This window comes from Frieseomelitta varia, unplaced genomic scaffold (genome assembly GCF_011392965.1).
Source record: "Frieseomelitta varia isolate USP_RPSP 00005682 unplaced genomic scaffold, Fvar_1.2 scaffold_831, whole genome shotgun sequence".
NCBI classification, from domain to species: domain Eukaryota; kingdom Metazoa; phylum Arthropoda; class Insecta; order Hymenoptera; family Apidae; genus Frieseomelitta; species Frieseomelitta varia.
In genome coordinates this window covers 3,478-291,835 of record NW_025110625.1, presented here as the reverse complement: position 1 = coordinate 291,835, position 288,358 = coordinate 3,478, and the positions used below count along the sequence as shown (strand labels likewise).

Here is a 288,358-nt window from a genome sequence, read left to right as displayed (position 1 = left end):
GGAAACACGCTTCGACCTACCGTTTTCCCGGTTAGATCGCGCTGATCGCTTGATCGAATTCCTCTTTCCATGCCGCGTGTTTTTCGGCGAAATGACTTTAGAGCAAGAGAACCGGGGAAACGAAACGGGAATAAGAATCGAATGTTGTTTGCTTCTGCTGCGTCGCCGCGCCGGAAGTTCGAGCGCCGTGTGTCCCAGGTGAAAGGGGGAACCATATGAGCGGGTCCAGCTTTGTCGGTTTTCTCATCTTTGTGCCGCGGTACGATCGTTTCGTGTCCCACGTGCCTCTGTTCCTAGGAAGAGGCTGATGTCGACTCCTTAATTCCTTGCAATGTTCCTTCATTCCTAGTTCCTTATGTGTAACTGGGAATCCTTAACTTAGGATTCCTAATTCCTTCATTCCTAGCTCCTTATGGGTAACAAAAAAATCTTTAACTTAGGACTCCTAATTCCTCGTAATGTTCCTTCATTCCTAGTTCCTTATATGTAACTGCGAATCCTTAACTTAGGATTTCTAATTCCTCGTAATGTTCCTTTATTCCTAGTTCCTTACAACTAGGGATCCTTAACTCAATCCTTAACCGGGGATGTCATTGGAATCGTCGAAATTGGGAATGAAATTGGAATTAATTCCAATTGGCAGTAATTAATTGGGAAATACTTGTCTAGCAGGAGAAATTAACTCGCCAGAGGGTTTCGAAAGGTTCTCCAGATTTCCCAACGACGAATTGGAATTCGTCACTCTTTGTTAAAATGTTAAATAACACGTTGTAAGTGGATGGTATCGTAAAATGAAAAATGCTCTTTCATTGTAGCACAACGTTTTATAAAAACTGAATATTCTGTCGAAACGTATAAATTTCGCTCGGCAATCTATGTGTTAATGCGAAATAAAGTAGAGCCTCCTATATCGAAACCCCTATTATAATCAAAAATATCCGAATTGTTATTTATATGTATGATTTCTCGTTTCAATTTTCTGCTAAAGATGTTTCGAAAAATTGAAAGCTTTTTGCTTATCGAAACTGAGGATTAATGTTCGTCAAAAATCAACGTATAAATAAAAATTCCACGATATTTGAGATATTAATGTTATTGGAAATTTATTTATCGTGTCATTTTCATTATGTATAATTTCTCGTTTTAATTTTATGTTGAGATTGTTCGAAAAAATTAGAAGCTTCTCGTTTGTTCGAGCGAGAGCCAATGTTTGTTGAGATTAAATAAATCGAAGATTCATTCTAGAAAATTTTATTTTACATTATACTTGACAAAAATGAATTAGCGATAAATGCGTAAGATAATTGATACTGTTAAATATCTAAAAATATCTTATCAAATACTTTTTACGTAACAAAATCAAATTCAACAGAAATAAAATTTATTTCTAAATGATTTACTTTATACTATCTTCTAATTAATTATTTCATTGTTAAATAACAGCAAAACATAATTTGAATTTTACTTGAATCTACTGCACGTACGAACATTGAAGATGTTAATAAGAAATTTCGTTTTTCATCATATTTCTATAAATGTGTAAGAAAAATTGACTTTCACGTTTTATGTAAACTGAAGTTTGCTTGGACCTATTTTCTTTTTCTAATCGTACGTACTAACATCAGATAATCTACAATACATGTATGTATGTACGTGCAATTTAGAATCACTGCGTTCTTCTTTGTGGAGAACGTTCTGATTGAACGATATTTTCTACTGATCAAAGGGAACTATAATATCGATAATATATTGATTATACGTTTGGCAATGGTACGTGTGACGTTTGAAGATTTAAGGGACCGTTTAAATTGAACAAAAGTGTCTATTATCAAAAAGTCAGAGAGACACAGGGCGAGAGGAGGAGAAAGTAGGTGACAGAGATAGATAGATAGATAGAGAGAGAGAGTGTGTGTTAAGCGGCACGTGCTTGCTAATTTGTTCTCCGCACGTGTCACCGATAAAACCGCGTCAAAATATTGCTCGCAATTTGAATAGGCCAATTATGAAGATAGAGGCTAAAATACGCCCAACTTTTTATAAAAGAAGAAAATGGAAAAAAGAAAGATTCTTCGTGTAGCCATCGTTTTAATTTTTAGTTCATTGTATTACTGTATATATGCATGTACAATGGTTCGTGTACATCGTTTCCTACAGAAATTTATTAAACGTGAGTTTGAACATTTCGAAACTTCATTGCCATTGTAGCGAGATTAGATCACGGGTTTTTGTGCATTTAAATGTGAAAGTCAAAAGAATGTACGTAGCGTTGAAGATTATATACGAAATATCTAAAGTAAGCTACACATCATGATAATCAATCAGTGGGACAAATTTTTATTTAGCTTGTAGTTGTTTCTCGATAAAGTTTGGAGAAATATGAATTTTCATTAGTATGATTATATTGGTAAAATTCGGAAGAAACATGAGAATGCATGCATGAAGACTCGTAAATTGGTAAGAAAATATGATTATATGTATTCGATATTATTATTTATATTTAGAGTTAATATATCGACTTGTATTTCTTCTACTATTTTAAAATATTATATACGTATGTGTATAATGAAATATTAATGAAACGTAAAGACATTATAGCAGATAATTGCGATAAGTCTATTTTTGTAAATTTCTCTGATTTTAATGCCGATATTCGAAAAAGAAAGATTTAAAATAATTGATAAATTCGCAAAGAATATCTCTGATATTGTAGCCATCGATTTTAATATATTCATACTTGAAATATGATAGAAAAAAATTAATAAAATCTCAAAAAATCTGACCTGTGCATACATCGCTTCAGTTAAAATCTCCAGATAGATCTTAATTAATTATCCTAATCAGAATCGCGCTATTAACCAAAGAAATAAATAAAAACAGAGTGAAATATTTTATCCAATTCTCTTTCCTGATTCACAAAAAAATAAAAGAAATATTTACAAATTACTTTTTGCATCCTTCCCAGGATAAAAACAAGTAACAAATAAAAAAATATCGCACGTATCTACAAATGTACAAAGATACAGACGATATTTTTATCACCGCGAATTTTCGCAACGAATTTTCTCAAAGAATGTTAATTTAGGGACAGTCATTTGAATTCATGAATTTACAAATATTCGACGATGCCGGCGTTACTAGTACTTTTGTTAGAGACCACTTCACATGCAAATGCGAAGCCGTTCGATCAAACGGGGCAGAAAGCGAAAGTTTGTACCCGGTGTTTGAACGTCTTTGACGGACATTCATCTAAACGGAGACGACACGTACGATCCCAGAAGTGGTACTGCGTGTAGATCAAAGCCAGTGAATTTTCGATGCACCGATCGAGGGTGCAGGGGCATTCTGAAAAGGGGGTGCACACCATATCGACAGGGCGTGGTCGAAATCTGTCACACTAGCCGCGAACAAACCTGATGCCTTGTCAGCAATAGTATAGAATTTCTTCCGATTATTATGTTTCTCTCTCTTTCTCTCTCTCTCTTTCTCTTTTTCTCTCTCTTTTTTCGTAAATGCGTAAATACTAAACGATTGTTGGAAATGACCAGGAAAATTTGAAACGTTGAAACTCTTTTATTTTTGGCAAATTAAAATTGTTAGTTGTCAAACTAAACAATCAAACAAATTCGTATTGGGTTGTAGTATTATCATTAATTTGTTGAAATATGTAAAGTTCTTATTAATGTTAAATGTTGTCGTTATATCCATTCCACTTAAATCCTGCAATTTTACGAATTTTCAAGAAACTGTAATATTTACAACAGTCCAGTAAATTGTTGTTTGGTCTTCAGTATCTTTATTCCTTTCCTCAAAATGTAAATTTTCCCTTAATTTAAAATAGTACAGTAAAATTTCAATTTTGCAGCTAAATAAGGAAACGTTGTGACAATTTTAAAATAAATAAATAAAACGAAACGAGGTTTAAAATAAATAAATAAAAAGAAATTCGAATTTATTAAATATCTCCATCCCTTGTGCCAATTCGACATATTTTCCTTATAAAATGTGTACAAACGTATATATATATAAAATTAGGTCAAGTTACAAACCACCAACTCGTAACGTTCTGAGACTGAGCAATCCAGTTTGAAGAAGATTTTAATTTAAAAGAAGAAAGAAGCTCTATTGCGTATATTTTATTTTTTTCCTTTTTAACAACATTTCTTAATGACTTATTGAGACTATAGTGAGTAGACAAGTCTAGAATGAAACAGTGTTGTTAAAATTTGGCTATTTTATATAAAAGTTATATAAATTTTATATAAAAGAGTCGTTCTTTTTGCAAAACGAAACTCACAAAATTATGGGATCCCTATTTTGTTCAAAATTCATTGTCATTTCAAGGGTTCTGCATAACTTTTCGCTGTAATTTGATATTCTTCATTGAAAAATCTTTTTGTAAAGTATCTCTTTTTCTAAGTATTAATTTATTTTTTTTTTTTATCACAGTTCGACAGCAATGGACAAATTAAGTTGGAAAAAACGAGGGATTCATTTCGAGAATTCTGTGTTGCCCGCAAACTTTCCAGAGGTACGCAGAAATAGTTCAGATATACTATTTTCAAAATTTCATTCGAATTCCAGATGGACCTCCATGTAAGCTCAAACCACTGTTTGTACATGGTCGTCGTTTCGCCGATTTAATTTACAAGGGGTAGACCGCTTAGATTAGATCAGATCTTACGGATTGGAAAGCCGACTTTACGGTCTACGTGGACCATATGCAGTTTGTAGTTCATAAGGGTGGCCCCCGACTACCCTATTTAATCGATAAGATGCGAGAGCAAAGATAAACTAGCTTATCTTCTCATGATACTTCTCTGCGAGGAAATTATCATTTTTTTCTTTTTTTTTTTTTTTTTGCGAAACATCGACGAATGTAAAAAGCCAACTTGGTCTTGGGGAAAAGCCAAGGGGGAATAAAATTCAATTAAATTAAGAAATTTGGAGGACTTGAAATATCTGTACAAATGCAATTTCTGAAATTTCGAGCCACTCGCAAATAATTTTCATATCTTTCGTGTTCATGGTAAATTTCGAAAATCTAAACAAAGTTTAATATTATATACAAATTTAATAGTTGATAATTTTATTAAATTATTATTGTATTCTAGTGTAATCTGAATTAATTCATATATCATTGCACATAATACTTCATCACTTTTCATTGTATTAATGATATTAATGTGTCATTTAAACGATTTAGTACAAATGACTGTAGTAATTAACTCTATCGATTCGTTCGAAATTCTTTTGGAAACTGTATCTCTAATAATACTGGAAACGAAGATGATAGTAAAACCCAATCTGAAACGTTTGCAACATTTCTTCCACTATGATTTTGCAGCCACCCACTCAGAATCGTTTATTTACTCGGACATTTATACGTTTCATCAGCATCGAAAGGAGGACTTGCGTTCATTTGCAATAGATTCAGATCATCCAAAAATAAAACACGTATTTTTGAAACAATTTTTGAAAAGGCGTACTTGCTATGAACAAAGCAAAGGGACGAAGCACGAACGATTAATGATTAAAAAATTAACACTATCGTATCCAAAATTTACTTGACTGTAGTATGTGTAACGCGTGTACATTTTAATAAAAATTATCAAATTACGTCCAAGCCTCCGCGTTTCGCTAGAAATACAAAGAATCGAATGGTCCCAATTTCTTTTTATTTTTTTTTTTTCGGCCAGCGACCATATTATGGTAAAATTGGCCCACAATAGGTTAACGCAATCGGCCATCGAAACGATAGCGGTTATCGAGGCGGAACGTTCTCGTTCGAGGCCATGGGAACGTTAAACAGAAGCAGCGTGCAAGCAGGATCTGAATGAATAATTATCGATAGAATATAAGCGGAAACCTCAATGTGTGGGGGGGGGGGGGGCGGGGACAAATTCTGGCCTCGAATTGGCCGACTTTTCACTCGGTGCCGGTAAGTTTCGCGCCCGTGCCATTGTCGGATGAAAATTGCAGCCTTCGGGAACGGTGGCACGCGCGGATGGGCGTTCTGTTTTCAACAAGTCCGATTCAAAGAGATGAAAATTGCTGGCCTTCAGCCGTGATACTTGGCCTTTTGTGCGCGCGGCAACGTTGACAAAAACGTAGCGCGCGTTTATTGCACGTCGCGCATTTCAGACGTTCGACGCATGTCGACGAGCTTTCTCTCTCTCTCTCTCTCTCTCTCTCTCTCTCTCTCTCTCTCTCCATCTCTCGATGGAAAATTTCCATCGTCGAACGGCGGAATTGCAGGCGGTAAAACAAAGCACGAGGAGAGGAGTTGCGGCTAAAATATTCAATATAACTATGTAACTGAATTATGTTACGCTGATGCGATACCCGGGGCCCGCGTGTACAACAGCTCTATTAAATAGAAACGAAACATTATTGCACCGCGAATATGTAGGAATCCTCCCTTTTTTTCTTTTTTTTTTCAAGTATGTCGTCCGGCGCGTTGCTGAAATCCGTCTCGATTTAATCGACGTTGTACACGATCCGTTGACGAATTGACTTTGTTCGAGAATTACTGAGAATGGCAGATACTGTTTGAGAAAGCAGTTCGTCGCAAAAGCGCCGTTTTTTTTAAATTTAAAATAGAAATTATCGTGTTGAACACACGGTGTGAGTTATTGAAAGAAACAATATATCCTTTTTGATTTATGCCTGAGGATTTTTCAGTAGCAATTTAGATGTATGTATGTCTGATCAAAAATTTGATAATTGGAAGAAGCTGAATAATTATTAAGTGAAAACTCCGTTCGAAAAAGGAACTTATTTCACAATGAAATGATTTAAAAGGTAATTTCCTGTATTCGACAAACGAAACCAATAAGTGTAAATAAATTTCCATGGAATTTTATACATTCTTTTATTTTTGTGAAGACGACTGAAGAAATGGAATTTTAACTAACTGAAGAAATAGTGTACTTGAACAGAAATTGCTTATCTATCTGGTAAATAATAATACTTCTTATAATAATAAATATACTTGTAATAATTAATTTTAACAACAACAATCGCAAGATCAGACTGTGAATTTCTACGTATTTTTATATTTTATAAAATAATCAAAGAAATGGTACTCGAGTGAGAAATTTCGTCTCGTCTACTAGATACTACAATTTTTACAAACGTAACTGAAAAAATGAATACTTCAAAGAAAAACGTAACAATTCAAACGATATATAAACCCTGATCAATATTACCCAATAAGCAAGTACAACTATAATCAGTTGCATAGGTCTACATCTATTAAACCTAATAAAATTAATATCACGATATTTTAAAATATCGATATTCCTGATCGATCGAGGTTTAACAAGGCAAACGAATATTTACGGACATTCAAACAGATGAATGAACGAAATATATTCGACCTTTTCCTCCGTAGGCGAAGCGATTGTAAAAGAAAAGATGACCTAAATATGGGCAAAGCAAGTAACGAACCGATTCTTGCTATTGCGACGAAAACGATGACCGAACTTCTTTTTTTCTCCACGAAACTTCGGGGGAACTTTGAAGACGCTGAAGCTCTCGAAACTTTACGCTCTCCTTTATAGCAGCCCTTCCTCATACTCTTTGGTTGCACGCTTCTTCCCGAACTCACCCTCGGGCGAGGGAACCCTGGTACCTCGTTTCGAAGGAGGGTCGAACGAAGAGGGCGTCAAGCAGACGAATCGAAGGGTTCCGCGAGGATTCGTCGAGGAAATCGAGGGATCCACCTTCGACGTAGACACGCACACCGTTCTCGCAGAGAAACGTGAATCATTCTGGATGACTACGGGAGGAAAATTGGGGAAAATTTTCGGGACTGAAATCGGGCGGACTTTAATTTGAAACGAAGGTTAAAAAGTGAGCGTCGTCGCTGTTGCACCTTTGCCGATTATCATGCAAATTTATACTTTCGAGAGCGCGAATTAACGGTAGAACTACCGACGACCAAAGTACGAGAATTGTATCGGAGAAGTTAGAGTAGCGAGGAATAAAGGGAAGCTTATAACACGATAAAGAATATATTCTACAAAAATCTTGACTCGAATCTTTGCGAAAATTGTAAATCTATGAAACTACTCTAAAAAATGGTAAATTGGTCGTTTCGATCGTCTTGAAAAAAAAAAAAAAATGAAACCTCGGTAGAAAATATTATTAAAATCACGCCGTATAGTTTGAATATTTCGCGCTGTAGTTTAGATATTTCGTTCGTTCTTTTAAAAAAATTGAGTTTGTCTTTACTATTATTTTGCCCACGGTTTTTCATATTATTCCTGTGGGCAATGTCGACGTTCGATAAACATCGTTTATAGTAAAACTTCGTTTATAGAAACCAATTAATATTGAGCCTCAAACATACCAACTCATAATTATTAATCAACTTTTATTACCTCGTTTACTATGTACATTTTATTATCCAAACAAACAAGAATAAGATATAGAGAAAGTTAGTGAGTCTCTATTATTGGAATTCCTCGATTATCCGGACAGTTTTCCTGGACGTGTTCGGACAAACAGAATTTAACTGTATTTAAACCGTATAAAATGATTAGTTGGCTCCTACCAACCAAAATATGATATAAAATCGAGACTCGCAGGCAGTTGAGAGTCGAGAGTTGAGAATTTAGAGAGTTTAGAAATTTAAGAAGTCGAAGAGTTAAAAGGAAGAAAACAAAATGATACGAAATCCAAACTCGCGGACCTGATTGAGAGTTAAGAGTTGAGAATTTAGAGCAGAGAACTGAAAATTGAGAATTGAGAATTGGGAGCTGAAAGTTTGAGAAGTTGAGCAATTAAAAAATGATATAAAATTCAGATTCGCAGGTTTGTGATGAGAGTTTAGAACTGAGAATTAAGGGGCAGAGGGGAGAGAAAGAGAGAACGCACAGCTTAGTTATAAATAACTATAGTAATTTATGTTAGATTGCTTAAAATTAAGAATATTTGATTGTAATAAATAAATTTAATAAATTTGAAATTTGAATGAAAAATTTCAAAATAATTTAACTTTAAATTGTCAAGGGTTAATTACAGAATCACAAGCAAAGATAACATATGATAAAACTGATTCCAATTTACCAATTTCTTAGCAGAATGAAATTCAATTAAATTCAAAAAGTAACCAAGTAATTTAACTCTAAAGTGTTACGGTTCCTAACGACCCAATGACACTAGTTGAGAGTTTTGGTTTATTTATACTTTTACAAGGTATAAAACATCTTTTTCCCAATTGTACCATGAAAACTGTATCATCTTGCGGATTTTAATGGAAATTTACATTTTTGTAAATAAAATTCAGAGAAGAGAATCTAAATGAAATTATTTCACGTTTATACATTTTTATATATTTTCACGTGTTGCATTACACCTTGAAACATCTCAGCTGAAAAATGAATGAAAATTCACACTGATCGGAACGGCAATGAACGGCTAAACTGAAAATTTCGCCAAAGAAAGGAACGTTTCGTCCGCGTAACAAACAATAATAAATGAAAACCGTAATGAAATGCGACCTACATTGATCGACTCCCGAATCCTTCGTCAATCCTGTCTATTATACAAACAGCAATAAACAAAAACTGTCGGCCACTCGCGAATAACACGAGATTTAATCAAAGACGATGATTGGAACATCGGACGTGGAGTTAACGTTCCAACGAAATAATAATGAAGATTAAAACTAAAAAGGAAAGCTTGCCTCGAAACGAACGACGAGGCGAAGGATCGCGCGAGTAGAGAGAGAGAGAGAGAGAGAGGCGAGCTCTACATCTCTGCTCCCAATCTTCCTCCTCTACCTTCGCTCCACCAAAAAAAAAAAAAAGAGAGAGAAACTGGAATATAACAAAGAAAGAAAAAGAAAAGGAAATAAACTAGAAAGTTCGCATGCACGATACAGAGATTCCGAAAGAGAGGGAGAGGGAATGCTCGTTCATGGAATTACAAATCATCGAAAAGCTGTGCGCGAAACACAAAGACGTGGGCAGAAAGAGAGAGAGAGAGAGAGAGAGAGAGAGAGAGAGAGAGAGAAGGGGGAGGGAGGGTGGTGGAAATTCGTTGAAAAACCTATTCTATTCGTTACAAGCTCGCGGCGGACGCAACTCGTAGGCAAACGATGCACGCGGCCGTGAAACGAAGAGTTTCTCCGCTCTCGCACACGTTGCCCGACGTGTACGTAGCTGGGTCAGTCGTATGGGTGTACGTTACAATCAAATACCGAAAACGGGGAGGAAAAGAATTAAAAAAGCTATCTGCCGCGGGATGATAAAAAGAAGGATAGCCTCGGTCGAACTGGCTGAAGGACGAAGAAAAAGAGGGACAGAGATGTGCTCTGAGGAGAAAAAGAGGGAGAGAAAAAGAGAGAGAGAGAGAGACGGTGATAAAGGAAGGCTAAGGGTTGGGGGCGAGAGAAGAGGGTGTCGAGAAACAGCGTGCAGAACGCGAGAAGAGAGAGAGAGAGAGAGAGAGAGGAGGATGGAAGACGACGAAGATGAGGAGGAGACAGAGAAGACGAGGAGGATGACGAGGCGGAGAGAAACGCGGACGCGGACGCGAACGCTACTGCTAGTAGAAAAGGGACGTCCCACGCCGGACCGGCGCGGCAGGTAGTGGTGAGCGCACGTATTGGTGCCGGCCGTTTGTGTGGGTCGTTGGAAAAGCTAGATGGCAAGGTGGAAAGAAAATCGCTCGCAGGCTATTTTCCGGAGGAATTTTTATTGGTAGATCCGCCATGTTCCGAGGTTAGGTAGGGGTAGCTGGTGCCGGCGAGGACGAGCTTGGATTGGCGGTCGTCCGGGTAACGCGCCCCTCGAACGTCCAATCGGGTAAAGCGAGGTGAACCTCGTGCTTTCCGTTGCCCGACCGAGCACGGGGGTGAAAGGGAGCGCTGGTTACAGGCAACAACCCCCTACCATAGGGTAGCAGCCCCTCTAAACGTTCTCTGTCCCCCCGCGGAGTCACCGGGATAACTGCATTTCGTGGACAGAATCCCACAAGAACTCACGGCGAGCGGTCGCCCCTCTAACACCGGCCGACTCTCCTATCGTTTCGGCTTTTTCCTCCACGGGAAACGCGTTACGTAGCGAAACGTACACGAAAGGAAGGGCGCGAGACCCTCGTCCTGCGACCCGGTCCTCCATCCTCGTACTCGTACTCCTCCCGTATAGATATCGGTGAGCCACACTCCGTGTCTCGTTTGTCGTTTCGCGTCCTCTCGCGCGTCCCTCGTTTTATATCCCGTCGCGATTCGCGTCCGCGATTTTCGCTGACTCGCCCGCGAGAGACTCGCTCGCTCGGTTGCGCGCAGTTTCGATCCGGTGTGCCGCGCGCGCCATTCCTCCGCGCGATTATTTCGATATTTCAATTTTCAAGGGCACGCTCGGCGGTACCTCGGGGCCTCCCCCTTCCCTCCCACCCTTCTTCTTCTTCGAGAGAGACCCTCCGATTCTAACCCGCCTAATTGCATCGGCGAGATAATAAGATTTGAATTTCGAATCGAGGCCACGGTAGCGGTAACGTCCGCTTCCGATTAACCAGCCGCTGTCGTCCTCCTCTCTCTCTCTCTCTTTCTCTCTCTCTCTCTCTCTCTCCTCTCCTCTCTTTCTCTCTTTCTCTTTCTCTCGTTCGTTCGTTCTTTCTCTCGTTGATCGACGTCCCAACATCCACGTGCATCTGTCCCGGGCGTTATCGAGGAAACGAGAGAAACGAGGGTTTCTTCGTTTCTCTTCTGCTTTCTTTCATTCTTTCTTTCGCCTCCCCTACCACCCTCCCCCAGTCGGCCGCGTCGTCGCCAAGTTCTACGAGAAACCATTGTTGGGATTCGGAGGCGTTCGACGTCTCTCGCCCGACGTGAACACTGCCTGGCCCAACGACGAAAACGCAAACTCGAGGCAATTGGGATCGTTGAGGAGTGAGAGAATTGGATCGTCGAGATTGGGAAGAGAGTATATAGCTCGCCCGCTCGTGAAAATCGCCGGCTCGTTGGAAGCTCCCAATCGCCACGCTGAAGAAGAGGGACGACGAGAGGACAGTGGCCAAGGATACTCGCGAAGAAGAGGACTCGAGGAACACGCAACGAGGAGGCAGAGTTTTTTTTCGGACGTGAAGTTAGTGTACGTCTGGACGACTTTTGCCAGCTGAGCGAGGATTATCCGATCCCTCCCGACGATCAATTTTGTGAAAATCGCTCGAGATCAAAGGGATTTGGCCGCCAGGAAAGTGTCGCCGATATTGTGTTGAAAGAAGTGAACTTTTCGAAAATGTGTGAACGAAAGTAACTGTTTCGGACAGTACCAAAGGTTGCCCCTTTCATCAATTTCAAGAGGAGACAGTATACTACGGGTAGTATAGTATTTCAGAGTCTCGGAGGAAAAGGAAAACTTTCGCGTTTGTTCGTGAAAGTCGAACCAGGAGAGATCAAACGTGCGACTGTACGAGAAATATTGAAATATCGAATGGATCGCTCAGAGGTTATAACGATTTATAATTGATTTTTAAGCGGCAAGTGGTCACCAAGATCAATAATTTCTTCATTCTAGAAGAACGTTGAACGCGAATAAATCAAGAATCGAGAGCTGATCTGTCAAAGTGTTGGAGAGAGCGTCAAAATATCTAATAAGTTTGGCTTGACTAAACAGATATTGCTTTCATTTTTAATCGAGAATACGAGGTTCGTATAAAGGTCCGATGAGTCTGTAGGTTCTTTGCAAGGAAGAATTAGTCTTTTAGGATCCAAGATCACGATTCGTATTCACAAATCTGTGCCAACAGATTTACAGAGCAGGATTCAGCAAAGACAGATTTACGAAGTAAAGATCCAAGAATAACGAAGCAAGATTCATTTTCCAGGGAAATCCAAGAACAAAAGATCCGTGTAGGTACGATGAATCTGTGTTGCGAAATTTAAAAAGAGTGATCCACCTTTAGATACGATACGAAAGATACGACGAACTGTTTAAAAAAAAAAAAAAAAAGTATTCATCGAAGAAAGTTCGTTCTTCAAGAACAACACGATTCATAGCCTGCTAGAACTAATCCAAAAAAAACTCGAGAACTCTCGAATTCGAAGAAGAAACGAACTTGACAGACCACGAACAAACGAGAACCACGACAGAATTAAAGAGGTCGATCCTCCAGTTCGGAAAACACCTTACGATTCTTCGAAACTCGAAGAGCAGAGGACCTCTCAAACCTACCGGAATTATTCTAAAAAACTCTCAAAAGAGAAAAGAGAGCAACCAGCTGGCAAATTTGCGAGCAAAGCAAAACTGATCGTTGGATAACTGGAGAGAGAGAGAGAGAGAGAAACAGGAAAAGAGAGGGAACAAGAAACGGTCGTGGTTCCTCCTCCGGAAGAGGAACCGCAGAGGATGTCCTGGTAGGTTTGTGAAAGAACGTCAGGTGCATTTGATTCGAGAGACCTCGACAAGGTCAAACCGGCATCACCCTGGCTAACGACCTGTCCGGAGGTACCGGCGGTCCCGGTGCAGGCGGCGTCGGTTCCGTCGGTGGCACATCCTCCGTCGGCGGCGGCGGCGGCGGCGGTGGTTCCTCGCTGCCGACCACCGCTCTCAGCCTCGATCATCAGCAGTTCAACATATTCCCGGCGATCTTCAGCAGACAGTTGAATTTCTCCGCGGCCGCGGCTGCCAACTGCGGCCAGAACAAGCTGATGGACGAACTGAGGCCGAACCTCGGTTTGCTCGGCGTCGGGCTCGTCGAGAACGACAGCTTCCATCTGAATCACAATCAGGAGAAGAGGAAGTGCAGCAGCACCAGCTCGAACGAGCAAGATTTCAGTCTTTATGGGGTGCACCAGGGCCTGGAGGCTAGCCCGCCGACGCCGGCCGCGACGCCCGGAAGGAGCAGCGTTGGCGCTACTTCTACCGTTGGTAAGTATCGTTTTTCTTTTTTTTTTTTTTTTCCTTTTCCTTTTTCGATCTCATCTGGTTGTCAACTTTTAACCATCGAGTCCAGCATTGGTACTATTTTAATCGTTTGTCGTTGGATGATAGAAGTACCGACGATTGAAACGATTGAAAAATTTCCATCGGAGATGCTAAAGTAAAAGAAATGGAAAACTTTACGGCAGAATGAAGTGAACGAGCTTTTATTTATATATTTTACAAAAAATTATTTAAATCTCTAATAAAAATACACTGTTCTATATTATCTGTAAAATTTTCAACAAAAATTACAAGCTAGTCATTTTTGACCAGTTAATCCATAACGTGGAGTCATAAATAATCATCAAGAATTTAAGACATTTATTTTTCTATTGTCCCTATAGATAGAGATTAGTAGCAACATTAACCCTAGACAGATTCCAGATTTTCTTTTCTTTACAATTGCCTTTTCTTTACAAAGATGCCGAAATTAATATATCAGTTTCCATTTAGACTTTTGACACTTGCATTAGAGATCGGTAGTTCTATCTGTTAAATCGAAATTAAGCAAACTGTAAATTGAATGTAACAATAAGCGTTAACGTGACTTTTTCAGTGATCGCTTTTGAGGGTTAGAATCATGCTCGAATAAAAAATAAATAATTTACACAAGGCAACATAGTGTTCGCGTCTGTAGAGCAGAAGCAGGGTTTTGCCTTACCAAACCTGTAATTATTATTTTGGAAGCTTAGTCGTCTCCAATATTGTCCCTATAGTTCTAACGGAAGAAAGGTTACAAAGCAATAGATATCATCTGAGTTTTACTCCATCAGTGGGTCATCGAGGCCTCATTACTAATTTTTTATTACAACCGAGTTTTATTATTAATTTCCATTGTGAAGAACGCAGAGTATAAAATTCAAATCGAGAACCCTAAATTAAATTTAACGTATATCAATATCGATCATCTATGAGGCGATGATTATATGATATTTGAGTATCAAGTAAAATATTTGGAAAATTATTGTTATTTAATTTAAATGATAGTAGAAATTCGTTCATCTGACGATTAAATGGCGACGTTGAAAGATAATTGTGTCTTATAACTCTTATTGGATTATATAATACTATGTAGACTCCCTTTGCACATAATTGAACTAGTATTATTAGTGAAATTTTACAAAATTACACGTTACGAATTACTCTTGCACAACAAGTTCAGTCGTAAACTTTTCCAAAAAAAATTACAAATTATCTGATCATCTTACTATAGAAGAAACATTTATAGTCTAGAAAACTTCTAGCTTGTTAATTTATTAATATATATTATTAATCTTTTCCTCTATTTTTATTATTTATTAATATTATTGGTTAATAAATTATTATACAAAAAGATCTTGATGTTCGTCAAGCTTTTGAAATTGAAGCTGAACAATTATATCTGCGTTATTGAATTATTCCTCTGAACGTATGAAATTTATTCTGGACACAAACAAATGATTCCGTATATTCATTATAACAGTAATATCAAATAATGAATGATTAGCTATGAATTTCGATATAATATTTGTCAATTAATTACTAATAATAATAGAAATATGTTTTTTTTTCTAATTTTCTTGCAAGAATCACACAATGGATTGAAATTTAATTTTTATCGTATTTACCGCAAATAAATACTTTATCATTTTATATAGATAACTACATGTATCTTCGTAATTATCGTAAGTCGACAATTTGCTTTAATTTTCATCTATACTACGTAAGTTGTTGTTTGTCGGCAAACATCAATCGAAAGCATAATTATAGCATCATAATACGTTATTATCATTTAATGATTTCAAGACCGTGAATATTTTTCTTCTGATTTAATAAATGAAAACTCAGTTGTTAAACCACATATTGGCATTTATAAATATTGCATAATGTGTGTTAAAAAATTTTTTCTTAAAATATTATATAAATCCTTCCTTGTTTGCTAAACTGAGCGTAAAATTGAAAATATCGTATGCATCAAAATATAAATATATTCTTTTCTTCCCTAAACTGTAAAACTGTAAGACTGCAATGGTAAAAACCGAAAAATCGTAGGGCAAAAATTTAAAAGAAACTTAATTTAAATCACGATAGTATCACGAATAATCCACGACTTACACCGATCGACGGCCAAGTCAACAACATGCTTCTAATTACGAGCAAAAGGGAGCTATACCTAGAGGACGATTTTTTAAGGTAAAAATGGACAACGTGTCATCTCGATATAGACGAATTTTCCGGTTGTTGAGCCTCGAGTACGTACATACGTCGACAATGCGATCGGTTATAGTGTTGACAATGGGGACTTGGACTAGACCATATGGTGGTACCTGTTCTATGGGCTATTATTATGTGCTCGTGGGGGTTTAAGAGAGCTTAGCACCAAGGGCGTGCTAATGGGGTTCGCTCGAATCGTTCGACGTAGGCGCGTGTCGAGTCTTGTCATCGAAGCGAAATCGCGAACAAAACCTCTATCCTTGTCCCTCCGGCTATAAATTGACAGTGACTTGTACTTACTGCTAGAGTTCAACGTTAGGCCAGCTGTTGGTTTTCGTTAACAGGTTCGTCGCAGTGACGATTTGCAAAAAAATTTTACGTTCGAGATACTAGAGACAGCGTTAATTATATGCTAAATGTTACACTCGTTACCACTCGTTAGTGATAATAATATATTCCGAAGTATATTTTACACTTTATTTTTGCTCTTGTCAAACGTAATTTTCTGAAAGTGTGTTAGATTTTCTTATCTTTTAAATTTCGTGGACAATATATAATTTAAAATATTAGGAAAGTAATATGCAGCATGTAAATTAAAAATTAAAAATTTTCGAAATTCTTACAACGATTGATTGTTTTTTCAACAAAAGTAGATACATTTTAGATTTTCTTAGAATAATTCTCGAGATTATTATTTCTTGCTTTTCTATAATGCGTAGGTATATGTTTAGAGAAAAGTTCCTCTTTGGAATAATAGTGGACAACAGACTTTTTAAAAGTAACAACAAACGTAATTAAAATAATATATCTGTGGTTCAAATTAGAAGATCGTTGACACCATTTTGAAAATATTTTTCTATAACCAGCCACATACTGTATCAATCTATTTTATTAGACTGATATATCATTTATTTCAATTCTGAGATTGTTCTCAAATTTTCTCACTCAAAATTATCAATGCATTCTAATTTATTTTCTAAATGTTTCAATATAAGAAAACTTTCATCTATGTAGGTATGATTCTGGATGAAAAAATAATGAAAAATAGACACAGTTCAATTTATGATACTAGCTCTAAATTAAGAAATCAGTTTCCTAGACTTGAAAATATCTTTCTATACTGCATCGATCTGCTTTATCATATTTATCAATTACAGTTCGGGAATTATTCTCAAAAATTTCTTTAAAACTACCAACTACCTATTTCCAATTTATAGAAATGTATTAGATCATTTCACACGGAAGTAGCAATTTCCAACAATGATTTATACATAAAAATTGAAAGCAGAAAAAATATTGACACACTTGACAATCCTCAATCGTACATTTAACGTTTATTAGAAAAATTATAAATTATCTTTTTACAAGTACTGGAATGTTCTCGGACGATGTCATGTCGACATTACAGAATATGTTATTTTCTGTTCAAATACATGATAGTCTCATGTGTCAAGATCTGTTTTTCGAATTTTTACATTATATTTACCTATATATTTTATATTACATTTACCCGTATATGTTATATCACATATATATTATATTATATATATATTATAAAATTTTTATATTATGTCTTTTAAACTGCTATTGTACACATTGCTTTTACAGTAAACTGCCTACAAAAATAGATTTTGTCAACGTATCATCTCTCTTCAAAAAAAAAAAAAAAGAATTGCAAGTGTACTGATACATTTTTGAGTATACTGTATATTCTTAAGTGGTCCAGTACAAGGAACATTCCCCTAAATAGGAAAGAAACTCGATCGCCCGTACGGAAAAGCGGGACTTGTTCGCAAGTCAGCGATATTAAATCTTCCTCTTAAAAACAGAAACGGAAGCCGGGGTCGTTTGTAGCGGAGAAATTTCGCGGATACGCGGTATTAAAAGGGGCCAAGGAATCGTCGCGGAAGACCATCGCTTGAGTACTTTTAATGCCGCGGAGAACGCAGAGGGTTAACGACATTAATTTTTCCCTCCTCTCTCTCTCTCTCTCTCTCTCTCTCCCCGCTACAGCCTCGTTTCTTTTTCTCTCGCTTAGCACCGCGACGTAGCTGAGTTTTCATTTGCATTAGAATACCGCGGCAGTTTCATCTCGTTTCGGGAGAAGTCTGACTGACCTTCGAGGGAAAAACAAAACCGGTCCTCCGGTTAAATTGGACCCATCGCGTGAAATTCATTACCGAATAACAAGATCCCGTAGAAATATAATGTGATGAAATTTTCGTCGCCGCGTCGACCTGTTGAACCTGCCGTTTCATTTTCGCGAGACGCCCCGTGAGAAAAAAAAAAAAAAAACAATTTCGGAACTTGAGGAAAACTTGTTTCGCGACGGCACGATGGAAAATTGTCGATGGTTCGAACCGTCGTAACCTCGTGAGAGTGAATCGTTCAGCAATCCGTCTGGTCTCATTTTTCAAAGGGTAAAGTTTTAAACAGCCAACTTCCGAACTCGTATCCTTTCGAAGAAGGGAAAATAAGGAAAATTCTCTAAATTTCACGGTTATTCGTGATTTTATTGAAACTGAGCGACAAAAGTTCGAAAAAATCCTTGTCTAACGTTCAAAATTTAATAAAACGGCGAAGAGAAAATCATACAGCGTATTTTAGGGGAGACTTTGATCTTCAAGATCACGCTATATAGGGTATAGTTATGAAAAAAATTTTCCGACGGGTTTCTGGGGACGTTTGAATTTTTAATAATTGTCGAGAATGAAGATCTAATTACGTAAAAGCATTGTTGAAAAAAATGCATCGAGGGTCGTGATTTTATCGAACTGATTTTCTAAAAATAAATTGCTCGAAATGTAGATGTAAATTTAAAAAGGAATCAAGCACAATTAGAAGAGTATAGAAGACAACTAGATAATACAATGAAAAGGATATCTGTTAAAAATGAAAAATGGAAAACGAAATTTTCCCAACAAATTGATCGTCTTTACGAACTAACAAAACACAACTTTAACAATTTTAATTGCAATTTTCGGACTGCGGATTTTTATGCGAACTTGTGCTTTCGGGAATATTAGAATTCTAATAGGAAATTGTTTCGAATATCTCGTTTTTACATTATACAAAATTTCTACAACATTATACAAACGCATACGTGAAAATTCCATTGATTGGTACACGGATCAACTGAAAATGAAATTCCTGACAACAGCGTTTCTGTGGCATTCACTGGTTATTTATGGATTAGTTTGACAAGCAGACTTCTAATTAGAGGAAAAAGTTCCCGGCGAAGGGGCAGCTTTTCGTGTTAACTGGAATTTGGTGGCAGATGCCAGTGGAAGACAGCTGCGAAATCTCTGTATACAGTATAATTATTTCGAATGCCATTGGTACAGCTGCAATTGTTCACCCTTTCCCAGTCGTTTTAATTTCGTGATAGCCGCGCTCATTTAATCCCGAGAACTTTGAACGGACGAAGATTAAATTTTCGCAAATGAATAGATTCAATTTTTATGTGAAAACTACAGTGACGAACGTAACTAAACTACTGCGTATATAAATCCTTCCTTATTAGACAAAATTCTGGAATAATCAAAGCTGATATAAATAATCATTGTTTTTCCTTCTTTAATCGCCTGCAATGTGAAACATACTGATTCAGTTTTGCAAATTTTTCAACTTGAACAACTTGCTAATATTCGCTCTGACTTTTCTAGTCTCGCTTTGTATATAATGTTTCAACAATATAATTCCGGATGAATTCCAATCCACTACTCTTCGATTCTCTTCAAAAATTAATGTAACGTCCTCGTTTCGAAAATTTCCACGAATACAAGAAATTTTCATACTCTAAATTGAAATATAATAATCCCTCGGTATATTTTCAACTGCACCTAATTAATCGTCAAACATCTTCACGCGCAATTCGACACAATCTTAACCACCGAAACGTCGTTTTCTATTTTTCATCACAGACAAGTAGAAAATTCGTTGGCGATGTTTGAAAATTTCCAGTATCGTTGCGACGCGTATCTTCTTCTTTTTTTTTTTTTTTTCGTACGAAGAACAGCCACGCCGTGGACGAGCAACGAGCATATAAAACACTGGCAACGCATTAGCGGTTCCCGCTAAGAAATAGACGACATAACGGGGAGATTTCCCTCGTCTTCTCGTTGAACTTGACCGAGTTTCACTGTTCACCGGGTAACGGGGCAAGGTATGTAAAGTGGACAGCATTCATCCTTGAACATTGAATCAGCATGTAACATGATTAGGTCATTAACGCCCTAACCAAGTTAGCATAGTGCGAGGGACTTCGCTCGCCACCGTTACCCCGACCCGTACGTTCGTATGTTCGTTCATAAAGCCGATACCGTGAAACAACCAAGACGAACGCAGAGACTTCTACACCGGTGGATATGCCAACCTCGCGTCCCCTCGATTCGGACGGTTCCTCAACAGTGAACAAATTATCGCATGTATCGCAAGTGTTTCTCTGTTTCGCTTTTTCTGTACGACGCTTTTCTGCACAGTGCAGCATCGTGTATAAATTTAACTGGACAATCGTTGAAAGATCGGTATCCTTGTCACGTTTCGACAATTCTTCGATAATACGTCTTCTACTTCTACTGTTAATTTCTTCTGTATTTTTTTTTTTTCTTCTTTTTTTTGGATAGTCGATGCTTCGTGTATAAACATCCGTATATAAACTTTTTCGAATGCAATATTTCAGAAATATTTCAATCGTTTTAAAATTTCAACATATTGGTCCTTAGTAGCAACTATTTCGGCATAGTCCACAAATGCCAGATTTTGATCCATTCCAAATTTTGAATAAATTCCAGAATTTGAGAAGATGAAGACGCTGTAAGATGCTTAGAGTTCTATCTTTTTCTGACGCTACGTGCGTATGTTTTCTCAAATGGTGACAATAGACAATTGATGAAATAACAACAGACAGCATATATACTGTTTTAAAAATAATAAAAATAGACATGGTCCAATTTATAATAACTAGGAATCTAGGAATTAGCAAATCAGCTAGATTGTAACACAGACTATTTTAAAAATTATTTGCTGTAACCAGCTAGGTAGTGTATCGATCTTCAGCTACCGAATTATTTATCAATATTTATTAATTGTATATTTCAAGGCTAAATCAAATACGTTCGTTTAAATTGTATTTTATATTTCAACGAATCTAAAACTGTTCAGGAAACTTATTACACCGAAAGTGTAATTCATTTCGAAGTTACAAAGATTGTGCACACTGTTCTTTATTTCAAAGAATAGTTAGGAAATAAGTGTATGATTTATTTCTTTCTTTCCCCTTTTTTTAGAATTGAGAATCGAATTTTTTAGAATTCGGTCACTTTAATTGATCTTACGTTGGCAAACTTGTTCTTTTATTTGATTTTTTTGGATTAAATATATATTTTCTATTTATACGTGCTCTTCTATTCTATCAGAATTATAAGAATTAATAATTAAATATTTTATTAAATTATTTGTTGAATATTATAAGGTGTTACAGAGTTATATACTAGAGATTTTTGATATATATTTAAATATTTTATACACTGTCAATTAGAATTAAATCAAATGAACGAAAGTAAAATGAAAATGAAATATAATCAAATTTTTGCTTCGATAAAAGTAAAAATTGCACGTTTTCAATAATTGCAATACAAACTGTTTAAACTAGTTTGGCAATTCTACTGTTTACATATTGTGTATTAAAATATACTGTATTGCAGTTATACTTTCTGTAAAACTTTATCAATTATATGACCATATTTAACACGTATTTCTCACTTTTAACATATATTCGTATATTGGAATATATATTAAAATTTCCTTCCTTAGTAAAACGCGGATATTTATGCATTTTGATAAATGTATATAATTAAATAATTGCAACGCAATTAATTCACTAAATATTACAAAACATATTTCAATATTTCACATATTGTTCTTCATTGTCGTATCCTTAAATTTCCCCAAAAATGCATAAAAATCCTTAATCGTCGAATGAAAAATAAAAAGAAAGAAAATACCAACGAAATATGTCAGTCAGCTTTTTCCTGAGATCTTCAATTGTTAATTAGATTATCGTATTGTAATTAAATAAACTACACACTAATTCTATACTTTTTGAAAAATTTAAGTTCCCCAAGAGTCAACAATATTCGTATAATATACGAGAATGTATGAAATATTTATCTATCGTGGTATTTAATACAAGAAACAAATATTTACTCACAAAACTATAGAATTACAAAAATTCACGAGTTATTATACGAATAGGAAGTTGCTATGCTATAAAATAATTTCCAATTTCCGAGGGTCAAATGATCGAAGCTGACATATAGACAGACAAGTCTGTTAATACAAAGGTTCGCTTCACTGATTTTACTTTCATGGATTCCAGGCGCGGAGGGAGCTTTTAAAAAGTTAAAACCCGATCCTTGCGCTTCGAGTCCTCACATCGGTCACACACCTACCACCGCCAGCTGTCCAACGCCTGCTCGACGACGGCACAGGACTACTTTCACGCAGGTTTGCTCTCAAAAGTTACATTAATTTACACGCGCGCTTTTCTTTCGTCGCGAATCAAAAAGCAACCTATTCCTCGAATTATCTCGCTAGACGTAACTCGCGCAACTTGCTAGAGCTCCGTTCATTCGAACTGAATTTCAGTCATCTGATATCCGATCTATCTGGTCTAGAACTATCAAACGAAAAAAGTATAAAATTTGTGGCGAAGAAATTGAAGTGTAATGCAACGAACGACACACAAGCTTCTCTATTTACATATTTTACTAAAAGTCATTCGAGTTTCTGAAAAAATAGACTGTTATATAAGTATATATGAGATTTTAAAATATACGAAATTATGAATTGGCCGTTTAAAGTAACTCGAACTCAGTGTTAAATGAACTCTTGCCAATTGAATTCACTTATCCGAATCTCAACTCTTATCGCGTGAACGAAAAATCATTCATTAAGTAAACTTATTGATCGGAAATTACACGATCTCTTTGTCACTTTGTGAAATAAATTACTTGTTGTTTAATCAATACGCGAGGTAAAAGTTTTTTTTTTTAAATACTATTATTATACAAACTGCATACTATTATACAAGCTGCCACGTCTCTTTCAATTAATGCTTCTATACAATTTAAATGCAATATGAAGAAAATAATATAAAATATTCAGGTAGAATGCTTTTTATAATATTTCTTAAAATCTCTTCTTTCTTTTCTTGAATTGAATCTATGGAAATGCAAAATCCTTCATTTTTGACATCAACGTAGATGCTGAAAATTATACTATCCTCCAACTCGCTAATTATATCTTAATACAATCAATTCTCGTTAGAATAATTTTTATTTTATTTACATCTAAAAAATAGCATTCGTTACCAAAAGATACAATTCCAACTGCAAAAGAGACATTGATGATGGATAAAATTCACAATTCTACTCTCTCTTCCTATTCTATAATGCTACTGTAAAAGAAAGTGTTCTATAATTCGTCTAATTTGATAACTTCTACGATACTTTGCCAATTTCCTTGAGAAATATCTCGAGACGTGATTTTTTCTTTTTCTTACTTTTTTTTTCTTACAGTTTCTTACTTTTTTCTTCGACTGAAAAGTATGAATTTCTATAAAAATCCCTTGTTCGTCGGCAATCTCTCGCGCGCCAGTCCGCCCACGATTCTCGGTCTAGGTTGGATTACACATTGGGTAAACTCGTCAGCGAATTTTTCGATAACGACATTTCGATTACCTCGATCCGAGATCTTTCGGTGCAGCGTTCAAATTTCCTGCCGGCCAGTCCGGATCGGCTTCACTACGGCCTTTCAATTGTTTCGCAGGAGCAGCTGGCAGAATTGGAATCGGCATTCGCAAAATCTCATTATCCAGACATATACTGCAGGGAGGAATTGGCGAGGTCCACTAAATTGAACGAGGCTAGAATTCAAGTGAGTATCCCGTAGTTTTCTTTAACCCAAGAAATATAGGAAACACGAGAAGCTTCTTGATTCACTTTCCATTGAGCTCTTTGGACGGACGATCAACCTTGGTGAAATATCATCCTCGTGAAAAGCAACTCGAACGAAGTGGTTTTCACTCGTTCTTGTAAAAAAAGAAAAAAAAAAAAAAAAGAAAAATTAATGAATCGCGAGCGAGAAATGATCTTCAACTTGATTTACCGATTCTTACGGGGATTGGATCGTATTTTCAGAATGAAATGAATGTTATTTATTAAGTTGAGAAGTGCAAGAAGTACTGTTCGAATTTTTTACTTTGTATAATTTCTGAATTTCATTAGATGTTTAATGGAAAAGTTAAATTTCAAGTAATATCCGTTTTCGATTGATTGGTGAGCAACAACTAATTTTATCTTGTAATCGATCATTTTTCTACGTTTCCTAAATCTTTATACTTCTTCGTATCATTTTTGTATTGAATTCAGAGTTGAAGAGTAAATTAGTGCTATTTATTTTATTTTGACGTGGCACTATACAACGAAAAACGAAAGAAATTATAATTCTAACTGTTAAATATAAGTAAATGTAATGATTACAAAATTTTGACAGCTTCTGCTGGCTTGAACTATGAAAATTCAAAGATTAGCCAAACGAACAGAATTCATCAACGGAACGTATCTTTTTTTTTTTTTGACTTCTGAAAATCTTTAAACAAGTTTTAAACCGGTTTTCTCGTGAAACGTTACATACGTACATACGTACGATATATTTTCTATCTTTCTGGCCATGAGTCATGCAATAATCGAATCAAAGACGCATGTAGGGTGACAAAATGAAATTACGCGCGCAAATGTCGATCCAAGACACCCTCGAGTCTTTCGGGGGTTGCAGAGTCAATCAGCGGAAACGGAGGCGTTTCGAATAAACTATCTGACGTTCGCTGCAAAATAACGAAACAACAAAAAACGCGATGCGTTGCTCATTACTTGAAACAAACATAAACTCCTGCTGCAGTTTCGGGCAAATTTTACTCGTGATAAACATAAAACACGAAATTATTAAAGTCGTTGCTCCTTCTGAGCAAATTCTTTAAAATAAACGTAAAGCAAAAAATTATTGAAATTGTTGCTCACTCCAGATTTGGATACATTTCGCTTGAAACAACGATAAAATACCAAATTATCGATATTAATGAGTATTAGCTACGTTGCTTAGAGTTGAGCAAATGTTGCTCGAGGCAAACATGAAGTACATGAAATATCGAGATCGTTGCGCTATTTTTCAGATAGTAGGGAAATTTTATTCGAGACGAAGGATTTTTCAATTATTTGAAAATAGCGAATTGCCTCGGGTCCGTGGGTACGGCAACCAACCCAAAGGACTCACGCAAGCAGGGATTGGTCGTGGACACATGACATGACCTTTGCCCTGGCGGTCCTCCCTGCGGTAGGTCCTCCCAACTCGCTCCAGTTATTTGAATATTTTTGCCATAATAAATTTCACCGTTATTCAGTTTGTCGTTTATTATGTAAAAATGCAACGTGCTGAAACAACATGTACCTAACGAAATTTCAACTGATGGTCCGTGGATAATTTATGCAATATTATATAGATACCGTGTATTAACCTGATACTTTTACGCGTTCACGCGTTCACGTTAAACGTGGCTAGACGTGAAACAGTACTGCAGAATAATTTTGCAGAGTGATTTCTCGTAGAAATTTTTCGAAATTTACAACCACGAATTTCCTTTTCTCGCTTAACTTTTGAAGCTTAAATCGATCTCTGACGGGTTACATTAGCTCATTGTTTTATCTTCAAAATTGGTGGAATATTGTAAAATTTTTGGCTTTTAAAAATACAGTGCTATATCAGAATAAAGTGAATATTCGTTAAATTGTCACTGTCTTGTTATAAAAATGAGTTCAGAAGTACAAAAAACTTTTAGTGCCTGCGACAGAAATCTAAAGCGTTTTGTCGTTTAATTCCAATGTTCGAAGTTTAACAAAACTGTAGGAAATGTAGTGAAAATATAAAACAAACTTCTGTGTGGAAAAGAAACGAATGTCTTTATTTAATGAAATGTTAATAATCAAATAGTGTATGCGATACAAATGAGGTAGTCACGCGGCAAGGACTGGCAAAGAACGAAAACTTCCTGTTCGGCATGGTCCTATCCGTAACTGTAGAGAATAGTGTGAAGAGGATAAAAAACAGATGTTAACCTTTGCCCCTCATAAAGCCATTTTCAATGGGCCTACACTACTGGATGGTCGAGTCGTTGTATTCCAACAAAAACAAAAACAAAAAGGGGACACTTCAACCTTCAAGACCACAGTGGATTTGCTTGAGAAGAAAGTCGTTTGATGCTCGAATTTTCACAATTTCCGAGAACAAAAAGAAAAAAAAAAATAGCTTTCACATAAAAGTATGCTTAAAGAAAAAGAAAGAAGAAAAACCAAGGCGGAGGCTCGAAAATGAGAGCAACCGGACTTCGTTTAAAATACAGACAATACTTTCTGTTATCATCTATCGTGCGCGAGTCCACCGTCGCGGTCTCAAATAGAGAACGTTTGCAAAAGAACGAGGGCTAAACACTCGGCGCGATGCGGCCGGCGAAAGATGAAACGCAACAGATTCGAGGGTAGTAGTGCGGTTTTTGACAACGTTAAAGAATGGACAGGTTGGAAAGAGGAGTCTCTCGCGGTGGCAAAGGATTTCGCGTTAGCTGGCGCGGAGCCCCGCTAGCTAGCTAGCTAGACACCCCCCCCCCCCCTCTCACTTTCGAATCCTGAAGCGGTACATATTAAAACAGTCGCCAGTGCGTTTCGCTCTTTTGATATATAATGCAGGACGGTGTTGTTTGAGTTAAAAGCCCAGGAACCGCGGTGACTTAACCCTGTTAAACTGCGATGCCAAGTAAAACGCGGTTTGCTTTGCTTTTACTCGTTGGTTATAATCCATGCACAAAGTGTCCAGGCAGGAAGTGGCTTCACCCAATGCGGCGGGGACTTTTCGAACGCGTTCATTTGCCAGCCTCAAATGCAAAAATATCCACCCCCTTCTTCAATCGGTCGTTTCTGGCCATTAACTTTGAAACGAGCCGATGCGATCGGCCACCGGTTTACCATTCGGTGTCGTTCGTTTTCTTTTTCTTCCTCTTGTTAGCAAGCTTGCTTCCGTTCGCGACGGTTAAAGGTTGTTAAACACCGTTCACGCAATTTTTCTCCTGTTTCGAGTTCACGTTGATTCCTCCTGATTTTCTTCCAGTTGCACGAAAGAATGCAATTGGTAGACGTGTTTGATGAATATCGACTTCGAAATATCAACTTTCGGACTTCGTTCGGCAACGAAGCGACGGATTGAACATCGTTTTTGTATCTATGAATTCACTATCTATTGTTATCAAAGAATACTCACGTTGTTACTAGAGAAAAAGAGGAAAAAGAGCAAGAGAAAAATATTAATCTTACGTTCTGTCATTTCCTTACTTGAAAATATTCCAATTAAAAACAGAGTGCACAGAGTACGTAATTCCGAGATAAATTAGACTAGCGTGCAAGTACTTGAACGGTTTTAAATTACTGCAATATAAGATACAATTTGAAGTGAATCTAACTCGTTTAATCTCGATACGTACAATTGATAAATATTGATAAAAAGAATAATTGGGCGAATCGTACATTCAGTTTAACAAACGAAAAGAACATTTTTAGATGTTTAATGTAAATTTTAATCGAAGAATAATAGCTTCACGTTTTGTTTAAACTTGAAATGTTTTTCAATTTCGGAGAAACGCACGTGAGTTGAAAATGAAAAAAATCAAACTTGATTTCCGCAAGTCTTTTGCCTGTCCATTTGCAAACAGATTAATAACGCAACAAAATGTATATGTATATGTCAAAACCTTTCTTTCCTGAAATAATCGTAAATCAAGATGATAATATACTATCATAGTAGTGAATTCTAATGAAAATTCTAAGAACTCTTCAAACATACGTACGTTTCAGTCTCATTAAAATATCTGAAATTGTGCAAAATTCGAGTTAAAGCATCCCCTAAACTAATAATTTCTCTATATAAATGTGGAACACACCGAGCCGATTTAAACGCACGTAGTTCTACGAGAAACGATCAAACTTTTACACATCCACTTGCAAATAGACATTAAAATACGCACATCTGAAAATCTTCCTTTCGTTATAAAATTTCACGATCGAATTAAGTTAAAATGAAACACCCTGTACCGTGTAAAATGACACAACATTGACTCAAAAACGAACGTCTAGTTCAGATCTTAGGAAGGATTTCAAAAGAAAAAAAAAAAAAAAAAAAAAAAAAAAAAATTTCAAAACCCCCCCAAAAGAAAAAAAAAAAAAAAAAAAAAAGAGAGAATTCGAAACTCCCCCGAAAAAAACGCACGTCTCGAAACATCGAGGGAAATTTCTTTAAAGAGAGCCACCCCCGCGGTAGCTACGGCATTTTGTATTTTGGAAGATGGCGACACGCGAGTAGGGGTGCTTGTTGGATGAAAGAGAAATAGGTAGGGAACGGCGGTGGCAAAGTTGAGATGAGTTGGGAAGGAAGGGTGGCTGGGTGGCGCTGTACCGGAGGCTGCCATTATATCTGAGCCGCCATTTTAAATTGAATTTTCTCCACCCTAGATAGATCTGAAACGTCTCGGCCTTGCCGAGGTTCTTCCTTCGTTGCGAGACGGCGAGTAAGAAGATGAGGAAAAGTAGAGGGAAACCGTACGAAGGAAACACAGCAAACCCCCCTATGGCTCGTGTCCCTATCTTTCTCTTCTCTTATCTCTCGCAACCCCTGTTCCGCCATGGATATCCTACACGCCTCTATGCCACGCTACACCCCCGAATGCTAACAGCAGAATTTTCCCTAACGAGGAATAAACTAAAGCATACGAGAATGTTGCAGGGTAATTGGTATTTTATCGACACTGTGAATTTTCGAAGGGAACTCGATACGATACATTTGACTACAAACTGTCATATTCGTGTATTTAATACAGATAGTTACACGGCAGAGCAACGGTAATATTTATAGTTGGCAGTATAAAATCAGTTGTATTCGAATGCGAGTTCTCTGAATTTGTTCCTCTACTAAATAGATATTATCAATTTTCGTAATTTTATAATTTAAAACAAAATTTAGGTTGAAATTCAACGTGATCTATGCATATGTGATTATAAAGATACTGATAATTTTCTATGAGCAAAGTCTATTAAATTATATGATTGTTAAGTAATATAATTTACCGACAATTTACAATTTGCTATAATATAATTTTTATAATTACATTCAATTAATTCAAAGGCAAGTTGTAAAAATATTTTGCAATGAAAAACAATATACATATACTTTTATGATAGTGTTTCAGATTGCAATTTTATAAAAATTATAGAAAATTCATACGTTCACACAAGTGCATTCATGTTGATTCTTTTTATTTTGATATCGTTTGCAATTACCCAAAAAAAATAATTGTGGAGAGAATAATACTTTAAATCGAAAGATCAAATCCAATATCACGAAAATCAAAATTTATCACAAAATTAATCTTTGCATCTCTCACATGTGTTCTCTATACTCAGAGAGAAATAAACTAACATATGAATTTTTATTTATTAATACAATACCTACTTTTCAAAAATATGTAAAATAAACGTTTTTTTTCGAAATTCGTCAAAATCAAAGACAGTTTAGAAAAACTGACGATGATAATGATAATGGTAAAAAAAAAGGAGGGGGGTAGCATCGTGGTAAGAGAATAATTCTCGAATCACCGCACAAGAAATCCCATTACGCCGAGGAAAAAGAAAGGTGAATCTGAGACCCAATATTGAGTTAGCTAAGTTTTCATTCGACCTTTTTACTTCGATTCGACTTCCGATCGAAGCCTACCTAGTGGGCGTTTTACGAGAAAATTGACTTCCTATCTGAGAGGAAATAAGAAAAACTGACGAACGAAATAAAAAATTATCAACGCACATTCCTTGTTTTATCAACGGTGGAAATATATTTTCAGATTGAAGCAATTCGAAGATAAACGAGACTTACACATTTATCATTTATGGTTTGAAAACTGTTCATAAGATTGTTAACCGTTTGTTAAAAGATTCTTAATTACAACGCATAAATCTTTACGAAGAATTTATTTATTTATGGGATGTTCTTCAAAGAAAACTAAATTATTGTTGAAACATTTTGTTTGATTTTATCGCATTGTATTTTGTACTTCGTCTCCATAGAAAGATTGAAATTTTTAATTGTCTATAAAAGTCATTTTATAGTTACTAGACACGATATACTGACAAATAATTTTTTTTACTAAACATTTATTCACTTTTCTACATCACTGTCGTTGAATGTTGTAATTATATAATTAATATTTATCCATATTGTTCATGTTATATGTATTTTGTTCGCTGCGTCACAAAGTGTAATACCAAAAAGTAAACGAATTTACTACAAAATCCAACACTTGAAAACATTTGAACTATTTCTATTTCAAAATATCTAATAATTTTCCAAAAATATTAAATAAAAACATCCAACCTATCCTAACATTTCAAAAACGAATTAATAATTCTATTTCCTGTTATATCCTATTCTATAAATGGATTATATTATATCCTATTCTATAAATGGATATATATCTATTCTATAAATGGATTTAATTAATTTCTTAATATTGTAACTGTGAAAGGAAATTTCAAAAATTTGTTTAATATCTTTTTAAATTCATCTACTATATTAATCTTAGATTTTAATATTTTTTCTAGATTCTATTACTAAATTGATGAAGTCCAGAAGTGTTTATAATATTCTGATGAATAATTACCTGAATGAAATTGCAACTTGATTCTAATATTTTTTGATTTGGCTAAAATTATGTTCTGTATTTATTATTATTACTTTCTTAGTCATATGCTAAAGTATTATCATTTCTCAATAAATAAATGAAGCTACATTTGACCATGAGTAATAATTGGCCATGAAACTAAACATATTGAGCCTTCAAAAAAACATTATCAACTTAAATTACAAAAATTTCGACTTGCACCGCTGCGATTCCCAGTCCAAATATAAAAAAAACTGAAATATTTATATTATTCTGATACAAATTATTGTCTGGTCCCCAATTAATTATATTTTAATTACATCCGGAGAGATACAAATATTACGAGCTACAATAACTCGCATAATTCGTTAAACACGATAACGTAGCCACGGCAATGCACAACAACGAATGAATTCGCATGGATATTCCCCTCTGTCTAATCACGAACCAGAAAAACAATATGAGAAACGTAAAAACGTAATAACAGAAACGAAGGTGATCGATGAATATTTCAACGAACAAACGCAGACGATAAGAAAGGGGAAAAAAATAAGAAACAAACAAAAAAAAAAAAGGAAGGAAGAAGTAATCCATTATCTGTGGATCCATTTTCTGTTTCTATACGTGGGTTAGCTACCAGAGCCGAGTGCAGTATTCTCTTAGGTATACAGAAGGATAGTTTTCTCGGTCGCGGTCCTCAAAGTAGCAGACATTTTGAGCTGTTCTCTCCCCTTGAGAGAAAGACCAAGAGAGAGAGAGAGAGAGAGAGAGAGAGAGAGAGAGAGAGAGAGAACTCTCTGCACTTTCGCTGTCCCATCTTCCGCCGCTATCTTTCTCTATGGCAGAACATAGCTGGAGGGTTGCGAGGGAGGGAGGGTTGGAGAGAGCACGGTTATTGAATTACGAACTCTTAGCTTTCCCAGTTCTTGCAGGGTACGCGCCTTAAGGGACGCGCGCACAAGTATGTTCGCAGAAAGCTCTTCCACAGGAGTTGTAAATAAAAAGAGTCATCCATTTTTAGCGGGTCTAGCCTCTTAACCTCTTGCGCTGGAATGACGTGCCACGCACGTCGAGAATCTTTTGTCCGAAATTGCAACATTTCCTCAGTTTCAAGTATATTTAAATCTAACAAATGATTAATTGACAATAACAAATGATTTATTACTTCTTAAATAATTTCTATCCAGCGACATCATACCGACGTGAGTTCGAAAGGGAAAGAAAGCGACGAATTATTGTATACGGTTCGGTCACTCGTTACGGTCCGCAATCTGCACTGCGCGTGCAAGATTTCGATCGACGAAACTCTTCGTTCATTTGAAAATGTACATACGTATGGCATAGTGAGCGTCACCTCGAAATCGTGGTGAACTGAAAAATTACCGATACATTTTATTAAACACGTGAATATAATTCTGCCATGTTGAAGTCGAAAGGATATTATCTGTAACTCAAATCAAAATATTAGTGCCAAACTAATGTTTAAATAAAAAATCTTAGCTATACTGAAACTGAAGGTATAGCAGCTTCTGTTTCGGCTATCCAATTATTAAATACTGAAAGTCTTTCTTTTAAAGTCAATCCTCAAACTATTTAAGTAATTAACACGTTGATTTTTAACCTCGACAGTCAATGAAAATCGTACATCAAATTTTAATTTAAATTGTATTTCTGATGACTGACGATTAATTAAGTTAGAAATGCTCAGGATAATCTGATTTCGCGCTTGTATGCATCAGACGAATTCTTCTTCTTAAGAACGACGTGGAAAATTGATTTGGCAATTATTTTCTCGAGATAATAAACGCAAGCGCTTTTCTTCTTTTTTTTTTTTTTTAAAGGACACATTTTACAAATACATACCATAGCATTAACAACATTTAGACCGAGCATTTTTATCGATACGAGGCCTGTTCTATTCGCACAAGCATGTATTAACGTGCGTGTGTGTGTCTGTAAAGTGAAATGTCGTTATATTTGCTGGGTAATATAATTTGCAGCGATGCATATTCGAATACTTTGAACTTTGACTTTTAGATCGGGCCTCTATCATAGAGTAATACATCACTATAATCAAAAATAAAGGCTTTAAAAAGAATAAATGAATCGCCGGTACTTTTTGACGATGCGACGACACGCGCGGAAAGAATGTTTCAAAAATTTACGTTCTGATAGAAAGTTAAAGGGAAAAGGGCGAACGATTCTTTCTCTTGCTTGCCTCGTCATAAAATATAGGGAGTAATATTAGCACGCGCTGGTATCCTTAAATTTTTAAAAAATAGTTTGCAGTAAGAGCAAGATTCTATTTATTACGTCTTTTTATTACTATTTCATTAAAAAAGAAAGAGTGATATTTTACATCGGTGTAAAACAGAGTTAGCTTCAAGTAAAAGTTTGTTAACACGAATGAATTAGCTTCAAGTAAAAGTTTATCAACACGAATAATGGTTGGCCATAAATTTATTGCACGTTCAAAATAGTACACCTAATTTTCAATTGCTTTTTTATGGTTGGTTTACTCAAAATTACCCAAAAATGAAATTCAATTGCTCTTTATTATTTAGCTATTAAAATGAAATTCAATTGCTCTTTATTATTTAGATATTAGTTTTAATGACAATTTTTTTCTTTTTTTTCTTTTTTTTTGCCCCTCGGTTGTTCTTCGACAACAAAACGAGAGAACTTCGACGCGAAACTAATGACTCACGGTGACACGTAAATTCAAATTATTCGGGATGCAAGTATCTTTTGTGCAAGTGCAAATCGGCTCGTGTGCCATGAATTCAAATGCGGGTCGCAATTGGTTATGCGTGGTGCTTCGCTTGTTCCGTGATTTCCGTATGTACAGTTTAAAATGATGTAGATATACATATATCTAGAGACATGAGTGCATGTGCACATGCGTCTCTTTTTGAAATTATCAACACAATCCTCCTTGCCTGACAGGCCGGTACAATGCGCTGGCAATTTAACTCACCGAAGAATTTATATCAATCCAATACACGTGATAACAGCGATATTTTCCGAAGCAGTTCATCAACTGTTTTTCAACGAAAGAAAAAGAGGAACAAAACAAGAAAGAAAGAGAGAGAAAAATGACGATACTGTCGCAGCGATGGTTGCTCATTTTTTTTTTTTTTTTTTATCAGTGTATTTATTGTCTTATTCAACGTGTGAGAGAAGTATATAAAATACGTAAAAATCAATTTGAAGATGCAAAAATACGTGTATAAATTTGAATACTAGAGTCCCTAGTAACTCTTTGAATACTAGAATCTGGGAATTAGTAATATTGAATAAATATATGGAAAGTATTCAAAATACTTATATAAAATATTTTGAGATTAGCAACTATTATGATTATATTGATAAGGTTAATTTCAAGATAATACATATATCTATATTTAATGAAGAATTAGTATATAGCATGAAAAATTGATACCTATAATCTGAAGCAGATACCTAATAAATATTAAAGATAATTCTTATTGAGTATTGACATAATGGATAAATGACTGTTTAAGTAGATACTTTTATATATACTCATATATAAATAATCTCTATATATTTTTTAGATTTATTCCAAATTTGACCAGATATACCTAATCAAGATACATGACTCTGATTACAGTGATTTGAATTTCGAAATGTTTCATATAACGAACATAATATATTCATTAAAGTGTCCAAGCACCGATTAAGGAGTCAAACAAATAATTTTATAGTCAATAATAAAATAATTGATTTACTCATTAGAGAGTCACATTATCATAAATATACCAAAAGTATATGTTCAAAAATGAATGTAATCCTTAATTTGTCAAGTTTTTACGATAATTTCAACCATCAAAGTAAAAATTTGACTCGTCGTGAACTCAGGCGGCTAAATAGCAATTTCGCTCATTTATTTTATCCACTTTTCCTATTTGCCAAGTGTTCTGTTTCACTTTCACAAATCTACCTACTCTCGATTTTGGAAACTGCGACTTTCCTTCTTTTCTATTTTTTGCAAACACTACATATATGCATTCTGTCATTTCTCAGCGATTTTCCCTTAATTTCCATCTCCGTGAATCCTCCCATCCTCTCCGCCAACCCTTCGCACATTATACACAAAAACATCGATGCGGATATTTCGCGGAGCAAGAAGAAAAAAAAAAGATACGCGAGCACGAAGAGCAAATCAGAAAGAAATAACGAAAAATAACCAAAAAGAGAGGAGAGGGAAGGAGAAAGAAAGAAAAAAAAAAGAAACAGCAGCCAGGAAGATAGAGCAAGTGGAGAAACCAGGCTTGATCGAGCCACCCTCGTGTGTCACTCGTTTCGTCATACGATAGGGTGCAAAAACGACAGAGAAATCACGCAAAAGCGGGATCGAGAGAGAGAGAGAATATATATATATTATATACATATATATGTATATATATATATATATATATATGTACATGTGTACGCGCGTGTATATGAATGCACGAGAGAGATAGTGATAAGAGGAGGAGAGATGGTGCACAGTAGAAATGTCGATAAAACATGTTGGCCAATGAGGAAGCTTCGAGTGACGTCATAGTCGTGGCATTGGCCAATCAGGAGGCACCGGTAACATCACCACGAGGGTGGAAACAAGTCGACCCCAACCAGGGGAGAGGCTTTTCTCTTTCTGGGGGGGTTGCACGGAAAAGGGTCGGTTGCCAGAGAATCGCGAGAACCCGGAAGAAGAGAAGAGAGGGGAAACGAAGAAGGAGACTACAAAGAGGAAGGGGGTTGTAGGTGGTTGTAGGCGGGTTAAGGGGGTAGCAGGGGGATGAAACGAGAGAGAGAGAGAGAGAGAGAGAGAGAGAGAGAGAGAGAGAAAGAGAGAGTGGCGGAGAGGGGGTCGAGGGGGTGAGAAGTCGGAGGTTCGGGGATTCGGTCTGCATGCCGGGGAGTCGCTGGTGGCGGTTCAGGCAACCCCCAATATGGGTTTACTAATCCCGCGAAACAATGGAAATTGCCCGATGCAAAATGGCGATAGATAAACTACTCTACCTCGGGGAGTCCGAGAAAAGCCGGGATAGATAGCTCGGCGACTGATAATAGAAGGGAAATACCCTGTTCGTTGGCTGATCAATCCGCTGCCGTGGATGTCGTTCGATTGTTATTATTCGCGTTTTCGGGTTTCGGTTGCGCGGCACTTGGAGGTCGTTGAACTTTTGACGTCACGTTTTTTTGAAAAACGTTGCCGGTTAGGTCAATTAAAACGAGCAGACTGCGGGGAATTGAAAGATGGATAGATAGAAAGAATGTACGCGGAGAATGTATTGTGTAAATATGTAAAATGTCCAACATAGAACACTAGATTGCGGATTTTTATGCAAATTTGTATTTTCGATCGCAATCCGTAGTCCGAAAATTAGAACTTCCGTGGAAAATTGTTTTACGTAGATATTAGATGTTGCACTGTACTTTGAATTTTGTGTAATTTTCGTGCTTTAAAATTTCCTGCAAAATTTAATAGGAAAAACAATTTAGATTCCTATTTAGTTTTGAAAGATTCGTAAAAATATAAAAATGCATAATCATCTACAATCCATTAGTAATGATAACGTACAAAATAGTAACAATCCATAAGTAACGAGTAACATACAAATAATAAAGACAGATACTACTTGTGTTTAATGGTAATAATTGGCAATACACGTAATATACTTCAATATCTAAAATGCAGATTGTGCAACATGATTATTACAGTCTCATCCAAATTCTAGAGATATAAATTGTTTCATTCAATACCTGGTACAAAAATACACATGAAATTTTCCTACAAAAAGACGAAAGCTTTAAACTAACAGGATAAATGAATAAATTATTTAATTCGTTTACAAAGAGATGGAATAAGGCGACGCATACATTATTGATTAAATAGATTTTACATACAAACTTATTACAATGGAATATGCAAGATGTCCAACTTTAATTGCAATCGCTAATTTTACTTTTCAACGTAAATATAATTTTCTTTTGACAACAACTGTCGAGATTTAAATTCGAGACATGATCAATTTAGTTTAAGATCCCTTGAACAATCTTTTTAAAAAAGTTACTGAATTAAAAATACACACACCGTTTATAGATTGATATAAGTTAAACTAAATTATTTATCTAATAATGGGACACACGACAGTGGTCCTTGAAAACAGAAGACTTTTTTAAATTCTATCCCGCTTTCTTTGTACTAATAGGTCTGGTTTCAAAATAGAAGAGCAAAATATCGGAAACAAGAGAAACAACTTCAGAAGGCTTTGACTCCGATTCCTGCTTGTCAAGGTGCTATGATGAGGAATATTTACCCTGGTGCTAGCAGAGGTTATCAACCGTACCCTCACCCTCATAATAGCATAAATGGAATAAACCGCTACCCTCAGGCAAGTCATCTTTTTCTCAAAAATGTTCATTCGTTTGTCATTCCCTGTATTAATCTCACTATATATATTCGTACTGCAATTTATTCTGATGGAAAACATTTCTTTCATCATTCCTTTAAAAATGAATATATTATTATTCAGATTCAATGTAATTTTATTAGTAATCGACAGTTTATTTTCTTACAAATTATAGGCATCCGGATTTTTTCTACAAAACGATGCCAAAATTAGCATACAATTAAGAATACTTGAAAATACGAAAAAGCAACAAATTGATTTATTGTTTCACATAATGATTGAATAAGAATTTTCGGTTATGAAGATTTGCAAATATCATCATTAAATTTATAAAATTTATCACTGAATATATAAAATTTGTTAAATTTAATAAGAATTACGTATTTATTAAAATGAGCAAGAAATTTGCAACGTAATAAATTCAGTTCATCGTAAATATAAATTTTGTTCTTATAGTGTGATCTACGTAATCTATCACTAACTTAATATTATTTCATACTTTTACTATCAATTTCTGACCATGTACATATGAATCGTATGTTTTGTTCTCATTTTTATTCACGCAATACGTTGACACTGTTTTTCAGAAAAAAAAACTGAGACACTCTGCGCAAATAATTCTTCAAGTCGCTCATTATCGTTAAAAATATATTAGTGCATTATCAAAAACAAAAATACTAACATAACGTTGACGTACACAACGAAATTTAATTAATACCTCAACATACTAAATTGTCACGTTTCAATATTACTCGTACTTTAATACAAATTCAAGTTTAAATTTGAAGTTCAAGTATCTATCGTATTTTTACAATGAAAATTCAAGTTTAGCACAGGTGACACTCCAGTTTTATTCGAAAGAAGAAGATTTGTCGAAAGACAAAAATATTTCTCGTCCACGTGTATGTAATAAAATACGAATAATATTAAATCTCAAGGTGTCACGTACCGATACAATTCATTCTATTTTTATTATATCTACATTAAAAAGAGAGAGAGAGAGAGAGAAAGGGAAAAAAAGAAATCGTTAGCGCTGACAATCGATGCATCACGCTTAGCAAGCAACGTATCGTATCCCTACGAATGAATTCGATGCGTTTCTCGTTAATGATTTTAACCGAGGTATTAAATTGAAGTGCACCTGAGCGTACGTCCGGTGCATCGCTATCGGTCGATGTAGCTAAATTGCATTTCGACTGATTAGTTGGGTCGGACGGATTACCGAATGCCTACCGAATTAATTAAGCCAATAATTCGTCGAGCGTATCGGTTTGCCAATAAAAAAAGAAAAAGCTTCGAGATCCCCTTAATCGATCCTCGAAGTCATGTTTGTAATACTGCCGATAAAATTATTCGCCGATACTCTCCCTTTGACGTCTCTCTCGTCCGTTGTCTTTTCTACTGGCAATCCGATCTAGAATACTATTCTGTAACAACGAGATTTCGATTTTTGCAGAGCGATCCTTTACTGACAAATTTTCTACTCTCGCAATTCCTGCGTTTCGTATTAATACAAAATATCATTCTGTGAGAATTTTATTTGCTCTACTCGATTTTATTTATTCTGTGTATCAACTGGTTCCTAACGTCGATAAAAGATGGCTAGGAGAATAAAACAAAATTCTCCGTGTTATTAATCTAAATTACTATCATTCTTTGATTTTGACTAATCTTAAGAAATTTTCTATTTTGTGTTTCTTATGCTTCGTATTAATCTAAAATACTATACTCTGCAATAACGAATTTTGATTTTTGTAAAATAGCTCTTTAACAACCAATTTTCTAGTCGTAATTATTATCGCTTAATATTGATTTAAAATATCATTCTAATAATAAATTTGATTTTATTTATTCTGTATATCAACCGGTTTCTAATGTCGACGAAGACGAAGTATAAATAGGAGTTAAATAAAAAAGGAATTCTGTATGTTGGTCTAAACTACCACTCTTTAGTGACAAATTTTTAAGTCCGTAAAAAAAATAAAGGATAATAATCAATTAAAAAATAAACAGCTCACATTTTAATCCATTAATGCTCAAAGTTGCGTTAACAAATTATTATTATACCTTTTTAAACGATATAGCATGAAACATTCTGTCGTTTATCTTTGTGTAATCAGTAATTTATATTTATATAAATTTATGTTTATATGTAGATGGGTACGACGTCCTATCCAAGTATGACCCAACCATTTTCCATGTCACATTCAGCGTCGAATATGTCTGCAGTTACTGGTATGAGACAAGATGCAATGGGTGAGTTCACATGATTTTTAATTCAACATTTAAATAATCACTTATTAATCAGTTTATATCTTTATTAACTTAGAAGTTAATTTGCAATTCTAGATTATAAATTATTTCATTTTCTTTTTCATTCATAAATATCAAGACCCACAAAATCTAGAACTATTATTTCATTTGAAACTTTATAACATCTATATAATTTATAATAAAGTTATAATTATATCATCAATTATAATTATAATATAATACAATTAAATTTTTTCTCACCAATGAAACAATTTTGTCATCTACGTTTCCAGATTTTCTATATTTGCAATTTTCCAAATTTCTAATTTTTCAATAGACTCTCCTGAAAATCCAATGAAAATTTCTTGAACGATATATATAGATGTAAGACGAATCACAGAAACATTCGTACTTCTTCAATTGTGTCGACTTTACTGATATCAATCTGCGATATAAATTTCAAAATTCTGTTCAACGATGCAATTAAGCTTAATTAATTAACATTCTGGCTGATGATGAAACACAGACACAAATCGTTCAAAATCGGCAATTACAGGAAGATAATAAGAATAATTATGTGATTTACTATATTTAGATATATAATAACGCGTAAGAATTTATCAATTTAAATTTAAAGAATGAAAAATGTACCCTATGTCTTATATCTCCTCATGTAAATCTATTCCCGACGCCTGTCTAATTATTTACAAAAAAGTAGAAAATTAGATTATCAACAAAACAAACGACAGGAATTGTTACCAAATTCCTTCTAAAACCGGAAACATCCGCGCGTGTTTTCTCTCGGCTGTTACGCTGTTGTCTTATAGGTGTCGATCTAAAATTATTAAATGACTTGGCAAAACGTTGGACCGGAAATAACAGGAATCGGACATCCGTACAAACGTTCGTTCGTTCAGTCCAAGACGCTCTCTCCATTTCCGCTCCAATGCCGTCTTACATCATTTCCGGCGCAAGATGGAATATCGCTTTAAAATCGAATCAAGACTATTCACGAATTGCCTGTCTGCCAGTGTTCGTGTTCAAGTTTTCGTTCGGCGGTAGAGAATGTCGAGAGAGAGAGAGAGAGAAAGAGAGAGAGAGAGAGAGAGAGAGAGAGAGAGAGAGATCTCCGGCCAATATTTCTCTCTCGCGTTCGTGTAACGATTTAACGTCTTAATGCGGTAACAAATCGACCGATTAACGATTACGACGAGCCTCCTGGAAAAGTTATTAAATCGATTCACACCGGATTCTCTTTCCTGAGAGAAAAGAAATTTACCTTGGTTCGTCGGGCTGTTTCCGATGGGGAAGGGTGGAATGGATATCTCATTGTCAGCCTTCCTTTTTCGTATTAAATTTGATAACTATTTAATAACTATTGCAAGTGATCAGTACTTGGGTGATTAGTTACTTAATATCTGCTAAAAAGATAATGTTATTGCATTACGTTTGCGATATAATAATTATTGCAATTAGGTCGCAATCAATAATCAGATATGAAGGGGGAAAAGTTTTCTACGTTGAACCATTTGAATAGATACCTCCATAAGTTGGTAGCTTTGGGCAGAAAAATTGGAAAATAATTTCAAAACCTAATGGAATAGGTATATACATTGTGGTGGTTGATTACAGGAAAATATTTTCAAAATAGCGTCAATCTGTCTAATCTAGGAAAACTGGTTTATTTTTTATTATTTTCAGATCTAAACTTTTATTCAATAACGTAAGAGAAGATTCCCTACAATGAAAGAGCCATTTAAAAAAAATACAGAATTGAATCGGAAACAAAATCGATCAGAATCGATACTGAATAATGTTTTAATTCTTTCTGACGACATATCTACGATGTTTAAATAGATTTACTTGATTTGTCACCCCTGTTTCAGGAATGTCAGCCGAAGACGAGTGGTACAACAAGAGTATCTCCGCTCTGAGAATGAATACGGCTCATCATCCCAACCTCGCTGCGCCGATGTTGCAATATCAAACATAATTGTAAGCACACGTATTATGAGTGGAGCACATCCGACGAGATCGTTACGAAATATACATATATTTGACTGTGCGTTATCTTCATTCAGGCAGCTTAGCACTGCTAAAAACGTGTCGTCAAGAGGAGAGAAGAGGAGAGAAACGAGTTGTCTCGCGAATACCATGAAGTACATTTAAGAGAACAGTGAAACGAAATCAAACTCGACGCGAATCCCGTGACATTTTGCACAAGGAAAAAAAAAGTAAGAGAGAGAGAGACGAGACGGAAAATCAACAATTTTCCGACAGACGCGACGACACTACGTCGTGTTAAACAGTTTAATAATCTTACCAGGATTATTCGTTCATTAAACGCTATGGATAGAAAGTCAAAGCATTGTATTATGTATTGCGTTCGAATTAACGAGATATCACCTGTAACATTTCATCGTAATGTTAACGATATTTTGGTAATGGTAACTTTGTTAATATCATTTGATATCATTGGTGAAGAGAAAAAGGAGAGAGAGAGAGAGAGAGAGAGAGAAAGAGAAGAAAAAAATTATTCATGTGCGGCGTTATGCATACACACGGATAGTATTGTATATTCCATGAAATATACACATATTCGCACATAACATTGCAATTATTAGCGAAAATGGTTATGTATGTAAACAAATTTCTATTATTCTGTACAAAGCGTGATATACATTTTCGATCGGACTTTCGATTTTTCAATTAAGTATAATTACATATGTCGTTAGGGATCGGTACGTTTCGTTCTTCGTAGTAGTAGTAGACATATGCATATTGCCGCGCAAAGCAGTTTTTATATTCGGAGTTATATCACTTCGTAGAGTAATACGAACGTAAATTTGTGTTCCTTCGTTGTTCGTTCGTTTTATAGTTGAGATACGTAATTTCATATCGCGATAGACGTCGCGTGTAAAGTGTCGTTTCTCAAATATAAATTCAATCGTGCACAGATTACTCGAAGTATCATGCATTTTAATTCAGGCAATTGTTTCTAGACGAATGTCACGTATCTAATTTAAATAATTATTTCTACATCAAATATTACGTATCATACGTTTGTGTACTTTCACGTAACTCAATTTCGAAAGTGTGAGAATTATTAACTTTAAACACTGCCACACAGTGTTTTTCATTTGCAGTCATTTTCGATTAATTTGATTTATGAACTAAAAAATATTGCATCAATCAAAAAACTGTACGTGTAAAAATAACACGTACTGTCCTCGACAATTCTCGCGAGTACTTCTAAATATTTGTAAACTTGTACAAAAAAATTCTGATCATATTTATTGTGATTTTATTGTCACATTATAATTTTATTTTGTACTATATTACATTTCTTATATACTTGTCGAATATGATTTGTATAGCAAATGACTGACGATCGAGTCAAACTTCAAAGAAACGACATTTCATACGCGTCAACTTAATCTTCTTTCCACTGTTGTGGTAAAGAAAGCTAGCAATTTAAGTATGACGAACGAAATATTTCGTTTGTTTCTTTTTTCTCCCCTCCCCCCTTTGTTCTCCTTGTTATCTATTTTTCAATTTCCTTTTTGACACAGCACACGCTACGCATACTAACAATTAGAATAATCGATGCACGCAAAGTGGAACTCGGATACGCGCACAGTCCACATCCTTTCTGTTAGTTTCTTAACAACGATCCAAACAACAGTTTCGTTAACGGTGGAAGGTTGTAAATAAGCGAGAGATACGTATACAGTGTAATCAACAGATATTCTAGCATATGCGATTTTTCAATGTCCTTTAAATATAAGCATACCTAAACTTAGTGGGATATTAGGTATTGATTTGTGTGCTTATGTTTGGCCAGAGTTTTAAAATAATCGGAAAGAGAGACGGGGATAACTGACAGTGTTTTGCGTTTGAAATTTGAGAGACGCCAGGGGTCTGAATAAATAATTGTGCAAATAGAATTTTGATAGCACATGAATTTCATGTGTTTCTTTTCGCTTCAGATAATTTGAAATTAATATGAAATTAATAACATCTGTATTTACGATTCAATGGCTAATTTCTGATTATTATTAGAGAGAGAACAAATGTAATGAAAATATCAAAGTAAATCAATATTTGCCTTCAGGTTTAATTTAATAGTTGATGCACCAAAACGAACAACTACTTTCATTCATGAGAAAATACAATCACGTGGTGTACTAAATTATAAATAAATTCATTTAATCATATTTGTAAATATATCTTCCTAGCTTTTTAGTTTTTTTTTTTTACTTAATATTTGCTTAATTTAAAAAGAATGATTCAATGAAACATTGCACTTGATTGAGTCTATAACATGATTACAATTCATTTAAATATATATATTCATTTAAATATATATTTCATTCAATTAATTATATCGTATTATATATAATAAAATATCAGTTTCAAGTGTAAATGAAAATAACTAAATGAACGTTGCATTAATTTCACTTTCAATTTGAAAATTTTAACTTTGATAGTTGTCAAATAATTGTTATCCTCCCTGGCGTCTTTCAGTGGTGATATTTGGATCTGTCCAACCAACAATCGTCTATATTGGTGTCATTTTTCGATAATTGTCTAATTAATATATTGATCGAGAATGAAGCTGCAGACGACTGCATTGTTTTCGTGTAGTTTTGCTGCAGCCTTATTACTAAATATCGCTCGCGGTGTTCCACGCGAAATGTTCCTAAAAATTTGTAACATATCACACGAATATACGAAACACGTTTGCACTTGCATACATACAAAGAAAGAAAAAAGAGAGAAAAAGAAAAGAGAAAGAAAACATACAACACATAATGTGTCTCTATTGCGACGAAGCATGCATGAGAAAACACACGTTCACCACACACACTAACAAGTATGTCGAAGAGAAAAGATTTAAAAAAAAAAAAAAAAAAAAAAAAAAGAAAGTGGAAATGCATACCGGGCGAGCGTAATATAGTTTTAAGCAAGGGTCACGTATTGTACGTATGTGTTGTACATAGCCTAAATAAAAATTACATTTAAAACTAAAACGCGCTGTTCTCAAATATTCCCGCAAAAAATGAGATGAGGAAAGCAGAGACCTACTTTAATAAATAGACTACGGACTTTTATGTATTTATGGGGAATTTGAACATGTCGAGCAGCATTGTATTTGTGGAAAATTTTAAAGTGTCGAAAGTACGAATAATATACGACAATATATAATGTCCAAAGCAGATACTCGTTATATATTTTCAATAATTTACTCGTTATATATTTTCAATAATTTTCTAGGTATCATTTTTTAAATTTTATGGTGAAGAACACAAGTGGACCAATAATGATGGAAAATCGTCGATGTTTTAAATTATAACATCGTAAAAAAAAAAAAAAGAAAATTATTTAACAATCTATTTGGTTTTGTTTTTGGTCTTCCACTTTATTTTGTAAGAGTAAAGTTTCATAGTTCCGAGTTTATTTTCTTCAAAGATGTTTTTACATCATGTAAAAAGGTAGAAAAGTAAGAATACTTTTATTCTCGAAGATTGTCAAAATTCAAACGTCTGTAAGACTATCGAAAAATTTTTTTCTCGATAATGATCTAAGATCATCTTTGAGAAAAACGAACTCAAGATTGTCAAAGTAGTGATTTCATGAGATCAAATAAGATTGTTGTATGATTTCTTTTTACGAAGTTACAACGACAATAAAAAATATCAACAATTTTTGATCGACATCGGTTGTTGTCCTCTTCATTGCATTCATAGAAATATAAATAAATATTCATAGTTTATTAATAAAAATATCAAAAAGAGGAAAGATACGTTAGAGGGATGCAAAAGTTCTATCGAGTTTTGCATTATTTGTCAGTACTATTGTTTTATTAAATAAATTATGGACTTGCAACAACGAATTCAAACTATACAATATAAAAAGGATTATATACAAAATATTTCTTAAAAAAACAACCAACTAGGTTTGTCGATTTTGTGTAAATTTAATTTTGCTGTTTAAATTGTTCAAGTTATATTTATCCAATCTTTACATTAAATGTTCATAACTGTGAAAATTTGGAAATACTTTTTAAACTCAAAAATGTTGATTATAGAGCCTACAAAATAATCAATTTATAGATAAAAGAAAAAACTTTTAATAATTTTTTAAATTTTTATAAAAATTTGAAGTTATAAAAAATTGACACAAACTAAACATAGAATTCAGTACAATAATATGTCTTCCTAAATAATACATTTGCACTTTTACAAAGACATCATGTCTGAAAAGAAAGAAATTAAAAACTCTAGCAAATACGTATTTTGCATGCAATAGCAAAATACAGTTTATGTGTATATTTATCACATTAGAAGGGAAAGTAATTCATATTGTAAAATGAAACTTTACACTGCATATCTCACTATCGCTACTTAAATAAATTCTTTTAACTAAAGAATTCAAATTCTTTAACTAACAGGAATCTCAAGAAAATATCTGCACAATTCCATCACTCTTTTACGTGTTTCACGTTCTCAAGCGATAAATGCGTGTTGCAACTTTCAGAGCAACAATATCACCATTATGAATGTTTAATAATTTAATATCAAAAGATCACATCAGTTTTCCACTCAATGCTATCTTCATTTATCCCAGACCTAATACATACTTAGGTAAATTGTACGCAAATCGAGGAATTGCCATGAAAATGGACATCCTGTAAAAAGAAAAAAAAAAATATAAGAAATTTGATAACGTCTTAGAAATCAAATATAATAATACAATATAATAGTAATGGCACTTTCTTTAATTGTAGATTCTTCATTGTAAAACTAATTCTTTTTATATTGTTAAATTGAAAAATATATTTTTTAAAAACAAGCGTGAAAAATTAAATACAATACCGTAAGATATCTATACAGAGGGAACTATATATATTATGATTATAAATTATATATTTATATGATTCTGTCACAAGAAAAAAATTTTATTTTAGCAGAATAATAATCTAAACCAATCTATCTGTCTAAATTCCTAATTTGCAGGGAACATTAAAACTTTTGAATGCTACTAAATTATATTAAAATAAGTAAAAAGAAAGAAAGTATTTGAAATTAATTGACTTATCCTGTTTGATAAATTAATTCGTTAAAAAAAATTTATTTTTCTATTATTTTCTTTTTTCTAATTACAAGTAAAAAGGGGGTAGTAACAAAATAATAACAGTAAGTAATTTTATGTCTGTTTACTAGCGTAATATATCTACGTTTTACTTTTCGTTACTCTATAAGAATGTTAATTATTTGTGCAAGTAATATTCAATATCATATGAAGAAAGAAATTAATTTCAAGTTTCGCAATTTACATTATTTACTGAAAGCTTTCATAACTAATAAATATTCATTTATGGCATTGAAGGTAATTTAAGCATAGAGGTAAAATCTATGTACATGTGTATATACTTACACTATAAGCGATGTAGTTAAGCGTTGGAAATTTCCAACCACCATGTTATATGTTCCACCACCAAAAGGTACTGTTATTTGATTACTAAGTGCCATTTGCTAATAAATATGCTATATTACATGAAATAACTTTTTGATTTTAATAATGATCAACAAACTATTTAAAAATTGCTGTACATGTATATTGAAAACTATTTAACATTTGTTTTCAATAATGCAAAAATAATAAAATATTTTTCAATTTTTGTTTCTATGTCACACTTTGGTATAAAATTTTTATAAAACAGTAGAAATGATGACTTTAACAAGGTGAAATATTGAAAATTATGTTTGTAATATTGTATTTATAATTATGATTATATAAACGATCCTTAATGAAACCGAATATGGTATACTACTTCAAATAACCAGAAACACAAATTATTATACAACAAAATAATTTAAAATAATATGATTTGATCAAATATATATTTCGAGCAATATTTATGAGAAATGTGTAATTATTATAAATTTTAAAATATCGCATATAAATTCATATATGCCCCTTGCTGAAAGCATAAAAACATTAATATATGTACAAGCATTACTGATTAACTAAATGTTAAAAAACTGACATTTTATTATAAAATATAATATATGTACAATGTTTATGTATCACAATAGATCTTTCATCAGTATTGTCTTCCTTGATAAAATACTTAATATAAAAATTATGTTATATTAATATTAGTATTATATCAATTTTTTATACTCAAATCATTTTGAAGAATATACAATAGCTATATATATCATACTAATGCTGTGCGCTATATTTCTGTTGAAAAATTATGTCGCTATGTTTCTTGCAAGGAAAATGCTGAAACATACGAATTAATGTGTGCAACTTATATAGTGATTTATTTCTTTATGCACAGTATACACATGCATTAAATATAACTTGCAGATACTTATATTGAACATTAAAAAGAATATTAATTTAATCCTTTAAGTATTTAATACGTTTGAAAAAATACTTATATCGGTTTGTTACCTATTGCATCTGATGAAAAACTATTTTTTACCAATAAATATAAAACTTAGAGAAGTACAGAGAAGCAACATATTATTTGTTAATGTTTTTATTGTTTCTCTATATTAAAAATTAGTATGTATGTACATTATCCCATTATGTATAATTAAAAATAGTTCGAATTATAAACATATGAATATTTTTCAAACATGTTTAATTACGTTAGTAAGCACTCAAAGGATTAAATCAGAGATAGTCAAGTACAGAATGATAATTAAATTGAAAATGATTAAAATGTGTTGGTCTTTTGAAAATAGTAGCATTTCAATATTAGCATGTGACAACTACTTCTTGCAAAAGTGTTTTATAATTAGTAGACTGCGAATATTTATGCATCTATGAAGAAATTTAAAGGAAGAAAAATACACAAAATGCCTATAATATTTAATAATATTTAGTAAGTAAAACAACTTTCTGCTTAACTTCTATTTCGTTCATAAAAATATAAATTCGCATAAACATCCGCCACCTGGTAATTAGTAATTTTTCATAAAATCATTTTGTTTGATATGAAGTAAAAAGTAATACAAGCAATTACAGCGTGCAGATTAGTAAAATATATTGAATACACGAAATCATACATTGAATACTTTATAGTAGATTTGTAATATTCATTATTTGAAACTAATTATTAATAATTCGTAATGATAAATATCACCAATTGTAATTCAAGTGATAATATAGTATTCATTTATTTCTAAGAATTTTCATTTAATTTATGACGATATTATTTTTATTGCTTCTACTGATTTCAATATTTCTATATATCACTGTTTATGAGAATATTCTTCAAAATTCTTCGGAAATAAAAATTAAACGTGTACTTCTATTATTATTAAAAGAAATGAAATTAATAGAGATTACACCTTATTAAAAAAGGGTCTGAATATCTTATAAACTGCTACTTACCAAAAAACTCGTAAACAAAAGAATAAAGAATATATTATAAAGAAATTATCTGCCCTGAATAAGGCAGATATATTCTTGTTACAAACTTACATAAAGATGCTTGAAAAACACATATCAATTATTATTTATAGAAGAATTATTATCAGTGACATTTATATATGTAGAATTTATGTCAACTTCATTGGTGTTGACATCACCAGAATAAAACTGATACCACCAAGTGGGTACGTACGAAAAAGCAAGTCCATTGTAAATCCAAGCTCGCCAACCTGTCCTTGTTTCACTATCTATCCTAGACTCAAGATTTTGACACAAAGCTTTGCGATCGTGACTTCTTCCACTTCGCAAGTCGCAAAGTAATCTCTTTCGGCACTCATCGTTACATGATGGTCTTACAGGGGAATTCTTATAATAATGTCTGAAACATGGCGTAACGAATCGTTTTCAAAATATTTTAGAATACTTTATCGTCTAAGTTAAACAAAATTTAGAGTTCCTCTCAATCCTTTCAATTTTAGGAGCATTTCAGAAAATATTAATTATTGAAACGATGAAACCTAATTAAAATCTGAATTATAACTGTTCTAACAATACTAAAAGTAATATTTAAACTAACACCTAATAATTGGAAAAACTTACTTATAATATAAATCAAAAAGCGAAGGTTCATTGCTCATCTTATCTATCAAAGTGTCCCAATCTCGTGGCAGAAGTGATGGCATTTGATACGCTTGTCGAGCACTATACATTTTATACCAAATAGGGTAATCGTAAAGATTTGCTTCTTTTAGATTCATTACCCAACTTTCATGATCCACGACCATCTACGGCAAAGATTTTGAAATGTAATTAACATTATAATATTGTAATTACATTGTTATTAGCGTTGGGTTACTCAAAACCTCGGAACACCTTGAAAATTTCGAAAGTTTTTCGAAGAAACGCAGAACTTTGTACTTTTTTTGTGATTCGAAATTTTCGAAACTCAGATAAGAAAAAGTACAAAGTCAATGAATAAAGTTTGACCATTTGCAGCGTGAACAAAGAATAATTGATTCATTTTATTTTTATGTATTGTAATAAAATAATATCTTTCTATTATAACAGAAAAGAGTTTAGAATAAGTTACCCTAGTAGTTTTAGGATGATCACCATCGACATAGTATATCCTGTATCCCGGATTGAGCTCGTAGTAAGGTGTAACCGATGGTCCAACGTAAGCTATACTAAGAGCTCTTCCAAGATCAGCAACATCGTAAAACAGTTCGAATTCATCATAGTGGGTATGTCCGAAAAATTGTGCTGTGATTGTAGATTCGTATCTGTAAGAAATATATACATTAAACTTACTAGTCAATTAGTGCGACAACATTTTTAGTTAAGAGAGAAATTCTTGCTAGTCATTCTGATTTACCTCCAGATTTCTTTTTTCTCAAACAAGAAAAAATTTAATAAAATATCAATTGAACGTTATTTAAGAAAATTATAAACGTAATATAAAGTATCTCACGAAATCATCAACGTGTCCAAAATAATTTATTATAAAAAAAAACATATTATGTGTGTTGTATTTTGAAATTTATAATACGTATTATAAATAAATTATAACATATAATATAATTATATTATAATATATAAATATTATAAATAAATCTAAATAAATCGTTTGAAAATTATCATGTGCTAACCTGTTGATAATTTGATAATAGTTTCTGGACCACACTTTCAAACAGTCCGAATGACCAGGTGGAATGTGCCCGATGATGTGAACTTTCTCGCCATTCATTTCAGCTCCTTGTAACTCATACACGAGCCATTGTAGTTCGCTCACTGGATCCGTGCTATTTAAGAGCAGCCACCAGTTTTTGTTGTTGCAATAATTCATATTGACAGACAGGATTCTGAATCCTGGACGCACGAGGACTGAGTAAAACGCGCCACGGCGAACAGTGTGTGAAACACCTGCTGGTAACCAACGTCTCCAATGTTTATCGAGCGCGTCGTACAACCACGATATATCATTTTCTTTTGACACAAATGGTGGAGGAAAACTGCAACATTGATTAATTAATTTCTCTTTTTTTTCTTTCTTTAATTTTATCTATTATAATATGTGAATAAATGTTGATTTGTGTATATTTATTATGTAATACTACATATTAGAAAAGTATCAAATAACAGTTTTTAGATTTAAAAAAGTGTTAAATAAATTAAAAGTTGTTGCAGTCTACATCGTTCTTTTGTGTTGTACATTTATAAAATGAAATACACCCTTGATAAAAAAAAGATTGGATTATTTGTTTCAAAACTGAAAAAGATAAATACTGTATTTAATGAGGAATTAGTAATAATTTTATAAGATATATATGTGATCGAAAACGATGACTATTGAATATTAAAAATAAAGAATACTAAAAGCTAGACATTTGAGCGTATACGTGTTATTGCATTTATATAGTATAAGAATATTATTTCATTTGTAAAAATATGATCCTTGAATTCATCATTCATCCCATCTAATATTTTTTTCTAATTTCAACGAAAAAAAAAAGAAATATGACTTGTTTCAGAATTTCACAATTCAAACTGTTATATTAAGAACCTCGGTTATTAGAACACTGATTAAATAAAATGATCAATTGCTAGGAATAGTAGGATACTTCTAAAAAAAAAACATGGGGAATAAAAGAAATGCAACATCTTTATTTAACACGTTACGTTTTTATTTCCATTTAACATTAAGAAATGAAATAAAATTATACGATTAGCTTGTGCGACGATTGATTCAAATAATCGAGGTTCTCCTGTAATAGCACTTAAATTATAGAAACACTATTGTAAAAGAATAGTATTATAATAATGAATGAAATTTCACGATTTACAGCAAGCAAAGAAAAAGATGACCTTAAGTCGCTAAGAAAAAAATTGTGAAAATGAATAGAAGAACTTCAGTTACCTGTTCACAGGAGCACTTTCATGATTTCCAAGAGCTGGGAAGATCGGTATTCCGGGAAACATTTCAATGAGCTGTGTCACTGTATCGTGCAAAACTTTCAGATTTTCCTCTCGCGTTTGATTCCATATGTCGTGAGGTGGTAAATCTCCAGTCCACAAAATGTAGTCGATATCCTGGATCGATATGAGAAACTTACAAAATTATAGTATTTGATTTCTTTCTTATTCGAGTATAAATTTTTTTTAAAAACGTATTTTCTGAATCAAGTGTTTCTTTTCATTTACCTTAGTTACATATTACAGATAATTACTATTAACTGTTTTAAATGTACAATAGAATAGTACATAATATTAAAAATATTTAAATTTCAACTTGTTAGACTTCTCTAGAGAAAGATATTAAACGAATTTTTGAAATTGTATTTTATATAAGTATAATGTTAACACATAAAAATATGTGTTCTTATCGATTGCTAATGTCAGACTAAGACAAACATACAAGTTACTTAAAATATATAAAAAACGTTATTTGGTCATTTCATCTGCGACATAACATGTAGTCGAAACGGTTCGTTATTTTACATTTTCAATTTCAAATAAAATTCGTCTAATCCTGTTGTCCATAGAAATCGATCACTCACAGAATGCGTATCGACGATATGTTTCAGCATATGCTCGACCGTTCTTTTCGGCGTGTCACATTTTCTGTAGTCACCCCATCTGCCAGCAGCTCCGGCTGGTGTCTGGGGTGCTCCATTTGTTAATCTACAGCACAATGGTTCGTTACAATCCGCGTTCGCGCCCTCCTGGTAGTAAGGATCGTAGTGTGTGTCAGAGATGTGAAGAACTTTGAAGGTGGGCGCACCTTCTTGAGGAGGCACAGGGGGTTTCACAGGTGGTTTATTCACCGGCGGGAATGCTACCTCCCATTCGTGCAAAGGATTATACGTGTCATCGCATGCGTCGCCAATAATGAAGCTACAGATTTGCGCCGGTCCCATATCCAGTTGTTTTAATACATAAATGACCTCTCCCTAAAAAAAGAAAACGTGAAATTAATTTGGCAAAGAATGCTTTTAAATTTGAAATTTGAAATTTGAAAATTTGAAATTACTATAGAAATTACTGTCACCTGCTCCACATAAAAATTAAAAGAAGTTTAATTTATTAACTGTGTTTTATGAATATACGCAGAAATATTATATACTATGATGCATGTACTATTTTTGAGTATGAATATATATCCAATCCATTGAAACCACTATTGCAATAAATTAAAAAATCAAATGTCGCAAGATATTATTTCTAAATAGCTGCAAGCATTAAAATAAAGTTTAGAGACTCTCATGACTTGATTACTACTTCCAAGAGAGTTGAAATATTCGTTCACAATATCAAATAACTTGAAAATAGATTTTCGAAACATGCAAGTAATATATCACAAGTACCATGAATGAACCATAACAGTCAAAACTTTCGAAATGAGAGGAATAACGTATTTTCCATGTTTTCTATATTTCTTTGCCAGTTTCAAGATTAAAATGACAAGTAGCAAAGACAGAAATAAAACTTACCCCAAAGAGCAACGTAACTCCTTGACAAACTCGAGAGCTTTGAATGTTGAGGGATACACAAAATTGATAAATGCTGTTCATAATCTCCTTATCGTCCTTGCCGACCTTTATGTAGTGCTGAAGAAGACCTGTTGCGACTTTACACGCTGTGCAGGACACTTTCGACATCACTGATGTCTCTACCTCCATCATCACCTGCTTTAGATCTAGTAATTTTAAAGCTTTGTCAACGAATCCTGACAGGTGACCACTTGGTTGCACGCTCTCCATTTCCCACAATATTCTAGAATAATTGTACTGAAAAGAAACACACTGAATCTTTATCGCTGTAGTAGTAAAATAGACTGCAGATTTTTATGCATTTTGACGAATTTGAATGTAATTTAAATACCGTCAGAATGTAAGAAATAATTTCTACATTTAACGTATAATAATATTTAAATTATATTAAAATAGTATAATAATATCTTTTTAGATATTAGAACATTTACGAACTGTTTAAGAAAATATTTTAATGAATCTGTATTTCTTTATATTGCTCATATAATTACACTTTATAAACCGTAAAATAAACAATTAATTATTATTAGACAGTGACGATTATTTTGAATTAATATGTTCTGTTTACATATTCTTTATGTATTTGAAAATATCTCTAGAAAGTTCTGAAAAACCGAATGAATCTCTCTCCGTGTGAAACGCATTTTTTCCCTTCCTTCTTTTATCCGGCGAATAATGAATTTTCTATTGAAACGAAGAACCGTATTGATCATCTGTGAAACTTTCGCGGGGAAAGTCACTGACATTGGATTATACTCTGCGCCTTAACACAAGTAGGAAGAATACAGTATATATATATATATGTATGTATGGACGTATCCTTGTTGATCAAGTTGGTGAAAGTATTTTGGCACTGAAAGTGAGAGTCGGCGACATCGTCGCGTCAAACGTGAAAAAAGACAGGGAAATACGGAAGAACCGAAAGACAAGGTAAGTGGAAATGAAATTATACGGGGTGTCTCAGTTTTCACGGTAACAACAGGGAAGAGCGCAAAAATGAAGCCAGAATAACGAAGAATAACATTTTCTCATTGAAGCCTCCATTTTATAGAAAACTTTTATTCGAAAATTTGTCAATTAATAATACTTGAATTCAGCTACTAATTTTGAACCGGATGGGAACAAATAATCGCCACGAAGATATTCTACGCGAATGAAAAATGGCAAATGAAAAACGTACAACGTACAATTTTTTCATTTAAAGCTACGTCCTTGAGAAAATAGAGTCGTAAATGTTCGTTCATTAATATTCGAATTTCGCTAGTTCTGAAATGGATAGAAATAAACATAATCGACGAGAGGCTACTCCTTCAATTAACGGACAAGAGACAAGAAACATTGAATTCTATAGAATATTGTCCAATAAATATTTTTGGTGCCTAAACAATCCAAAAACTGAACATCTTCTACCATTCTTCTTTTTTTTGCGCATAAAAATCCGCAGTCCACGAAGATTTTCTTACCCGTGGCAATTGATTAGTATTAAAGCCATCGACGATCACAGTTTCCGCGGTCGGTGGTAGATCTCGGATTCCGTTAATAGATGGTAAGACCGTAACGTCTAACTGTCTCGCGGCATTTACTTTGGCAAGCCATTCGTCTGCGAGCTGTGTCCAGTTGGACATAGGCATTTCCGCTTCCTTCTTCGACCCGTCCCTGACAGGATTTCCTACGAGAACACCATCCATGTATTTTTTCAGAAGATGTAAAAAAATCTCTGATCGATGGGCAAAAAAGTACAAGATCGAACTTTGAAAACATAATAAATATAATACATTTTAAGTTATATGATACATGTAATAATAATTTGATCATGTATGTTCGATGATACGAGAGTTATATTATCAATATACTGCAGATTCTTGCGCATTTTTAAGAAATTTCGAAGCGCAAAATTACAGAGAGTGCACGTGCGATATGAGAGAAACATAGGGCTTAGTACTTCCAATAATATTTTCTTTTCAAATCAACGTGGTCGATCTTCGGAATTCTATGGTTTTATGTTCCTTTAAGCAAGTCTGCAAAGTATGTCAATGGTACTATAAGTGTGCAATTGACCACGTATATGTACCCTACGTGGCTCGTAGCGAATATTAGCTGAAATTATATAATTTCTCCGATACGCTCGAGAAACATCCTATAATAAATGTCCTTCGAGGAATCCCATAATTCGTAATCAAATCGAAATCATCGAACCGCGCGTAAATTTCAAGTACTTTCTCTATAAAACGAGGTTATGGTATTGTAAACGTTTCGCTCCATTTTCAACATGAGTAACGTGAGTATGGTTTATGTAAAAATACTAATGTACTCAAATCTTTCTCTGCCTCTTTATCTCTTTCTCCCTCCCCCCTCTCTCTCGCTTTTCACGTAGATATATACAGTGTTTCGTTTATCTTGGATTTACTAATATTTTTATCGATAGAAAAAATTGTAACAGAATTGATCACAGATATTATCTCGTAAAATATTTGAAATGATTTAATTATGTTTAAATATATTTAATGAAATTATTTTTCAATTATCAAATGACGTACTTAGATAAAATATTTGAAAAATAATTACTTGAATAAATATAATAACACATTTAAATAAAATATTTATTATATTATTTAAATAAATATTTGAAAAATAATTATTTAAGTAATACGTTTGGCTAAACACTGTTGTTTTGAAACAATTATGCATGCGTCTATCTGACTGAACAGAGATCTAGCATCAATTATTTCTAATCATCAATGCCATTCACTCGATCTAACAAAGAACTGTAATTAAATTTCAATTGAAAATTAAAAATTGAGCGACTGAAAATTCACACTTCAATTATTATTAATAATGATCAATTTATAATTACTGTCCGACAACGAATTCCTTCAACCAATTAAACCAATCATCATTTCCTTTCCTTTGATCGTAATCATTAATTAAGAAATCAAATTAAAAACTGTGATCCAACTTTAATGTCCATCGTTGTATGATATCTTGAACGTTGTTTAAACGTTTTAAAAATTGTTTTTACATACCAACAGCACTCCTCGACGTTCCAATGAGGAAAAAGAAAATAAAAGTGCTCGTGATGCTCCATCTTTGATTTGGCATGCTATATTTGGCTCTTTGGTATTGTCAACTGCAACAAAAGAAGCAATAGATATTTCAAAATAATATACTTTCGAGTATTTATACTATTAATTAATTAATAGTATAATTATTAACATTTATTTATTTGTTATATTACCTTTTGTATTCATGATATGTCATTTTACAGAGTCAATATTCCCAATATTTCTGTTATTCGACGTCTAGAAATATATTTTAATATGAAAAAAAGGAGATATTATAAAAGAAAGACTCTGATAATGAATTATAAAATTTTCAGAAAATTTTACAGGCAAACAATTGTGTGACTGATATTATGACTAATTGATAGTTTTGAAATATTTAATTTAGAATGAATCAATTTAGAAATTTCCTGAAAAAATGACAAGAAAACAGCTCTATATTGAATTGAAATTTTGATCAATTGATGATTTTCTTGATAACTTATTAATTAACACGGCTAAATGTACACCACTAAATGTACATACTTTAAATTTTGCTCGTGATTACTGTCATTCTTAAGTAGGTCATCGATGAATACCTAATTCAAAATCTTCGTTTCAGCCAATGATCTTTGAAATTGTCACGTTTAAAACTTTAACAAGTTTAAGTGATTAAAGTGATTCTCTTCATCTCTCAACATACATCTTTCCATACACACACACACACACACACACACACATATATATAACGTGGATTACAGAATCGCAGATTGCAAAAATTAGTCCTAATAGTAAATAGCAAGCTATTTAACTAAAATTAAAATACTTTCTGCCAAACATCAATTAACACTTGTGCAAATTATTAATTCTTATTATATATTTCAACATACGTAGATTAGAAATAAACTAATTTTTACAGAGAATATCAAGCTGCAGAAAACGAAACATTTCAAACAGAAGAAAAAGTGGAAGTGAGTTTGAAATCTCCACTTGTAACAAAAAGAAATAATTACCATCATATTATAGATACTTCTGTACCGAATAACTTTTTCTGTGTCGCTAAAAGCGACAGAGATATTCAAGAGATGGACGAAGTTGTTAGAACAACCTGCACAATTCATTGGAGAGGAAAAAAAAAAATGAAATAAGCGAAATGAAAATCTCTTTTACGGGGCGTTTCGATAATGTACATATGACACTGATAACGATTAATCCACGATATAATTAATAGAGAATCGTGTGTCGCAGCCTGTGAAATTGCACGGGCAATGGATGTTCTTTCGATCGTAACGCGACTACCGGTTGCAGTGGGTCAGTGAGATCTGTTTTGGCGAAAGTTCGATGCGCGATCGTATCTAACCGACGCGCTATTTCCGTATATCTCTTTCCTTTCCCTTCACGAGATTCTCGCTGAAAACGTTTACAATTAACCGCAGCAAACCGTATGACCGACCCGCACGATCATCGATCATCGATCATCGTTTCGCGTCTACATTTTCGGTCGATATCAATGATGCGCTAATTCTTCGAATTAATCTCGAATTAATCTCAAATTAATCTCTTCGTTCAATTTGTTTGCCAGAGAGAAAGAAAAAGAGAGAGAAGAGAGAGTTCCACGTTCGATTTATTTGAAAAAATAAAATAATCGATACCGAACGAGATATTATTTTGCATTTTTCGTATTTTTTTGTTACTTGTAATCTCATATTGTTTTAACGTGTCGATTGTGATCAGTATCGCGATAAAAATTTCTCATTTTGAATGCTTATTACGAACAAATTGAACGAGGAGGAAAAGAAAGAAACGAGTGATAAACACTCGTGAAACTTTGTCTAAAACACTTTCTAAAGATTCTCATTTCAAATATTTCGTATATGAGAGATTTCTCACGAATAATTATAATGCGTCGCGTAGTTTTTGATTAAATATAATATGTAGATACGTAGACTGCAAATTCATACATTTTTGCGTACCATGTGCATCAAATTTCTTACGATACGTGTATTTTCAAATTTCTTACAAGGATACACATTTCACCTCGTTGTTTTAGATAAAAATAACAGAAAACAAAAAAGATTGATATTTTCCAAAGTCAACAACTCTCACTCACAATCAGTTAGATAATTTTGAAGGACACCCTATATACGAAATAAAAATGCCTGCGAAGCGAGTGATGTGAAAGTACAACCTTGAAATAATTCCCACTTCATTCATCTTGAAAACAGTAGATATCTTTCAACGAGATATTTGTTTAAAAAATATAACATGTTTGTTAAAATTTAGATATTAGGACAAATTTATTGCAATAATTTGACAATAAAATAAATAAAAAAATTAAATAAGCTTTACAGATCATCAGTAGATCGTTCCAATAGATTATGATTGATATACTCTTATATTTTGGAAATATCCGAACTAACTGGAATTTAAAATATTGGTTTATAGTATTTAGACTTTTGAAATTTTATTTTGTACGCTGGAATTGGAGTAAATTTATTACATTAATCTGACAACAGAGAGATCGACTTTCTCGAAGTAAACTTTACATTTTATCAGAATGATTATTCTATGATTATTCTCTTATAATATTTTGAAAATCAAACAGGAATTTAAACTATTGGTTTATAGTACTTATCCTGGAATTTACTATAATAACTTGGCAACAAAAAGATCAATCACTCTGTACGACGTAAAGTTTATAATCTACCATGATCTGTTCATCATCTTGAAATATCATTAATTGTTCTTCATCGTCAAACTCTCCTATAAGAACCTCGTCATGTATACTTAACGTAAGAGAACGTACTCCTTTTCGTGCACACTTTCGATAACAATGAGCGGAAAGAGGTTAAGCGAACTGTGAAACGCGAAAGAAGAAACGAAGGAACGCGCCGTTCCATACGATTTTTCGGCGAACCTGTATATCTATCCGGCATAAAGAGCCGATCGGTAATTTCATTTCAACGTTCCATTTATTCGTGTAGAGCCGCTGGCTGATCGAGCATCGCTCGATATAAAAATAACGGTGCACCGAAACTACTTCGAATTTCCTAGCACGAAGGAATTCCAAAGGTTTGGTTGATGAATCAAACGGCCGGGGAACGAGTAAAACAGCCAAGTGGAATAAGCGGTTAACCGTTATTCGACCCACCAAGGGACCTTGCCTTGCTGAAAGAAGCCACACACTTCGGCTATGCTCCGTATTTCACTCAATCAAAACGAAATCGTCGCCGCGAAGGGACTCTCACAGACTTTCAGCATCCACGCTCATATCACCTCTTCTAGATGGTCTCCCACCATCTAGACCGACATGTGACTCGTGTTTCACAATGCGAGAAACAATTTAACGCTAGAGCAGAAGAAGATCGGAGTTCCATTTCGCGAAGGGGAATTTAAGATTGGTTTTTTTTTTTCAAATTAGGGAAATTTAAGATTGGTATTTCTTTTTTTTTTTTTTTTTTTTTTTTTTTTTTTTTTTTTTTCAAATTACGCGATTGATATTTTACGCGCGTATGAATAATTCTTGCATTGAACATTTTTTCCTCTATCAGATATTTTGGGCTGCTTGTACATTCAATTATATTACATTATATTATATTATATTACATTACATTACATTATATTATATTATATTATATTATATTATATTATATTACATTACATTATATTATATTATACATTTATTTGTTTTATATTATATTTATATATTCGTATATTCAAATCTGTATTTCCTTCAAATTTTCTTTTGTCTGGCTCGCGGATTTTCATGTATTTATAAAAATATTTAACGGTACGAATAATACGTGAAATATAAAGTCTTATGAACATTTTCTTACAAAATAGATATATTTACTTCTATAGATACAACTAAACTGTGAATTTTAAAAAATTTAAAGATGCAAAAGTTCATAGAGTATGAAAAAGGTACGTAAAATATAGAATTTTATGCGAAGAAAGAAAGAGAATCATACTGTAAATCTATTTCGCGAGTTAATAATTGTATATATGCAGTGATGGACTAGATTGATATTTTATATGTACATTGCAAATAATTCTTGCGTTGAATACTTTATCTATATTAAAAACGTAATTTTTTATCACAATGAAAGTAAATCACAATATAAAATCGAATGAATTACAAACAGAAATTGTATTACCTTGTAATATATCTTTGACAGATAAAAATTATGTCACAGATAAAATGAAAGCTGCGAGAAAAAGACTTTAAATAATCACAACGAACAATGTGTAATAGTTTACGAGAAATTGACATAAATTTCGGAAAAAGTAATCTGGAAAGAGTAGCAGATATCGAAAGAAAAAAAAATCTAGTAATTAAATACTTAAATAAGAATACTATAAATAAATAAAAATAAAGAAATAATTTGAATATTTTAGCTAGAAAATATTCATAAAGTATATATTGAATATTTTAGCTAGAAAATATTCATAAAGTATACGAAAAATAATTGATTATCGCCGTTGAATGGTAAACATATATGTAGATAATAATAATTAGATCAAAAATCAGATCTGCTAGATTTTAAAAATAGGACGAGCATTACAAAGCAGTGTGAAGTACATGTTGTAACAGTATTGACCTCGGTTATAAAATTTACCGTTTCCTGTTTAAATGTCATTGAGTTACATTACTGAATGATTCGTTGGTCAACTTGAAATGAGAATCTCTCATTGTCAAGCATCAAATAGTCTATCTTGTTCAATAGCTGATCCACAATTACTGTGACTCGTAAGTTTCAATTGCTGGTGTCGTTCTTTATATTCCAACCATTCGATATACATACGTATATCTCTGTGAGGCTTTGTGTCGAGCGTTCAATTCAAATTGGTTTCAAATTCGTATGTTCTATGACAATTATCAAAGATAATTGATTTTTGTTATTTCTAGGCTTACTATTACGTGTTTCCGTGTATTTAATCATAATCCTTGAGATTTTACATCTCATCTTGGCAACTGCCAGAAAAAAAGAAATCACAACCTCGATTAAAGATGCGATATAAACTAACTAAGTAAATGTCTTGACATATAAGGTTCTGGATCCGTGTACAAAACCGCGATCTCTAGAATAAATGTGTCCGACCTGCGTGCGTCTGACGTTTATAGGAAATCCTGTTTCAAGCGTCTATGTCGTGAATGGATAATAATATAAACCAACCATAAACGAGTGAAATTGAAAGACATGCTGACTCGCTGATCACAAAAAATTCTGCTGTTGGAACTTATCTATAAGACTAAACAAGTCTCGTTAGAGTACATCATTCAAAGAACTCAGCTGTGAATACAGGATACGATCTTTGCCCCGACATTCATCATTTGAATGTTTCAAATTCTCTCTATTATTATTTAGAATTTTTGTTTACTATGCGAAGAGAAACTGTGCATTGAATAAAGAATATTTTTATCCTCACTAACATCTTTAAATTTTTATATTTATAGTTTAGTTTGATAAAATCTTGAAAAATGACATAGTATTTAATTGAGAAATCGTGTATATTGATGTAATGCTCAATTTCTACTGAAAGTGTATGATATCATATATTTCGAAGAATTCAGATTTGAAACTAAATTATCTTTACGAATGTTTAATTTCATAATTATAAACATCTTTAAGAATTGCCAAGATAACATTATATCATTATTTATTGTTTATGGAAAATTTTAAATATTTTTTTAACATCACATTAACTGCACATATGCATGCAACGCTGATAAGGATTAAAGTAGCGACTCGAGAAGCAAATGAGTGCCTTAGCGATATGAAAAATATACAATCGTCGGTATCACGATTACACGATGAAAAGATTCATATTATGCGAGGATACGTGATTTTGTTTCATAAAAATATCTCATATTACTGTTTGACATTTACGCGCCTACATATACAGTAAAATATACAGTATATCAATCATTTAAATGATAAGTAATTTAATTTAAGATTTATTTAATAATTAATCTCATTTAACTTATTTATAATAAATGAGTAATAAATTACTTAGAACTGCTAATTTCATAAAAGGCTAATGAGTGCTATTACTATAAATAATTCATTTATATATTTATAGTATCACATAAGAATAACATAATATTATAATATTGTTACTCTAAATCAGTGTCCAGATACTTATAGTTTTCTCACTTGCAATTAGACTATTTTAGCAGATTGTGTATAGCATAAGAAATAAACATGTCTGTCATTCTATAATACAACCAACGAAATATTAATACAGTGAAATATTAAATTAACTTTTAATATAATTAGCATATAGAAAAATATTAAACTTTTTTTATTAAACTGTAAGCATAAAACAGCAGAAGTACAAGTGAGCCGATACTTTTGATCGATACTGTATATTAACAGAATTTTTTTTCAATTATACTGCAAATCGTTCATGTACGTACATTCTTACCTAACTACGTTTACGTATGTACTAAGAAACAGGTTTGAAATTGTTGATCAGAAGTTATTCGAATCAAACTGAGCAGGAAGCCGTTACGAATACTACAGTTAATCGTATGCGAAGTTGAAAGTTGTCAACTCAAGCATGAGGAACACCTTGTATAGAATCTTGCAAGAAAGGGGTCATTAACTGTTGTCGATTAATGTTCAAGAGTGTACGTGCGTACTCGCCACTCTTGACAAAGATAACGTATGATTAAACGCTTTACTATAATAGAATGAAGAATAAAACGATGCCTGGAGAGAAAATAATCTCCGTGTGAATAATAGTTGAATTCAATTAGCTCTCTTAGTCATGGTTACTTGACCAGATTTATTTATATGTACTATCTACATATACGTATCAACTTAGAGACCACTTACTCTGTTTTACAAGTGTAATCCTGATAATGATGAATCAAGAAAAATAATTTCTGTACGAACTATATTAGTTCAGCGATTGAACTATATTAGCTCTCAGATTGTTTGACTGCGCTTATTTATTTGTATTAACTTAGATATCATTTATTCGGTTTTCTTTTGAGTAATTCTAATATAATCGTGAATGTATACGAGTTATATTAAGTTGTAACATTTTTTTCTATCTTTTTCTTCGAAATAAACGTTGCATAAACATCCAAAGACATAAAATACCGCCTTAATAGTTGTATTATATAATTGTGATACCAAGACAAGCAATTTGATATTTAAAAAAAGTTAGGAAAGTTTCACTAACAAATGTTACATTATTCAAGCAACTTTGAAGTGTATACTATATCATAAAAATTCATCACAAAATTCTCAGAAATATGAATATGCTCATAGACAAAGAAGAAGTTACAAAAGAGCACAAAAAAGTAGAATTATTTTCCATAGGAATTATCTTGATCGTTATCAACTTGAATTCACACGCAAACGAGGCACCGTATATAAGAGGAATACTTAGAGCAGTGTTACGAAATACTAACTAGCACTAGTTCTTTCCTTCCTTATTTAAGTCTTCCTTTTTCAATCATGAAAATTGTTGAACAGTGTACGTATCCTTATTTGTTTTAATAAGAACTTTTTCTACTTCAAAAAATAGTAGAGATAGTAAAAAAATTTTAAAAGGAAAAGCAACAGTTTATTCCTTTCTATTAAGGAGAAAAAGAAAAATTTAATGTTGCAATAATAAACTGTATGTAGATACTCTTATATCTACATTTCAGGATGTTTAAATTTGAACAGGATACAAACTATTTAAAGTTAAAATAAAACATTTTGTGTAAGTTATATATCATAATAGTTATAATCCAGCATTATTTAGTAAATAACTAATACTCAGTATTAATAACTGTATTTAGTATATAGTTATTTAATAAAATCACTATTTATCTTTCCTGTTTTAAAATTACATAAACGTAACAACAAAATAATTGAGTGATCACAAGTCTATTTCAAAAAATCGACAATAATCTAGCATACTCTGATATACTTGACTAATAATCATACAATTACTAATTTTATCTTGGTGTGAAATGAATTTTATAGACGAATAAAGTGAAACGATTATACTCGAAATGAAATTTAACTTCAATGAATGATGTCCGCACTGTGACTCACAGATAGCGAATAGAAACTTCGTTTCAGACCTTTAAACTCGACACACTCAACTTTTTATTAAAACTCAAGATCTTTTTAACAAGAGTATATGATATCTTCGTTTGCTTTCACTATATATCTATCTTTATGTTATCTGTAATAATTGTTGAACTTAAGATATATCGATTTAAGTGAAAAACGAATCGTGTGAAACCTTTCAATTTAAATCTGTGGCGTGCTTTGTTAAAATTTTTGAATGAAATATTACATTAACAAAAATAGATCGAAATCTCCATCGATTTATTTTTACATATAGGCATTCGATCGTTTAGGCTAGATGCACAGCGTATAGTGACGCAATACAGTAAATAGTACGAGCTCAGAATAGCATATTCTTTGCATTACATACTTTGTGTGTGATCGGTTTTCCTAGTTTTAAACTTTGCAAGGTGTACGTGATCAAACGATAATTTATTATTAATAATGTTGTTGTTTTACAAATGTAACATAAGATCAGGAATAATGATGCGAGAACTTTGGATATCAGAATTCAGCTTTTGAACTGGAATAAAAACAAAACGACTTATTCATATCTGTGTTTACTTGTAAGCCACGTGTGTTCCATGTGTTGCTTCATATCATCATCGCAACACAAAAAATGCTTATCCTATAATATTATTAATCATAAATTTTATTAAACATCAATTGAGTCGCATGTAGATAAAATTATATATCGTGAGATTGATCGAAACAAAACGAAAGAACGCTTTCGAAATTAAACTGATTGATTCTTGTCACCTGTCAATTTGAAAACCAAAGTATCCTCGAAATGATAAAAACAAAATTCAGAGAAATTTCTTTCTCTTTTACGAAAGGTTGGAAAAAAGAATTGTACAGCAAGCTTCGAGGATTCGTTGCAAACGAGAAACCTCAATCTTCAAGATCACGATGGATCTGGTCGTAAAAAAAAAGAAAAAACATTTTTTCAGCGTTTAGAGAATTTTACAAGAATCCTTACTTTCCAACTCGTTGTAGAAACATCTTCGCTCTTTGTAACGAGGCCAAGTGGATTGTTCTACGATTTGTTTCTCACGAAGCTTTAAAATATCGATATAATTTTTTATCAATAAACAATTTTGTGAGTGTGCGAAATCTAATGCAACGACAGCTGTTGTTCTATTACCCAACTACACGTTTGTCTCCCTATAATTATTCTAGTTACAATCGAGGCTCTGCTGTGTGTACGTTCGGTGCATTTTTGCACCATTGAGTTTCCCATAAGTATACGAACATTCGCAAACACGCATAGAACCATACATAAAACATTCATTCAGTGAATCGTTCATGACCAACCGCTGATCGTGTCTGAAGCATCTAACCTACTTAATCCTGGCTCTCTCACCGTGACGTCAGTCACTGCCATCGTAACTTATCAAGACCCCCAAGATTTACCTTAGATGCGCATTCATAACTCGTTTCAAGCAGCTTTTTGATCAAATCTCGCGACCACTGGCCAAAATTCGTTTCGTTTGCTACAACTTCAAAATAGAAATAATTCTTTTCAAACTGATCAATTCACTTTAATCAATCTAAATTGATTAATTTTTGGTCTCAATACAAACTGATCCTTTTTAGATGTATTTGATCTTGTTGCATGCCTGTTTATTTCATAGTACTTGTACAAAACAGTGGAAAGATAAAAAAATATAACTATAAAAATTCATATCGGAAATTTGTATTTAAGTTATTTATTAACGTATATGTAATACAAATTTGCAGAGAAAGAGAGAGAGAGAGAAATGTAAATTTTATTAGAAATAAAGATAAGAAATAAGAAGCGAGAGTCGTATTTTGAAACAATTTATGAAATATAATTTTGTGTTGGATAATCAAATAAATTGGTTAATGCCTGTAGGTAATTAATAAATAATTCTAAAAAAAATAAGCTAAATTAATAAATAATTCGGTGAATTCTGAAACACTTGAAATACTAGTTATTCGATTGGAATGAAATGCAGTGTAAATGCAGTATGTTGATAATATAAAATTGCTCTTTAAAAAAAAGAAAAGAACGAGAAATTATCTGACACTTATAAATTGAGTAGCAAATGATATCATTAATAGAGAAACTTTTCAGAGGTCTTTAAATAACCATTGAAGTTTGAAATGTTTTCTATGAGTTTCTCCAAAAAATAAATACATTTGAGGAATTTAGAGAAACATTTATCTACTCCTAATGATGTTATTTATTTTTCATTCTAAATATGTTACAGATATTACAAATGTTAAACGTAGTTTGAAAATGTAATCAAAGCGATAGAAATTTACTTTTACTATCAAAGACAATTTTTTAATAACAGATATAAAAGAGTTTGAGGCATTAAGTTGATATTTTCTGTGATTGAAAAGTTACTTTTTAAAGCTGATTTTTTTTTTGTCTCTAGTATAAAGTAGAGTAATAAAGTAATAAAATATATTAGTAGAGTAAGTGTAATAAACTAGAGACAAAATATTAGTTTTGTAATATTTTTTATGATTTACAATACTCTCATAATTTACAATACTTGTACAGTTCCGAGTATCGACTAACAGACTCTCGACTAAAAAAGAAAAGATAAAAAGAAGACATGATAACGCAACAAACAGGAAACCAAATTATATCGAAGAAGTTATCCCGTATATTATTTGTAAAAAAAAATTTAATGAAGACTGGATGCAATGTAAAAATTGGGGGCACATGTCGAATATTTGGATGAAGAAAATATCAATTACTTTAATTGCGATGTTTTTGAAATAGAAATTAAATTTCTTCAAAAAAATCTTCTATTGTGACAATTGAATATCTTTTCATTAACACTGTTCCACTCATTTAGACGTAAAAATTTGCATTTAATTTTGCAAGTGTAATTTTGTAAGTGTCGCAAATTTTGCATTGCCCATTTGCACTTTTTTCTACAGTCTCAAAATTTTAATATCATTTCAAACTGACATAAAGTATCGGTTAATATAGATAAGTGAAATACTGACACATTAGATTTTTGTATAAATTTCTGCATAATTTTTCGTTAATTACAAACTACGTCTTTTTTTTACCTTTGGGAATTATCAGTTCCTGTTAGGTGCACAAAAGTAATCTCTATCCTTTTATCAAGTTTACAATTTTAAAATTACTAAAATTTTACTTTTTGTCGATCAAAGAATATAATAAAAGAATTTAGATCAGCTGGTGCACGACTCTCCCCTATAGTTTCAAAATTTTGATAACACTACGAACTGACATATTGTATAATTTTAACCAGTTAACGAACGACTTTCATAAAAATATTTACACACACTATTTTAACAGATTTTCATGCATAAATAAATTTATGTATAATTCCTGTATAATTAAAACACAAGACTCTTTAGCTAATCCTTTTCGAATCCTGTACTATGATCTCTATAATTTTGCACTTTAAACTTACTTATAAATGCATAAAAATCCATAATTATAGTGCAATAATTAAACTGTTTTTAGACCTTGAAAGTTATTGAATAAAGAATCATGTTTATTTGCTTACGTAGGAGTTTACAAGGAAAGCTAGTTCGTGTGTAACGAGACACAACATTCTAATTATTTTATTTAAATACTTGATACGAATAAGAATCAATTCTAGAATAATTTTGGAGGTGAATGTGTTAGAAAAAGAAAACAATCTAGGAATCAACATAATTGATCACAGTTATCGGACGTTAGTATTCTCAAACAAGATTCTTATACTTATACTAGTATATTGTTACGTTTTTCTTCGTATTTTGTCTAACTGTGGCCAATCAGAATTTATATAAATTTGTATTTGTGAATTAACTCCAGTTAGTTCTTGAAACAAAAAGTTCCTCTTACTAAATGAAATCAACACTTCAAGTGTTTCGAGACGTTACCAAAATTTCGGATTCGAAATCTCCAAAATTTAAAAATTAGTTTCGAACTCATCCCTCCTAGAAGACAATCGAATGATCGTCGGTATGTAGTCCACTTTGTACCTTTCTTTTTCTCCTAATAAAATTTTTTTCTAACTAAAAACAAAATGTAGTTTGTTGCAGCTGTGTGAAACCATTCTGTACATTGCTTTCTTTGCAACAGACTTCATTGTTTTGGTATTGACATTCGCCTTGAAATATGTACATTGAATTGATTTTACCGCGCTCATTATTCTCGCTCCTCGTTGCTTCGTTATAATTAGTATTCTAAGAACTTTTTTCATAGATATACATACGTGTGTATATATATTTCATAAACTTATTTCATACTACAATACGACTGATTCCAATTGTAAGTAAACTGACACGTATAAGAACTAGACACGTTGAATTCGTTTTGTTTTGTTCTGTTTTCTTTTGTCCAGCACGAATCAAATATAGTAGGACACAACAAGTAGTATGTTATAAGTTGTTATAATCTAGTTAATAGAAAACAAAAGTCTAGGCTTTGGATATTTTATGGATATTAATTAAATTGTTAATTAAAAGTAAATTATTTTTGAAATTAGGAATCTTAAATAAATATATGAATAATTATATATACGTGTTTGTTTCATTCTTAAATAAATATACAAATAAATTGAAAATCTCTAAATCTACAATTCCCGTGTGTAATAAATAATCATAAAATGATAATTTTACTAACAACATATTTTGCGCATTTTAATGTAGATTTACTGTAGAATTTTTGTTTCAAATTTTTTAGCTTCTCGTACACGTGTACGAAGCATCGTCATTTGTCCAAAATTTATATAACGTTATATCTTTATAAATTTATACAAATGAATTGATGCTTCCAAAATGTATAAAATGTTCGTTTCTTAAGTTTTTACCTTAATGATAGATACTTTGTACATTCCGAGTTTTACTTGTACACGTGAACGTGTATAAACTCGCGAATACTTTTGAAAAATTATAACTAAGAAGTGCGAAGTAATAACGGGTTTGTCTTTCACTCGACATAATGGTTAAGCGAACTTCGATGATAGATAGGTCAAGGAATCATCAGTTCTTTGAACTCCAAAAAGTCAGAAGAGAATTCTGCACAAGGTTACTATAAACTTTTATATCAATTTTTGATAACGATTGTTTATTGATTGCCAAATATCTAGTTTGAACCTTTCTTTTCGAGGATATTTTCTGCGAGAAATAACACTCATTTTCGATTTTAGCAGCCATTCATTATTCATACTGTACACATAAAACTGATGTAAATCGAAATCAAAGTCAAGACATTTTTACTCACGAGTATTTCTATCAAAACTTTATCAACTATCACTGACAGTTAATTATCGAATACAATTACACATTAATAACGTTATACATAAATATCAACAATTTTATAACAAATAAATAAAATAAAACGTACTAAGTACCTAGTAATTTTATTATTCTATATTTATTCCGGACCATAAAATACTCTTCACTTCATGCGCCATAAATTTAGATCGATGAAACAAGCACGTGTATATAATAATTCAATTTATAACAAATATCATTCGAATAGCACGTAACAGCTGAAGACGATGTCAATCGCTGATGTACGTGTACGAAATCGTGGTGAAACAGTCGAAAGACATAACACACTTGCCCAATCAATTTCGATGGCGCAAGGAGACAGTCAATTTGCAAAAACGAAAAGGCCTTATGAAACTCCTGGCCATGGGATTTTCACGACACGCATCGAAAGCTCTTCGCATACCAGCGTCGTGCTCGATTGAAATTCGCGTCTTGAAAGTCTTTCGCATTGTTTGAGCAAACGTTCGCGTTGAGAAAATCCTCCAACGTGAAACCTTTCGTGTAAGACGCGCGTTCCATCCCCACTAATCCTAAGGTTTCGTCCTCACTTGTCCCCGCTTCTACACTCTTTCAACTTGTGCCCTGTGAAGGCTTTATTTTTGTTGTTCTATCGATATAGCGTATTACTCGAAACTGATATATGATAGAATATTTTAAGTGGACAGGTAATGGAAATAGATATGAATTAAATTTAGTCAAAGTAGTACTATTATTACGTACTTAAGTTTTATATATTATATATGTTTATGTTACATAGATCATTTAATGAATAATTGAAATTAATATTTACATTTGTATTGAAATAAGACATAGCTGATTTTTGAAGGACAAATATAAGTGGACACGCGTTTGTTTCGTTACCACAAGGCAAACAATGTAACAAATGTAAAGCGTTGTTCCCATTCTTACGCTGTGTTATCAAATTAACTGTTTAGTTGTTTTCTAAGCTTTGTACAGGACAGATTATTTGTAAGGACATTTTGACTAAATTTAATTCATATCTATTTCCATTACTTGTCCACTCAATTTTGTCCGTGACTGCATAGTTCAAATATTTGAACACGTATTATGTGATCCTTTCAAGATTCTTATTCTGAGATAAAATAATGGGAAATTGATGAGTTTAGTTTGCAAGTTGATTGCAACACAACGATTTTCTTTTGTTCTGCTTGTTTTCTTTTTTCTTTCTCGAAGAATGAGCTTTACAAAATTGTTATGATGTTAAAGCAGCTTTTCGATCTTAATACCTTTTTTTTATGAATAGCGAGGAGATGATTCGTTTCATCAGCGTCGATTTTATGTTCCCATAAAAAATAACAAACTGCATGACATAACTCGCCATAATTGTCTATAAATCACCTCTGTTCATTTTGAACGAAATGATTAACGCAATTCCCTCGCGTGATTTTGCCGTTTAATTTTGTTCGACGCGAAATTAGTAATATGTGTACGCGTGTAATTGAACTAAATAAGTTATATATAAATAAATTAAATAAATTGAATAAATTATATTTGCTAAATGTAAAATAACCTACATATGCGCATACATGTACAGAGATCATTATGTATTTAGTGAAAAATTAATACACAACAAAAATGGTATTTCTAAATCCATAATTAGTGCTACATTATTAATAAATAATTTATTCATATGATGTATTAAATGTTTATTAAACAATGTGGTACTTTTTTCGTGTAAATATTTCAATCCAAAACTGGGTATCATATGGTGAACAATTTCAAGTAGAATATTTATATAATTTTAGTGTACAGCTTCGTTTAATATTCTGTAAAGAATATCACTAATTTTTAGTGATGTACCATGAGAAAATCAATAATATTAAATGATACTCTAAATTAACTGTAGTAATCGAAAGCAAAAACTAGCTCAAAAAATCCTTAAGAACCTCTAAAAAGTATTATACATCTAACATGAAAAAACATTTTCAACAACTTCTAAGTTAATATACATATGTATCCAAAGTAAATACCGATAACACTGATGAGTGGATCACATCAAAATTCAAGCCACTCGTTTGGCGGAGTAAATAAATAACGTTAAAGCGGTACAACAATAATCGACAATCAAATCAATGATGAAAACTGACGTACGAGATTACTTACGAATTTTGAAACGTGCACGATGTTCACGTGGTACATAAAGGAACGATCGGTGAGCGCAGGCCTCGAAGGAACAATCCACGATTTAAAAGGAATGCTGCCAAAGTGCCTAAGGGACTCGGTTATTTGACGGCGTTCAGGTCAGTTTTGTGACATTTCAAAGTTCACCCGGACGTTCCCCCGCGGTTTCTAGATCACCAGAGAGAAGACGCGCACGCACACGTGCTCGCTACGCAACGCGATGTTGGCCGAAAGCCGAAAGGCAACTCTTCTCTCCTTCTCTCTTTTCTCCCCCCCACTCGGTTGATATTCCGTCACGCGTGCGTGTTAATCCTAAACACAAACACAACCAATACTATCGACCTTGCCGCAGTGACGACTCGGCGTACACTGAGCAACACACAGCGAACGCATCGGAATATCCTAGCTGCGGTGTTTCTTCCCCCACCACTCTTCCGTTCTCGACCCCCATCCTCTGCAGCTCTGTATTTGTATAATTTCATCTGTAACGAATTTGTTGATTTTTCGTGCAATGACTTGTGAGAATATTTGATTTCTTATCACAGAGATGATTTCCGTGGGTGTATGCATCGAATCGATTGAAAAACAAGCGACAATATATAGGGCGTTTCATTTTTTATGGTACAATCGAGAGTGGAAAAGATAAATAAATAAAATATACGGAATAAAATTTTGCCACGCGAAAATTTCCATCAAATAAAATTTGGAGATTTCTAATTTTTTAAATGTACTTTGAATTTCATTAATTCAAAAATTTTATTTGCATTTTATAGAGAAAGCGTCGAATAAGTGAAATTTATGTTTCTTCTAACGGAAATAATTGTTGTATGGATATTAAAAAGCAATTAATTAAATAACATTATTATAAACAAATACGTAGAGAAGTAATTTTTTTGAAAAATATAGTGTCTGAGTATTACTAAAACGTCTTGTAATTTTTACATTTGTTTCCAACATTAATTATAATGGGCATACCATTACAGAGAATTTTAAAACGCTTTTTAAAACAGACGTAGTATATAAGAATATTTTCATGAGGCATTGTTTCACGTAGTCGGAACTTTGTTAAAAGAATTTTATGAATATCAAAAACAAAGCAATTTACAATTCACTTCTTTGTTTCTTCCATTTCAAATCTGCCGAGTTCTTTTAAATTATTTTTTACTCTATCAGTTTGAATTAGTAAGTTAACACTAAAATTGTTAATTGCTGTATTATTGAATCATTATGGCATTTAGCACTTTTCTGTAGAAATGATATTTTTTACTGTCTACTGTTAAAAAAGAAATCTAATAAATTTTGTAATTTTGAAAAATATTCATATTTAGTAAATTTCTACTGTACTTTTAGTTTATCATCTATGTAGATTCTCAATCATCTTTTTAGAAAAATTTTATTATATTTAGTGATGATCGTGCCCGACTTGTATTTCCAGATTTTTAATACATTTAATTATATAACGTTAAAAAAAGTTGCGAACGAAATAAATGATATTAGAATGATGCACAAGTAGAATGCATTGCGATAGATTGTTCCAGCAAAAGGTTCAATAGTTTCTCTTCTTAAGCCTTAAGTGGTATCATTGGATCACAGATAACCATGACAGATTGGATTATACTTGAATTACGTCACTTAATTTTAAAATTCTTTAATCCAAGTTAGAAGACTTTTACATTTGATAAAGATCAAATCTAATTTAATTCGCGCGATGGTGAAAAGAAAATTTAATGAATAACACAGAAAAAAATTCCATAATTTTATAAATTATAATTGATAAGAAAAATGAATCTGTAATATAACTGTCTATAATATTACCTGGTCCTGAAACAGACTAATGTTTGATATGGAATAAATTTTCAATTATAAATTTTATTTAAATTTAATAAATTATTTTCTTCAATTTTCTTCTCCATTGTTATTTTAAATCTCTTTTTAAAATCAGCGGATGGAAAATTACTTTGTTGAATACTGAATGCAAGATTGAAATAATAAAAATTTAAGATACCGTGACACAGCAGAGCATTAAAAATCACTATCTCGATTAAAACTGAGACAAAATCAAAACATAAAATATTCAAGGCTCGCGGCATGGTTAAATTGATAAATCATCGAGTGAATTAGATAAACAGTTGACGTTATTACAAAACGTACAAACGCCGTATGTATAATGAAAAACAACTGTTGTCAAGCACTGACGAATATGAGCATAAATTACAATGGAAGTAACAGAGAATTAGAACATCTGCTGATCTCATGTGAATCAAGGAAAAGATTTAATCGCTTAAAATTACGTATTCAGAATAATATTGTAAGAAGGAAAAAATTTTTTTTACTTTACACCTCATTGAAAGAATTTTTCATAAATTAGATAAAAGAAATTTGAATCTTATATCATGGAGTCATTCTGTTTGTTTGAATTTATTTTCTGTTTATTCGTCACGATCAAATACCATATTTCTGGAGATATTAATCTTTGCCTGAATAATAAATAGAGGTTCATTCGAAGAAATCTACTTCATATTTTCACATTACAGTTCCTTAATCTCTTGATACGTGACTCTTTATAAAATATTTAGCGATGATATTGATAACTGTATTATTAAAATTAAAATTTATCGCGATGTTTTGTAAAGTGATTATTATATCAAAGTATAACAAAGCCAATCCTGTTGAAAGATTAGTCTGTTTTATTAGATTAATTCTTTGTTCATAAACTATCACGGTTTTAGTTTATTATATTTAGTTTATTTTCACCGTCCAGAAATATTTTATTTTATGCTTAAAATAGAAATATTTTACCTATTGAGATATACTCACTTGAAATACCATTTCATTTAATCTGTAGCATTTAAAACTATTTTTCATTGCAAATTTTATCTTGTTGTTTGAATGTCATTTGTCTTATTTTTAGTTGAAACACGACATATCTTCTATATCGATATTTCATTAACAAAATTTCATTAAGAATATATTTTATATATAATAGAAATATTTTATGTAACTGGCTACTATACAGTCCCTATATACATAGAAGAATATTACGATACGATTATTATGATATTATGATAGATTTTTAAGAAATATTGCGATAATAAAAATGTTGCTTGTAATTATCAAATCTCATAAAACTGTATCATTGTTTAAGAACTTCTTTGTCAACATGTGTTTGCACATACATGTTATTTAATTTTTTAAATTCAACAACATGTGAAACAATGAATATTGTTCTAGATATAAAGAAAAAGGAAAAGTACACCCAGTATATTTGTACACATATAAAACAAACGTAATGTAGTAGATTTTTAATCAGTTCCTTATCACGCATCGTAATGTATGGTATAGGAATAAAACCAATGTTATCAGAGATAAAGCATGTATCATAATCGTTGCATCACGATGCACTTACTGGAAAAAGCAAATTGCTGTTATAAAAGAAACTATAAAAATAGCAATTACATAAAATTCAATTACATTACACTATTTATAATTACTACTGTATCGATTATAATTATTCGGAAACATAGATTTGTATAACATTTCAATTTAATTAAAATTGTGAATTAATCAGTCAAAAGTAGTATTAATTTTCGTGAAACAAAAAGAAGAAATTAAAAAGATTTTGATTAGTAAAAATTTTAAGTAGTAAAATTTAAATAAAATGATAAAATCCATAAAACGTATCCACTGCATTTGGTCTTCAAAAAAATTAGGGATAAAATCTTCCAAACCCATCAATTCTAAACACTTGTGTCTTAATGTTCTTTCAATTAATATTTAATAACGTAATAGTGTAATTAGTATTGTATTTGTTCTCTTCCATACAATAAGCCCAAAGATAAAATCTTTTAAACTCATCGATTTTAAATACACGTGTCTTAATATTCTTTTAACCGATACTTAATAATATAATTAACGCGGAATTATTGCATTTTTTCATATAGCAAATCCAATAAACTTCGAGATAAAATCTTCCAAACTCATCGATTTTAGACACACGTGCCTTAATGTTCTTTCAATTAATATTTCACTTAACAATGCAATTAGTGTTGCATTTGTTCTTTTCCATAGCCCAAAGATAAAATCTTCCAAACTAATCAATTTTAAACACACGTGTCTTAATATGCTTTTAATTAATGCTTAATAGTGTAATTAACACGAAACAACGATATAATCGTCTTTCATACAGGAGAAATTCAGCAAAATTCAAGATAAAATCTTCCAAACTCATCGATTTTAAACAGACGTGTCTTAAACACGCCTTTAATTAATACTTAATAATTTTATTAACGCGAAACAACGATATTGCATTTGTTCTCCTAGTCTTTCATACGAGATAAAATCCTCTGAACTAATCAATTTTAAACACGTTTGAAAACTAATCAAATTTAAACACGTGTCTTAATGTTCTTTCCAATTAATATTTAGTAAATGTTTAATTAACGCGAAACAGCATTATTGCATGTTCTCCTCGTCTTTCATAGTGCTGAGTCTAACACAAAATTCAAAACTGAAATATCTTCTAAACTAATTAATTTTGAACGCACGTGCCATTAATGTCCATTTAATTAATATTTAATAATTCGATATTTTTATATTATTAATTTTTCATTATTATTATATCGTTAATATTTAATAATTCAATATTTTTTGATGAATATACAGTTCCGTTGAAAGCGATGTCAGTAATCCTCGAAAAATAAAAGAATGACCTTGAATCATGAAAGATGGATCAGAATATCCACAATAATGAATCAGAATATTACAACGTAACAAATCAACTCTCAACATTAATCAAAATGATTAAAAGTCCAGATGATTGGATTATGGAATCCAAGACAAGCGAAAAATTCTGAACAATACTAACTTCATTCCAATTCCACGCATTTCACAGTTAGCGCCACGCGGGGTGGCTGATTAAAAAAACGTCAATTCGCCGATATCGAAACAGAGATTCTGCAGAATTCCCTATCGTACCTAATAATTAATTTCCTATCGTACGTACACGTGTGGCCGATCCAGAAAATAATCGTTTATTATAGTTCATCAGTTACTAATCGTTTATTATATTTTTATTTTTGCATATTAACTATTCCTCGTAGGTAGCTACAGATAAGATAACTTTTCCACGTTTATATACTCGCCTGTGTCTTACAGTCTTCAGTTCAGTTTCCAGATACTGATAACTGAAAGCGTTCCAAATACCGGCGATCAATAGTTCTCGAATCGAATTGAACGACTTGTTAACGCGGTGTGAAAATGTTGTTATTAACGTCCCTGCTGATACCAGCGATTTTCAATTTAATCCAAGTCCACGCAACGCTCGACGTTGTCGGAAACAGCAAGTCATCGATCCAAGATCGTTCGAAAATCGGGGGAAACTATACTACTGTCACCGCTGTAGTAACAAACCCATCGAGCCGAGCTTACAACTGTTTCCTGGGTACCAATCTCGACTGCAACGTATTCGAATCCGACAACGATGTCGGTGGGATTATCGGGTCGGTGGATTTCTTAAACGACGGACCGAAGGATGGAGAAATCGCCAACGCCGGGAATCCATCGTACGACGTGTTGAACGAGCATCGGCCAGGACGTTGGAGTCGTTCTTACTTAAAAGTACAGGAGCACAACGCCACTCACTTTGCCACGGAAGTTGCCTGGATGTTCAATAACGAAACCGAGATCGTAGTTGACCAAGTGCAAGTGTTTCTGTCCAACGGGAATTACACGGATGACCAATCGATTCAGAGATCCTTGTTAAACTTAGCTTGCTCGTATCAACGATCCAACGATCGTCTGACCGTCGAGGATCGCGTTCTTCGATTCCGCTGTTACCTCCGTTACGAGCTCGTCCAAGAGATTTACTATGAAACTGACGGCTTGGGAGTTCTCCTGTCAACCTTGAAAATAGCTGGAACGGGCTACGCGTTCTATCAAGTGGCCGACATTACCCTTCACGTGCCGATTTATCAGATCGCCAACTACCACGGGTACATCTCCGAGCCAACCAGCCGCGCCAAGCTCTGTCAAATGAGGGTGAACAACAATTGTGGACCGGTCGCGTACGAGCCGCAAAGCGTGGAGGGATTCAAGGGCTTCCCAAATCAGATGTACAGCCCGCCGGACGGAAAAATCGCCAGCGGCAATAACAAGAGTTTTAAGGAACTGGACGAATACGGTGCAAACAGGTGGTCGCGCGTCAATTTCCCTCGAGTACGTTATTACAATTCCACTCACTTGTCGTTCGACGTCGTCTGGTACCTAACCGCGGTCCATAGCACAGACGACTTCCAAGTGTACATAAGCAACGAAAGGTACTCGTCGGAGGAACCGTTGTCGAGACGTCACTTGGATCTTAATCCACTCTGCGTGAAAAAGTTTTACGGGAAGTACCCGCCTCGGCAACTGACCCATTCTTGCCTGATTTCGGTTAACAAGTACCGCGAATTGAGCAGAATGAAAGAGTTACTGATGCTGACCGTGTGGAACGTGTACGACACTGTGTATGCGTTTTATCAGGTTATAGATATCAATGCCCTGCCGGGATCGTACGAAAACGTATCGCGCGAATATGAAAGTGCCGAAAATTTTACCGGTCATGATTAATTTAACATGATAATCTGGATATATTCGAAGTGGCGCGCGAAAGTATTCGAACGCTCGCCATGAAATCTACGTTTTGAACAAGGTGTTTTATCCTATTCAGCGATTTATAATTAAATTTTGTAAAACGACGGCGTTTCTCCCTCTGTGTTTTCAATCTGTAAATTTCTTTTGGCTTTCTTTTTAGTCGCGAGCGTTGTATAAAACATTTTGAGAATTTGTCAATAGGTGAAAATTTATTTTAATCCATTCGCAGGAAAATACAAACTTGCACGCGATATAAAAAAATGTATGAAACATAGTGCTATAATATTTATCGAGTCAAATAATTTTCAACCGAGCTCCTGCTTTTTCCAATCCGTATTCTTAAAAATATGAATTTGCTCTTTGACATGATTCCACTGAATGCTGAGATACATTAACAAAATAGATCGCGACTGTTTAAATGCTTTTGTGATCTCTTTTAAATATCTCGTCATCTCTATATTGCAATGTTAATGAAATATCAAAATGTTTCATACGATCATAAAGAGTTCCTACAAGCGTTCGAATACTTTCGTGATCAATTGTATTTATGATCGCGTCATTTTCTGTTTAATAGATAATAATGCATGTACATACTAGCTCCGTTTAATCGATCACGTAGATGAACTCATAATAGTGTCTCTATTATTTAAAGTTCGAGCATTACTTCAGTTATGTACATTCTTACAATAAATATATAATGAACATGCAGAAAAAAATATGACACGTTTCCGCTTTTAATGAAAAATTCTAAAAATACTGTTCTTGTTCTTTTTTTTTTTTTATTAACGTCAATATGTTAATAGTAATTTTAATGTTGATAATAATTTTATCATAAGTTTCCAAAAAAATATGACACGTTTCCGCTTTTAATGAAAAATTCTAAAAATACTGTTCGTTCTTGTTCTTTTTTTTCTTTATTAACGTCAATATGTTAATAGTAATTTTAATGTTGATAATAATTTTATCATAAGTTTCCAAATAGTTTCCTTCCTTAAGAAAACTATTAGAATTGTGAAACATCATTTATTTGTATCACAAATAAATTATTATATATATATATGTCTAAGAAATGCACAGTAATACAAAAAAAATTTATACTCGATTTCAATTCCCCGAACATCGTTGTTTTAGATTATTATTATCTGAATTATAAAAAGAGATGATAAAGTCGATACCTATCGAGTATAGAAATATCGGAGATTCCTTAGTTTTCTGAACTACTTTATCCGTCGATCTATTGCAAAATTTTAGTGCGATCACGGATTTTTATGCATTTCAGAATAGATAATTTAAAAATGCAGAGACTAGACAGAATATAAAAAAAACGTATAAAATATTTAAAGTAACACGTAGTTCTGTAACATTAAATATTAACTTATTAATTAATTTATACTGTACACATAATTTATACAATATATAAAATACAAATAATAGCACGTAAGTAAATTTTCTATTCTGTAGAGTCCTATTTTTTTTTTTTTTTTTTTTTTAATTGCATACTTCAAAATATGAATCTGTACAAAAACTAGCAACCTAGTAATTATATTATATGGAAATCAGGGAATTTTTCATCGCAGTATTAAGTATATGAAGTATAGATAGTCTTGAAACCTAACCCAAATTAAAAAATTTTTCTACGTCATCTCGAAACTTTTTTACCTTGAAATGTTCAAAAATTTATTATTATAAATATTATCCGTTCAAGCACAAGGGTAAAAAATGAAGTTGTAATGAAAAGTAAACTGCTACTATAAGTAACAAGATAATAAGTAATTCGATAATAACGATCAGTTAAGTAAAATGACCTTAACTTTCTAAACAATGAATCATTCCATCAAGAATCGTTCCGATCCTGCCTCTTGGATAATATTACTTCTATATTTTAAATAAATAATGAGATATCGATTATGTTTCAACGTTGTATTTTATGAAGAATTGGCAAATGTAACTTTCATTCATCTGTATGTGAACGTAAATGTATGTACATAGTAAATGTCAAATAAATTTTGTTAAAAGTACACTTTCATGTGTAGATGTTTATTTATAATTTCTACTTCATTTACTTCATATAAAATTATGAAAATAATACTATTACGTACAAGAGTGCTGTTTATCGAAGAAATAACGTAAGTACAATACAAAAATTTAGGATATTTATAAAAAAAAATATTTGGGATATTTATAAAAGGTATTATTTTAATTTCAATTATCTTTGAATCATGTATGTGTGAGATTGTACGAGTGAGGTAATGCGAAGCACTCTAAAAACTAGAGTTAGAAACTATCTAGATATTTCAGGAAATCTAGTATCATTCGCTCAAAATAAAAAAAGATCTCATACAAATAATGAATTTTTTTCAATTCACGAAATATGTACAAGATATTAAAATTTTGTTTCTAAATGGTGAAATAATTTTCAAAAAGGAATCATTCACTTTTATATAATAAACCAACGTACAACTACTTTAAAAAGAATATCCAAGAATAGTCAAATATTTCATTTAAACAATCAATTTTCAAACATCCTGTTTGAATACATCAATCATCAACATAAAAATACATAATTTGCCGATGTACGAAACATAATAATTCGAGCCCGTTTCCGCCTTAGGCTGTTTATGCCTCGTGCATATCGATTTTACAGCCTCAGTAGACATGCGTTGACGCTTTATCGTCACAGCATGGAACCCTTCGTACGTACAACTTGATGCTTTGCACCGAGTTCCGTTTCTCAACTGAAAGTGACAACATGTGACGCATCACTGAAATAAATCTTCTTTTTTTAAGAAGCATACGACATGGTTACCGTCGAATCTTTCGTTCCAACGAACTTGTAAACTTATCGTTTGCCATCGAGTTTCATCGATGTTTGGGATATTTCACGTTTTCATTTTATTGATGTAAGTACCGTATCAACCAAAACAAAAGAGGATCAAAGAAATTTGAAAATCGTCACGTGTGTCTTCGTAATGTGTGTTTGAATTACTCGCAATTACACGCATCAGCGCGAATAATTAATCTCTGAATTCAAATACCCGGCGCACCCTATCCAATAAATCCACGTACATAAAAACGATATGTACGTACGTACGACATATATCGGACAATGTCAAGGCCACTGATTTTCCACACTTCTTTACACTCCACGTATTCCCCACGCGTTACTTATCACGACACGTCCACAACTGTTTTATCGCCGGAGAATTTTCTATCGCTGTCGGTGTTGCGGCAAGTTTCAATTTTTCTAATATACAAAAATATTTCAAGTGCCTTTGTAATGTTACAGACGAAGACGAACGGGACAATGTGCTTCGTACTATGTAAGTGAAATTTGTTGCTAACTGAATATTATAACATTATGTGTGTAATGCGAGATGCGAGGAACGAAATACAGGAATTACAAGTCTTCTTTTGTTATCCTGCACTTGTCTTACTTACGGTACGCCATTTTACAGGTGTGTGAAAGACATTAACAACGAAATTATACATGAAGATGACCGCCACGATAGGAGACGTGCAAACTCTGCAAACCCTAACGTCACACACTAGTGACGTAACAACTATTGATTTTGCCGGCGATTGCGTACTAGTGACTGGATCCGGGTAAGATAGCTATTAAACTTTGACTGCCCGTTCGTGAATTTTTCATCAAACAGACAATTTTTGTTATGTACGTACATACGTACGTACATTCGATGGAAAAGACATAGTTGGTGGTTGTGAATGAAAAATTTAAGTCCAGACACGAGCACTGCGACATAAAAGAAAATTTACAGAATTTAGAGAAGCGGTGTTAGGAGAGAACCGTCGTAATTTTATAAAACTGTATTATAATTGGTATATGTAAAAGAGAAATTCGTTATACTCATTATTAATACTATTGTATGGATTATATTTGTATGCTTATGTATTCGAGCTATTTGCGAGTGTAACTGTGGAACATTTTGACTTTTCATTAAAACAGCAGTAAGGTTCGTTCTTTATGTACGTTATTATTATTATACGTTCTTCTTTCCAGAGATAAACGTGTCAGAGTTTGGCAATGGCGTTCAGGCGAGGGATACGTAGAAGCACATTTCTCCCCGTTGCAAGGACACAAATACGGTGTCACGTCTGTCAAAGTAAGCCCTCAATCGACGATGCTGGCTTCGGCTAGCATAGACGGCACAACGTTACTTTGGAATTTGCGAGTAAGTCGTACGACGAAAAAGAAATTCTCACTGCGCCCATGTCATATCACACGGAGTGTGTATCTAATTTTAATCTATAAATCTCCGAAATTATTCGTCATTTAAAAAAAAAATGTCTTAGAATAGTTTCGAAGATAATTGCACTTATAAATTAAAATGGGACATCCTACATATATGAATAAGAATTTTCACTGCACCCAAACATCTTGTAATCCTTGCTTTTGTATTTACATTATAATGATTAAACTGAAGATTCGCTGTCGTAAATGGTTTAACCAGATGCATGACTTTACAGACGGGATCGAAAATTCATACGATGGTTCAAGTGGGCGGAGAAGCGGTGAGAGTTTGCAGATTTTCGCCAGACTCGACGTTACTCGCAACCGCTGGCGATAACGGGCAAGTTTGCCTTTGGGATTTAATTCGACGCACTTTAGTTAGGTAAAAATCTCCAATAAATTTAGAGTCCATTTAGTTGGTCACACTCGTCAATGTACGAAATACTACTCGACTATATATTTCACTATTGCTGGAATTAAACTCGATATGATTGCACTCGACTGTCCTTCTAACACCTCAGATTTCCTTTTTTTATAATTTACTGATAATTATAACGAACTGAGATAATAGTATAATATTTGAACAGAACGCCTAGAGTGAAAGCTATAACAACGAGACGTAAGAAGAACAAAAGAATTTCAGAAGAAGAAATTTCTGTAGACAATCCTAGGTCAATTGACACTCGTTGGAATAATTCACGTAAACTAGACTTCTTACTGCTTGAAGGTTTAAAAAAATGGTGGAGAATATTACTTTTCCCAGAGATTGAAACTATGTGTCATTGGCTCTTGTATATTATACCTGTTTCAGCAAACTCGCAACATATATTGACGATTGCTTTAAATTTAAACGATATCACATCTTAAATATGCCATTTGAATGATTATTTCCAATGCTGTCATTTTGTTTGAAGTGACGAAAGCTTCGTAAATAAATTGCTGGTAGATGATACAAAAAAAAAAAAAGTTTGTCGAGGGCAAAGGGTTAAAACTGAATGCGATACTATGGCATTTATTCGAAAATTTATTACCATCATTAGGGACAATACGATGTAATGTATGTGTGTATCTGTTTGCAGATATTTTCAAAAACACGACGGTGCCGTGCAGAGTGTGTGCTTTTCACCGGATTCTAGTTGGTTAATAACTACTTGCACATTCGGCGTCATGAAATTATTCGCCACCAGCAACATCATCGACTCGTGCTTTACCGATAGTCAAGCAATTACTGTATTCGCCTCGATAGACGATGCTCACGATTTGGGTGTCGTATCTTGCGATTTTTCGACCTGCCAGAAGATTACAAGTACGTAAGAGATCCTCTCATATTTTGAACACTTTCACGACAACGCATCACGCTTACTTTGATTGACTTTAATTGTTGAAATATTAATTAAATAAGTAAAAATATCTGTTATTTATATAGGGTGTTATCGGTCCAGTGGTGCAAAACTAAGTCGAAGAGAAAGCATAAGATTATTTTATTGCAAGCTTCATTTTCGAGAAAATTAAGTTTGAAAATTTATCATATTTATTTCGATAATTCCGCACTGAATAATTGGCAGAAAATTATCCTATAAAATAAATTTAAAAAGGTAAAGAGAAACTTTTCTATAAAATGCTTAGTTCTCCAGAAAATTTTTAGATTACACTTCTTTTACTTACTTTTATATAATAAAATAATATCCTGTATAATATACAATTCAGAATCGATCGAACTGAAATATATTTAACAAATTTTCGAACTCGATTTTCTCGAAAAACTGATCCTGAAATGAAAAGATTTCATTTCTTCTTTTAGATTTATTTTCTCATACTGAATCATCCCTTTTCTTATTATATCGATCGGCAAACATCCTGTACAACGATAGTTCTAGTACTTTCCATACAAATAACTCTCAAAAAACTTGTCCAAACAATTTCAATAAATTTCCAAATGAAATAATGAAATGATTCTTCACACTCAACGATCATCGAGAATCGTGAGCTATATTTTTACGGATAGAACAATCCTTGTTCGAAACGTCCCACCGAGGAAGAGTTAGAAACGCCTGCGCAACATTTACCGCTAAATTTGCTAATTGCCTAAACTGTTTCGTATGTTCAGGCAACGAACCTTTCACGAAACTGTATCAGCTAGTTACCTGCGGCAACGACCATTACGTAAAGCTGTGGGAAGTGACCGTAATACAAACGAAATGCGAGACATCCACCGTGAAGATAAACCTGTGCAGAATTATGGAGAAGCACAGCAGTGCCTTAACTTGCGTTTCTTTCAATGCAAACGGATTGTTCATCGCTAGCAGCGGCCTCGACAAAACAACAGTTATCTGGGAAACGGTACGAAATAAGAGAGAAAGAGGATGTGGTAAAATCTCTGAACGTTTAAATTGATAGGAAGGTAGAAGCGTCGATTAAATTAGCCAAGTATTAACCCTTTCACTACCTCAGACTTATATATATCCCGCTTTGTAATGCACATGTTTTACGTCGATTTGTCTCAAACTTGTATCATTGCTATCGCTATCGATAACAATTCGAATTTGATAGTTTCATCTCTTGTACAGCCAAGAATCATAGTTGAATTAATAGTAGACATAATTCTCAATTTTTTGACAATTTCGAAAAGAAATTATTTCTTTTATACATTGGAAACGTGCAATGCATAACGTTTTATCACAAAAGTATCTCGCGCTTGATATAATTTGATTTTTCAATCACTGAAACATGTATCTACGTGTGAAAACTATTACTCCGTGAAAACTATTACAAAAGTCGGTAATTACGTCGATTAAAATTGACGATCATCGGTTAAACTAGTGATGTAATTTTTAACTTTTTGATCGAGGGAATTATTTCGTTCTTACATTAAATAAAGGTAATGTCGATCCTTAGCGAATTAAGCAAATTAATGATAAACAGAACACGTCGTATACTGACGATATTAACAACTTTCATTCTCTGACATCTTTTAGGACTCCGGGAAAGTGATAACGATAACAGCAGGACACAATAGGTACGTGGCCTGCTGCGCGTTTTCCAGAGACGGGAATTTATTAGCTACAGGTAATCAACCTTTGATCAGCGAGTAATTTTATAGCTTGCACGTAGCTGGATCTTTGACTCAGCAATGTTGCATATGTATATCTTTTTTTTATGTATTTTTATGTATCTTTTTTTAGAAGCAAGGTTGGACAACACATTCACAAGTATTTTTATTATTATCTTTTCACTAATGTTTACTCAATCATTATTATACAACAGTGAGATACAGCTTTCCCCCCTCTAATTATACAAGCAACTATTAAGAAAAAAATAACAAAGAGAGAAATACTTGTTAGAACAGTGCCTTTTATACTATTTTCACGTACTTTGAATCGAGTTAAATTTATTATATAGTTGAAACGTAATCTTAAAAAATTCGAGAGACTCGCGAGCCGCAAAATTTTCAACTAATCCTACTATCAGTGTCCAATGAGTATTTCAGTACATTAAATATACTAATCATTTCAACACGATTTATGTTCATTGTTCAATCGTTGTTAATATTTCAGGGTCCAACGATAAATCCGTAATTATTTGGGATCTTAAAGGAAACTTGTGTCTCGACTCGGAGCTCACACGAAGATTCACACCTGCCTTATTTTTAGACAATCCGGAAGAGGTAAATACCATTTTCGATAAATCTATAATTTCTTTTATCATAGACATTGCAAAATGCAACCTTCAACTACTGATCGATAGTTTATCACTATACTTTTCATTCTTCGAATCGAACAAATTAGAATTAGTGGTATGGAACTTGGTAAAAAGAGCTTCTTCTTATTTTTAGAGCGCTGAATATGAAGAAAGCGTGATGAAAAACGCAGAGACATCTGTCAATGACGTTCAATTGATTCAAAGATTAGAAGAGCACGGTGGAGTAGTGAATAGCGTAGCTTTCTACGGGAATCATCTTATCGCTTCTGGATCTGGGTTAGTTACGGCTAATTTTTCCAAATCATTCAACCGAGCAAGGTATCAGGCTTGGGCAAATTTTATTTATAACAAAGATGAAAAGACAATTTCAAATAACTTCGTTATTTTTATTTTACAAATTACACATTTATTTTACAAAAAAAAGAAAAAAAAAAATAACGTTATCTTATGAGGTTATTCCAGAAAAAAAAAAATAGTAGAAAATATCAAATAAAGTATTTTATCATTTTCATATCTAATGCCCAAGCCTGTATGTAAGCTATTACAAAATACCACGCAACTGGGTCAAGCTGTTAGCACTCTAACTTTTTGGAAGATACGAAACAACCTACTATCGCGATACTTGCCCAAGATAAACCAAGAATGCTTTATAAATTTGTCTAAAAGATCATTTTATGTTAGCTACAAGATGCGTAAAAAATCGTCGAGCTATCTCTTCTACCTTTTAATAAAGAAAAAAAGTATCATTCAACGAAATTAAATCGTTTCAAATGATACATGATTTTCTGATCCAGTTGTGTGATCCATTCTGTATTATATTATTCCGTTCAATAATAAATTACGACGAACACTTAGGGACAAGCTAATACGAGTTTGGAGCATTGAGATCGAAGAGGAAGCTAATGCCGAGACTAGCATGAAATTTCAAGAGAAACCTTACAGCCCGTTGGATGGTCACAAATATAGCATAAATCACGTGGAATTTAGCCCCTGTGGTCGTATGCTTGCCTCTTGCTCCTTAGACGGAAGTGTTATCATTTGGGATATCGAGGTAATGTTACCAGACAGATTATGCAATGTGAAAAATTATCACCAAACTGCGGATTTTCATCCAAGTTTATGTTTTTGCAGACAGTAGTTTAGAAAAAAAGAAAGATGAAATATAAACACAGATTAAATATTCTTAATCAAATTTGACAAATTACAATACGAAACAAAAATTGTTATTATTATAATTAATATCTTTCAAGTTGATAATTCTCTAACTTGTTTTTACTTTAAACTTTTTTTCTTAATATAATTATGTATAAACTTTAATTTTCATATCGTGTGTTAATTTTTTACTGTGACAGGCTAAGCGTTAAAGTTTTGTAAAAAAATCTTTGACACGCAATCTTTAGAGATAAAACATGTTTCAAACTTTATATTGCTATTTAATAAGTATTATTTACATAGTTCCAGTCACTAAATTCTGAATGATTATTATATGTTTTTGAAATTAACCATTTTTTTATTCAACGTAAGATTCTTATAAATGTATGAACATCCGCAGTCTACTTATCATTGCTCTAATAATTGTATAAAAAAGACATTGATCTGATTGTTCTTGATATAAGCTATATATCTAGAAAATATTTCAAGTAATTATACATTAAATTCTGAGATACATAAAAAAGTTAAACTATTCAGATTTGATTTTGACTCTGATTTAAATTTCGATATATTACATTGTACATATTGCTTGTTTATATACTAATATACTATAGAATATACTATAGAAATATACTATAGAATATACTATACTAAACTTCTGTATGAATTATAGTAATTTTTTTATTCATTTATTACTTAACCTAATGTAATCCAAAAATGCTTTTGTACATATGTATCTTGAAAACAGAGGGTAAAAGAATAGATAATTAAAGTGTAAATACAAAATTCGACAAAGTACCGATTATATTATTCTATTTGGTACTAACTAAAATAGAAAACAAAATTAGACGGGACTATAAATCATTTTTGCAAACTAAAATCAGACAGATTTAAAGACCAATTTTATATTATTTTATTTGGCCTTAGAAGATAGAAAGGAAAGCCCAACGAAATAGATATATAAACGAATGAGTTAGTATCTAAATCTCCCTTCTGTAAACTAAGTTCAATTCTATGGCCTAAACGATTAATTAATAAATCGTGCATCTACACTTGGAAACTAAGGCCGAACAGCAGTTATATATGTTTCAATGTTCCATTAGTAACGTATATCAAGATCAATGAAATCAGCCACTTTAACCAACAATTTTTAAAATGACCAAGCACAATGCATGGCATTGTGAAAAATTCACAAGACAAGTTTCAATATCCCTTCGATCCCTAACCCCTGTGTATAAGTGAACTTTTGTGTTAAACACCGCAAATCAACACTCACTCACTATATATTATCGATTCTCCGTTATTAATTTCACGTAGAACGGTTCTCAAGCGAAATCTTCTTTCGTGAATTCGGGATCTGGTATTCGCGTTTGTCGATGGTCACCGGATGGTACTAAAATTGCAACAGCTGGAGATGATGAAAGGACGACATTGTGGGATGTGAATAATATGGAGGAACTTTGGTACATGTTTCATGTTTTTTATATATATCTATATCAGTCAAAATTAGCTCGGATTTATATTTTCCTAACTTATAATTATAATAATTTTTTTAATTTATATTTTTTATATTTTTGGTCCGTTATTCTTTATATACATATAAATGTCGTACATATAATATGTATGAGATTACAGGGTTGGCCTACTTCAAACCATTCGACATTCATCTGAAACAATTTTCGCAAAAAAGTTAGTATTTCATTATCCGAATTATTATTCATCAAGTGGTTCCATGTGCCTCACCCTGTATATGTATATGTATATACGTAAACGTGTAATATAATATACAATATGTAATATATATGTATATGTATTTATATATGTGTATATACATACATTATCTTAGGCCATAATTTCACAATGTGAATCATAATTTTAGAACATGTTTCTGTGTAGGGTTCCAAATATCCAAGATTTAAAAATGACGAAATTTGAAAAAAAGAAACATAATAGGAAAATTATTAAAATAATGACAACATTTTAAATTTTAAAATTGATGGGAATCAGAATTGAAATATTATTAAATACCACAATTCTATTATAAAATAGAATAGTATCAACATCATACAATAAAATCAATTAAAATTAAATAATCCAAGAATCATTATATAATATTTTCGTTGTATCATCAATGCATTGTTTTATGATGTTAATGCCATTCTTGAATTATTTAATTATATTCATATTTTGCTTGAATCATTTAACTATAATGTAATATTTAATAATTCAAGAATCGTTTTATTATTAATAAATAATTCAACGAAGTTCAATTCTCTCGAACTAGCAAAATATTCAAACTAATATCGAGTATCTTTATACGTATATTTAAATAAAACATTTCTCTTTAACAGGTAGCTTAAGATTTTTGTTAATAGTACTTTATGTATGTATATGCATATATATTATTCAAGAGTATTTGAAATATCACAAAAATGTATGTTTTCGCTTTACGCACATTGTAAAGCGTTATTAAATTATTGAAAAACATGTGTCGTAGCGTTTTCAGGGGTCATTCCGATGCAGTAAACGCGATTGCGTTCACGCATGACTCCTGTTATTTAGTTACGGCATGTAACGAAGGTGCTTGGAGACTTTTCGACGTCAGTGATAAAGAAAATTGCGGGGCGTTGATTATTTGCGCGGAAGCGCACGACTTAGGCGTACAAGGATGTGATTTTTGTCCGACGTCTAATTTCATAGCTAACGGTAGGCACGAATTAATATTAATCTTTTAAGGGGGAGTTGAATTTTAAGAAACTACGTTAAGAAGAAATATTTCTTCTTATTTTTACCGTTTAACATTTTACGATAAAGTAATTTAATAATTTTACCATATAAATGTTTATAAATTTGTATGAAATTTTTGAATAATTTTTTTGAATTTTTGAATAATTCTTAACTGAATATTCCAATTTGAATATTTCTTACTAGATATATGTATACGTGTCTATTGTTTATTCAAAAATAACAATAGATAAGTATATATATATACATCTAACAAGAAATTATACGTGTGAAATTCAGCTATTATTTTTGCGTAAACACAAACGAAGATTAATATATTATTACACTACACTACTATTATTACACTATAATGGCTCACGAAAATATTGAAATATTTCAGTGATAAAAAAAAGTCATTGGTAAAATTACTATTTAATTAAAATTGTCAATAGTTTTAATTGTTATAACTCTGAGTAAAGAAAACCTTAATTTTTAAAATTTTTTAAAAAGTTGAAATTTTACATGCTGCAATTTACTACGTGCAATTTCTTCATTCTTTTTTCTTCTCTTTTCATTTTATTTCTAATTACAAAATATTCTGAAACATCTTAAATTTACAAATTCTTTTTTCAGTTTTCATAAAAATTTCAACCCAAATAAAGTTCCTCATCTCTTTTTGTCACTTTTCCTTTTCATGACAAGTATATTCGTCGAGCATAGTCAACAGGTTAGGAGTACAAAAATAAATTAAATTTTCACATAGAAAAATACGTAGTATGGAAAAATATATAAACATTGAGAGTACGATGCCCAAAAAACGAATCTCCATTTAAGCCCTGTTTCTTCGTCGAGGAAAAGATAAATTTCTACACAGAAATCCACAATCCAGTGACGAGGCACGATTATTACTCATCCTGTTATTTTCAATTGCAGGAACGAACGAAAATATAATTAGCGATAAACATTCTTATCTGTTAGCAACCGGTGGCAATGACTCTTTGGTTAAGTTGTGGAAAATAACGATTGGCAAAGTTAATGTAATCGCGCCGGGTGGCATCGGAAACAGTAGTGGCGATGTGCGATACGAAGAAAAAAAATGTTTCACCGGACATGGTGGCAACGTGACCTGCGTCCGATTTTCTCCGATTCAAAGCGAAATCTTGGGGAGCGTGGCTACTGATAGAACGGCGCGTATATGGAGTGTGGTGAGTAAATATCTCTCCTTTCCCTCCGCGAATAAATAAACTTTTCGCTAGCAACAAGTAGCAATTGGTTTGGTTGGTTTGGTGGAAAGTAATACCGGTTTCGTCGATATGAAAATCAACCTAATTTTAGTTAATTAATTATATAAGAAGACTCTGAACGTTTGTGTATAAAGCTAGTGAAAAAAATTTTAGTTAATTAATTATATAAGATCTAATTTTAATTAATTAATTATATAAGAAGACTCTAAACGTTTGTGTACAAAGCTAGTGAAAAAAAAAAAAGTATATTTCATCTAAGCAATTCTACGCATTTCTGAAATTTCAAACAGGCATCTGCAGTATTCTATAAATAAATAAGTAAACTTCGAAAAAAACGACGTTACTTCCCCCACTGATCCAACATTAATAATAATTATAACTTAAAAGATTTATAATTAACACGTTGCCAATAAAGAAAATAAAAAGAATAAAAGGAAACTAGAAACTTTCCAATAAATGAATGATATATTAATTTGCATGATCATTATGTAACACGATGTAACAGAAAATGTGGTTTCACAGTACTCTGGGGTATGTTTGTACGTGTTAGAACAGCACGAAAGTCTTGTAACTGCCTGCGCTTTTTCACAAGACACTTCACTCTTTATTACAGGTTTCGATCAATTAATATATATCTAATGCATTCTACTTTAATTTATTTTTAACAATTATTTGTTAACTTATTTCGATCGTAGGTGCTCTGGATAAAACTGTTTTAATTTGGAAAATACCTCAGCAACTGATTTCGCAAAATATACTAATGAACAATTTAAAGAATAACAGGAAAAGGGTACGTCTTTGATACACGGTATCCATAATTAGACTACGGATTTTTATGTATTTGTAGAAAATCTAAAAATACAAAATTACATAGAAAGCACGTAATATGGAAAAATATATAAAATATTTAGAATATAGTGCTTTCTATAACAGTTAGTATGTACAATTTTCTAGAGAAGTTCCTATTTTTCAATTCCATTTCAAAAGTATGAATTTGCATAAAAATCTGTATTTAATACTACTTCATGTGACAATAAAAAGACGTGCCAGTTGTTAATGCACTCAATTTTTAATATAAAAGGTTTCGGACTGGAAGTTCGATGATACGTTAAAATGGTTGGACGAGATTGGCTTGTCGTCGTTAATTAAGAAAGCTAACGCGATTTCTTTAACGGGACGACAATTACTTTCTCTGTCGGAAGACGAATTAGCAAACAGGTTGGATATAGAACAAGATGAGGAGGTATGTCAGAAAATCTCGCGAATAATCGAAATTATTTTTTAACTAACTCATTCTCTATCGTGCTCGTTTCATTTCAATTATTTCATTTGCCTCGTAATATAAAATTTTTTGGGGATTTGTAACGAATGTCTAATAACCAGCAGTGTATATCGTACTTCTATAATTTAAGACAAATTTAGATTAACTTTGGTTTAAAATATACTAAAAGGATAACAGTCAAAAAAGTCGATATACATCCCCATTTAAAAATCTTAGAAAAATCTTGTATTAAAAAATTTTGAAATTTCTCTTGACTACGTTACATATATCGTAGTGGTCAATGTCGATGAAATGTACCCCTCTGTAATTATTATCGCTCATTATAACCGTACAATCAATTTTAGACAGCGGAAGCGTTTAAAACGCAGCTGTACTGGTTAAAACGTGAGGACAGTAACTCTATAGAGATCTCTATAGACGATACCGAAATACCTCACGAATACTTATGCCCTATCACACATGAAATAATGAAAGAACCCGTCCAATGTTCTGGTAAGCGATATAAATGAAAATCGTCATTGAAAATATTTGGCATTTTAATGAATATTTCATTCACAGATGGATTTACATACGAGAAAGCTGCTATAAACGAGTGGTTCCTATGTGGAAAATATACAAGTCCAATGACGAATAAACCACTTCAGAATACTTCGTTCACTCCGAACGTTACACTCAGGAACACGATATATACTTTCCTACATGGGAATCGACCACAGGCTTAATCCTTTATAGAACAGTATAGTGAATGAAGCAATCGAAAAAAGATTGAAATATCTTTAAATCCTTTTGATTTCTGATACGATGATTTTTCAAAAATTTCGTCACGTTTTCTTGATTGCATATCTGATAGAGAATGGTGAGTTATATTTATCAGAAATCGTTTATTGAATTTCAATGGTCTTTGGCAAGAATACGTACCATATACTATACATACATAAGTAAAAGTAATGAAAATGATTAACGAAGTTTCTATCTTTATTGTTGTCAAAAAAAGTCAATCTGAACGAAATTACAAGTATGAGAGGTTTCATTCCAACTTTACAAATAATAATAAAAATATCAATAACCAAACATTGAATTTTTAGACCAAGGAATTGCTGTATGTATGTTTTTATATGTAATACGGACCAATGCAATAAGTGGTAAATATACTTAGCAGCAACCTATAAAGAGTTGAATATGGTTTTTTAATTTAACTCTATGGAGCATAGTTAAAAAATATCTTTTCTAATATCCTGACGCCCTAGTGGGATATTTTCTGAAAAATTAAAATTACTATGTTATGATGCACTCAGTTTGTATAGTTAGAAACTCTCTCTTATTTTTTTTAGTTTTAATCATCTAGTATTATTTCACATGTTTAACCTGTTAACCAAGAACGACGAATTAACTCGTCTTGCGAATATAATAATTTATTCGTTAATATACCTATCATTTTTTTAAGGCTTTTATAATTTCTATTAAAAACCAATTATATCATAATTACATTTACAAAAATTAAGATTGATCAAATTAGAATCAATTTCTCTTTATGAATTATTAATTCTACAATTATAGAAATATTTAAAGTCTTTAAATAATTGAAATAATTCTATTTTTATATAATTTATTAAAATAGAATTTCTGTGCGGCTCAGGACACATTTATAGTTTGTGCCATAAAGAGTTAAGCTACGATATAAAATATAACGACGATACGTCAAACAAATTCTTTCCTCTTTTTCCTTTTATCTACGTAATAGTATGTATATTTGACATTTGACTTTTTCTTGCACTTGAGTTTAAGAAAGTGAATTCTATGCACTTCGTTGAACGTGTAAGTACGTGAAACAATAATATAAAATGAACAAATTATAAATACGCACAAAGTGAAGTTGTTACTGTTAATTTTAATCAACAAAATCAATTGCATTTGTGAGAATTTTGTAAACATCTGTTAATAAATATATTAATTGTATATATATTTACTCCGAATATAATTTCCCAAGCCTAAAAGTATTTACGGTAAGAGTTTAAATATTTTCATGAGCCAGTTTATTTATTTAGCGATTTTTGTTAAATTAGAAATTTCCTAACTAACAAAGCTGTAATTACGAACTACCTAAAATTTTATCTACTTTACGACTTTATCTAAAATTAATCTTATACCTATTTTACATTACTTTGTCTACTTAAATACTATGCTTATTTAAGCATACTATAATACAGTATTTTAAGCACAAATAAATACCTCAAAGCAATATTAACTAATGTATTAATCAATAACTTACTTTTATGTTAGTTCAAAAATTTTATTTATAAGTTTAACTTTAGCGTACATTCTATTTAGCTGTAAATCTAACTTTAAAAAATTTTATTCAATTGAAAATCTAATTTAAGCTGTCTACTGAAAATCTAAAAATTTATCTGGAATGATGTGTGTCTCCACTCTTTGAGGATTCCTGAAACAAATAAATCCAAATTAATTAAACGAAATTAAAACTTTTTTTATACCAAGGATTTAGGTACCTCTTGTTATCTCAATAATATTGATTCTAAAATTTTTATTTTACTATTCACATTATAAAATTTGAAATTGTATATCATTCTAAAATCATAATAATTGTAGATACTGGTAATATGAAAATAAGGAAACAAACATATTTTTTTTAACAAGTAGTAACAGCAACGAAAGATGCTGAGAAAGAAAGTAAATGAATAGCCAGGACTACCAAAATATAATCATTATCCACTCAATATGAAACCCAAACAATAAACCGAGAGTGGAATGTCTTTTCTTTTTCGCAACACTAATTTATTGAAATTAGATATATGAAATAAAAATATTTTATTTTATAATATAGAAAATTTTCAAAGCAAAGTACTAAAAGAGCTTTACATATTTACTTATTGTTGGTAAAATTTTTTTAAACAGAAAACTCTTGAAATTATAATACGATATTTATTTACACAATACAAATAGATACTGATCTATGCACTCATATTTAAATTAATATTAATTACAAAAATTCAATATAAAGCTCTATACAGCTTTTTTAACTGCATCAGATGAATTGTGGAATACATTTCCACAATTTCTCAGTGGAAGAAGTTTGGGCATTTCATAAACGCAACACTACTTAAAGAAACGCGATCATTTATCAATGTGACACAAATTTAAATAACACAAAAAAAAGTAATTTAAATAACCACTAAAAATATCGCAACACTAGTTTTTAAAATAAATTTAATAAAAATTATTATATCTGTCCAAAAAGAAACTACTTCAATTATTCACGATAGTCACAAATGGCAAGGCTATGAAGTTAATTAAAAATCAATATCTTTCAAATTCAATTTTAAATGAAATAACAACGAAAAACGACAAATTCTAGTATCATTCTTTAAAATTTTTAATACAAGCGTTTAAAAACAATCACGATATCATATAATTCGCAATACTAAAGCAAACGCGTCGTCATTTTTCGAAACACTAATAAAAAACCGCGATTTGCCCAATATAGTGGTGGATCGACACGATACTTTGCCGAAAAAATAACTACTGCTACATACTACAAATATTAAAAGCGAGCATAGTGACAAAGTAGTAACAAAAATGATTTTCTATGTTCTGAATGGATTTTCACCTTCAGAAGATAGATAACCATTAGTAGTTGCCCTCTTCTATGGCAGTTTGCCGGGCCTCTTCGGCTTCTAGCCTTTTCTTTCTTCGAGCGCAATGCCCGCTGAAACTTACATCTAGCTCGAGTCTTTCNCAATTTGTACCAATTTCACTGTCGATTTTTCAAATTAGATTTCCTGAAACAGGTTGGACACGCGAAAAAGGGACACGCGACCAGAGACTGTGCCAACCTGCCCGGCCCTACCTACTTATAATTAAACACATTCACACCAGAAAGTATGCTACCTATCCTAACGAGTCGCCCTATATTTAAAAAATGGCAAAACAAGCACACCAACACACTCGCTCCACGGTTCTCACACATACACTCGGGCGCAAAAGCCTACACTAGAGAGGACATCCCGGGACGCCTCCGACACCCGAGTGTCGCACACAACATTCACACTCTAATTTACGTACCATTTTCCTGAAATCGACTGACAATGGCTAGCTATCATTGCGTAAAACGTGATTAAAACACGTTTGTATTTATAGTTATATGTGAAATATTAATTTCTGTAGAAGTTACATGTGCAAGTTGACTTGGAGTCATTATTATAATTGAACGTATAATTAATAATATAATTATACTGTATTTACTATGTATTGTTATAATAAATTCACACTTAAAATTAGTGCATAAATATTTTAAATATTTCAACTTATAATGAATGGAATAGAATAGAAACGACGCAGTTCCACATCCTAACCACACACACATGCGGAAAATACGTCGTGCACGATACGCTAACACATTGTCAGTCGCTGAGAAATTTTTTATGAAATTACAAACTATGGTCATCGTGCCCAATGTCTTTCACCCATCCAAGTAGCACCTGGGCACGTGAGTGAGATCCTGACAATGAGCACGGAAGGGATTAAACCTGAAAATCCTAAACTAAAAAAATGATTAATTTATATAGTATGTATCTAAACGGACTAGTATATCATTTTATTTCAAACTCTAATAACTGTACTCTTAGAAATTACTGAAATTGCAAGAAAAAAAAGACAATGAACAAGAACTGAATTTATTAAAAAAGATACTATGAAATCTGTTCAATGTAAGTAATATAAAGTTCTGAAGTAATATAAAGTAATATAAAGTTCTAGACTCTAATTGCAAATGAAACATTTATAGAAATATCCTCAGACGATTCCTTCATCAAAGCACATTTTTGGAAAAACAAAACTAGCATTCAAAAGCGTTGCTTTGATTTTGAAATCTGCCTGTCGCGAAGTGTTTTCTTGCACATGAAATTCTTTTTATGACGAATAAAATTGAACTTCTATAAATTTCATATTTCCTATTGAAATTATATTGTATATGAGAATTAGATTTATAATAGATATTGTTTATTTATAATAACGAAATCGAAGAATATCTGACTTCTCTACTAGAAAATATTCAAACAAAATCATTGCAACAGTATTGATATTCTATTTATTCATTAATAACTCATGTTAATTGTAAATGCATTATTATTAATATTAAAAAACGCGATGTGCAAGAAAACCTATCCTGAACTGATAAATAAAACATGTTATTACTCACAGGTATAATAAATACCCGTGGTCACTATGCTCGTCAAAAGTTCTACATAATATAACCAGTCACCTGTATCGATTCGGATCTTTCATCCTACGACATGATTAAGTGACCAGAGGAATAAAAATACATGCGACTCACGATTAGATGCAAAAAATGTTGTTATCGATGTGGTTATAGAAGTCTAAAAGCACAAAAATATAAAATATTATATAATCTAAATAATACTTAAAGATAGTATTAACTTTATTAATGACAAGTTTATTAATTTACAAAGATGGTATTAACTTTATTAATGGCAAGTTCAATAATGACAATATTCTATTCAAGAATTAAAAATTTAATCAAATTTTCAATTTAAGACTCTATTTTGTAATTAACAATTAATAAAATCAAGTCAAATACAAAATACAAAGTTACTTACATCGTTGACCTGAAGCAGTGCTAGGTCCTTTTCACAGAACAGGAAGAAAAAGGAATGTAGAACCTTTAATAAAATATCAATTATTATAAACACAGTGATGGTTGTTAAAAAAATTTGAGGTAATGAAATATAAAATGAAAAAACATGAAACTTTATATTTTAATTTAATAATAAACGAAGGAATAAAATTAATTAAACACTGTAAAATATTTCTTAATATTGTGTAATATCTAAAAATATTCTGTACATTCATCATTAGAGATTCAAATATTCTTCGTATAAATCGAATATGGCGCTTTCTTCGTCGGTTAAACAACGCTGCGCAGTACGCCAAAAGTGCGATGCGCAGAACCTGTTTAAACTTGTCTCTGAATATTGTCAATGATTATGATTGAATAATAAAGAAATCTTTTTAATTATCCGACAAAGAGGAAAAACAAACGTGCAAATACGTCTACTTTCATTAATATGACTCAAACATTACCTAATATGAATAAAAATCAGCAGATTTATCACAAGTCATCTTCCTTAATTTTCCAACTTCGTCGCAATCAACCAATAATCTGTTTAAAAAAAACCCAAAACTTTCAAATAAATGTATAGAGATGAAACATATTAATCGATTAAGGACAAATATTCTTTTGAAATCTCACAATACAAGTTACCGGTAAATATGACAACCGAAAAACAATCAAAAAAAAGATAATTTATTTACAAATTATGATAAAATTTAATAAATTTAAATAGAAACGTACGTTATTTAAATGGTGTTAACAGCAGTGTGGGAATGATGATGAAAATATTACACAGATAATTATAAATAACACGCGAAAAAATACGTCTTAACGCCACGATCTAAGACAATGGACTAACCCTCCGCGCAACAAGTTACGTGGGATGGGGCTTCATAGGTATGGACCAATAAGATTCATCTAATTTATGGAAAAGGAAAATGAACCAATCATATAACCGTATACGAATATTTACAATAGCATTCCTACGCGCGCTAATTTAATTAAATTCAAATAGAATTTATTAAATGTAAATAAATAAAAATAGATACATACTTAAACATAATGCTTTTATAGTTGCATTTTATAGTAAAAAGTTTTTATTTTATATGCTATTAATTCTATAAAAAGTTTCGTAGCAATATTAAAAACCAATCTGAAAACATAGTATGAAAGAACCATACAAGTGGGATGGATAATATACATGTATTTTGCAGAAATAACAAGAATAATTAAACAATCATTTATTTATTATACTAACATTTATTTAATATATGTTGGCAATAAATATCTCGCATATATCTTGCAATATCTACATATATCATAATACTTTTAAATATTTTATATGAAACATAATATACATATGAAAAGCTACGGTGTTCAAATATTTTATGAGCTCTTGCATATATATAGTTACTTTTAATCAACAAATAACTGGATTATATGTAATTACTCTTTTAAACAATGCTCACTTTTCTAAATTATACACATATTCAAAAACACAAACACAAGTATAGCATGTACAAGTACAATTTGTATAGTATTACTTGATTGTAACTTTTACCTGTTACATTGTTATTTTATGTTACATTGCTAGATATATTTGATTACTATAGATCAACAGAGAGAAATATCGATTATGTTTGAGAATAAATGTATTGTATTAAAATAAACTCCAAAAAATGAAGACGATAATAACAGTCAGTAATTAAAACAGTATATATCAAAATATCTTATAGAGTGACCTTTAAAAGGAAAAAGCGAAACTATTATTCGATTCATAATATGCACATTAAGGTTAGAAATCATGATCCTACTTGAAATTTTCATATACATATATATATATGAATAGATTATTAATCATTTAAATATGTTTATATGTGTATATGTTTCAACCATCAAGAAAAAACACAGATAATTTCTCAATCGAGGTTACTCATAACAAATTGATGTCACAATTTCCGTGTAAAATAATGTAATTCTTCGAATTTCATTTTTATTTTTGTTTATTTTTTACTTTTAAATATTTTGTTTTAACAGTCATTTTTACCAAACATTTCTTAGAATTTATTATATGTCAGAATTTTATATACAATTTTTAAATAATCCAGCTTTGATTTCATGTACTTCGGTCTCATTGCAATAAAACCAATGACTACATAAATTCTCTGAACACTACTGTGTTGAAAAACTTGGTACGATCGAGGCGCTCGTTGTCCAACTGGCATATACATATATACGTTCGCGGTAAAAAGATACGTATTGCGTGTCAGGCACGATAGTTAATCAAAATGGTTTGTATTTTTATGTATTTTCTTTGATTTGTTTCGTGTTATTCTGTTGAAATATTTCAAAATATATTTAGAGAATAGTGGCAATAAAAGATACGTATTTATGTATTATACATATTTTCAGGCATCTTATTCGGAGGATCAATTAGCAGGTAAGTAAATGCGAATGAGATCATTGACATCAAACAGAATAAGATTAAAGAAGGGCGGACAGATGGTTCTCGATGTTCAATTTAGGTCAAGAATATCCTTTACCTTATTAGACCCACCCTGATGACATCGAATTACGTGTCGTTGATTTCCTTTTATGGTTATGTATCTGAAAGAAATAGCAGCAGAAAAGAAGAAACGATGACAGAACACGAATAGCATTGCATCGTAACGATCGTAGAACCTTTATATTCAGTTTTAATTCGTTTTCTGAATATAGTTTTGTTGTTACATTTGTGTGATAGGCAATATACATTTATATAGATATATATATATATATACATATATTGTGCTACAAACTTCAAGATTTATTGATAGTTTGTATTATTACCTTTCTAATATAAGAATACAATATATTTTTTAAAATTTTACACATATTGTAATTACCATTATTCGTTGCTTTATCTTTTAAAAGGTGAAATCTGATCATTTAATATAACTTGAATATATGTAAATACATATTTAAACTACACAATGTACGGTTGTAGTTACCAAGAGCTAACAAACAGAATGATGTCATCAATTGAGGGTAAATAAATGTATTGTTCATAACAATTATCGCATTTTAGACTAAAATTAATACTTTCTAACTCATTTACGCATATTTGTACAAAGTATGATTTTGTAATGATTATTTTTATCTTTTTTTTGATGTAACAGAATTTCAAGAAGCATTTCAACTATTTGACAGTCGAGGAGATGGGAAGATTCATGTAGCTCAGATTGGTGATGCATTGCGTGCTCTAGGGCAAAATCCAACTGAATCAGATGTCAAGAAATTTACCCATCAACACAAACCTGATGAACGCATTAGTTTTGAAGTGTTTCTACCAATTTATCAAGCTATAAGTAAATCTCGTACGTCTGATACTGCTGATGATTTTATAGAAGGGTTACGTCACTTTGACAAAGATGGAAATGGTTTCATTTCTTCTGCTGAATTGAGACATCTTCTAACTACGTTGGGTATGTATAATCTTTTAACGCTCTCTTTTAGTAATTATTTAATGTATAGTTGTATTTACAGACTAATTACTTGCATTTTTTTGATAGGTGAAAAACTCAGTGATGAAGAAGTTGAAACTTTACTGGCTGGTCATGAAGATTCACAGGGTAACATTAATTATGAAGATTTTGTTCGACAAGTGATGTGTGGTTAAATTTCCATTTTATTAGATACAAATAATTACCAATCAGAAAAATTTGTATCTGTCATAAAATATTTTACAAGCATTTAATTTTTTTGATTTATTTGTATTTTGTTACTATTCGATACTATTTAAGGTTATGTATAATAGATATCCCAATATGATGCTTTTATCAGAAGGGTAGAATAACATTAATCTCCTTCTACTTGTTTATATAGTATAATGAGTATATTGTGCCTTGATGTGAAAAATTCATGAAAAGGAATATTCAAAATTGAAACTAAAAACTTTAAATAAAATTTAATGATCTTCAGTCATCTTATAAATTTTTTAATTTATGTATTTAAGTAATTATCTTTAATAGCAATTATCATTAGTTTTACACATAAACAAACTATTTGGATTTTACAAATCCCTGTTATTTTTAGAAGTGTTACTTATGAAATAAATTGTGTACTTATGGAAATAAAATTTGTTAAAAGTGAAACTCAAAGTCAAAATTCAAATAATCTTCATTTGTTTATCTGAAGTAAAAAGTAACTTGTGTTTTTTTTTCAAATTCCTCTATAGGCATGTTATTTCTGAAAAACTAAGAGAGGTAATTTTAGTTCTTTTTTTTAAATAATTAATTGGTTTTTTCCTTCAATGTCGTAAATATAAGTCAATATTAATGAGTAAAAATGTTAACATTGCTTTGAATGTTTATTAGAATTTATTATGAACATTCTAGTGAAAAATGAAATCGATTTAATCGAATCGATACATATCGAATCGAAACGGATTGTATACAATCGACATATAAGAAGGAGCGCTTCGGTCTCGTTTCATTCTCCTGAGTAGGCGGCTGCCTTGGTGTGTTGGTGTTTCTAGGCTAATTCTTATCGGACAGTAATCGCTGGCCTAGCGAATATTTTGTTGTGTAAAAGTCATATAACAGCCGTCAAAATTTTACGAAGAAAGAAGTATGAATATTAATTCCAGTTTACCATTAAGTAATTGTGAAAGTACTAAAAAGGGCATAATAATGCCAAGTTTAATATCCAGTCATTGGTAAGTGCGACTACTGCGTCATTTCTGCCTTTAGTTCGTCGTCGCCATCTTATATTCTATTTGTTGAAATTTGTGTTTTCATTTCTATTTTCCTTCAACAGGCGTTTTTCACGAAACCAATGTCTGTTCATAGTATAATTATTTTCTTTCGCGAATGAATATTCGAATATTTCGAAATATTTCGAAAAGATGAAATCGATAATTCGCATTACCTTTTAACTCTATCGTTTACCTTGACAATAGGAAAAATCAGATACGTGTTCGTGATCAACGTTGCGTTCTCTTTGATGTTGAAAATATTTATAAACAATATACATACATTAAGCAGATATAATATCGTGGATTAAATTGATACGGCAGAAGTATAAGACAAGATATAAAATTTAAGATAATCGAATATAATGAAGCAAAAATGAAATAATGAATATTTTAATGCATCTGATAATGTTTCCGTGATATATAAATATTCTGCCACGTGAATCGTGAATATCCATTATACGCGACGTAGAATCGACGTGAATGCGTCGATGCATTGTATGCGTCAGCTGTTTTCACTATATATACGTATAAAGCATAAAAAAATCTAATGGATGTTACAATTTAAATCTCTGTTTCAAACAAAACAAATTCCTCTTTTCGTTAGAATGAAAAAGAATGCATTGATATTAGAACAATTTTTACCGATTGGCAGTGTCGTAAATACTTGGTACAAATTGTTAGATTGAAGCGAAAATAATCGTACGTTAGCTGTATATGTGTAATATATAGTTAAACCCTAGAGATTTCTTACATAATTCTCATTGTACATCGAATAACAAGTTGGCACGTGTGGAATAAATTCGCGATATAATCTCCGATATTGAATCGCTGGTTGTGAAGAGAGAATCGTTGTCAAAACAATTTTGCTTCAACGGTGTTAATAAAATATATAATAGTTGATTTTTCATTTTACCCATGAGAAAATTAACGTGAAATTATTCGTTTCTTTGAAATGACTATTGCATCATTGTTTTACGTATCCATGTAAAAGATAGCCAATAGTCGTATCAGAATTGAATAAAGAAACGAAATGCATCTCTTCGAATCTTTATGAATATGTACATATATAAAGTTTTTGTGTAATTACAGATCTAAACAAAAATATCCACGATGTGATTTTATCATGCTTCTTCCTTCCTCTCTCCTCGTTTCACAATTGCGCAGATAAATTTGATTGCGTAGATACTTGTTGATAACTTATCTTCAATAAATTTGCAAGCATGTACGAGCTTGATCATATCTTTAAAATCGAGAAATTTCTATGATGTCATCTCTATGTAAAAGTATTCTTCTATCACTAATATCAATCATTCTTTTGTCACCTTTGTTTAATTAATTATTTTATAATACATTCGTTACTTTTGTACTAATTGTTTTTATTATTTTTATTCCATCATCTAAAAACATCGTACGTTCATGCATGTGCGTAGCATGTACGAGATTCCAAGAAACGATTTTTATCTTTCCAAAACGTTATGAGATAAAAAACACGCGCGGAAAGAAATAATATACTTGAAAGTATATTTAGTTCGATTAGATTATTGTAGTAAAATTATATTGAAGAAGAGTTATAATTAAATCTTGCAAGCGATAAGATTTAATAAACAAAGCTTTGTAACTAATGTTAACTTTATGGACGTAAGATATTAATTAATAAAATGGAATTACAGTGATGTGTCAAGCAAGTGTATGGATGAAAGTTTAGAAGAAGGATCTAGACTTCAACAACATTATTGTATAACGTTGGGCGTGGGGCCTCTGTGGTGGTCCTGATGTGCCCCATGCCGCATTGTCTGTATCTACAGTCAACACAGAGAGCCGCGGCGTGGGGATTAAGCAGAGTCAGCTCTCTGTGAGCTCCCATACTGTACAAGTACGTACTTGCGATTATTATGTTCGACGAATTTAATTTTTTTTCTACGTGTTATTCTATAATATTGAATTAAATATAAAAGACCGTAAAGTAGTTTTTATAATGTCGTTGTAATGTTAATTATAAATAATTATAGTTGCAAATTCTATATATATAATTCTGTGTTTCTAGGAGGATGAATTATTAAAAGCTGTGCGAAATAGCGAATCATTACGCTTGACATTTACTTTGCATTTGACGGAGAGTACATCCGTCGAGTGGGAAACAGTCGTATGGCGTCGTTGTCTCTACATTCGCGTGCCAAGCTGCCTTTTACCAGAAGGTTCAAAAGAAGGTTTCGTGTCTCTCCTGGAATACGCCGAAGAAACATTGCGATGTAAAAATATCATCATTTGTCTGCGTAAAGACAGAACGGATCGAGGTACTTGTCGTCAACCGTTCTTTGAGTCCAATGAAAATGATTACAAGGAGAAAGATTTTTCGTCTAAAACACTTTGTTGTTATGGTCTAGCAATGCTGGTTCGTACCTTCATGTTTTTGGGCTTCAGTGTTCTACCGCCGACTCACTCCTTGGTACCACCAGGCAGTGATGCTGGCAATCTCTACATGCTCTATGTCATCGAGTAATCAACCAGAAGCTCGACTTCTCTTTCAAATTTAACGCACAGGTATTTTTTTTTTTTATTTTTGTTTTCGCACAAAGATTACCATATAATCGATTTTCTTGTCGATTTTTTTCCAATGTTTTGTTATTTTGCAACTAACTTTTATCATTTTTTTTATTCTTTTTCTTTTTTGCCTTTTTCTCAATTACAGGGGCAAACGCACGAATGGAAAATTCTTCAATCATCGGCATGAAAAAAAAAAATTACAATCCGAGGGCCCTGAACAATAGATAAAGTTATCTTTTTCTTTCTAATTTCTTTGTTGGTCTACGTTATATTTATATTACTAAGAAAAATCATAAATTTAAATGTTATATATATTGAAACTCAAAAGTTTGATCTTCAGCTTGCTATGATCGTAAAATAAATTATTATATTAAAAGTTGACAAATTTGGAAGATGTAAAGTATGTAAAATATCTCAGAAGTAACATTTTCAGTACTATAAACCTTGGCGTTAAATTTAAGGGAAATATCTATATGTATACGTACGTGCATATATATATATATATATAAAGAGAAATGGAGAAAATGAGTGTGTGTGAGAGAGAAAAAGAGACACTTGAAGATATACGGAGAGATACGAAAAAATAAAGAGCAAACCGAAACTGATAGTCGGGTATATGTAGATCGCCAACATAACAGGCTGTGGGCGGAAATGTCGATTCATTCTCTTGAATACAGTGTTAAGAGCATGTAAACAGCTGACGATGCTCCCCACGTAAAAAATTTGACGGTATCAAGGTTTAAAAATTATAAAAACCTATGAAACGTCAAATTATACAAGAAATTTACTACTAATAAATCTCAATGTTAATTGTATCAATTTGGGTTTTACCGCGGTTTATTCTGTATTATTATACATCTTTTTAATCATTTTATAAGTATTATTATATACACATTCTACATACAAATATTATACACGTATTATAATGATGCGATCAGTGTTTACTTGTTTTAAATAATTACTTTTTGTTCAACTTGTATTTTTTACTCGATGTATACAATCCATTACATTTTTAATAAAGATTAGTTAAAGCATCAACTTGTGATACGATTCATGAAACTTTAATATCATTATTAATAAAATCCGCAAACATTTACGTACATACTTAAAGAATCAATTATACACTGGTAGCAGTCGTTATAAACTGTAACTGTCGATATTTTTTTAGTTTATTATGTTTAGACACAAGTAATGTCTAATGATAATTATGATTATAATTATAATCTTTCATATTAAAGGAACGGTCCAGATCAATTAACATTGCAGAGTTTGTTTTAGTAAATGCGTTCTTTAGTGTTGACTGGATGACAGTTAAATGACAAAAAAAAAAAGTGTTAATAGCTTGCTAGGAATATAGATAAGTACAGAATAATGAATTATTATATGTTAACGCAAATAGTTTTCAATTCACCTCGGTCTTTTCAATTGAGAATAAAACTCTCCGCGTTCTATTAACTAGTATTGTATACTGTATTGATACAGTTGAAATGTATGCTACATTTATTATTGTGAAATTACCGAAAACACTCTTGCTAAATAAAACTTTAGAAAAATACATAAATTTTGTACTTTATTCTATATCAAAATGATGAATTGAAGGAAGAATTAACTTTTATATATACATATACAGTAAACTTTGGATAAATACTTACAATTAGTGGCCTACCTCTTCGTAAGTACTCGCAATTTAATACATCGCGAAGCGAATCGGTCGAGTAATGTTAACTTGATGTATATGATGTATAATGAAACGACACTAATTCAATGATGAAACTTTTTTATTTTTAGATTTTTCAAAATTAAACCTTTACTGGATGGACGTACCTGTGAAATTTTTGTTTAAGTTGAAGTTTTAGCTGTATGTGAAATAAAAGAAGCAAATATAGTCTACATTATTTCATGCTTAGTCTTGTTTTAATTAGGGAAGTCTCACGGTTACATTGGTAGAAGTTTTATTAAATAAAAATTAAAAATAAAAAAGTTTTATTGTTGCATTAGTATTGTATCATCAATTTCATTCGCTTTGTTCTTTTTTACATTCGAACACAATTAATGTGAGCACCCGCTTTGGGTCCCGATTTTCGAGCATTTATCCAATGTTATACTGTATCTATACTTTTATATGCACACACACGCACATAACAGTAAAATTTTTAAAAAAAATTCCATATCCCTATCAGCAATTTTGTATTATGACTTCATATGATTACTTCGAATCTTGAATCACATTAAATATGTATTTACAGATATCAAATTGTATATTTCCTTTTCTTTGTATCTTACACGCATTAAATGTTTTTCACTCTATCTCAAAACCTATTGAAAGTCTAGAAAGTTGGAGGAATAAGTTCCTAATATGTCTTTCCAGACAGTTACAACGATAAGTTTTGAGTTGTAAACTATTGTACTTACTTAAATACATACATAATTACTTAGATACATGTTTCAAACTAGTAGTATCTTTTCATGCAATAACGATTTATTATTATTTCATATAAAGGTACAACTCAGCAATATAAACATATCAATAATATCCATACAACATAATTTTTTTAGAAGAATATTAATATATTATTATCGCAATATTTTCAAACGACGTAGCGTGCATATAGTGTTGATGATTTAATTATTTAAATTATACATTTATTAAAAATCTTCACTAATAATATGATGAATGAAAATTTTATTTGTGATTGTACATCGTATATTATGCGTATGGACAATGCGAAAATAGGCAATAAAAATTAAAAACAAATGTTCGATGATACAAACAGTCGGTTCGGTTTATAAGATTTACTCCCATTCTATTATAACATTCTTGCCGAATTAAGTTATCTATCGTAATTATACAAATGTAACTTACTGTTTCTTCCGATATTTCAAATCATTCTAATTTTCTAAACAATTACACAATTTATCATTCACGATGTCTAACGCATTCAAAAACTTGTACTTCACTTCATCAACGTAAATTAGTCCTTTTGGCGTCTTCAATTTCATCTGAGCTATTTTTTGGTACCAGACCCAAACTGTTTAACATTCCGGACGGTGCTGTATCTTCAATTGGATAGACAGATACTTTTTTACATTTAATCAAATGTGTAGCTAATTGATTTCCGTCGGTTGTCGCATAACCACATGAACATTGCATCTTTTTATCTAATGGAATATTAATGAGAGGAGAAGGAACTACCAAACTGGTCATAGGTCGTTCATTATGAATTTGTTGTTGATGTTCTTTAAACGCACGCCAACAACAAGTTATGTAACGACATTGTTGACATATTTGTTCACCTGGATAATGATTTTGCTCATCTATATCTTCTTCGCATTCTTTACAGGATAGATGTTCAATTGAAACATTCACTGTAATTGGACCAGTGACCCATTTTTTAACTCTCTCATCGCGTGGTAATTCTGTAACTGGACTATCAATTTCAAACCGTCTAGTTTGAAATCGCTGTTTTGGAATCATTATTCCATTACTACCAGTTGAATAAGGAATAACCTTTGAATTGGATACAGAATCATGCAGTTCCCTTTGATGAATTTTCAATGAACTTTTCTGATTGAACCAAAGACAACATCTGGAACATTTATTTCCTCGTCCTTGTTCCCTTCTGATAACGTGTCTTTGCATATGTAACAAATATGCATGAACACTGGTAACGTTGGGATTACTTTCTCTTACGAAATTTATTATTTTCAAACAATAAGGACATTGTAATCCCTCACCCTTTTCGTGAACACGATAATAATGATCAATAGCGTCTTTATGACTGGAAGTACGATAACCACAAGTTTCGCATTGGTAAGGCATCTCCGAGGGACAGTGCATTGATGACAAGTGATTAATTAGAAGACCACTGTTACCGAATTTTTGTTCACAAATGGCGCAAACAACCATATCACTGTCAGAGTGGCCAAAGTTGCTGTGTGATTCTGTAACGTGTGTAACCATCTGGTGTTGAGATGAAAATGCTGTACAACAGTATCGGCACACTGGAGAATGTGATTGTCCAGGTACTTGTGGTGGTACATGACCAATAGTGTGTTCCATTACATCTGTATTTGAACGCAATATTGTTGCACACAGAAAGCATTTAAAATATAAGGAACTTTTATGTTCCTTTATAAGAAGAGTTTTGTCGCCTTCCATAGTAGCATAATAAAATTGCTGCAATTGTATCTGATCGGTTTTACTTTCTTTATCTTTCTCCCTGGTACTTTTTGATTCGTAGTGAGCTTTTTTCAATTCGGGTTCTGGGCTAATCGTTGTTGTTGGATTTCTCTTTCGTCCTCTCCTCGGGCCAGGTTTTGTTATTTGAACGGATGGTAACGTTTCTTGTTGCTGTTTCATGTTGCTACTACCTGGAATCAGAACTTTGCAGTCCGAAAAGATTTCTTCTTTATTCAGTGTCCTGAGCGGTGACGAATTCGCATTTGAATAAGACCAGTTATGAAAAGGATTAGCAGCTATCCTAGCCAAACGATCCAAGAGACTTTCGTTTAATTCGATTCTAGTTTGTTCTGCGATATGTCCGATAATGTTATCAAATGCTCGGGCGGCAGTCGCTCCGTACATTTCTCTCCATACTAATTCGTCCAAAAATTGTTGTATCATTTGTTTACTAAGCAAACTAAGAGTATTTTGAAACATTCTTGGGACAATTTTCCTTAAATACTCCATAATGTGATAATTGCTCATGAAATTTCGAGGATTTTGTTCAGAAAACGCTGATTGTATTACATTATTAAAACCCATTTCTTCAAGCGTGCTTTTATCAACGGAAAAGTCAGTCATGATTTTCGAATCGGTGTGCACCCATTCTTTCAGTGGTTGTAAAATATTATTGAATCGTCGCTTGTATGCCCTATCACCATCCTGCACTGGATCGCATGCTCTTAATCTTAAATCAAGCGTGGTATAATCTAATACACCAAGCACTTCGACTTTGACTTGTCGTAAGTTTCCGTCCTGCGACGTTGTGCCCAAACTAATTACACCAATTTGTATCACGAAGTTTTTACCTCCCATTTTACGAGTTTTATCCCAAATTGCGGCAGTACAAACACTACGTAAATGCGTATAAAAATTTTTTACATATAAATTAGATACTTTCACCCAAGAGACAACATTTTGAACGTTTGTCTGGCATGCCCAATGATAAATTAATTTTAAAAGAACGGTAGGTGTGTAAGCAGCACCCTGGAAAATTGAGCCGGAAAACACGGAAACAAAACGATCTGGACAACAACTTGAAATCCAAACGTATCCTCCCGAATATGGAAATGTACCTTGATCACTATACATTCCTAATTTCAACTTAGTCCTTTGATAATTATTACTATGTTGCATGCAATACTGTTCAGACTTTACCAACCCCTGCTGTATCAACCATTCAGCGAACTTTGTAGCCGAGAACATGAGTACGCTCTTGACTTTCATATCTGAAACGTACACATTAATAATTTATATAAAGAAAAGGGTGGTAACCGATAATCACACCCATGTTAATAGGTACCTAACTCCGATCTTTCTTTTTGAGCTATTTGTGGCGCGATATCCTTTGTACGAAGATTTGGTCTAGGTACGACGACCAACGAAGGAAATGTTCTGCCTCCGTTTATTTTGTTAAAAGTTACTTCCCTTCCATCTGGAAGATTCTTCTTCGATTCGTCAATTTGGTCGCAAGCTAAATTGAAAGGTTATTGGAATTAAAGCCGAAAACTCCTATTTGATTACAATGACTACAAAGAATTTATGTATCTCTAGCGCTAAGTATTCGACCTCCCGGCCAATTGTCAACATGACAATCATAATGCGTTTAATCCCGGATAGATTCTTCTTCTAACCTGAATTTTTACTTCCAATCGATATTCCACCAATACTTGTATGCTCAGTTGGTTTTGTAATAGCCAGTCTTGTTGCCGTTGCCGTCACCGTTACCGTTGGCGGTATCGTTCCTGTAGTCGTATTTATGGTTGCCGATGTTGACGACACCGTTGATGTAATCTGTTGTTTACTTACTGTTTTTATTCTGAGATTGGTAACACCTTGTGGGCTGGTTGTAGCTAAAATATTGAATTCAATTTAAATAAACACACATATATATATATATATATTGCTAACCTATGTTGTCACTATCGAACATATATTTAAAAGTGATCAGATAGAACTTACTTGGTGTAACAACATGTGTCGAGGATCCCAATTTCTGTCTTCCACGAGGGATTAATGTAGGCTATATAGAGTAAGATGGGATCAGTTCAACAAAAAGAACAAAAAAACTTTAAGTGAAACGATATTTACGCGTAACATACTTCCTCTATTATGTCAGATTGTTGTACTTGAAGCACTTTTGTTCTGCGTCCAGAACGAGTGTATTTATACTGAAAGAAAAATAAACAATGGAAAAATGTAAGCTTTCTTAGAGTTTTATAAAAAGATGAAAAAACTTTATACATTTTCCGCCTGAGAGTGTGAAGTGGTAGATATAGTTGAAACTGTAGATGTTGAACCTGGCGTAGCTGAAGTAGAGACTGAATTTGATGAAACATTTGTCATAGCAGAGCCTATAAAATTTATTATATGTTACTATTAAACAATTAATACAAATACATAACAAGTAATCATAAGTAAATGGAAAAATAATCATACATTTTTTACCTTGAGGTTGAGCAACAGGTCCAAGAATAACTCCCATTCGAGAATCCACAACCAGTTGTATGTTACCCTGGGATCCATTTGCATTATTTACTACATTCAATTTAATAGGTTTATTCTTATTTTGATTCTGTAACCAACATCACTTTTTTAAAAACATGACAACATTAATTGCATAGTATACACATTATTTGTAATATCCACAATACTTACTACATTTACAATAGGTTGAGAATTACTTTTAACTGGAGCTTGTGCAGAATTTGAAGGCCTGGTATACGAGAAGATACAAACACTGAGTTTGCTAAAAATCAGCAATTGCAAAAAGATAACATCTATGTAGAAAATAATACCTACAATGTGTATTGATAACCGTTGACATTGCCTGCTTGGCATACCAATTTACCTCCATGGTCTTTAACCAATTCCTCTAGAGTAGCAGCCACCTGAAGATGCACAAATAAACAAATTAAGTGAAATCTTAATTCCATCATGTGCAGTTAAATGTCACAAAAGGATTTCGAAAGAATACAAAATAATACATACTCTGTCATAATTTTCTTTGAGCTCCAATCGTAATACTAACTGTGCTTTGCTGAGAGGCTCTTCTGAACACTCTAGATTTAAAGTCATATGAGGTGGACGACTGTTCGTTACTGAACGCGTAACTAGCCGAGTTTTGGGCATTTTTCTGATATGAACAATCTCTCAACAGTGTACGAAGCTGTCTACAGAAAGTAACATACATTTAACTCAAGTAAAATTCCACTGTATATTGTTGTCTGTCCTCTGCCAGCGACATTAACAATAGAGTCACAATTTTTTGAACTAAAATCGGTTTCGTATTCAAATAATCGGTGAATCGTTGTTGATTTTCCTGTTCATAGAACTCTTCCTGTGTGATTGTACCGATCGACTCAAAAATGAACTATGATGGCGACATGGCGACGCCGGTGACGCCGCCATAATGAAAATAATAGCAATGATGCACAGCGCTGTACATTAAATGCTAGTTCAGTGACGAAAGTGATAATACAATGATGATTTAGATAACAATTACATAATGATAACAAGATAATGGATAAAAGAACAACAATGAAAATATGCGTTACAACAACTACAAGCTACACGAGTGGCCTCTATGATGAACGAAGTAAATTCATGGTATGTATATATCTACTATGCAACTAAGTATTTGTACATATCCGTTTACATTAAGTCAAGTAAATTTCAAATTTATTGATAAATTGACTTGTAATTAATTCCAATTGTGTTCACAATATTACTCGGAATATAAAAAAATAATAGAATTATTATATATGTATAATAGTGTTCGCTCAAGTCATGTAAAACATTTTAGTTATTTTCTTTCAAATTGGTTAAACTTATCTATCTGGACAGATTCGACAATCATTTAACGACGTACCGTGAATTTTTTGTAAGTCTGTTATATCATTTTAACAAAGATAAACATGTTGTGTATTCCATAATTACTTATTTATTAATTAAACATTATACTTATTAATTAAATATTATTATATTGCTGTATTAGATGGAAATGTATAGTATTCGTAATATCTATTCGAATTGTTTATTCGGGAAAGAAATAATTGTTATCACTTATGCGATCGTAGAATAATTTAAAAAGGAATATTGTACATGTATGCAAAAATGGCAGAGAATAGATTTCTTCTTTTATTGAAAGATTCTCTTTTACTGTAGTTTCCATGAATCCTTAGCGTCAGGATTATTGGTAGAACAATTTGGCGGTGACGTTTCGTGAAAGTAAATTATTGGCCAATGACGAGCTGTGTATAATGGAGATTGACGATATGTTGAATGATCTGTTGCTAAATGATACGGATAATATGTTTCGCTACAAGGCCTCCACTGATCTTCGCTAGGACCCACGTAACACCTGCAAGATCGATTAATTAATTAAATAGAACCGTTAACTCGATCGATGTTAGTTGTACCAAGGGTAATGATATCCTTGTGAAAATCCACACTGATGACTAGGCTCGCAGCAATAATCCCAGCTACCGTATTCGTTTTCTATTTCACAAGACCAGAATCCATTGATTTCATTTCGTTGACAGACGGTGTTATTTTTGCAAGGATAACCGTTTACCGTATAACGTCCAGATGGAGGATACTGATTTGCTGCTGATGAAAAAAAATGAATAGATTTTAATTTTCAATTAATGGCCTGTGATAAAAAACACTGAGCTGACTATTGTACGTATGTATGCATATATGTTTGCGCCTGCATATGTATGTATATGTGTATATATATATATATATATATATATATATATATATATATATATATATATATATATATATATATATATATATATATATATATGAGGTATGTACGTGTGTATATGTATGTATGTATGTATGTATGTATCTTGATATCATACTTTGATAACATAAAGCTCATCGAAATTAACAAGGTGCGCTCTATTCTATAGAATTAATAATTTTTTTTTTTCTTACTAACAGTGGAAGATATTTAGTCCATGTTCGAAAGTACCCGGCTCAAAAGGAGGTTGTCTGTTATCTCCATTAACAAACTTATGTTTGTAATCGTGTTCATGATCATCGGATCGAAATTTATTTCTCCATCGAGTGGAAGGATAGAAAGTTGGCTCATGAGGATGTGTTTCGCTCTCGGGTGTTCTTTGAGCGTTTGCATAATCAAACGTAGGAGGATGTAGTTGATCATGATTATCAAACGTTGGTGCATTTGTCGTATTGAAAGCATTAGCAATTAAACCACAATACGGATCAAAATCTTTCCATGCATATAACGCGTGATCGTTATCATGAACGTAGTCCAGATTTGGTCTTAGATCTCGCATTGATATTTCGCTTAAAAAACAATTATTCCGTGTATCATCGATAGGAGTGCTGTGAATGAAATTAATTATCATTATATGATACTTTTACAGTATCAGACATGTACTGATAGACTGCGGATGTTTATGCAAATTTCTATTTTTGGATGGGCATGGAATTCAACAAATGAAATCCAATCAAACATTTATATCATCTACACAATATTATTATAATTTGGATATTTTATTATATTAGGGCGTTTTTACAATTATTGCACAATTTAGCCTTATGAAAAACCAAGTCAGAAATATAGAATATATTTATATATTTTTGAAATTCTGTTTGGTAAAAGATTGCAGAAATCTATGCTCTCAAAAATTGATATTTTAAGAAAAGAAAACAGAAAATAGAAATTATACAATATTTTTTATAGTACTAAGATTTTAATCAACTATATTTAAAAACGAAAGTCATAATTATATTTTTCCTTTTTTAAAAAAATGTGTAGAGAAGTTTATTTCACAAACATCTAAAAAGTAAAGGATGTTCCTTTCGAATAAACTTCAAGCAAAGTGAATATTTTAAAATTTTCCTTGAATGCATAAACATCCGCAGTCTACATATAAATACTCACCGAAAATAAACTACTCACATGTAATTAAACGACATACAAGGTATCACACCGGTGTTCCTCATCGTCGAACATTTTCGTCGGCAATCTTGCTTCGTGATAGCTCGCATCGATGAAACTACTGCGTGTGACATTAATTTGCATGGTCTGTGATATTCAGAGTAGCAAAGTTCGTCCATGTGCGACAGAGAAGGTTCTTTCTCGTACGGAGCAATCACGTTTGGATTCGATAGGGACGGAGGATACATTTCGCAGCCGCGAGATAACGTGTTCCTTTCGTACAATTCAGCACCATCCATATCTGGCATATCGATAGGATTTATTTCTTCTGCCGGCCAGTCGCTCAAGAAACAATTAGGTGAGACACGCTCGTGATTGTACCCTCTGTGATGATCCATCGCATATTTGAAAACGAAACTTCTACAGATAAATTCATGCGACGTTGTGCATGCAAGTTGACACTCTCCGAAATCATTAACAAATGTCGATCTCCTCGTGATATCCACCGGCATGGTAAATCCACTTCTTATCCTCGAGAAACATTCTTCCGAGGGATATCGACTTGTTGGTTTCTTCAAGTAGCAGTTCTTAGCATCTGGTGTTAGTACGTAGATGTCATAATCGCGATTTGGTTCGAGATCAGTGTAGAAATTTAAATCTTGATAGGGACGATCGCTTAGTAAACAATTATCGGTAGGATTTGTGGTTAACACGCTGGATCTGTGCAAGCACGTAGAATAAAATTAATAACATAACATAATTCGAGAGGTGTCCTTGACGTTCTCTGGTGAGAATGAGGACGCTGATGTTCAACTACGATGGAGTTGTTGAATTTTAATGTTTTAATGACAAGAGTAGGTGAACATCTCAAGCGGCTGCCTTGTCATAGAAAATTTTAGGATTGAAATTTTATTTCAGATAACGATGAATAAATTATTTATTTTCCTTTATTGTTTTACGTAATCAAGTATTTGACGAATGAATTATTTGTACATATTAAAAAATAGAAAGAAGAATGATAAGAATAATAAAAATATGTAAGAAACATAAAAAAAGTAACAGAAGAATTTTTAAGTGTTCGCTTAAAGTAAAAAGTAAGAGTTTCTAATTGTCAGAGTTAATCTTTAATTTAATTTAAAATGAAATTAACAGATAGAAAAGAAGATCTTATTGGGCAAATAAATAATAAGAATATTTGCTGTCTAAAAACATAAATTGTGAAAATAATGTGACAGTAATAGATTATTTGGGAAAGTATTTAAAAATAATATATTCATCGAACAAGATTTTCTTTTTTGCCTGTTAATCTTATCTCGAATAAAAAGTTCCCCCGACTTTACTAATTAGGCAGCAAAAATTCTTATTTTCTTTCGCTCACCTGTAAGCAAAGCTTTCGCAAGAGAAACTCGTTTCATTGGTACAAAACTCTTCGCATTGTTCAAAATCATGTGCCACACAGGTCTTTCGTAAGATGCTTCTGCTTAATTTTGAACCTGAGGCGGCTTTCACTGAACATTTTCTTGTCATTTGCGACGTCTCGTGTTTTTCGTAATACGGTTGTTTTGGAATGGACACGTGATTATCATTATAGCCGAACGCACCGCCATAATTGTAGAATTTTCCATAAAATTGCTCGTTCTCGTTAGGGATGGGATATTCGTGTGTCAGAGAATGATCCTCCAATCGTGAATTGGAGAAACTTGGCGATTTTACATCGAAATGTTCTTTATTGTAATTAATACGAGAGTTGGGGAAGACATTGTCATTAACGATATCGGGATAACGAGTTTCTGAGCCTTTCCAATTACGATTCCAATTTATATCGTGGTAACGAGGCACAAAACCTATGAAGTATAAAACAGATTTTGTGATATTTACTATATTTGTTAGACATATTATTATTTACCATGAGGGTCGTCGTAATGAGATGGTTTGCCAGGTCGTGTGAGGCCATTAGAAAAATCATAAGTTGGGTCACGATTTAGTGGATAGTTATCTTTGTAAATCGAATGATCTGTGTCTAGGAAATCTTTATTCACACTGTCACGATCCAGCCATGTGTTTTGACTGTGTTCTCTCGAATTTTTGATATAACTTTTCCAACGTGGTATGCTGTTATCACGCCACCCCGGCGAAGGGCAATTTTCAATCTTTTCGTAATAATCGTAATAAGAATCACTCGAAAAATCTTCGTCGATATCCAGTCGGAAATGCGGCGTTGACGTTAATTCGCACGTGCATTTCGAATCATCGGTTCTTCGTCTTTGAATAAAATAATATTATAATCTATATTGGTCGACTTGTATTGGAATAACGAGATTAATATTCGATCAATTGTCATAATTTGAAAACTACATTTATTATGACTGTATTTAGAATTGAGCAAAATCATATTAGAGCAAAAGATATAACGAATAAAAATATTCTATTAAATATCCAATTATTTGAATATGAATTTATCTGAATTTGCAATATAACTTTTTGTTGTATTACAAAGCACATGTACACTATTAATAATTATATGTAACAATCCTTTTGATTTCCTATGAAATCATCTATTTATAAATCTGTACTTAGTTAAAAAAAATTCATTCCACATACTATTGATTGCATGACTATAATAATTACAGTCGTATTTAAAATATTAATTACAGTTATGTTTAAAAAATATTATTATATTATAAAATACAATCATATAATATTAACGATCTTTAATTAATAAAACGATCATTAAAAAATGTTATTATATTATAAATATTATTACAGTCTTGTAAAAAATGATATAAGTATCTGGATACTTCAAAACGGTAGTATATTATGTACATATCTTCACATACCTGTGATTAAAACCTTTACACGCAAAAGCCTTTTCGTAATCACATGCTCGACAACAATCCTGCAGATTTTCACAATTGACGACGCGCTCAATGAACAATCCCGTCATTTTCTTGCCAGGTAGCAGTTTTCGATGACAAATTATAACTAAATTTTTGAAACATATTTATCTAAGCTATATGAAAATGTATATATACATACACCTATCATAATACTCGCTTATCCAACATTAACATAATATTAGAATTTACGTAGGATTGATCAATAAATAAAACCTTAGGACTCTGTTATCTCGTTGTGAACTTACGTGTAAGATCATCGTTATTACTTCTCTTCGAAATCGTTGAACCGTGAATTGTACGAAAAAGAAACAGCGATAAAAATAGACTCCGAAGCCACCATTTTCTAAACATATCTGCTATTTTTTTTTTTCTTTCCTCTCTCTCTTTCTTTCTTAATTAATCGAAAGTCAGCACTGCCAAATTCAAAAAGTTTTCCCTTTCTTATTTGAGATAACTAAAATCGTTGTATTTTCCACGATGATTTTCATAACAGACACAAAGATGTTAGTTTTCGTGATCATACTTTCCTCATAAATTTTTTTTTTTTCTCAACTGCTTTTAATTTGTCACAACAAGTTCGTTAAGATGCATGTTAGATGACGAGTTGGAACAGAGAACACTACACCTTTTTTAAGAGATACCGAACGTCTGTCAAAGCTCATAAGACGAAAACGGAAAAACGTGTAAAAAGTAATAATGAAATTGGAGTTTCTGCATGGTTTTATAGAAAAGTGAGCGCTTCGGGAACAATAGTGGGAGGGAATATTCGCACGTTGGGGAAGGGACATCAGATTGGCTAAAGGCTATTTGGAAGGATTGGTTTCTTAATATGCAAACACAACAATTGTTTTCACAAATACATTGCACACCATAAGTATCGAGAACTGAATGCCTTCCGCCGGTTTTATTTTTTTAATTACTTTATTATGAATCTGTCATTTCATTCGCATGCTGTGGAATATTAAATAACTTTCAACGTACGACAAATACGATATACTACACGATTTATTAAACAATCTTTTTAAACGTTTAATGATAAAGTTATATTTACCTCTTGCTTATTATTAATATATTGAAGTTGATCGTTCTCTTTAATTACTTTGTTCATCAAACGCAAGAAATTAATTTTACAGTATAATATTAAATTTACTAAATCTCATTCTTAGGTATATATAATTTTTTCCCTATAATTTAATATGTTTTACAAATTGACTTTTCTATAATATTGTAACTTAATATTTGATTTCACTTGACTTTTTATGGTATATATAATTTTTAATAGAATCTGTTAATAGAATATATTGGAATTATATATAAAAAAAAATAAGTTCCTCCTCGTTTAAATATTAAGTTTTTATACATTAAAATTATGTCGCTTTAAAATTAAGCAAGCTCTATTATTTGCGTCCTTCGAGGTTCGTCAAGGATACAAGACGCTATTATTTCAGCTAGCTCGATCATTGTAATTGTAGTATGATTCGAAAAAATTGGTCATTTACATATACATTCAGTACCTTTTTGTCGATGATCTGTCGCTTCTACGAAAATAGTATCTAACTCTATATAGCAGGTTTTTAGAAATCATGGTAACACAATGTCATCTGTTTTTTGTTTTTGCTAAACTGAATACTCTAAATTACTAACAATTATACTAACAGTTATTTTGTTAAAAATATTGTAACTTACCGAAAGGGGTGTATGACGTTTTCCCATTTTTGTTTCCAATAACGTCCAAAATACTACGGTTGTTGCCATCAGAATGAGATCGTTGATCATGATTAATAAATAAATCGTAGCTACCGACGTGTCCATAATTCACCATGTCATTTTTGTTTCTTGAAATTTTAAAATTACACATGTTCTCTTACATATTCTGTTTAAATTGTTATATTTAATGCAATGTAAGTTGTTGATCATGAAACATTAACATTATGTCTTTAATGACGCGTTTAAATATAAGGCGCAATTTGTCATTTTCATTTATTTCGAATATTAAAGAATTAATATATTATTAGAAACACTTGCACATTTTTTTCAGAACAAGAGCAAAAAATTTTGTAGCAATCTGCTGATTCTGTTAGAGTTACTTGTGTTAATGTGAATTTTAAAATTGCTCATCACGTTCTTTGTTCAATTGTAAAAATAAAAATAAGAAGAGTATTACCTCGAAAATGACAGTGTATTGTGTGGTGCGAACACCGACATCGATTCTGGTACTAATTTCGAGAAAAGATTATTGTTATTTGTAACAGACCCTTTACCAATAAGTTTATCTATTTTCACAGAACGATTTTCACTTTCGTGTATGAAACTCTTGTAGAAACGATCGAAATCACACCATATCGAATCTCTTCGATTTTTCGCGTAAACATCGTATTCTGGATGAGTTTCTAAATCTTCTAACGCTGGTATCCGTCGGCTAATTAGACAGGTACTATTACCTTTTGCACCGACGCTAAAAAGAAAAAGAAATGTGAATGTTTGAACCAAAAAAAAGAAAAAAAAAAAAAAAAATGTAAATGTTTAAACCAAAAAAAAAAAAAAAAAAAAAAAAAAAAGAAAATTCAAGTAAATCGATAGTATTTTAAGAATTATTTTATTTCACATAAAATTTAACCGAGAAATTATGCGTAATAAGAGCTCCTTTATATTTTATTCAAGTAATTTTCGAGATATTTTTTTAGAATACGAATATTGCCAATGTCCTTCCGTACCCAAATGAAAATGCATTGCAACCATGCTTGCTTTTCAAACAATATTCTTCACACTCTGTTAAACTTATAGCATTAGTTCGTAACACTATATCCATTTCGGGTAGTTTAGAGCCAATAGATATTCTTGTATAACAATCTAAAACAAAAGATTCATTTCTCATGACAGGAACACGTTTCTTATACGTTTTATTGCACAAATTACCATTTCCGGTAGGAGTTAAGCGACTGTCAATCGTGAGGCACCGAGTGCGCGAACATTGTTGAAGAACAATGAAAATTTGAATCGCGAGTGTCAGAGATATACAACTCGGTCTGGACATTTTAACATCGATATATAATCAATGATTTAAATTCGTATGATCGATCTGTTACTTATTGCTCGGATGATTAATTAAATAAAGATTCGATTGGTCGAGTTTACGTTCACTGTTGTTACAAGGCTTAATGACATTATCGATAACGCGGCCATACATCTTACACTTCTCAGAAATGAAATGAAATAGTTCTCCAGTTTGGTTTCTGTAACATTCGACGATCTAAACTTGACTGAGAATACTAACGAACGGTAATGCTCTCTTATACAAAACGTAAAGAGAGTTCGCCAAAGGAGCTGTTACGTTAGAAACGTTTCTCTGTGCGTTGCTTCTCCTCCTTCTGTCGTAGATCTCTACTCATAGACACGAAGATACTCTTTCAATGTGCACTCGCGGCACATTGTTCTCCTGCGTGGTTACACGAACATCACGATGTTCAAATAACGCGCTCCTTTCTTCTCGCGCTTATTCACGCGACTTGGTCGCGTAGAATGAACGCGGCTAATTGGGTTACTCGCACAATACAACTTTACGTTGCGAGTACCTACATACATTACTTGAAACGAAATTAAGGATACACGGTTTATGATTAAATTTTTTTAAGTTTTTTTGACATAGAATGCCTCGCGAAACTATCTGGAGATAGTGTCGAAGTTTTTTCTCATAAATCACATTATACATTTAGATCACCTTTATTGGAAGTTTAATAAAGGTTCCTGCAATGAGCGTTCAAATATTTTCGTGAGCCACTATAAGTGTAATTCAATCGAGAAAAACGATATAACGAATAGATAGTAATTTCATTACCGATTAATTCAATTAAACCTTACAATTACACTTTTTATATCAAACATTAGTTTTTGATTTTAATACAATACACTTTCTGCAACAATGGTATAATTAAAAATCTAAACGATCTGATACATACAAATATTCAAACTTTTTCCCCTAAAAGTATTATTATTGAGGTACATCATTGTTGCAGCAAATGAATCGATGCAATCATTTCAATCATTCTGAACGATTATCTGTCTCATTTAACGAATTCTTTGTGCAGTGAATCATCATTACTATGAACTATCTGAGGCATAACCGAAGGTGCACCAAAGGAATCCTTATGTAACGGAAGAGAGACAAGTTAACATAAACAAAGCTGGGATGCGTTACGCTTCACGAAGCCTGGCCCAAAGAAGGTATGACTCACCTTACTATTATCGTTTTGTGCTTATGAGCACAAAATTCCTCTATTTGTTTCATTATGAACACTAATGTGATACATACGTACTGTGATTAATACCGATAGTTAATACATTCCATTTACACGACTAATTACCAGCTCGATTAAGTCAAATTTATCACGGTATATCATATTGTAGTATTCAGCGTAGTCGTAATGTAGTCATAAAATATTTTTTACTTTTATTAAAAATATATTAAAAATACATAGGAAAGGCAGACATATTTATAATAAATTTTATATACAACAGACATTTTTTTGAATCGTGTCTGTGCGCATTTATATAACGGGAGAATATTGAGATCTTATCTCAAAATGTAGCTATTAAAAAGTAATTACAAAGGTTGCATCAGTCTATATTTAGAAAGTCATGAAATAAGGGATGAGGGGTTAGCAACATTTGAAAAATCTCTCTTGTGTTCCATGAGCGGTACTAAGATTTTGAGCACTTTCTTCGATTGTCGGTGTACATAACGTATTTATACCACTCCAGTTTAAATCTATCGAATTGACTGACCTTAGTGATATCAAATCATAGTTGGTAGAAGATAATTTAAGGAGGCCTGTACCAATAGTTAAGAATAGATTTTCTATCCCGTCACTTTGTAGCACCGACGTTTCGTGATAGCTTGCACCAATTTTCGTAGCGTAAACTCTAGCCTCCTCAGCGTCAACTTGCCGTTTTTCCATTAAGTCTAATTTGTTTCCAACTACTACCAATACCATAGGATCTTCCACATTTTTTTGAAGTTCCTCCACCCATCGTTTCATTGCTGTAAATGTACTGTACTCAGTTAAATCAAACACCAACATAGCTACATTAGCTTTTCGATAATACATTGGCGCCATTGATCTGAACCTTTCTTGTCCTGCTGTGTCCCAAATCTACATTGCGTAAAATAAATAAAATGCACAAATACTTAATAATCTTATACAACTCCTAGAATGCGATGTAGATCTATAATAATTTTGTATGTTACATTCTCTTTTATTTTGAAAATATCTGTATTCATTTAGTGTGTTCTAACGAATAGTAGAAAGAGCATAAAATAGTAGAAAGAGCAAAGAGAAACAATTTTGAATTCTAAAAGATTTTTGAATTTTTTTTGAATTCTAAAATAACTGTAACTGAAACTATTTCATGGTTATTGTTGTACCATTAGTATTACTCTTGAATCTTCTATTTTTAATTTGCAAGAGAAAAATAATGCTCCAATTGTAGGATTCAAATGTTCGTTGAACTTTTTTTCAATGTAACGCTTGATTATGCTTGTCTTGCCAACACCTGAAAAATTGTCAATAGAAATCAAGTGTTATTACAAAATATGTAGTTGAAAAGTACATAGTGAGAAAACAATGAGTTAACCTACAAATCTTTTACTGAAATTACAATATAGAAAACCAGTTAAATATATATGTTACACTATACAATATTTTACGAAGAATGAGTGTATATTCAACAGGAATATCAAATGAAAAAATAAATAAATTAAAAATGTAACGAGATTAATTACATTCATTCTCTTATGAAATTTACCTTGTGAACCCAAAACAACCACTTTTCCATATACATTCGTCATTTTCTACGTTAAATCCAATACATAATGATACACACAACCACAGCCACTTTTATTTATTCTTCGTGTGCTTCAGTCAGTTACAAAGTGACTTTTGTTACACGTGTTTAACGTAATTTTTCAAAGCAATTATTAAAGACACTTTTTCTTGGAAACTGTAACTGTCAATAATAATTAACATGTTATATTAATATATAGCACATTGTGTAAAATTCAAATTACATACCTTTTATAAAATGATAATATTCTTAATGTCGAAATATAAAGTAAGAAGCACGTTCTCTTATACATCACGTTTTAATTACTTAAATATATATATATATACATCAAGTGTAACGAATAAAACCAGCTACGACATCCTGCTGATTCATTTGCAATTGATCTTCTACTTACCAGTAAATGGTAATACACCAATCAGTCGACTCAGTTATCTTATGAGAAAATCTGTAATACCGACGTCGTAAAAATTCGAATGTTCCATACGCCCTCTATGATTTATTTGAACTGTATTCAGTTCAACCGTTGAAAGTGACAAAATCAATAGTTTTGAAACGATTTTTGTTTGTTAAATTGTTGAAGTGAAATCTATTGTTTAACAAGTGCATCAGAGAGGAACTTCGTTTCGAGCTACACCATATATGTATGTATTTATAATAATATGATAATTTTGATTGAAGAGAGTTTAAAGATATTAGTTTTAAAATACGGGGATTATATATAACCATACCATACAGGATCGTTTTAAAAACTATTTCAAAATCGTTTACTCAACTGAACTGTATAAGTTTTATATAAGCTGTATAAACTTCATATAACTTAAAACTAATATTTTTAGATTGTACACGTTAAAAATTAATCTAATGTTATTAAAAAAAGTGTTAATTACTCGTTATCCGAATTTTTTTGCGATTTTAAGTTACACCACTAGTTTAGGTTATCTATTAACTGTAATGATGGTTTTCATATATTAAGGAACAATTAATTTAATAGATTACCATTATGAAACAAGCAGGTATGCATACAATCGATAATCTGTCAAACACTTTGGTGTTCGAATATTAATTAGAACTACTATATATTTCTATACGTTTAAATGTTTTAATCCTTTATATCCTGATGATACCTGAAAGCACATTTATATTTCTTTAATGTGACAATAATTTTTCATTGCAGTAAAAAATGTATAAAAAATGTACGTTTATAAGTTGCTGAAAATTGGCAGGAAAATATTTATACGTTTTTGCTATATTATACATAGTATTGCGTTTCATTCTTTTGGCTGCAATCGCTACTTGTGGGTAGTACCTTAATTTTAATACATTACTAACCCATTAAAGATCGTTGCATTATTTGCAACTTTTTTTTTCATTTGATTTATCGAATTTTGTTTTTGTTACTGTAGCTATAAAAATAAATTCCAAATATTCATAATATTCATATTTAATTTCTCAAGTATTTAGAATTAGCAAACATTTAAAAGTTTGCTATATAGAATAAAGAGCATTCGTATTCATCTTGAAGCGTATACATTATAATACGTTCTTCTAATAAGTAAACTAATTATTTTATTATTGACTGAAAGCTTTTATTAAATACGAGATTATTTTTCGATTTTAACCCCTTAAACTGATTATCGATCAATTGAGACATTGAGTGCAAGAGTGTGTAAAGCACGTTCCTATTAACATTCAAAGGATTAGTAGAAACGTTTTACACGCTTTTACTCTCAATGTCTCAATTGATCGATAGACAATTAGTACTCAAAGGATTAATAGAAACGTGATTTTTACTCTCACTCTTAATGTCTCAATTAGTCGATAGATCAGTTCGAGGGGTTAAAATCGGAAAATAATCTCTCTGTTTAATGAAAATATACGCTCGTATACTCCACTTTTGTTCTCAGTACCACAGTTCACGGTAAAGTGAAATGTGAATATCACGTGACGAATATCACCTCAGCTCATCCGATAGGTCGTATCTCACAGTGCTCTCTCTCTCTCTCTCTCGCTCTCTCTCTCTCTCGCTCTCTCTTTCTCTCTCTCTCTCTCTCTGTCGCTCGTTTCTCGGCATCGTCGTTCTTGAGTTGATTGTCGTAGATCTTATTATCCCCTCTTGTTTCAAAGAGGGACCAAGCTACAACTCGGGGGTGTGTATACCCTCATATACTCTCTATTCGTGTTCATTTCTGCACGTGTTTGCACGCGTGTGTATGTGTACCTAGAGGTTAGTCCGACGAAGGGTAAAGTCCCCTTTGTAGCCTTGGGCCAACCTTGTTAGCGCTAATGATGGAATCCGTCGCGGGATCCGCGAACGAGACAAGTCGGATCTTCGATTTTCCGACATCGCGCGATTATTCATTTGCTAGCGTTATTAATTACTTGACAATCCAATCCTTTGTTCATCGACAAGACTACGATGAACTATTTTGAGTTAGTTGACTGAAAATTGAAAACTGAAAGAGTACGTTGAATTTTGTGTTTTACGCATTCTACGCGAGAGAATTCGATTAAATTATATATTCTGAAACTAAGTAATTTAACTCCAAATGATTATGGTGCAATGGTCCAATTATACCAGGTAAGAATTAATATTCCACGAATTTGTCGTCTCATGTAGAACGAAGCAGTTGAATATAACTAAACTAAAAACTACAGTTAGGGAGATAGAGCTTGCAATAATCAAACAATTGCAAAAATACAATCGAGAAGATATATTGATAAAATTTTGGAGTGGACACTATCTAAGTACAAAATAATCAGTTAATATTTTTATGAAGATAACTAAAATTGTTTCATTTACTAAACATTAACAATAAATACTCTACTTTGGATATTTTATGTACTTTTGCGTATTATAAGCATTGTGTGCATCTTGCATAACATGCAAAATTGTATAAAATATACAGAATATGATATCTATTGTAATATTTAACAGATAATGCAATTCTCGATTCCATTTTTGTAAACCATATAAAAATATGAAATTGATAAAAAATGAATATGAATATGAATTTGCATAAACGCAGGCCTTTTGCAGAAGATTTACGTCTTTGAATATAGACTACTCCAGACTACTCTCTCCCATGTTATTTATAAATACGAGCATCAGCGACAATTAAAACCGAGAAGTGCGTTTAATACAAATGAAATCACTCTCGCGTGATAACAAATACACATACACGTATGTGTACCTACGTGTACGCTCAAGGAAATATCAAGAGGAAGAGGAAATGCGGGGGAGGAAGTGGGGGGAGGGGGTTGGGTGAAAGTAAGAAAGAAGAGGAAATAAAAGATAAATAGAAATAGGAGTGAGAGTTTCCGAGCAACCTTATCCACCGTTAGTCACGGAAAGCCATTAGACCGGAAAACGAGGTAGAATCGCAAAACGCAATGGCGTCTAGAAACAAACGACGGCCGATAGGAGCGAACAAGCAGTCAATCACCTAAGCACTTGTTTACCAAGAGAATCAAGAATTCAGGGATGCCGTTCCAAGTCTCGGAATCCTGCCCCATTGGTTTTCCAACCCCACCATTGCTACCCACTACACCGGAGCTAGCGCAATGTCGACGTCGTCGTCGTCGTCGTCGTCGTCGTCGTCTTCGTCGTCTTCGTCGTATGAACGAGTACGCGACGAGATGAAGGAAAAGAACAGAGAGAGAGAGAGAGAGAGAGAATCGAAGGTTGGGAGTTGAGAGTGAAAAGCGCATGAGGGGTGACGACGGCTACTGGCAGACTTGGAGAAGGGAGAAGAGAGAGAGAGAGAGAGAGAGAGAGAGAGAGAGAGAGAGTGAGCTGGGAAAGCGGCACTAGAATCGCTAAATGTAATTCGGTTAAAAGGGTTTTAGCAATACAATGCATATAAACATGAGTGCCCCGCCTCTGCTCTCGTCTGCACGCTCCACTCTTGCGCCACCCTCTAGTTAGTCCCGCGAAACACCCCGCGACCGTCGTAATCCTTAACTTTGCCCGGGCAAGATTTTCATCGTCTACGTTCTAACGTTGAGTCGATCGGCTCTGATGATGACAAAAGCGGTGTACCGCCGTTTAATTGTTACATCCGTGAAAAATCGTTATTTGAACATCACGGTGAAGACGATCGGAGTAACGTTCTTGACGTCTGCATGTCTGCATTCAGTTTCGGATGATTGCACACTCTCATTTGATTTACTACGTAGACAAAGATGTGACACAGCCGGCGGCATAATTCTGTGAAACTCTGTTTGATTTCACTGATCAGAATTCAGTCCGTTTGGACTTTTCTTCTTCGTGCATTTTTATTGTTGCTTCTTATTATATTGTAAAGAAATCAATCTTGAAAATAAAAAAGAATACTCTTTGTACGGTTTCTCGGATACGAAAAATTCGAAAGATCTATCTAGATCAATACCTAAATGTTGAATATTTCTTCTTCATTTTCCGTAATAGGTTTTCATAATTCGTTCGTAGTGGAAACGCTATGAATTTATTAAATATTGTCGAACTTCGTCAGGAATAACAATTGACGATATTAAGTATGGAATTATTGAATGTTTTCAAAAGTGTCGTGAACCGATTCTCATTTTAGGAGAACGAGATACGATGATATCTGGTAGATATATAGTTTTTCTTCTGCCACTCCTTTCCATTCCTTCGTTGACGACTGGTTTTCCAAACGGGTGGTTTTCACTGGCTGTAGCCGGTAAGAGCAGTCGTCCGCGAAACATCGCGGAATTTGTAACGGGAAATTAGCATATCATAAATACTGATGATTCTTCGCTGGGATACTGCGTGGTGGGAAACATATGATCGTGTCTCTCCTTTGAATATCGTCAAATCTTTTACAAGAACAACCACTCGTAGTTTAAAAATAATGTAAACTTACGTATGCCTATTTATACTGGTAGTTTTCTATTGTCTTTTTGAAAGAATAGGACACACAACAACATTATTTTCGTTGGATCCAAAGATATTGGAACGCAAAATTATGGAGTCGCTGTATCGTGAATTTTTCTCACTAATTAAAAACGAATTAATTAATTAGTTTTTTGTTAACCAGAAATTCAATTTCTTAAGAAGGTCACTTTATCTTTTTTTTTCACTTCGATGCTACCTTAATACTCATTTTTAATATTCCTGTTTGATAGAAGCATGAAATTCGTGGCCACATTGGAAACTGAAATTCTCTTTGCATTTCATGTTTTTATTACAAATTTTTTGAACTAATCTTTAAATGATCTACGTGTATTAGAGTTTTGATTTATGACCTTTTTTTTCGCGGATATCTATTTAGATACTTACATGTATATATTATTTCCTGTATGTACCTACACGATTTGTTTTCAATGATCTACGTATAATAAAAAAGTTTACATGCAGTTTAGAGCAAAATATATACCTTCATAATTTATTTTCAATAATTTTGCAATCTTGAGACAAAACGGAAGGAAAAATTGAACTCCGACAACCAAGTACGGTTTGCCTTCGTTTGTACTTGATCCACGATCCATACCATGAGTTGTAACTCACAATCAGTATATGTACTACTAGACAAGAGGTTAAAGATTAATTTCGTAATTCAACCTGCATCGAATAAAATTCATATTACAGAAACGAGTTGAGGTGTAAATAGAAAGTCGTACGTTTGTCATCGATATTTGTGATTTATTTTAGGAACTTGTTGCGACATAATATGACTTGTTTTCCTTCGCATCGCACTTTCTACCCTAGACGTATACGAATATTATTTACAATTATGTAATTTATCATAAATAGATACGTGTTTTCAATTCATGTGGATCTAGAGCAACGTTGGAGAAGAGTTACAGTCAAGAAGGTTCAATCTTTTCACAAGGCGCGCGTGGCCGTTGCGTGCTAATCGATGATTTTTATACAACTATTGCTGCGAATCGTCGCGTATATATATAATTCTTCCCACTTTTATACTTATATTAATATAAGCCATGTTCTCCTTTTCTCTTTCTTTCGTCGATACGGAATAAAAACACGCGCTTGTACGAGCCTTCGGTATGTAAACATTTCAAAACGATTCAGGAGGAACGCCATAAAGGAGGGTTCGATGAATTTTTCTAGGCTGTCGATAACCACGATCGACGCGCCGATCCACCGGTCTGACATGATCTCGCGTCGCGTGTGTAGACCCACATTGCGTCTCATAACTACAGTGGGGATTAAAAAAGTATTGGTACACTCCTAGTTCTCTTGCAACATCTATTTGTGAAAACAAATACATTAACAAAAGCTGTTTCCACAAAACAACAGTTTACTACGTACAAAAGTAACGTGTAAATAACAAGTTGTGCAATGATAGTACAAGTAGCATAATAATTCGAGGATCAAAAGGAATCAAGTACTGACGCACGTGGGATTTTTCTTTGTGCAGTTCTGGCACGTGTTTGAACAGAATATAAAATACTTTTAATTTTCCTTTCCTAATACTGACGCAGTATCATTCATTAAAAGGATATTTCGTAATTTTTCTAATAAACACTCCACCATTAATGCACTGGAACTGCAAGCGTGTCGATACTTTTGAAGTAATATAACACACGTTACTGAATCATCATAATTGATCAAGCCAATTTTTAACGAGTTAGCCGTTACATTTTCTCCTAAAAAGTCACAATCTTTGAGTTTTCAAATAAACTTTGACTCAAAAGTAAAATTTGACTGAAAACGACCCTAACTCGAACCCCGTCATATAAAAATCGAAATTCTTTTCTCTCTACAGTACCTGTAGTTACGAGACGCAACGCGCGTGTGCGTGTGTGCGTATATGCATATATTATTCGTCGTATTGTTCCCTATATTTACATACAAGTTCTGCCACGTGTAACAACAGTGCAATACTTATATTATACATGCACACTATCCGCGATTTGTCTTTTAAAATCCGATCGATCGCTTCGCTATTCAATCCATTTTGCACGTTACATCTCTCCAAATATGTTTTTCCAAACGAGACTAACCTTGTTGTTGCTGTTGTTGTTGTTGTCGTCGTGTGTAGTATGAAAAAAATTTTTACTCGACAAACGATCGAACGTATCACACCAAAGTATCAAAGGTATCAACGACGGATTGAATCGACAAAAATGACGCCAAGTGGCAACTCGACGTCGTCGGTTGGTTCTTATTTGGCACACCGCGTGGGTCGATCGTTTTGGTCAGTGTTTTATACCACGTAAGGTCGATAGAGCGGCTCCTGAAGCTCGGTCGTGCTCCTCTGCGCCTCCTGCAGAGTCGTCCCCTTGGCATCCTCCTGTGGACTCGGCGAATTCGGATTCGGATCGCCGCCGGTCTCTCTCTCGCTGTTCCTCACGTTCCCTCCACCGTCCTCCACCTTGTTACTCGCCCGCGCCTCTTGTTGCGCCTTTTTACTCCTTTTCCACTTCATTCGCCGATTTTGAAACCAGATTTTCACCTAAATTTTATAATCACACGTGCGTGACAATGCAATGAGGGATGTAGAAGATTCAAAGGCAACATTGACCGTCAGACCGCGGACTTTTGCGTATTTTGATACTTTGAAAGGGAGGATAGTACGAAAAAAATTATAGTTTTCAAAGTTCAGCGTCCTTTGCAACGTAATCTTCTATCTAGCTTTCATTTTCTCAATTCTTCCTAGATCGAACTTTTGAACGAAATTTCACTCGTTCAATTCCTTGAAGCGAATTTTTGTTCTTTCGAAAAAAATCTTTTAAGGACTTGATCGTATGGTGCGATGTAAGACTTCGTTAAGTAATATAATATCTTTTTGTATGATTTTTTTTGTAAAGCCTGGAATAATAGATAATTAGAGGTGAGTAACATGCTTGCCCACAGAACGTTGTAACTCTTTTTCAAAAATGTGAATTTCCATAAAAATCCGTGGTCTGTCAGTTATCAATGTGATCAATGTAATAACGTTTCACTCAAACGAATATCGAAAATATAAGAACATTAAAATAACATTAAGGAAATTAAGATGGAAAAACAAAATAGTAAGCGTGATCTTTATGCTTCAAATGTTGAGACGAAAAGATCATCAAACTAGAACGATTGAAAGGAAAGAAAAGGAGGAAAAATACGATTGAAAATGGTCCAAAGTGACGTTAAAGTATAAAGACCAATAAAAGTCGATTTATCATATTTCCCACGAGTATTTTTCGCGTGAAATAAATAAGTGACGGATTGAAGGAAAGTGGAAGCCAAAGACGTAGCGTCGAATTACTTTCCAGTGGCAAGAAATTGTAATCGCACACAAGATACAATTGGACCCCTCGAATCGGTGCAAATATACCTACATGGACTGGATATTTCCTTTCTCAATCCCACAAGAGAACGATGTGTAAATCCTTTAGACAACATATCACGTGCTTGAACCTCCCCAACGTCTCATTCCCAGCCCTACTACATCTTCACCCTTCGAGGAAAGGAACGTGCTTTTTTTTCTCGCTATAATAGATACTGCCACCGACGATAAAAGCATTCGAACGTTTACCATAGGAAACTTGCATGAATATAGATGTTACGCGTGTTGTGCGAAACTTTATTGAAACTTTTATCAGCACCGTAATACCATATGACCGGATTGTGGATTTTGATGCATTTATAGGAAATTTGTAAGATAATACAATACAAGTTTAAAGCGAAGAAATATACGAAATAATTCAAAATACTTGTTATAATATTTAGCTGATGAAACAAATTTCTACTTGGATTAGGAAAGTTTGCGTATGTCGAATTTTAAATATTTTGAATAGAAAAAGAAAGGCTTGGATATAATTTTTTGAACATAATACATATCTTTTAAATATTTTAAATGGAAAAAGATTTCAAGATTTTAAGGTTTTATGGTTTTTAAGGTTTTGGTTAATTCGTATTCTGAAAATATTGGTCAACATCACAAGTATTTAGTAGATTAAATAATTTAAAAGCGCGCAAAAGTCCGTGAAACTCTTTCTTCTAGTTTCATATGACGTTAAGTTGATAATTTCGCAGTGTGAATGTGACTTTTGCAAGTAGCAAAAGCAGAGAGACGCACAAATCAGAAAAATATTGAATGTTCGATTATTTATTTAAAACTTCGCAAGGTTCCAAACAAAATGATAATTCCGCGAATGATTCGATGTTCCATGAGATTTTTGGGATTTGTAACGACGTTTCATATGCACTGACTTAATAATCATAAACAAGATTCAACGTTGAGGAAGATGTAGATGCATAAATAAAATAGAGAGAGAGAGAGAGAGAGAATTCTATGATTTGTGATTAAATTTAATTAACGTTACAAGATCTCGTACAAAGCAACAATTCCAAACGTTTTAATTAACGTTCTAATGAATTCTTCAAGACCTTTATATCTTGCTTATCGCAATTGCCCTGATATTTATGATCGGCGGTGTATCATCGAATGTATCAAGATTAACATCGATTTAGCATTTACTTGATACTTGAATCCCCTTTTGTCGATACTGTATACCCATGTAAAAGGAAATGTGAAGGAACGTGAGGGATGTGATGAGAAACGCAATGTCCGGGCAATTCGAAAGCTTAAATGCGCTAAAGTTGAATCAGTTGAATATCGAAACAAATCAGGGACTCAGTCTGCCATAATTCAGACTTTCGTTGCTATTTGCTGAGCGATCCGTCAGAACACCGTAAGCTTCAAAGTTATGTTTAAGTTGTTGAACTATGCAAGAGAGATTCGCTCGTTCGCTCTGCCGGTGAAGGAGAAGGGTCCTGGATTATTTCACCGATTTCTCTGGAGGCTTTTTCCCTTTCTTTGCGCTCTCTTTCGTTCTCTCTCTCTCTCTCTCTCTCTTTCTCTCGTTCGCTTGTCTTCTTTTTTTCCTTCTCTCTCAAAACGTTACATTTCTTCTTGAAAAAAAAAAAAGAAAAAAAAATAAAGAACAAGGAAGAAAGAAAAAATGACAAAAGAAAAGGAGAATGAATTTGTAGTGATTAGGAGAGCTATTGACCCTCGAATGACGAAAGCTGCGTCAATTTTCTGACTCGTGCAGTTACTTTACCTTCGAAGGTTACACCTGCGTGTTATTATCTTGTCAAATTATTGTTTAAGTGTTTTATGTCACTTTTTTGTCGCTAAAAAAAAAATAAAGAACAAGGAAAAAAGAAAAAATGACAAAAGAAAAGGAGAATGAATTTGTAGTGATTAGGAGAGCTATTGACCCTCGAATGACGAAAGCTGCGTCAATTTTCTGACTCGTGCAGTTACTTTACCTTCGAAGGTTACACCTGCGTGTTATTATCTTGTCAAATTATTGTTTAAGTGTTTTATGTCACTTTTTTGTCGCTAAAAAAAAAATAAAGAACAAGGAAAAAAGAAAAAATGACAAAAGAAAAGAGAGAATGAATTTGTAGTGATTGGGAGAGCTATTGACCCTCGAATGACGAAAGCTGCGTCAATTTTCTGACTCGTACAGTTACTTTACCTTCGAAGGTTACACCTGCGTGTTATTATCTTGTCAAATTATTGTTTAAGTGATTTATGTCACTTTTTTGTCGCTAAAAAAAAATAAAGAACAAGGAAAAAAGAAAAAATGACAAAAGAAAAGAGAGAATGAATTTGTAGTGATTGGGAGAGCTATTGACCCTCGAATGACGAAAGCTGCGTCAATTTTCTGACTCGTACAGTTACTTTACCTTCGAAGGTTACACCTGCGTGTTATTATCTTGTCAAATTATTGTTTAAGTGATTTATGTCACTTTTTTGTCGCTAAAAAAAAATAAAGAACAAGGAAAAAAGAAAAAATGACAAAAGAAAAGAGAGAATGAATTTGTAGTGATTGGGAGAGCTATTGACCCTCGAATAACGAAAGCTGCGTCAATTTTCTGACTCGTGCAGTTACTTTACCTTCGAAGGTTACACCTGCGTGTTATTATCTTGTCAAATTATTGTTTAAGTGATTTATGTCATTTTTTTGTCGCTAGACGGCGGATTTTTATGTATTTACAGGAAATTTTGAAATATTCCAATGAATTCTTGCTACGAATGAAATACTCAGTAATATTTTAACGACTTCTTACTATGAACGAAACATTCATAATATTCTAATTTTTTAATTAAAAATATGAGTATGTAGTTATCTTAAAAATATGAGTATGTAGTTATATATACTAGCTATATATAGTTTTCTATAAATTATAAAATCTTCTAATCAAAATTACTCCAAATACGAATATCTACGCAGAATAGAATTTTCTTTAATATTTTCATCTATGATATTGTCATTCCTATTAATTTCTATAATGCCCGGTACCCGAAACAATTCTTCGTCAAGCTTCTGCCTTCTCAAAAAATATAAATTTGCATAAAAGTCTTATCTCTGTCTCGCTTTATGGCTATCAAATGGAATGTTCGATGATCGTAACAACAATCGATCCAGCTTCCGTTGGACGAGGATTAATCTTTTATGTATTCAGTTTAATTCGGTTTAGTGATTCACAATGTACAGATGAAGCATCGTTTACCTGTGTTTCCGTGAGCATTAACGAAGTGGCCACTTCGAATCTCTTCGGTCTGCTAAGGTACTTGTTCTGTCGAAATTGTTTTTCCAATTCGAGTAGCTGTTGCGACGTGAAAGCGGTTCTCGGCCTTCTGGTTTTCCCAAGGAGGGCGTGCTGGGCCGCGCAACCTGTCGATTATTACACATAACATATATAACATGAATTATTTCATATCTTTGTGTATTTAGCGCTCCTTTAGAAAAGTACTCCTCCTTTTCGAAAATATATTTTTGTATACGAAGTATTGATCTGCATGCAGTGGTGTGCGAATCACGATTTTGAAAATCTAAATTTATCTGTTTAAATTTGTTTTATAATTTAATTACGATATGCCTAATCGTAGACACTGGCTAAAAGGAGTAATGACGAAAGATTTCCATTGCATTTCCAATTCATACAGAATGAAATTTTGCAATGTGCAATAGATTGTAACTGTATCTAAGGTGTATTTATCAAAAGATTCAAAATATCATTCCATTCCTTATAGTCCACAGTTTATTTACTTATCCACAGTTAATGATGCTGAGTTTCTTTGCATTTATGGGAAATTTAAAAGCATCTTATGCAAAAATATCATTCAGAGTTCAATATTCAATCATAGTAATAGGTAAAATAAATTTCTACCTAGATTTTACTTTTTCGTCTAAATCTAGGGATTAATATGTATTCCATATTTCAGAATTTGTCATTATTAAAATTATTACCATTCGTAACTGTTAGAAACGTGTGGAAATGATTTTAATTATCTTCGAGAGCAAGAGGTTCTATTTTTATTATAAAAAAAATATGAATTTTCATACGTACACATCCGCAAATATTTATTTAGTCTACGTTCCCTAATGTGAAACGCGCGATTGGAGTAGACAGAAGGAAATCAGTAATGCGTGTTATTGATAATACGTTGCCTCGAATTAATACTAATCGCAAGGAGAGACCAATAAAAATCATCGAATGCTAATGCAATTACCGCCAGTGTAAATCCCCCTTGGGTTGCAATACTATGATTTGGGGTTGAAAATAGGAAGGGGGAATGGTAGAAAGGGAAGGACAGAGGACCGAGGGTGACCGCCCTAACGATTAGCCCTATGAACGGGTCTTGGCCAGACCCGATTTTCTCTCCTTTATGACTTTATACGCGCAATAAATCAAAACGAAATTCGACTGTCTTCGTATAAAGGGAACAGCAACGATAGACCAATGATTGTCACCGTCAAAATTGTACAATTTTAATCACAGTACATTTATACGGGAGGTGAACGTGACTATTAAAATTGTATACTCTAATTATAGGATTTGAAAAATTAATTCAACTTATCGTCTTCTTAATTTGATAAAGGCAGTTTTAGAATTCTTGGAATTTAGTTTTGCAGCACATTGTTCATCTCTCTGTAAAAATAATTTGCATAAAATATGATTCATTAGTTTCGTTGAAAATCTGATTACACGTCATCAATTTTTTCGAGAATTACAGTTTGTTTATGTAAATGTAGAGTGTTCCTTTCATTTTCTATGTTTGTTCGTCTTTCAGAATTTTGATAAATAATATTTTAGACTGAAATTAAAAATTCAAACTTAAATTTACATTGTATACAATGATAGTTCTAGTAATTAGAAGTTAAAACATAAATAAAATATTATATCATGTTTATTAAATATTATTATAGTATATTATAATATTAAATATTATATTATATTCAAAAATAATAAAAATGGAATATACATAGATATGATATTCGTTATGTCCATTTTTTTTTCCAAATTATACTCGTGGAAATATGAATCCACACGAACAATAATATTCTCCTTGTCGGGGGATCTTCTCGTTTGTTTGCGAAAAATATGTTTGTTGCATTTCGTTGCAATTCGAGTGCATCGTCGCAGGCGAGATCTGTCAACACAACTTGTCCTAAGGCGGAAAAATGAAACAGGCCCATGGCGTTGAATGTTTGGCTAAGCGGCTGATTAAGAGTGACATAAGGGTATCGCACGTTCCAGATTAATCTGGCTGTACGCGCGACTAAACATCGCCATGTGTACAAACATTGACAGCCGGTCACACACTTGCTATATAGGTGAATTGTTGGGTCACGTCCTAAGCTGAAAGCATTTGGAGGAACACGTATGGTGAACCACATCGAGATCTAACGATGGTCCTATCTCGTAATGCTCGTCGCATTGCTGCAGTGACTCGCGAAGGTAGAAAGTTTTGCAGATATGTTATGTAGAATTTTGTTGAAATTTTTTTACACAAATGCAGCGCAGTGTAAAACGTTCGAACGAATCTAAAAATGTAGTTCTAGATATTAATATAAATCGCAGTAGGTTGTGAATTTTCAGTCATTCGTGTGAAATTTAAAGGTACGAGAATCCGATCACTATGTAAAATTATGTAAAATGTCCAAAGTTATGGTTGTTATCGTTAATTAGAAAAATGAATCTTTTAATTAAGTTAGTTTGCATAAAAATCTGCAATCTACTCATTATAGAGTCATTAAAATTTCAAAAAGTAACATATACTCCTAATTAAAGGTCTTAGAATAGTCATTATGTTTGCTATGATATCGAAATTTATTTGCTCCAAAAATTGAAGAAGATAATTATCATATTTCCTCCAAAATTGAGCAATAATAATAATGAGGAATAATTGCCATTAACGTGGCAAATTATATACCAATAATTTTATCAAAAAATCTATTCAAAATTCATTCAATCGATAAAATAGTAATAAAAATATAAATATCCCTAAACACGAGTGTACGTAATAGATCCATAAACATTTTCTTCAATAAATATTCCATTCACTTTCATGACTCGTTATAGATCAGATTCAAAAATACAAATTACAAGCAAAATTCGACTGAAATTTGTCCTACTAACTCAAATAACCCTATCTAGAGAAACGCGCTCGAACGTTACAATATTATACAATACGTTATACCATATTGCAACTCATATTAGTTCCAAATGCAAACCGTTGATCGTTTGGCTTTCGTTATTTATGTCGTTCGTAGATACATTAATCGTCCCTCGAGGAGATGGTTTGCCACCCGCTGAGCACATATGGTTGATTTTTCTCCTTTTTCTTCTTTATCGTCGCAATTACTATCACGACGATTATCGTCTCCTCTATTAATCTCCTGTGATTTGTGTCGTTACGTACTCCGAAATAAATAATCGTCCAATTATACATTTATAGCGCTGCGCAAAGTTTATAGAAATGTTTTTATTAATGAACATTGAGAAGAATATATTAAATTTCTTATTATCTGATAAATCTGTTCATCTTCTTCCTATAAATGACAATAGGAATTTTATTCTCTTCTGTTCAGATAATTTTTCAATAATCACATTCTGTTTTAGTTGTTTGAAACAATTTCTGGGTTTCCTTTCTTTTTATGATTCTTTCTAGTTCATTGATACGTAATTATGAAGCTTTTTGGGAAATAGAGCTTATGACAGATGTTGTAAAACGAATAAAAGTTTATTGAAAATTTGTATTTTTTATTTATGTAATAAAAGGATGGACTTTATTTTTCTGGTTAAACTATTAAAACAATAGTGCTCTATTTCTAAATTTTCTATAGAACTTTAGATTTATTTTGTAGACATTAAAAAACAAAATTGTTTAAATTTATAATTATATTATTAATTATGTAGACATGTACAGCTAATTCGTGGGCGCGGGAATTATGGTTTCCATTCGAAAGAAAAAGCAAACTACAATCCTATAGTATTTGAATTCGAGTTTTCTAAATTAAATTAAATATCGACAAGTACAAATTATATACAATACAAGAAAACGTGTAAAAATTTTGTCATTCTTTCGTCTCGGCGAATTGTCACTAAATCGAGCAGGATTAAAAAAGTGAAAAAATAAAAAAATAAAAAAAAAAGAAAAGAAGAAGAAGAAAAAAAAAAACGAAAGCATCGATACGATAGTATTGGGAAGCCACTGAAATTGCACGAGCACGAAGGTGCCAGGGAGAAATGGTGCAAGTTATGACAGATGTCGGTAAACAAGAAGGGCGGCACCATCGAGTGGACAATCACCATTTTCGTTCTCCTCTGTGCAGGGTGAAGCAGTGGGGTGCCGTTAAGGTTAACGTCGTTCTCACCCCGCTACACTTTTATCATGATAATTTAATTTATTTGGGGTCCTATTAGCCGCTTCACGCCAGGCTGCTCTTAAATCATGCTGATCACCATACCGGTAAACACCAGCCATTATCTGTACTTAACGCTATTCCACCCCACTATTGCTCATATTTGCCACCCCCGACTGGCCCAACCTCTTACTGTACCGAGTACACACTCCTTCACTTTGTGATTCCATCTGGCATTGTTAATATCTTTTTCTCTACCGCTTTTGGTCACGTTTCCTTCGTTTCGAAGAGCAAGCGAGCAAAAGTGATATGTTGTTTGTTAATACTGTTATAATGTTGCATGTGTGTTTTAACTGTCGTGATGTCGCGTAACGTTGCGTACTGGTTAGTTAAGATCATCGATTTACCGTTTCAAAAGTGAAGAAAATTGCTAAGTCTCGTCAGATTTATTTTTAGTGAAGTTTTATTTAACTGTAATTTAGTAATAATTTTTACAGATTAGAGTTGTTATCTTAGTTATTTTATTTTGATAAATATAAATTTGTTCGTTCATCAGAAAATTTCGGATGCACGCGTTTTTTAGTTTGTTGAACAAATTTTACAGTGCTTTTGAATATTATTGTCATTTTATTATTAGATATTATTACATTACTTCCACTTTATTACTAAAATTATTTTCTTCCCCATCTATTTCACTGCAAATGTCCGATTCCCGTGATTTATTCGCAACTCCTTCCTTCTTCTCGTTTCCATGCTATATTTATAAAATCAAACGCTCGAGAACAATCAAGTATTTAAGACTGGCTACGTCATTTCGTTAAAAATCACAGCTTCGACAAAGTGCCAAATTTCGACCATAATCTCAACTCTTCCATAATTTATTCTTCTCTATTTATAAAATGATCCTCCTATCATTTTTACTCCAGTTACACAGTTTACTTCAAGACTGGCCACGTCATTTTTCAACAGTCTTACTCGTTCGAATCATAGTTCGTCGGATCGTAGTTTATTCTCCTCTGTTTATAAAACGAAGCTTATCACCACCTCCTATCCTCCAATCTCCTTCCGGTAGCCATTCCGCTGCAATTTCCCGATCCTCTTGATTCATCCGCTCGTCGATGCATGTACATGCCGCAGTTTAGTTTCGTATTCTTACTCGCGGCTCCATTCCCTCTCCTTTCTCGTTCCTCCGGTGCCTGCATCCGGTGTCCTTCCTCCGTTTTCCCTTGATGGGTGTGAACCGGCATGCGTGCATGCGTGCGTGCGTAGTACGTGCGTGCGGGCGCGTGCTTGCGAGCGCGAGCGCGCGCGCGCGCGCGCTCTCGCACCACATCTTCCTTCCCTCTCCTTGTCTCGTGTAGCGGTCGGTAAGCTCCGCCTGCAACCCTCGAGTGCTCGATACGACCCGCCCCCAAATTCTCAACCCCTCGTATCAGAGGTGAACGAAGACGGGCGAGGGTAACGTCGCCGGGTATCCAACCACCACCATCCCTCTGCAGCCTTGATCGCGCGAGACGTCATCGACTCTCCCGCTCTTCCGCTTGCGCTCCATACGATTGGAGATCCGGCGGAGACCGGCGAGCGGCGAGAGGGCAGACGAATACCGCGTAGCAGCGCGGAGAAAAACGTCTGGCCAACTTTCGCCAGAGATTATTTTCCTCTGGCACGAAACCGTTGGATTTAATTTCAAACTCCGCTCCGTGAAATCCACCGCGAAATCACGCCATAAACATCCAGAATGTTACCATTTACTTTTATCAGCCGGTGAGGACCGGCTTCCTAGCCTCTGACCCGTCTGCGGTAATCATCCGCGGTAATCGACGATTTTTGTTTTTCGTTCGTTACTCTTTCTCGTTCTGTTGCTCGGATTCGACGTTACGCTGTTAGTTGGAGGTTGAGTGATTATTCGTTTTCCTCGGCGTTGTAGCGCCACGGTGACGACGATTGCAGCTGATACCGATGAATCGTCGTTGTCACACAGGTGTTATTCAGGTAGTTTTTGTACAATACACGCGATAAGGAAACGGAGTAATTTTTGTTTCTTTATATTATATTTGTCACGTTCAGTCTCCAGGACTTGCGATAACAATAAATTGTCATTTAGATAGTTCTCTACGTGTAATCCACAATATCGTACTCAGTTGGAAACGAACTTTTGTAATTTTGAAACTTTGAACTTTTGAAATTGTACTCGCTACATCGTATTCTTTTCGCGCTTATTCTTCTGGAATTGCGAATGAATTTGTATTTTGACAAACGGAATTGTGACAAACGTATTATAATAATTGATAGAAAAGAAATTAATACAAAGACGCCTATTATTACTGAATATTCTATTTGGATAACGGAATTAATCATAGCCCCTTTTTATGCATAGTTTAGTAAAATCTTGTTGTTACTAGTAAAGTTTAGAACAATGGTATCAGTCAGAAAAATTTAGGTCTATCTACATTACTTGATTTTCGAGCTTTTAATTTAATTTTATCCACCAACATCTTTCGGAGAGAATAATAAAATATACAAAATTAATTCATTTCAAATTTTTCTAATACGATACAAATTGCTATATCCATCTCTGATCCCAAGAGCAACGCTAATTATCATAAATAGACCAAAGTAGAGTAGAGTAGATTCTCTCTGACATTAGAGTGCCCATAATGGAGCCTCTACTACGCAAGTATCAGACCATCCCTTAACCCTTAATGGAAACTCCAACATCTTCGAAAAAAAAAAAACGAAACAAACGACAAACATTCTACAATACATCTGTATTAAACATTGACACGCGTGCATCTCGTACTATATCGGCTACAAGCGTATTTATACATACACGTACGACGTGTACACGCAAAGCTGTGCTCTCGTGTCATCGTTTGCACGAGTCCATGCGGCTACGGCGCGATCAGACCAGATCATAGAGATATAGGATGGTTTGGGCGAACGTGGAACGTTACACATCGGGTAACCAAGATCTGTTTGCTTGCGGGCGGCCAAACTAGCTGCCAGCTAATTCAGAAACACCATTACCGCCTACATGCCTATAGACAGGTAGACTGACGCGACCGCTACTGCAACGCCACTAGACGTTTTCAACGTGTTTCCATGTATATCCATCTGCTAACGTTTCTGCACACTCTGCATACACACGCGTTTCCGATTTCCGTGTATACGCGCGCGCGCGTGTGTGTGTGTGTATGTTTGTTCGTGTTTGCGCGCGGGTATTCCGCCTGCTCCCATTTATGCACGTTATCATCTTCGCTTTATGCGTAGGTGGGTGTGCAATTAATCGCTGGTTCTTCGTTTTCTCGATTGATGATGTTATAGTTTGCGCAAAGGCACAGTTCAGATTAGTCCTTTACCATGGGAGATCTGTGTTTCATTTCACGCCTCTTGCGCTGAAACGACGTGCAGTATCCCAAAATTGCAATACCTTCTCAGTTTTGAGTGTAATACTTATAATTGAATCAAGTATAATACGTATAATTGAAATATAACCCAGGCAAGACAAATAATAAGTTTCTCGATCATTTCTATCCAGTGATATCATACCGACGAGCTCAGGAAGGAAAAGGTTTGGTCACTCGTTATGGTCCGCAATCAGCCGGCGCAAGTGGTTATAATCGACGCGATTGACGTTTAGTTGGAGAAGATTGAAACTTTTACTCTCATCTTCTATTCTACTCGATACTTGATATTTTACCAAATATCAGATTAAGTTACATAAATATACTGCGAACGAATTATTATGCGTGCATTTTTGAACAAGTGTCGCATTTCGAAAAAAAAAGAAAAGAAAAAATCATTAGATATACAACCCCCTTGTATTTTTCTGCTTCTTTTTCTCCCCCTGTGATAGAAACGAGCGGCACGATCACCGGTAAAAGTTTTTCAGAAATATATTTGACAAGGACAGAGATAAAACCGATTTGCGTTCTTGGATTGTTTCAAAGATGAGGCGAAATTAGCTGTTGGGAACGGTCTATGTAAGTCCGTGGAGTTACCATGGCAACCTTAGAACGTCTGCGTCGGCGTTATGCTATCGCGGAGGGAAGGGCGAAGGGGATGAATAGACGGATGAATGACGCACAATTAACTAATTAAATCATCCGCCAACCCTTCGCGTGCTTCATCTCTCGGGTATCATCCCCTTTTGTTGGCAGACCTCCTACCATCTCTTCGACATCTTCCGCCATTATTTTTTCACTGTAGCTTGTAAAGCGGAATCGTTCCATCCGTCCGAGTGGTGGAACACTCGGCGAACGGAAAATCTAAAAGAGCACCGTTGAGATGTAATCGAATTCTGTGGAACGACGCGCGATATCATACAAATCGTTTTGGTTTCCCTTTGAAATTTTTTGCCACCAGCGTGGTACCTCTGTAGTTTCATCCTACATTTATTTCTAGATTCTGTCTGATGCCTCCTTTTTTGCTTTTGCTTGATTCGTATTACTGTTCTCCTTTTTTTCCCTTTTTCAGTCCTTTTACATTGTTATTATTCCAGTTGTTTGATGTAATATATTTATTTCACTGTGTTCGCGATATTCGTTTCCTTTATTTCTCTTTGCGTTATTATCATTATTTTACTGATGTTACGCTATTTATTTTTCTACTGCTATTACTTTCCTTTACTTCGTTTCGTACGTGATTTGTGCTACTGCTACGGTCCTTTTTATACATACTTATGCTACTATTCGTTTTCTTTGTGAATTTTATACCATTACCGATATTTCATTTCATTGTTGTTTTATACTGTTTTATAAATGAATTCCTTCACGTTACAACATTTCGTATATTGTAATAGGGAAATGTAGGAAATTAGCTGCTAATGCTTAAATACAGAAATGATGTAGATAAATATTAGATATTTATAAATCCTCATTCAACGACAGGAATGAAAGGGAAACTATGAATGTTTCATAAGGGAGAATTGTTCGTTGTTTAAAGTTATTTGTTGATACAGCAGAGATATACAATTCGCAATTATATTTGTCATTACCGGCGTATTTACTGTACCTGTAATATTGGAATATCAATTGTTTCAACGTTTGGGGAGTTTCCTCTCGCGAATGATCATTGTGACATTTTAAAAAAACATAAATTTTGCAGTTCCTTAATGAAAGGATAAGAAGGACAATGTTTCTTGAGTCGATCGTATAAAATAATCATTATTCTGTAATCGCGACTTTGTTTCAATATTTCACCAGCGATTGTTCAATGGTATTAAGAGTTTTGTTAAAACAAGAGTGAGATATAGACATAAAAATTCAGAAATTCACAAACATCAAGCACTGCAACAAAGTTAAAGGCATAATTGATAATATTGTGCCATCTATAAGACAAAATTGAGAATCGAATAAACGACATAATAAGGGTTAATGATAGAGTTAATTGACATTAAAATTTAGAATTTAGAAATTGTCTTTCATTACAATAATTTTTAACCTTCATCTCAACACATTTCTTTTGCGTCTTTTTTATACTGAAGAATAACTAGGTTATATCTTTAATATCTTTCATGTAGATAGATACAAATTTTACTATAAGAAAATGGCCAATTAAAGTAAAAAATATTTAAATTCGTCCTGCAGCGATAAAAATATATTTTATTATCTAAAAAAAAAAAAAAACACTGCAAACGATCTTAATTTTAACAACCTTAACAAACTCTAATCTTAACAAGCAAAATTATTTTTCCATCCTACATATATTCTAGATAAGTATAATATGCATTAAAGATTGAAAACTTAATATTCACAACAAATGTATAGCGTTGCTTTCGCAAAACAAAAAAAAAAAAAAAAAAAAAAAGAAAAGGTCACATCGCCGGAATCAAAAATCAATTGTTCAGTTGCAGGCAACCAGCAACTTGCAACAAGGCCAAATAACGCATCTGTCCACCTCTGTTTAAAAAATGACGCCGTGTATCGTATGAAAATAATCAGTCACGCAAGAATCGTTAAAAGCGAAATTTTTTTTCATCGGCGAGATCAGAAAGCTGGAACGATTTCGCGGATATACGATATTCGAAACGTGCATCGAACAATCCTCTTGGCATGGAACGAATTTCCCATCCAGCGAATCGCTCGCCGACACGCTCGTAATTTGTAAAGTATCGCGCGGCCCCCTGATGTTGTGCTGTACCGGTTCTCCTTTCTTCCGTTTCCGTTCTCTCCCCTCCGTCCTCCTGCTTGGCTTGAGAATCACGCGGCAACAGAGACGCGCAGTCCTTTCTGAAAATCGTTCTCGAGAACCGCGATCGTTAGCGAGCGACCAGCAAGTTTATGTGTCGAGATTCCAGCCGTTTCCACGGTCGGAAAGTAATAAGCGGAGAACACGCGGGCCAGGCATTCGAGTAGCTGTTACTTTTTATAGGGACTGTTGCAGCCGCGACGGGACACGATTTTAGCCATACGCGAGCGTAATCGCGCGTTCACCGGAGTTATTTCCTCGGGGCGTGCGGGGTTCCGGTCGCGAGGAAAGAAGAAATCGTAATCTCAATCGTTTGGAGTCGAAGGCGGCAATCGTCGTTGTAGCTGGGAATTGGAATTTAGAAACGAGGACTTGAAAGAGAAAGATCTTTCTCTGTGGGGGTCGAAGAAATGTCTGATTGATGTATAATACAATCATTGCATAACATTGAATGATTTTCATTGGCTGATTTTTGAGAAGTTCGACACTGAGACACAACGAAACTAGAAATGTCACATACGAAATATATGTTATAAAATTGATATTATTATTAAGATTTGACATACGAGTTACGTGTCGTGCAAGGTTTGGCATTCAATTGAAGTTAATTGAAGATGTCTGTGCAACTCTTCATTTGACGGTTTCTTTGTAAAAAGGAACGAAATAACTTTGAAGTTATTTAAGTATGTTTTCTTTAAAGTTATTTTTAGTTGCTTTAGTTACTTTTAAGATCAGAAGAGTCTTGATATTTAGAAACTTGAAACAACCTTATTAATATTTGAACAATTGAGAAAATTTATTACAGGTAATCGATTATAGAATGAAAGCCAATATAATAATGGAAGTAAATACCATAAAGATAATGAAAGTGATGTTCTCTATTTATAATTATTTGTTTTCGTATTTGATTTTATGATTTGAATCTAACAAGTATTTTTCTACGTAGCGGAGGTAGCACCAGGTTGTAAATAACTAATCCCAAATCCTTCTATGATCACACTTCGTAAATCTAGGTAGTCGCGGATTACCGTGATTGAAATATTACATCGAAAATATAATACACAAAGGAAACCAGTTGCCAAACTATGTTCGTAAACTAGATAATTCCAACCAACAAAGTTCGTTGGCGTTCAAAATATATTTTATACGTTCAATTAACTCAAAGAAACAATCCGTAGTTTTTCTTTATTCGATGAACGATATTGACTCTGAAAAGAAAAATAAAAAAAATTGATTCGTACTGTGAATCAGAATTACTCACTCGAACGTTCAAACAGAATTTTTCCAAGTTTTCAAAATGAACTCATTAGGCTCTCGCATTGAATTCTCATGCCATTGAGCATGAAGCAAGAAGAGAAAGAATCGGGTTATCAGGCTAGTGAATACAGATCGAAAATCCGGGTCTTCCATACACCGAGCGAATCCTTTAATCAATTAAACCATCCAGGACATCAATGAATTCTCTCTTTTTTAAATTTCTTAGTCGTGGTGGTCATTGTATTTACGTAATTATGAACGCTTGCTTTGTACAAACATACTCCGTATCTCATATTGCTCCGCTTTCTTTGTGCGTTTCAATTGGTTCCATAAATTGAAATTGCAGACAAAACCAACAAGTGACGATTATAATTGTTTACCACCGTTACATTTATATTATGGAATATTTTCCACTTTGTGCGAAATTAATTTCAGAGATTTTTTTGTTTCATCTTTAAACGCGTACTAAATGTCCGTTTCACTCGAATAATTTTATTCACTACAGTTAATTAAATTCGCGCTAAGGATTTTCAATTGAAATTTGAAAATTTAAAATTATTCGATTAAAAGATTTATCACTCTTTGCGAATTGGGAGTAACCGAAGACTTTTCAAACAAACAGCATGAAACAACGTTTAAACGTGGATAAAATTTAGAGAAGTTTCTGCTCAGTTTCGACTCGATTTCACGAAGAAGAACATCGCTTGGAAAACCTCCACAGGTAACAAGTAACAAGTACAAGTAATTAGGAGGACGACGAATTTTTCCAAAATTCGTGGGAAAAGAGAATCGCGTACGATCCGTGTTCTTTCAAAGGGAAGGGAAGAAAAAAAGGATGGTAATGAAGGTTTCGTTAACAATCGGCTTCACCGTTGCGGACGTTTAATATCCTGGCTTAATAATACAGAAGGTCTTTGTTCTTCTTTCATCCCGATTGGTCCGTGGCCCTTTCTACTTTACGATCCAGCGCAGCTGGCCGCTGCGCTGCTTGTTCCTCAGCACCGTTGTCCCCGCGCTGTCCCCGTACGAACGATCGAAATCCCATTTTCCACTGTCACAGACCGTCCAGGCTTTTTCTCCAGGCGAGATTTCCACGATCCTGGCGAGAACATCGTCGTCCTCTCGCCCTCTTGCCCGGTGTCTTGATCGTGGCCCGGCCGTCTAATTTCCTCCCCCCTCCCGTCCCCTTCTCGAATAGACCGTCATAAATTACAGGGCGCAAACGCGCTCCACGCGAGGCCACCACGGGAATTTCGCGGCCGGTCGTTCGCGTCTCTAATTCGAGACGGACGGATAGATCGTCCAAGTCCGGCGGTCGTTCTCCTGGAAATGAGAATGTCATCGAAACTTTCGCCTCCGTCCACATCCTCCACGCTGATTAACTCCGGTAATTAGCCAGACTGCTCCAGATTCGATAATTACACCCTCCCGCGGAGAACGCGGAGAATGGTACAGACAGTTTAGGGGGAGAACGACGACGATAAGTCAGATTTTGTCAAATTTGCTTGACGGTCGATCGTTTCGTCACTGTGGTTCTGTAATTGTCATCGTGCGAGTCACCGAAACGAGCTGGCAGCAGACTACAGGTATATACTTGCAGGTGAATAAAATTACAAAGATGAAAATCTATTTTATGTACCAAATATTATAGGAAACGTACTGTACTTTAGATAGAAATGTAACAGATGTAAACCTTCAGAGCTTCGAAGCTGCTATTTAAAACGAATAAATTCTCGTGCGATGAATCCCTAGAAATCACCGATTAAAAATCCTCCAATAACCTATGAACCGTATCACACTGTATTTAACCACTTTATCAAACTCAATGATCGTCCATTTCAGCTTGATCGCCGTCACATAAAAGTCTAGTGACAACAACAGTAAACGGAATCATTTCTCCAATGCAATTTATCACTAGAGTCGGACAGTGAGGCCGAAAAGGATTTAAAAAAAAGGGAGAGGGAGAGAGAGAGAGAGAGAGAGAGATAAAGAGAGAGAGAGGAGGTAGAAGAGATGAAATACGGAACCAAGACAATTTCGCGCGTTAATTAAATTCGCCAGCCATTAACAGAGTGAGTTGCTGGTAGTTTCGAGGCTGATGGCAGTGTTTCCTAGGTCGGTTGGTCGCGATCGAAAAGCCATTTCCCCGTGTCACGAGCCATCCTACCCGTTTCTCGTGGAGGGCAAGACGAGCGTCGTGAAACAGGCGTCGCGGACGCCTTGATGTGCTCGAGAAGTCCGGTTTCCAGGACTCGACACATACATACGTACATACATACATACATACGACTTGCTGATTCGCGTGCGTTCAAAGGGCTGGAACTGCTCGTAGCTGCCTAATAGGGCCCTTTGTGCGGTGTCACACACGACTGTCGGCCGCAATGCGTGCTCGCTCATTCGTGTGCACACGCTCGCGAAACTATCTACAGATTGACCGATGTGTGTATTTTGAAAAGGACACTTGCAACGGCGACGACTTAGTTGGTGAAGCAAGATTTAGGAAATTGGGAATTGGCAATGATTGAAGAGAGTCGCGTGCTTGTCCGATCCACTACTGAAATCCACCGATAATTCATTTTACGCGGTTAATTAGAACGGTTTTAACTAATTGGAACTACAACACGACGAAAATAACTGGGCGCGTGTATGTAATCTCACTCCTGTTTTAGATTTTCCAGTTGCCATTTTGTCAAAAGAAATTTGTCGGTAGTATGGAGACGTTAATGATTTAATCCAATTGCCGGTGTGAGAAAAAAATCGGGAAATTTTTCGACAGATAAAACGACTTGAAATTGTTGGGATTAATGAAATAATTGAGTGGGAATAATTTCACACCGAATCGGCGAATCAAACGAATATTCCTCTCATTCAAGATAATGCTCTCAGAATCATCATTGGAATTAAAATTGAAAGTCCGGTTTAATAACGTTCCACCTTTGATAAACTTTGCCCTTTTGTAATTACTCCATTCAATTATCATTCCTGCGAAAAATGCTTTCCGGCGAGAATCATATTAAAAATTCACATTAAAAATTCGTGAAAGTACTGTTTGCGATAGTTACATTGCCCAAAACTTTATTTGCGTATTTTTATGAGAACGAATAAACATTACTACCGAAAAATGGCAGAGATTAAACCATTGTTCTCTCTCTCCCCTGCTTCTCCAAAAAAAAATAATTCTTCTGTGGATTTTTATACAAATTAGTAGAGTCAAACAGTGAAACGTGAATTTTTTTTAACACATAAAACGTTTTATACGAATTAAAGAATCGTTTGGTAAAAGAGATCCTTTTACTATTTTTTAACGGATTTTACACGACAAGAGGTGACAGGAAATTTCCGGGAGAGAAACAAAAAGTTTTTGAAGTGAAAGGGAATTGGATTTTTTTCGTAAAAGCTTAAGCTCTCAAATGAAATTTCGTTGATTGGAACTGTTTCAATGTATTGGGAGTCCGTGACGAAAAAGTGAGAAAAGGCAAAACAATCGACACTTTTTTTCAGAAAGCCTAAAACTCCATAGAAGATTAATTAACGGATACAACGTGTAGATATACATGAAAAATTGCTTCATTTGTTTAATTTATCAAAACGTTTATCTATTCTTTTTCGAAATATTGGCCAGATATTTTTTTCTATATTTCAGTTTGTACGAAAATTTGCGAGAACCTTCAAAAGTGACGATATGATTTTTAGAAATGTTTCGTTTCAACAGTCCCTTTGAAACATTAATATCGTTTAACAAAACAACACGTACATCGATAAAACGATCTAATACGACAGTCTAAATCTTGCTTTGGAACTCTTCAAAAATAAAATATATTCATCAAATTTATCTCGAAATGAAAGAACTTGCATAGCATGAAAAAAATTTTCTGCAAACAGTCCAAATTCTCCAGCTATAAAAATCTATAATACCATACTCAAATTTTCCATCTCCTTTAATTCCTTTCCAATACCTTCATGCCGTATTTCAATGTAACTGCAGGGATATCAATCCCTAACACTCTCCTCTGTTCGCATTCCACCCACGTCTCATTATTACAAATCACCGCGAAAGAAATCCACACGGTTTCGTGGTATCGGCCGATCGATATCGTTTAAAAATGAAACAGATACGCTTCGAAATCCCCGGTTCGAGACGCGTAACGAAAAGACCAAGGCACCACGATAAAATGAGCGGAACGTCTGCGCGGCGCCAGGCCGATCCACGTGACGGCATCAAGTTTTCATTCGGTGAGAGATCGCGTGTCACAAATTACCGGTATCCAGCGCCCCTCCACCTCCGGCGACTCGTCAAATCGATTTTCCTACCGATGCTCGGATTTTCCACGCTCGGAAGCGTGGGCGCCGATCGTCTCCCCCTCCGCCCCGACCCCGATGCAACCGTGCGCGTTTCTGCGGTCTGTAATTGTAACTCAAACAGTGGTGGAGTGGCGCGGGAACGTGCCCACGATAGAAATTTCCTGAAGTTCTGGCCGCGAAGCGAGAAATGTAAATTATCGAGGAGGTTATGCACGTGGTGGGGGCTCGCAGTGACTGATCATTAGAGACCAGATCAAATTCCCGTGCGCGTTCGTATGCACGTATTAGGTTGCTCGTTTACTTTCCAAATAGAATCGAGTTCGCTGGATCGAAGAGCGCTTATCGTTAATATCGTCTCTCTGTTTTAGACAATCCCTGTTGTCTATTCTCGTGCAATTTGCATGATTTATGTTACGATTTGCGAAGCGTCGAGTTGGTTTTGAACGACATTTGCGATTTCATTTCTTGGAAGAATTTCTAATTTCTCGGAACATTGTTGTGACGTTGTTCTTGCTGCTTTGGTGGACGATTCGGAATGCATTGGATTAACATAGTCACTGGTTATTGAGTTTTGTTAACAATTCCTACGCGAGTAGAAGTCATTCATTGATAAGTTGTTGCGATTAGAAGGCTTCTTTATCGTGCGTTTTGATTGTCACAATTGAATATTGATGTCGTAAACGATCGCGATACAGTAAATATTAATTCTCTGTAAATAACACGGCAAATCTCGTAGCTCGTGGAAAGCTACAAGAGCTACAAGAGTTCTGTATAAAGTAAGCCAAACATGTGAAATAACATTGTTCCGTGGAAAACTTTGATTTCAGTAAACAGAGAACATTTGTTACGCGAGAAATAAAATGTGTTTTTATTCTGCCAATCTATTGTTTCGCGTAAAGTCTGCGATATAAAAAGTAATTTTATCGTTCAAATTCAATGCAATTAATTTATCGCGATGAATCCTATCTTTATTCGCCATGTTTATTCCCATTCAGTAATATTTCTTTATTCTTTATCTACGTTGATAAAATTTAAACAAAACTAACGGAAATATCAATATAAATTCTGCGTGTGTGCGTACGCAGAGAGATATGATTTAAACAAAACACGAAACGAGATACTACGTTTGAGGACTGCCATCAAGTTAAAATAGAGTCTCTTTCGTTTCATTTCGAAACGAGAAAAAAGGAGAAGGTGGACTTTTATTCTATCGATGATACGGTGCTCGAAGGATTACGTTTTTGAAAAGGAAAGAAAAAAGGAAAATATTGTACACGAGGCATACGTTGCGATTGAAACATAAGCTTTTTCATCAGAGTGTGTACCCTTACCGATTCTTAATCAAAATTTCATGTGCCTGCATCGAAATGGCTACTTCCGGTGCGACACGAGTCGCGGTTTTTTCTACGCTAAGCGTTGAATATTGCACGCATACGTATCAGATATCGATCAAGCCTTTTTTTTGTGAGGCCATTGTTTCATAAAAGCGTCACTTCCCACGGTCGATGGTTCTCAATAATTGGTGAAGTGTAACAAAATGCTGCAAAAACCCTGCTGCACGCTAACAGCTCCAGCTTCAGGTTTAGCTATACGTACGTTTCGATTGTAATGTAAGAAAATGCACACGTGCGCAGATTCGATTCTTCAGGTTAAATTATTTTCAAGTCAATACACAGTATCTGCAAGTAGTATTCGTATACCATTCTATAACAAAAGGATCTGAGAAACTGCCACGATAAACATAAACAACAGAAAACCATGAATTGTAAATTTTTTTATATTCCTACTTCGTTTCACATATATACATTGTTACATATATTAAGATTATTTCTATAAAGAGACACATACAAATTGCGTTTCAGTGTATAACATAAATCTGTACGTTAACACTTCCTTACCGCGAAAGAAAAACGCGAAATTCAAGCATTATATTAAGCTTCATCAATAACCTTTCATAAATTCAACCAAATTGCAAATCACTATCATACATTATTAATCACGCGAGAATTGCTATTCATTTGCGATTCATTAATTTTCAAATGGAAAATACGAATTCCAACAGGCGGAATATGGAAGGACGAAACGAGAATTATTTAATCAGTTTCGATACGGCGGAGATTGCGAAAGAGCACTGTGCTCTAAGGTTAAATACGGATCGATACGATGTAGAATATAAATATTAACGAGCTGGCATAGAGGCACAAGAGAACTATTTCCGCGAAAGTGAATCCTTAAGAAAAAGCGGAGCATAAGAACGATTTTCCTCCGAAACCATCCCTGTTTCCCCCGTCCCATCTGTTCCCACCGTCTGCGATGAATATAGAAGACACGCTGTTGCTAAATTGTGTTTTAAGCGGAAACTTTACGCCGTTCCCTACCTTGTATCCTGCGGCGCCGTTATCCTTGCTAAGTGTCTCGCCCGGTTGTTTCATTTCACCGAATTTCGAACGAATGACAACAAGGATCCACCCGTCAGCTTTGGAAACTTTGGAAGCCTGGAATTTTCAAAGTTTAATTTTATTAAATTTCTGGTTAGGGAATCACGATGTCTGAAAGCAGGAAAAGTCAAGTTGAGTCAACATAACTAATTAGTAACCTAACTAATTGCTAGGAATTTGTTCTTTCACTAACTAGAGAATTGGCTTTAAGAGATCATAAAGCCAACGTTCCTTTCGCATTTGAAAGAATGATTATTTGGCGATTTGTTATTTAGAAAGTTTATCCGTTTCAATAATTTTAATAATGCTCACAGGGATTGATTTAAATGGCTGATTATGCACACCTTTTGATCTTTCTTCGCTGGAATGTTCCTGACAGTTACTGTGAAAAATGTTATTCATGCATGAACTCTTCAGAAGTCAAACTGATCGAGACCGCTTTTTGTAAATTTCCCAATTTCACTACCCGAGTGAATGATTAATGTTCAACTTGTCAAAACTCATGTTGACCTACTTCCGTAGGTTTATCGACGACAAAAACATGACGGAAATAATCATAAATTTCAAGGTAAATTTAAAAAAAAAAAAAACACTCTTCGTAACACATTGTCACTTCTAAGTCGATCAGTGTGACTTTTAAATAATTTATTTCGGGAATTTTTCTCTTCATAATCAACGAAAAGAAATATTACAGTAACTTAAAAGCAATAAAAATGTAAAAATTAGTTGATTGTTTTCTAGAAAATACGATAGGAAGTGGCACGAAACTTGGAAGAGTCGGTAGTTTATGATGAATGAAATTTCCTTGCCAGAGACTCGTATGAATTATTTCTTGGCTAAGATAAATCTCGGTGGTTCTTGCGATAATCGAATGCATTAAATTTTCACGTTGTTCTCGACCAACGCCGATTAATTACTATTCATATTCCGCTTTCTAGCTGCGGCAACTTCGCGCTTACGATTGTAATATTTAGACGCGAACACGTTGTGCTCTTAATGTCTTTCACGATCCGTGATCGAGAAAATGAACACGAGAATAAGTTAGCGCAGACAAACTCACATATGTTAGTATGAAATATTGAAACGCGTTACAATCTGGCTTGACAGATTCAAGAACCAATTACGATAATTCATATTTATATAAAATATGTAAAATAACGGAATTTATATTTTAGCAATGTGAATTAATAGTTACAAGATAGATTAAGTTTCTTTGATAACATTATTTTTTAAGCTAAGTAAAATTAACTAACAATCTAGAGGATAATATTTTTAAATGAGTATAATTGTTTCAAATGTAATAACTCTGTCCCAGAGGTATTATATTATATTGTAGTTTCAGTGGCTTTCCAAAAATCAATATACGTATTCATAAATGAAGTAGCCTATTAATAATAATTATTATTAGATAGTCTATAAAGTCTACAAATTATCCCATCATTTATATTTATTATGTAAACTTTGAATAATTATTATTTCTTTGATAAATACAACATTATTTTCTTAAATTTTCTCGTTTCGTATTATTTTGAATTTTTTCTATCAAAAATAACTGTGCCATTTATATTTCAAATAAAAAAACAAAAGCTTTTTTTCATATAACCATCTATTCTTCTATATATTATTTTAAAAGTATCATATCAATATTTCCCTTCATTCTAAAAAAACATTAACAATTTAGTATTTTTTAATTTAGCTATAATTTCATCTTATAATTTTTGTTCAATTATCCAAATAATTTAATGATTTACTGTGTGCATATTGTTAAATGTTTCTATTCTATTTATTGCAATTTGTTTAGCAAATTGTTTGTTCTAAGCAAATACGACAGATAAATAACTAAGTGTTCAAGTACAGAAGTGTTTAATAGGGAGACAAAACATTTTGTACGTTATATATTGTAAACTTGGCACATTGTTAACAGAAGACGTGAAGCGCCATCTTATTGCATGTTTATTTTGCGCGCCAACTGAGAGAATATACGTGCGACAGCATACCGTCAACAATATGTTAATATTCGAAACATTGACATTATCAAATGACTTGTGCAGCACATATACGTTATATACATATATGTTTATCTATTATGCTTTCATTTAATATTATTATTGTTTGAAAACTGTTACGTAGCCTACGGGACATTCGACAAACTAAATTATTAATCTCTGTATATTCATATTTTCTATACATTTTATAATCTCTCTTACATATTTACAATCTCTATATATTTATATCAAAGGTTATGTGTATCAAGTAAATTGAAGTTAAATTGTTTAAAATAAAAATCAAAATAATTACCAGTTTTTGAATTGCACTCCCTCATTCTTTCACACTCGAGTAACAACTGAATGTTACAAGGCATGGCTACCAACTGTTGAGAATCGATGACTCATTTTAACAAAAATATTAAATTTTAATATTTTTCTATTTACGCTTCTTCAGCGGAAATGGCAACTTGAAGAAGGAAAATAAATAATTATTACATTATACGAAACAATTTAATAATGATATAATATATAAATTATTTAATTAAAGAATTGGATTTATAATTTCGCGCCCAGCACTAACACCAAAGGAAACAATACGTCATAGTGCAGCGACAGCAGCGCCGCTCGCGTTCTTTTTAGTAAACTTATTCCTCTCTTGTTCTTTCGTAAAGCGCGCGTTCTTTATTTCATTCTCTTACGAAAATTTGCGCGCACGACTGCAATAGTGAATTTAATCTCTTCAAAATCGTGTCATTTTGTATCATTATCGGTAGTGTTTCTTTTAATGAGAGAGGTACGCGTTCTCTTAAGTATTTCATTCCGTATTTTGATGATGAGTGACAAATCGTTGAATGTGTGTGAACGCCTTTTTGAATCAGCTAGTGAATGTCTTTCGTGAGATTTGTTTGAATGTTTTGATGAATCTGTTTAAAGTGTGTTTGTATTTTATCTTGAACAATTCGGTTGAAATCTGATTGTTTGGTTGAGGTACTATTTGATTGAAATGAATTTGGTTGATATTTGAAAATTATTGCAATACAGTGACTCAAGGGCATATTTGAAAGAATAAATAAAACGTTTTGAAATTTCGTCAACGCTGCAGTGAGGTACGACTATTTTTAATATTAAAACGATTAAATCTATTTTTAATATTTGAATTTAGGAAATATTTAATACAAATGGACATGTATATTTAGTAAAAAAAATAGTATATTGTGTGAATCATACTATATATTATATTAATATATAGTATGACCAGTACCAACCGCCATTTTAATTGGCGCCAAACCGTTTACACATTTTTATAATTTCTGTGAAATATATATTTACATTAAACATCTTAGCTTCTGTATACATTCTTACAATTCTATGACTATAATCATAGTCATATCATTGTATGATATCTATATGACTATAATCACATCTGATCTATAATTACTGTAATCATATATCACATATTTATATGACCATAATGTGATGATAAAAAGAGATATCACATATCTATATGACTTTAATGATATCTCTTTTCAATGTTAATGAAATTTTAAAATGTTTCGTAAACTGTACTTACGTACAACATTTTAATATTATTTATAATTCCAAAACCGAGCTGAAAAAGTTTCATAAATAAATGTTCCATAAATAATCAACCATACAAAAATCCAGTCTGAAAGATTATCCGACGAAAAGTAGACAATATACAAGAATTTCTGATTTCCTGGAAATTTCTGATTTCCTGGAAAACCTGAACATCTCGGTCATAAAAGCAGCGATATGGCAAACGATGGGCAACGTCAACAACGATAACGTGGTATTCAAATTTAAGTGATATACTCGTTGCTGTCGGAATTGTCGCGAGATTAAATCCCCTACAACTGCGGTAATCAGATTCAGGTAATAATCTCTCTATCTATGAACTCGTCCTGTTCTTCCCATGGTGGACTTGCCCTCTACTCTCGACGTTGTTACTGCCTGGATATATCAGCACTGGTGGGCAATTTTATTGTTCACGCGTTTCCCTGCCGTGTACTTTTCCTTGCCCAGAACAATTACTACGCATTTTAATTAAAAATTCTATTAATTCGACGTGGCCACGCGCGAAGAATCCTCACGGGACAAACGACGCTGTTTCACCGTATTAAACGATAGTTTTAACGTCACGAAAACGTTTTCCTTCGTATTATATTATATGGGTTGTATGATAAGTTCGTTGGTCTTTCGACGTTACCATTTTAACCTATTCACGTTTATCATTCATAATTTACTCTCATTTGAATACTATTCTCTTAAATTTGTACATCAGGTTGCATACATTCAATTTTAAATTTTGATAATTACTTACAATGTGGTGTACGATATTTTAATATCTTATTTATTGAATTTTTGTAAAATTTTCGTAAATGTTCAAAGTAATTATTCTCAGCGAGTTTCTTGCCGCATTTCTCTTCTTATTGAACACGTTGTATAATATATGTTGAAAGTTGACAAGTTGATAATTAAAAGTTGAAAAATTTTTTCTCTCATAAAGAAATATGAATGAGCGAATTCTTCCTGCACGATCTAATAATTCTTTTTGATCATCGAAAAGTGATATTTCTTCAGTTTCTTTTTCTATGTTTGATTTTTTGAAATATTTAACGAGTTTCGCCGATCGATGTGCTTTCTTTCATATTTTGGCTAGTTAATCCTTTTTCTGTATACTGATGCGTACAGAACGCATCATTTGGGATGAATGAACTCTTCCTCGTGCGTTCATGTGCGAATGAATTTTTTACGCAAAGGAAGCTGAAAAGCTGCAATCCTATCAAAAGGAGAGAAATAAAAGAAATTTGGTTGAACATGGGGAAAAGGGAATATTTAAAGGAAGACTGTTTGACTTGGACAAACTTGCGATATTTTTAATTTGTAATATTTGTAGGAGTTTTAAATCACTTATATTCTATCCGTGTTGGTGACGTAGCAGTTGGAAATTATACAAATGAACAAAAATTCTGAAAATTAATACAATCGACGATATCTCAGGAAACTAGAGTTGAACGAGCAGAATTTTAATTTTAAATATCGGCTATCGACAACGCGAATTTTCTGTCCTCGTTTTTTCTCGATAATTAGTTGAACACGTTGAAGCTCGAAATCAACTATAATTAGAAATCAAACGCGAATTTGTAAAATATATTATTACGAGATGTAATTACATCTGAATCTAAAGTATTCTCTCGTTAATAATATTAAGTACAAAGTGTTACTTCCTAACTATATGAACTAAATGAACTATATGAACTAAAATTTTGATTTGATAAATTAAATTATAATTTTATATATACTTTATGATATTACTGTTTTCGATGTGAAAAGTATTTTTCGAAAGGAATGTTTCATTACAAATAATAGATACTGTAAACATTAGAGATTCTAGAATTATTGTATTTTGGTATATTAACAATACAATAATAATATAGTAATGTTATATTGATTATATCAATACAATAATATTAATTTTGCCAAGGTAAACTGGATTTGTGCGAAAACGATTCAAACGAAAGAACATTCGTTAGATATTCTCTGTTTCAACCAGATAAGTGTCAAACGTTTCACGCGTTTAGTAGAAATTTAGTAGATACGTTAACAAACCAGAATATTTTTAAATTCGTAGCTACACGATTTACATAAACGAAAAGGAAAATATTACACTCTGATAAATGATGAACCGAATACCTCGGAATGACGGCACACGAATGAGCCGGCGAAAGGGTAGGAAAAAAGAAACGTAACCCACAAATCCGTACTATTTTTCGACGTAATGAGATCGGGATAAGCCGGTCTCGGGATTGACCCATCACGATTCCAACCTTAATTGTTCGTAAAATGAATTAACGGCTCGCATGCGATGCACTTTAACTTATCCGCCGTCAGCGTTCACCTATCTTGCCTCTGCAGCCCGCGTAAAATATGTTGCTTCAGCATGAACGATACAACTTCTCATCAATGCGGTGGCAGCACGCCTTGCTTTGCCTCGCCTAGCTCGGTCTCACGACCGCACCCGTTCTCGCGCGCAATTTACTAATGAATATCGAAGCCTGTTGTTATTCACTGGCAAAATCTGATTTGGCGATGTGACAACTTGCGAGTTCTGCCATCGAAACACTGGTATCTAAGAAGAGAAATAGTAGCTGTCGGTGAATCTCGTTCACCGTCGACATTCCTGTCGTTCATTCTGTTCGCTTGCTCAATTCTATTTCTCGTATTGTCTAATTTTACGTTGGAACGAAGTTATAGAAAAATCGATGTGTTAATTTGATACTGAAACTAGAAACAATTCGTTGATAATTTAATAATATTTCTTGATACGTTTATTTGTAAGAGCATGAACAATAATCTAAATAACAATTTTTCGTATCTACCGGAAGTTAATAATTTGGTTACAGCATTGATTTTCTATCGAGGATCTTTATTCCATTTCAGAAAATAATCTATTCTGAGGATAGAAATTGCGTAGCAATACATTGGAATATCTTTTAGTTTATTCTAGTTCGTTATTTATATATTGAATTACTCGCAATAATTTGATATAGTGATAACAGCATCTTCAGTGAGGAAATGAGTTTCCTTTTTCTTCCCTTGTTGGCGAGAAATTCAGTCGCCAATTTTTTATTCAGAAGACATAAACGTGATTGAGAGAGTCAGTGATTAGCGTCAAGTTGGATAGACTGTTGCAACTTTCCAAGTTGATGGGTAGAGAGCATGTTGTTTCTGCGGATCGATTGATACTCTAAGTTTGATGGGCTCAACGAGTTTGGATGTAGTTGTTAGATAACTTTTGGAGGACTTTCATGTTATTTATTTGCTCAAATATCTTTTCTTTTTTTTTTAAATCAAAACTCTATATGTGTGCATACCTCGAATTTATTCAAATCATTCGTTCATTTCGTAATTAACTTTTATCTTTCGCAGAAGCTTTAAATTTCTTCTGCTTACTACGCCGAAATGATTTGTTATTTGCATTTTACGCAAGAAATTTAGTCGCTTCTACGGTATGCAGGCAGATTACGATAAGTAACACAATAATAATAAACTTGTATGATATGACAAGTTTATTAGTAGCAATATATCTTGCGTTTACAGTTTTCGTTTGCAACTTAATTCGTCTTGGATCAGCTACTGATAAAATTTGAAACTTAATTACAGTAGAATTAATGGCGTGTAAAGAGCAGTTTCTCGTTAAAGAGAGATTGATACGTACTTCGGTAACTCACGCTGTTTTCTTATTTGTTTTCTGTTGTTGATTTATCGTAAAATTGAAGAAGGTACTGATAAAATTATGACCTTAATTACACTTACAATTATCATGGTGACGTGTAAAAAACAGTCGGTCGTTAAAGAAATAATGGGGTATATAAGCCACAATTATTTCTGATGGCACGGAAATTACGTATTTAACAGATCTCCGTGGTACGTTCATAAATGATCAAAATATCTGATAGATAGTTATCAAGTCCTTAAGTTACATGAAAGCTCTTATCACATCACAACTTGCAATGAAACTCGCTGTTTATCTCGATTGATACCATCGACTTTTCTCGTGATACACGTATCAAGGGATCGATAGCACGCGACGTGAAATCCATCTAGGAAAGAATGTCTGACCAATATATTACTTATTCTACTGTAGTCAATCAGCTTTATCTCTTAACTCATTATAAAAATCATTTTTCATCATATTTCCGTTAGGGTAGAAATTAGATTTTATTTCTCCGAGTTTTTTTTGACTAGATAAAAATATATGTTCATGTTTGTATTGTATAACATTGACTAAAAAAAAAAATTAAAAGAATTAAAAGTTGTTGTCTCGTGCATATTCTTTTGTATTAATTTTTTTATTTGAAATTTCTTCAAATTATAGTTTAATAAAAAAAAAATAGTTCGAATATAGAGTATGCAAACACTTTCACGAATGACTATATTTTCACTCCTACTGTATTTGTCTTTTTTCGTGAGTGGTAGATTTATGAGAAAAAAAGAACAGAACAAAGTTTTATTACTTTTTCTACAGCACAATCTCCTGATGAATTTATTTTTAACAAATTTAAATCAATATAATATCAAATTTCGTCTTAATTATTTCTTTGTTCATTTAAAGTTAATACTGCAACTTTCGATATTAACGTCCCTTATTTGATAAAGCCTTGGTCAAAGAATTTTGTAAACAAATTCGTATCTTTTGCAAAACGTTTAAATTTTCTTCTTCTAGATTCTCCGGAACATGCGAGATCTTTTAAAAATATTTAAAAATATTTAGTTTCTGTGCAATGCAGAATAATCTCAAACGCAACGTATCAGAATACAGTATTATTTACTAAATTTAAATATCACGTTACATTTATTGTACAGTTTCTCATACATTTCGCAACAAGCAATTCAGTTACGTTTTCTGAATGTGAAACACGCGAGCGCTGGTCAACAAATAAACATTCAACTGCACACATCGGAAAACCCGCAATTCATAGGATTTTATTACGCACATTTACGTAGCGAACTTTTATGTTTTGTCCCCTTGCTTATTCTTTCACTCTTACTCTCTTTCTCTCCTTTGCTCCTCACATTTACGCCGCGGCGGATCCCTTCACACTCACCATCGCGTAAACCTAAATTGATATTTTATTTACGACACGGTACAACCGTTTCGCGTGTTTCACGATCCACCAGCTTTTTTCTACGATCGATGGAAGGAGAAAGATATACGTACCTTTGCGCGGTATCAAAATTTAGCTATAAAGTAAATACGGAGTTCGATATCGATGACACGGGAGCATGCCCGCGTGTGTCAGACAAACAAAACGTTCGCGAAACGAATATTCCAGGAACCGGGCGCGTTTTCATCCCTTTCTAACGAAAGCTAGTGAAATTTTCATGTTTTCTTCGTAATTGAGTCAATCGGGAATTTATTTGAAGAATTTTTGATACAAATAGATTGAGGTTAACAGTTATCATCTTCCGCGAAGATGGTTTCAATTTGGATGAGATTTTAGTTCTTCAAAATATAACTGCGATATATTCTGTGTCCTCGGCAGGAACCAGATAATATTTTATATAATTAAAAATTTCTGAGTAAGGAAACAATCGTATTCAATATAACTCGTGTTTAATTAGGTTAATATCAAGCACATAAAAGTATGCCGTGACAATATTAATTTCATTAATCCTGATTCAACCCATTAAGAAACATCAAACAATAATTTAACATGATATCATGAAAACTTCAATTTCTTGAAATTTCTTAAAATTTTGATGTCGAATGTCACGAGCCTCCCACAGTGACAGTAATAAGAAACAGAATTTCTGGCGCAAGGTTGATCCTCGAAGAGTTAACTGTCGTTCGCCATATCGAATTGATAATATACAATTCATCCTACTTCTCAAAATACCACAATATCCCCAATAGTGAAACAAAAGTTAAGGAACAAAAGCGAGGTCTCCTCTTTCAACGAGCAATCCACGATTTTCACGATTTTCCATGGAAAAATCTGCCGTTGTATCGTAAGATGCATTGAATCAATCATCGGTTATCGATCGTTCAGGTGTGCTTTTAAATACATAACCCGGACAGTCGGTGATCGGTTACCAGTTATGCCGCGCCATAAGCATTGACGTCTCAGTGCAAATTGACGTTTTTCCGCCGGTTCGATCTCATCGATCCTCGCCATTGTGAACACGCTGATCGATGAGTCATCTATCACGCGCGCGAGCTTCTCTCTTTCTCTCTCTCTCTCTCTCTCTCTTTCTGCACTGCCCGTTGTTGCCCTCGCCGTTTCGAGGATAGGGAAACCCCGTTCTCCGTGTAGATAGGTGCTGGCGAAAGACCACGATAACGCTTATCTGCTTCCTGAATTTATTGCCAGCGCAATGAAAACGCACCCGCCGTCCGCTCTTCCCTGCCCATTCCGATGTTAATTAGCTCGGCCCGCCGTTTCCACCGTATTCTTAGGATTTTATGGGTTATGGTTACGGCATCTATCAACTGTCGCCGGGAACACTGCTCGAACGACGTGACAACGTTGACATAATTTTCGTTGGCCGTGTGGAACTCACGGGCTCCCGAGGAAAATACAGGGGAGTTCGTTCGTCTCGGAGCGAGTCGTTCGGTTTGGAACTTCTTTTTTTTTTTTTTTTTTTAATACTGAAGAGGTAACGTTGACATGATTTTTATCGACGTTATCTGACTTCGTGCGCGCAGATATTTGAAGTCTCAGCATTAAGATCATTATTTCAATTGAGTGCAATTAAGTGTACTTGTACAAAAAACAATGTATGCATTTATACAATTGTATTACGTATAAAGATATTTATGTCTTTGCAATTTTTTGGAAATAAGATTTTTTTTTGGAGAAAAATGCCGGTAAAGAGATTGACGCGCGAAAATTAGGAAACAGGATTATATGCAAGAGCCAAAAGATAGTAATTGCAAGTATTACGGCACTTAGCTCGTAATTGTATTTATTCCAGTATGTTAATTTGGTTAAAATATTAATATTCGTAACGTGTTACATAAAACGGAAACAAATGTTCCATGAAAAAAGAATCAGCATTTTCACGTAGCGTTTCTTCCTTATCTAGAATATTTTTAACCGATGTTGTCGTTTCGAAAAATCGTATTTTAGAATTTTATCCTGGCAGTATTTAGTTCACTTACGTCACCTACGTCACGAATTCTTCGAATTTGCAAGTTAAAGGTAAGTTTAAAAGCTGTCGAGCTTTTAAACTTTGCCGTTGTTCGTGTTGCAACAAAAAGTTATTATCGGAACCTTTAATCGGATTTCAACAAATAAACTGCCCTTTAAAACGTGCCACTTTCAGCGACTTATTGAGAAATAATTATAATCTCAAGTTTATTACGATAATTGACGCTTTTGTCGGAGTTGGGTGTAAAAAATATATATGTCAGTCCTTTTCTTTTTGGGAAACATATAAATCTTCTACAGAGTTAAAAATTATCGTACTTGGGAGACAAAATGTATTTCAATTTTATTACGATAAAATTTATTCGTGAACATAACAATGGTATGAAGTTCATTTTCATCTTCAAATTTCATATTTGTGAATTTATCGCACTGTTTTGAATGTACTATATCTACGATATATACCAGTTTTTCTCTTTAGATAGAAATTACTAATATTCCAGTTTTAGATAAAATATCATCAGAGTTGAGTTTAAGAACGTCGTATCCTTCCATCGTCGTTGAATCTCGCTTCTTACATTATCTACAAGCGCGCATCAAAGAGGTATTATCGTTATTCCTTGAAAGAACGAAAGCGACTTTAATGCCTCTTTGATGATTTTACTTGAAGAAAAGCATTTCCATCGCATGTCTTTTTCAAGTTTTAGCGAGAGAAAAGAAATCGTGCTTAAATACGTTTCATATTGCGATAAAAATTAAGAAAAATCGTCGCTTAATCGAGCGTTTTGCAAAAATATGAACAACGTAATTAAAATGCAAGCACAATTTCCTTCCGTATTAATTGGGTAGGAGAGAAACGAACAGGCCATTTAAAAGTTTTATTTCAAAATTTTGCTCCAGAGGTGATCTCACTTTGAAATTGTTTGACAGAACAAATTAATTGACACAGCCGGCGACTGTCTCAAAGGCGGAGATCGCATCAAACTTCTTACGTTTTACTAGAATTTTGTACAATAGAAAAACAGACAAAGTGAAGACAAGCAATTTTTCAGGAGAAACACGAAATGTTTCGCAATGTTCTACAAAGTCTGTGTCTTTTTGATCTTTCTTTTCTCCTTTATCTTCGTTTCTTCGAACATCTTTCCACGTGAAATAAAAATTCTCGTGCAAACTCTCTTGGACAACGGTAACGAGTTTCATAAGAAAACAAAATTTCACAAACAGCAGATATGATGTAAAACAATGCAAAACGTTAGCAACAACGCTATAAAATTCCAAAAGAAAATCCGTCTAAATGAGATCGTACTCTTATATTTCTTGGAGTATAATTAAAAAAGCAGAAGGATCTTGGTTAAAGATCCTTTTACCTAGCAAATGTTGAAGCAAGCATGACTGTACTTGTGTTCTAAATGTTTCTTCATCTCGCAACTCGAGAATTTCCCACAGACGCGTTAAAAATCCACAGTTTACTTTTCATTTATCAATTGCCGCAATATTATCGACATTGCTACAGTAAGTTGGCGAATTGTCGTGCGAATTGAAAGCAAGTCAGAAGCAACCGTGGATCGTACCGTGTCGCAGGTATTGCGCGACAATGGAACAACAAGTCAATATGAATTTCGAGGCATCGATACTCGACGAATCCGCCGACCGACCGAACTCGATTAGCTCGACGACAGCTTAGAAGCTCCACCGGATTAGGATCAAAGCCTGTGCCGTTGTATAGGGCACGAGCTGGCTCGTTTAATGCCATCAGATTCGTGAATTGTTCGGCCTGTCTAGCGTAGCCTTTCCCACCCTCGTATCGCAGTCATTCAAGGAGCGACACTCGACCTCTCGACACGGGGACCTTATCAAAGAGGGGCTTCGTGCCTACCTCCGTTAGTCGGAGGTATATTCGCTAATTAATTTGATTTGCGTCGACGATACACTGCCGGGCCGCGAATCTCTGTCACACGGCCTCCTGTCGCACACGCATTTCCAGCCTTCTGTCCTCGCCAAACTTATGCTTCATCAACTCCTCCGTTATCACCACTTCATCCGTCAACCTTGCCCTCCATCCGAAGCTCACCTCACAGACTCACGAGACTGCGTTTCGTCAACTCGGGGCAAGTCGATTTGTGTATACCGCGAACCGTTGCGACGGATCGCCAGGCATCTCGGCGTATGAATTGCATGAGGGATGCATCAGAACTATGTAGTTGCGCTAGTTTCCTGAAACTTGATTAAGAGGATCGAAGATTTCGTAAGTTTATTACGAATGATGATAGGTCGGTTGTCCTGACGCGAGTGAATTTTGTTTGTCGATATAGTATATCTGTGAAATGAAATGGAAATGTGCGCCGATAAGATGAAAATATATGCTTGTTAAAATGATTGTTAATTACATTCAGTTCAATATCGTTTAGTATCGTTAAGTTGTTGCTAATAACAAATAGATTTTCAATAGCCTCCAGCTTCAGTTATTTGAAAATGAGAATATTTTTACGTGACAATTCAATGTAATTTAGTAAGATACTTTTGGAATGAAATACAATTTTCTCTTTCGTTCTGTTTCTACTGAACAAATTCCAATTGTATGTCTTCTCTTTCTCTATTTTGTAACTTTTTTTCGTTCAGACAAACCATGTAGAACATTTCCACGTAAGAAATTCGGTTACGACTAAAATCTTGGATAGCTTCACACTCTTTCTTTCTCAACCTCAGTTCCTTCACTCGACACTGAGTCACTCGTAATAAAGATTCGCATTAAATTTCCGTTTGCAGAATAGTTACATTTGACGATTTGAAACAGGAACAAAATGTTCATCTATAATAATTGCGGAGACGATACGATTGATAGGAATTTAAAAAAATTTACTTTAAAGTTTGCTACTTTTAATTACTTTCATATGTTCTTTAACGCTAATACATTCGTTAAAAAAAAAAAAGAACATTTTTCAGTGAGTTTAGATTTATATATATAGCATTTCAGAAAGTTACAATTTCGAGGTGCCTTTATGCTATATACCTATTGAATCGCGCTGTTCCATTCGTAGACCCGATTAGATGAAATACTTAGATAACGTACCGAGCTTTAATCTGCATCTAATAATTATCGTGCAGCTAATCTAGTCTTAATGATCTAACCTGAAACTGATTTTCTACTACCTAATCAGGCCGCTACATATGAGACAGCTAATGCGGAATTAATTATATATTTCACCTTCATCTAACATCTCGTACCCAGTTTCTCCGTATTATTTATTTTCAGGCGAACTTTAATATTAACCCGAAGAAGTTGAACAATAAAACAATCAAAAAAAAAAATCTAAAATAAAATAACCAAAAATAAATAAAAAAAAAGAACAATGAGTAAACCAATAAAAAAGAAAAAGATGTAAAATGTTTCTCAAATAGTACCGTGTCTCCCGTTTCTCGAGATCGCGTCACGATATCGTACATCAAATCCTCGTGATCGTCGAGGATCATCACCGTGATTAGGTCGTCGCTAAGTTTCCGGCTCGTCGTTTACCGATCTCAGCTGAATTTCGACACAAGCGTTCCCCCGTTTTCCTCGAGGGGGCAATTTTTCGTTCGCGGAGGGCTCGCGCGCAATCGACCGATGCCGAAGTAATTGAACGTGCTAAACGTGCCCCACTCCCGGATTCACCGGCGATGCCTATTGTTATTCCGCGAATGAACTCAATGCTTCTTCCGTTATCGAGGAATTAAGCGGAGCCACGAGAAATTGAACAACAGAATTTCCAACGGGGGAGGGGGACGGTCGGCGATAAAATAATTTAGAAGGATCGGCTTTGCGGAAGCGTCGGGGAATCGTAACAAACGACAAACGACCAATTGTCTTAACTTTAGTCGGATCAGAGGGTCTACGGTTTAACGAGGTCAACGATGGGGTTCTCGACGAAAGTTCTCTTATTTTCATTCGCGCCGACGATAACGACGATTATCTCGACAAATAGGGAGATTAGAGTTTGATTAAATGCCAATTGCCTTCTTATTTTTGAAATACGATAATTCGGGGGTTCGTAAAGGAAACGAACTTCTGGACGAGTACGTGATGTACTCGAAATGATTCGGTTCCAATTTTAATGTCAATTTCATGTTTCTAATTACGTACATAGTGTTAGAAATTAATTAATTCTTTTCTGAGTCCTTAAATCGTTGAACAGTGTTGTTAATATTTGTACTTTGGGAAACGATTGTACTCGGTTCTTCTGTTAAAATGTCGAAGTTGATAAAATAATCAGAACTGAGAGATTACATGTTTTGTTCGTTAAAAAAAAAAAAGAAAAAGGAAGAAAGAAAGAAGAAGAAACAGTTTTGGAAAAGCAGCTATGTATTAAAATATTCAGCTATTCATGGATGGTTGAACAAGTTACTATATAGTTACTATAGCTATATAAGGAAAAGTATCCGTAATCTGATTATAACTTAAATACAACTTCTAGATGCCTTGACATTTTAAAAAGTTACAAAACCAATTAGAGCGTTTCTACCACTCGCTAATTGAAAGAACGCAAGCTCCCAACTGTTCTCAATTCCACGGTTTTAACCAATAAAATCAAAAAAAAAAAAAGATTCTCAATTTTCAAGTGAAAGCTGTGCTTTTAATAAACGTCCTCTTTCACGACTAAACTGTCATTATCGGCAGTTCGATATCAAGTTCTAATCGATATCTATTATATCAAAAATATATTATATTTATTTGTATGAAAGGAAAATAAATAATTCACTCTTGCCCTAGAAGAATCAATCAAAAATTATTTTTCTACTTATATTGATCTACGAATTGTTAAAATTTAATGTGCCAGGATTGAATATATCTCTCGTTTTAAAGTGAAAATAATTTCTGCAAAATAAAAGCCAATAGATTTATTTTTAGAAGAAAGGATAAGAAATAATTATTTTTCGAGTGTAAGAGACATATATATAGTGACGTAAAATACTCAAACGAGCAGTATACCTAGATAAATATTTTTATATTTTCTTAGTGAGTTTTTGTGCATCAAATAGAATAAGAAATATTCGAACAATTTATGCTTCAGAAACGTCAACGTTCGAGTAATATTATTTGCGTGAGCAACAATATCGTGAAACAAATCTGCCCCTCTTCGCTAAAACATCGTATTGCTTACGTAACGGAACTAAATAAATAGAATAGCAAATACAATAGCTGATGCAAATACTGCACGTTATTTCGGTCCAGTAGACGGTATATTAGATAAACGTTCGCGCAATGTTAACTCAATTATTTGCACGCAACTTGGCCACCATGACATATCCGACTGCTAATTATGGTGTCGTTTCGGCTGCACGAGCATTCAGCAGCGCTTCGGTGCCACGAAGCCATGATACTCATTCATCAGCCACGTAATTATCGTCGTTTTAAAATTCTAGCCGCGACTCGTTCTTCGAATATTTCCCTGGACATCGCGTGGCCAATTCGATGAAACGCGTGCTAAATCGTGCTCGACCGCTCGCTTCGTTTCGCCTCGGCCGATCTACAGACGCGGTTCTTTCATGAAGCGGCGATGAAATCACGACGATTCAAATTGTTTTCCAATTTAGGAGGATACTGTTTATGTAACCGGCGACGATCGAGGATACTCGCGGGAAAACATTCGGGCTCCATTGAATTCCAATAGTCCGGGCAATAACTCAAGTGTTACGTTTACGGGTTCTTCCGCCGGAATCTGCTCTACCTAAGTATCCCAAGTTCCGCCATCTTTCGCGTTCCGTGAATATTTGAAACGAGAGGGAAATCGTGAATGGGGAACGCGTGAAAATGTGTACCATGTTGCTATTCGTACAATGTTATAATTCTGAAGTTATAGTAACTAACGTGCGTTCCTATTGTCTAGCATTGTTTCGTCCGTACTTAAATAAGTATAATTTACTTTCGAGTCTACAATTAGAATTCCAGCATCTCAAATTTGAAGCGAAACTTGGTACAAGCATATGTTCCCTTGAGAACTTTAAGACGAACATCTTTTACATTTTACATTTCTCCAAAAATTATTATGTCAATAACCTCGAAATTTTTTAATTTTTTCAAAAAAATTTTTTTTGTAGAATTCGTAGAATTGCAATTTCGGAAGTTCTGACGATTGAAATCGTGTAAATTGTTGTAAAGTACAGAAGGTGCAATAGTTCGTAGAGTTCAGTCACTTGTCCAACTGTAAAGACTAATCTAAGCTATTTCTAAGTTCTTCCAAACTCAATTGTTGACTGATTTTCTTAATTCACTTTCCCTTTGTACAAATTTATTGTGCAGCATATGCAACGCACCAAACGTAAATTTGTCACATTGACCATAAATATGATTTTTCCGGCTATAAATTGATATTTAATATTTGATATAAAAATTTCTAACCGTACTTTACTTAGATATAACTTCATTTAAAAATTACAAGTTCTAAAATAACGTTACTGGATCTAGTTTAATTAATCAAGCTTAATTTAATAAAACGGAAACTTACATTGCGTTCAAGCGTTGAAAATTAAAATTAAAAGTGTCACCGACGATATTGACAATAATATCTGTCGCGTTTCTCTCGAAAATTAATTTGAAAATTAATTCAAACAAAGAATAATAGATATCGGACGGTGCATTGAGAAATGCATGTGACACTCAACGACACGTCGATGCGATACGAATTTCCAATTTTCGATAACTTTATTATTTAGATTCATCGGTGTCTTTTTAACATCGTTTAAAAAATTCCTCGTTTATTTAAAAAAATATACGTGGGTTCGATATATTGGTATTTAATAAATACTCAACCATTGACGAAGGTTGTAAAAATGTGTTCCCCTTTGAAGTTTGTCGATGGATATCACGGTAAAAGTAACGCGGAAAAAAAAAAAAAAATACTGAAATTGAATGTTTAAAGTTCAAACGTTAAAAATGATAAAATTTTACGGTGAATAATTCCTTACATTTTTTTCGTTAGTTTTGTCGGCACAACTTACTGCGCTTACTTATTTTCTAATGAGTTCGACTGACTTATTTACGGTCTTCAGTTGATCCGCTGACAGCTATACAAAACATTCGTATTGCAGCTGTCATGGTCTGGACAGCTTGTACCAACATTATTTATTACTAATGTCAAGATGTACATAATTACAGTATATATAATTACATATATCGATTGCATCTATGTACATTCACTGGTGACTTTAAATGTATTCGAACTTTTACAAATATTTCACAAATGTTATCTATTATCATTCATTAGAATTATTTACACTATTTAGAGGATATTATTCAAGTCAATTTACTTAAATAAAAACAGATAAAAGCAAATTTCTCCATTGCTAATATTTTCGTTATTCCAGTCCAATCGAAACTGAATCAATTTTTTCACGAAACGAAGGAACGCTCGACGAAATCCGTTTTAAATTTCTATGAAAGATCCACGCTACTTAAGAGGTATAAAAAGTATGTTCGTTCAACTCGTACGTCTCCATATAAATCACGCTAATTTACTTCCACATTTTCAAGAGATATTTGACAAAAGTCTTCTTTTCAACTCTGTACAAAACTGCAGATCGTAAATATCGTCATACATTCTCAAGTGTTCTTTTTATGTCTCGTATGGTAAGATGGGGATTTTCTATCGCTGATAAGTAGACTAAAGTCTTTTAAGTGTCCCGATTCGTCTGTTTGCATTCAATGTAATGCCAAGAGACTTACAACGTAAAATCCTCGTAAATACAAAAGCAAACTATATCTCGGCCAAATTCGTTCACAAAACGTTCTTCTTTGTCAAGAATTGTACGTTGCTGATCTACGTAAATCAAAATATTACGTACGAAATATTATACTTAACTCAATCGAAGTAAATTGAAATATTATACTATTTTGTAGTTTGTATTACTGTATTATTAAAGAGAAAATTTATTTCGAAAAGATTAAGTCATAATCGTTAAAAGTCTGCAGTTACTTAATTCGGTTCGAATCGAGTTAAATTATATATATATAATTTAACTATTTAACTATATATATGTAATTTATAATAATATATATATAATTACATTATCGATCTAATTAACCTTAAGTTGATAACTATCGACGTAGTCTTAACCAAACAATTATCAACTTGGTATTAATTAAATTACCATCAACTATCAATTAATATCAATCGTTCGTCTTTGACAATCCCGAATGAGACAGGAACGGAGTCTTCTTTCTAAACGACATTCGGTTCCTGTAATCTGATCCACTTGCAGAGAGAAACTAACATTCGATGCTTGCTTTCGCGATTACGATTTCGTGGAGTTGGCCTCCGGAGGATAAAAGCCGCAATTGTCACGGGACAAAGAGCGCGCTGGTAAGCGGGATCAAAAGGAAGGTCTCTCGTTAATTCCGATGCTAATGCGTGCCAGCCAGATTAGATTCTACCGGTGGCTACCGAATCCGGCATCCTTTTTATGGGAGAACGACCGACTGACAGATAATATCAACCGGCTTACCGGTCACCGTTCCCCCGAGTTTCTATCACGCGACGATAATTCGTGCGCCGTGACGACACGCGAAACCGCGATGACACGTACCTTTCGAACGTTTCGAAAATCTACAGTAAAAAAGAAAATGCCGTCCGCTGCCGTCCGTTCGATCGAATCTTTTCATCGTTCTGTTCCACGATTTCTTCTTCGACGCGAGAGGGTTAATCAATATACTCGAAAGTCCGGGCTTTGCACGGATTTCGATTGACTTTCTCAACCGATTCTTTGAGGAAAATAACTTTCCAACAAAACAAGATCTTGTTAAACGTGTTGAGACTTCGTCTGAAACATAATTCTATTTTAGTACTTATCCCCCAAAATTTGAACAAAATTCGAAATACTTGACTGAAAGTGTCGATAAACAACAAGCCAGATTATGAAATCTTCGCATTTGTGAATGGATATTCTCGATGGTTGACGCATCAAATTTCAAACTGAACAAAATTTAATATTCATCTTTCTGTAACAACATTTTTTACATATATTTGTCTGTAATTTTGTTTGAGATTGCGAAGGTTAAACGAAGCATGAAAACATTCCCAATGCTACGCGACCTTCTTTGCTACTTGGTGCGAGTTTCTCGCCAGTTCAATAGCCCCCTTTTTTGCTTGATTCTTCGAAAATTCGTCCAGTCGGATTAGAGCACCGACGTTTGCATTGTTCACGGGCATAATTCCAGAAACTGCTCCAGAGATACGCCGTTTTACGGCTCATCGGGAGCGTATTGATCCCTCGATCTTAGATGGAATCGTTACGTTTATTTCCAAAGGAGCACCGGATGCTTCCATCGATGGTAATACGCGGACGTGACAGGATTTGAAAATCGTCTCATCCTCTACCTTCCCTACGGGAATTCCGGATTCTTCTCTTCTCTTCAGCCACTCTGTTCACTTCGTTCCACTTCCTCGGGTATCTGTTTGTATTTACACGGAGTCCGGATCTAACTGCGCATTACAAATCTAGATATCATCCGCGAGATATCCTTGCTGGCTTGCGCGAACTGTCCTGACCTTTATTCGGACAACGACTTGCTCGTATTGATTCTTCGTTTCTATTAGTGCGAGTTCTTAGAGCTTCACAGGGGATCGATCGATTGGAAATTTACGTTCGATAATTGTTGTCGTGAGATAAATAATCAGCAAAGTTGTCCCAATCGTATTTATGGAAATTACCGCTTCTTTCTTATTCATTCGAATAATTTAACCAGAGTACTCGAAGTAAGAGTACTCTGGTTACTTTCTGTGCAAGAAATTTTATATCGTGCTTGTATATTTCCCGTGATACGAAGAAACTTATGTTTTCCACGATTTAACTGACAATACGCGAGTTTAAGTCTGAAATTTAATTATTTAAATTTCACACACGACTTGTGCAAGTTGCGGGCAAACGTCTTTCATTTCTATTACACAAATCTTGCAATCTATTCAGGAAACGACGTTTCATTTCAATAGCAGATTTAAATAATCTGCAAATGCAAATTCCCTGAAAATTTCCAAAGTCGGATTTACTTCTTCTACGGAATACATATGTATATGCACGTACTTTTATTCCTCGTACATTATAACTATCCCGGCTTCTATTTAGTTTTTATCAGCTAAAGTGGAACACCTTTGATGTATTATTGCATCCTGTTATATACATTAGAAGGTTGGCTGCTTTTCATCGGTTAAAGCCATTATCCTCTGACGTATTGCATCTTGTATTATAGTATGTACGTATGTATGTACCATGTTTTACCAAGAGCGAATTAACACAAAGGCCTTCGACATAAAGTGAATCTTCTTATACTAATCAGCTTCTCGATCCATATACATATCGGATTATAGATTCCATTAATCTCGGATTTCTTAATATCTTCGCCAGTGCAATCGATAATCGATTCAACTCGAAATTATTTTGTTCGGTACAAAAAATCAAATGCTCTGCACGTGCATGAATCAGTACAAGGAATTAATAATTTGTTGATATCGAGCAAAATTCAATGTCATTCCTATCTGCTTTAATATCAATAAAAACTTTGATTGATTTTGAATTCAAGAGTCCAGGCATGTATGATGTAATAATAAACTTTGAGGTTTATTTAGTAGATCACGAACTTTATCTTTTTAAAAAAGTAATCAAAATTATTTCGACGTTCGAGTAAAAATATCGAGAAGCATCAAAAATAAGCAGATAACGAACGTCACATCTTTGTTCACGACTAGACTGCAAAATACTTGTAGTTATAATACTTAATATGTGAACCTCCGTTAAGCTCCCATTTTTCTGCTTTTTATGAGAATTTGCGTCTAAACTCTGGTCTAATAAAGGAAGACAGGAAGAAAGGGGCAAAAAGAAAAAAAAAAAAAGAAAACAAGCGAAGAACACCTTACTTTTCGGGGAGAAGGATATAGAGTGACGCGAAGGTGGATATCGAGGGAACCTAATTGAAAAAGGAATTGCGGCGGCGGTCTATTTAACAAGCTAGCAGAGCGTTCGTTTCCCGGTAAAACAATTAGCGTTGCTTCGAGTACGAGGCCGGTATTATCGATTCGTTACATCTTCGCGTGCTGATTTTTGTTTCTCCTCCCCCGTTTTCCTCCCGCTGTTGCACGGCCATCAGATTAGAGGAGGACTCTTTAAGAAACACGAAGGAAACGAGCCTGTAATTTTTCCACGTAACCTTTCCACCGACGGGCAACTTCGCCGACGTTAATAGATATCCACTTTGCTGGTTGAACGGTTAACTTGTTAACCAAACTGTAATTGCCGATCGATTAATTTCACTCTCCGATTGAAACGTGCTCCGGTTGCTCTCGCGCGTCGGAAGTTGTTGCGAGCTTCCGCCCGATTGGCGTTGTGTTTTATAAAAACGATCGTTCGCATTTGACCAGGCAATTCCGTACGCATCGGCGGATCTGCCCTGCTTCGTGTCCCAACATGTCGAAATACGCATGTTTGCAAAAACACGGGCGCGGGATTTCCATGTACGAATGTTTGCGCGCTCGACTGTTTTCCCCGAGTATCCCAGAGCCAGAGGATCCGTGACTGAGGCAGCGTGTCATGCATCTATGAATGATAAAGTGTGCTACTTGAATATTTCTATATCGCCTCGATCGGAGGCGGTTAGGCTCGTATACCTGACTACGCTTTAACTGGCTTCGGTGGTCGTTTCACTGCGTAATTCGGAAGCGATCAGAAATTTGGTTAGTTCGATAGAACTAATTCAAACAGTTAAGCGTTTATGTCGACTCTACTCGTCATGTAGAAAAAAATTTAGATAAAAGAATTATATACATTTGTAATTTTAGCACATTTAAAACTATTTCAACAAAACAAAAAAAGTAAAATGAAACCAATGAAATTAAGAAAGCTTTCAAAGGAACGCCAGAAAGTTTTATCACTTTGTTATAATTTCACTCAAATTTTACAGCAAATACATTCACTGTGTTTTCGTCGAGTATACTCGTCATCGCCTAGAAATAATTAAGCACACCGGTGCACATTCTCGAAATCAAACAAAACGCTTAAGGGGTTAAGACAAGTATTAATTGGATGAGAGAAAATGTTTTGCTAAAGATTAAAATCTCTGGAACGGATAAGTGGTATTTCATTTCGTACCGAATTGTTATGAAAGTAAATTTTGGAAAAGAACGTACGGAAAATAGCGGGATACGTATATTTATATAAAGTATTGTACAGTAGGGAGTACGTTGTTTGAATAAAGAAAGTTCTGGTGTACGCTGGCTAATAGTAGAAATATCGTAACGTAACGTGCTTTCCGAGTTACCGTAAAAATAAGAATTCCGAAGATTTCGTAGACCCATCTTTAAGACCAGTTATAGCTTTAAGCTACCACAACGGTACGTGAGTTAGAAGTTATGTACTCGTATCTACTGTACACCTAAGAGAAAACGATCGATAATACATGTTACAGAAAATATATTTCGTTCCGCCTAACTTATTTCAACTGGGTTATTTTCGAATTAGATGTTCCTGCAACGATGAAATTAAGATCGAACGAGGAAACAAATAAATTTGTTTTGCGTTGCATTATTACGAACAATACACGTACAAAAATGAAGGTCAAATTCAATTGTTCTTGCTCCACATATTGATAATTTGAAAGATTTCGAGCGAAATTGAGCAATAGAAAAGTATAAAGTAGGAATATAAAGTAATGCAGGAAGGGACAATTGACGATGAGATACAATACAACAAATGATATTACCTTGTCAAGTTCAAAGTTTGGAAGAAATAATATTACTTAATAACGCGATATTCTTCCATATTTCCTCGGGTAGATGTTACGCGAACACGAGGAAAATGACCATTTTACACACAATTTGAATCTCGAACAGCAATATATTAGGGAAGTGTACGGGAATGGAGCACGTTTCGCAAGCACTGACACGGAATACAGATAGTGCGATAGAATTTTTATTGCATTTAGATGTACGTGTACCGGAGGTGGGGACTGTCGACGTTAAAACAGTTGCGGTGTGTATTCAGCGATATACCTGAAACAGTAAAATAAATTAGGTTACATCGTCTAATAATTGTATAATATTTGGATATAATTAGGATGGATTTCAACCGTGGAGTATTCCTTTGCAAATGCAGCGATGTTAGTTTAAGTTCGCAACGTTTGTTCCGCTGGGAAATATTAATATTGATCCGTACACCGAAAATACACGATCTCGTGCAGTTTGGCTAGGGATAATGAACGTATTATTTTCTGATACTTTTCTAATATTACTGGAATTTTCTTTTCTTTCTTTCGAAATTGTTCGTACAATTTGTACGAATTTTAATTTGTAATATCGAGAAACTAAACGAACGGAATACATTTGGAGTGCAATTGGAAAGAAAATTCCAACGTTACATATACATATACTTTACGATGGTGAGTTCTCTGTCTTTCTCTGTCTTTCTCTGTCTTTCGATATCTGCATCAGAGATAAATCCCAACGGAGGTCTGTCTAAAAGGAAAACCGAATAATATCATGACATCTATCATGATTAAATATATACAAGATGCGAGGTATTAACAACGATTCACTCTGAATAAGAGAAATTAGCCGTGGTTTTATTTTACAATATTCCTTTCCTTCGGAGCAGATTAATATCAATTATGTTCGTAACCTCGGCCGGTCGGAAGCAATTTGAAAAGGACTGAATTAACCGGACAGAATCTCGTCGCAAATAGCTGCTCGGTGAGACTGCTCGGTCAGCAGTAGAATTTTTTTTAATTAAACAAATTTATCTGAGATTCTCGCCTGCGAAAAAAGCACTGTCCCATTTATCGTGCCTTTCGACGTTCCTCCTTTCCTCCGCTGTCGTTTTCGACAGATCTTCGTCGGTAGAATCTCGTCGCAGACTTGAGAAAAAAATCGCGCGACCTAATTAAATCTTTGCGATTAGCGATAAAATGGTGAAATTATGCGACGAGTTTTGCTTTAATCCCAGTCTAACCTTCGCTTTCGGCGTGATTGCATTCCGATGAAACGCGATAATGCGACGATAACTAAAACTATTAAGGCTTCTTTAGATGCAAAATACTTTGCAAAATGTTTTGTAAATGTAAAAGGGATGAAAGTTCTATTTAAATGAAAGAGATAGTTATAGGTAATTTTTTCCGGCTGATATTTATGCAAATTCGTATTTCACGATCGCAGTCGGAGAATCGAAGCGTACGCCGAGATATTTTATACGTTTACTATAATTTACATGGAAAGAGGTATTTTATACATTTTTTCGTATTACGTCCATTATATCCGTTTTTTGCATTTTTGTATTTCTCGTGTAAATGCGTATAAACATCGGTAGTCGTAATTGTCACGGAGACAAGTTAAAATATAAAATACCATGTGAGAAAAAGTATTCGGAATTGTCAAATAATGTGTTAATCTTGTTAAAAATAAAAAATTTTTACGAAATGTGCGAGCGAATTTTTTATTTATCGTGCAGACAATAGACAGAAAAATTGGGGGTTTAGGGTAAAAACGACTCTTGCAAATTTCTCGGATTTTACAGGTAGCAACGTATCCTAGTGGCTGGAAACGTGTCTAGTAGTACAACATGATAGAACCGATACCATAAAAAACGGTCTATATCCTGACTTATCGCCGAATGAATATTCAGTGATTCTACAAAAACGTCCTTTGTTAAAGCTGTTCTCACCAGGATGGCCATTGTCAAATGAGTACCATTTTTGCCGTACCTTAAGAAAAAAAAAATAGTCAGATCACAAATTTCGTGCATTTTGATCCCGTCTGTTAGAAGCGGAGAGTAACATCGATTTAAATATCGTGCGTGTCGTGTTTTCATTTAATAAAAAATTTCATGCCCCGCCAAAAAAGAAGGAAAGAAAATTTTAATTGTGAATAATTGAATGCAACACGCTTGATAGAATGAAAATTTTATTAAAAAGCATGACATTTTATTAAAAAAAAAAGTAATTCGGGGGGGTGATAACATTGGAAAATTCCAAAAACTTTCATTCCCGGACAGATATTTGCGTTGTCACGCAATTTTCAAATATAAATTCCAAATTTTGACTTGTCTCTCTATTTAAACTGTTTCTCGTTTCACTCTATGTGGAATATCATTCATCGAGTTGAATTTTATTTGTTCGCTAACGGTGACAATTTTGAATAATCATGCGATAAATTGATAATTGCTGTAACTACGTATTGCAAATAAATTGCTATAGCGAAAGGGGATAGTCGGATGATATTTAAAAAGTACAAATTACGTGATGTTATAACGGGCCGAAATCGCAAGGGAGCACAGAGTTTTCTCTAGCCAGAGGAGACGAAAGTAGGTCAAAAACTAGTTTAAACGTTCCTTTTTCGTTGTAACAGCGGAATCTGATTTTTCGCAATTAAACACTGCGGGCTCCTTGCATTAAACACGTTCACCTCGCTTTTATTCCGGTACTCCATTCAATTCTGCACACCCGCAGGATTTCTCTCAGCGTAACATCTAAGGGTTTCGACAGATTCGAATCGCAGCGTCTCTCAGCGTCGATATGCCCTTTTTCTTCCAATAAATCACCGGGCTTGCTCGGACATTAATACATCTTGTAACTCTCTCGTTCTTGAAACGCCAACATTTGGACTTTGCGAGAAAACGTAAACGTTTCTTCTGAACGTTTATAACTGTTGGAATCAAAGAACATTAATCGTTAATACACAAGTTATATATAATTTCAACTTATATCAGAAAATTTGAAACGAACGAAGCTGGATATTGAAACGAGATAATGAAGAGATAATTTTATTGGTGAATTTTGTAAATTACAAATTACTCCATTACTCCATTTCGCAAAATGATTCATTAAATGTTCACTAGTTCCTAAATCGTTATAGGAGGGAACGTATTAGAAACAAGTCTCTATGCGTATCGAATGTACGTTACGGAAGCTAGTTTTTAAAATTGTGCACTATGCACAGGGACAGCTTGTACGTCGATTGATTCGCTTATCTACGTATAAGCAATACAAGCGAAAACATCGAATGATTGACGATGCGAGAGTGCACTTACTGCGTAATTATGCATCCGCGTGATGCATCGTCTCCTAAATGAGAATATATGTGTCCAGCATGCACATCTACCTTCTGAAACGCGGAAAACAAAAGAATTTCCAGAAGAAAGAAATTTTTGAAGACAGTCCTAAGTCAAGTGATCGCTCATTGGAATAATTCACATAAACTAGACTTTTTACGAATTGTTTGTTACAAGTTGAAAAGATGACGGAGGGCATTATTGTCCCAGAGATTGATACTATGTATCATTAACTCTTGTATATATTATACTTGTTCTGACAAATCCGCAATGCACGTTGATGATGGCTTTAAATTTATTTAGAAGGATTTATAATCAACAAAATTTCGTGCCAAATACCATTTAAATGATTATTTCCAATACTATATCATTTTTCTAGTTTTTCATTATTTGAAGCGATGCTTCGTAAATAAATTGCCGGTAGATGATACGAGAAAAGTTTGTCGAGGGTAAAATGTTAAAGTGATCCGTATTTGACAATTTCACAATGAGTTTCATAGAATACGTAAATATAATAGTAATTATGTATACTATCAAACGATAGCACTCTCGAGGAAGCTTCGTCTTAGATAAAGCGCTTGAAGGAAACTTGGCGAGAGCAGCCGGTAATTAAAAATCGTTGTTACGGATTCGTATAACTTATTCTTTCGAAACTTTAGATTGGAAAAATGTATGAAGTTCGGAGCAAGTCCGGCCGATGGGGAACTTTTAATTTCAATTCTGACCCGATAAATAAAGGAGAAACTTCGATTTACATACTTATTCAACTTTCACACTTGTTACGCTAATTTCTCGACACGCTTCGGTAACGAGCATAGTCGGGCGAACAAAGCTCAAGGTGTTGTGTTTACCGGTGATTTAATTAGACTGCCGGAGTTTTGCACTCAATAATGAACGTAACTTGCCGCGGTCCTTCTTAAGCATCAGGCATTTATAATGTTTCATTAAACGCGAGGACGACGAGGGCACAGAGTCACGCGCAAACTGAAAGTTGTCCAATGATCGGAGTAATCGAGTAATGATTCACAGGTTTGGAAACTCTTTCGCTGATTTATAGATTCCCTCGCGCCGTTTTCTAACGAATTCTGGTCATTTAAATGACAATAGAGCTTCGTAATTGCTAAAGATACATCAAAAGTTTCGCAATATTTTCTAAATTTATTGTCTCGAGTTCTTTGCCTCGGGTGTTAATATTTTTTTATCGTTAGGAAATTTCTTACAGTAAAAGAGATGGTCGTTTCGATGTTACGTGAAAAATTTTCGAAAGCGAAATTACAATGTATAAAATTTAGGAATCACAGACAGATATTTCTAACTTTATCTGAATGTCTAGATATTTTTTTGTAAAATATTCCTAAATATTCCTGAGACACATATATATTTATTCCAGTTTTATCCAAGTTCCATTGCCTTCTGAATATTCAATTTACTTCTTAAAATTTCATCGATTCGTCCTATGCTTTTTGACCGCAATTTCTACCTCTAAATTCCTATCTCTTTGATTCACTTTCAACGCGTCAACATTTATTAGCATAAAAATTGTTAGCCATTTCAATCTCATTTGAAATAATCCTGGTCTACGCTTTGATGCAATGGATATCCGTTTTAGCGCGTTTGAGGGTGTAAATGAATTAGACCGTCACTAGCTGGCGAGAGGTCGAGAAATTAATGCGTATTGGCTCGCGACTCTGAGATTGTGTCTTACCTATCTCCTGTGAGGATCAATATTTCCTTAGAACACGATTAACGTTTAATTATCGTTTATCGGCTCAATGGCGGTGCCGTTGCTTGTTACAGCGCGTGCAACTAATATCGAACGAATTTAGATTCGGTGTGCATACGGTGCTTTGAGGAAATCTCTTCGTAACAATACGTAATTGTTTCTTAATACTCGTACAGCCACTCGCGAATGTCTTTCTACGTTGATTACGTAGTAACACTATTTTTCAAAGAAAAAAAAAAAAACAAAAAGAAAACGAAACAAAATTCCATAAAATTTTCTTGCGAAAATTTCGTTTATTGAAATTTAACTTATTCTGCATTGAAGAGATGAATAGTGGAATTTTTTTAAATGAAAAGTATTAGATTAATATCTTGGAGAATTTGCTCTAGTTGAGATACTCGTAACTAACATTCAAGAGCTATAACTGAAGCCTCCAAAAGAACCTGTTCAACTCGTCGTTTTGTCGTTTTCCAAGTCCTTTTATTAAGAAGTTGTTTACTGTCAGCGTGAAAAGTTGCTTGTTCAATATAATGCAGTTGGATCAAAGTTCTCGAGAAATATTGATATAATCTACGATTCAATTTCTTCGCATTTCATAGTGAGACTCAATAGCCACGCAGCGAAATCAATAGCCATACGTGAAAATTTTTAGGAATAAATTTCGCTGGAGAAGCACGAAATGTTACGTTCGATTTCATATGGCGATATTGATCGCATATATTCGAACGTCTCTTACGATATTATCTCTCACGTCATCATGTATTCACCATAATGGAGCTCGCTCGAACTCGAAAATTACTTTAATCGTTACGATTAATTGATATTTGTATAATTTATTCTGCCCTCTACATTTGTTTCCAATCTTTTGTATTACTTGTCAAGCGCGACAGATTCTTCGTTCATTTTCTGCTTTATTTACTGCGACGTGTGTGTTTGGAAAATATCTAGAGAAAGATTTTTGGTGAATTATTCAGAAAAAGAATTTACAGGCATGGGGAGAGCGAAAAGGAAGAAGATTTCCCTCAGACGCCAGGAATTTCGTATTTTTGTAGGACGCGTGCATTTCTGGAACCTTAACCTTTCGTCCCAGCACCGATCACGATCGACGTGCCATAAATTCACAATGTGGCATATGTAGCCAATGGTCTTACCAGAATTGCAATTTTTGGGTCCAGTTTCCGACCATCTTCCGCATAATAAACCTTTAGATATCGCTTACGATATGAATCGAATATATTTCGATTGCTGACGTATCTATTGGGCATCTGCATGTTATACCTAAAGTATCTTCTACAAATATTTTAGATGTGTTTCGTTAAAAAGGAGAAAGAATTTGTGACAATGAATAGTTGAGATATTCAGATGGATATTCGGATAGATAAATAATTCAGATAATTCAATTTAAAAAAGAAATTACTTGAATTATTCACAAGGAAAGACGAAAAGTTTTGATAAAAATAACGATCAATTGTAATATAATATTTATACATTGAAGTAGGTCGAAATATGCGAATAAAATATGTGTGAAATACGAAAATATAGTGTATGAATGTATAAAGAGATATATGATCATGTGCACAGAATATGCGAGGTATATAGAAAGTATGTTGAAAATATATTATAATAGGTGAATTTAGAAAACTGCTCAATAAAGTGTAAAACATTTTTTTTTTTCTATACATATGTATTTTTGTCTGCTAAAATTAATTTTTATTAGTTACAGTTCAACGTTACGTTATGTAACTGAAACACATATATATTTATTCCAGTTTTTTAAGTTCCATTGCCTTCTGAATATTCAATCTACCTCTTAAAATTTCATCGATTCGTCCTATGCTTTTTGACTGAAATTTCTCTTCGAAACTGGACATTTCGGCCCGAAGAGAATACTTTCTCCGTGATGTTTACGGTTCGATTTTATTTATACAATTTCGAAATATCGATTAGATCGTCAGCTTCAAAATTCGAAAAATTTAAATCGGCGAGATTCCGCGGTAATATCATTTTCATTAAACCGTACAGAACAACGAATTTGTAAACATTTAAGAAAGAAAAATCTATTAAAAGACAAAATTTATTATTATCGAAGAATTCGAAGATAATACGCAAAAATGCACAGACTACACATAACATACATACATACAATACAAACTGTAACAAAATACAGAATTTCTAATAGAGTAGGATTTTTTAAATAAAATTTTGTTAAAAGGATGTCTGCCAATTTTCACCTAAAGTACTTTCAGAATTTCTAAAAGAACTTTACGTTATTTACGAGGGGATGATCAAATATCTGTCGTAGTCTCCTCAATGTCCATAATATTTCTCGAACGTCCATCATCCAAATTATTCTACAAGACTTCAACCACTTTGTCACTGACTAGTCTCTCGAATGTCCATCTGCATCCGCATGAACATTCCTTCGCGAGCAACCTCATTCCCGAGCGTCGTTAGAAAAAAGAGAAGTCGAGTCGTTTCGATCTCGAGACTTTGTCCCTTTTATTTTCATGGGACGAGCGTTCCCTTAGATACTCGGGATGATCGAACGGAGGAGGGTTCCGGCTGAAATCACGAGAGTAAGGAATTTGCCGGAGAAATATAAAGAGGCTGGCTTAGTCGCCGCTTGACCCGCTTACCGTTAACTCGGCCCATTCACCGGGCCGAGTTTCTCTCGAGTACTTTGCAAACTTTAGCGCGCTAGCAGGCTGGGTGGGTTATAAGTATAAGTAGCAGTAAGTAAGTAAGCGTGTACACCACGGTTATGTAAAGCGTTCACCGTGACGGGATACTTAAGACGAGGACCTTTCGTGTTGCAGATTTACCCAGGTTTGGCACACCGCTCAACAACCTGACGGTCTCCGTGGGTCGCGAAGCCGTTTTCACCTGCATCGTGGAAAATCTTGGCCCGTACAAGGTAAGACACGACGACAACACTCGAGAGCTCGCTTTATCTTTTGCCCGCCGTCGCGATCGTTTTCTAATTGCCTCTGCTTGCGAACTGACAAACTCTGGACGAACGGGATATTTCTCGATGTGAGTTTCGTGCAGCGAGGAAAATGTCTCGAGCGTGGTGTCTGCATAAGTGACATAAAATGTCTGAATATTATAAATGTGTGAATATTAGCAAGGGGAAAGTGGAAGAATTTGTTTCTGTTCTAATTAAAATTCTAAGATTATCGAAGTAACAGGAATGAACATTTCAAATTCCTTCGACGAATAGAGCTTTATTTTGTTATTGCGCAGAACTGGTCGTTCAATTTCGTGTATTTCGCTGTAACATAGTACATATATTATGAATACGTTATCGATTTAATTGCGGATTTGATTATCAATTATTCACTCTCAATTGGCATCGTTGACTTATAGATTATCACAATAATTTCGATTAAACTCGGATTGGCTTATTTAATTTTGTACCACGCACATATGGAGATAGAATGAAATAGCTCAGTCTGGTTTGCAAATCTGTTTAACGAATATTGAACTAGCCAAGTTCAATGCGCGTCTTGAAAAATTTCCAATCTGACGGGAATCACACGCTCGATTAAATTAACGTTTCTTGGTCGGAACAAAATGAATAATTTTTCGACGTAACGACTTATTAAACTACTCGAAGATGTTTGTATAATTTCAGAAGGAAATTTAAATTTTCGAAAGACAAAACGATTGAAAAGAGAAAGATGTTAAAGATGCGGCGTTGAACGGCCGTAGTAGCTTCATCGATTTTTCAAAAACAAAATACCGCTAACGAAGGAAGGAAGGAACCGACTACGTAATACTTTTACCTTCCACCTTAACCTTGAACGTCAGCGATGGTTTTACCAACAACCGGGGGGAGGAATAGAAGGAAGGAGAGTCAAAGGTGTAACGTACGTGGATGGTGCGAGAGAACGGAAAGGCAAAGATAGAGAGAACGTAACAAACGGTACAAATAAATTCGCGACCAAGGAGAACCGGTAGGAATCCGTATCGAACGCGTATCTCGGCAACTCCATTTAAGTAGAAATAAAATCCCGCGGGGTGTGAGTTCAGCAGTTTGTTAAGTGGTTCCTCCCTCTTGCTCTCCTTGCTCACCATTCTCCACCGACGCTTTTATCCGTCTCTATTCCATTTTATTCCCCCCGTCGTAGCTCTCTCTCTCTCTCTCTCTGTCTCTCTCTTTCTCTCTCTCTCTCTCTGTTCCCTCGTTCCCTCTGAGGGACAGTCGAGGCGTCCCATTCGATTCGCCTAACCCTCTTAGCCGACCCTACCTCGCGCCAGCCGCAAGGATACGAGTTATAGTTTTCCCGATAGGGGCATCCCCGTGACCGGGGCCGTGTTTTGCCAATAAAAATGCGTAGGAATTGTTTTATGGCCGTGCACGTGCAACCGAGTACACGGCGGAATGGAATCGATGCATTATCTTTACGCTGCTGGCCAACGACGTCTCGCCGGAAATGAAAACGTCGGTGCCGCGCATTCGTCGATCTGTTTGGAATAAAAAAGGGGAGGAAAGAATGGAACGACGATAAAAAAAGAGGCGCTAATAATCGTGCTAAGTATATTAAATGTTTCTTCTACGATAGAACACGGAGAGATATATAATGCGCCTGATAGCTGAATATTAGAAACAAAACGATCTGTTCGAGAACATTTACTTGCGATTGAGTTAGAGGAAAGGTTAAATATATAACGTGTCTATAGACCTATAAATCTCTAGTGAATCTATAATTCAGTGTGAAGTAAAAGATTTCTTTAATTGTGGCGTAGTTTAGTCTCCCATTCTAATACACAAAGTTAATGGCTTCCGTTTTCTGATCAGACGTACTAGATAAATTATGAACGTGTCCTTCGAGGGATTGAACTAGTCCAAACCAAGAAACTTTTCTCATTAACATTCTATTTGTGCACGAAATTCGAAACGCGAAATATCTCACACAAAACTAGATACTATCGAGCAAGAATTTGTCAACTGACGAACAATTTTATCAAAGTCCCCTCCCTAGAAAGAATCTCTGTCTCGCGGAAACACAAACATCATACATGCCCAGCTTCGCTGATAGTTTATTAACGATAGTTCATTACGCAGATACTTAACTTCAACAGAATTTTACCGCGAAAACGAGCCGCTGATAGAGAAAGTTAAATTCTCGATGCATTCGAGATAAGATGCTTACAAGCCTACTGCAAATAATATAGAGGGCCGGGGTACCACGGCTTTTGATTACTTTAGAAATTGCCGTAGACGGAGCCGGCAACGTAACCTCGTCAGATCAGAAAGGAATTAGCGGTGACACGTACGCGTCGAACAACCGATAAAGTCGTCGTAAACTTGGCGTCTCTCGCTCCGCGAGTGCGCCAATTATCATCTAAAAGCGGAAGATCAACTTCCACCGGAAGCGCAGCTGGATAACGACGTAAATTCGCCCGTCGAACGCGTTAGTTCCACGTGATTCGTCGCCAGTGAGTAAATCTATACTCGCGTTAGACCCACCACTCTCGCGACAATTTTAAACTCCGCTAATTACTTCGTCAGCAAATCCCAATCGCAACAACCAGCAAATATACAATTGTTCCAGAATTGTTCGAAAAAGTTCGAACTACACAGAACTGTGATAATTTATGTCCATTTCATCATCATATTTATGCATTAAAATATTTATGTAGAATATACAAGGATACACAGCTGTTCCTCTCGGAATGATGTAAAAATTTTCCGTGAGAAAACGAACTCAGTGTTATAAAAATAGAATCTTCGCGCCTGAAATTGAGTCCAGGCAGATTGGTCTAGAATTTTTTCTGACAATGTTATGGCAACTTTAAGTGTAAATAAGAGCAAGATGAAAATAAGAGTAACTTTCCTCTCGAAAATTTTACAAATGTTATGAATATCGAAGAAATTATATTCATATATAAATTTACAATATTGCTTGAAATCGCTAGTATTTTCCACGAAGAAGAACTGTCAGAATTGTTTTGATCAAAGATACAAATCCTTATTCACTGTAATTAATTAGAATGCATTCGAATGTTCGAAATACCTCGCTGCCACGCTGCGATTTTTCACATTGAAAATCATATAACGCGTTTCTTTTTTTCACCTGCAAATAACAGTTGAATAGAAGTTTTACTCTTCCTTTCCTCACAGAGTGTTGTTTCAATTAACACTGATTAAAAAGTTTCGATCTTGCGGCGAGAGAAATGTAAGCGGTTAGTATTAACCGCGCTGTTTCGGCAATCCAGCTGAAATTCGTCGGAATTAAACAACGTCGCTCGACGAAAGCGAATATACCGTTTGCATATTATCCGAAGTCGGCGGGAAATTTTAAAATTTCATTAAAGAGTCGAAATTACTTCCTGCGGAAACGGCACGGCGGCAAGGAGAGAAAGAGAGAGAGAGAGAGAGAGAGANGAGAGAGAGAGAGAGAGAGAGAGAGAGAGAGAGAGAGAGAGAGAGAGAGAGTGTGGGGCAGCCCTAACCTCCGACGAGCCGAGTATTTTTACGGTGCTAAACCTAATTGAAGTTGGAACCCTCGAAATTTGTCGGAGTTCACCAGATTAGCATCGGGAGAATTTCTTTTCGGTCCCGTTGAAATAATCGTTCTCGCCGGAGTTCCTTGTTTTCCACTGCTCAGCGATTTAGCGGGATTTCATCGCGTCGAGAACTCCCTCTTCTTCCTTTTTTTTTTTTCTTTTTTTCATTTTGGTAAGGAACTTTCCGGTGATGAGGTGATATTGAAATATACGGGGTGGGATGTGTGAAACGTGACAAGAATATTTCTGAAGTTGTAGGTAATATCGGAAAGCGTTCGGAAGGGAAGCTAGAGTGTTTTGAGAAAGAAATTCTTTAAACTAATAGAACTGCGATCGTCAAAATTTTTATTGGATTATAAAACATATTTTTATCATATTTAAAATAATCTTTTAAATATCGCTTTTCATTCAAAGATCTCTACTTATCTTTTTCTAAAAAGACTTCACATTTCTCGTATTAACATTTGCGAGAATGTTCAGTTGTCAAATATAGGTTTTACATTCTTGCAGTATACACGCTGTAGCTTTCGACGCGACGAGAGAAATATTCATACCCTCGGCTGTAACTCTTTTATTTCAAATAATTGCCATTTTGTGATAATTCCAAATTCAGACGCACGAAAGTTATTAATTAATATTAATAGCAAATGTTAACAGTGCTCTCATTCAGTTTTGCCAGCGGATTTAAAACGAGAGTTAAACTGTGTATCTATTATACTTCGTCAGCGAGTTCCAGTTCACTTAACTCGGAATAAATTTCAGTCTGATAGAATTGGTATTTGATTTCCATCCTTGTTTAATGCAATGAAGATTAAGTTCTGCAACGAAATTACCAATTTGGTAGAATATAGAGTATCACAAATGCAAAAGATTGTGAAATCATTTTCTAATAGGTATAATTTTGTTTCTCTTTTCTGATTGAGAATATCAACAACGGTGGAACAAAAATATATTCAACCATCAGTATCGTAACTCTCTCTATTAAATTAAATTTAATTAACATTAAAGTTATTCAAAGTATCTACTACTTTTTATCAATTTCCACTCTGAATTTCTTTCACTGAGTTTCTGCATCTCAATTGTGTTTCAGTATATTATAAATTATATGAAGTCTTGCGGGCATTCGTTTGGCATTTTCGTTCAAAATGTTTTATTTATGCCATCAAGAGGGAAAAGAATTCTTTCCCCCGTTCCAGTGCGGGCAAGTCTTTCAAGTCCTTCGATTTTCTTCTTTTGTTTGCTGCATTTCGACGCGTAATAGCGAGATCGAGCTTCGTTTCTTGCCGCAACTCGTTTCAACGTAGCATCGTTTGCATTTTCATAGTATTGTACGTTTTTGATGCTGAAATCGCGAGCGATTTTTCTTTCAGACGCTAAACGATACGTGGGTGATTGATCGAACGGACGAGAAGGATATTTAACGGTAGAGATGCAAATGAATTGAAATAAATATAGAAATAATATTACGATAATGGTCGGCGTTGTCAGCGATCGTTTATCCGTTACTTGATTTCTCATTTTGTTACTTTGTCGATCAATCTCATCTCGGATCCTTGTACGTAAATTCCTTCATCTGCAAATGATTTTCACTAGCACCACTTACGATAAATCTCAATATCTAATTTCATCAGTTTCAAAATTCAAATAAAACGTGTACTTGAACAATTTCCAAAAAAAAAAAGAAACTCTCAAAGAATCTTTCGTTTTTAGATTATTTTCAATTCATTATTTTACCGAATACCGAATACATTTTCCCACCGTTATCCAACATTCTTCTCTAAAATCTCGCTAACCGCAACACTCAATACCGAAAACCTCGTCCTTTTTGCCCATCCAATTATAATTTATTCGCGCTTCTATTAACATTCACGACTCAACCCTCACGTTCCATCGTCCATTCATTCGTTCGCGTTGCGCCGCTTATTGAATACGTAGCTGGCATTCATGCTCGCAGCACCAAGCCGCCGTTCCTCTGCAACGTTGCGCATCAGTTGAAACAGCGTGGCTGAGAATCGCATAACCGGTAAAACCGGTAAAAACGTTACTCGTCGCGATGAAACGTTCGCCTTAAGCTTTCCGTGGTTCTCGCGACTTTTACGAGCCACTTTTCTCTCTCTCTCTCTCTCTCCCGAGGACGATGCAACAACGTAAGTATACGACGAATACCCGCGGCGCACTTGGCACTCGATCCGCCGGTCGATAAACCCGCGATCGCGAAAACCGCATTACAGTCTCTCGGTTCGGTATTCGTTCGAGCTGGAAACGGAATGGCGGGGACGTGTATGCAACCATTTGGCAGACTTGGTTGGCTCTTGCGAGATCAAGCCGGTAATCTGATGGGGCAGTCGCGACGGAACGTATGGACGTCACGTCGGCGAGTATAAATGCCACGAACGCCGGTCGTCTCTCGGTAAACTTTCACGCTAGACGATTCTCCGCGTCCGCGTCCCGGACTCGCTACATAATTCCAGTAAGAAACGGCGATTGCACCGCGAATCTCCCCGTTGCTCTGATAAAAAAAGACTCGAGCTCTTTCCTCTGGAATTCTCGAAACAGCCGAGGGGAATTGGCATGGCGATGGCTTGTTTCGCACGGTTTGATTAACCTCGGTAGGTAGAAGTAGTTTCTAGTGTTTGAGACTGATGAAACTAAACACGTCGAGACAACAGATTGACAATTCTCCCGTTCCGGAGAGAAACGAAGACTGCGTCGCGATTGATTATTTACGGGGAAGTCAGAGGGGAGATATCGGCCCGGAATGGAAATGACAAAGAGACGAATTAAAGACGAGAGGAAGATTCAGCCGAGGTTGAAGAAAAGGAACGATAGGTCTAAATGGTGTTTTATCCCTGAGAAGCGCCGGGTCAGATTCTGGTTATTTTTCTCTAATACTGCAGTTTTTCTCCCTGTTAAATTCGGCGCTTACCCTAGATTCCCGAAACTTGTTCCAACGCCCGTATATTATTTCTTTCTGCCATTTATTTCGCTCCCGTTTGTATCTTGCACCGAGTGCACTATCGCGACCTGGTAAGGCTTAAGTATCATGTGTTCTCGCAGAATGTAATACTTTATTACAGACTCTGTAAAATTATATCAAGAAGAAACGTTTTAATTTCTCTTCTCCACTGAAAAACTTATTTCTTACTTCTTCGACATTTAATTCCTGAACCAGTAATTGTATTTACCATTTCGAATTACAAATCATCCATACAAAATCATTGTTCATCAAAATTATAATCTGTCGTCATTTATCTATAATCTAGCGTGGTAGGTTAGGAAATCAAGTACTTGCGAATTTAGCCCGGCGGTAAGATTTTCAACGTCTGCGGATTAATATTGATAAGGACGATCCGAGAGAACGGGCGTGCACTTTCGTTTCGAACATTATCCGAGTCATCGGGAGCGCATAGTTTCACGGTCTCAGAGGGATCCTTCGAATGCCTGGTTCGTCGTAACCATCGGCATTACGAATAATTAATACAGCGGTTTGTTTGCATGGGCAATCACAGGGCAGCTCGTGCACACACAAGTTCTCCGGGGCTCTTCTCCAGCCGCCTCTCTTGCTCCCCTCTCCGCCGCGCTTCGGCTATCGACTTCGAGACGCGGCTTTCGCAACCTGCATTCTCCGAGGTTAACCTCCTTACTACGAATAACCCGGCATTAGACGCCCTGGCTGGTAGACACGCGTCGGAAATCGTGCGTCTAGCTGCTCTCGAGATCTTCGGGTAATTACGGATTCTTAATAGGCCCGGCCATTTAGCAGCAAGCACACTCTAACGGATGATCCTCTAGACTCGAGGACCTGAGGCCAAATTATAGAGCGGCGAGGACGGTATGCAAAAAAGGAACAGCGTGAAGGGGAGTTATTAAATTGGAGAAACGGGACGTCTGGTGTTCCTACGGTGTGGCTCTCGAAAGTTCGAAAGCCAGATTAATTAGAAATTAAGGTCAAAGAATATTTAAAACACGATACTCAGAATCAGAAGTTTAGAAGAATTAGAGATTTCTCAAGTTCTGAAATCAATAAGATATTTTTTTTCCCGGAGACCTTTTTGAAATTTTGATAAATCGTGAAAATGGCGATCCATTTTTATTCAATTGACGGTTAAAGATCTGGGAAACAATTGGAAAATACATAGATTTCAAATTAAGAATATTGTGATTTCGGTCGATAAAATAGATACGAGTGTGAAAAAAAATTGTCGATCAAATTCAATTTTATCGCTTTATAATACTCTCCGTCTTAATATTCGCCGCTTAACCCAGAATTAATTAAGCGAAAGCGAATAAATTAGACGACGAATAAACCGGCGAAAGTTAAGCATACGTCATGCCGAGATTTCCGTTTAAACGTTATCAGTCACGCGAACGGGTTAAAATCCCGCGATCCAACAGAAGCGATTAAACTCTCGAACCTGCACCCTTGTTTCGCCACCTCAACCGAAATGGAATCTTTCTTCACAGACGAATACCTTAGCGCGCACACACACACACACACATAGAGAGAGAGAGAGAGAGAGAGAGAGAGAGAAAGGGGAATCCGTCAAAGTATCGAGGAACCATTGTATCCTCCCTTGCTGCAGCAAACCCGTGGCTGATCGAGCGAAATACGTAAAGGACAGCTGGAAGATCGAGGGAGAAGCGGACGAGAATAGAATCTTGAATCGCGTGGCTCCTCTGTTTCGTAGAATTTGCTCATTCTGACGAGAGATAGAGAGAGAGAGAGAGAGTTAGATATTAATGTCGTGATAACGCTAGCTGCTTCGTAGCTGGATACAATTCGCCAGCGGCTGAGAATAGACCCTCGAGATGCTGGTTCTCGGGCCTTTACGTCGATGGCAAGTGCCATTGCTAGATGAAACAATTATTAGATCGAGTGAACGAGCAATGGAATGGTCGTGAGTAGGGATGGGATCGAGTCCCAGTCAAGTTTCGCACTTAAGCCTCGGATACTTGTTCAAAAGTAAAAACGTCGTCTCGGCGAGTACGCTTGGCAACGTGTATATACATGTATCTACAAGTTTCGCTGGCATGTATTTGCAAGTAGTTCGATGTTTCGTAAGAGTTGAAACTTTAGCGAGTGGCGTTCGAATTTTGGAAATCTCCGGCAAGAAAAATCGTTTAAAATAAAATTTTTTATTTTTATTTTCAACGCTTCGTCCGATCAAAACTCTTCGACATATCTAGAAAATCACGTCTTAAGAGAATCGGATCTACTTGCCAGATATTGGATCCCATTTCTAGTAAGTAAGACAGAGCCTTCGAACACAATCGCGAACACACCGTGCCGAATTTGCATATAGTTATCACTGTCCTCCTCGCTTTTCGCCAGTTTTTGCGACTTGAATACAAAGTTGCACAGGGCGCTTATTAAATTTACGCTTAGGCGATGCCGCGATTAGGAAATCGACGAACGAAAAGCTCTCGAGGACCGAGTTGCCCCGCTGGCGATAAGGGTAATAACTGCCGCGGTAATTATGCCGTGAAAACGTACGGGCGTATGTAGACGTTTCGCCAGCTTCTAAATGGCGGGCACTTGCACGCTGGGTGTTGGAAAAAATGTGAGCGATACCTGTAACGCTCGACTCTAGATATCAAGGCGATGAAAAATGCTCGTGTACTCGATGCCATAAGTATCGAGGCAAGTTGCAAAGGTTTCGAAGTTGAGGATACAATCAATTGATTTTCTTAGGTTAGATTTTTGGGAAGACTATTTTCTTGAAGTAATCCACGATGTTTCCTTATTAACAAAGAATGATCGTAAGAAAGAAAGTATGTCAGTTTAACTACTATGTCGGTTCAAATTAATTAATTAATTTTCAGTTGATATCATTGGATATCATATAGGTAGCCTATAACTAGAGTTCAGTTATTTCACTTTAAAGTGTTCCACTTTAATTTCTATCGTACTAATGAACTCGAAGAATATAAGAATATGAAAATATGATAAAAATATAATGTAAAAATAAAATCGATGGAATTTATTATACAAATACATAGTAGAGGATTAATCGAAGTTAGTTTTATTCTGAATCAAATTTCTTACTTACAATTCTTAGGGGCCGATTAATTTAGAATCACATCTTGCAGATATCTTTCAAAGTTTCTCAACACCCAGTGTATGAAAAACAGGAGCTTGATATGCTAATGATATTAGGTACAAAGGTTGCGTTTCTTAGTTAAATAACAGCATACGTAAATAGGATTTCAAGATTCTTCTGATAGCAGTTAATAAGAGAAATTGATACTACTTTTAAGGTCATGAACAGTTTTCTGCGATTAGGATTTAATATAGAACAAACCAAGTATTAAGATAGGGAAGATGTAATTTTTTTTGTAAGCAGTAAAAGTAAATTTTTTCCTACTTCTTGTTCTGAAAATATTAAAACATTCCTTTAGTTGAATGTGATGATGCAAACCATATTTATTACTATCTTTCTTTCGCCGTGTTCTTACGACAAGTGTAACGATTCGTCCTTAAAGAGTTTAAGAATTTATAGTATTCATAAACTTCATAATACATTTATTCCGCACGCGAGAATACCCAATTGTTGGTTCATTCATTTACACGAAACAATGCAGTTCGGTCATAATATGAAATGTATGTCAGAGGGATATGAAACATGACAGGAATATTTAAAGATATACATGCATAGATACGTCGATTCTGGACTGACACGTGTCAATATCGTACTCAAATGAAAAAAAAAAAAAAAAAAAAAAAAGATACATCAAGTATCCTCTATGAAAGAAGAAATATACTATATTCTTTCGTTGATATTAACAATGATCTCTCGTTGCAATATTTCCTCTTTGACCATTTCAATCGAGCAAATTTTAGTCAAGTTTGAACAATCTAACTATCGATTTACTAATTTCTAGTAAATTCTCTCTCACGATCTCAAGTAAGGCGGACGTAATACGAAGTGTGAAAATAGTGACAACGTACACGTTGTTAATAAATAACACTAAAAATTGGGCAGGCAACAAAGTAAATTAACAACCGAAAATAAATGATCGAAGTATCATTCATTGTCGAATTCAAAACGGCGAATTTTTCCTCGAGAGTGGCGAAAGCTTTCATAAATCTTCGATGATCTCTCGCAAGAATGGGTGTATCGACGGCGGGGTTGATAATTTGATTGGTCGCGTCTCGACGAAATACTTGGAGTGCACCGGAGGTGTCTGGAAGTCGGGGCGATTCCAAAACGGGGATTTATCATCGATACACCGAGGAGGGAGTGGAAGAAGGGAGAATGGAGACCCAAGTCGGCTCGAGGTTCGAGCGTCAGTTGCATCGGATGCAGTCCCGCTTCCACTTATCGACGCAAAATATTTGCCAGAAGTCGCTCCACTCTGTCCTTCTCTCTCACCCCCCCGGGCCTCCGTGGATGCCGTGGGTATATACGATAGGAATTTCCGCTTGAACCTTCGCGAGTTCTGGGCGAGCTCTCTCACGTGTATTACGAGCGGAGCAGCAGCAGCAGCCGTTGCGTTTGCAACGCTGGCAAACGGGAACGGGCACCTTGTAATCTAGCTGCTGCCGAGAACCGTGAGAATCGAAAGGTGAAGATGAAGCTGCAAGTAGTCAAGGAGAGTGGAGAGCGGTACCGTTCTCGCGTTCTCTGCATACACTCCAGACCCTCTGTGTATGTGTGTGTGTATTTGTTACGTACACTGGGGCAAAAGGGAGAACGAACATTCGAAACGTGAACAATGAAAAAGCCAAAGAAATGACGTCTACAGGAGGTTTGCGTCGATAGTTCTTAATGTTTCGTGAAATGATTGCTCGGCGATGTTTCGTGCTGACACGCTTCAACGTGGCGTTGTTAGAATCTGGTGATCTAATGGTAAAAAAGGTGACTTAATGATGAAGAATAACCAGTTCGTGAGTTCGGTGATTCGAACATTTCTTCTCGCTCTTAGAGAACATTAGGATTTCGGAAGAAGTAATAACTTAATAATTCTTAAACAAATATAAACATTTTCAAAGTATTGAGATTGTAATTAACTATACTGTTACGACATTCATATTTCTCGAAGAAATCTAGTGTCTAAAAAAAAAAAAAAAAAGAGAGCAAAAGAAGGATGAACCTTAAAAAGCATATGAGCTCGTATTCTTTGCTGCGTAGAAAACTTCTTTCTATTACTTGCTCCTTGATTACTTCGATACAAAGTACACTTCCTAGTTTGATCTAAATTTGACGCAGGTCGAGTCGTGAATACTCGACGCGATTTTCTGTTCAAAGGAACAATCATAGTCAAACGAAAACTTTGCATTGAAGAGTCCCCGTTGAAATTCTATTTAATCATTCCCGCGCACGAACAAATTGTAAATCTTTTGATAACGAAGAGACTTAGTCCCCAAAACAACCGGTGAATCACGTTCGTCATAATCCAGCGTACGTGTCGTCGTTCTCAACAGGTAGCCTCCACCGGAACTGCACGTACCGCGAATGTTGTTTCTTTCCTTTCTCCCTCTTCTATTTCTCTTGGTTTTTCGCGTTTCCCCTCAGCTCTCTAACCTATCTGGTGCTTGAAACCGCGTTTCGATCGCGGCGTTACGACGATACGGCGACCGATGGCTCGTGCTCGCGGCAATTGCCGGGAATTAATTGGACTTTATCACGTCAAACGATTCAGCTCGGCCAAATTACTTCACGGTTGTTTAGTTTCGGTTCGCGTGAATAGCCGGAGGGGTTGAATAAGCGGCGCCACCATCGACCACCGCGAGAGCGACCAGCGGCTGGCCGGTTCGTTCGTGCAAAACGCGTCCAACGCGTTTTTCCACTATTTTCCGTGTATCCGGCCGCGAGACACCGGTGGCTCCGACCATAAAACACGATTCTTTTCATTCGATCGTCCAACGCAATGACAGCGAAAATATTACGTTGATTTTCCACGGTGTCTGTTCGGCGTTCGACTTGCCCTTCGCTCCGAAATCGACTCGCTGCAACTCGGTGATTAACGAGATCCAAACGCGTTCATGTATTCAGAATTGAATTGATAGATTTGTTGTCCGAAATTTCTGGTTCAGATCGCTGGTTTGAGAATACTTGCTTGCTTATGCCTACAGAAATATGTTACCTGTGTTGTTTCAACTTTGCGAAATGTTTTTACAAGTATGAAAATGTATATAGTTTTTTAGAAAGATCGCTAAATCTTATGTTGTATAAAGATAGATTGAATACAACAAGCAGTTGTTATTTGTTACATTAGCAACTCTCAATCTATCCGTCGAAAATTTTTAATACTTGTCACATATTTAAAATGTTAGTTGGTGTATTAATTTTTTGCTAAATATACATTTGCAATAAATATTTCTATTTTCTATTCTTCTCAGAATACTTTTACTTTTTACGAACGAATAATCGTGACAGCCGCGTCTCATTATAGTAATGATGAAGTTCTATGTAGTATAATACTTTATACGATACGTAAAATAAAATGTACGCATAAAAGTTTCATGATCTCGGTATAGAAATTGTCTCTCTGCTATCTCGTTGGTTTCCCAGTGATATTTTACTGTATTCTTTTTTTTTTTTATTACTCGGGGAATGCGTAAACGCGACAAAATAAAATATTGCATCGATTTTCCATTCTGCAGTGTCTATCTTGCGTTCAACTTGCCATTCATTGAAATCGATGCGCCCCAATTCGCCAACGCGATGATCAACGAGATCGAGGAAAGCTTGTCGAAAAGTTCTAAAATATGGTGTACTGTTCAATCAGAAATTCTAGGATAGACCAGTACGTGGATTGTCTATCTTCGATGGATCGTCGGTCTTTTACTAGCATTTTCATTGTTTTTCATCACTCCGAAACTATCTGGACTCGATGAAATAGAACATTCAAACAGAATAGAATATTTGATATATTCTGGATATTTTCTGCTTTGTTGTTTCGTTAATTTATTGTAGTTTCATTGGATAGTTTATCTAATTACGTATCTAATTGCGCTTTTACAAAAAAATTAAAAAAAGATACCCAATATTTCTGATAGCTTAAAAGAAAAGCATTATATCGAAAGTAGTCAATCATTTATTAATTCTATTATTATTTATTAGTTCTGCTGTAAAAACTAATTTCCACGGAAGAGGAAACTTTGAAATACAAATGCTGACAGAACATTTAACTTTAAAATATCACGTCAAGCTTCGATCGTAGAAACAAAGTGAATGATTCCTTCAATTTCCTTTTCTACCTTTCACACCCCATTTTCCTTCGTCCCTATTTTCCATGTACAGCAGAACCTATTAGTCACACTCTAACTTATGTCAGGCTAAATTATTGCGTCGCCTCGCTTTCACACCGCCTTTCTATACCATTATGATACTTTGAAGAATATCATTATCCTTTGAACTGCAACTGCTTCGGCTAAAAGAAAATACCTGTTCCTTACTCTCGGCTGTCTTTAAAAATCTGCCAACTTTCGTAAACATCGTCCCCGAATCGTCCATCGAATATTTACTCCTCCCCGGTTTTCCAACAACCTGTCCGCGAATATTTGTACGTTCACAGTAAATTTGAAAGCGTCAAGATCGAAATACATACGTAACAAGTAGAAATATATATCTAAAATATAACAACTTAATACAATATTTAATGGATATATTATTTTCCTATTAGAGTGGAAATTGTTAATACTTTTATATAATTTATTGAACACTCCAGATGACTTCAATATTATAACTAAATTCTAACAAAGTTTATTTTTAATGAATCGACTTTTATATGATGATTAAATTGCATTCGCTTCGGTCAATTCGATTTTTACCAAAAGTTTCCTATAAAGTTTGTTTTTCATTGATGCTGGTATTACTATCTATTGTTGCGGAGGTGGTGTTACGTTTTCTGGTCGGTGTATCTTTTGAAAAGTGCCTTTTTGATGTTCCAGTGGAGGAAGAAGAAACGTAGTTTCCTCCGGTTCTGGGTCATGCCTGGGACTTAACAATGGACAATAGATATAATTTAGCAACTACAGCTGCCAACAACGCGGCCGTCAGCTGCCATATATTATGATTGTACATTTTTGTTGCACGTCTTTCTTAATCCAGAAGCTTCTTCCAGAAGAATCATATTACATACCTTTCAACGATCAGGGAAGGAATATTAAAAAAAAAAGCAACTCGTGAAAGTAACTTTGTAAGACAAAGAGAAAGAAAAATAGGATCCTTGAAAGAAATACGATCCGAACTAGTGAAATTATAAAAACTCACAGTGAAAGCTCGAACAGTTGAATCTACGAAAGTTATTGTTACAATTTTATTTTTTCTTTTTTTTTTTTTTTGACATTTCGAGTTCAATTTGCGTTTAACAAAATATTTTACGATACCGATTCAACAGATGTCAGATAAAAGTAAACTCGTTCGCCATCGTCTTCCTTTTTCCCAGTGAGTGTAATCTACTTTCTTTGTAGATATTAAAATGATAAAATTTCTCGATGCGAAAAACTTCGAGCACGATTGTACGAAATGATCGCCTTGATGTAATCCGCGGAAATACAGGGAAAAGTCTAAATTATAAAGGTTACAAAAACTACAGAATACATGTAAAGAATGGAAGATACGAAACTGAAAGTGTCTCGTGAAATCCAAAGGTTGAAATTATTCGGACGATCGCGAGATTGTCCTCCAATTTTCCTGAACTTTCTTCTAGCAACGCTCAGAATGGTATTAACATTTCGCCGTTCGGACAACCTAGCTCCAAAATAAAAGGACACAAGGAAAGGTATCGATTAAACATCCGGAATGTTTCTCGCTCGCGAGTGGGTGAAATATCGCGCGAATAAAAGCGACGTGACCTGCAGCCCGCAAACTTAATAATATCGGCCAAGTTTTCGATATTCATTTATGACTTTCATGCGAGGCGAGCAACGTCCGTAAATGGCACCTCCGAGCGGAATTTCATTAGAGACCCCTCCTATTGGACTCGCTATTCCACACACGAAACATGCTTATGCATCCGTCCGCGTCTGAGCTCGCAAGGAAACGCCGCTTGTGAAACATTCGCCACGGGCGCGCGCGAACGCGCCATATTCTCAATATCTGCTCCATTTTCTTTTGTACGCGAGCGAGCTTGAAAATTTTCAATTTTAGGAGGCAAAGTGCTGTTGGCAACACGATCAATGTCGTTTTCGTTATCGGCTCTCGATATGTGAGTTTCTCGTTCCTTACGTGGAAAATTTTCTATTTTCCTCCTTAAGCGGAGGGGAGGGGGGAGGGGGAGGGGGGGAGGCGACAACGACAAGCGAAACAGTTGTTATAGTTATTTGTTGCAGTCGGCGCACGTAGCTAAGCAGTTTCCAATCTTGAAATCTTCATTCTCATCTGTGCTAACTTTCTAACTAGAGAAACGACACGCACTGAAATTTAAAAAAGAAACTCGTCGTTTTCATATTGCCGTAACTTCGCCACGATTCTTTGTTGTCTTTAAAATTTTAGATCTGGTTTTGTCGAAAATTTGAAAAAGAAACGACGGACGTCGTTACTTAATTCGAGTTTAAATATTCTTACACTTTTATATATTTATTATAATTTTTTTTTTCTTCGTTACAATATTACATGATTTTTTTAAATATTCGTCCCATCCAATTCTAATCTGTCATTTTGCTTTTTGGTTATCGCACGAATTTTTGATCACGTGTCGCGACTTGACACATATTGTCAAAAATACGAGTGTACCCGATAAGACGATAGTTTTCCAATAATCGTTTAATAAAGATAGTTGGACTAATCGCGATTTCACCTCGTACACGCGTGAATCTGTAGATATCGTGTGCAATAATTGGATTTATTCTGCAAAGCGTTTGCAATCTATCTAGTTGCGAAATATCAAAGACATCGCGTGTTGAATATATTATATTATACGAGTACACGTAGCACAAATAATCGCATGGAAATGATAATGGAGCAAACTATGCTATAGCAAATTCATATTGTTAATTTCATAATACGTATATCCTTGTTTCAGGATGATCGAATGTTCCTCCACTTTCCGATATTTCCTATTTTCTATTTTGTCATTTCGTTATTTCTCTTCGTACTTCGTTTGAACGCATGTTGTTTCGCGTTGATCAGCATTGAAAATTCCCTACCATTGTTAACACTTATTGAGTTGTAATTTACTGTGTTTGTAATATGTTTCACGTTGTAAAATACCATTCGTCGGGAAATGAAACATTTTTCATCCAATTTTGCGATGTTGTACATTTTGTAGATTTTTATACGGACAATGCGATGAAAACAGAAGATAAAAAAAAAACAAACAAAAAAAAACAAGTGTATCAGCAAAAATAAATGGATATGCAAGTATGCAATAATTATGAGGGAGAAAATCAAAGAGAAATTTGAGAAATGCGTATTACTGCAGAGACAATGCCATAGTTTAAAACCGAATTTCCGTGAAATTTCATTTTTCATTTTTGTTTCATTTTTATTCTGTTTTGTATTAGTCTTTATTTTTGCTCTTTTTTTTAGATGAACTTAATCGAGCCAATATCAGACGTAGGAATTTTTAAAAACAGCACGCTGCAACGATACAATTTGATATTTGATATCTTAAAAGTAAATCTCTAACCAAAGTGGTTAAACCTTCCGGCTTTATTTTACAAATCGTTGTAAAACTAAAACTAATCCCCAGCCTGTCGTTCGACATTACTTCCTACAAGATAAATTTATTATTCTCAAACAATATGCTTTCGATACTCGATACTGTTTTGCGAGTGATTGCAAGCGTTCAAGGCAATTGCTTGGAAGAATCTTTCATTAAAATTGTGTTTCGGTTGCGAGGCAACACGATGCGAAATTCTTCGGATATTGCTTTTCTCGCGTTCACGCAAGTAAAAATGACGAGAAATGGAGAATTGATGAGAAACAGAAATACAGACAGGGGGGATGGGGGGGGGAGGATAAGGAATGATCGCGCAGCTATTTCCACGGAAAATGACGTTAGTCGAGCGAGGAGAAAGAGAATGGTTTGCGTGTTCCGGTATTCTTCGCTTTCGGATACAATCATTTATTGTAGATGGCGCTTATTGGACATCTAGAAATCTCCCGTCGAAAGAATTAATACCGTTTCACGAGAAATTCACAAGAAAGGTGGCCGCTTTATCTTTTTAAATCTCGTTCGAGATTTATTACCATTAAATAACCTTGAAAAGAATCTCCGTTTAACACGATTTAAATATTGCAGTATTTTTTTATAATAAAAATAAAATGAAAAAATAAGAATAAAATAAAGAAATAAAAATAAAATAAATAAATATTGGTCACACTGCTTTCATAAATCTTTAAACGAATAAATGCCACGATAAAATAATCGAACAGAAAAATTGTTTCTTTTCTTCAAAATGAAACCGATTTTTGCAGAATAAAATAGTTTAGAATAAAATCGAATTGTTTTAAGAGGTATTAAAATTATTTAGCGACATAGTTCGTTCATTTGGAATATTACCCCCTCTATTTAACCGTAGAGTGAATTTTCTTCTGACGTGAATTCGTGGCGGGCGTTCTTCCTAAAGCGATTTTTATTGTGATGCGTGCGCAAAGTGAGATGCATTAAAGCATCATCCATTTCCTATGAAACTTAAGAAGAAAGAACAGGCCCCAGTATTCCCTTTGAATATTTTTGAGATTTATTCAACGCGCGTCGCACGACTGTAACGCCATTGTTTTAATGGAATGCTATATCAGGCTTTACATTTTTACACAGCTTGTTTGAAAACTAAGTTAGATTTATTCGCAACACCTTTCATAGTTATTGTTTTTCTCTTTTTTTCGTGATACTTTTTTAATTACGCAAAGCAACGAAACCATTGTAAAGAGTAACTGTTTAGAACTTTTTTTTTTTTTGAAAGAATTTATACGTAGACGTATGTTGTTTCGCTAAAACAATTAATATTTTCATTTAATTAAAAAAATGTAATTTCACAGTTAAATGAAAAGTATTTTCCCTGTGCGTGTACTTGATAAATATTTATTTAAAGATTTTGGTAAATATGCCAGAATTTTATGATCCATGAAACGTGAAAATGAAATTTCATCGATCTATGATTGGTCTAATAGCTTTAAAAATAATATTGCATAGCACACTGTACGATTCGACAGGGCGACGAAATAAATTATTCTAATGTTCTGGTTTCACAGTAAAATCGAAATATTATCAAATATAGTTTTTCGAACAGTAAAGAAAAGAAATTCTTATTTTTAACGGCAAAAATAAGTTTGGAAGTAATTCAGCACGAATTACAAAGCAGGAATGAAATCTCTTATTTAAATAAATTCGAAAATAGAAATAACGCTTCAGAAGAAATCAAATCTACAATCATTCGTAATTTCGTAGATGATTGTAGAGACTTTATTCACTTTATTCTCCTTCACCACAATGAGTCTTAGATATTTATTAAATCTTCTTCACGATTTCCACTTTAGTCTCTCTCACAAATTCTCTCATTATGTCTCTCGGCATGTGCACTGCGTATATATCAATTTTTCTTTCGTTTCCAATAATTTCGCTTTATTGAACATTCCCGCTTTTCCTGTCTTATTGTCATGCACACACATATACATACATATATGTTGGTAAAAAAAATTTCAAATATTCACAGAGTCTAAAGATATATTCCGGAGAAATTCATCAAATTAATTAGACGTCGAGCCTACTACCTCTAACGTTCTGGGTAATGACGTTAATACGATATTACACTTGAACGAATGGTTGCCTCCCGAGCAAGATAATATGTCATTACAGGGCCGATGGAACATTATAACTCTGCTGGTACTTCCCCTTTTTTTTTTTCCTTTTCCTCAGAACGATTTAAAGCCCTGTAATTTATTCGACGTTTCCAAAGGAGTGCATTCTCCAATTTCATTTTAAGGAGGATTAACGGTACTATTTGGGATTGCGGCGCGATAATTTACGTCCCATAACGAGGGGCGACTTTGCGGGATCGATCGATAACGCGAGCAAAATGACAGTGGCGTTCTCTGTTTCCATTTAAGATGGAAATTGCAATAAAATAACGCTGTAGTCAGCCCTACCGGCATTAAAGTTGTTTCGACCATGAATATGTAAATAACGTCGAATCTTATTTGCCGAGGTACGTCACGTAAAGAGTGAAGCAATAACTTGTGTTCGTAACGCGAGATGACGCTTACGTAGATAAAAAAAAAAAGGACCGTTTGTAGGGAACAATGAATTGCTAACAGCTCGAAATAATTGAACGCTGAACGATGTTGCGTTTATGAATTCGGAAAGTGTGCGTCACTTTGTGAGTATAAATAAGAAAAAGGATGGCGTTTGCATTTATGACGAAGGACATTTCCGTACAAAGACACATGGGTAACCTACGTAATTATGTTCCTTTCGTGAGGGATTTTGCAATTACGGGATTTCCTGTTAACTCGTATTCGTACGATACGTGTCCCGCAAAGCTTTTCGAAAATAACGAATCGTTGACATTCCGAAACAACAACGTCGTGGATCATTTGTTATTTGTCGAAATTAGGATTTAATTGAATAATTAACAACGGTTACTGCATAATTCAGGTACTTCCAGCTTCTGGTTGTTTACTCTGCAGCAAGATGTTGTTACAGAATTAATTTCAGAAGATTAATCGAATATTTAGTCTATACATTAATTATGTTCGGTTAACATGTTACCTTATTAACAGATTCTCCCTCTCGAGCGATTAAAATTCTAGTAGTGGAAAATTAAATCTTAATCGTGCAACAGCGACTGTGAGATAAATTTGTGTTCAAGAGGAGAATAATTGTACAATTATGGAACGATTGTATCGGTAAAGATATATCATGTTAAGGACATTTTAAATGTATTATTCTCTTCAGTTGTTGCAGAACAATTCACAAAACTGAAATGTCGTAATAAAAGAAGAAATGCCATTAAAGAAGAATTTAATTAATATATTATCGAGCCAAAAATTTGATTCACTGCGCAAAATTATCCAACACCGTCCGAGAGTTGAAGAAATTATTTCCTCGCCTCGATTCGTCACGTCCCCGTAATTTGAGCAATTTTCGGCCAACAAAATGGAACGACGGACGCAAAGGACAAACGAACCAAAAAATGAAATGAGATGCACAACGTTCGTTGGGAAAAATGAGCCGTACATATTTCACCTGTGTTCCTCTTCTGCCTTCCCCTCTTTTTTCCCGCTATCACTCTCAAAGATTTATTTCAATTTCGACGATTTAAAGCTCGCGCTGTTCGCCCAAACAAAATTCCTTTCGCCTTGCCTCGCTCTTTACGTTCACCTGGCTGCACCTCGATACTTTCGAAACGATATCGATAACGATTGAACCGCGTCACGGAAAAAAAGAGCTACGAGGATGTGACATTTCGGCGAGTTCTTTGCCCCGCGAACGACATTTCGCGAGTGAAATGGCAAGATGACAAGTCTCCGGATAATGCAAAATGTCATTGCTGCGACTTGCACTCGTCTCTCCGCGAAAATATATATATATATCCGTGCATCTCGCGATATCCGGATCCAGTCCAGACTATTTGCAGGGATACACGTATATCCCTTGCGAATAAAAATCAGAAAGCAAGATCTTTTGTGTCTTCTTCATTTATGAATTTACGTTCGCAAAGCGATGATATAGCGATGAAAATCGGCGAGAGAACGTCGGTGTAGAAATGTTTGAAAAATTAGATCGCTTTACCTCTGTTTTCCTTCGTCTTTTCTGCGAAGCCAAGAAGTATCGATGATGAAATCGATGATGTGATCCTTTTCTTCTCCATAAATTATTATTTCGCGATTCAATTGAAATATATTGAATTAAAAGTGGATAACTTTTTGAGGATTATTTATTGACAGGAATGCAAGGAGAACATTAAAATTGATCTTTTTTCGTTCCTCGTTCACTCATCTTCTTTCGTTCGTGTTTTATATTTCAGTTGCAAAAATATATGTGATCATACGTTTGCTTTGGCTGACAATTTCATGTTGAGTTTAGGTAGAAAATTGTTCTATTTGTTAAGTACCACAAAGACTACTCAGTTTTGAATATTTTGCATGTTTCTGCATATTACGTATAGACATTGTGCACATGTTACATTCTACTTAATTTCTCATAATTATAGTCTAATTATCGCTCTAGTAACATAATGATCAAAATTGTCCATTGTCCTTTAATACTATACTCAACGAAAACGAGCCTCGTAGCTGTAAAAGCACACGATTGTATCGTAAAAACAGAAGTTGAAATTTAAACTAAACATTCGTCGAGTTGCTTGAGTTTCAATTAATGCAAACCGACTCTCACGCTTTGATTTTTTAATTTTTTCTACTAGTTGTGTTTAACCAGGCTTCCTGTAAATTAAGCGAAAATCTGTGAATTTATCTGCTTACGTCTCGCGGGATTTCGCTTTTTGAAATGAATTAACAGATCTGTTTGCGAATAAGCGGAACAAAGTCGTAAGCTGACAAAGCACCGCCTTAAGATCAGTTAAACCAACCTTTCCCAGCGTTAATGTTCGTGAATCTTGATAATGGAACGTCTCTCGATGAACAAAATATGTCTGCGAACGCATGCGCACTGATGCACGTGTCTCTTTCGACAAATTAATCTTTACAATCGCAGTGCAATTGAAATAAATGCGAATTTAAAAATATAAATTTAAAGTGAGTTGTCAAGTTAATTAGTTTCATTAAACGAATATAGCTTTATTCCTTTTAATTGAAAAAGTATCCAATCGTTGAATTGCAACGAAGGATTATAAATTATAAATCAAAATTTACCATCTCCATTTGGAAAAATCTATAAGCTTCACTATAAAAATTGATAACTGAAAGTTTCGATTGAAAATAATTGAAAATAATTTTCACAATTTGCTCGAATTAATTAAATAATTTTAACATTACATTGCGTATTGTATAATATAAAATTATATACATTAATCAAATAATTATTATACATCACTATAATTCATTTCGAACATACAAAAGACTATTGTAATGTTTTACAAAAATGAAGACACGTAGTTACTCGAATAAATATTCAACGTCCAGAAATCTTAAGTTCCGTTTCATTTGCATCGTAATTAATCATAGTTGCAGTATTCATGCTCGTTCATTGATCCGAGATAAAAAAAAAAACCCGCGTGACGAAGATTAATTATAGAAAATTGTTTGTTCGTCCCTGTTGCGGGGACAGTAATCGAAATTGCCTTAACAGGGGCATATTCTGTTCTTTTCGTGGAATCTCGTTTTCAATTTCTTAATTGCAACAGCTGGAACGATGGACGCTACGGTAGAAATGAATTACTTACACAGATGGAACGGAATTCCGTTCTTAAGGCAACAGGAATCTGAGTTTATTTAACTTTAAGCTCGTATGGATGCACCAAGAAGTTTTGTGTCCACTGAAATTTATTAAATTATAATGCCAGTTAAATTGCTTTCAGTTGGCAGTCATAATTATTAAAACGTCCGTATAATTTATACAATTTCTAGCTGGAAAATTTCTTACGAGAAATTACTTTCTCACTAATGAGAAAGAGAAATGAATTAATATTATTTTTTAATCATTCGTTGTTAAATTCAGGTCTTTTCGTACTCGTATCTTCGTTATTATTTTATACGATTCGCACGATAATTTCACAATAGGCTATTGTTGTTTAATCGCTCGCCCAATAAATCTCTCTGTTTTCTTTCCGTATTTCCAATTTTCATTGCGTTCGTAAATCGCAGCTCTTCGTATAGTAATTCATAAAACGAAGGTTAAGAGTTAAATAAATCTTATAATTTTACGATCTACAATTTTAGGATTCTCTAATTTGAAAATTTTACAATTTCACAGTCTCCTGACATTGCAATCGTTTTAAAGATTTTAGCAGTTTTAAAAATTTAAAAATTTTACTACTTCATCACGACATAATTTAAAAGAATATTAAATTCAAAAACTTTTGGAATAACATTTCCAGTGCGTTCAGAAATACTTGCGTTCTGAAACAGCACAAATTTCCAAAGTGGAAAAGTACAGAAAGACAGTCGCAGGAATACGCACCATTTTACACTATACGTTTCGACGAAAAACGTTGAATGAAATATTAAACGAAGGTGTTTAATTGCTCGTCGGTTATTTGAGCGCGTTTCGGCCACTTTCGCTGGAATCTTCCAGCTTCCCCTCGTTAAATGAAGCATGAATGGCGAAAGAAAAATCTGTTCTTCGTGCAATTTCATCTCGGTGAATTTATGACGAGCGGGCAAGATAGTCTGGGATAGACGGTGGTTGGCAATTTCGACAAAGCAAGGCAATTATCATTCGCGTTGTTTCAAAAGACCGCGTTTTATCGCCACCGCAGCAAATTTAGCTAATGTTTCTTCACAATGTTTCTTTCCAGTTTTCTACCCAACGTTGGGTACCTGTGTTTCACGTTTAGTTTTCATTACCTTCATTTTTGTTTCCAGTTCCTTTCAAAATTATACTATTTGCTTTGTCTTATACAATTAGAAGTTCCAAGTTTAATAAAATATGTGAGGATTGTTAGACATACGAAATAATACAATATTATAGTATTGTACATACATGACATAGTATAAGATAATTCGTTCAATTCTTAACGAGTTATTTAATTATTTAAAACAAATACTATATTTATTCACAGGTAGAAAAATAATTAAACAGCATTTTATACAAAAATCTGTAAAGTATTAATGTATTCATGCAATACACGTGCAGTTTAAGAATTTATGATAAACATCAGGCATTAAGAATGAAATATCCTAAGACTTTTGTACGGTGTATTGAATACTCGTCGTGTTTCAAAATGTTGAGACGTGACAGTCAGCGTGAGATTGTATTGTACGTATTACGTATGCGAAAATTTCCACGAAAAGAAAAGGAATTCTGTTCAAACAGTCTCTTAAAGTAGGACTGGTTACGTTCGGGCCAAGTTCCACGAGGTTGTAATTTAATTTCAGCTTATGAATAGCGATTTCATTATCGAGGGCTATTGAATAATCAATGGAACGCACGCTGACGTTGATAGCACATAATTAAAGCCGACGAACATGGAAAGTTGAAGTGCGCCAGCCGATGATCGAGTGTGTGACTTGTACTTGAACGTTGTATCGTTGTTTTACCATAGGAAGAAATCAATCTGTTCTCTGGCTTCTCTCGTGCAATTATCATCGTCTTGGTTTATTAACTCATTGAACATCGGTAAAGTTATATTGCATTATACACAAAAGTACATGGTGTGTTTCATAACGAAACAAATGATATTTTGCAAAGTACAAAATTCAAATTGAACTGCAAAATTATGCGTTAAATTTTTCTTTTCTGAGCGTGCTTTATTTGCTGAGAAATTCGTTTAATCAAGGAATGTTTGATGATGTTAATTCTCCCTCTGTTTGATCCGCCACTATAGTCGAGGCGCTCTCAACTATAAATGCTTCAACAGTTTCCTTAATTTTTATTAAAGCATCCAGTTGAATATATTCACTGCTCGAACACCTAACGCCGATCAGAATAAACATGAAGACACTAGAAGTACAACGTTCTTTATATCGTTGCATTTCAAAAGAACGAAGGATCGTAGGAAAATGAACTCTATTACACATACATCGTTTCACTTCTATCGTATCCTCCGCACGTTGAACCACTCCAATTATGCGGTCCATCTTGTACGATATGTAAAGTGTCCTATTTCCTTTGTACAAAGTATTCTAACAAAGATGTTAAAATATATTTCACAGTCTCATTAAAGATTTTTTAAATAGCGCAAGGAGTTGCACGTTTCTTCTTGAAACAACGGAATCGTCTTCGAGCCGACAGTCGAAAATTATTATACACCCTTTCCCAAGATTTCAATCGTGCTCTTATTTCAGCAAGCGAGAAAGATTTCTAATATTCAGAGAAAATTGTTCACGTTTCCTTCAGACTGAAGATTCTTATTAATGCTGAGAAAGAGCACGTAAATAAATAAATAAACAGAATCCGTAAATGGAAATTAATAATCATTTATTTAAAAACTACTTTTCGATTAGGGATTATTTAACTCGACTGGATTTGTTGGACTTGAAAATGGCGTATAAATTATTCCCAACGTTTAATGAAAATATCGACAAGCATTAAACTCTCTCTGTTGAAATACTTGTACCATGGGAATATCATAAACGCACACTGCTTACCTGTCAGCCTTAATATTTGTAATGGTAATCCACGTGTCTACAACAACGGACATACTTTTATAGCAGGATTATATAGTGAGAATTTTACTTATCTCGCTATGTAATTCGCAACTGTTCGCAGAATATATTTTATCTATACGTCACGAAGCTTTCCAACGTTTTACTTTTCATCCCTTTATTTCGTCGACGAATTAAAGAAGGATGAACATGAATAACTGCTTAAGAATTTAGTATCATTAAAGTTAACAAAATATTTGTCCTGCTTAACCTGTAAAACAAACATTTTTGAGAGTAGTTGAGGAATTGAAGAACTTTTCCTGTTTTTCCAACAAGACTCTGTTTGTACGACTTATAAGAATGAAATATAAAAAATTAATTTCAAGACGTAGATATATAACTGGGGGTGTTCCACGCTAGTCTAGGTTGCTTCTTTCTCGTCTTTCTAGGAATATAACTTATTCGAATGACGTGGAACACGCTGTGCGATCCCACGCTGTGTATTCTAATAAGAGCCAGAAGAAGTCGTACATGGAAAACGTTCCCTGCATCCGTTTCAGATCTGAATCAGCACCGCTTATAAGTTATACCTGCGCTGACATCGATTTAAATAAAAAACAAATTACTTGATCTTGATCTTGATAGAGAAAAGTTTCACAGCGATTTAATAAAAAATTCATTTTAAAATGTAAAAGGTCCATCTTTATCTAAAATAATCTAAACTATCTTGTTTAAAATAACTTCAACAATCTGTGACAGTATACAATTAAAGCTTCAACAATTTGTAGTAACATACAATATTAATTTAATATACGATATTCCACAATCTGTGACATATTGGCTCATATTGCGAAAATTATTTCGTAAATTTTCACAATTGCGAAAAAATAATAATAAACAGAGTTGAAAAAGAAATTCGTGAAACGTCTCTCGAATCAAACTCACCTGTATCCGTGCGTAGACAAATTCTTTCGTCTGTTTAAACGGGGGACACTCGGCGCACGTGTGTTCACATTTAATTTCACGTTATAATAGCCAAAAAAGCTTCCGTTACAACGAAATCCCATTAACGCTGCTTGCCTGTGCTTTAACTATTTCCTTTGAAGACCCTCTTCGCAAATTGTTTGCCTGCAGTTGCCACCGCGTGAGTTTATGTTCAAAGGAGTGCTTGATAAGTACTGACAGCCCTTTACGCGTATCCTGTCTTCGACTGTACGTTACAATTCCCTTCTATCTTTATGACCAATTCCACACGGCCTTTTATTTTCCTTTCTTTCGTCGCTCCTCTGACAATATAAATTCCCAACAAGCGACACAGATTTCCAACAAGCGTTATAAAATTTGAAATGAGTTCGGTCTCTGACTTTACGGGCTGAAAGTTTTCTCTTCGCCGCGATACGGGGAGAACGGGATACTCGATGATGTAGACTGGAGTAGTTTGAAACGAGACGTTTAACGTTAGCTTATAGTCATTTCAAAGTTTTTTTTTTTTTTTTCCTTATAGTTTTCTTACAGTTTTGAGAACGATGTGTTTGATAGAAGAAAGAGCCTTTCTCAGTGATTACGAATTAAAATTTATCGTCATTACTCTTTTTCCTCTTGGAGTTTTGAAAAATTTTAGTCCTCGTGTTTCTGACAGCAGACTCGTCGAAGGTTTCAAAGAGATAAATTATAAAGTAATTTTCGTCTTCCGTCTTTCACCAGTAAAATGATAAACTATAAAACGTAATAATACAGTATAAAGTAGATGAGATGTGAAATATAAAATCTATACCTTAAATATCGTTTATCCTCGCAATCGTCTTTCGCAAAAACAATCGAATGGTCATTACTCGCGATTATAAGGCATTCGTGACAGAGACGAGAGTGTACAAGATACGCTATCACAATAAACATGCCAGTCATCGTATCAGGTTATAATTACCGTCGACGTCGAGCTACGAACGAAGTATAGGCGCACAATGCCGCGGCTTGATTATGGTCCTAGAAAATACATCATCAGGGATATTTAGTGACTAATGTTCCGAGGTACTCGATCTACCTTAACGTTCAACACGGATAAATCGTTCGTGCAACGTTGTTCGCGAGATGAGAACAGTTGCCTCGAAGAACATCAACGTCGGGAAATTTGATTACGATGAAATCTATTGGTTTTGTACTATCGCTTGATTAGTTGTTCAATTGGTTCGCATCTCGTACACGTATACTTTATATCTTATCTTAATTACACATAGTTCTTCGTTTACTTTATAAAATGGTTATTTTCATTGAAATTTTAATGCAACGTCATTTAGTGTGTTCTTGAGCATTTGATATTGGAACTGTTCTTATCGTTGCTTTTTTTTTTGTACTTGAGTATATTTTGTTAAAATATAGATTATCTTTTGACGACTTTTGCGTATTTCAATAATTAGTTTATTTCAACTTGTTCTGCTAAAATATTGCAAAAGCCAAGTTATGAATATTTATTTCTACCAAATGTAATCCACTTAAAAATTGAAAAATTTCAAAAAAAAATCTTGCCGTGAGATTCCGAAAATACGACACATCTATCTTAATCACTCCGGCTGGTGAGCGTAACAAATTTTTATCGCTGTTAAAAATCTTAGTTCAGAAGTTGGTTTATAAATGAAGTTGGCAAACTACAAGTTTACGAACGAGATGATACATCAGGTTTCAGTTTGCCCGGATTAAGCCCACCTTTAGTGCTCATTTTCAGAAGCGTCGCCGTCACGGCCTGACGCCTACGCGAAGATATTCAGGATTACATGATCCCGAAATCCAAGCGTTCAAGAACTGACAGCGCCTCTCGCCTATTTTGTTACGAATTAAACTGACAGTCCTACCAAGGCAGATATCCCTGAAAGCAAAAAGCTGTAGACGTTGCTGTTAACTTTCACGCAACGATACTTTCTTTCTTTCTTTCTTTCTCTCCTTCTTTCTTTCCTCTGTTACGTCGAGTATTCCTGGTTTAAGTAATAAAATTCAATTTTCATATCTACATACATACTTTTGCTTTCATTGTTCATTAACGTCTTACACGTTCTTCCTCTCCGACCGTTTATTTTTTTCCCTCGCGCCCGCGCTATTTTCCTTTCCCCTTTCTGCGGAGTAAAACTAGAGGGTTACTCGGGTATGGCTTTGACATTATATCTGTTCTGTTAGACGTTTCCTCGAGCAGTGGAGCTCGTTGCTGCTTTTTCTCGACGAAAGAGCAAACTTGCGACACGTGGGTCAAATTCGATGTCTCGTGGCGTGCGCTTGGAAGATTGGCGCTGGTAAAATTCGAACAACGTCCGTATTACTCGTTACTGTTGGAGATTAGAGAAAGCGATGAAGGGCATTTGTGTAATTCAAAAATGATAATATATAACACAGGAATTCTGATCTTCCAAATCTTAGTTCCACAATCTAGTTCCACTTATTCTCTATGATACGAATATCTTTTTCATTTCATTGAAATTTCTTTTTATCATTATCGTTCAATTGAGCACAACGTACCGACATATGTGCAAAAATTACACTTTTGAAATTTCAGTTTCACAGACTTTGATCTTAATAATTACGTCTTTTCAAGTAATAATTGAAATTGAAATTGTATGTTGATAAAATTCTTGTGGAAGACTATTTAAAAGATGATATCATTTAACAAGGTGAATTGTTAGAAGTGGAATCAATCTGGATGTCTAAACTTCTATTTGAACGCCACCAGGTTGCGTATTTTTTATCCCTTTCTGTCACTTTTGTCCCGTTTATACCACATTGAATCCTTAACTAGGCTAGAACTACCGTCGAGTAAATTATAAAACTTGCATCAGAGAAATAAGAGGAACAGGTGAACTCTCAGGTCTCCAGAAATGCATTGTTTCTACAAGGACAAATTAAGAACAATTGCTCATTTTGACTATTCTGATAATTTTAATCTTGCGTTTCCGCTTACCTTTATTGCGAAAATTCACATTTGTATTCACGGATACCTTGTACACCACGAACCACAGGACGTAACAATTCCCCACAGTGAAATATCAAAGCATTAGGAAGCTCGATAGGTCCTACACGAGTGCTTTGGGAATTACCACGACGGAATTTCGTTAAGAATCAAGTCTTGGAGCTGATGGAGTGGAAAGTGAAAGAGAGACAAAGAGAGAGAGAGAGAGAGAGAGAGAGAGAGATATGTTTCTTAATATAACTCGTTTCAGGAATTAACCGTACGCGTGAAAAAGATCAAAGAAGATTGATACATATCCGGAAAGACTTCCTCCAAGAATGGAAAATAAAGACAAGCGACGGTATCGCAATTTTTTTAGAAACTTACGTTAACATTCATCGTCGTTCGTACAGTTCTCAATCGACAAACAAACCTGCGAAAAGGAGCGTTTCACTTCTCAGAAATTTGACAGGAATCATGAAATTGTGGAACATGAACTCTGATTCATCGATACATTTCTACCAATGAAATGTATGAAATAAAATCAATCGTTTGTAACTTAAGCGACATTACCTTTCGACCCTTTAAATTATATATGTATATTCCCCTGGTATTTGCTCCCGGTGGATGCAGAAAGAAAAGAAATGAATGGAAAAGAAATATATAGGCATAAACAAAGAGAGTAAGAGAGAGAGAGAGAGAGAGAGAGAAAGTGGGAAGGGGCGAAGGGGGCGGGAGGGGGAATGGAACGGAACCCTGACGTTCGACGATTCAATCAACGTGGCACATTGTCGACGTCAGACAGGGGGGCGGGGAGGGGGGGAGGGGGTGGTGGTGGTGGAAAATGTCAGCCGTCGCGGTGGCAGATATTCCTGGGGTCGAGATATGAAAAATGATGTCTGACGGCGGCGTGAGTAACGTCAGGGTACACCGTAGGAGAATGCTTTTTACGGGTTGTCCTAGCCGAGACAGGATTGGAGGGAGGCTGCTTGACAGATATCTCGCTGCTACCCGTTCATCGTGTTGAGACGGCCGCGATCTCGTGCAAAGCGCGTACAAGCAACTGTGTATTAGCCGGGTGTCACTCGAGGGAAACAGCATCGTACACTGCCCGTAGAATTGATCCCGTTACCTCCTTTCCTTTCCTTTCCTTTCCGCTTTTCTTTTCCATCGAGTCTTCCTTTCTCCCGCTTCTCGTGCACGTTGACGAATTCCCAGGTGGAAATCGTGACTGGCGCTGGTCTCTTTTCGACAGTGTTTTTGATAGAGGGTTAGAGGGTTTCGCGAGAATAGCGGAGGAGCATGGGACGGTACGTGTCGGTTGTTTCGAAATCGATGACGCGCGTGATGCGACGTGTAACAAAGCAGAATGAAAGAGAAATGTTGTTTCTTGTAGAAAATTCGCATTTGATCTCGAAGGGGTTAGTTAGTTGCTAATTTTAAAAATCAACTTGAATACATAGAATGGAGCACAATTGCGATGAGCACGTTTAAACAGTAGTGATGTTTGACAGATAAATTCTTACAAGAAGGATTGGATGTAGATAAATGTACATTTAATATATGAGAATTATTGAAATTATTATTTTCTACATTTGAAATACACATTGGAGAAGTATACGTAATTGATAATAAATCATTAATTATGATAATAGAAATACGTAATGTTTGGTAGACGTATTTATTGACTTGTACTACTGGCGCAACGTTGAAACTATTGAAAAAAAGCAGAGAAAATAACGAAAAGTATACTACAAATTCGAGGCGCGTTGATTGCGACATTATCCTTTATTTCAGCTTTCTTTTTTGATGTAAGTTATCATCCCTTGTCCAAACTGTCGTGTCCTCCAATTAATTTGAACAATGGATATTCTATCATACTACATCTTTCTTCTCAGATAACGTGAAAATTGATTACCCTAGACTAATAAATTTCATAATGGGATGGCGTCTCTGATTTTCTCAATCTGATCCTTCGCGACATTCATCTTTATTACAAACTGCTGATAAAGAGCACGAATATCGATTTCACGTTTCACAATTTCAAAAATATCTTTTGTCGCGCTGATAGCGAAATATGAAATGTGCTACTCCGAGTGTCGTATTTTCAACAGCTACCTCGGACAATTATTCGTTTACTCGATTTCCAAGATGCAGCGACTTCAAAGTAATTTATCTTTTCTCCCGTTGAAGTTTTGCAAAATGACAGACTTTACTTACAAGGGACGTTGATTGAAACTCCTTCTTCTTCTACGTGGTTTCCATCGTGACGAGTACGGTTTAATCGTGTTTTCAATTTTGTGGAATTAATTACTTTATTTACAATATCTTTGCAGTTTACGAATATCTTTCACAGAAGAACTTCTTCCAACACGCGGAAAAGGGAAATGTAAAAACACTCAAATCCGTTCAAACGATCTAGAGGCATGTTAACAAATTTACCTCCGTTCAAGTGAAACACAAGCATTACAGGAATAAAAGAATTTCCACGCTACCCAACTCGAATATTACATCTTCTGAAACACGAACGTTTCTAGATGGAAAATACGCGATTCTAAAAAATTTTTAATTAAACGACAAAGGTTTACGTTGAAGTACGAAATTTACAACGCACGTGACCACATTAAAACAATCTTCTGTTTCGTCATTAAAAAAAACCTTCTGTTCTTTGAAAGAAAAGAAAAATAGTATTAAATTTAAAGGGGGCAAAGAAAATAATAATAATTAGAACAGGCGACACATATCAATATGACTCTCTGGAAAATGAAAAATTCAATTCTCCGCTCTTTCGAAAGGGCTGTGCGTAATCGTTCGACGAACAGTTTCTGAAATCCATAATTTCTTAATCTGTTTCATCATCATGCGAATGGGTATGTCATCAGCAGGGTAATTCAGAAACTACTATCCGAGGTACATCGCTCCCGTCCGTTCTGGCATGCGTCCACGAAAAGGATTATCCGTACGTGACATTCGTTACGATGATTACCTTTGTAATTAGCCAAACCGTGGTCTCCACCAGCGATTACAATTAACAGTGTATTCCTTGTTTAGGTAAAAGCGGTTCATTGGTTGTCGTTCGGATCATCGACGTGATACCGTGGTGTGTTTCGAATCGTGGCAGGAATGTTTGTCGGTCGATGTAAAACGTTTCGAGGCTGTCGGTGGCCATCGGCCGGACGAAGACGGGCTGATTCGAATCAGGCAGATAGGGGAAAAACAACGTTCGACAGGGACAGACGCACCGCGGACGATAATTATGCGGATTGCTCCGGCGAGGCTAATTATCCACCCTGTACTTGCAGCATCCCTGTGTTCCACAGCCCTTCGTTCCACCTCTCCGTCTCGTTTCTCCGCCACGATTCCGCTACTCCCCCTCTCTGTCACTCTGGCAAACTTTGACGTTGCAGACAGATGCTTATCTCCTCTGATAACCCATCGAATTAACCGGTAACCTGACCTGGTCACGGCCCCACAACTCTCTCTCTCTCTCTCTCTCTCTCTCTCTCCCCTTCGCGGAAGTCCGCGTTTAGAACGAGGACGAGAGTACACAGGGATCCAGTTCACCGTTGGAGAGTGTTCATTGTCGGTTTCATTATTTTATCGGGCCTCGTTTGGGAGAGCTTCGTTCCTTTCTTCGGCCATGCTATATTTAAAAATGGGTTATACAGATACTTTTTTCGAGGATGGATTTTGCATGCGCGATAGATCGAGTATGTTATTCTGGTACGTTTTATTTAATTTAAGGTTGTTTAAAATTTAAAATGAAAGTGAGAATGCATGTGTGTAAAACTGTTCTAAATGAAATTTTATATATATATTATATAAAGTTCTATAAGATAAATAAGTATATACGTAAATTGCTTAGCTGTTTGAAATTTTAATTCATCGATGTATTTTAAACATGTGTTTAATAAATTCTTTATTTACATCATGACTAGATTGACAGAAACTTCAATACGAACCTACACTCGGTGTTAAAAGAGAGAACAAATTGGGAAGTTTATACTTGAATGAAAAACAATTATGTTGCAATTTTAAATCACTGTGGAAAGAGAAAGAGCTTTATAGCGTATTGTTTATTACGCTTATATCCGCAATACTTTCACTTTCTATCGATTCTCGTTAATCTCGCTCCTTGTTGTAAATCTGAATCATTAAATATTCCATTTACTCCAATATAATCAAATCGTGCCCTAGTAATTCCCACTGCCTCCAATTCTGGCGGAAATTCCATACTACACACCCTGTACTTACCCTGCAAAAACATAGCTTTTCTACTTTCACTAATATCTGAAACCTAAATCTGAAACCGCCAGAGATTCCAACTAGATTCACTCTGTTCAAAAGCTCCCTCTGCCGACGTTTTTCTATCAGTCATTCACGGATGAGGTGCATTTATATACCGCGACTCGTGGAGAATGAAATATTACTGTAATTCACGAAGTATCCAGGACAAATAACATCGACACTGCGCGTCGAGTATTTTACATAGTGGTTTGCCAAGGTTTTTTAAACACTTGGAGAATGTTTCTGAAATTTTCCTAATCGCGTTATAAAATATACTGTATATTTAATATATATTTATCGTAGTAAACTTGGTATAATAGTTGTGTAATACATTATGCAGACAATTTAATTATTCACTACACGAATAAGCCTTAATGAGATTACATTTATACCAATTTTCTACCAAATACATGTTTATCATACAATATCTTGCAATTTCTACACAAATTTTCTATTTTCAAAGTTTAATCACGGCGGTTATTATTGCTTCTGATTGAAATTTCAAAATGTTTCGTGTAACAACGTAAAAGTTTTCCACTGTGTGTTGAAATACTTGCGTGAACCACTGTGCATTTTCAAGTTCGTCGAAATTTTTTCAATGTAATCACGATAGTTATGTTCTATTGCTAGTGTAACTTAACAGAACAGTTTCGTATCCATACAAATTTTGATAAAAGTGACAAAGCAAAGGTAGTTAAAAATCTTTTGTGTCTTTAAGTCTAATTGTATTTCTCTTTTCGTGAGCTCCGTTCGTTTTCAACGCGGAACGAAAATACACGCATAATTCCTTCGTTAAAGAAATGAATTCGCGATAGACGTGTCGCGTAAGAAATGTTTCTTTCGTAAACGGCTACGTACCGATATGATTATCGGTAGTACGTAACACAGTTGAGCGTACAACGTTCCATAACCGGAGCTCTGTGTTTTCCTAGTATTTCAGAATTTCCAATATTTACACGCCGGAATATTCAATATTTTCCAATGGCGTGGCACGCCTCAAGAAAATTTGAATAATCCAATATACCTGTTTCGTTGTTGCTTGTATCTTGGCTTCGATGATTCTTTCACCGAATCGGAATACTTGTGGTGACAATCTATTGATGTCCAACTCGTTTCTCTTGCTCCCTCTCCCTCATCTCGTTTATTCGAAATTGTACAGAGATATAATCGCACAAGGATCGATATAACATCGATCGTAGCAAACATCAAGTTTATTCCTTTCGAAGAAGGAATCGCGAGGAGAAATCAATCGTGAAATCGGTCTTCGAGTTATTTTCGCTGCTGCGAGTTGAGCGCGAGTAACCGTGGAACACAGTGAATTATTCACTGTGACTTTGGTACTTTTGTTGGTTATAGTTTTAGTTCTTTCTATTATCTGCTACTAATTGTAGAGTCAAGTAAGTTAATTTTTCAAATGATACTTAGCGAATAACTCAGAAAGAAAGAGCAATACTCTACTGTTTAAGAGTTCGTTTACGGGAAAATTGAGATTTGACAATTTGTCATAATAAGTTTCACGCTTAAATTTGGTTGATTCCAGAGGTAGCACGAGTGTGAAAAATCAACAGTAGAGTATCCTACGTGCAGAAACAAGTAAAAAAGATATGAACCGAGGTTGAAATAAATAAATCTGCGAAGAAAGAGAAATGTAGGAAAAATCAGAGAATAAATATATATTGTGAAATAATTGATTCCTTACATCAAAAAAAATCTACAAGCGAGAAAGATTAATAGAAAAAAATTACAGAAAAAGAGAGCAATTATTATTAGAAACATACCAAGAATGTTTAATTTTCCAATAGATATCATCTGTAGAACATATTCATAGAATATAACTATTTTGACGTGACATGAATATGTAAATATGGAATATAATAATTGTTACTATTGCTCCTCGTTACAGCAACCGATTTTCCAAATCTCCAAATTTCAGATTTGTCAGGCTGTGCCTTTTCATTTAATTACGATCCAAACATATTATCAGAAATTGTTACAGAAGGTCGTCTGTAAATATTTATTGTTTGATTTGTATTAAAACTGATCGTATTTAATGCCTCTCGCGTACCTGTGTATAGGCAGGAGTTATCAAATAACCTGATAATTCGTAATTTATCGTCGTCACTCGTGATTTATCGGAACGATAATGTATGTACGTTGTTTCGCAGCTTGTCTGTTCGACTGCTATTTTACCGCTGTAGTATTGCTTGATTCATGAAATGCATGATTTCATAGCCGATTTCCAGCTTGTTGCGGGAGATATTATTTGAGATTTTCCAGAGGCGATCAACGAGTTCAAGGTAATTATAATATGGTTAATTAATGCGTGTTTTCTTTCCAATGTAAATAATACGAGCAATAATGAAGAACGTGTGCAATTGATGCGCGCGTGAAACGAAACGACACGAGAATGAATTAATGAGCAATGCATCCAGTCATCCGCAAACCAATATTACAGTATTTTATTAAATACGCACGTTTCGTGTTTACAATGCACGTACGTTGTTTACAACCTTACTTCACGTTGTTCCGAGTACTCAAGTGATGAATACTCAAAAATGTAAATCGAGATAATGCGAGTTACATTCAAATGTGAAACACAACAATGTTACGGCACAGCGACGACATATAATTGATCAATTTAATTAAATCAACATTTAGAATCAATGTTGATACAACTTGCTTTCCTGTGACACTGAACTCCGATTCTCACTGCCAGCTTCTCGTTTGCACGAATTCTCATTCATGTAATAGATATAGAGTAATTTCCACTTCCTCTGTGCCGAGGTGAAATGCAGGAAAATGCATATAAATTTAACAGAAACGTGAAATTAATTTACGGCCTTGTTACGAACGTGAAAGAAAACAGGCGATAACAAATTCCCCTCGCAAGTGTAATATTAATCCCTAAATGGTCAGGATTTGTGATTGTTTAATTCTGCGAGTTTTTAAACAGAGAGAACGCAACGCGACGACAACAAATATTTCGCGACACTCTCAAACGTACAATTAAACGGATTGTCAAACGTTGTATTCTACAAACAGTAAAACACGAACGATTCGTTTCAAACGATTTATCAAATATTTCCGCTGAACTGTAAAATTTTTCAAAATGTTTAAACAATTTTGAAATTTGCGTCGAACGGGGCGCTATATTACAGAGCAACGCTTAGAACATTTAACGTTCCGTTTCGAATAATAAAACGAAAACGATTCCGGTGGCCACGGGCACGTTCGTCGATCGTACAATGGCGATTTAAAAATTTAATCGTACTCTTAATCAGTGGCATTCACAACGCAATCAGAATTTAATCCGGCGGCATGGTAAACAGAACGCGACATTATATTTCACGGATAACGCGGCGTTGATACTTTTAACCACTCATTCTGCTTTATCGTCCCGCGAAATAAATAAAAGCGATCGCCGCGGCCACCAAGGACGCGAAAATTGGAAATTGAAAAATTTCCATCATTCGGGATTTCTCGTTCGAGCGGGACGAGCCCGCGTTCACGCTAATTTTAAACACTTCCGGTGAATTTTCTCTACCGCGAAAGGAATTATCCCTGCCTCGCGATACTCTTGCGATATTTGAGTTACCGTCCGGCCGACGGAATTAATTAATTTAAAATACAAAGGCAGACGGCTGGCTGCCGCGTTGTTTATGTTTCGTGCGTTTATATCGTCAATTAAATTACTCTGTTCACTGCGCGCGCGCGCGCGCGCGAAGCATTTTTTACATTTTACAAAAAATGAAAATACTGCTTCACGTTCCGCGCGGTACGAAAACACACTCACGCTGCCGGTTTATTTAACTCGGCTTGATTCACGGTATCATTTCAGTGGTCCGATTGAATTTTATGAACACACCACACAGGTTGGTGGAATTTTCTTTTCTCTATTTTCGCGCAATTATTGCTTTGTGTCTCGCGGTAATAAATTTATCGACGTTCATGAGAAACATTAATTGAAATAGTTGCAGTCGTTGCCAGTTAATTGGAACGGGACGCAACACCGAAGAAGAATTCAAATACGTCGAGAATGTATTTTAAAATTCGTATTAATCGCAAGATTACTAAATGACGATGTTATTCGGTGTTGTAGAATTGAACGTTATGTAGATAAATTATACGAGTCAACTAATTTCGACGGAGTCTATTGATTCAACTATCCTGGCTACATCTACAATCTACTACATATTCTAACTTCAGTAACCTAAACTAACTACATAAGACAAATTAGGTTCGAGTTGGTTGACTCACATAAAATAGACTCAACGTTAACTTTGTCCCAGTTTCGTGATTCCTTAGACGAGGACGAGACGTGTACATTACGATTTTAGACTGTGTATCTCTGTAATTATTGCAATTACTATTTTATCATAGATAGGTGTCTGTTCAACTATAAATTTTATCCAGTTTATTAGTGAGGTTTGTTTAAAAATTCTCTCGCTAATGATACGAATGGAATTCAGGTGATTCTGTTACTCCATTTGCAAACTTCCAACTTGTCAATTGGCCAATAATATTAATTAGTAAGAGACAGATCCAAAAAATAAAAGAAATTAATCGTACAACTACTCTATAATGTATGCAAAACATCTAACATACAAATAATGAAATGAGGTTAAATTATAAAAAAAAAAAATCGAGGCATCCTCTTTTCGATCAAGCTGAATTATTCTAAAATTTCAATGCTCGACTCTAAAATTTCAATGCTTCTCCCGTTTCAAGCGTGAATATCGAGCACGACGCCGACAGAAAAAAAAAAAAAACATGGATCGGGACATCGGCAGGTTCTCGATCATTTAGCATCCCTCGAAACTCGCGACCATCGTTCATTCTCTCGTTGATTATCGGAGAAGCTCGGTTACGGTGCACGCGAACGACGAAAGATGCTGGGAGAAATCGAAGAGGAGAGGATGAGCGATCATTGCGAGGCTACCGCGGGCTATTCTTCCGTGGGGAAGTTTTCCCCAGTCATTTTTCACGCCGGTGTAGTCCGACGGAAGGCCCGAGGTGTCCGGGCTAAATTAAAGAACTACATCATCAGTATCTGGGCTGGAAACGAAAAGCAACTGCTGGAAAATAAAGGAAAATAAAACCGAAGGATGAAGATGTGGTTGTATCCAGTCACGTTCGACGAAATACATAGATGTCGTCGGGTGGTTAATCTTCTTTTATTGGCGAAGCTTAATGGATGGTTCATCGAATGACGAAAATCTCTATGCAGACGAGTCTCTCTGCACAACAATTTTAGCCTCGTTTCGATCTCGCGAAGGTGTACGACGAGAGACAATTTATTGATGCAACTCTCTCGGCAGGTATTATAACTCGAGGAAATATTAATTTTTTTCACGAAATTATTTTAGGCTGAATCCTTGATGAAGCTTTTAACGGAAATGATACTATTCAAAGTATAATCTGTTGGATCGTTATTAAACGAGGATATTATTACTGTCGAAGGCTTTTGATTGAAAATTTCATTAGATAGGTATATATTATTCTATTAATATGCTAGTACATATTATTCTATCAATATGCTAGTAGTACGGGTAAACGTATATACAAACATAGGCCACATTTGTCGTGTGATTACTAAATTGAAGTCTATAACAATTTCTAACTGTCATATCTGTGAATAGATCCTCCGAGATTCAAGGAAAACAATTTGACTTTTTGATTCCAAATCTAAAATTGATCTTACGTGTCTTCTTCTCGCGTCACGAATTGATCTATGCAAGTCAAAGGGAGTCATTAGAAATTTCAGTCCAAGGGAGAAGCAGGATTTCAATTTCGTTCGAGACTGACCCAATTCCCCCAAGAAAGTCACGGTTTTCCAAGAAGAAACGTCTTCGTCGAGCACGAACTTCAGCCGTCAGAAGAGGAGAACGGAAGGAAATTTTCTCGCGTCTCTTGAAAATTTTTAATCCTTACAACTTTCGTCAAAATACTCCGCGGAACCTCATTACCCCTAAATACACGCTGGCCTGTAACATTATCGTTAAAACAATCATTAAACCGAGGTTTCGCAAGGCGTCTCGCCGTATCCCGCCAGCTATATAATTTTTCATCCGCTAAACAATAGTCCCGGGCAAACTACGTTGAGCTAACATTGAAGGCTGCCGCGCACGATTTGCAAGTTTCCCTCGGCTTTGTCCTTTTCTTCCTTTTCTTTTGGTACGCCAGCAGCCACCAGCCGTCCCCACCACCCCCTGCCGCCCGCCGTCTGTCTTTCGAAACGTCTTTCTTTCTCGAGACGAGCGGCTCGGTCCGCTTCGCGCCTCTCTCCCTTGTTCCGTTAAAGAACCTTGCGAAACCTTCGGAAACGTTCCTTTCTTGCCATCCGCGGAGGCCGCACTCTGCAGCGTCTTGCCGCGTTCACCGAGATAAAGGCGCAGAAATTCACCGGCACGCTCAAGTTTGTGAACGTATATATACTATACGCGCACGTGTGTATGTGTATGTGTATATGTTTATGTATACATAGATGAACGTTCAATGCACACATGGAGCACAGTTGCATGGTTGCGTTGCCCACGGCTCGAGTGGATGCGCCCCGTATTCCTCCGAGGAGGGGGAGAAATCAAGCGGGGAAACACTGAGCTCGACAACGAGGGTGGAAGAGGAACGCGGTAGAAGAAATACGCGCTTTAAAACGGCGTCGAGTGTATTACGAGTTTGGCGCGGAAGTTTTTCCTTTTTATGTAACGAGCACAGTTGGTAACGTCGAGCGCATTGTCGCAGCACTTGTACAATGAGTCACTGAGAGACAGCGCTGCAACGCGCCCCGGCAAAAAAAAAAAAAAAAGAAAAAAAAGAGAAGAGAGTCGGCGAGAGGACGCAGCGAGGGGGCGAAGAGTATAGGCGGTGGTTGAAGGAAATGTTGCAGAAGGAATAACGAAAAGATGAGGGAGGAGACTTGTACAACGGGCACGTTTGCAAATATACAGCTCGTGTGAGGATTTGTTCTGACGAAATTTTCTCTCTCTCTCTCTCTCTCTCTCTCTCTCTCTCTCTCTCTTTATCGCCGAGTTTCGGCGAAGTATAGAGATGTACATACATATGTACACGGTATACTTTTAACGGAATGTCTTGGCCGCGACAAGACGAGACAATACCTACCGCTTGCGAAAGCTTGCATCCAAAGTAATACACGAGTCGGGTATAAGCGAAAGTGGCGGGGATTGAATAAAACAACAGCAGCAGAGAGTGGAAGCAACCGGGCTGCATTTTTGTAATGCGTACACGTGGGTAGAGGCCATGTTGCGAGGCGGCGTGACAAGCGACATCTAGGTCAAGCAAATTGTTATTTCTTTTGATTTGCCTGACAATCGCGGGTTTCCTCGGGAACGCTTTGAGTGTTTCTCGTTGCCACGCGTGTTTCTTTCTTTTTTCTCCCTTTTTTTCTTCTCACTTTTTTATTCTGGTCCCTCCTTTTCTTCACCCCCATCTCGTTCGTCCAACATTCCCACAGCAAAGCGAAATCGCTAGCCGAATTGCTTCCGAACAACGGAGCATGTCGTTCCGGCTCGCTTCCGCGTGTTTGGATTGCACGTTGTTTGTTGATCTATTTATGAAACACGTTTGTTTGTCCGTTCTATTGGTGGTCGATTTTAATTCGCTAGCGAGCGATGAACGCATCTTTGCCAATTTATAGTTTTGATTTCACGCTGCAAATTGACAGTTTGCTTTTATAACGTGGGAATCATTTCTGCTTCGTAGTTTTTTTTACTTTTCGACAAAGCGCTTTTGTATCAGGTTCTATATTTCATTTTCATATTGTCAAATTACGTAGTCATATGAAAGTATTATTCAATGATAAATTTAATATACTTCTAGTGATAGAAGTAAATGCTGTGATAAATATAATTGGGATTTTATTTTGGCATTTAAATTTAGAACTAATATAATTTAGAACTAATATAATTAAATTTAGAACTAATACTCGCGTCATTTCAGTTTATAGACTAATTCATTTTACTGTTTTCTTTTTCTTCCTAACATCACGAATCATACAATTAATCAATTCTATGTGATTTTTAGAAAGCTAAATACTATTCACTTGTTTTACCAACGAGATGGTGACATTTTCTGAAAATAGTGTCAATTGGTTAAATCAAACACCAAACTTTATCAATCCTACGTAATCCTATCTAATTTTTGAAGAAACGACAAATAATGTACATTTACTCTATTTACAAAGTTCAGACATTTTTTGAAAACTGCATCGATTACTTTATTCAAACAAGTCAATTCTGCCATGGTCAATAGTAAGCATGAAATCGAAAGTTTGTCATTTCATTTCAAAAAAAGAGAAACTTTCTCACTTATACAGATTACAATATTACAATTACAGATTACAGATTACAATATTAATATTAATATAATCTCACCTTTCTTCGACACCTAGCGCAATATCACGTCGCATCGACTGGATGAATTCTTCGAAGTTAGCTCGCAACGAAATTAGATTACAACGTCGTCGATGAACAACAAGTTCAGTTTTGCCCAAGTTCCATCGCGGAACGTGGGTTTCAAGTTAAATTACCTTTCAGAGAACTGGCTCCTGTTTATGATAGAGCATATATTCCAACAGATGGTCTTTAACCGATATTTGTCCGATACTCCTCGATAGAACTGCGACGAACGCGTCGAGCATACAATACAATTGGTACACTTTGTTCTACAGGTGGCGTGGCTGCGAGTGGACACACAGACGATCCTCACGATCGCTACTCACGTTATTACGAAGAATCATCGGATCGCCGTGACACATAGCGGTCATCGTAGATGGTGTCTTCATATTCGCGACACCAAAGAAACGGACAGGGGATGGTACATGTGCCAAGTCAACACCGACCCGATGTCCAGCAACACTGGATTCCTCGAAGTAGTAGGTAATTAACTATTGGTATAAATTTCTTTGTAAAGCGCACATATTTATATTTATATTTATCGGAATATTTATATTTATATTTATATTTATCCACATTTATATTTATATTTATATTTATCCACATTTATATAATATAAATATTTATATTTATATTTATCGGAATATTTATATTTATATTTATATTTATCCACATTTATATAATATAAATATTTGTATAACTATTTATCATATTTATATAATATAAATATTTATATAACTATTTATAATATTTATATAACATAAATATTTATAATATAATATTTATATTTATCGAAATATTTTCTGCACATTGGATAATTTCGTTTTTTTCGACAAGTATCCTTAGTTGTACTTTTAACCAGTCAACTTCGTTTTAAACTATATTGTCATTATATATTTTGACAATTCACATTTGAAGATTTCTTTTATAAAATAATTTTTTTTATTCTGTGCATAATTTCTTTCTTGGTTGAACAGCAGTCTTACCTTTTTGGTAATAAAAAATATTCACCTTTTTATTTTTCATTCTTGATGTGATACTCCTCCCAAAAAAAAAAAAAAAAAAAAACAACAGCACAGAGTCAAAAAAATTTTCTTTTAAAATGGTCAAAAATACAACCGACGATACACGTCGGAAGAAACAAAATTATTTTCTGAACAACCAATATAATACTTGGATAAGAAAATGAGATTCATTAATTTAAGTTTGCTTCAAGTTTGACTTTATTGACTCTACAGTAACTGAAACGATTTAGTTATAGAACCGAATTAATCATTATCAAGCGATAGCGAAATATAGTTGGAAGTTTCTGCGCGAAATTTTCTAGCAAAATTTAGGAAATGAATGATCAACTTTGTATTCATAAGTATTCAATAAGCAGCAATCTACATCTGCTATAAAACTTATGACAGCTTTTTCACCAACGTATCATAATTTTCCAACAGCGAAAGTTGATCGCGATTTTTGCGAAGAAACTGGATTTCATACGAAGCCTGAAATTGTAAGAAACTTTGAAGGAATTTCGAATCTTTGGTTTCCATCTGTGTTTACATTCATTTTCAAGCGTTCGCGTGAAAATAGCAGCGAACGAAAAAAAGAAAAAAAGTAACGTACCACTGAATTCAGAAAAGTTCATAAATTTTTACGAGTGTCAGTCAGTTGTATTATTTACGTTCTGCACGGTTGTCTGGTTGACAGATATACTGTACGGTCATATATCAATTAATGGTAATTAAAAACTCCGATGGTCCAGATTTAGACTACTATCCATTGTATAAAACACACACAGAGAAAGAGAGAGAAAATATCTATTGCTGTTGTAGGATCGAACTGCTGGCAGATTTTTATTCAAGAATACAAGGCGAAACAATAAAAGTTACACCGCCAAATCCTCTCTGTAATGCAAATCTTTTCACGAATATTCTTTTCAACGTTAACTTCTCTCAACGAATTTGTCATCAATCCCGCGAAGAATTCGGGAGACACGCTCGCAATCGTCCAAGAAATTAAACGGGCTAACGCGTTTCGCCACGTCTGGCAGCGGTCATTTCATAATAAGTACGGAATGCGTGGCTATACTCGATAGTTAGACTTCAGCGAGCAGAAATCCCTCGGATCGGACAGACATGCACAACAAATCGTTTGTTGGCGAATCGTGCGTCCGAGATTGTCGACGGATTTGTATTGCGCGCATGTTTTCGAAACTCTCGCCGCCTTCTCGTGTCACCTCGGCGGCGCGCCTCCTCGGTGGAAACTCGACTAAGCACCGGGGCGGATTCAGCGTTTTCCGTCTACGTAACTTACGCTTGTCCCGCGGAACACGTCCTTTGGCTGGCGCGGGTATCCTTCTTCCGCGGCTATGCATCAACCGATCCTACCAGCCAACTTTCTTGGCACTTGGCACGCCGGCGTTCCTGTTACCGCCAACTTGTCAAAGTTCGCCAACTACCGGTCGCCTTAGAATCCACCATGGTGTTCCATGATTCTCACCGTCGAGTCACCCAGATATTTAATCCCTCGTCGTTTGCCCAGCTTTGTCGCGGTTGGAAAGAAGGTCAGCAGCAGGGGAACAGGTCTAATTGGATTGTAACGTCGAGTAGGATCGCTCGATGCTTTTCTGAAGAATGAGACGCCATTGTTTTCGCTGAAATGGTCTTAAAAATGTTCCCATGGATCAGGGAAAAATTGCCAATGAATATTTGGTCTCGTTTAGAAGTAAAAATTTTGGAGATTATTCGAAAAGAAAATCGGTTCGATTGGTTTAGAATATAGAGTGGGGTTGCTCGATGCTCTTTTTGAGAAATGAGACGCGAGTGTTGTCGTTGAAGTGGTCACGATTAAAACTCTTAAAAATGTTCGTTTTCGTGGATCAAGGAAAAATTGTCAGTAGAATATTTGGTTCCATTTGGAAGTAAAAATTTTGGAGATTATTCGGATGGGAAATAGGTTTGATTGGTTTGGAATATAGAGTAGGGTTGCTCGATGAAGTGTTTCCGTAATTAGTTGAGATGGTCAAATGCATAACCCTGTCTTTTGTTGTATAGTATTTAATTTCGCGTAGAAATCAAAAAATGGAGGAATTATTCTTCGTAAAAAAGAAAGATGACTAGATGGAAGAAAGATTTGATTAATGAATAATCAGTTTATAAGTAGGTTCTCTTGATATGATCTTACTGTCTAATACTGTCACACTGATACAGGTCAGATAAAAATCTGTCGTTCGAATTTATAGAACAGAAAAGACTGAAACAATTTATTCGACATAGATTCAATTCTTTAAATACAAGTAATGTTGTAAACTAAAATTATAGTTTGTCACTGGATCAATTCAAGTATAAAATTTGTAATATTTTGCTCGTAGAGTCATAATTGAATTCCCTCTTTTCAACGATTCCTAAGTAGACGATTTTCCCTGTTATTTTGATTATTGATTGCATAGTGTCTCCGATTTGAATTACCGTGACGAGGATAAAAGGAGTCGATTTTTAATTAGTCTCGAGATTTTATCTAGTACGACGTATTATCAATACTTTTCTGGTCAAAATCGAATGCAAACCGGAATAATTCAAGGAACGTGACGCGAAATTAAATTGGACAGTATAAATTAAAATTACAACTGCCCGGAGAGCTCAAAAATTTTAACAACGTTCCTTCTCGCATACACCGCGTACACGAAAACCAGTTAACACCAGCTACGATCTTAACGAGATTGCAAATGAGCCTCCGGCTATAAATCCTCCCGATTACAAATCCCGCACACCCTTACAAACCCCTTTACCCTTGCCGTCCAGCGTCTCTGACCTATCCTCCCATTACCGGGCGGACTGTTCCTCCGAGACCTTTCAAAGGTGGAAAAGAAACACCGGCGGAGGAAACATCAAAGAGTGACGAAGAGCCGAGTGGAAGCGAGGAAGCGTTTAGCGTGCAACCGCGAGTCCAGCAGGAGTGTAATCAACGTGTGACGTCGAGGATGGAAAGGGCCCGGTATCGCCAAGATAGAGACACCTCTCGGAGTCCAGAGTCACGTTGCTCCTCGGTAGATTGATGCCGGATTTGCCGCGGCGTCCGATGCAAATGTATGTAAAGTGCACACCGCGTATATACCGAAAACCTTCGTGGCCGATTGTACTCTTGGGCGGGCTATTAAACACCTTCCTGGCGACCCGGTGCTCCTCGCCGTAATAACCGGCCGGGCAGTTCGCCACCGCGAGAAGCCCATTTGCCAGTCGCCGAGACAGTGGAACGGAGAACGTGCGCCAGAAGCGTACCAAGGCTTAACCCGTGCTTCCTAACCCCTCGTTAAATTTCTTCTTTATCGTTTTCGACGATCGAGACACCCGCTCCAGGTGTCAGAATAGCTGGAGGTCGTACCGTCAGAGTCGATCGTACTCTTGTTTCTCGCGCCGGTCAACACCGGTTTGGCTCTCTCTGGATCGACGATCGATCGGCAAAAAATTTAGGGTCGCTTCTAAAATTTCGCGAGTAAGGATCATCTCGGTACTCACGGTGGATACTAAATTTTGAAATTACTTTAGTAGAGTAGTACAGGTGCGGACGTGGTCTGTCAAATGTCAAACGTCCTTCACATTGAACCATTCAGAGGTTGATCAAATTGAGAAATTCACCACGATTCATGTTGATCGAGTCGGGAAGTACAAAGAGATCAATAATGTTTAATACTACTATTTGTTCGTATCTATCTTTTACGAATTCACAATGTCTCATGAGAATTGAATAATTAATTTAACGATGAATAATTAATTCGTTAATAAACTAAAATTTCTTCAGAATTGGACACCAAAGAAATTAAATTAATTTTATTCGACGTTACGAGGTTAAAATGATTAAATATTATTCAATCCGTCGTGTTCGCGAGGAAGACAGTTCCTCAAAGGACAGGTTCCACCCATTGACCCGAGCATAATTCGACGATTCGGGACAGATGGACCGAGATGGGCTAGAAACGCTGATGAATCCGTAAACGCGGTAAGATTATATGTCCATGGGAAGGGAAGAGAGGCGTTGTCGGTCGCCTGGAGCAGCTCGCTGGACGCGCGTAAATAAGTTAGCAGACCGTTTCTGCGAGTAATTAAATGCGCTCCGCGGCGACGTCCTCGACACAAACACGCGATTAACTTTCAAATGGAATTCCCGAAATTCCATTAGTCGGTGGACAAACTGAAGGGGCCGGCCCTTCAAGCGTGCCCGCGTGCACTATAATTTCCAGGGTACCGGCGGCGACGCGGAACCCCTGAACGCAAAGCTCTTAAGCTTATCGCGAATAACCCCCTCGTTAAAATCCTTCCTTTATCGCGGACGCGTTACTACCTACTTGACCGCTGCACACTGTGAAATTGCCTGTTCTCACTTTCGTGTTCGAATGGTGGTACGACGTTTAGCCCGAACGAGAATTTCCCGATTAAATTGTGGAATTACAAGGCTGGCATTTCGAGGTGCGCGCGTGTGTGTATGTACGTGTCCGTTTGCTTCGTCGTTGGCGTAAACTTTGAGATCATCCTTCCCGTTTTCTGATAACAGGAAATTCAATGCAGCAGAAGGTTGTGAAATGGCCAGTGTTGTTTATCGTACGTTTCCTTTTTCGTATCGTGAAGAATTGAGCAAATATTGTACAGAGTTGTCTTGTACTTGGGAAGAAATGTAGTTTAACACGGGAAAAGGTTATTGAACAAGCATTTAATTGCTTGCTGCGGTATGAAAAGTCTTCAATTGGAGTTATTTCATACTCGAATAAATGTATTTAAGCGTTTATGGTTTCGGAAATATTATTAATATACCGTACATATCGCCACAATGTACGAGGCTGAGTGATATTTTCAGAGCAAACGAAACTACATTCGTGCAGTACTATTATCCCGAGAGTTGTTATTTCTGATTTTACAGAAATATATCACAGCTGAGGAATTATCGCGTGTAAATATGTTACGCGGAGTACATGCTGCTTATGATCCCGTTGAACTTTCATTTGTCCAAACAATGCGTTCTGTTTTCTGTTCCCTACGATTGTATATCGTTTCAAAATAAATAGCGTATTTCAAAGTATTCAATCTTCGCGTCACTTCCAATATCAATGTGGTGTATTAATTTACAGTAATTGATTATGAACAATTACTACGGAAATGAATGTACACGATCAAATTGTACGATTGTGTCGCAGCTGTGCGACAGATGTTTCATTCAAATTCATATAAAGTAGCAGAATTCATAAGCAAATCATTTTAACTCGCAGGGTAAAATTGGCGCAGAATTTTGAAATTGTTTCAATAGAAAATACAAAGGGGCACCGAGTATAGTACGTAGAATAAAATTTTTATACTCTCGTTCCATTTGGTCAATTATTTCAACAGTAAGAAAGTAGAATGATTATTCAGATTAATAAATAAGAACGTCAAAACAGAGTTAAGTTTTGTGTTCCCACATTTTTCATATCGATACCATTCCTCATAATCACTTTTTAAAATAAAATTACTTATCTGTTTAAAAATTAATCAATGCGTTTCTTACCTTAAAATTGCTTTGATGTTCCACGAGAAAATATTATTAAATTCGAGGTTCGCTTCAATTTCAATTTGAAATTTAACGAAATTTATCGTACGAGGGAAAGGGAAAATGCGAAAATGATATCGTCGCGTTCACATATTTCCTTTTTTTTTTTTTTTTTATTTTTGAAACACGTATCGTAACACGATTTAAATTTATTTCACACATCTCCTATTAACAAAATGACGAACCCGTTTCGCATCGCGTCCAAAATTCGCGAATAATGCTCATCGGTGACGAGTGTAGCGCGAAACATGCATAGCGTGCAGAGAAAGTTTATAAACAGCTTTTAACATAACTGGTTCATCGTGTAAACGCATGGCGCGGTTGGAAAGAGGTCGTTGGGGGATGAAATGCCAGGACGAAAGGGAAGAACTATGGCCACGTTGTCGAGCGGAACACGTGCGAAATAATAAATTCGGCGCCGATTGTTCCGCCGTATCAATAAATATACTATCTGCGGATACCATGGCTTTTTGTCGATCCGTTTGCGCCCGACGTAGCCTGAGCGCCGAAAATAAATTACGCCAACGCGTAGCTTAATATTTTTCTCTACGGCCCGTTCCAATTGCTTTTCTCTCTCCTCGAATGGCTTTGCATTTACTTGACTCTTCGCAGTCAAATTTCTCATCCTCGTGCTCTCTCGTTTCACCTTTTTCTTTTTTTTTTTTTTTTTTTTTTTTTTTTTGTTACTTATACGACGGTGAATTTTGTAGATATTCACCCGTGAATCGTGTATCGTGAATCGTGCTCGGGAATGTTTATTGATTCAGCGCTTGAACGTGTGACAATTATACATTTCTATGATATGTACACACATACATACGTGGTTTCAAGGAGGCAGAGTAAATGGAAATTATGGGGTACGAAGATTGTATATTGGTGTTTCCAAATATTTATTATAGCCCCGAGCTCATTTATCGACTCGCGATTTACACATCGAGTGAGGTATTGAACGACCAACGTTGTTCAAAAACAGGTTGGAGAACAAATTATCTTATATAAATAAGATATAAAATAACATGTAAATTGTCTTAAAAGTTATTTTATATAAAATCTTAAATATCTTATGTAAAAAATTATTTAATCATCTTGTATAAATAAAACATGATAACAACGGGCCAACTCATCCAGGAAAGAATTAAAAAGTTAGAGAGAAAATAAAGAGAGAGAGTCTGATTTTCATTTGTTTAGATCTCCGAAGCACTCCTTTAAGAAATAAAACGTTCAATTCTGTAGCCGATATAAGAGCTCATTTTGCATCTTACTTTGCATCACGGACACCAGATTTCTACAAGAGGGAGAACTTTTGAAGCAGAGATGGCAAACTGTCATTGATAATAATTTTTAGGAAATTATATAATTTAATTAAAAAATAAAAATGTTATCTTCTCACAAATTGTTTACAAGTGCAAAATAGTTGATTACTTATTGCACGAGAATATATCAATCAATTAAATTATTAATGGATTTAAAAGGTAGAGCACAATTTTATACCTGTTTTTATACTATTATATATATATTATTGTACGAGAATATTAAATTGTTAATTGTTGATAAATTTAACAAAAATTTTATACAATTTTATACAGTTGACAGATATGCTATTGCTCAAAGAAGTATCCATATAATTTATTTGCAAAATTATTGTTCCTTTCGTCGATAAAATTCCCGTTTACGCTCGTTTGCTCGTCATTTGACTTTCTAGTTAATCACATAATACTCAATACGTTAAAAATTCCCGCGTTCATTTCCTTCTGCTTATAAGACTGCCTATCGCTCTAATCAACGTAACAAGATGCGCAAGGGCGCGAGACTTGCTGGAAAAGTTTACGTTACTTTCGAACACCTCTCCTTGCGAAAAGTTGGCTCTTCAACTACTTTACCTTCAGAACACGTCTTCCGGAACTCGCAGGTGCGACAGGATAGAGAGTTCTTTAGAGAGAGGGCCTAGCCTCGATGGTGATCTTCGTACAAGGATAGCGAAAGAAAGCTTATGAACATCGCTCGCTGGCTGGATCAGTTCTGCAAGAGAAGTTGCGATATTTCGCAAGATTATGTTTAATAGCTTTAATTGGAGCGCAATAAGCTTCGTGTCCTCGAAGGAACTTGACAGAAATTTGAAAGAAGATGAATACTTTTATTCGTAGGTATTTGGGTATCTGCTAGTCTTCGATAAAAAATGAAAAAAAAACGAAGAATTGGAATTTTGTTGGAGGAAATACAAAATACAAAATTCGCAAGGGAACAATGAATTGGTAATTATGAGAGATCTTTGTCTACATTGTGAAATCATTTGGAGGATGTGAGAATTATAAATAAGAAAAATTATTGAAAATTTAGTAATATAAGTTTCAGATTTCCCTATAAGTTTATGTAAAATGATAGAAATTTTAGTAATTTTGTAATAACTTTTATAGTATCGTTTTCTGGAAATGTTAAAGTATTTAATAACCGAACTGTAGGTAAATTTTAAATTTGAATTAAATTCATCAATCAAGAATAAGTGCTTTATTTAAAAGAAATCATAAATGAATGAAAGAATAACCTAAGTACAATAATTAATTAATAAAAATCTGGAGATGGAAATATTTATTAGTCTAGAATTACTTTATTACTATTGATTTTTCTTGGTTTGTTCAACAAACTGTCTAGAAAACTTGGCTGAAAACTATTTAGTTTTTTCTGGGAAATTTTCAGCTGATTAACAGACCATTAGCTTTGGATATAGTGTTCCTTCCATTGCAAACTTGGTGTACTTTTTCTAAAGAAGTAACTGCAATAGCATCTGTCTGTGAGGAAAGTTCCCTTCGGACTTGGAATCGTTTGTCAAGTATACGGGGTTCTAAAGATCGTTAAAAACTAATTTCTACTTGCTCTTGAAAAGCTCTTCGGATATGACAGGTCTTATCGTGGAGGGTGAAAGAAGCAGAAACTTTAAAATCGAAATTTTCAACTTTTGGCAACATAATATAGTTCTTCTCTCTCTCTCTCTCTCTCTCTAAGATAACATTCTCCATTAGCTCTCTAATAATAACACTCTACGAGTTACTCTATTCTTTAACGAAGAATAATAAAAATATATTAGTAGTTTATTCTTAAAAGTAACAAATTTCAAACAAGAATATGTTCAATTGCAAATAAAATTTCGTCTCCCCTTTTCTATTTAAATCGTCAAATATTTTCAATACTAACATCACAGTTCCACGTATTAAAAACTGTCAGTTATGAAATTTCAGATTTCCTATCTTCAAATTTTAAATTCCAAATTTGTCTTTCAAACTTGAAACTTGAAACTTTGAATTTTGAAGCTCTTCAAGTTTGAAGACTGTTCAATTTTACAAAAGTTTCCGATAGTTTTAAATGTTTCATTTGAGAGGTATCAAAAGACTTTGAAAGATTTATTTCTTGGTTGTGTTTCAAACGCTATTACAATGAAATATTTACTATAATTCAGGTTCCCATAATAGTTCAATGTCTTTCGTTACTGAAAATTGTATATTTTTGAACAACCTTCGTGTGAAACAATAGTTCTTATAATTTTTGCACATCTTCATGAAACTTGATTGACGAAATATAATATTTGATAGATTTTATCTTAAATTCAAAGTAAGTGTAGCTTAGCTGAACAGTAGCACTCTTGATTCAATTAAATTTTCATTTCATGTAAAATGTTTCGAAATTTCTTTCACTTTGTTCATGCGACACAAACACACACACACACATACGTTTTTTTACTTAATGGAAAGTTTATTTTTTTTAATTGCATTTTTACAATTCACATACTCATAACAATTTACCCTATTGAAATAAAAAAAAGATATACATCAATTGAATTTGGTCGTTGTTTCAGTTTTCCAATCAAATTTTCTCGAGTTTGAACAATTTTTTCTTAATTTTCGAAAAATATTTCCGACATGTGAGAGAGGTGATTGATATGTATATTGAAGAATATTATACGATATGTATATAAATAGAGAAATATTCGGAATAGAGACGAACTCCGTCTGCGCAGATGTAACGTTTCAACTGCTAACGAGCTAAAAGCTTCTAGAGAACCATTCGAACGAACTAGTGTCGTATTTTGACGATCGATACCACTACTGTCCAATTAAAAAAACGTTAAATGCCACTTTGCAAATTCGTAGCAGATATTGATCCCAGATATTGTTATTTAATTGGAATCGGAAAGAAATTTGACAATCTCTGTATCTACAAATTTCTTTTCCATCTCTAAATCTATAATCTTTTTTTTATTACTACAATTTGAATTTCTACGAACAATTTATGTTACAAAATGAGATATGAATTACGAATACATTTTCTTTTTAGTACCAAAAATACTTTTAATATCTATCTATAATTAATTAAAGTTAAAGCGGAAAATATGAATAATATTGAAGTTAGTGCCAAAAAAAGACTATACGCGCAATAATTTTCAAAACGAAGAATCATCGGATACTATTACGACTGGTTTAGTAGTTGAGGTACAAAATGAATTTAATTTAATAATATTCAATGCTTCACTCTGTTCCGAGATAAATAAATCTCTGCGCGAAACAATCGCAGAATCGTTAAATTCAACTTTCCGTCTTTCAAAAATTTCCACAGTTTTCATCGCCATTCAGTTTATATAAACGAGGGATCGCGAGCAAATGTACTGTATAGACTGTGTAAGCCCTAAATGCCGGGATTAAAAAGTGAAACTGCAGGTATCGTTTTAATCGATAAAGCCACGTCCACTCGCGGCAGTTTAAATTGAAATTATAACCTTCAGCAAATTGAAGAGCGTGGTTATCATCGCGCGCCACGATATGCCATTTAATTTGCCCGGCGCGCGCGAAACAAAACACTTTCCCTTCGACGATTGAAATGACGATTAAAGTACCGGAGCGTGGCCAATTATCGCGAATCAATGGCATGAAACAAAAGCCCGTGCCGTGGCCCCTTCGTCCCGCTTAACGTTAAGGGGAAAAGAAAATCGAGCCACACGGCGCTGCGATAATAGTCATTTAATTCTTTCTTTCAGAAATTTTCAAGCAATTTGCCCACAATTTGCGCACAATTTTCCCCCCACACGTGAAATATTATTTTTCTTTTCTTTTTTTTTTTTTTTTTAATCTGCAACTCATTTCGTTCAGTGGAAGGTTCAACATGAAATGTGAGATATGGAATTATTTTTATACCGATTGGAAATTTAGAAAATTTAGAAGGAATTTATATTTTTTTTATTTTAAGAGATTTAGAAAATTCGATGATTTAAGAGATTCAGAAGAATTTTAACGTGCATTATCGTAAATTATTTGAATTATTGAATCATTGAAAATTTATTGTGCAATATGAAATAAAATATGTTTAACAATTTCGAAAGTGATTCGTCTCCACGCTCAACTAACATTAGACATTCTTCTTTAATTGGAAGAATTGCAATTTGAAATTGCAAAGGGTCTTAAGAAAATTATCCATAAGAGTTCGAGGATTTATAGTATGTCACGATTCACGAACTGTTTAATTAAACTAGATTACAGAAGCGATGCTTTTAATGTAAAATATAAGTTTGTATCTTCTTGTAAGGATGGATGAGTTTAATTTACTCGTCCATAAGAAATGATATTCGATCAATTATAATGAGAATAAAATTAACGTCTATTAATTTGATCAGTGAAAGTGAGAGTCGTCGTTTCTTCTCTAAAATTTTATCAATATTTTTAAACGTTCAGAAACTACTTTCCACGAAATTTCATAATGACCATAATTAAATAATACTTAGAAATACACGCACTTCATTTGAAGAAAAGAAAACATGCATCAACGAAATTCACTCAGTCTCATTTCTATTCGCAGTATTCGCAATACTAACGTCAATGTTCTATTCATCTAACATGTAAACTCTAGATTCTTTGAGAGTAAAAAACTCCTAAATGCAAAAGTACAGTTAGCAGGAATATCCGTTATGACGTTATAATCTTTTAACAGGTGGAACAATGTCTCTGTTTAAATTCATTCGTTTCGTTCGTATATATATATATTTAAAATAGATATTCGTAAAAGTTTGCTTCGAGAGAAAGATCGGCGATGCAACGATGGTGAACCACGTTCGTAGCGGCGAAGCTAAATTTCACGGAAAGTTCCGAGTGATCGACAGCACCTTAAACGGGTGGTCAAACAATAGGGACGCGGATCGGTGAACCGATCACGTCGCGACGTAACGCAACGCCGTTCAAGCGTATTCACGATCAACCGGGCGATTCGCCGGTTTTACGACCGGGCTGCGTCGACGATGCGTCGATCGCGGTGTTGCGCAATATTTGCGAATACGCAACGAGACATCGGTAGATCGGGTCCAGATAGCCATCTATTCAACCGAATGGCGTGGCGTTCGAGCGTGGCCCGGTGTACGCGAATTGTACACGATGGAGGCGGGCTGCTATCGTTGCAATGTGGTCATTGTTTCAGTACCACCGGATATCCTGGACGACTCCACCAGCACCGACATGGAGGTACAAGAGGGTAGCAACGTAACGTTACGATGCGCCGCCACTGGTACCCCCAAGCCGAAAGTCACGTGGCGACGTGAAATCGGCGGCACCATCGCACAGTCGAATTCCCACGAAGGTACGCATTTGAGAGGTAAACGCATCTTACCGATCAAAAGTGTTGAACGTTCCGTTTCGTTCTGTGTTGATTCTTTGCTGTTTCGTTCTGTGTAGAATCCAAAATACTCTGAGCGAGACAATCACCATTGGATATTGGATTTTAGATGATTTATTTAAATATATTACACACAGAACGTGTGTTCAAATTTTTGACCGGTAGCGTATAATATGACTTGGGTGATATTTTTTCTTTTTTATGTTTTATTTGCATCGTTACAAGTATCATTACAAATTTCGTGAAATAACTTTGGTTATACGTTATACGTTATACGTTATTATACGGAAATAAGTTTTTAAGTTTCATTTAGGATTTATAATAAATTAATTTCGGAATTTATCATTATATCATATCAATTTCATTTTTAAAATTAGATTATATATATGTGCATTGTAAATATAAATTTCATTCTTATATAAAATTAGGTTTCATGTTATAAATTTAGGTTATAGTTAAATTATATTATTTACAGTTGGACAGGTGATTTTGAAGTCTCTTTATTTTTATTAAATACACTTGTTTCAAAGAACTACGATTTTCATTAAACATTTGATTTCTGACTGTGAACACATACATTTTCGTAGTTTACTGTCAAATTAGATTATATATTGTATATATATGCATTGTAAATATAAATTTCATTCTCATATAAAATCAGGTTTCATGTTATAAATTTAGGTTATAGTTAAATTATATTATTTACAGTTTGAGAAGTGATTCTGAAGTCTCTTTATTTTTATTAAATACACTTGTTTCAAAGAACTACGATTCTCATTAAACATTTGATTTCTGACTGTGAACACATACATTTTCGTAGTTTACTGTCACTCGTCAACATTGAAACATTGCACCCAATCTTCGCAAATGATCTGCTCTAATATTTTCATTGATCGCATGTAGCCTTACTTGAATATAACTCAAATTCGGCGCAATTTGCCATCCAATTCGTCTCTTGCTCCTCTTTGACTCATTCGCGCCGAATAGAACTACGGTGTTACATATTCCCTTCTCTCGTACCTTGGTCCATTTATGCCTGCGCTCTGTCTGCCTGCAGACATTGTTATCCTGCAATCGTTCTCGCCTCGTTCTCCGTATATTGCCACTTCCCTCGCGTCGAGAAGCACACTTTCCCCTCGGTGGACTTTCCTCCGACGAATAAACCTGCGACAGACACACGATTCGTCCTCTCTGATTGCACGAGATCTTTATTGCGAGGATAGACTAGCGGTGGTCGGATTTTGACAGCCACGTCGGCTGAATGAGATCGCATTCTCTGTTCGTTTCTTTTGGCACTTGGCACTCGTACTCGGCCACGAGGTGTCTTGCGAAGAATTTCGACTTTCGTGTGAGATTTGAAGAGTATTCGAAGAATTTTTAATTTGAACCTTATATGCTGGCATACACACTGTAGAACTTGTCAAACGTTTGTTTTTTTCTAGTAAAGATTGTTGAAAAATTCTCACGAATTGCAAGGCGAATTTATGCACAGCTTGCTTCAAATATTCTTTAGTGATTCGAATAATCGTTTATTATCCTAGTTCAATATTGTGCACGTATTTGTTTATTTTTGGTTTGTTTACGATAGAATTAAAATACTATCATAATTTACAACTCTTGAGTATTGCTCGAACAGTATAGCGTTTGCAATTTCCAAGTGTCGTGACTAAAAATCTTAACTGTTGATCAAAGAGCAAATTGATTAAAAAATTTAAATTTTATTTGTCCTTTGTTTCAAAGTATGTGAAAACAAATGATAGAAGTATAAAATCTAAAGTGAAACGTAATAAACGTTTACTTTGCTAGCTCATGTAATATTGCTTCAATAAAATTCAACAAAACGGTCCCGATTTAGCACAAGTTAACATGTGCAGGAGAGCATAATTCAATTTTGCTGTGCGAGAGTAATTAGAGTTGTATTTCGATACAATTTAACGCGGTCAGTTGGCACGAAATTTGACTTCTGCAAAATGTATAGGAACAGATGAAAACAATCGATGAAACGAACCAAGTTAGTATTGCGCATCGGTGGAATACTAGGCTCGCTGATTTAAAGTTTCGATTCGTGATTAAGCGATTTAGGAAATTTGGAAATCGTAGAAACGATTGAAAATCACGGAGATTTGAAAATGCCAAAAATTTTCGAAAATTTCGAAATTTTGAAACTACGAACATTTGAGAACTTGATTATTTCAAAGTTTGAGGCAGCAAAAGTCTAGAAACTTGAAAATTACGGAGGTTTGAAAATGCGAAGATTGAAAATTGTGAAACTTTGAAAGTTTGAAATTTCGAAACTACGAATACTTGAGAACTCCAACGTTGCAATGAAACAGCGAAAACTTTGAAGATTGTTGAAAGCTCGAGAATTCGAAAATACCAGATAATTCCTGAAAATTTGAAAACCTAAGAATTTGCTAGTTTAAAATTAAAAGTTCAGAAGGGAAACTTTTTTTCACGGCATCTGCTAATCATCCAAGCTCGTTAAATCAACCTACATTTCTATGCCGTGTTCGGCTACTTTAGCAAACGGCCGTGGTTAATTATAATCGAAGCGCGGGTCGAAAAATAGTTCGTTTTCGGTATTACAGCGAAAGGTGAATCCAGTTAAGCATTGATCGTGTGCTTTACTGTCCATGCATTGTAATTGATTGACGGTCTGCAGTAATACGTTTATGGATGTCGCGCGGTGTTATTCAATGTGTTTTCGGTCACTGACTTTCCTGTCACACGCGCGCAAATGTAACGAGGGTAACGTTATTCAAAAACGGTCCGGTCCTATTTTGGTCGATATATTTGACACAATTACTCGCACGACTTTACGCGCGGGAAGGGGAGGGGGGAAAAAACAGTACATCCAATTATAATTCAGTGGAATACCATTTATTATTCGATTAATTATTCTCGTTCCTATAATATAACGCGGGTATCAATCAAGAATTATTAACGATCTCTAGAGAATTCTAATTTGAAACGGAACGAGTCACGAAAACGCTCGATGAAAGCAAATTGCCAATAAATTTCTAACAATAATCTGTCTATGATATGTTGAACGGATTGGTCGCTATCGTCGAACGATGTTAATGGCTATTGATATATTATTGATAACTTAATAAATGATATCGTTAAAGTACAGATAAGATAAATAGGAACATAGCGGAATATAGCGCGTGGAATGTATCGCGTGGCAAATGCATCACTGGATTGTGAATGTCGTGTGTAAATTTGTAATTTTACGAGTACAAGTACATGGAGATTTGTTTCGGTCGTTAAATATCATTCGAGAGTATCTCGTGTACATATATTCCTTGTATCGGTACATTTTTCACGTTTTCATACCTTTAATTCTTTCTTCGCTCGTTTCATTTCTGTTTCTGCTGCTGTATGGAAAAACAGAAATGAAAATAAATACATTCGATCGAGAGTGTCACGAGTGAGCGAATTCTGCAGGAAAGCTGATAATGATTCATCGTGCAATTCTGTTATATTATATTATTATACGTTATCGTATACGACAGAGTAGATTCTCGCGCGATTTTAAATCGCCCACAAGGACGAACACTCGTAGTCCGAGTAAACCCAACGACCACCTTTCACCCTCGATCTCTTCCCTATCTTTTTCCACCTTTGCTCTTCCCCGAGCATTCGTTTCCTCGCCGCAAGCCAACCAATTAAACGTCGTTGGCTCCGTATGGCCAAATTAATGCGTCGATACTTCAATTATATAAATGAACCTGACAGCGCGTCTCGATAGCCAAAGTGGAAACGAACGAGGATGGACCGATCTATCCACCGATTCGATAAAATCAATACCAGCTCGGTTTCCTTATCTGTTCCCCGTGGATTCCAGGTGGAATCGACGCGAGGAGGCCAGTTTCAGTTTTTAACTTCATTCAAAGCGTCCACCTTTGCGTCGTTTCGTCCAACCTTTCGTCCCTTAATTACCATTCCTGATCCCTTGTTCGAATTACTCTCAGTTGCCTCTTCTTCTCTTGCCGTTCCGTTCTCTTTGCCCGATACGCCATTTCTCCGTTCCTCCGATCCACCCCTCGGCTCCCTCGAGGCGTCCCGTGACTGTTCAACCTATTCCGTGACTAATTGCACACGGAAGTGCAGGGGACGTTTCGAATTGTACGGTGTGCAGGTGCGTAAGCAAAAGGGTTAGCCGAACCCTTTCCCTCTATCGTCCTCTTCTCTCCCAACCCTCCTTCTGTCCCCTTGTCCACGGTCGTTCGCAACCCTCTTCGCCCTTTGCAGACCTCGAGTTTAAACGCCTAAGACTTGGCACCGGCGAAACGATCGACACAATTGTCCAACGTTTGTCGCTTGTATCGTCTGAGCGGTGTAATTCTTTTAAACGATCGAGCTTCGATTCGATCCCCGTTGATCGATGTGCTTAAGTCTAATATTTTTATAGCTCGGTCGAACTGACGTAGAATCGAGGTATGAAATGGCTGTGTCCTTTCTTTATCCTTTCTGGAAGGAACTGACAGTTTTAAAGGGGGATCTGTAAGGATTGGAAGTTGCGAGAGTGGGCAAGAATTGGAACGGTCGGGATCCGTTTCTGCTTCTGCTTGGATCTGTGGAAGCTTAACCTGGAACTGTCTTCTCTGGCCTTGGACGAAATAACAGCTGAGCTGGTTTGACAAATCGCGCGATCACGTTTGAACAGTCGTTTCGATCGTCCCTGCCAGTTACTTTCCCAGGATTTTGAATGAATCTTTAATTCGCCGGGAGGATTTTGTTCTCTGATGAGTTGGCACGGGAAAAATTTTGCAAAGTGAATGTTTTAGCGCGTTTTGAGGTTTCGAAATTATCGAGGCTCTGAAATTCCACTGAAATTCCAAGTTCCAAAAATTTCAAAATATCTCGGATTTATACAGCTGCAAAAGTTTGAATTCCCGAAATTTGGAAAAATTTCGAAATTTCTAAAATTACGAATTTGTAAAATTGTGACATTTGAAATTTCAAGTGTCTAAAAATTCCGAGAATCCTCTCAAGTTTTAACCAACCAATGAACTCCGAACAATCATACTGCTTTTCTTCATTCGAATATACATCATCTTCTCGCGCTCATCGCGCGGCACTTGAATCAAGGCAGTCCACCTTCGAATTTCATACGGAATTCTCAAAAATCTCTTCAGTGCGTATATACCGAAAGCTTTGAAAGCTTCGCACCTGCACATCCCGATGTATCGGGATCCAAAGTTTCGACGTGAAAGAAAAAGGGAACGCGTGTATGTGTGTGATCGATATCAAGGCGAAAGGGAATTTCGTCGGCGCGGCCAGAAGATAGCAGCGAAATTCCAGTGATTTATTCACCAGATGAACCTTTTATCGTCCTAGCCTGGTTTTAAGGAATCGTTTAAAGCATTTGTCGCCGCTGCTTCTTTTTGTTCTGCTCATTCGCTTCTTCTTCTTCCTCGCCAGCTGTCGATTCACGACAGGAGAAGCGGTTCGATTCCATTAAGCGATAAGTAGAGGAAAAATAAAATATTCTCTCGATCCTCTGTACATACCTCTCTCTCTCTCTCTCTCTTTTCTTTTGTCTTCCTCCCGCGCCTCTGTTCCCTTGACTTCCACTTTTGAACTGGACTGTTTCGCAGTCGACGAAACTCGATGACGGCCTTGGTGAAGGTGAAGAGCAAAGTCTTCTCTCAGGCGAACAGCTAGGAAACGATATTAGCGGCAATTGGCCAACTACGCTTGACACATGGAACGAATCTCAATGGGTTAAACGTTTTTCTCAACAGGTGTTCAAAAGAATATGCCTTTTTTACGTCTCTGTCGTCGCAGATTCAATTACCGGAGCGCCCCTTCCCTTTGAAGTGTGAACTCGGAGATCTTGCGATTGCATTCTCTACCTGCTTGCCGTTTGAGTCGAAAGTTTACAGCGAGCTGGCCCCTTGACAAAAAGTGTGTTTGATTTCTCCTTCGTCGTTCGTTACGAATCTCGAGCCCCTCGTTCGATCTGCGTTTTCATTTCTCAGTTCTTTGGAAATTAATCGCTGGACGGCGTGGCGAAAAGGGGAGAGATCGGAGTCTGACTGACGATTGGAAATTGGAAACTGAAGATTAGTAATTCGCATTTGGTAGATTTCAATTTAGAGTTCTTTTTCTCGTCCTAGCTCCAAGCTGTGTTCAGCGACGGGATGAGAAATTGGAAATTTTAGTGGCTGGGAATTAAAAATTAGTGGTTGGCGTTTGATGTGTATGTTTGTTCGTCGCAGTTTAGAGAATATTAATTATTTAACGACGGAGTGGGAAATTGGAAGCTTTAGTAAGATTGCTAAATGTGTCGGCATTTGACAATTATTGGTTATAACATTGATAACTAACAATATCGAAAATTAGTGAAATCGTCAAAAAATTGACAATTGTTATTGGAAACTTGTAACTGGTATTTGATTATTGAAAATTAGCCATCGAATTTAACTCGATGTATTTATAGCTTTATCCGTATTATAAATATCTGTATTATTCTTAGTAGCAATTCAAAGTCGATTATCGAAAATATAACCGACGTTATTTTAGTACTTGAAAATTCGTTTTATTTTACTTTAAACAAAACACAATCCACGTTATTCTCAATTAAATATATTTATCTCTCTACATTTTTATTTGCAATAATATAAAATAACGACTCTTAAATTTCACTTTTGTGAACCTTTGATACAACTGTTCGAATCTCATAATACACAAACACACGAAGGCGTTGTTTCAAATAATTCCAACGTCCAGGGCCAATTATTCCTTCATATCGTATAGCTATAGTTCTCCATTAAATATTACTGCGAGAACTGTACTCACAGGTAAAGCGCGAAATGTAATAAAATTTTTGCAATTAATTAAATCGGCGACGAAACGGCACCGCGTTGCGATAAAATTCGATTTTGTCGTGTTTGCTCGACATTCGCGATTTCCGTCGTGGAAAATTCGAAAAATTGTTTACAGGCTGTCTGGAGTCCGCTCGCTTTGTTTCGATGCGTTCGGCGCGCAAAACGTTTTTTTTTTTTTTTCTTTTTTTAAAATTGAGCTTCGGCTTTCAACTTGACCATCAATTTCGCAGAAATCAGCAGGAGATTCTAAATCAAAAGAATCGAATGACAAACAAACCGGGCGGAACGGCGTTGGATTTCACTTTGAAAGCTTCCCGTTTAAAAGTTCCCTGTATAAAAATTAAACTCGTCCGAGCGAAGAGTCCTCGGCATGATATGACATTGTAAATTGCGAGATTTTCTAATTTTATAAAGGGAGGAAATTTCGAAAGTGGAAGCTTTGAAGGAAAGTTTCTCCGGTAAAAAAAAAAAAAAAGGAACTTCTGATTATTGTGGTGCTGGCTACTTTTTCGAGAAATTGCGACGCCAAGCGTATGAAATTTCCTTCGAATCGTTAAACTTTCACAGTGAAACTCCGAGACCGCCACCTGCCTTTATTTAGCTGCTTAATTATTTTAAATTATGAATCTTCCGCCGCGCTTTAAATGTTTTTAAGGAAAGTTTCCAGTCATTACGGCCGCGGCTTTGTACACGTTTTGTTAGGGAGAGTATTGTAGCATTACGGAAAGAGTTATTGAAATATACAAATTTTAGATCGGAAAAGTATTTAACTCGAGAGCCGTAATTGTTTAAATTATAAGTCACAAAATGAACATTAGTAACTGATTGAATTTTCTAGTATATTTATTTCTTATTTGTTATCTCTTGATATTTGAATTTTAGTTATTGACCTAATCGAAACTTCTCGAAAAAATTAGTCGAGTAATATGTATATGTATAATAAAGTAATAATAATAACCGATATTAAAAATTTATATTTAAGATAAACAAACAATTGACATACTTATCGAACCATTTTTAAATAGAATTAGAAATACTAGTGATAATGAATAACGGTCTTCTAGGAATCAAGACAATATCTATTATTGGAACATTCGTCAAATTTTCAAACTATCCTGTGATCAAATATGGAAAACTCAGAGAACGATTATAGATTCATTCGATTGTCAACAATAAATCACATTCGACGCGATTACAACTTTTCGTGCATGTGTATACATACATACATATATACGTACCTACATTTCGTACATCACTCAGTCTGTTTCGTATCTCTACAGCATTGACATACATGTCGGCCCTGCTTCGTTCTCAGATTCTCAAATAACGTACGCCATTGAGGTTCATAACGTTAGGAAATTAGCATCTCCTTTCATGGCCTTTGCCATTACAGTCGCTACTTTAATAAATCGTCGGTACGCGAAATTTCACGGGTCACAGAGGAGCGTCTCCTTAAACGCGGTTACATCACTTACGCGACCCCTCGAGCGATCTAATTAAATCTCTTAAGCAGGTTTTCCGTTTTTCCCTTGCAGCGTTCATCCACTCGTATCCAGTGTATCGCGCTCCGACTTCTCGTGGCTCGAATATTTTCCAGCAGATTACAGCCGTTCCCCTGGTATAATCATATTTAACGTTTACCAGCCTTAGCAGCAGCCGCTCGGTAACGTTATTACTCGTAAACATAGGCATTGATTACGTAAACAGCTGGCAAACTTTATAACAATTCACCTATTCCGTGTACTCGCCGTTAACGAGAATGCACACTTACCATATTGAATATGCGAATCCGCTTAATTCCCGCAGGATGTAATTTAATTTCACGCGATCACGGGTCCGGGAACGATTTTGGCAGTGGTAGTAAAGATATCGCGTAAATTTCATCAATTTCCATTTTGTTTAATTACTGGAATCAAGAAGCGTGATCTGAATGGACATTTTACGATAAAATGAAAGTTTCTCGATAAAACTTTAGATACTTTGCGTGTGTTTTTTCTTCTTCTTTATGTTGTACAGGGAATATGCACATTTTGTTTTGAAAAATTTAAATCTTCGCAAGTTTAATGATTAATAACACGCCGCGGAGGGTTTTATACCGTTGATGATAAAATTTGAATAGAATTAAATTTAAACGGGGGATAACGTTTCATTTTCTAAATATTTATTATCGCGATTAATACTGTGCTTTGAATATTTCACGTGTTCCTGCATGTTATATTTTTCCGTATCACGCGCATAGAGATTTATTTCACCTGCTAAATATCACGATTAAAATTCTACTTTGAATATTCTACGTGTTTCTGCATGTTACATGTATCCCGTAGAATTTTGGAATGATAAATTCTCCAAAAACGCGGGAATATTCGAGAAATGCATGAATTTAATTGAAAATTTTTCACTTCGAGACGCGAAGGTGCTCTTTGAAGAATGTTTTAATAATAGATCTCACTTGAAACTTTAATTCTTCAGGATCAGGAGCAAGAGACTTATTAAGCTTCTGATATTCATTATTTTACAAACGTCAGTGCATAAGGATCTGTTTAGTCTAGCGTAATAATTTCGCAGCCTCCTCGATCCCGTGATTAATTAAACAACAAAAGTCCAACGAATGTTCCTTGATAATATTGTTATGTAAAGTAAAAGAATTTCTTTCAAAATTTCATCAGTTTATGTATGATTTTGGTAAATAAAGAAATAAGCTACAAAAGAAAGTTCCTCTTCGCTTACAATTTTGAAAAATGACTGTAAAAATAAATTTATGTTAAGAGGTATGCCGAATGAAACGCATTGGCTAGAAATTTCTTTGTCGTCACTGAGTGCATGTCAAAAATTAAAAAAAAAAAAAAAAAAAAAAAGATACAGTGCAAGTCTAGACGGATATTTTCGAGTGTTCAAGAACGTTTATAGGAAGTTGCACGTTTATTTTTCATCGAGCCGGATGAATGGGCGCGAGAGAGCGCGGTCGAAGAAGACGGAGGAGACACGATCCTGTTCTATCGCTGGCTGGATGCACGGAGTGAACGCGACTGTCTCGATATTACAAAAGTTCGTCTAGACTGGATCGCGCAACGAGCAGAAAAGCCGGCGCCTCCTTTCCTTACGGCGAAAGATTGCGCCGTGGTACGGGGTAATTTGCGAGAAGGCTCCCACCGTTAAACAGCTATTTTTCGGCGTTCCTCGCCGCCTTGAACAGAAACGTCGCCGATTGGTTCTCCTTTCGGGGGCATTGAACGATGTAGAAGCACCGGGAGGGTTTTTTCTTTTTCCACTAAACAGTGAAAGAAAGTAATAAGAATCATTCGATTTTCTTTTACAATCTTGTTTTTTTTTCTCCACTAAACAGTTAAAGAAAGTAATGAGAATCATTCGATTTTCTTTTACAATCGTTGTCATCTATCGATCTTGTTGGTTTTCCACTAAATAGTGAAAGAAAGTAATGAGAATCATTCGATTTTCTTTTACAATCTTGTTTTTTTTCCCACTAAATAGTGAAAGAAAGTAATAAGAATTATTCGATTTTCTTTTACAATCTTGTTTTTTTTTTTTCACTAAACAGTGAAAGAAAGTAATAAGAATTATTCGATTTTCTTTTACAATCTTGTTTTTTTTTTTCCCACTAAACAGTGAAAGAAAGTAATGAGAATCATTCGATTTTCTTTTACAATCGTTGTCATCTATCGATCTTGTTGGTTTTCCACTAAACAGTGAAAGAAAGTAATGAGAATCATTCGATTTTCTTTTACAATCGTTGTCATCTATCGATCTTGATTTTTTTTTTTCACTAAACAGTGAAAGAAAGTAATAAGAATCATTCGATTTTCTTTTACAATCGTTGTCATCTATCGATCTTGTTTTCTTTTTCATTTTTTTAATTTTTATAAGCTAAAAGATAAAATTTAAATACACATTTGTTTCATCTGTTACGCGTTGTAATATTCTAGATATTTTATATATTTTTGTGCTGTGTGCGTTCTCGTAACTTTACAAATGTGAATAAAAATCTGCAGCGTAACAGTCGGGATTAATCTTGCCGTGTTCTTTCGATTATTTTTTCAATCTTAATCCTCAAATGGCGTTTGTACAGTCACGATTGATTATAATAATTTATAAAAACTTGATTCTATTTTGTACTTTGTACTCTCTCTGAGATGAGAGTCGGTAATTAAATTCAATTAAACTAGAAATTTCAAAATTAAGCAAATGTGAAACTCAAATATTTAACTTTGACCAAATAATATTACACACTCACGAATGTTTGTAATAATTTGTATTATATTATACAAAATTTCTATTTCTATTATTTATATTATTCTTCCATTTTTATATATGAAATATAAAAACAGGAGAATAATAGAAATATAGTATAAAAATACATAAAATATAAAAAAGAAGAGTAGCTGTTACAGCTACTCTCCTTTTTTCTATTTTATGTATTTTTACATTATATTTTCTGTATGTATCATTGCTCATGTATATAAACAACACATTAGCAGAAGAAAATATCTCAACGTAGGCTCCAGTTTTCGCAGAAATATAATATTGCACGGGGATCCGCGATCAGATACATAAGAGCAAACGAGTCGATTCGAACTTTCACTCAACGTCGGCGCATCGTTGCCGTGCCATCGGCAAAACCGGAATCTCGAGCATCCTCGGCGTTCGATCGTTTCCAGTTGCTCTCGCCGATGTAACAGATTCAGGGCTAGATAAGTCAGTCACTCGAAACGGGGTCAGCGAATTCCACCGGGCGACGGAAGCGTCCCTTTGACGAGGCAATGATCGATACGATCAGCCGGTTGACAGCTGACGTAACCCAATTCACGTTTCGAACCGAAGTCACGTTTTTTTCACTGTCCGATTTCATTTTCCACGAAAAAAAATTCACGTACGTACGTACCCGATGAACCAGAGTCCGCCTCTGGACGACTGCACGTACACGCGTTAACCCTTTGACCGCGGCAGACTTTAAAATAAATAAAATCACTGCAAAATAAAAATATTAAGCAAAAAATAACTGCAAAGTGAGTATATTTAAACAATTAATGACTAATATGTAATTGTTGAATCAGCATTCACTTACGTCTGATTCAAATGAGATTTGTTGGAATTGTGGTCGGTAAAATTTTCCAGACGCCTGTAGGCGCTTCTCGTGTCGACGGATCAAAGTGAGTTAAGCGCCTGCAGGCGCCTACAGTAAGGGCAATTTTATAAGCGCCTGCAGGCGCCTACAGTACGAGCAATGTTTTAAGAGCCTGCAGGCGTTTACAGTAAGAGTAATTTTTTAAACGCCCGCAGGCGCCTACAGTAAGAGTAATTTTATAAGCGTCTGCAGGCGCCTACAGTAACAGCAATTTTTTAAGCGCCCGCAGGCGCCTACAGTAAGAGCAATTTTATAAGCGCCTGCAGGCGCCTACAGTAAGAGTAATTTTATAAGCGCCTACAGTAAGAGTAATTTTTTAAGCGCCTGCAGGCGCCTACAGTAAGAGTAATTTTATAAGCGCCCGCAGGCGCCTACAGTAAGGGTAATTTTTTAAGCGCCCGCAAGCGCCTACAGTAAAAGTAATTTTTTAGGCGCCTACAGGCGGCTACAGTAAGAGCAATTTTACAAGCGCCTGCAGGCGCCTTCAGTAAAAGCAATTTTACAAGTGCCTGCAGGCGCCTACAGTAAGAGTAATTTTTTAAGCGCCCGCAGGCGCCTACAGTAAGAGTAATTTTATAAGCGCCTGCAGACGCCTACAGTAAGAGTAATTTTTTAAGCGCCCGCAAGCGCCTACAGTAAAAGTAATTTTTTAGGCGCTTACAGGCGGCTACAGTAAGAGCAATTTTACAAGCGCCTGCAGGCGCCTTCAGTAAAAGCAATTTTACAAGTGCCTGCAGGCGCCTACAGTAAGAGTAATTTTTTAAGCGCCCGCAGGCGCCTACAGTAAGAGTAATTTTATAAGCGCCTGCAGGCGCCTACAGTAAGAGTAATTTTTTAAGCGCCTGCAGGCGCCTATAGCAAGAGTAATTTTATAAGCGCCTGCAGGCGCCTATAGTAAGAGTAATTTTTTAAGTGCCTGCAGGCGCCCACAGTGAGAGCAAGTTTTCAAGCGCCTTTAAGCGCCAACAGCGGTCAATGGTTTAATTGTGGATGCAACGCGAACTCGCGAGTTCCCAAGAGGATCGACTGAATTATCAACTGAGTACGTACTACGCGTGGCTAACCTTTCGGTGTTCTCGCGAAGTAAAAGAAGAAATCGCTTAATGCCAGCCAACACACACACGCTGGTTAGAAGGTCTGGCGATGTTAAGACGACCATGATTATCAGCGTACGTTTTCACTGGACGAGACTCGAAGGATCTTCGAATGGAGTTTTGTGGGAAGGTTCGCGTTTCGCGTTTCTGTGAACAACACGTTGAGACACGATTGCGGGTATTAGCTGCGGTTTATCGTGCACGGGGTGTCGTTAATCTTACCGTTAATTAATCTTATTCTTTCGCGCCGCTACTTTTGTAATCCCTCACTTTGTTTTGGTGAGAACAACGAGGAGGACCTCGATTGCGGTATTAACTGTTGTTGCGCCGTGTCGTTAATCTTGTCGTTAATTAATCTTACTTCGCGTTACCTCTTTTGCGGCTTTTCGTTTCGTGCTACTCCTGCTTTATTGGGAAAAATACGAAATTTCTCGGATTGCACTGTATCGTCGATTAATCTTTCTTCAACGTTGGAGTTTAGGTTTAATTTGCAAACGAAATTGGTTAATGGTGATAAAATTTTCCATGCATCGTTTGAAACGTAAGGAGTTATTCGAGAATTATATAAATCTCCAAATAATAATAATGACATCAATTAGTAATAATATTAATAACGCCATTAATAATAATAATATCAATAATTATTATTGATAATATTATTACTGATAAAATTTTCGATGCATCGTTTGAAACGTAAGGAGTTATTCGAGAATTATATAAATCTCCAAATAATAATAATGACATCAATTAGTAATAATATTAATAACGCCATTAATAATAATAATATCAATAATAATTATTATACAATTTTCAAAAATATTTCGATGATATTACAATGATCGTGTTTTAATATTACAAAAGAACTTCATCGTTCTCATGCAATGTCCTTATCGAAATATATCATCCAATAGAAAATGTACTGAAGCAATTAAAAAGTGGTATTTTGTCAGATTTCGTGGACCAAGGGCATAAAATCATTATGTGCATCATGAAAATTCTTACTCTTAAATTACTCTTTCATACGTGTACGTATATGCAATTGTACCATTTAAATGATCAGAGATCCTTTCATTGTACTTTCTCCCATGCACGTGTACATAAATGTAACAATTACATGCCATGAAATTTAACAAAGTTGGATCAAAATGGCACAAATTTCAGTTCAATCAAGTTGTAAATTGTAATGAAAACGTACGTGCGAACGAAGAGAAAATCAGAATCAAGAACCAAGGGGGAAAAATTTAAGCAAAATTTAAGGCGTCCCGCGTCTCTCTAGCAGGAACAGGACAGTCGAGAAAGACCCATCTCCTGTCCATCGCGAAAGGGTTCCAACCACAATGCAAACATATTTACGATCTTTACTCCGCAGTGCGTACAAGAACATTGAACGTCGCAATGTCTGCCTTTGTCTACATTGTAGAATGTGTTTAGGGTTGTTCGTCAAATATAAGATAAAGAGAGAGGAGAGAGAGAGAGAGAGAGCGTCTTTGAACCGTGAAGAGCACACGCAACGCCTACCTTTGTCCGTAGCAAGATACGAACAGGGAGGAGCAGATCGGTCGTAGAGAGGCGATGTCTGTGCTTGAACACGGATAGAAACCACGGTTCCCTTGTCTTCCAATTAGAGAACCGGTACGACGTGTAGAACCGGCGGAACGCTGATCACCTAGACACGTGGGAGAACCGCTTGCAGCCGCGCGGGAGGTGGAAAAAAATTTCGTTACCACGTCGATCGACGCTGGCTCGAGACGACACCGGGGGTGGCGAAACACATTCTGCATTTGGTCATATCGCGTTTTATCGCGTTCGAAGTGTCCACCCTTTGGAAACGGGGAGACGTCGATTTTAAACATTAAAACATTTCGGCCCGATTTTTCGCGCGCTGCCGCGTGCGCTCTTCGTCGTGTCACGCTGCGAATTAAAATCCTCCGAGTTTTTATTTATTTTGATACACGAGAAAAAAAAAATATATATATATGTATTATTTAATATTGTTATATATTTTTCAATATATAATATATATAACAAAACTACATTGAAAAATGTAAATAAGGTATATATTTTTCAATATATTAATATATATATAAATAATAAAATTACATTGAAAAATATACAATATATATACTTTTCAATATATATAACAAAATTACTTTGAAAAATACATAATAATATATATATTTTTCAATATATATATATATATATACAACAAATGTTATATATATATATATATATATAACAAAAATACATTCAAAAATATATAATAATATATATTGTAACTATATTATACTATAATTATTTTACATATATAATATAAATACTATAATTATATATATATTAATATATATAAATATACTATAATATTAATATTAATATATATAAAATACTATAATTATACTATATATTATATTATTATAAATGTTATATATTATACTATAATTAAACTATACATTCATCATATATATAATAAAAATAAAAACTTTTATATATAAATATGCATACTGTTACATATAATATATAAATATATATATATATATATATATATATATTGAAAAATAAATTTAAGTTTTCTCAAAAACTTAAGACCCTCCCCTCATAAATCGGTGAAACTTTTGCGAAAAATTACGAAACTGCCCACTCTGGTAATTCCATTCTCACGCTTCTGGCAGTTTTATTACACGCCGAACAAAATACTGATACAACACTGATGCAATTTGCTTCCCGGCGGATGGAGGGATTAAGGACGATGGTTTAGACGAAGGGAAGAAATGAACTTTGCTGGTTGGTCACGCGGTGCGCAATACACTTTTTTTCTTTTTTCCTCGTGGTCGACCAACGCCTTTATCCCGAGATAGAGATGGTTGGTTACTCGCTTGAGTTAGCTGTTATTTGGTTACGCCAATGAGGTTAGGAATTTGGCGTGGTTGTTGGGTTGGAAGTTGGCGAGAGAGCAGTTCTCTGGGTTTGAAGACGAAGCTTATTTTTTTTTTGGCTTCTTCGGATGCGGAGGAAGGAAGAGGAGACTTTTTCTTTTTCGTAAAATTCTTTCTCTTTTCATTGGACAAAAGTGGCAATGCATAAATAAAAGAAAGTGGTAATAGGAATTTCTTCATCTCATGGTACTTCTATTTGTTTGAAAATACCAAGAGATCTCGCTACTACCTTTCCACAACCAAATACTTTTTGTTATAAATGTCGAAATTTTCTTTTGTACGTGCCCAAATATATAATATCAATATGTTTTACAAATTTTATTTTAATATAATTTATTATTATTATTGATATTAATAATATTAATATTACAAAATTATTAATAATATTATATTATAAATATTATTAATTTTATTATTTTATCTTAATACAAATAAATATAATAAATATAAATAAATACAGACTGATAAAAATGAACGTAATACCCGTAGAACTAGGCTCATTTGCTTTCAGCACCTAGCCTCGTGTGTAAAAAGATTTAATAACCTGTCACACTGATTTGTTCGTGAAATTTAATGTAAATCGATTCCATTAATCATCGCGTACATTAGCTTGGTATTTCCAATTCAATTATCCGCGAGTTATCAACGAGTTTTTTTGGTAAATTTGCTCAGAAACCGGAAGCCCGGGACTATCTTCTCCGGTCGTTCACCGTTACGTCGATGAATTTCCAATGACGAACGAGCGCAAGTCGTTTAATGCAACGACGAATTTATCCGCGAGAAAACACATTTTCACCGGTGCCGATAAATCATGCAGCGGCGATACGGCGACAGAAAATGAAAGAGAGAGAGAGAGAAAGAGAGAGATATGCATACGTTGGCAAACTTATGGCAACTGTGTCGTTCACGTGGGCCCACCAGACGATGGATACCCGTCGTGCACCACATTGTCGATACGTGTTTGAGCAAAGGCGTAGAAACCTCTTCATCACCTCGTAACTGTGTTTCTTTGACCCGTTTGCAAAGCGCGATCATTCTTCGCGGAGAAGTTAACCTATTAACCCTCCAGCTGCAGGCAATTCTGTCAGACGTTTCCGAGCGCAAAGTGAGCACGGGCGTGATTTACGCGTTGTACGAATAAATGAATCGCGTGGGGGGAATTTTTAACCCCCTTGCGCTGGCAATTGGTTTGCGGACCATAACGAGCGACCGAACCGTATACAACAATTCGTCGCTTCCTTTTCCTTTTTTGAACTCGTCGGTACGATATCACTGGATAGAAATGATTAAGAAGTAATAAATTTATCATTTGTTTGTGCCTTATACTTAAATATACTTAAAACTGAGGAAATATTGCAATTTTGGGACAAAAAAATTCTCGTCATTCCAGCGCAGGAGGTTAATCCCTTGCGCTGGCAAAAACTGATTGCGCGGACCATAACGAGTGACCGAACCAATAATTCGTGGCTTTCTTTTCCTTTTGAACTCGTTGGTACGATATCACTGGATAGAAATGATTAAGAAGTAATAAATTTATCATTTGTTTTGCCTTATACTTAAAACTGAGGAAATATTGCAATTTTCAACAATTGACACAAAATTCTCAACGTGCGTGGCAAGTCGTTCCAGCGCAAGAAATTAACAATGGGACAATCTCAGAGTGGTCAAAATAATTAATAATCGTAATTGTATATTTGTATTAATTACCAAAATAACCATTTGAATATTTTTTTTAAATGGAAAACAGTGTATCTTTGGAGATTCGAATGATTCTCTGTAAAATAAAAGCTTGTGTAAAAGCTATTGTATCATAAAGTTTTTTTGTTTCCTTTATTTTAACGTCTCTGATGAAAATTTCGTCCCTTTTCGTCCATTTTCAATTTTCTTTTCGATAGAAAGGAGAATGAAAATTCGTTCATCAGAGCATTCGAGTTTTCGAGAAAATCGTGTTTGAAAATTTCTCGAATATCTCACTTGAACATCCGTTCAGATTCTATTTCTATTCTAGAGTCTATTGTTTAATAATGACTGAAATAAATCTTCGTTTAGATTCATTCTTTTTTTCTCGGGTTGTTCTATCGCTGGTCCACAACACTTCGAATTAAAGATTCAACTTCATTTTCCAGTAATGTAATTTTAATTTCTATTTTCTCTTCAATTTCATTCCCTTGGTCGCGCGGAACAGAGAGTGCACAGATTACAATATTTAATAATTGGACAACGCAGCGTCAACTGCTGCGACGACATTTTCAGTTGCGAATTAATTCTACTTTCAAAAATTGTTCTCACGTGCAAGATGATACCGAAAATTTTATCTCGTACTTTGAAACTAATTCAAACTATCACTCTCATTTAAAAAAAACGTCGACTGTGCATTATTTTGACTCGTTCTTCACAGAGTTTGAAAACAAGACAGTCGCGAACTAAAATGCAGAATGCAAACTAAAAAGAATATCGTTAATTAATATTGAACTCCATTTTCAAGAGTAAAACATAAAGATAGAATATTTTGTCTCGATGCTCTTAATCCACTTGGAATATATCTCATTAAAACGTCGACTGTCTATCACTTGAACTCGTTATTAACAAAGTTCCTCAGAGATAATTACGTGAAAAAATTGCTCTTATCGTATAAAACGTTCAACAATCTACTTTCATTAAAAAATATAAAAAACTGTTAACATTAATATTTAATATTATTCTCAAGAATCGTGTAAATCGCAGATACAGAAAATTGCACGTTTTGATACTTCTAACTGAATTGAAACATTGTTCTAATTAAAACGTCGACTGTTTGTCATTTTAACTAGTTGCTAACAAGATTTAAAAAATAAGAGATAATCGTGTGAAAATTACAATTTCTCGTGTGTTCTCGTCATATAAAACACATGCTAAATTAAAATTTTTAACAATCAATTTTCGTTAAAGAATATTAAAAAGTATTAATATTCAATTTTATTTCATTTAAAAGTATTTTAAAAAGTATTAATATTCAATTTCATTTTATCAATTGAATACCAAAAAGTATTAATATTCAATTTCCCGCGTGTTTTCGTCATATAAAACACACAATGTTAAGTTTAAATTTTTAACAATCAATTTTCGTTAAAGAATATCAAAAAGTATTAATATTCAATTGTATTTCATTGAAAAATGTTTTAAAAAGTATTAATATTCAATTTTATTTCATTTAAAAGTATTTTAAAAAATATTAATATTCAATTTTATTTCGTTTAAAAGTATTTTAAAAAGTATTAATATTCAATTTCATTTTATCAATTGAATACCAAAAAGTATTAATATTCAATTTCCCGCATGTTCTCGTCATACAAAACACACAATGCTAAGTTAAAGTTTTTAACAATCAATTTTCGTTAAAGAATAATAAAAAGTATTAACATTTAATCTTATTTAAAATAGCTGAAATGTATAACGATCAATTTTCGTTGTAGAATGTTAAAATGTATCAATATTGAATCTCATTCTCAACAATCGCGTAAACAGCAGATGGTACGTTTTATTTTGATGCCTCTCCAAGGTATTATTCCTTCTCGGAGTATTATTCCAATTGAAACGTCACTTGAACCCGAACGAAGTTTCAAAAACGAGATAATCGCGTGATACCGCGAGACTCGCCAAGGACGAGCGCGCTTCACCTCCCTCCCCTTTCGAGCTTTCGTTCGCCCCTTTGTTTCGAATTTTCTGAATGCAGCGGCAGCTGCGTTTATCGCCGACGAAATTGAAGTTTACCGTGCAAAAGGGAGTTGTATCACTTTTCGCACAATTTCCAGCGAATGCTTTGTGTAATTACACGCTCACCCCTAACCACCCCCTACCTCCCCCCCTCTCTCCGACTCTGTGCTTCGACAACTTCATTAATTAGACAGTGTTTCCCCGGCAACTGGGCGACATCATCAGCTTTGTCGTTGATTTCGTTGACAGAAATCTCGCTTCTAACTTTTCGCTCCGTCCAATTTCATCCCTTTTCCTCCCCTTATTGTTGGGGCTATTACTTTTCCAGGTGAACGCGAAAATCAACATACACGATTGCGAAGTTCGTCTGGATTTTTGACAAACACGCCAGTAAACTTTCATCATTCGCGCGTGAATGAACTTGTTTGAGATTTTTGATATTTCAAGCGCACGTTCGCACAATGGGAGTGGTACGATTACTTGCAATCCTGTGATTTGTCTGCCATTTCATCTTTTCGAAACAAAGAACAAAGAGAAACTTCCCGCTTCCCGGATGATTTTGCGAATCACTTTTACGTGGTATCGGTGATCTCGTGTACCGCGCTGTTTAAAATTCAAAACGCCAGGAGTCGAACATTTCGTACTATCTGATCTTTCTTCTTCGACCAATTGCGTTGGCAACTGATTGCGGACCATAACGAGTGACCAAACCGTACGCAATAATTCATCGCTTTCTGTTTTTTTTTTTAATTCGTCGGTATAATATCGCTTGGATAAAATTTATTGAGAAGCAATAAATTTATCATTTCGTTTGCCTATTTTGTTTTATTCAAAACTGAGAAAATATTACAATTTCGGAACAAAAAATTCTCGGCGTGCCACGTCATTCCAAAGCAAGCGGTTAACCACTTGCGCTGGCAACAGATTGCGGACCATAACGAGTGACCGAACCGTACACAATAATTTGTCGCTTTCTGTTTCTTTTGAATTCGTCGGTATAATATCGCCTGGATAGAAATTATTGAGAAGTAATAAATTTATTATTTATTATTTCTTTTGCCTATTTTGTTTTACTTAAACATACTTAAAACTGAGAAAAATATACAATTCTGGAACAAAAAATTCTTGACGTGCGTGGCACGTCATTCCAGCGCAAGAGGTTAACCACTTGCGTTGGCAAACAGATTGCGGACCATAACGAGTGACCAAACCGTAATGTAACCGATCAATAATTCGTCGCTTTCTTTTCGAACTCGTCGGTATAATATCGCCTGGATAGATTAGTGAGAAATAATAAATTTATTATTCCTTTTGCCTATTTTGTTTCACTTAAAACTGAGAAAATATTACAATTTTGGAACAAAAAATTCTCTCTCTTGCCTGGCACGTCATTCATAAAAAAAAAAAAAAAAAAAAGAAAAATTGGATTGCTCCGATGTAGTCGATTTTCCTTGTACAAATTACTATCCATAGTATTAAATTACTATCAATTAAATCCACTTTATCTCTTTTTTATTTTCTTTATTATTATCTTCGGAGAACCGAACGATCTTCCGACTCGAGCCAATACTGTTGCATTTTACAAAAATTATTCGAACTCTCCTCCATAAATACACCCCTACTGAAACGTCCTCCCAATTGATCATCGAATTTCCTTCGTTAATTTGTAACGTGGTTATTAACATCCGAGTCTAATGATCGTTCAAATAATGCAACGCAAAAAAGGAGGAAGTCCTCGAGGCAAGCTGCGTGCAGACAATATCGACGAATTTATTATCCACCCCACGTCGGGAGCGCATTAACAGGCACGGGAGAACGAGTACGAGAAGGGTGAAGCGAATCGTCGGGGTAATTATATTCGCTGCTTCCTCGTTTCGTTCTTCCCGCAACGTTTCAGCAAAATTGTAACGCGATCCACTCTTTTTCTCTCTCTCTCTCTCTCTCCTTTCGTTCCCCATAAGAGGAGGAGGAGGAGGAGGAGGTGGTGGAGGTGGCATCCGATTTTAAATCAATTTCGCCACGTAATTGCACAGAAGCCGCGGACGGTTTGATTACGGAAAGAAAAGGCGATGGAAATTGTCTCGGCGGGTTGCTCGTTCGGCTTTCAACGTACACGCGTGTACACACGCGTGCGTAGCACAGGGACGACGATATCAATTCGGAATCATTTTCGCCGGCCTCACTCGTTTATCTTACTTATCAAACTTTGCTTGATTTGGATCGTATTCGATATACATGTTATACTCGTTTGAACATCTGGCAACTAAACCATCATTTCGTTATTATCTGATACAGTGAATTAACGTTTTTCACTTGTGGCCTCGTATGTGGACAATTAATTTACGTCTTATAAACGTAGGCTATTTAGGCCGTTCTTTCCGCTCTCTCTGATCCGATTCGCGATTAGAACGCGAGAGGGAGCGTCTGCTCTTTGTAGAACTTCTACAGGTAGCTTTCAGCGTTTTAGTACTTTCCTTGGGATTATAACTTTAAAATATAAATTTATTTATGTACACATATAAATTAATATACATTTATATACATATATATATTTAATTATATTTAAATTAGTTTTATAATAAAAATATTTTTAGTAATAAATAAAAATTAATAATATCATTAATAGTTTAAAGTGATGGAAATGAATTTTTTTAAAAATAAACAAGTAAAATTTATTTTGTACCCTTTGTATCAGGGTTAATTAATTTATTTTAATAATTTTAATTATCTCGAAAGTAAATAATTCATATATAATTTTTTTTGTTAAATAAAAAAATATATATATTTAGAAATTAAATGTTTGTCGTACTTATTAATATCTACTTTCTTTTAAATAAATTTAATTTATATAAAACTTTATATAAAACATGTATATATATATCAGGCTTAATTAATTTATTTTAATAATAAATAAATTTAATTTATATAATACTATATAAAACATTTATATATATATCAGGCTTAATTAATTTATTTTAATAATAAATAAATTTAATTTATATAAAACTTTATATAAAACATGTATATATATTAGGCTTAATTAATTAATTTTAATAATTTTAATTATCTCGAAAGTAAATAATCTACATATATATATATTTTTTTTTTGTTAAATGAAAAAAATAAATATATATTTAAAAATTAAATGTTTCTCGTACTTATTAATATCTAGTTTTAAATAAATTTAATTTATATAAAACTTTATATAAAACATGTATATATGCTTCAACTGATCCGTGGCAGATAATACTTCAACGTAATACCTATTGTATAACAAGAAACGCATGTAATAAAAAATTGTATAATAAGAAACTCCCGGCGGATTTCCAATTTTTTTCCCAGGCTCTCCAATTCGATTGAACCGATCTTTGAACGTTGTTAGAACACGCGATGGATGCTGAGGGAAGATTTACTCGACGTTGTTAGGTAGTGGCTCGGAATATTTAAATTCGACGAGCGTTTCCAACAGCGATCGGACGTTAATTGTTAGTTCAATTGTTTGGCAGTTTGCAATTTAGAGGAGACCGAGCATCGTCCGTCTAAGTTTGGTTAGGTTTTAGAGAATAATTCGTTCGTTATTAATTTGATCGTTACGTAGTTCAGAGTAGACAGAACGTCTATGACTGTTTCACAGCTTGGCGGATTTTGAGGAGCGGACTGATTCGACGTGAGACTGATTTTTAGACGGTTTGTGGTTCGGAAGAGTATCCTCGAAGATTGTTTGCGACTTGGCAGCTGGATGGACTTTGGAGAACGAATTGATTCGATATCGGTTTGATTCTTAGGCTGTCATCGTTTGTGGTTTAGAAACGAGATCGAGTATCTTCTCTTCGAATCGTTGTGTCTCGCAGTTGGAGAACGAATTGATTCGATATCGACTGTCGTCGTTCGTGGTTTAGAGGAGAGACAAAGAATTTGTAAACATTGCTTGCGTCAAAAATTTGATGAATTTTTCGAGAACGACGTTTCTCGTTATTCGACTGTTTGTCGTTTATAAATATCTCTGAATATTGTGTCACAATTCAGTTGGAGGCTAAATTTTGAAACTGCTTTTTTAATAATTCTAATAATTGCGTCTAGCACAGTTTATACTTGGATAGTCAGGTTTTCTTGAAGTTATTTCGTTCAATTTGCATATTATTGCACTCTGTTTACAAGAGACTCGAGGCTCGACTCTATCAGCGATAGCATACCGACCGAACGAAAGGGTTAACACGTTGACTGACACGAAGGTCACGGGAGATCGGTAATGCCGGAATCAATTAATTTCAAGCAAATAAATCCTCGTGTTCAATAAACATTCCACTCTTTGATCCTTAATTAAAATAGTTTTATCGTAAAATGATAGTATAAAATAAAAATATACAGTATAAAATGATAGTAGTAATAATAAACTTTATTTCGGCCTCAGAGCCATGAAATGTGGACTTGGTGTACAGATTTTCCTCTTTTCTCACTCATTCGTTTCTCTCATTCATTCCAATACTTGCAACGCTGTATTAAAAAACTATATTTGACTATTTGACTATTTTTAAATTTTACATATATTTTACTTCTGTATTTTACTTCTGTTTTGACTATTTTTAAATTTTACATATATTTTACTTCTGTAAACTTACTTATAAAATGATAGTATAAAATTATAAAAAGAATATAATATAAAATATAATATAAAATATATAAAGTATATAGTATAAATGATAGCATAAAATCATTATACTAATCATAAAATGATAGTATGATGATTTTATAATAATTGGTGACTTTCACTGGTCAGCAACTGACAAGAAATGAATTACGAATTTACAAATTTTGATAAATACTTCCAATTTCACTTCTTATTTCTGTTTCTTTACACGTAACAGAAAATAAGACTTTGTAAATTGTTATTAGAGTTTGCTAGCCTCTGAGTTTACGCCATCATAAGTATTAAATTTAAACATTAATATAATGAACGTATATTTGTATGCAATATAATACGATGCAATATATTAAACATTGTAGATGTACTGACAAAGATGTACTTTCTTTTCCAATCTTCGTATTGAAAAGAATCAACGTATCGTAAATGAAGAAAAAACATCGACTGAGGCGAAATTAAATTCGATGTGTCTTCCAATATTCGTACTAAAAGAAATCAACGTTTCATAAGTGAAAAAAGAAGAAAACGAAAACATTGATCGAGACGAAATTAAATTCGATACTCCTTTTTCGTCGTTCTTTTTTTTTCATGGTGCACGTATTTGCATGCAATGCAATACATCTGTATAGTTATGTGTCGTGATTTTAAAGTCAGAAAATTAACAAAAACGCATTTTCAGGTTTAAAAAGAATAATCTTTCGTAAATGAAAAAAAAGAAAAAAAAAGAAAACGTTGATTAAGACGAAATTAAATTCGATACTCGTTCTTTTTTTTTTTCATGCAAATATTTGCATGCAATGCAACACATTTGTATATTATGTTATTATTTTAAAGTCAGAAAATTAACAAAAACGCATCTTCAGGTTAAAAAAGAATAATCTTTTGCAAATGAAAGAAAAAAAGAAGAAGAAAAAAAAAAGAAAACGTTGATTGAGACGAAATTAAATTCGATCCAACAAATTAAATTCGATACACACTGCTTTCTTCGTTCTCGTCTTCTTTTCGACGCGGTAAAAAATTCGCCAATAGGATGGAAATTGCGGTCGCGTTGCGGATTCCTGCATCCTCGGTAACGCGATCCCCGCGTGTGCATCGTCTTTGCATGCACGCGTTCCTTCTATTGCACGTCGGATGCACCACTGCCAAAAAAGGCGTGAAAGTGACACCTGCGCGCGTTTTCATCGTGGCCTGTGCGTGTCCGGCGACACGATTGACCGATAAATCGATAATAAATTAGCATTATCGATACGCTCGTGTAAGCCGCCGCGAGAAACCAGTCGAACCTTTTTAGAATTTAGACGTGAACGCGAAATTATGACTCGTTTGTCTGGACTGTCGAGGAAATTCAGCTGGTGATATTCAGCTTGGTCCATTTTGTTTTTTCTTCTTCTTCTTCTCCTTCTTTCTCAACCTGGGCAACTTATATTACGATCGTTGTATAATTTTCCGATTGCCTGTTGGAATAAATTATACAGTGGCATTTTGATATCAAAGTTTGTTACGTGGAATTCTCGTGGATTTTCTCGCGTTCGAAAAACTCGAGTACTTTCTGAATTTTTCACGCTCAAAGTTTTTATCGTTCAAAAATATTTTTTTAATCCGCCTCACAAAATCGTCGATGTATCTTTATATCTTTCCCTTTTTCTCGCCAGTCTGTTATTTTTTTCATTATTAAATATATTCAGTTACCTTTGCAAAGCAAGACCAATCGCTTTACGTTTGGCCAATCTTCCTTCTATGCATACTTCGAATTTTATTTATATACTGAAAGATGCAAAGATACACAGAATACGAACTCTACCGAATACAGTATATCAATTACAATTTTAGTAATAAATTTTTATTTTAGTAAATAAATATAGTTTAGTAAATATTTTATTTTAATATAAATTTAATATTTTTTATTTTGATATAAATATAATTTTAATATAAATTTTATAATATTTTTTAATATAAATATAATTTTAATATGAATTTAATATTTTTTATTTCAATATAAATATAATTTTAATATAAATTTAATAATACTTTTTATTTTAATATTGTAGTAAATAAATGAAACAAAATCTCCATTGACCATATAGATTGCAGTTAAGACGCGAAATTTTCCCGTTACCTATTTCTGAAATTTAACCCTTTGCACTCCTTTGTCGAGTGTGACTCGACATCAGTTTTTCATCACACTCGGTATTTTTAAATTGCTAAAAAAAAAAGAAAGAAAAAAAAATAACTGAAAAATAATTTAGAGTGCAAAAGGTTAAACTTTAAGCAACAACATATATATATATATTCTTCTCTCTTTCTCTATTATCGTTGATTTTCGATCAAAACCCCGGTTTCATTCATCCGCGACAGGGGAGCAGACGTGCCGCACCGGGCAAACAGTTTCTTTAATTAGTCTCAGCACGGTCAGGTGCGAACCAGGAAGTCGCGGACGTACGCACAACTTTCCTTGCAATCGCCAAGGGAGATTCATAGTTGTGAATACGTGCACGCGTGCATCGAGTCACGTAAAACATACGTGGGACACTGGGAGGAGATCTACCTCGCTGATATACGGCGAGCGTCTCTCCCGCGAGCCGCTCGGTTTCGTACGGGACCTCGTAGCGCGCATGCGCGCGTGCCCACGTGATCCCGCGTCGCGTGCGCGCGAACTTACGAATGGAGGGAGCGGAGCGACACACGATACGCAATTCGTTCCCCCCTGTTGTATCCACAATAACTGACCACGATAACTGACCGTTATTTTACCTTTCAATTTACATTACGCGAAGTAATCGCTGGGATTGGTACGCGGTCCAACGAGACAATTCAATTTGTTGTTTAGCGGCATGTTATTTGTTATTGGCGACGAACACATCGAGACTCGTGTTATCGATGAACGGCGGGCTGCTTTCTCTTTTGGAAATGGATGCAAGTGCACGTTTGTGAGTGTTGGAAGTTACATTAACTTTGGACATGTAGAAATTTCTGAAAGCCTACAATTTCCATCGGAGACACTAAAGTAAAAAGATGCTTGTAATACAATAGAGTACACAAACTTACACATTTTACGAAAAGTCATGCAAGTCTCTAAAGATACACTGAGAAATATTTAATAAAAATTACAAATTAGTCATACCATCGTGGTAGTTCCAGTGTTAAAAAGGAGTCTATTAATCCTTGAACATCATTAACATTAAATCTAATATTAAATCATTAATATTAAATCATTCGAAAGAAATTGTTTTTCTTATTAAAGGGCTAAGTTAGCTATAGGGATAACCTGTATATCGTCCAATAAAGCTTTTGTTTCTCGTCTTTCGTTCCGCACACAAAGAAACGAAGTTACTTTTTGGTCAACTAGCCTTATATATAGGGTGGACAAAAAATCACTTCCTGCTAAAATAAATCCTCAATTTTCAATTTAATTTAAAATATAATTAGTTTTTTCTGATATTTCTATTTAAAAAAAAATTTTAATTTAAATATTTATTAAAAAATATATGTATAAATATATGTATATATTATAAATTATTATATAAATAAATAAATAAATATATATATATATATGTATACGTATGTATATATACAGAGTGGGCTAAAAGTTTCTTCCCACCTTAGTTTTCTTTAATAAAAATAAAAAAAAACTATATATTTATATAAATAAAATTTATATATATAAAATATAAGAAACTATATAGATATTTTATTATAAAATATAAAAAACTAATTTTATTAATTTTCAATTAAATTGAAAATTACAGATTTATTTTAGGTAGGATTTTTGGCCCACTGTATATATAAGATTAGTTGGCCAGAAGACGAGAAACAAAAGCTTTTTCGGACGATGTACAAGAGTTTCCTTGCATGATACATATATACACGTGTGTATATATATATATATATATATATATATATATATATATATATATTCCATCTGCGCTGACAGGATTTTCCCAAAAGACAACATCTTTTGTTCCGGCAATCGTTCGAAGAAAGATTAACGCAATTAACGCGAGTCACCGTTTGTAGCGGAGCGTGTCGACAGGGGAACGTACATAAATTCAACAACGGCAAGGCTCGCGCGCGCGTCCTAAGTCGTGCACACGGTTGGAAAACCGGTTCCCAAACCGGGATGGCATTTAGCAGGCTACGGCGGGGCGCTCGTGCGCTGCATACGCTCGCGGAATCGGTTAAGTTACAACAAATTAACAGGTCGTTTATCGACTTCTTTTCCCGCCGGCCAGGCCCGTGTCGGCACGCCGTGGAAATAATTGAACTAAAAGCCGCAATTAATGGCCCGCTACCCTTGTAGACAATAAACTTTGCCGATCGTAAATAAATATTCGCTCTCGCGCTAGCTATACACGCCGGCTACCGTGTCCTCTTCTCCCATTTTGTACACGACCTCGTGAATCGTTGGCTCCCACTTGTTACCGTGGATCGTTGATTTTCAACACTGGTAAATAATTGTGACAAGAACGAAGAGCTTCGAGTCTTCCAACTGGATTTTCGAAGAAATATCCGCGAATCGTTGCTTGGTTATCCTAGGCAATCGATTTCTCGAAGCCCTTTTCTCAAACCACGCTCGTGATTTAATAAAAAATTTCGATTATAGAAAGAGAAAGTAAACCATTTTGTGAAATTTCAGTCATTGATCTGAATTTTAAATTTGGTTTCTTTCAATTGGTCACGTCGATAAGGTTGATTTCTTTAACAAGCGAGTGGAGAGATGCAATGGAGGGGGTAGCAAGCAGAAAGGTAGGGGCAAAGGCCGCCAGTTGGCCACCTCTGATGTTTCAATCACGCATCTGATATATAATGGTAAATTTGATTTATTTCAATTGACCATCAACGAGTAAAAATTATATATAACGCCTCAATACTTCACGTATCTGGTACATAATGTTACAATTTCAATAATGGTAAATTTAATTTATTTCAATTAATCATCAACAATTAATGTCTCAATACTTCACATCTGATGCATAACGTTACAATTCCAATAAAGGTGAATTCGATTTCCTTAATTTGAAATTGAAATCTGATTTCTTTAAATTGGCCACCAACAAGTAAAAATTACATACGACATCTCAACGACGTCACATCTGATGCATAACGTTACAATTCCAATAAAGGTGAATTCGATTTCCTTAATTTGAAATTGAAATCTGATTTCTTTAAATTGGCCACCAACAAGTAAAAATTACATATGATACATAATGTTGCAACTTCAAAAAAAAAAAAAAATCGTAAGGCAAAAAGTAATCAATTAAAGCCTCGCCACTTTTCCATTTTCGTGATAATGAAAAGGGTGAGACACAATCTTCTCGTCACGTGATGCTGAAAAACCCGCGTACACTCTTGGTCGCGGATCGACCAACCGCGTTACAACAAAAATGCGAACGTACTCGCGGCTGCGAGACGGCATTCGTTCATCACGTAGCGGTACGTGATCGCCTGAAATCGTCGTGAGGCCGTCGTTTACCTCTCGTTAACGACGTGCATGCAAGAGAAAGTGACATTTACCACCCCCTCCGGCTCTGTTATGCCTCTCCACGTGTTTTTTTCTCCTCCGTTTCTTCTCTCGCCCTTCCCCTCCGCCGCTCCATTCCTTTCTCCACCCCGCGGAAGCGGGTGAATAAAAATTCTTTGAGAAGTAGCGTTCCAAGTTTCGCGCAGGTTACATCCTTTTCAACCGGTGAGACCTCAGACCGTTTCTCTTAATATCCCTTTCAGGGACAGGGGCGCATAAAAAAGACGTTGAATACGCTGGAAATAACCGCGGTCGTGCACAGAACCGCTTTCAGACCGCGTTAACGAGCCTCGCCTGATGCCAGCGGTATTTTGTTCGTTTTTTTTCTTTTTTTTTTTTTTTTTTTTCTCCTCCGGCGGTTGCCAGCACGTGTGTGTCGATATGGCTGAAGATGAACCTCGCGAAACGTTATCGCTTCTGCCGAAGTTCTGCCGTGTTAGGAGGCAAAAGGGCGCGCGTCTGCGACTTTCGCTCGAATCAAATCGCTTAATCTTGTTTGAGATTCGGAGGAGGGAATCTGGGAATCCCTGGGCTTGTTAATTTAAAAGATATTATTTCCTCGAGGGAAGAAATTTGTAATATTTATCAAAATATCAATTGTTCATCGAGTCATGAATTTTTTGACCTCGTGAAATGATCCAGGAATCCTTCTAATTTATAAAATTTATAACATTTACTTAAAAAATCAATTATTTATCAAATTATTAATATTTGAGTTTGGCGAGGAATCTAAGAATTCTTGGGCTTGTTAATTTAAAAAATATTATTTCCTCGAAGAGAGAAATTTGTAATATTTATCAAAATATCAATTGTTCATCGAGTCATGAATTTTTTGACCTCGTGAAATGATCCAGGAATCCTTCTAATTTATAAAATTTATAACATTTACTTAAAAAATCAATTATTTATCAAATTATTAATATTTGAGTTTGGCGAGGAATCTAAGAATTCCTGGGCTTGTTAATTTAAAAGATATTATTTCCTCGAGGGGAGAAATTTGTAATATTTATCAAAATATCAATTGTTTATCGAGTCATAAATTTTTTGAATTTGTGAAAGGATCCAGAAATCTTCTAAAAAATTTAGAAAATTTATAACATTTAAAACAATCAATTATTTATCAAATCATTAATCTATCGAATTCGGCGAGAGATCTAGAAATCCCTGGGCCTGTAATTTAAGAAACAGTATTTTTTTTTTTTTTTGAGCGAGGGAAATTTATGATACTTATCAAAAAATTTATGAATTTATTAAAAAATTAATTATTTATCAAATCACTAATCTTTTGAGTTCGGTGAGAGATTCAAGAATCCCTGAGTTCTTAATTTAAAAAATATTATTTTTATAAATGTCCCCTTAATTTATAAAAAATTTGTAAATTTAAATTTACAAGATCCACACAACAGAATGAGAGAGATATCCATAAAATCTTGTGTTAAAAATTTCTTTTATCTACCCTGTGAACTTTTTATCACGGCCAACGCTATCCTTGTGAAAATCTTCAGAAAATTTCGAGCTACGCGAAATCTACATAAACACGAATCTTGTATATTAAATTTAGTAGAGCGTTTGGTCTCTTCTACAGCAAATATAGAAAGTCCTAGTCACGCGCGATGGTGAACATTTTGCATCTTTTTGCAAGTTTTCTAGAAACTCGCGGTTTTACTGGCAAAACTAAATGCAAAATGCAAAACTGATGTTTGCAATTTTGAATCTAGGTATGAAACGCGGCTAAAAAATAGTCGAGTGACGAAGAGTTTAAAGCGAATCAGAGTGGGAATTATTCAGGGACGGTGCTTCAGCAGGGGAAAGAGAATTCAGAAATAGACAAACAAATCTAATACGACCTCCCTGTTTTTCTGGTCGGCTCTTAGAGGCGAAGACAGCACACAGACGTGGGGGAAGCCCCGTTTTATTCGTGAGCAAGGCTCGGGCAATACACCGGATTTAGAGCAGCGCGTCTGTCTACCAGCGCGAGTTTTAGGTTGGGTTTCGGCTACCTTCGGATTAGATCCTCCCGCGTAACTTTATCCCTTTATTCTCCCTTGTAGAACATCCGTTTTTCGCGTATTTCTATCTTCAATATGAAATTTCAAAGTATATTTTTCACAGCGACTCGACAAATATTTTTCACGGCGACTCATACGGGTTTAATCATAATCATACAGGGGTCTAATCACTCATTAAAATCAACCTCCATCATTCTCAAATACAGGGTGGGCCAAAACCTACCTATTTTCCTTTTTTCAATAAAACATCAAATACAAATATATTAATAAAACTAATTTTATTAATTTTAAATTAAATTTAAATTCAAGCTCGTGATTTTCTCGTCGCGTTTTGAAAATCTGTAAAAGGAAAAATTTAAAAAAAATATATAAAATTATTATATATATATTTATTATATTTATTATAAAATTATTATATATATATTTGTTACATTTATTATAAAATGATTATATACATTTTATATATTTTTATAAAATTACGATAAAAATATATAAAAATTAAATTCACGTTACATTATTTGTAATTAAAATTACAATAATATTTTTATAAAATTACGATAAAAATATATAAATATAAATATTTTTATAAAATATATAAATATAAATATTTTTATAAATATATAAATATTTTTATAAATATATAAATATTTTTATAAATATATAAATATTTTTATAAATATATAAATATTTTTATAAATATATAAATATTTTTATAAATATATAAATATTTTTATAAATATATAAATATTTTTATAAATATATAAATATTTTTATAAAATTACGATAAAAATATATAAAAATTAAATTCACGTTACATTATCTGTAATTAAAATTAAGAGAAAATAACGGATCTGTTTTAATAGTAAGTGATTTCTCGCCCACCCTGTATTTAGATCTATCTGATCCTCGAACCGAGGACGTCACATTCGCGCATTCACGTTGGAGAAAAAAAGCTGATCAGGTGTACTCGTCCCGTTTTGTTTGTCCGAAAACGTTGCCGACTGAAAAGGCCCGGGAAGCTTTCAATGCATCGGAATAAGAGGATTGGGAGCGGACGCGCTCACGGAGCGTGCACACGCGCGTCATTTCGTCCACGGTCGGGCAAACGTACACGTGTTATCTTTATCTGCGAACGTCAGAGGATTTTCCTCCCCCCGTAATAGCGCCACTGTTGTATCCCACCGTCGCTCGGTTTCCCACGTTTTCACCCAAGATCCTGTAACACGGCATGTAATTCCCCGGCTTTTCTCGACTTCTTGCCGCGGCAAGGAATCAGGATTTTACCATTGTTCGCGCGAAACGGAAACCGAAATTTCGTCTAGCTCTAGGGAGGGAGAACACCGGCAAACAGAGAGATGCAAATGGAGGCAGATCTCCATCGACTCTCTTCGTTATAACCTCTTGGCTGCGGTGTCGCACGATGATTTTACGATGTGTACACGCGTATCTACAGGGTGGGTCAAAAGTCACTTCCCACTAGAAGGAAAAAGATTTTTTTTAAATGTATAGAAAGTACGTAAAATTCACACCGAAGGGAAAAACAAACACAAAGTATATTCTTGATATAGAGCAGTGGCGGCGAACCTTTTTGAGAAGTAGTTGAGTCAAATTTTGTTCAGCTGGCGGGTCACCAAGTCAGTGGCGTCACTTGGAAAGGGGTAGGGGAGGATGGTTAAAAACTACTTTTTGTTGGCTCTCACTTTTATAAACCCTCTGAGAAGTTTACGTTTCCTTTTTGTTTTACAACGTTTACTTGTGCAAGCGAAGAGCAAAGAATAAATGTCGACGTCGAAAAATTGATATAAAAGGGGTGACATCGTGCCCAGTCACCCGTGCACTATACATTAGATATGTATACATTATTTCTTAATATTTTTTATTGTCTGTTCTCTCTTTTATTATATAAAAAACTAGCAAAGCTACCCATTCTGAGAATGTGATCTGGTGTATTTTTTTTAGTGTTTATTACATCTATTGAATCGTAAGCGCTATATAAAATTTTTTGGACACAACTAACTCGTATAACATTTAAGACTTAATATACCTATATGTACACATAATCAAGTCGTAAATCTTCCATAAAACACAATTGTGCATTTATTTCTCACTTTCAAGCTCGAACCGAACACTTGTAATTTTCTTAACATTTTTTGAAAAGAAGGGTTCGAAAAATAATTAAAATTCTTTTTTTTATATATATGATGATAAGTTTATAAAAATCAACGGGTGGGTCATTTAAAAAGCTTGTGTGGGTCAGTGTCTGACCCGCGGGTCATAGATTCGCCATCATTGATATAGAAAATTCTCAACCACAACGCGCTGGCAACTGATTGCGGACCATAACGAGCGACCAAATCGTATACAACAATATTCGTCGTTTTCTTTTTGGAACTCGTCAGTATGATATCACTGGATACAAATTGTTGAGAAGTAATTTAACAGATTATTTTTATTTGTTATTATCATATTATTTATTATCCTATTATCATATTATTTATTATTTTTGGGGGGGGGGGAAATTTGGGACAGAAATTTGAAGACTATAAATAACATTCAGTAAGCAAAGACACAAATCAATTGAATCGAACTGCGGCGCTTTTTAATAAACGTCGAATTGTATAATTGTATATACCATACAAACGTAATGAAAGAATCATGTTTGAACTTAAATTTGATTTACAATTGATGAAATTAGGTTTTTCTTGTATTTTGATGTTTTGTAGCAAAAAAAAAGAAAGTAGATGGAATTTAATTCACAATTGATGAAATTAGGTTTTTCTTGTATTTTGATGTTTTGTAGCAAAAAAAGAAGTAGATGGGAAGAAACTTTTGACCCATCCTATACATTCTGTTACTAGAACGACATTGTTATGTGTCGTCAAACATGCGCAGCTAGTATACAAATTCAATTAAATCATAAGGAAATAACATTGATTTTTTTTCTTGTTTTTGAAAAATCGATAATTTTGTCGTTTAACTTAATTAATATTACTTGCAAAACTTAAGCATTCGTAATTTTCTTACTAGGCAAAAAAAAAAAAGAAAAAAAAAAAAAAAGAAATCAAATATTTCTAATATCGTTTAATCTTCGATTGGTAAATTTTCGCACTTACTAGTAAATTTTAGTAATTTCGATCTCTTTTATTTTATTACAACGTTATACGAGCACTCACCAACAGTTGCTGTTTCTAAATCGAAGCACGATTTCTCACAATCAGTAGAAGCGTTGCTGCATTGTCAAGTTCTGAAACAAGCGTAAAAAAAGGTACTTTTCAAACATCACAAAATTATTGGAATTAATTGTTCGTATTAATGCTAACACATTACTAAACGTAAGTAATACATTTCAAAGTAATTACTGAATAAATTAATTTCAGAACAATATCAATCAATGAAATTATTACTAATACATATTGAAAAATTATTAACATTAGATTTACCGACATTCTGACGAAGCTATTTCTACCACAAAATGACTGGTCTTTAAAAAAATCCGTAATAGGAGAATATTTTTATGTTTATTGATTTATTACTTTCTTACAAAGCAATTCCATGTAGTTACGTAGTACATTTTTGGTATTAAAATAATTGTATATTTCATTCGTCGATCGTACAGGGTGAACCAAAGATCACTTCCCACTAAAATAAATCTATAACTTTAAATTTGATTCAAAATTAGTTAATCACAGTTAGGTTTTTCTGTATTTTATTATTCAATATATATTTATATTATATATTTATATTTATATTATATTTTTTCTTATATTTATTATTTCTATTTTATTAAAAAAAAAAAAAATAGGCGAGAAGAAACTACCACCCTGTATATTTTTCGCAAGAAAACGAATCGTACAGATAAGATGATCGCAAATTTTCTCTATCCCCTATATTTTCCCTATATATTTATATTATATATATATTTTTTCTTATATTTATTATTTCTATTTTATTAAAAAAAAAAGGCGAGAAGAAACTTTTGGTCCACCCTGTATATTTTTTATATTATATATATTTTTTCTTATATTTATTATTTCTATTTTATTTAAAAAAAAAAAAAAAAATAGGTGAGAAGAAACTTTTGGCCCACCCTGTATTCTTTTCGCAAGAAAACGAATCGTACCGATAGGGCGATCGCAAATTTTCTCTATCCCCTGTATTTTCCTTAGGAAGATAATGCGCAGATACGAACGCGATTTAACCAATTCTGTCCGACCATTCCCAAACGGGATTCTTATCGTTTCAGATCTGTACAAGCTGATAGGTCCTTTTTAGGATTCTGTTGCATGCGCCCGGAGCAACAGCAAAAAAAATTAGTCTCGTTCCGTCTCTTGGAAATTACTAGGACGATAATTCGCCCGGCGGCAGAGGAAGAAGAGGAGAAGGAGGTTATTTTGACTGAGAAATTGGCGGCGTCGGGGAACAAAAGGAGAATGATAACACGAGCGGAAGAAATGGCACGCATTTTGTTCTGACAGAGGACTTATTGCTAACTTTGCTTCGTTTGTTCTTACTTCCGGATGGTAAATGGATCGACAAGTCGATCCTCGAGATCTTCTATCGCTGGCCACTTGCGTGAAGAATTTTCAAATTCGAACTGATATATATTTTCTTTTATACGGGGGGTTTAGAGTCGCATCGACTACGAGGTCTTTAGCGACGCGCTGGAATTTTCTCTTTGTATCTGGTCTAGTAGTTGGCTCTCCTTTAGGTAGTTGATAACGTTTTTTTGTTGTTCCTGGCAGATTAGAGCAATGTTTTGGTTTAATCCGTATTCACTTCTTATGTTTCGGTATTTTCTGCATTCATGTAGCAGGTGTTGGGTGGTGATTTGTTGGTTGCAGGTGTTGCAGAAAGGTGGTTCTGTTTTGGTATTCGTGTGTGATCTTGGAGTGTCCGATTCGAAGTCTAGTCATAGCTATCCTTTCTTTTCTGCTTATATTGTTGTTTGGTATTTTTTGATAGAAATGGTGTGCTATGTCGTGTATTTTGGTTCTATTTGTCGTAGTCCAAATTCTGTTCCATTCTTCTCTTTCCGCTTTGGTCGTTGAAGCTGGTAGGTCTTGGTGTAGGATTGGGATGTTGGCTTCTTCTGTTCGGTCTGTTGTTGGCTTCTTTGGCTAAGGAGTCGGCCTTTTCGTTTCCGTCACGAATTGATATTTTGTTGGAACTAAGAGAGACCACGTTCTTTTTTTTTTACTTGCATTTCAGTCTTCAAGTTTCAAGTTCAAGCTGAGATGTTTATCTTCAAACTCTTGCCAAGAAGTTCGAATTTAAATGAAATTTCAAGTTTAAATGGAAATTTTGATTGTCAGATTCGAATTGAAATTGGAATTTGGGAGCGTCAGGCTTGAATTGGAATGCAAGTTTTAAAATTGTTGTTAAGAGGTGTGAAATTCAAATTTCGAATTCAGAATGAAAACTTCAGTCTTCAAGTCCGGATTGAAATGGAAATTTTGGAGATCGTATTTTAATAGTTGTTCATATTTATGTTTCAATCTCGAAGTTTATATTATACAAGTGTTTCAAGTTCAAATTGGAAGACAAGTGTTTTGAAGATCATCCTCCAAAATGATTACCAAGAGGTTACAATTTAAATATAAAACGTGAAATCCAAATCTCACATTTAGATGAAAATTTCAATGTTCAGGATGGAAGTCTTGAACATCATATTCCAACATTTATTCTAATTCACGCTTCAATCCTCAAGTTTATATTCCAAATTTCAAATTCAAATTCACATTCTCAAGATCAAATTCAGATTCTTGTTAAGAACTTGCAATTCAAATCAAATAAAAATTTATGTATTTTTAAATATAATTTGAATTCACATGCAAATTGTGAAACTTCAAATTTAGACGCGAATATCAATTCTCAATGTTCGAGCTGAGATTGTAATTGACGTCTGTTGGAATTCACATTTCAATTCGGCAAGTTTCAATTTTAATTCCCAAGTACAAATTTAAATTCAAATTTTCAAGTATAAAAAAAAATACGAAAAAAAAAAACTTGGAACCCAAATTTCGGATTCAAAAGCAAGATTAAGCGACTGGTATTTTTTTTCCTTTTTTTTTTTTTCGCTCGAGGCTGGGATCACAGAAAGATCGGAATAGAACATATATTTGCCGATCGTTTTGCCGGGGATGCACGATCGAGGATGCACGTGTGCGTTCTGCATTGCAAGCTGCACTTGTTTTGCTTGACGCAATGCGGCTACAGTCGTGGCAGAGACTGGGAACGTATAAACCACGAGGCAGAGAATTCTCCGTTTTATTGTTCCATCACACTAGTCGAGGCACATTCAACCATCGAAAATGATATACCCTTTTGTTTGGTCGAACGATCACAGGTTCTGCCAACGCACTGAACCAACCCTGCACACTTGAACGCACGTCAATTCTTCCTTTCCCCGAAAATTTTACCGCGCGACCGATCGTTTTATAAATTATTTTTATATACATTTCTCTATTATTGTATTTATTATATTATTTATATATTTATATTCTATATTTTTATTACATACTCATATATTTATTAAATTTATTATATATTTAATGTTTATTTTTGTTTTATAATTTTATTATATATTTATATATTTATTGCATATTTATATTTTATATTTTTATTACACATTTATATATTTATTATATTTATTGTATATTTATATTTTATATTTTTATTACGTATTTATATATTTATTACATTTATATATTTATTGTATATTTATATTTTATATTTTTATTACATATTTATATATTTATTACATTTATTACACATTATATATTTATTGTATATTTATATTTTATATTTTTATTACACATTTATATATTTATTGCATATTTATATTTTATATTTTTATTACACATTTATATATTTATTATATTTATTGTATATTTATATTTACAATAAGATACAGATTATTTATTTTATACGTTATTTTCAGAAATAACACCATTCTTCTAAATTCCTTTATCCTTTGTCTCTGTTTCAAAGAATTTTATTTTTCCTGTTTTCAAGCTTTAACTTTGTTCAAAGTGAAAATAATCACGGGCGAAGAGCGAGCGCTTTGTTGAAGATGAAAATGAAAGGAATCAAAATGAAACGTCCAACACAATTTATAGAATAATTGAAGCTTAATTTTCTTACAAGAAAAATTTACTATTTAATTTTCTTCTATTATTTCGCGAGTTTTCAACCGTGTATTCTCAATTTCTAATTTTGTTTGAGAGAAAATTGGCTGGAACAATCGTTGCCCCGAAACAATTTTATCGAATTAAAACGAAAGAAATCGGGAGGACGGAATAACGATGAAAAGTCCAACAGAATTTACACAATAACTGAAACGTAATTTTCTCGTAAGTTTATTTCGTGATTTCTCGACCGTGTACAGTAGGCTATAACGCGCCAAAGTAATGGCGACTGCTGTTTTTATATAACGCGATTCTTCGTACAACGCGCCAAATCATAAAACAGAGGAATTACTTGCATTTAAGAATTAAATCTGCTTTAGTCGAGCATTGCATTGTTTTCCCTCATCGTTACCGACTTCTTCTGTTTCATTATTGTTTCGCTTTTGGTTTTCCTCTTTGTAATTTTGGATGATTCTGACAGCGAGCAATAATCAAGACTACAAAAAAGTATTTTACAATTTTTTAAAGTTTCAATAAAACAAACGATATGTATTCTGCATATGTATTCTCAGTTTTTTTAAAATTCCGTTTAACGTGAAATTGCACGGAATAATCGCATGAAGGGTGGTTTTGCTCCGAAACAATTCTATCGAATTAAAAAGAAATCGGGGATGCAGAAATTTCACAGTATTGCTAATTGAAACTTAAACGCGTTAAAAATTTTCACCGCTGTTCTGCTGATTCTTTCCCGCTTTGACTTAACGAAATTATCAACACACAAGCCACCCTTTACACGATTACTCCGAACAAAGTTACATAAAGCCCATGAGATATTAACGATAAAGAAAAATATTAATAATAAAGAACGAGAATCGATTGAACGATTGAATCCTTCTGTGAACCGACAATTCCACCACGATTATGTTCGTCATAATCTTCGATGATTAATCTCTTGCGCTGGAATGACTTGTCACGCACGTCGAGAACTTTTTGTCCCAAAATTGCAACATTTTCTCAGTTTTAAGTATTAAGTATATTATATTTAGTTTTAAGTATTAAGTATATTATATTTAGTTTCAAGTATTAAATATATTATATTTAGTTTTAAGTATTAACTATATGATATTTAAATGTAACCCAGGCAAAACTAATGATAAGTTTATTACTTCTTAATAATTTCTATCCAGTGTTATCGTACCGACGAGTTCAAAAGAAAAATAAAGCGACAAATTATTGTGTACGGTTCGGTCACTCGTTATGGTCCGCAATCAATTGGCCAGCGCAAAGGGTTAACCTCTTGCGCTGGAATGACTTACCACGTACGTCGAGAATTTTTTATCCCAAAATTGCAACATTTTCTCAGTTTTAAGTATTAAGTATATTATATTTAGTATTAAGTATTAAGTGTATTATATTTAAATGTGACCCAGGCAAAACAAATGATAAGTTTATTACTACTCAATAATTTCTATCCAGTGATATACCAACGAGTTCAAAAGAAACAGAAAGCGTGTACAAATTATTGTGTAGAGTTCGGTCACTCGTTATGGTCCGCGAACCAGTTGCTAACGCAACGGGTTAACTTCTTTCGCTGGAATGACGCACGTCGAGAATTTTTTTTTGTCCCGAAATTGCAACATTTTCTCAGTTTTAAGTATATTTAAATGTAACCTTAATAATTTCTATTCAGTGTTATCGTATTGAAAGAAACAGAAAGCGACTAATTATTGTGGACGGTTCGGTCACTCGTTATGGTCCGTGGACCAGTTGCCAGCGCAAGGGGTTAAGGCGAGGAGAGACGAAAAGACAAAGTCACGACGGCTGGATAAAATCCCTCCCCCAAAAAAAGAAAAAAAAAACAGGGAAGAGATTCGTAGAGAGGGGGATGAAAAAGAGAGACGAAACGGCTTATTCACGCGTTCCTGCCCTCGCATAAAGGAAACCTCGTTCCGAAAAATATTACGCGCGTTTGCGGCGTCCGTCACGGCGGTTACCAGCTTTGAGTTAAAACGTAATTTCACCCGGGCCTGGCCTGAGGAACGAGTATGTGACAGAGAGAGAGAGAGAGAGAGAGAGAGAGAGAGAGAGAGAGAGAGAGAGACAGACAGAGAGAGAGAGAACCTAGAAAATCCTGGTGAAAATGAAAAGCCTGGTAAAATGGAGCATTATACATACAAATGGCGCCGTTAATAGATGTACACGCACAGGGTTGGGAAGGGAACGCGTCACGAACGCGGTGGCGGCTATCCAAATGTTTTCGCGTGTTTCGCGCGTGAAACGCCGGCGTTAATGGCCGCCGGAAACACACTTTTACTTAGCCGGCCGCGAGAATCCCCGGCAAAATGTTTCTTCGTTAATCTCGCGCGCTTTTCTTTTATCCCCGGCGGTTTATTAGCAAGTTTCGCGATGAAATTCGCGTAATGGCCGGGCGGGGGGTGTCGCCGCTGAGAGACAGGACCGAGGACATCTTTCACCCTCTTTGCTGCTTGTTTTAGTATCCTTTAAAAACGCGTATCTCCTCCTTTTCAACGCATCCGACACAAATCTCTTTCTATGAACGCTTTCGGATATTTTTAGGGTGGTTTTTTTCATTTTGCACCGTTGCTTAATAAAACAGTGCTTGTATAATAATATATAATTCTTATACAATTAGTTATAGTATTTTATTATTATATATATATATATACTATAATTATTATAAAATATATAATAATTGTTATATATTATTATATATTATAAAATGTATAATAATTATTATAATTATTATGTATTATAAAATACTATATTTAATACTATATTTTATTATTATTAGCATATATATTATATACTATACTTATATACTTTATTATTTTACTATATATACACTATATTTATGTATATTTGATACAAAGATTATTTCTTTTTTGCTAATAACGTAGACTCGTTCGAAAAACAAGATAGACTACGAGAAGAAAACGAACCACTCTGTCACAACCAAGAATCACAAACACATCAAGCTAAATTCTGGAGATTTATCTGTCACAAAATTCTTTTGCATCGGTACGTACATATTATATTTGACACAGAGATTATTCCTTTTTTTGCTACTACCGTAGACTCGTTCAAGCAGTAAGACAAATTATAGGAAGAGAATCAACCGATTTGGCTGGAAGAATCATAAACACATTAAGACAAAATTCACAGGGCATTTTTCTCTCCTGCCATCCATCTTGTTCACTGTCATCCCTCTAATATCTCGCTATCCGACAACAATCCTATCCCCCTCATTCTTCATCGAGCGGCCGATATTTAGCAGAGATACATCGTCCAAATTACCGTCTGGCTTTCCCTAATGAATCGACTTTCCCCCGGGAACAACCAATTTTTTCCCCCCTTCCTCCTCAAACGAGGAGAACACTCGAGAGCAAGAAGCGCGTTGCGAGAAAAGCATTTGTGAAACGGGGAACCGAGGGTCGTTGGCGATGCAAACGCCCCGAAAAACACTTAACGTGCTTTTTCACCTCGCCTCGTTTGCCATTTCCACCGAGAACGTAAACGTAAACGTAACGCTTGCAGGACGCTGGTCTGTGTATTTTAATTTATCTCGATATTAACACACAGAGAGAACACTCTCGCAGCTGGGGGATTAAGGATTAAAAAATACACGAAGGAAGGAAAAGTCAGTTTCAACTGCTAAATCGGCCCTTATCCAAGGGGAGATGAGCTTTATTGCCACGCAATTCGTTTTTCGGAGAGAGAAAGAAAGTGGATTCGTAATGACGTGCCAATTTCCATTAAATGGTCGAGATTTTTTTATTTCTTTTCGATCGGTCTACATCAAGAGAGCTCTGCTCTTTGGAGTTATAAATATGACGCACGTGAAACGCAATTTCAAGGACTTCAATATCTTTTCTTCGTCGCTGTTTCTTCCTACGAACTGTGTTCGATTCTTCGAGACTGCTCGACGTCGACGAATTTATTTTTGTTGATAATGATGATCGCACGGGTTTAGTTTCGTAAGTTTTGATAATGGCAATGAATGGATTTCACGCAATGATTTCGTTTATAAATATTAATAAATAAATAAATAAAATAAATAAATAAATATATATATATATATTTATTTAACCCTCTGCGCTGGCAAAACTGGTTTGCGGACCATAACGAGTGACCGAACCGTATACAAACGTCCTTCCAGCGCAAGAGGTTAAAAGTCACTTCGAAGTCACTTTCGTCACGTAATGAACATCCTCGAATGCATTTTAATATGCAAGAGAAAACATATGACAAATAAAATATCGTCGACACTGAAAACTCCGAAAAAATTTCGGCAGAAAACATTTTTAAATTGCAGATCTGTTTATTCATTGATGTCATCCGAAGTGCATGTAAAATATATTTTCCATCATTATAACAGAATATTTACATGGCAACCTGTGTAATTATGAAATCTGGTATCGCTGAAATAACTTTTGAAATATTTACAACACCACTGCGAACAGACCGCGGATTTTTATGCATTTTTAAATGTTCATAAACGCAATTAAAGAAATGGAACCTGAAATGAGACGGTGACTCGTTCTGCACGGAATTACATTTAATAATTAATCTCCTTCGGAGCCTTTCATTTTATATTTTTGAAAGAAATATTCATGCGGCTACCTTTAGACGAGGCAGCCTGCGTAACTATGAAATTTAGTTAGAAATAATTAATTTTAGTTATATCTTTTAGTTAATATATTTATATATATTAGTTAATATATTAACTATTTATAATAATTATATATATATTTATTTATTTAACTATTTATATTAACTATTATATATATTATATATTATTTATATTTATATATATTATATTATATTTATAATATATTTATGCTACAAATAATAATACATTATTTATATTTTTATATATTTATTATATTTATAATATATTTATACTACAAATAATAATTTAGTTTAGAAATAACTTCTAAAATATTTCCAAATATTTCCAAATGAACACTTCAAATTTCCCATAAATGCATAAAAATTCATATTAGATATATATAATAAAAATATATATTATATATTATTTGTATTTATGTGTAGATAATATATTTATACTAGAAATAATAATTTAGTTAGTTTAGAAATAACTTCTGAAATATTTCCAAATATTTCCAAATGAATACTTCAAATTTCCCATAAATGCATAAAAGTTCTTCAATTTTGAAAGAATTTCAATTTACAATTCATTTTCGAATCCCCCGCGATTATTAAATGATTAAGGAACTTTTTTCGCCATTTTTCAAGTTGCGACTTATGGTTCCTTGGAAAAGTTTTACATTCATGAAGAAAAAAAAAAAATTTTCTCTTAAAATTCAAGGTCAACGTTAATTTTGCAGCCGGTTTCTTTACACGTATCTTCATTAAATCGAAGCTGTAAAATTCATCTTATGACAGCCAAGGACAAACATTTCTTTCCACCCTGTGCATTCGGCTTGCTGACGCTATGAACGGACCTTAATTTCGATTTAAAGGCAGAAAATTCGGATGACACCAGTGAGTTAATCTGGACAAGCCTGGCTGGCGGAATATTTATGTACGACCGACGTGGTGTGATCGAAGTTTCTTTTTTTTGGGGGGGGAAAATTTCGGAGCAACTGTGGGATGGGAGGCCCTTGTTCAACGAGGGTGGTGAACTATTGGTAAACTATCGGCTCGTAGACAGTGAGTTTTACTATTGGGGATGATGGGCTCGGCATAGTTTGAAGGGGATGGTTTACAGAGCGAGGTACACTGTCGCGTATTTTAGGCGGTTAGAACGACGGAACTATGTGCAGCAGGAGGGTAGGTAATTTTGACTGTATCGACCCCAGGAACACTTAACCTCTTGAGCTGTAATGACGTCGAGAATTTTTTGTTCCAAAACAATAATATTTTCTCAGTTTCAAGGATATCTAAGTAAAACAAAATAGGCAAATAATAAATTTGTTAATAATTTCTATTCAGGCGATATTATACCGACGAGTTCAAAAAGAAAGCGACGAATTATTGTATACGGTTTGGTCACTCGTTGTGGTCCGCAATCGGTTTGCCAGCGCAAGTAGTTAATCTCTCGCGCTGAATGGAATGACGTGCCACGCACGTCGAGAATTTTTTCTTCCAAATTGCAACATTTTCTCAGTCTTAAGTATATTTAAACGTAACCCAGGCAAAACAAATGACAAGTGTATTATTTCTTAATAATTTCTGTCCAGTGTTATCGTACCGACCGAGTTCAGAAGACGAAGAAAGCGACGAATTATTGTATACGGTTTTGGTCGCTCGTTACGGTCCGCAGTTTGTCAGCGCGAATAGTTAATCTCTCGCGCTGGAATGACGTGCCACGCACGTCGAGAATTTTTTCTCCCAAATTGCAACATTTTCTCAGTCTTAAGTATATTTAAACGTAACCCAGGCAAAACAAATGACAAGTGTATTATTTCTTAATAATTTCTGTCCAGTGTTATCGTACCGACCAAGTTCAGAAGACGAAGAAAGCGACGAATTATTGTATACGGTTTTGGCCGCTCGTTACGGTCCGCAATCAGTTTGCCAGAGCAAGTGGTTAAACTTACTACACACTCCGAAGCTATTCTCCACGAAGAAACGTGAAAAAAAACCTGTCGTTTGTCATGAATCTCGCGGTTCCCTTCCACAAGACGCGTCCAGGGGTTAGGTTGCAATTACGCAGTTAGAGCTTAGCGCCCTGGTAATAAACCATACTTTGTATTACCTAAGCTCAAGAATCCTTCGGATCCTCGACGATAAGCCTGATTTACGAGCGTTACGCCGCGCGGCGTATCGAAAGATGGCGTCTCCAGAGAGAGACAGAGAGAGAGAGAGAGAGAGACGTGCTCCTTGGACCGATTTTCTTCTCAGTCTCGGAATAAATTCTCCGTTTTAACGCCGAGGAACAGTCGTCTCATCCTCAGCATCGAGTCTCGTCGAAGCAACGTTGCTAAGAAAACTATAACGCGTGTTCCGTTGCCAACGTCCCAGGATCAGGGGATTTTCGCCGCGGTGAGTCAAGACCTTCCGTTTGTCGCCACGACAAACATCTCGATAAATGTCTCAATCTTACTCTCTTTTCTTTTCTTATGGGTATAGATATTATGGGTATTAGTGGATCCCCAAATGCTGCATCCAATTTCGTTATTCGCGATCCTTTCTCCCTCGTAGGGTGGATAAGTTTGTCCTCGAAACGTACTAGATTTAGTTACAGTAATAACAAAATCTGTGTTAAAGAGTTCATGAAACACGTTGAATTCTGGAATCGTTATTAATTACCTTTTATTTTATCTTTCATTTGTTAACTTTGTTAAGCGAATTTGCATAGTATCTCTTACATCGTACTACATTATCATACATTTGCTATGCGTTACTATAGTATAGTAAATATACTATATTAGTAGAGCATATATTACTTTATATAAAACTATAATATTAGTGGAGCATATATTATGTTATATAAAACTATATATATATAATTATAAATATACTATATTAGTAGAGCATATATTACGTTATATAAAACTATATATATATATATATATATATATATATATATATATATAACTATAGTGTATATTACTATATATAATAGAATGTATACATTTACTAATATATTACTATTATATTACTACCAATGCATTTACTAAAACATATAATATTATATAATAA

At 34.5% G+C, this 288,358-nt stretch overlaps 9 protein-coding genes and 3 long non-coding RNA genes across 18 annotated transcripts; 5 read left to right on the top strand and 7 right to left on the bottom strand.

The window, feature by feature from the left end:
* The first annotated feature begins 13,605 nt into the window (after positions 1-13,605).
* LOC122536402 (homeobox protein unc-42-like) lies at positions 13,606-42,843 on the top strand. 2 transcript variants are annotated; one of them, XM_043668757.1, is made up of 7 exons: positions 13,606-13,880; positions 22,507-22,634; positions 23,958-24,065; positions 37,155-37,337; positions 39,512-39,611; positions 41,495-41,603; positions 41,690-42,843. In XM_043668757.1, the coding sequence occupies exons 1-6, from the start codon at positions 13,661-13,663 to the stop codon at positions 41,599-41,601; spliced, it is 846 nt and encodes a 281-aa protein (XP_043524692.1). In that variant the 5' UTR covers positions 13,606-13,660; the 3' UTR covers positions 41,602-41,603; positions 41,690-42,843. The 2 variants fall into 2 exon arrangements, with proteins under 2 accessions (XP_043524692.1, XP_043524691.1); XM_043668756.1 differs by having other exon boundaries at positions 41,495-42,843.
* A 290-nt stretch (positions 42,844-43,133) lies between these two features.
* On the bottom strand, positions 43,134-56,877 carry LOC122536401 (sphingomyelin phosphodiesterase-like). The gene is given in 12 exon segments (XM_043668754.1): positions 43,134-46,299; positions 49,258-49,443; positions 49,665-49,849; positions 50,155-50,347; positions 50,714-51,076; positions 51,982-52,154; positions 52,622-53,014; positions 53,555-53,851; positions 55,078-55,283; positions 56,638-56,718; positions 56,721-56,741; positions 56,850-56,877. Coding segments are annotated over 12 exon segments (2,181 nt in total). The 5' UTR covers positions 56,863-56,877; the 3' UTR covers positions 43,134-46,229.
* A 25,384-nt stretch (positions 56,878-82,261) lies between these two features.
* On the top strand, positions 82,262-94,839 carry LOC122536400 (WD repeat, SAM and U-box domain-containing protein 1-like). Of its 3 annotated transcripts, none has more exons than XM_043668752.1 (17): positions 82,262-82,385; positions 82,801-82,972; positions 83,268-83,413; positions 84,111-84,337; positions 85,139-85,371; positions 86,007-86,097; positions 86,586-86,695; positions 86,864-87,006; positions 87,586-87,781; positions 89,200-89,345; positions 90,389-90,588; positions 91,540-91,811; positions 92,373-92,463; positions 92,546-92,640; positions 92,932-93,093; positions 93,477-93,624; positions 93,691-94,839. In XM_043668752.1, the coding sequence occupies exons 1-17, from the start codon at positions 82,270-82,272 to the stop codon at positions 93,852-93,854; spliced, it is 2,712 nt and encodes a 903-aa protein (XP_043524687.1). In that variant the 5' UTR covers positions 82,262-82,269; the 3' UTR covers positions 93,855-94,839. The 3 variants fall into 3 exon arrangements, with proteins under 3 accessions (XP_043524687.1, XP_043524688.1, XP_043524686.1); XM_043668753.1 differs by having other exon boundaries at positions 90,380-90,588; positions 91,585-91,811; XM_043668751.1 differs by having other exon boundaries at positions 90,380-90,588.
* A 3,422-nt stretch (positions 94,840-98,261) lies between these two features.
* On the bottom strand, positions 98,262-99,620 carry LOC122536405. 2 transcript variants are annotated; one of them, XR_006308393.1, is made up of 4 exons: positions 99,521-99,620; positions 99,250-99,328; positions 98,766-98,828; positions 98,262-98,525 (listed from the first exon to the last, which is right to left on the bottom strand). It is a non-coding gene; the product is annotated as an uncharacterized LOC122536405 (long non-coding RNA). The 2 variants fall into 2 exon arrangements; XR_006308394.1 differs by lacking the exon at positions 99,250-99,328 and having other exon boundaries at positions 99,521-99,606.
* A 1,299-nt stretch (positions 99,621-100,919) lies between these two features.
* LOC122536404 (myosin-2 essential light chain) lies at positions 100,920-102,515 on the top strand. Of its 3 annotated transcripts, XM_043668761.1 has the most exons (5): positions 100,953-101,070; positions 101,192-101,219; positions 101,766-101,806; positions 101,938-102,243; positions 102,331-102,515. In XM_043668761.1, exons 3-5 carry the CDS (start codon positions 101,788-101,790, stop codon positions 102,435-102,437), a joined length of 432 nt encoding a protein of 143 aa, XP_043524696.1. In that variant the 5' UTR covers positions 100,953-101,070; positions 101,192-101,219; positions 101,766-101,787; the 3' UTR covers positions 102,438-102,515. The 3 variants fall into 3 exon arrangements, with proteins under 3 accessions (XP_043524695.1, XP_043524696.1, XP_043524694.1); XM_043668760.1 differs by lacking the exon at positions 101,766-101,806 and having other exon boundaries at positions 100,920-101,070; XM_043668759.1 differs by lacking the exons at positions 100,953-101,070; positions 101,192-101,219 and having other exon boundaries at positions 101,737-101,806.
* A 2,780-nt stretch (positions 102,516-105,295) lies between these two features.
* On the top strand, positions 105,296-107,613 carry LOC122536398 (ornithine decarboxylase antizyme 1). The gene is made up of 4 exons (XM_043668750.1): positions 105,296-105,355; positions 105,559-105,808; positions 105,899-106,055; positions 106,204-107,613. Exons 1-3 carry the CDS (start codon positions 105,296-105,298, stop codon positions 106,012-106,014), a joined length of 426 nt encoding a protein of 141 aa, XP_043524685.1. The 3' UTR covers positions 106,015-106,055; positions 106,204-107,613.
* On the bottom strand, positions 107,234-122,692 carry LOC122536397. Its single transcript, XM_043668749.1, has 22 exons — positions 122,014-122,692; positions 121,812-121,947; positions 121,262-121,552; positions 120,784-120,932; positions 119,038-119,182; positions 118,107-118,462; positions 117,579-118,044; positions 116,222-116,920; positions 115,232-115,641; positions 114,702-114,891; positions 114,443-114,643; positions 113,472-113,553; positions 113,272-113,430; positions 113,083-113,171; positions 112,939-112,996; positions 112,720-112,855; positions 112,525-112,634; positions 112,383-112,451; positions 112,243-112,303; positions 111,915-112,133; positions 111,584-111,754; positions 107,234-111,509 (listed from the first exon to the last, which is right to left on the bottom strand). The coding sequence occupies exons 1-22, from the start codon at positions 122,129-122,131 to the stop codon at positions 109,021-109,023; spliced, it is 6,804 nt and encodes a 2,267-aa protein (XP_043524684.1). The 5' UTR covers positions 122,132-122,692; the 3' UTR covers positions 107,234-109,020.
* Positions 121,470-125,272, bottom strand: LOC122536403 (ras-related protein RABF2a). The gene is made up of 5 exons (XM_043668758.1): positions 125,166-125,272; positions 124,900-125,100; positions 124,520-124,647; positions 123,628-124,247; positions 121,470-121,489 (listed from the first exon to the last, which is right to left on the bottom strand). The coding sequence occupies exons 2-4, from the start codon at positions 124,940-124,942 to the stop codon at positions 123,753-123,755; spliced, it is 666 nt and encodes a 221-aa protein (XP_043524693.1). The 5' UTR covers positions 124,943-125,100; positions 125,166-125,272; the 3' UTR covers positions 121,470-121,489; positions 123,628-123,752.
* A 6,423-nt stretch (positions 125,273-131,695) lies between these two features.
* LOC122536396 (motor neuron and pancreas homeobox protein 1-like) lies at positions 131,696-144,740 on the bottom strand. The gene is made up of 3 exons (XM_043668748.1): positions 144,662-144,740; positions 136,409-136,572; positions 131,696-132,356 (listed from the first exon to the last, which is right to left on the bottom strand). The coding sequence occupies exons 1-3, from the start codon at positions 144,738-144,740 to the stop codon at positions 132,108-132,110; spliced, it is 492 nt and encodes a 163-aa protein (XP_043524683.1). The 3' UTR covers positions 131,696-132,107.
* Positions 144,741-148,932: 4,192 nt separating this feature from the next.
* LOC122536406 lies at positions 148,933-157,065 on the bottom strand. The gene is made up of 3 exons (XR_006308395.1): positions 157,032-157,065; positions 154,674-154,790; positions 148,933-149,316 (listed from the first exon to the last, which is right to left on the bottom strand). It is a non-coding gene; the product is annotated as an uncharacterized LOC122536406 (long non-coding RNA).
* A 28-nt stretch (positions 157,066-157,093) lies between these two features.
* Positions 157,094-250,393, top strand: LOC122536407 (neuronal growth regulator 1-like). Its single transcript, XM_043668764.1, has 7 exons — positions 157,094-157,106; positions 157,295-157,349; positions 157,393-157,514; positions 185,992-186,089; positions 228,747-228,954; positions 241,486-241,659; positions 250,323-250,393. The coding sequence occupies exons 1-7, from the start codon at positions 157,094-157,096 to the stop codon at positions 250,391-250,393; spliced, it is 741 nt and encodes a 246-aa protein (XP_043524699.1).
* Positions 250,394-263,295: 12,902 nt separating this feature from the next.
* On the bottom strand, positions 263,296-276,787 carry LOC122536399. The gene is made up of 3 exons (XR_006308392.1): positions 276,716-276,787; positions 271,941-271,950; positions 263,296-263,306 (listed from the first exon to the last, which is right to left on the bottom strand). It is a non-coding gene; the product is annotated as an uncharacterized LOC122536399 (long non-coding RNA).
* Between the last annotated feature and the right edge of the window lie 11,571 nt (positions 276,788-288,358).

Coding starts and splice junctions, on each gene's coding strand:
- LOC122536398 (XM_043668750.1), top strand. CDS start 105,296: ATGCCGCATTGTCTGTATCTACAGTCAACACAGAGAGCCGCGGCGTGG. Junction 105,356..105,558: donor CGGCGTGGGGATTAAGCAGA/GTCAGCTCTCTG, acceptor CTGTGTTTCTAG/GAGGATGAATTATTAAAAGC. Junction 105,809..105,898: donor TAAAGACAGAACGGATCGAG/GTACTTGTCGTC, acceptor GTTATGGTCTAG/CAATGCTGGTTCGTACCTTC.
- LOC122536397 (XM_043668749.1), bottom strand. CDS start 122,131: ATGTCCAGACCGAGTTGTATATCTCTGACACTCGCGATTCAAATTTTC. Junction 120,933..121,261: donor AATACACTGTCATTTTCGAG/GTAATACTCTTC, acceptor TAAAATTTCAAG/AAACAAAAATGACATGGTGA. Junction 111,755..111,914: donor GATTGGAAGTAAAAATTCAG/GTTAGAAGAAGA, acceptor CTTTCAATTTAG/CTTGCGACCAAATTGACGAA.
- LOC122536396 (XM_043668748.1), bottom strand. CDS start 144,740: ATGGCGGAAGATGTCGAAGAGATGGTAGGAGGTCTGCCAACAAAAGGG. Junction 136,573..144,661: donor AGAGATGAAGCACGCGAAGG/GTTGGCGGATGA, acceptor AATAATCGACAG/GTTGCGCGGCCCAGCACGCC. Junction 132,357..136,408: donor TAATGCTCACGGAAACACAG/GTAAACGATGCT, acceptor TATAAAATTTAG/GTGAAAATCTGGTTTCAAAA.
- LOC122536404 (XM_043668759.1), top strand. CDS start 101,752: ATGTACGGTTGTAGTTACCAAGAGCTAACAAACAGAATGATGTCATCA. Junction 101,807..101,937: donor AATGATGTCATCAATTGAGG/GTAAATAAATGT, acceptor TTGATGTAACAG/AATTTCAAGAAGCATTTCAA. Junction 102,244..102,330: donor ACATCTTCTAACTACGTTGG/GTATGTATAATC, acceptor TTTTTTTGATAG/GTGAAAAACTCAGTGATGAA.
- LOC122536407 (XM_043668764.1), top strand. Junction 186,090..228,746: donor AAAATCTTGGCCCGTACAAG/GTAAGACACGAC, acceptor TTTGTTCTACAG/GTGGCGTGGCTGCGAGTGGA. Junction 241,660..250,322: donor CGAAGGTACGCATTTGAGAG/GTAAACGCATCT, acceptor TAATTCCCGCAG/GATGTAATTTAATTTCACGC.
- LOC122536402 (XM_043668757.1), top strand. CDS start 13,661: ATGGACGAACTGAGGCCGAACCTCGGTTTGCTCGGCGTCGGGCTCGTC. Junction 13,881..22,506: donor TGGCGCTACTTCTACCGTTG/GTAAGTATCGTT, acceptor CATGGATTCCAG/GCGCGGAGGGAGCTTTTAAA. Junction 39,612..41,494: donor TATGAGACAAGATGCAATGG/GTGAGTTCACAT, acceptor CCCCTGTTTCAG/GAATGTCAGCCGAAGACGAG.
- LOC122536400 (XM_043668751.1), top strand. CDS start 82,270: ATGAAGATGACCGCCACGATAGGAGACGTGCAAACTCTGCAAACCCTA. Junction 83,414..84,110: donor ATTCGACGCACTTTAGTTAG/GTAAAAATCTCC, acceptor ATCTGTTTGCAG/ATATTTTCAAAAACACGACG. Junction 87,782..89,199: donor TTATCATTTGGGATATCGAG/GTAATGTTACCA, acceptor AATTTCACGTAG/AACGGTTCTCAAGCGAAATC.
- LOC122536403 (XM_043668758.1), bottom strand. CDS start 124,942: ATGACGAATGTATATGGAAAAGTGGTTGTTTTGGGTTCACAAG. Junction 124,648..124,899: donor GGTTGTTTTGGGTTCACAAG/GTAAATTTCATA, acceptor ACAATTTTTCAG/GTGTTGGCAAGACAAGCATA. Junction 124,248..124,519: donor ATTCAAGAGTAATACTAATG/GTACAACAATAA, acceptor TACGCAATGTAG/ATTTGGGACACAGCAGGACA.